Raw genomic sequence first — 247546 nt, forward strand, 5'->3', positions numbered from 1 at the left:
GAACAACAGACTGGTTCCAAATAGGAAAAGGAGTATGTCAAGGCTGTAAATTGTCACCCTGCTTATTTAACTTATATGCAGAGTACATCATGAGAAACCTGGGCTGGAAGAAGCACAGGCTGGAATCAAGATTGCTGGGAGAAATATCAATAACCTCAGATATAAAGATGACACCACCCTTATGGCAGAGAGTGAAGAGGAACTAAAAAGCCTCTTGATGAAAGTGAAAGAGGAGAGTGAAAAAGTTGGCTTAAAGCTCAACATTCAGAAAACAAAGATCATGGCATCTGGTCCCATCACTTCATGGCAAATAGATGGGGAAACAGTGGAAACAGTGTCGGACTTTATTTTTTGGGGCTCCAGAATCACTGCAGATGATGATTGCAGCCATGAAATTAAAAGATGCTTACTCCTTGGAAGGAAAGTTATGACCAACCTAGATAGCATATTAAAAAGCAGAGACATTACTTTGCCAACAAATGTCTGTCTAGTCAAGGTTATGGTTTTTCCATTGGTCATGTATGGATGTGAGAGTTGGACTATGAAGAAAGCTGAGCGCCGAAGAATCGATGGTTTTGAACTATGGTGTTGAAGAAGACTCTTGAGAGTCCCTTGGACTGCAAGGAGATCCAACCAGTCCATCCTAAAGGAGATCAGTCCTGGGTGTTCATTGGAAGGACTGATGCTGAAGCTGAAGCTCCAATACTTTGGCCACCTCATGCGAAGAGTTGACTCATTGGAAAAGACCCTGATGCTGGGAGGGATTGGGGGCAGGAGGAGAAGGGGACAACAGAGGATGAGATGGTTGGATGGAATCACCGACTCTATGGACATGAATTTGAGTAAACTCTGGGAGTTGGTGACGGACAGGGAGGCGTGATGAGCTGCGATTCATGGAGTTGCAAAGAGTTGGACACGACTGAGCAACTAAACTGATTGTTACTTCTCTTGCCTGATAACATTTGATCTTTCCCCCCCTTAAGATCACTATTACTGAGGAATGTTCAAGGGCAAGCACTGTGGCCAAGCTTATGTCACAAAATGGCTTCTCTTAGGGATTTCTCTGGTGGTCCAGAGGCAAACATTCTGCTCTCCCAATACAAGGGACCTGGATTCGATCCCTGGTCAGGGAACTAGATCCCACATGCTGGAACTAAGAATTAGCATGCTGTGACTAAAAGATCTGTGTGCTGATACTAAGACCTGGTGCAGCCAAAGAAAATGGCTTCAAAAAATGGCTTCTCTTATGCCAAGAAACCCATGCCCGGTTCATTTTTTCTGGGGCCCCCCATCTTATCTGCTGACCGTAGTACCCACTTCTTGTCCTCGGATGTAGCTCCATACAGTAGGCAAAATGGAAGCCCCCCCCCCCCCCAAAACATGTCCACATCCTAGTCGCTTGAATATCTGTCACCTCATATGGCAAAGGGTGTAAGTTATGAGAGGAGGAGTTTATCCTGCATTCTTCAGGTGGGCCCTGAAAACACCAGAGAGAGGCTGGGGGAGCTTAGAGACAGAGACACAGGCAGCTATGTGACCACAGAGCTGAGACAGCAGTTATGAGGCCACCAGCCTGGGAAGCTGGAAAAGCACGAGAAGATCCTGCCTTGGAGCCTGCAGAGGGAGCACGGCCCTGCCAACACCTCGCTTTCAGATGCTGGCCTCCAGACTGACAGTGTGAGTTCCTGTGGTCTCCCACCCCCACCTCCGGCTTGTGGCATTGTGATTTGTCGTTATGACAGTCACTGGAAACTCGGGTGCTCCTGCACTGCGTTGCTGGTTCTCGAAAGGTCCATCAGCACCTCCCACTGAAACCGTTCTCCTCACCTTGGGACTCTAACCCACATGGCTGGGACTTGAACCCCTTGGCTCCTTGGCTCAGGCCCACCTGTCCTGGGCGCCCCTCCCAGTGACAGCCCCTTCTGCCAGGCATGCTGACCCTCTTCCAATCCTTTCACAGGTGCAGGTGGGAGATGGACCTTTATATCCAGAAAGGCCAGGAATCTGCATCGTGGCCCAGGCACACACATGCTTATGCATACTCACACACACAGAGGCATGTCAGACACAAACACATGTGTTCACACCAACACGCACACTTGCACTTTCTCCCGCACACGGGTCCAGGGATTTCCCCTGGAAATCCCGTCTAAGGTCACAGGCTGCTCTCCGAGACAGTGAGGTTCCTTCCTTCCCACCATTGCTCTGATTTTAGGAAAGAGGCAACTGATGACTGAAGCAGAACAGAGCTGACCAGAGAAGTCTCTGCCCGGCGTGCGGCCCAGCGTGGTCTGATTATGCCTCATCTTTCCAAAGCCTCAGGTCTGCTCTCCCTGGATGTGGGCAGGGTTGCAGACCCCACGGAGCCATGGGAGTGGGAGAGATCTGCTGAGTCCCTTGCCCCATTCCTGTGGCCCCAGCCCCCAAAAAGGGTCCATGATGGTGGCTCCCTCAGATGCCCCATCGGAAGTAACCAGACTCCCTTGGGCTCTTGGCTCCCCTGCACCCCCCGACCAGACTGGAAGCAGCAAGACATGAGGGCCCAGCTTCCATCTTGTGTCTTAGCTCTATGTGCTCTGGACTGGACTCTAACTCCCCAGAGTACAGGACAGCTGCCCCCTCAGAGCACTGGGGGTCTCTCCAGGAAAGGAAAGGGGCTCCTGAGCCATTTGTCTCTTTTAGCTCTAACCTGCCTGGCTGACCACATCGGATGGATGGGGTGCTGGTTTCGAAGCCCACAGGGACAGCTGTCCCATCTCCCATTCCCTCCCCGCCACCTGCTTGAGACAAAGGCAGGTCAGGAGGACCCTTGGGCAACCTCTGGACAAAATGAAGACACTCTGAAAAGGCTTCAAGGACAAGGGACCCTGGTGTGGCCCAGAAGATGGGGTGAACACCAGGGGGCCCCACGCTGGAAGTTATCCCCTGTCCACAACCAGGCCTTTCCCCGAGCCCTCCGTCAGTGCTGGGACCTGTCCACCCTCCAGGGAACCAAGGCCGGCGTGGTGTGGGTTCAAGGCAGTGGGGCTCTTGTCAAAAGGGAACAGGGCCTGGTGAAGGCTCGGCTGGTATGATGGCTTCCCTCCCGAGGTCCGATGAGTGGCTTGGGCTCCTGGAGGCTGCTAAAAGTGTCCTAGGGTGAGCCCACCATGTATGCTGGCTCAGATGGCTGAGTACTTTTTTAGGTGGAGTGTGCTGGGGGACGGGGAGCAGGGCATACTCAGAAATAAGGGTGCATCAGACACAATCTGCAATGATAAGGATGGAGAGGCCAGGTGAGGAGGACGACAGTGGCCAATCACCTGGTGCTGCTGGCAACCACAGGGAGGTGGTCGGGAGGGAGGAGGTCCACCCAAGCGCAGCAGGGAGGACAGCCGCTTCCCAGGCAGGCAGAGATGCTGGGGTAGCCTTTTCCTTGGAGGAGACGGCGAAGCAGAAAGAACGACACCATACACAGGCTCAAGGAGAACTCAGTTTTTATGGGTCAAGCCAAATGCAATGCAAAGTTGTTCTTGTTACTTTTTTTTAACCAAAATAAATAAATCAGATTTGTCCCTGTGACGGGTCAGAGGAGCTGGCCCCTTGGCCGTGTGCTGCCCCTCACTCCTGACCCTCCTCTCCCCCTCTGACCAGCTTTGGCACAGCAGAGAGAAGAATGCTTCGGAGTCTCCATCGCGTTGAAGGGAAGAGGAAAGGAGGTGGTTTGGAGGTGAAGGGAGAGCAGGACCAGAGGAGCAGCCGGCACCCCGGATCTGAGCGGCACTTACTGGCCACACCCAGCCCCAGGTGGTGGAGTGTGCATGGCCCTGCACACGGCCGGGACCCTCGGGAGCGGTTGAAGTGGTCACTGCAGAGTGGACCCTCCCGCTCTGTGCCAGGTCAGTCTTGGGCCATCTCCCAGCAGCCGTCCCGCAGCAGTGCCCTTGGTCCACCGCATGGTGAGGGTCCTGCCAGAGCCCACCCACCCCACAAACCCTCAGACAGTGATGGCTCCTGTGAGGGGGTGGGGGGCTCAGCTTGGGGAGAGGAGGCCACCCTTGTCCAGGTGTGGGAACCCCTTGCTGGGTGACCAGGACTGCTGGCATAGGGGGATGCCACATGAGGCCGGTCCTGTAGGGGTGAGCTGGGGGGATGGGGTGGGGGCAGACCTGTCCCTCCCAGGACACCTGCAGGGGCTTCCCTCTCCTCCTCCCGCTCCCCACTGTCTCCATGAAGGCTGCTCAGCTGGACAGAAGTTGTAGAGCCCGGCGGGTATCTGGCTTGGGGGGGCAGCCAAGCACAGGAGGGGGCAACAGCCTAGTTCCTAAGTGAGCACAGGGCGTGTGCGGGAAGGATGGGCACAGGTGCGGGCAGTGCGGAGGCACGATGCTTTAGTTGGAAGCAAGGGGCAGTCGTGAGGTGCAGGGCGGCCCAAGCAGCCCAGGCAGCATCTACGAGAAGTTCTTGAAGGCGTCCAGGTCGAAGGCTGTGTCCAGGAGGCGCTGCAGCTCCGTGAGGTGGGTCTTCTTGTTGCCGGTGGCTGGAGCTGCTGCTGGGTCCCGGCCAGCGTACCTGAGGGCGGCGACAGTGAGGGTGAGGGCCACTGAGGGGGCCGGGGCTCATCACCAGCTAACTCGCGGCCCCAGCTAACTGCCCGCGTCCCTACCACACAGGCTTGGCGCGGCTGATGGTGGTTCGCAGCCTGGGCTTCACGTAGTCGTAGTAGCCTTGGTTCTTGTGCTCCTCCTGGCACCAGGCCAGCTCAGCGTTGGGGTACTTCTGGACCTCCTGCAGCAGGAGGTCGAAGGGGAAAGGCGACAGCTGGGGGGAGAGAGAGAAGCTCCTGTCAGGAGGCGATGCTCAGAGTGACGGGCAAGGCTGGTGGCCCCAGCGGGGAGCGCAGTGACCCCTAAAAGATGCCTATACCAGAACCTCTGGGAGAGCTTGAGGGCCCAGACGCCTGGAGGAGGGCCGCCAGCAGGTCCGAGAACCACGCGCCCTCACCTGCTCGATCCTGGTGATGGCCACCTGCTCCACCATGTCCCGCGCTTTGCGCTCTCGGGTGAGGTCATAGTACACTTTGCCGGTACAGAAGAGAAGTCTCTTGACGTTTCCTGGGTTCTGTGCTGCAGGGCCATCTTCTGGGATCACCCGCTGGAAGTGGGTTCCTACGAGAGAATCCCCATGGCCAGGGGATTTGCTCAGGACTTGGCTGAGGGTGTCTAGGGCCTTCCCTCCGTGAGGTGGGGCTGTACCATGACTGACACCAGAACACAGGGTTTCTGAGGGTTAGGACGCTGCCCGTCCCACCAGCCTGTGATGTCCTTGTATTAATCCACACTGAGAGAGCCTAACAGGCACGGTAGCCTAACAGCCTTGGAAAACAAGTGACATCAGTTCATTCTTCAGAATGGTCTGCCTCAGACTTGGGGGACAGCTAGGACTAGTAGAGCACCCCATGACCGCTCTGCTCAGACTCCTCCTGAGTTTACAAACACCAAAACTTTCCACATTGGAAACTGGAGCAAATATTCAGATGCTCATGGCCTGAACCATCCCTCTGGGAACAAGGCTGACTTCAGAAAGCTGCATTCAAAATGAGGGGTTCACTTAGCGACACATATGCAGCACAGGACATGCTCACATTCATGCTACACATGCAAATGCTAGGATTAGAAGGAAACTACCTTCACACACAAAAAAAGGCCAGATATGAGACACCCACTGTGAACATCATACTCATTGGTGAAAGACTGAAAGCATTGTCTTTAAGATCACAAACAAGGCAAGAATGTCCGTTCTCACCACTTCTATTCAACATAACACTGGAATTCTAGCCAGGGCAATTAGGCAAGAAAAAGAAATAAAAGATATCTAAATTGGAAAGGAATAAGTAAAATCATCTGTTTTATATGTAGAAACCCCTAAAGATTACACACACACACACACACACTTGTTAAAACTAATAGATGAATTCAGCAGAATTACAGGATAGGAAATTAACACTCAGAATTTAGTTGTATTTATATGAACAATCCGAAAGTTAAAAAAAGAAAAAAATCCTATTTGAAATAGCATTAAATAAATAAAATCACTTAGGAATAAACTTAACCAAGAAAATGAAAAACTTGTACACTGAAAACTACAGAACATTACTGAAAGAAGTTAAAGATACCAATAAATGGAAAGTCATTTGTGTTCATGGACTGGAAGACTTAACACTGTCACGATGTTAATACGACCAAAGCAATCTATAGATTCAATGCAATCCTTATCAAAATCCCAAGGACATGGACTTTTTTTGCAGAAATAAAATCCATCCTAAGATTCATGGTATCCCAAAGGATCCTAAATAGTCAAAACTATCTTGAAAAAGAAAAACAAAGTTGGAGGACTCATGTTTCCTGATTTCAAAACTTATTACAAAGCTACAATATCAGAGCGTGGTATTGGCACAAAGACAGATATACAGACCAATGGAGGAAAAGAGAGTTCAGAAATAAAACTTTACGTATATGGTCAGATGATTTTGACAAGAGAACCAATAACATCCAATGGGGAAAGGACAGTCTCTTCAACAAATGGTGCTGGGAAAACTGGATACCCATATGCAAATGAAGCTAGGTCCTTATACCACACAGAAACATTGACTCAAAATGGATTAAAGGCAGACCAAGAGCTGAAACTATAAAACTTAAACACTGAATTTGACAAGGATTTCTTAAGAAAAAAATAGAAAAAGTGGACTTTATAAAAATTAAAGTTTGTACATCAGAAGACAACACAGTTGGGAGAAAATAGTTGCAAGTCATATATCTGATAAGGCATCTATATCCAGTAAATGGAGAGAAATCTCACAACTCAACAACAAAATAAGCAAACTAATTAAAAAATGGGCAAGGATGTACGACATTTCTCTAAAGACAACATACAGATGGCCAGTATGCACATGAAAAGACGCTCAACATCACTAATCATTAGGGAAATGAAAATCAAAATTGCAATGAGATACTACTTCATGGTCACAAGGATGGCTATTGCAAAATAAAGACAGAAACAAAACAGTACTAGTGTTGGCAAGCCATGCAGAGAAACTAGAACCTTGTGCACTCTTGGGAACCACTATGGAAAACGGTATGTTACACTACAAGAGTTACCATATGACCCAGCAATTCTGCTTCTTGGTATATATCCAAAGGAATCAAAAGCAAGGTCTTGAAGAAAGATTGGTACACCCATGTTCATTGTAGCATTATTCCCAATGGCTAAAATGTGGAGGCCACCCAAGTGTCCACTGACAGATGAACAAACAAAAAGTGTATATACCATATACATACAATAGAATACTATTCAGCTTTAAAAAAGAAGGAAATTCTGACACATGCTACAACATGGATGAACCCTGAGGATATCATAAGCTAGTCACATAAAGACAAATATTATACAATTCCACTTATATGCAGTTCCTAGAGGAGTCAAACCTATAGAGACAGAAGGCAGAATGGTGGGTGCCAGAGGCTGGGGAGAAGGGGTGATGGGGAAGTTGCTTTTCTTCAACCAGGGATCAAACCCGTGCCTCGTGCAGTGGAAGTGCTGCATCTTAACCACTGGACTACCAAGGAAGTCCGGTGAATGTGTTTATTAATGCCACTGAACTGTACACTTACAAGTGGCTAAGATGGTAAATTTTATATAATGCATATTTCACCATAATAATAATAAAAATAAAAGGGAAAAAACCAAAGACAGGATTTACCATGATAGAAAACTAAAGGGGGCTCCATGGCTGGCAGCAAGTGGGGATGTGCAGGGCTGCTGCGTGCTGCCAGCGCCTGTCTGCTGTCCGGGTGACACTGCAATGCTGTGGGCCTCACCTCACCCCACTGAGCTGGGTGTTATGTGGCAGGCCCTACCCACCCAGTGCCTCTCCTCTGTCCCTGGCTGCTGTCAGCCCCCGGGAGCAGTGGTCAGGCAGCAGGGTGTACTCTAACCTCGGACTCATTTCACTGCCTCTAAAAGAGTCCTAGGGATGCACCCAGCAAAGGCTGTGGATCCTGGTGGGACAAGAGAAGACATGCTGTTGGACCAATCTGCACACAAGCTCTGACACCCTGGCTGTCGTGTTCAGTGGTCTTTACCCAAGAACCAAAAATGTGGCAAGGACCACAGTGAGACTGACAAGCCCCCTAACACAGCAGCAGTTAAGACCCCCTCCAAATGCCCAGCCCCCTCACGCCTACCTGGAAGCATCTCGTCAAAGTTGGACCTGGCCTCGGGGTGCCGCAGCAGGGACTTCGGGGTGAAGATGATGAGCTGAAACACAGAAGCACAGGCTCATGACAGACCAGGTTCTAAGTATTCCAGAAGGAGGGCAGCAAGGGGCTGCCCAGGCCCATCTCCAGAGCAGGCCCTCCTGCTGCCCTCCTGGCTCTATAGTCAGGAGGAGCGCAGGTCTGAGGCGAAAAGAGGAAACAGGATGATGCTGTTTGCCCCTGGGCTCTCCTCCTGTGCCCTGAGATGTTGGGCTCTGCTCAGCTAGGCACCCTCTCCTCCAGGGCCCGCCCCAGTCTGCTCAGAAGCCTTGGCACCGCTACCCTATACCTGGGAAAGACACCCGAGCCTTTCCTGGGTGTCCCTGCCTGTGGCCAGGGCTGCCCTGCTCCATGGGCCTGACCGGCCCTGCACGGTTACCGGCAGCAGCAGGAAGCATTCTCCCCTTGGACCCTTCACACACACGCCCACTCACCCTTCAACACCCTGCCCAGGAGCCTGCTTCCTGAGGACCCTCTGTTCCTTGGCCCCCGAGGTGGGGCTCACCTCTCCTCCAAGCTCAACACACTACCTACAACCACCCGCTCACATGTTCATCCTCCCATTGGGCTGGGGCCCTGGAGTCCTCAGGCCAGGCCTCTCTGAGCAGGGACACCCCCAACTGACCGGCTTCCGGAAGGGCAGGAGAATCTGGCGACGTAGCACGTGGAAGAAGTTGCCAGGGGTAGAGCAGTTGACAACAACCCAGTTGCAATCATACAGCTGATTTATGTCAAAGTTGGCTTCCTTAAGGTCCTATAGCAAAGAGGTAGAAGGCCAGAGGCCCAATGGCTCTAAGCACCCTGCTGTGGGAGGCACTGAGGCAGACAGCTTCAGAAGGCCCCGGGTCCCAGCCTTAGGCACCTCAGCTCCCTCTGAGATGCATGCAAAGGGGACACAGACAGAGCTCAGCCAGCCAGCTCTAAGCTCTGAATGGAATTCTCAGTCCCACATTTATCCCTATGTCTCTGAAAACTACTGCCTGGCCTAGGACAGACACAGGGTCTAGCTAAAACCAATTCAGATTTTCCTTAGAAACTGACTCCCAGTAATTTCCTCTCAGCTCTTGAAGTTTCACTAAAATCACCCCAGAGTTCTTTCCTCTAAAATGTCTCCTTGGGGAACTCCCTGGCGGTCCAGTGGTTAGGACTCTGAGCTGTCACTCCCGAGCGCGCAGGTTCAATCCCTGGCCAGGGAACTAAGATCATGAAAGCTGCAATAAATAACTTGCCTGAATCAAAACACAGACAGTATTACTCCTAAAAGCTTCTGCTGCAGGAAGCAGCCTGGTACTGTCTTCTATGCTCTGAAGAGGCCTCTCATTTCCAGGACACAAGCAGGCTTGGGCCCACCTATGACTCCTGAGAGGGACAGATCAGTGGTACCTTCAGAGGTGCCCACAGATGCCCAGGTGGTGGCTACTTACCGGCAGGACGTCTGGATCATCATTGCACATCTGCAGGAACCTCTCTGGCCTGGCGGAGGAATGTTCCGGGCCCTGGAACCAGACACACAAGTTACAAATCAGGAGCTTCCTCCATTCTGACAGCTGCATTCAGTACTTCTCTTCCTTAACCAACTTGCTCATTTCTGGTCTGAAAAACACCAAGTTATCTCTTTCCTGCCAACAGTTTAATTCCTTCTCCTCCTGCCTATGGAGTGGAGGAGGAGTTTCCACATCAGGACAGGGCCGAGTACTCCTGGCTCCTCATGACTTCCAAACTGGAGTGTTAAGAAAACCCCTCACAGGGCCTGGGGGAGGAGAGAGGGAGAGCACGGGGACTGCCTGAAGCTGAGCGGGCCCCAGCCACACCCCCACTTCTTATCCAGAACTGAGCAGAACCTGCCTCTTGCCTCCAAGGAGGTGGGGAACACCAGCAGAGCCTGCACCGTGCCAGTCTCGGGACCAGGGTCCCAGGCAGGCCCTTCCTAGGTCTGCCAGGGAAGGGGTGGGGGGCTCACCATGCCCTCCATGCCGTGGGGCAGCAGCAGCACGATGCCGTTCTGCCGCACCCACTTGGCTTGTCCCGGGCAGATGAACTGGTCGATGATGCACTGGGCCGTGTTATGGAAGTCACCAAACTGGGCCTCCCAGAGGACCAGGGCGTTAGGACTGGCCATGGCAAAACCCAGCTCAAAGCCTGCAGAGCAGGAGGAAGGGAGGAGACCGGACAGCAGTCAGCTGGTGGGTGGGAAGGGGAGGTGGGGAGGAGGGGGTGGTTGGGGAAGCAGTGGGGAGAGGGTGGCTGGGGAGGACAGGGAGGAGGGCCTCGCGGGCCCTAGTGCTCACCCAGGACCCCGTACTCGGACAGTGAGCTGTTGCACACGGTGTAGGGGGCCTGGTTGGGCCAGAGGTGGTTCATGGGGATGCAGGTTCTCTTGTCCACGTTCTGGTCGTGCAGGACATGGTGGCGATGGCTGCGGCAGAACAGCACAGATTAGCAGGCAGGAGCTGGCCCTGCACGCGGCTCAGACTAGACCCCACGCACAGCCGCTGCTGGGGGCACAAAGCCTCATTCTTAACAAAAGCATCTAATCAGAGCAGGAATAGGGTGCTTCTGGGCCTGAGACAATGGGATCTAATGACTGCTTCCTGGCAGTGATTTTCATCTGGAAGACAAACACCACAGCCCTTCTTTTGCATCTCCTCCGCTCTGAAGGGCCCACAAGAACACCAAGGCCATTACCTAAAAGTGCCCCGCTCCACATCCTGGCCGCTCAGCCGGATATGGATGCCCTCCTTCAGTAGGGAGCCAAAAGCCATGTACTCCGCCAGAGCCCAGTCCACAGTCCTGTTCTTCACCAGCTCCCCACGGGTCTTCAGGATCCGGCTCAGCCCTGCAGAGACAGACGGTGTTCACCAGCTGCCCCGAACACCCTCTTAGGACAAGAGCTCCCTGCGGGCCCAGCTTCTGGGATCCAGAGTTGCCAGAAGAGTGGCAGACCAGGGAGGCTGTGACATCCCATGCCTTCATCCACTGCTCTGCTGGCTGAGGACCATGCCGGGGCAGGGGTGAGGAGACAGGCTACCCTCATCCAACCACCCTTGCACGGCCTTGAACGAGGCAGGAACCTGAGCCAGACGGGGACCAGTCTCAGGCCAGAAGGGAGTCAGCACTACTTCTGAAGGCCTGAGTGCTGGCCGAGGCGGGGCGGGGCAGGGCACCCTCACCTCCGTGAATGGTGAAATCCTCCACAGGCACGGAGCTGGCCACGTTCCCAATGTGTGTGAGAATGTCCTCCGTCAGGCCCGTGGAGGGGCAGGTCATGCTCCTCGGCTGCCCGTCCAGGGTGAAGAAGCCTGGGGCAGAAAGGGCAGGCTGACATAAGGAACCTTGGATGTGTGAAATGCTGCTGAGAGGTGGCCGAGATCTTCTTCCCTTGAGAGCGGCAGTCGGGGGTCCGATTCTGGGACCCATGGGGTGTGGGCGGAAGGGGTTCACCGGTGGCGTGCCTCACTCACCAGGCCAGGGGGAGTCCAGCCAGTGCTTGATGTGCAAGATCTTTTCGTCCTTGGACCTGGTGAAGGCCTCCTCACAGATCTTGTCATACTTGGAGATCTCCTCCTAGAGGATCGGGCACAATGCAGCCGTCAGCACTGCCCTGCACAGGGCATGCCGGGCACCCAGCCAGCACACACCGAGCCAGGGCACACCAGCACCTTCCCGGTGCAGAGTCCCTCAGACCCCACGGACCCCTGGCTTCTCCTCCCAACACGCATCACCTCTGGGAGATCTGTGGGAAGCCTGGTAGTGTTTCCGTCCCAGCGGCTCCTTGTCCACTGCGGGCTGTGGGTCCTGCTCACCCTCCCTCCAGTCTTCCTGATGAACTGGTCCAGTTCTCGGGCTCTGAGCACAGCCCCAGGAGGACTGAGCCTGAGTGCCATCTTGGCACCTGCCCTGATCCCAGCACCAGCCTCACTCACAGGCCCCTGACTCTGCGTGCTCAGGACCTGCACTGCTCATCTTTCTCCATCACTCTGCATGGGCCTTTCCTCTCATGACCAGCCAGAGAGATCAGCTCGCAGAAGGCCTTTTACTGAGCTGGGTCCCTCACCACCCTCTCACCCCCTCACCCCTCTGCACTGGGCTCCGTGAGCCTCAGAGGCCAAGGTGAAGTCCTCTCAGGTCCCACCTCCCTCATGGAACTAACTCCTCAGTAGCCTGGACCTTCCAGGTTATGTGCTAAAATGCTGTAGTTGTAAATATTTCACACGTTCTCAATTGGATCCTAAGTGCTCTGCAGAAGTGAGCACTGGCCCTGTGGTGGGTCTTCTGTATCCCCCCTTGGCTCCGGAAAGACCCACGAGGACAGAGCCAGGTACGCACCTCGTACTCAGGCTGATTGACCACACCCTGCGACACCAGCAACTCTGCATACTTCTGTAGCACGGGCTTCTGTTTGCGGATCTGCTTGTACATCAGCGGCTGGGTGAACATGGGCTCATCCATCTCGTTGTGGCCGTTGCGCCGGTAACACACCTGGGCACACCGGGAGACCCCAGCATCAGGGACCATGTCGGTCAGGACCCAGGACCTATGAGGACCTGTCCCATTTCTCCTAGTTGACACCTCAGTTGACCTCCTCTAGAATTAGGGTCCTATCTCCCTCTCCTTCACACACTAGAGTTGCTTTGACTGTCCCCCGATGAAACAAGAATGACCTGGGACTATCTTGGGACAGGACCCCAATTACCTTCTTGCCCAGATTGGGGCAACCAAGCCAAAGACACAGGAGCTCTCGGGAGGGGAAGGGAGGTGTCCCCTGGCCCTAGGGAGCCCTAACCCCTCTCTCCAGGACACAGGCTAAGGTCACTCACCAGGTCCACCACCACATCCTTGTGGAAGGTGCTCCTCCACTCGGCTGCAACTTTGCACACATACATGACTGCCTCTGGGTCATCCGAGTTCACGTGGAAGATAGGGGCATTCACCACTCGGGCCACATCAGTGGGGTAGGGTGAGGAGCGCGCCATGCGCGGGTCTGTGGTGAAGCCGATCTGCAAGGGATAGGCAGCTTGGCCAGGGGGCTTGGCACACTGCTAAGCATTATCGGGACAGAAGTAGGGTGGGCCAGGGCAAGTCTACCCCCAGGTCAATGGCAGGGTGGGGACAGGGCTGGGGCGAGAGTGGATATGTCTGAGGGTGAGGGTGGGGCTAATGGCAGACAGGGCAGAGCCGAAGGCCACCTGCTGGAGGTCACTTGACTGCATGTGGCCTACTCTTGAGACAGTCCCTAAAGGGCTATTTAAAAAAATTTTTTTCTTTTTTCCTATTCTGGTAACAAAATTCATACCTGTTGAATAGAGTTTGGAAGAGAGTATGAAAAATTAAAATCATCTATATTCTACCAGTTTCAGTGTAAATATCTTGATGCCTTCCTTTCTAGATGTTTTCTTTGCATGCATACACATATCAATATAAATATAAAATTTCAGATCCTACTATTGCTGTAATTTTGTACTCTGTTCATTAACATGAGTATTTTTTCTTTGAAAAGAAAATTTAAAGGTCTCATCACTTAGATACATTAAAACTTAATCATATATTTGTAATTTTATAATCTGCATTTAAAACTTGTTTTTATGAACTAATTCAAACATCCAAAAAGTATGATACTACATGGCCCTGAAAGTAGAGGACATAGTTTCCACATGTTGCTATATGTATTCCATATGTCGGTAAACAATATATAGATATCTTAGGTTTGTTGTTGATGTTTAGTTGCTAAGTCGCATCCAACTCTTTGCAACCCCACGGACAGTAGCCCGCTAGGCTCCTCTGACCATGGAATTCTCCAGGCAAGAGTAACAGGAGTGGATTGCCATTTCCTTCTCCAGGGGATCTTCCCAACCCAGGACTGTAACTCGAGTCTCCTGCATTGCAGGTGGATTCTTTACCACTGAGTCACCAGGGAAGCCCCTTCTTAGGCTTACTGATTATTAAAATTAAAAAGGCTTACTGATATCATTTCCAGTTCATGAAAAAGTTGGAAGCTACAGAGAACTCCCAGATTCTTTATTCAGATTCAACAATGATTCCCATTTTGCCCCTTTTATTATATACACTCTTTCCGTTACACACACGCACTCACACACACACACATTTTTTCTGAACCATTTTCAGGTAAGTTGTAGACCAAACGACTGTCCCTAGTCCTTAAAACATGGACACAGCCTTATCAGCCGTGGTACAGTTCTCAGTTCACGCAGTTTAATATTATAGAATATTGTTATAAGACCCCTCAGTATACACATTTCATCAATAGTCCTAATGATATACAGTCTTTCCTGCCTCAGCCTAGTACTCAATCCAACACTTCATTGTGCATTAGTTACCACCTCTCTGTGGTCTCCCTTAATTTGGAAGGCTCCTTACTTTTTTTGGTTTTCATAACAAACATTTTGGAAGAGTATCTCCATGTCTTTTAAACTATAGAGGTATACATTCTCTGTACCTTACATATGGTAGCATATTCTTTATGTGGTACAGATTCTTTGCAACTTGCTTTCTGTTCAAATTTATATTCATGGTTCATCCAGGTTGAAACATGGACCTCTCCTTTCCTAGCAGAGCTTGGTGAAATCTAAGTACTAAATGGTACCACAGTTCATTTATCCATTCTCCTGTCGGTGGATGTTGTTTCCAACTTATGATTAATACACTGTTACTGTACACATTTCTACACCGGTTTTCTCCAGCAAACACTTGAGTTATCTGCAGTCCTCCTAGGAAGGGAAAACTAAGCCACAGGGTCTGAGCTCTACACCCAAATACCCTCAAGCACTCTCCTACGTGGCTGGGCCATGCAGCCTTCCCCAGCAGCAAGGGTGCCCTGCATTTTCACTCACCATACTGCGAATGTTTCACCAGGATATTAAATATTTTAATGATTATGTAATACTGTTTCCTACAGTTTTGCCAAAATTTATACAAAGACTCGTTGGTTTTGATAAACATTCTTATACAAAAATAGTTTGTATCTGATGGCTTCCTTAGGAGAAAAATGTAGAAGGGGAAATCCTAGGTGTGTTCTTAGAGAAATGAGAGCCTCAGCCAAGCAGGCCTCTCTTTTCCTGCTACAGATCTTCTTAACTGACCCCACATCATGACAGATGGTACCAAAACCAGCAGAAAGACTAAAAAAAAATTAGTAAAACTGTAGGTTTTTACAGAAGTTTGAGAGTTCTTTATTTATGATGAATTGCTTTTACATAAACTCCTTTATCACACTGACTAAAGAAAAGATTAGAACTAGCCAGACACCGATGAGAACATTAAAAAATGATGTACCAGCGAGAATTCTGAAAAACACTTACAGAGACCATGCACAATCCCATGGTCTATCTGGGACTCCCCACAGGGAGATGTGGGTAGGCACCAGGTAAGATAGGAATCATAGCATGCACGTTATAGCTAGAACCTCACAGAAAGTGAACTGCTTCAAAGTTTTGAGGTCTCAGTCCCCCAGAGGCCCTCCTCAATATCTGCCACTGTTACTGACTTCTGTATCTTTAAGCACACACAGATAGAGCTGTACTCCACATTCTGCTCTACTTCGCCCCCCCCCCCATTTAATATATCTTACAGATGATTTCAACAGTATAAACAGATCCATTCTTTCACATGGCTTTTATTACACTGTGGTTGCTGTTAACTTACATTAGTGCTTATTTATGCGTGTGTGCTAAGTCAATTCAGTCATGTCTGACTCTTTGCGACCCCACGGACTGTGGCCCACCTAGCTCCTCTATCTATGGGATTCTCCAGGCAAGAATACTGAAGTGGGTTGCCATGCCCTCCTCCAGGGGATCTTCCCAACCCAAGGATGGAACCTGTGTCTATTATGTCTCCTGCAATGGCAGGTGGGTTCATTACCACTAGCACCACCAGTCTCTATTCTAAACACTCTATGTATATGTATACTGATTTATATGTATTAATTCATTAAAGCTTTGTGACACATGTATAGATCTATCATAAATTACTTACCAGCTCCCTACTGATGAAGTGGTACAAGTTTTGGTTTCCAGTCTTGCTGCAGCATTGTGGGGGCATCCCCACAATGCCCCTCCATATGATTATTTATTTCAGCTTTACATATTTACATCTTTCTTCCAGTTTCATTGAGATATTAATTGTGCAGCATGATACACACACACACACACACATATTGTGACTGAACTGTACGGCTTACAGGATCTTAGTTCCCCGACCAGGGACTGAACTTGTGCCCCCTGGAGTGGAAGCGTGGGGTCTCAACCACTGGACTGCCAGGGAAATCCCCTAGACAAAATTTTAAAAGTATTTGGCACCTCTCCTGCTTGCCAGGATCCATAAGAGATTACCAAATAGATTCTGCCATCAGAATATATAATCCAAAAAAAAAAAAATCTCCTGAGATGAAATTCATCTGACTCTGGAGACTACATATAGAAAAACTTTTCTCTTAAAAACAAACAAACAAAGAAAAAAAACCCTCCCTGTGTCTTGGGGCTTCCAATCCCTTTGAATAATCTTTGCTCTACTGTTTCCAGACTGAAGACCATGCTGCTGGCAACTCAGTTCCTACCCAACAAGGACTAAAGACTATCTGTCGGTGGTCATCTGAACAAAACACAGTGCAGCGATGCATTGTTTTTTAGACCTTTCTCTTTCTTTGGCGTTTTTCTAATACTGTTTTTTAAAAGAAGCAATTCAAGTATCAACTCTCAAGCAAGCTATTCAACTCTCTGCTCAATTTTCTCCTGTGTAAAATGGGAATGATAGCACCTACCACATGGGTAAGACAGGGATCATGCTTTAAGTTAGAGGATATGAAGTCACTAATTTAGTCTGGCACATGGTAGGCACTCAACAAGCAGTAGCTGTTATATTGTGTGTTACATTCATCCTTAATGCTCCTTGTCTTGTTTGTATTTGACATTGTACACTTTAAGTTCTTGGGCATTCACTATGTACTGATTACCACATTTACTTTCATGTTTAAATTTTCCCTTCTTCCTGTCTATTTCTTGCTGGGACAGTTGCAACTATTTGTCTTCCTCTAACTCATTCCACATATATCAACAAACCATCTTCATAAATCAAACTGTCTCGTCACTTCCTGGCTTTGGTCCTCCGAGGGCCTCTCAACACATCTGGAGTTAGACCCTCTTTCTTGGGGGCCATGCAGAAGCAGCTGGTGGCTGCTTTCTCTCAAAAAAACCCCTGAAGCCTTAGATGTGACAGCCTCATCACCTCCCTTGGACAGAGGGGACCCTTCCCTGACTTGCTCCTGCCCCCTAACATTTGCCTACTTGACCTTGCATTTCCACCTAAAGGTCAAATCCTCTGAGAAACATCTGCAGGCTAACCCAGTAGCTGGTAGGCCCCCTGCCCCCTCACCCAGAACGATAAGCTCTATAATGACAGGGAACGCGCCCTTTCTCTGCCTGTTACCTGACACAGTGCCAGGACTTAAAGGAACTCAAGTATCTGTTATATCAAAGTTCACACAAGTTGGTGAGATGAACTCTTGGATGCATGGCACAGGAAATAACAGATATAAACTATGTTATATGTTTTAGAGTTGGACAGAGATATTTACTTATAAGAATGTTCAACAAGCATTATTTAAAACTGTGAAAAGTGAGAATCTTAATTAAAAGTCTAACAACACAGCAATATGTTTTATGAAACAACCTATAATGTATATTGTCATCAAAATTAATATTTTAAAAGTATGTAATGACATGAGAAAACACTGTAGTAAATAAGAAGTGGATGTAAAACTGTGCATATAGAACCCCAGTTTCTTAAGAAAGAAAAGCCATCCAAATGCTTGTGGGTCTAGTAGAAAATATTCTAAAATAATATCATGCTCTTAAAACAGCATAATTAACATCTCTCTACTTTAAAGAAAGTATCCTGTTTGTCCAAGTTTATTAATCAGAAAACAAAAAATGTACTAAATGATAAGAAGATGTCCCTCTAAGTAAGACTGACGTGAGCACAGAAGCCTCAGGACAAAGTCTAACTGCTGATGTGGCCTCCTTAGCCTTCTCTGCTGCAAAGATCCCAGGGCCACCCAGGTTACCTGGTTGTTGACGACCACGTGGACAGTGCCATGAGTCGTGTAAGACGGCAGGTCACTCAGGTGGAAGGTCTCATAAACGATGCCCTGGCCAGCAAATGCGGCGTCCCCATGCAGAAGGATGGACATGACCTACAGACAGGCAAAGGAGAACCCAAATCTGACGTGGTCCTGACCACCGTGTCCACAAGGCACGTGGAGAGTACGTCATAATCCACTTTTCAAAAAATGATGTAGTATTTGTTTTTGGCTGTGCTGGGTCATTGCTGCTGTGTGGGAGTGACTTTCTAGTTGTGGTGCACGGGCTTTTCACTGCGGTGGCTTCTCTTGTTGCAAAACACGGACTCTATGGCACAAGGGCTCAGCAGTCATGGCTCCTGGGCTCTAGAGCATAGGCTCAGTAGTTGGCACACAGGCTTAAATGCTCTGCGGCATGTGGGATATTCCCGGCCCAGGGACCGAACCCATGTCTCCTGCACTGCAAGTGGATTCTTTACCACTGAGCCACCAGAGAAGCCCCAAAATGATGTATTTTGAGATCATTTAAAACTTAGAAAGAAAAGGGCAGGAAAGCACAAAGACCCCCAGGCCCCTCCCAGCCCCTCTCCCCTGTGATGTGTTCCAGGTGGTGCGCGCCATGTCTGCACACCCACCACCCTACCACCATCTGCAAAGCCAATGCCCACTGCCCCTGAACCCACCACGCAGGGCCCTTTCATAAGGAAAGCAATGCTGGCCCAGAGCCCATCCTCCCCAGGTCCCATGCAGACGTGCTCTCAGGACCACGCCTCTTCAGCTTCTCGGATCTGGAGCAGCCCCTTATCTCTCCCATCTCCACATTCTGGACAGGCCTTGGGCTCCAACGGTCCTTCGTGAACAGACTCAGGAATGGCACATGCCACACCTGGGACACCCGAGGTGGCCTGCCCCTTTTGAATGCAGACAGGTAGTTGTCCAGGTTTCTCCCTTTAAACTCACCATTTCTCCTCAGTAAGCAGCACAGTGAGGAGAACCTTTACATCCTGCTCCTCACCACACCCCCACCCACCCAGCAGCCTCTGTGGCACCTCCTAGATGCTGCCAGGTGTCACCCCTACCTTTATGCACTCGTGTTACGTAATAGCGTTCTCTGCTCAACCTTTATTTGTATTAATATGTGCTCACGGATTCCTGTTGTATTCAATGGGCTGTAACTGACTAGTTTCAGTAGTTACTTTGACACTCACATCGTCCTGGACTTGGTGTGGGAGCCCCATGCCGTCTAAACAGGCTCCAGGGTTCATGGTGGGGGTGGCTCCCCGCTTTCTGGCACAAGAGCTTCTCAGACTCCTGCCCAGCCCTGGAATCGGACATTTCTCTAAGGAGCCTGGTTCCTTCAGTGGAGGATCACATTTAAGACTATTTGTGTGCTCATCACTACTAGAACACCATCACTTCTAGGCTCTTTCAGCCCAGAGCCAAAAAATGGATACTCAGTTCACATACAGAGATTTCTAAATTTATACACTGTATAACTACAACACCTCCAATTCCAATCCTTTTTCTGTGCCTTCCTCCTTCCACATCTATAAACACCTCCTGCACCGTGAGACTCACTCGCACTGTCCTCTACATTACCTGCTGGCTTGGTGCCCCCGTGACCCCACCACCCCTACTCGTTGATGCCCTCTTGCTGGGTGTCCTCAGCTCCTGTCACTTCCCTGGTTCTCACGCCAGGAAGGGAAGGTCCATGTGCTCTTCAGAGACAAAATCTAGATTCTTTTTGTAGCAGACCCCATGTGTCCTGCCATGGTGGCTGCAGGAGCGCTCTCTAGGACAGGCAGAAATAGACACAAGTGCTGGGTTTGACAGGGACCACCTCAGAGGACGGAAGCTTTGCCAGGTCCCAAACAGCCGGGGGACACAGCGCCTCTCCTGATCACCAGGGTGCAGGCTGCTTCTCTGCAGAGCCTTCTCTATACAACCCTGGCCCCCTGCCTTTGGGCACTTCAGGCTAGCCTCCCCATCCTCTCGCCATTTCTCTTGATCTTCTGGTGAAGCTGTACTGGGCCACTCGCCAGGCTACCTGTCGTCCCTGTAGTCTCCAGCGTGCTACCGGCTGCTGAAATCATACTCCTACCTACTCCTTTCTGCCTGCAGCACTGGGGAGCTGTTTTCCCACATGAACGTCCCAAGGGCCAACCCTGAGCCAAGCTGGGTCAAGCTCAATCTTGCACCAGCTTACAGAACAACCTTGGCCACATTTATAGAAATTACATATTTTTTTTCTGAAACACTCAAGGTTATGTAACAAATACTCCAGCTTCCTGGATTCTGGGTTTAACAGAAATCAGGTAATTGCCTAGAGGTTTGTGATGAGTAGCAAGGACGGCAAGTGTGGAGGACTGGTGGGGTCTGACCCATCCACTGAGCAGGGCAAGGGTGGGTTCAGAGAGAAGGGTAAGGCTGGGGGCCTCTGGGCATGGGCCATTCACACTGGGCAGGGCACACCTGTAGACCGGGCACTCCCTCAGACAAGCACCTGGCGACCACATGGGGCTAACCAGCCTCTCCTGGCCTCACAGCATTGATTGCTGTGATCATCTGAAGCATGTTAGATATCCTCCATCGCTTTTGTCTAGTTATTTCATTACTTTTCAGGGTGTTTCCAGCATTCTGATCAAGCGATGCCTGAATGGCTGTGTGTCTATAATTTATGAATGTGAATATCATGTAATGTTTTCTGCCATCTTGTTCCCCTCCCCGGCCACAAAAGCCTTGGCAAGTGTCCCAGCCATGGACAGCAGAAATGCTGGAGGTACCAGTCACTGATGTTGCTCTCCTCCCCATCCTTCCCCCACCACAGTGTCACTGGTGGCCTCGGGGGCTGCACAGGAAGCCACTTCCTGCCTGTTTGGAGCTTCTGTGGCACCGTCCAGGCTCCCAAGCCCAGGGAAGTAACTCTCATGTCCCAACTTCCTCCCCACGGGCTATAAGCTTTCTCTGTGGTGCAGGAACCACTTCCTATTCCCAATGCCACCTCCGGCTGGGACCCCATTACCCTCAAACCATCCAAACACAGTATGAATAGAGTTACAGTGTCTTGAATTAAAGAACCTAGTAAACTAATAATTGGCTCCACCTCTAAAAAGTCTGAGGCTCACCAGGGCATCCTTCGGCCAGGCTGCCTCCCACCCACTTCCTCCCTGTTCTGCCCATAGCACCTCCCCCACCTGCCGCCATCTTTGTCCATCTTTCATCTCTGGGGAACATTCTTTTCTTCCCATCTACCTAAGTCCTGCTGTTTCTTTAATTAAATATGACAATTATCTGCTCTATCAATGAGAAGATTCGACTGCTTTTCATTCCACTTCCTTCCATACCCATGTATTCCTCTTCTGAAGTTCCTTACCAGTTAACCTGCAGTTTTACATCACAATGTGTATGTTCTATTAGCTTTCTCACATGTGACCCTGTTTCTAGGAAGAATAGATGCTTGAGAGCACGGTGGTGATGCTGACTTCAAACACGCCCCAGGATGCTCACACAGACACTACAGAAAGTTGATTTTCCTGATTGCTTGGCTTTGAGGTTGTCAATAGTAAGAACTATATAATTTGTAAAAGACAGACTTATACTTAGAGATCAAACAAGGACAGTTACAATCCATTGAGGATTTCTGTATACCAGCAGGCTGGCTAATCAATATTAAGCACTCACCATCACATATCTGGAAAATGCTGGTACTAGGGCCATCCAAACCTAGAGCTATTCTCCACCTCTGTACTAGGACAATCCAGACCTCGAGCTGTTCTCCATCTCTAAACAGTGCCACCCTAATACTGACTGGGCCATCTCTCCTCCTATCTGTCAGCTTCACAATTCTTCCTTTAGGCTCACCCACACCTCTTCCTTAAGACCCTCTCCTCTTGTTCAATGACAAAACCTCTTTGATCATCATGATTATTTTGCAAGATTAGCTTCTCCACAGGTGTGATGACAACAAAAGCAAACTACTCCCCACCTAGCCCTGGTGGTCACAACTTGGGAGGAAGTGTATCTGTAACTGGGACTGGTTTACTATTGCTACTCTTTGGAAGTTCACTCAGAACATTTTGTTCAATTTCGGAAATGTGAGGTCTGAGGCATGCCTGTGGCTGTGAGCCTGTCCTGGACTGTCTGGCCTCAGGACTGCCCCTGGCCAGCTCAATTGTCTCACCTTCTTCCCCTCAGTGTCCCCGCAGTAAAACTGCTCAGCTTTGGTCTTGCCCATCACCACAGGATCGGCAGCCTCCAGGTGGGAAGGGTTTGCCACCAGCGACAGGGTGATGTTCCTGTCGGTCACACGGTTGATCCGCCGGTGATACATGCCCAGGTGGTACTTCACATCTCCAGAGCCCTGCCGGCACAAACGGTGAGGCTTTTACCGAGGCAGGGAGACGCTTACCCTCTGTGACAGCCCTGTCCTGTGTTACTTCTACACCCAGAACTCTCATTCCTAGAAGGATGGGAAGGCTTTTTCAAGAATGGCTCCACCCAGGGTACAAGCAGGAGGTCCCTCAACTAGAGGGCCACATCCCCACCCCCGGCAGGGAGAACTGTGGGGGCTGCCAGGCCTCTCATCTCTCTTTTCTGTGGGAGGTCAGCCACTGGCCACTTCCTTTTTTTGTGAGTGGTATAGAGGATCCTAGATCCCATAAGTCCTTCTGGAGAAATAAATGAAGTCAGGGTCTCGTGTGGGTTGGAGCTACACTAGTTTCTAAAAGAAATCAGGTATCTCACCTCATCAGCTGCCTCCAGCTTTGAGTCGAACTGACAGAAAATCTGCTCCAGCTCCTTCCTGATGACGTTCGCAAGCACATTCAGTCTCCCCCTGGACACATAGGAGTGAGCAGGGTCTGAGCTGGGCCCTGGGCAGCAGGCAATGCTGTTTTATCCCCTTTCTTGAGGTACAGGCAGTGCCTCAGTCTGCAGCCCAAGAGGAGCTGAGACGATAGCTGAGGGGGGACACTTGGCCTCTGCTTGCCTGGCATTCAAGGCCATGACGAGGTAGGAGGAAGAAAAGGAGAAAACAGAGAATGCTGCCAGCCTGCAGTGAATGCGCCATCCTCGGCCTCCTCAAGCTGAGGTCTCTGCTTTGTGTCACCAAGCCACCTTCCCTCTAGGTTAACCTCCCTCACCTGTGATCCCAACACGGTCATGAGGCCAAGATGTCTGTCTACAACCACCTATGGCCTCAAGTGTGACTGTGACTGCCCAATGAGGGGTTGCTGTGACGATGGTCGTCTGGGGGCAGGGATTAGGGTTACTGTATACCAGGCTTGCCCAGTGCCCCGCTTCTGTGCTCCAGATGCTCACAGGGTGGTCAGGTACCTGTGTGGCATCCCCATGATCACGTAGTCCACTCCGTTCTCACTGGACTTGTCAATGATGGTCTTGAGGGCAGGAATCAGTACCTCGCAGCCTTCCAGACCAAAGCGCTTCTCAGATGACCACTTCCGCTGCAGGAACTCCTCAAACCTGGACAGAAACTAAGCCACCCTGAAGAGGCATGTCAGCAGGGACAACCTTGCTCTCACAGAGCTGTGGCCATGCCCCAAACCCACCCAACCCCATCAACAGAGTGTACCACACAGACGGGACCAGTGCAGCCCTGTACCTGGTGGAGCGCACGAGCCGGGCCAGCAGGGTCCGCTTCTCCTCATTGGTGAACTGCATGACCCCAGGTGTCTCGAATTTCTGCCGGATCCACTGGCACTGCTCCAGGTCATTGATGAACATGAATTCTACCCCAATGTGCTGGCAGTAGGCCATCTATATTTAATGCACACACACAAACACACAATCAAGGGGATGGTCACCCAGGTATGTTGACTGTCCACTTAGCCAGAAGGCTGGGAGGAACAGGTGGCCTCCACTTCAGATGCAGCAGAGCTAGCATCCGTGACCTGGGGCACCAGGCCTGGGCCCGCGACCTCCTCTCACTCTGAACTTGGCCATGAAATGCTTCCTCCACGTAGCATGGAGCCTAGTGGGCAGGGAGGGGAGAGTGAGAACCCCCGCGTCAAGGTATGCTCCTTTCATGGTGGGAGGACAGAATCACCATCCCGGGGACAAGGAAGCTGCTGGGCAAGGCAGCTTCTCTGACCTCAAGGTCAGACTGTGCCCAGCACTGTGAGAAAAAAAGGCCCTGTGGCGCTGGTGGATATCACAGCTCAAAGGCCACTTAACTGTAGCGGGCTTTCAAATTCTACATTCTTCTTTTAACAATTGACTCCTCTTGGGGATATCAGGTTCTACAGAAGCATGACTGCACATATACAAAAGAAAGGGTCCTGAACAGAGCAGGCACTTCGTGACACCACTCACATGTCACAGCTGGGAAGGAGGCCGTGCGTCCTGTTGAAAGCCTAGGGTGACCTGGGCAGTATGCATGCCAGGAAATCAGAGTGAGAGAAAATAGGAAAGGCACGGGAGAGTCGAGTGTCAGAGAGGCAGCCCTCTGGGAACCCCTCATGGGGACTGTGCTGAGCAGTCTCTGGCAGGGTACTGGGCTGAACTGAGGGCCCTCTCTCGTCTCTTCTGACACTGACCAGACAGAGGCACCTGCTGGGGAGCCATCTGGAGGGGCCCACACAGCCTTCCTGAGCCAAGTAATCAGCACTTCTCTCCCCTCATCACCTGCTGGCTGTCCTGGGTTCAGAATGAGGGGCCAAGAGCAAACCCCAATCAGTGTTGGAATTAAAGAAGATATGCCCTGATGTGCCACTAAATCTTAATTAATATTTTGGCCATGCCACACAGCTTGCGGTATCTCAGTTCTCCAACCAGGGATCAAACCGTGGCCACGGTAGTGACAGTGCTGAAGGCTAACCACTAAGCCACCAGGAAACACCCAACAGTAAGTTTTAGGGCCCACAAATGCCCTTGCGTGCCTTTGCAGCAGCCATGCTGACTGAGCATGCTGGGTTCTGCTTGGTGGTTCTGTTTGTGACCCTCTTTGGTTTTCACAACTAACATGGAAACTGGCCGGCACGGTGTAGGGTAAAGATGCGCCTGGGATCCCAGTGGTGGGCCCAGACCTGACACCAGGTCCCTGCTCTCTTACTCCCGCCTTCTAGAGCAGGGGTGAGCACCTCTGCACCTTAGCTCTGTGATAATGAAACAAAGGGACATTTGCCTGAACTCAAATAAAGGCCAACCACAACACTCTCGCTATCACCCTAGCCAAGAGATGAAAAGAGGAAATGGAGCTGGGAAAGACCTTAATGTTTAAGGTATTTTCACTAACCCCAAACCCTATTTCCCTGATGATACTTCACATGATAAACTGGGAACTTCTAAACTGGATATACAAGAAGCCCAGGGATGGGGTGTGAGGGCCTGCCTACCCTGACTTCAGAGCCAGGGGGGATCACCACTTCCACCTGAGCTGTATAGCTCCCTGATCTACTGAGCTGCAGAAGATGGCATATTTCTGCACAAACACACTTGAGAAAACACAGCCCAGACACAAAGTTTGTAAACATGAACCTGGAACCTTCTTCCATGAGCTTAAAATGGATGAGTCTTCCTTGGGACCCAAGTTTGAGTTGCAAGCCTAGAAGACAGGAAAGGAAGGGGTGGAAGGAGACAGGAGGGGTGAGGAAGAGGGAGAAGGAAGGGAAAGGCAGAGGGAAGGGAGGGGGGAGGGGGGCTCCCTCCTCATCTTTACACACTGAGGCAGGAGAACCCCGCCCATGCTCCTTACACCTGACTTATGTCTGATGGGGCAATATTTCCACTACTGAACAATTGAAAGCTCAAAGGAAACTATTAGGTCAAAAACAGTATGCTTCCATCATTACCAACATGAATTCAGCTATTAACTTGGAACACACAGTTACTGGGCTCCTGGATCATGTTTTGTCTTTCTTGTCTTGGCTCAGTCCCCAGAAGGGAAGGGCAGGGAGTTTTAGGTGCTGACTCTTAACTTCTCTACCTTAAGAAGACAAGAAATTGCACTTGTTCTAAATTTTCAAAGAGCTACAAGTTGACTATTATGTCACGGGACCAAGACCACACTGAGTTCTGTCAGGTCACATGGCAGCCTAGTATATGCACATATCACGTGTAAACATACCTAACACACCATCGTCGGGTAACTTTACACAATATCTGTAAACCATGAGAATGAGGTATTCCATGCTAGCACAAGTTGGAATGGGAGGCTTTCTTGGAAGAGCCCTGGACGTGGGGCCCTCTGGGGACAGGGGTGCTATGGCTGGGACCCCTAGAGTACAGGCCCAACTGTCCCACAAGAGCCCAACTCCTGGGCTCTGGCACTGACTGAAATGAGAGCTGAGCAGGGCTCTCTGCCCCTTTCAAATGCTCGGATCAGGACAAAGGGAGACTCAAGCAGTCGCCTGCAAACACAGCTATGTGTCCCAATCTCTAGGAGATTTGTAAAAATGCATATTTCCAGGCTCCAAAACCAGAACTGACTCAATTGGTTGTGGGTGGGCCAGGGCTTTCCCTAGGTGTTTCTATTCAAGCAGGCTTGCAAATAGCAGTCTTTGTTTACCTAATGCTTTAGGACACATTTTTTTTAAGTCTTAGAAGCAAATTCTGCCTTTTGTTTTTATGGTTGATTGTAAAAATACAAAAACATGGATTTTCATCAATAAAATGGCAAAAAAAAAAAGTTTCCTCCCTTACATTAAAAAAAATATATAGGATCAAGGGAAAGAAAACCACTTAGTTCGGAGGCTTCCACAAGTTTTCACAAGTTCCCTGGAGCTTTCGGGAAACAGCCCAGCTTTCTCACCTCCAGGCGTCGGATGATCTCTCGCAGAGGAAGAGCGGACTCCTGCCCTCCAATGAACGTGGTGGTGGGCAGGTGGAAGACCTTGTCCAGGTCAGACTCATCCAGACCGTAGAATCCTGCGTGGGGGAGGAGAGAGGGGCACAGCCACACGGGGGCCACAGTTTAGGAAAAGGGGAAGGGACTCCCCAGAGGAGAGAAAAGAGAACAGAAAAATCATAAAACCTCTGTTATATGTGAAAATAAATACTATCTTATAGCCAGAGACACAAACTTAAGCAACAAACCAAGCTGAGTATATTACTGGCATCATAGGAAAATGAGAATAAAGTTCATATTACACATATATTAGTCCAGTGCACCAATTATTCATAATTTAGAAACAAGTGTATTTCAAGGTCCCAAAGACACAAAGCAGTTTAGGTTTGAAAAGGCATTAGGTAAGTCAATCAGAAAGCAAATGAAAAATAGTTAAGGAGAAAATTCAAGTAGAAAATGAGGAACTGGATTAGAACTAGGTCACCTATGTCTTAATGGCAAGAACATTTGTTGGTGGTGAGTGACAGGAAGCTAGGAGACTGAGAAGTGAGGGACAGTCACCAAGAAGCCAAGGGGCCTGCAGGGAGAGCTGCCGGGCAGCAGGGCAGAGGCTCCCACAGCCATCTGATGAAGGATGGCGCCTTCTCCTGGAAGAACTCCCAACTGCACATAAAGAACCATTCTCCAAACAGCACTTGGCATTCACAGATCTGATGCTCGTTCTCCCCAGTCCAATACTGACACATATGTACTGACTAATCGCTAAAGAATTTACTGTATCACTGACTATCACCGAATCATCATTGCTATCTGCTGAGCACCACGAGCATGGTGCCTCTCCATCTGAAAGCATATTTCAAGCTGATAAACACATGGTTCAGGGGCTTTTTCCCAGGCATCACACGCTTGTTTCATGTTGCAGTAATTATCAAAGGGGAAGAGACCTGGAGGAAAACTGTCAGGGGACACTACCTTAGGCACCCTACCCCTAGAACACTGGCTGGAGTGAGGAAAGCTGCAGTTCACAATCCCAGACTTCATGAAACATGAAGCTCTAACCGAGCACCCACAGTCTCCAACACCTCACTGCAAGGTAAGACATTCTCCCATTTCTTGACCTAATTAAGTGTAAATAAGAAACACGGCCCAGTAAGGGACTCAAGCAGGTGCCTGCAAACACAGCTGTGTATCCAAATCTCTGGAGAATCTGGGAGAGTTGTAAAAATGCATATTTCCATGTTCTAATGCCAGACCTTGACTCAACTGGTCATGGGTGGGCCATGAAGCTCCCTTTCCTAAGCTGGGTTGGGAATGACAACCTTTGTTCATCTAATGCTCTTGGGAATGACTACCTTGATTCAGCTAACGCCCTAGGATCCTTTTTTATTTTCTTAATTTTAAAAGCAAAAGCAAATTCTGTTTTTCAACTGCTCCTCCCCCCTTTTAAAATTAAAACAAAAACAACCTAGTCTTTTCACCTTGGGGTGGTGGTAGTGATGGTTGAGTGGCTTGGTTACGCTATGCACCTGTTTCCTGCTGTTATTCTATCAAGAATGAGGATGGGCCATCACATGGGTCTGATAAAGCGTGGCCCTGGCCATTCATAGCCCAGCTCTCAGCGTTTAGGAGGAAAACCAGAGTTACTTGGCGGGGGGGGCACTTTTCCTAGCTGGTGGAAACATTCAGCAGTGGGGGCTCAGGGAACCAGAGTATCCAAAGAGAGCATACTCTGTCGGGAACACTTTGATTGTGGAGTTAACCAGGTGACCTGTGTGTCCCAGAGAAGAACGTGGGCTTGTTGTGGAGCCCTCAGCCTCACTGTATGTGTGATGCTTCACTTCCCCAACCCTGAACTGATCATTCTTGGGCTCAGTTACTTGGATCATTACTGAACTTCAAAGTTGCTAGCCCTGCTTCTGAGTTCCTCAGTCATTTGATAACTTAAATCTACAGATGTCGGCTTCTGGGAAGGTAGCACAGACATATTCCTACCTATTCTCCCACTAAGTGCAACTAAAAACCGCAGATATCGCATACAAAACAAACCTAAGACGATGCCAAAGGGTGGAGTAAAAGGCTGACCATCCAAGGAGGTCCCTTGGGTTTCCTTTTGGGCTCCCATATCCCAGACCTGGAGCGAAGAACATGGAAACTTCTACCGGTGTAGATTTTAAAAAAGCCCCAATAAAAGCTGCTCTCTTTAAAGAACCAGGAGAAGGGCATCCTAGCAGAGCAGAAAACTTCTAGACCATGACTGCTCTATTCCACCCAAACGTACATAACACACTGCAGCGCCATCGACACCCATGCCAGGCTACAATGCACTCTGACCTCTGACCCTACTTAAAGCTTTCAAAGAAGGTCCAAGAGGAAGCCCAAATTTTCATTCTCTCTGGGAGGGAATGCACTAGTCCATTCTCCTACCCCAAAGTCAACAGAGACTTTGGGGCCCAAAACATCCATTCCCATGGGGGAGTAACTAGGGGGGCCCCTCCCTACCACAGCAGTATTCGGAGGAGCCCTGCTATAACAAACATTTAAACAAGATCCCAAGTCTCGTAATACCCAAAATGTCCTGGTTTCAATATTAAAAAAAATCACTTATAACAAGGACCAGGAATATATCAGATTGAACGAGAGAAAATAATTGACAGGCACTAACACCAAAATGACACAGATGTTAGAATTATCTAATTAGAATTATCTCCTTCTCAAGGAGTCATTATCAAATGATTTCAGTGAGCAATTAAAACATGACAGAGACATGAAAAAAATTAAGTCTCAGTGAAGAAAGTCTCTTCAAAAATTGAAGATACAAAGAAGAACCAAATGAGAAATTCTGAAATTGCAAAATATAATAAACCAAATGAAAACTCAGTATGGCATTAGCAGGGAACAGAGGGTCAGTGAACTTAAAGGCAGAACAATAGAAATGAACCAATCTGAAGAATACAGAGAAAACAGACCAGAAAGAAAAAAGGGAACAAAGTGCTGGGGACATGTGATGCTGTGACAAAAGATTTCAAAGTTGTGTTGATGAATCCCAGAAGAAGAAATAGAGGGAGGCTGAAAACGTTTCAAATATGACAAAAGACTTAATCCACAGACTCAAGCTCAGTGAACTCACAGAATAAAGCCAACGAAATCCATGTTGAAATATGTTACAATTAAACCTCTGAATTTAAAGATAGAAAAAATCTTGAAAGCAGCCAGAATATAGTGACACTTTGCCTAGAGGGCAAAACAACTTAAATAACACTGGATTTCTCTACAGAAGTCATGGAAGCCAGAATTAAGTGGCACCACATATGCCAAGAGCTGAAAAAAAGAACTGGTTCCCCAGAATCCTATATATAGTGATAATATCCTATAGAAATGCAGGAGATATCAAAACATTTTCAAATGAAAAAAAAAACTAAGAGAATCTGTCATCCTAAATGAATGGCTAAAAGAAGTTGTAAGCAGAAAGGAAATGATTATCAGAAGGAATGAGACAGGGGACTTCCCTGGTGGTCCAGTGGCTAAGACTCTGTGCTCCTGATGCAGGGGGCTTGGGTTCCACCCCTAGTTGGGGAACTAGATCCCATGTGTTGCAACTAAAGATTCCAAGTGTCACAACTAAGACACAGCCAAATAAACAAATTTTAAAAAATGAAGGAATGAGACAGGAGGAAGGAAGAAAGAATGTGGAACTAAAAAATACAGGTAAGATGAATGGATAAGGAAGCTGTGGTACATATACACCATGGAATATTACTCAGCCGTTAAAAAGAATTCATTTGAATCAGTCCTAATGAGATGGATGAAACTGGAGCCCATTATACAGAGTGAAGTAAGCCAGAAAGATAAAGAACATTACAGCATACTAACACATATATATGGAATTTAGAAAGATGGTAACGATAACCCTATATGCAAAACAGAAAAAGAGACACAGAAATACAGAACAGACTTTTGAACTCTGTGGGAGAAGGTGAGGGTGGGATGTTTCAAAAGAACAGCATGTATACTATCTATGGTGAAACAGATCACCAGCCCAGGTGGGATGCATGAGACAAGTGCTTGGGCCTGGTGCACTGGGAAGACCCAGAGGAATCGGGTGGAGAGGGAGGTGGGAGGGGGGATCGGGATGGGGAATATGTGTAAATCTATGGCTGATTCATATCAATGTATGACAAAACCCACTGAAATGTTGTGAAGTAATTAGCCTCCAACTAATAAAAAAAAAAAAAAAATACAGGTAAACAAAACAGACTCCTTCTCCTCCTGGGTCTTCTTAAGTATGTTTGACAATTGAAGCAAAATTTGTAATACTATCTGATGCTGTTCTGAACACATGTAGAGGAAATATTTAATATTTATATGTAAATAATATAATTTACATATTATATGTGGAGAGAATGAAGGGATATAAAGGGAGACAAGTACACTTACATGAACTGGTAAAATGATGACATTATTAAATTGTGACACGTTATGTATATGAAATATCATAGACCTACACAACCACTAAAAAGGCTAAAAGACACTAAAAACACAAAGAGATATGACTGAAAGGATTTTATACAAATAAAAATGGAATTTTAAAGTATAGGTTTAAAAACCCAGAGGAAGTCAGGAAAAAGAAAACAAAGAAACAGAAAGGGACAAACAAAATGAAGGATAAAATGGTAGACTTAAGTCATAACATATCAATAGTTAAATATAAATGATCTAAATATATTACTCAGATGACAAAGATTGACAGTGAATTAAAAAAACAGGACCCAACTATATGCTTGTCTACAAGAAACTGACTTCCCTTTAATCAGTAGTCTATAAGGTCTTACCATAAGGACTCAGAGAAAGAAGGAAAAAAAGAAAGAAAACCAACACAAAGAAAGCAGAAGTAAAGAAATAATAATAAAAAAATAGAAATAATCAAGATAAGAGCAGAAATCAATGAAATTGAAAATAGCAAAACAGAAAAATCAATGAAAGAGGTGATTGGTTCTTTGGAAAGATCAGTAATACTGACAAACCTGTAGCAGGAGAAACAAAGAAAGAAGACAAATTACCAATATCAGAAATAAAACAGGGTATCACTATAGACCCTCCAGATACAAAAAAAGATACTAAGGGAATACTATGAACAACAGACACATTTGACAACTCAGATATAAACAAATCATTCTTAGAACAGCACAAACTGCTGTTATCTACCCAGTAAGAAACAGACACTTTGAATGGCTCTGTAATTATTAAAGAAATTGAATTCATAAATATAAAAAGCTTCTGAAAAAGAAAACTCTAAACCCAGATGGTTTTGCTGGGGAATTCTACTGAATGTTTAAAGAAGAATTAATACCAATTCTACACAATTTCTTCAGAAAAGAGTGTAGGAAGAAAACTTCTCAACTTACTTTATGAAGTTAGAATTACCCTGATACTAAGAACAAAGACAGTCAGAAAAAAAAAATTATAGAACAATATCCCTTATGAATATAGATGCAGATATATATATATCTTTGTGTATATGTCTACATACACATACAGCAATATGTAAAAAGAATTATATACTATGACCAATTGAGGTTTATTCCAGCAGAGTTTGGTTTAACATTTGAAAAAACAATCAATATAATCTACCATTGATCAGGAATAAAGCAAGGATATTCATTCCCATGACTCTTGTTCAACATAGTACTGGAAGATCCAACCAGGGCATTAGGCAAGAAAAGGAAATAAAAATGAGATGATTGTCTATCCAGAAAATCCTAAAGAATCTACCAAAAAAATAGAAGTCCTAGAATAAGTGAGCTTAGCAAGGTCATAGGGTGCTACATAAACACAATCAATAGCATTTCAAGATATTAGTAACAAACAGGTGGACATTAAAATTTTCTTTTAAAAGGGAAATACTGACAGGTAAATCTAATAAAACATGTACAGAACCTGTATGCTGAAAACTACAAAAAGTTGATGAAAGAAATCAAAGATGATCTAAATAAATAAGATATACTATGTTCATGGATTGGAACACAACATAGTAAAGATGTTAATTCTCTCTAAAATTGATCTATAGGTTTAACACAATTCTTATCAAAATGTAAGAGTTTTCATAAACATAGACAAGCTTATTCTAAAATTTACAAGGAAAGAGATAGGCCTTCAGAACAGCCAAGGCAATTCTGAAAAAAGGAAAAGAAAGTTCAGCAGCTATAGTAATTAAGATGATGTGGCACTTGTGGGGAAAGACACTTATTAAGGGAAAGAATAGAGAACCCAGAAACAGACTTACCAAATAAGTCCAACTGATTTTTGACAAAAGTGTGAAAGTAATTCAAAGATAAGAAAGACAAACTTTTCAGTTAATGGTGCTGGAGCAGTTGACATTCACAGGCCAAAAACAAACCAACCTTGATCTAAACTTATCTCATCGAAGAAATGAACTCAAAATGGATCACAGACTTAAATGCTAAATGCAAAACTATAAAACCTTTAGAAAAATACAAAGGAGAACATCTTCAGGATCTAGAACTAAGAAAAGAGTTCTTAAACTTGATATGAAAAGCACGATCCATAAAAGGGAACATTGATACACTGGACTTCAGAGTTTAAAACTTTTGCTCTGTAAAGGACCCTATTAGCCAACGAACAGAAACTACACAAACGTCCTTCAATGAGAAATTGGTTAAAACAACTGTGGGACATCTATGGCAGGGAATGTTACTTAGCAAATAAGAAAAAACTGGTGTTAGAAAATCATGCTGATTGAAAAATACGAATTCCAAAATGTTACATATTGTGATTCGTAAAACATTCTTGAAATGACAAAACTATAGCAATGGAAAACAGAACAGTGGTTGCCAGGGGTCAAACGTGGGGGGAGGGGATGGAAGGAGAGTGAGTGTGGCTACAAAGGGGCAGCTGAGGTGATGCAGACACTTGTGGCTTGACTGCTGTCAGTGTCAGCATCCTGGCATGAGGTACAAGATGGTACCATTGGGGGAACTGGTTGAAAGGCACGTGAGAATGTCTCTCTTATTTTTCATATCTGTGTTTGAATCTACGATTATCTCAAAACAAAAAGTTTAATTAAAACTGGAGTCTCACAAATATTATCAGTAAGATGGAACAAAACAAGAACTTCTGAGTGACGCCTGGCATGGAAGGAAGACTGGCCACTGGGGTGAGCCACAGCAGGCAGAGGACCCCTGGGCACCCCACTCTGGATTCTTCAAAGGGGCTCTGCTCAGAACCAAGGGTCACTAAGAATTCCTTACTTCACTAAGTAACTTTTTATTAGCTCTTTAAACATGGGAAGATCAAAAGAGAAACGGTGTCAAAAATGCCCAGGAAGCAGAATCTGAAAGAATCCAGAGTCCAGTCAAAGGCACAGTGCAGGACGTGGAGGAAAGGATGTGCCAACATGCAGAACGTAGTGTGGCCTCAGGTCCCCGCTGGCTACAGCAGGAGCTAGAGACAGCCTACGCTAAAGATGGAAGCTCAGTGATGGTGACACATGTGAAGGTGAAAATGCTCTTCAGAACACAAATGGACAGAAGCAAAAATGACACGGTAAGTAGCTCTACCTGCTGGGTAACAGCTAAGTGATAGGAAAAACATATCTCAAAATAATGAACAAACTTCAAAACACTCGACAGAGTTGTGTCAACTTTCCCCAAATTGCATGCTGGGGAAAGTTGCATGTCCTGTTCAAATGAAGTCCTCAGCTCCAGAAAAGTGAAAGGCTCATTATTTTCATACCTCCTACTGTTAGCATTCGAAGTCGTTCCTTGAAAACTGCAAGATCTGAGAGGCAGAGTGGGATAGCATGGGTGAGCGCAGAGGGAAAAAGACAGGTGAGAGTTAGTTTTGGAAAAAAAAAAAAAAAAAACAACCCAAACACCCAAACCCTACACCACTGCAGTAACGGGGGGCACAAACACTGTCACAGACACAGACACTGAAGGAGAACAGGGGGATGGGTGGGTATGGTCTGAGAGTGACTTTGGTAAACATGGAAATGGTTCACAAACAGCTGGAATAAGGTGAATCTGAAGGAGGGAGAGGCTGTTTCCTGAAACTGAGAAGCCACTGCGTGGTGGTGGCCGAGACCTCCTCACGTCCCCATCCTGAACGAGTGGCTGACACAGAGCTCTCCTGGGAAGCTGAATCCACCCAGTCTAGACTGATTCGAGATGAAAAAACTGGGGAAAAGAAAATGGAGAAGCCTAGTTTTTAAGGCTCATTCCTCAGAACTGGAGCATCACGTGGCAGACTAGACCCTAAAGCTCAAGCTCCTTCTGGATTCTAAAGAGTGGAAGATGGGTCCCTGGACTCCCCTCTCGAAAAGGCAGAACCAGGATGGAGGAACTCGGCTGCTGAGAATGCAGGCCAAGAGCCACAGCTGCACACACTCCTGCCCACACCTGGAAGCTTGCCTGCACTGGTTAAACTCAAGATGTTGATCTGGACACACAAAACACCTGCTGACCCTGCTTTCCTGGGTATGTGGGCCTGATGACCAAGGGGTGAGAGCATGGTCACCAGCACTGTGGCTGCTCCCGCCTTGGCAGTGCAGCAGAAGGCCAGCCAATGCATCCTTGGATGCTGATGGCAAGAACTCTGACTCAGAGAGGACGCAGGGGCACCAGCTCTGAGTGGGTAAAGCCCTCCTCGCCCTTGAGGACAGTGAAAGACCACCAAAGACCTCGGAGCCAATGGCTCTTAAGACAATGGAACACCTGGGTTCTGCACAAAAGCAAGGATGCACTGCTTAAGGCAAGGATGAAGACTCTTCATTTATTCCTTTTAATCCTCAGAATCAAGACATAGGACCATCCCAAGCAGCCATCAGTGCTGCCTATAGGACTCCCCCCAGCCTCAAAATGAACTGTGAGTGCATATCTGTCAAAGAAACCTAAAGGCAATATGATCGAAAGCTTATAACAGTTCACTCTGGGTACTGGGCATATAGTTTTATCTGCACTTCTTGAGTATTTTAAAAATAAAATGTGAACAACAGACACAAACCAAAGGAAAGTGTTAACAGTAGATATTCTGGTTGTCACTTACAGACAGCACATGGGATTCCCTGCACCTGAGCACTTTAAAATATTTTTAAAATTTACTTCTTGATGAGCACAAGACACTCTGCTAGAGAGACAGAGCGGCTGGGATTTGGCCAAGGTGTTTCCAAGGGAAACACAGTTGGCAAGAAGCATGGATATGATGCTAGGCCTGGGTATGTCTTGGTCTGCCAGCTCCTGGGCATACAGGAAGGAGGCCACCCCTGCAGGCGACATGCACGTGCCCATCATGACCTTAGCCTGGCCTGCCCACCTGAGTCACTTGGACGATCTCATCCCAACTCTTCACTCACAGGTCTGGTGGCACCACAGGCTGCACACAGCAACCAATAAATGCTATGTAAATTGTTCTCCACTGCTCTAAAATTACTAAAGTAGATTAAAATTCAACACTATTTTTAGCTCATTCTTCCCAACCATCAAGGGGACAAAATTCAACCAGAAAGAGCACTGTGGAAGGTCAGAAGGGTAGGGAGACTTCATGTCCTGCTGTGCTGGGGATGAACTAATCCACTTAAAGTAGCAAAAACGTTGCCATAACTTGGACTTCTGAATTGTCCTTTAAACTATGTAACTCAAGTTCATTTCCTAAGATTGACAATTTGCAAACACTAATCGTAAACAGAAGTTTCATGCCTTCTTTAGTTTTATTTACAGAATTTGTTTTGAGTTCTCCTTTAATTATGTTTCAATTTGATATTTAAGTACATTTCAATCTTTTTTTTTTTGTCACCGTGAATAGTTATACTACAGAATCCATACAGAAACCACTTGATGGCATTTTAAAGCTGGAATCTAACTCAAATGCTGCACTTGGAAGAGGACAGCAAATTGAGGGTGAGAATTAACAAGAACTTTCTCCACATCCTCACCCTGCCCAGGGCAGTCCCGCTTGGCCCAGAGACAAGACTTCCTGATGCCCCTCCCCACCCCAGCGAAGCAAGGACTGGAGCCAGAGAAGGACTGGAGGCCCAGAGGTGAGAGTGCGCAGGCTGCCTGCAATTGATTGGTTTCTACTTAAGGTGGCAACAACTCTGACCCCTGTCAAAAGCCACACTCTTGGTCCTTCCTTAGGGTCAACCAGGAGAGGCCTTGCTAGGAAACCTGATCTGGCTTGGAGACTTCCAGCACCGCCCCTAGGGAGGAATGTGGATCATGTGACCAGGCATCTCAGGTTGGAGCTCCCAACCCTCCTCGACTGTATGGGTGGTTGACTCAGCCTGGTTTAAGTTAAGATGCACTTCTGGGGACCTGGAACCCAGCCCCTAACATAACACATCCTGGCAAAAGGTCTCCTGCTCCTAGCAGTCACTGCACAATTCTAGAGTATAACCCACACCTAAAAAAAATCCAAACTGTTCTAACGTTAATTTTTAAATTTTCATAATAAATAATAAATCACTAACCCCACCATCTCAACTATATCTGTGCTGCATTCACAGTACAGTCTGTGTGCACACGTCTGCTGGGATCACCTTGGAGCTCTGCCTGGCAGCCGAGTCTGCGGTCTACCTGCTACCTGATAATTCTCTCTTCTCTCCACATGTCACTGCAAGGGTTGTGAGTATTTGGGCAAGAACTCAGTAGAAACTTTTCACATTTTCCACTTTATTTAAAAAACTCTGAGGGGGACATCAGCCCTGCTCGCCCTGCATATCTGTGCTGGCCAGCACTGCCCTTGGGAACGGCTTTCTGCCTTCAACCAGGGCCGGAAGCTGCTCCTCTACCCCTGTGCTGCCTCAGTCACACTACCAAGTGCCCTCAAATGGATGGGGAGTAGTCACCGCCTGGGCCGTGGCTTCCCCACAAGGGAATGGAGGAATTCCGCAGAGAGAGGAAAGACAGCTGGCAGTGCCGTGAGAGGGATGCAAGCCTGAGGACAGCGCTGTGTGACACGGCACACCCCTGCCGTCACTCACCCACCAGACCACCACGCGGGCCACACTCACCGTGCCGCGTGAGCTAGCCTGCTTTCTTGTCACTCAGGCTTCACCCCAGTCCTTTCTACTGACTGCGGCACCAACTCTGGGTTATTTGTTCCATTGCTCTATTTCTAAATATCCATTTTTTTCTAGAGACATCAGCAGCTATTTATCTCAAAAGACTGTTAATAATCACTGTAGCTCACACCTTCAGGGAACTTAGTAAGCTCCAGGCACTATTTTAAGGAGTTTATTTAATACTGCAACAACTTTACTGGTGAGAAGACAGAGCTAGTCCTGGCAGAGACCGGCTTTCCACATAGGAAGCTGGCTTGAGCTCAGGCCTGAGGGTTGGATGAGACGATGGGCAGGAGAGCACTCCAGGGACTGTCCAGTGTCCCCGAACAGAGTGATCCTGTTGATCCAGATGTTTTTGTAAAGACCTACATACATCAAGGGTGAGATAATTCAAGACTAATTTTCCTACAGATTCAAATATCAAAACATACTGGGTTTACACTATTTCCATGACTTTTCTATCACACTATTTTGAATTCTCAGGATGAGAGGCACTTTTCTTCTGCAAAGGAGGGGCTGCTCCTCAACTTTCTCCTGATGTTTCTGACGGACTCCCAGCCAGAGGATGAGCTCAGGAAGCTCTGGGGCCACCTCTGTGTGTCTCTGGTTTATAACACCCTCCTGCTGCTTCACCCTCACTGTGTTGATGCTGAACCTTAATGGAAGCACAGATACTTGGGGCACTGTTTCAGAGATGACTGTAAGGGGAGATCAAGACGGCCTAGAAAGGACCCGAAAGAACGACAGAGGCCCTACCTCTGCGCCTGCCCCCCGAGAGCTATGAACTGAGGAGGTGGGCAGCATCAACAGGGCTGGGGGCTCTCAGGCTTCACAGACTCCTGGGCTGGGACAGCCTGGGGGCTTCCAAGAAACCCTTGCGGGAGCCTGTCGGCCACGGTACATCCCACCCTGACTGGCCTCAGGCAGGACAGACAGGAGCTCTAGGCTCCCCAGGCAGTTCCAGTGAGTTGGGAACCACTAGGAAAGGTCTGAGCAGATATCAAGAACCTGGCAATCAGGGATGGCACAAGAACAGGGAAGATGCAGTATCAGACACCCCCCACCCCCGCCCCATGCCTTTCTCGTTTAAATGCTTGACTGTGCACAGGAACACCAGCCTCTGTGGCCCATGCCCTGCCAGGCCCCACAGTCAGGGTCCTTCTCCAGGGCACAGGATCTTGAGCTATTCCTCAGGCAGCCAGTGCTTGTGGGCTTGCAGGCCTCCCAGGTGGGGTGGGGGCGGGAGGTCTGCCCTGCCCCGAGCACCTGGCGGTGGTGCCGATGGGCTTCAGCACAGATGAGTCCCGGCTGGGTGGGGTCTGGGTGCTCTGGGGGCTATGTGGTAAGGAGGAGGAGAGAGACTCCAGGTGTCATGGGGGACAGTGGAGAGAAAAGCCCACCTCTGGGGTGCACAAAGCTGTCATCACTCAATAAAGCAGCAGGATTCAACTCACATCCGGTCAACAATCTGGACTGGCCCTATTTTATATTCAGAAGAGTTGATCTAATCTTTCTTCCAAAACCTTTGTGCAGTTACAAAGTAGAAGAAACCCTGTATCCCCTAGGAGTGTTTCCAAAATGAAGACAGAGCAGAGACAAACCTCTAACAGCCATCCTGGGGCCAATGCTATTTGAACTCCAGTATTACCTGACTAAGGGCTTCCCTGGTGGCTCAGACGGTAAAGCATCTGTCTGCAATGCAGGAGACCCAGATTCAATCCCTGGGTTGGGAAGATCCCCTGGAGAAGGAAATGGCAGCCCACTCTAGTATTCTTGCTTGGAAAAATCCCATGGACGGTGGAGCCTGGTAGGCTACCTTCTACAGGGTCGCAGAGTTGGACACGACTAAGTGAGACCTCCAGTATTACCTGACTAGCTTTTCTCAACTCACAACCCAGACCCGCCTCTGGGGGGCGTTACGGAATGTTATTCAGGGGAGGCAAATTCTGTCCCCTCCCAGAGCAGCGTCAGGCAGGTAGGTAATCATCAGTTTTATTAGCATGCACAGTGTTCCTCGTAAACAACCTGGCCATTTAAAAATTAGTCACGTCATCATTTCTGTAGCACAGGTTAGCAGCACGGTGACTTAGAGCAGGTTAACTTCTGAAAGCGACCACAGGTGTGAGCCCCACCCGGCCCCTGTGCTCACGACAGAGGGGGTGCGGGGGTCATGGCTACAACCGCCTGTGTGCCACATGCGCCTCCCTGCACGCGGGATGCCTTCCAAAGTTTCCTCAGTGTGATCACCGGCATTTGAGAATCGAGACACCCCAACTGCACCCCTTGCTCTGGAATTCGCCCCATCAAAGGCAGGCTGCACTGTGCTTCAGGGCATGTGACGATTCTGAGCAAGGTCCCATCTGGGCACAGGCTGCACTGCCCCGAGATTTGGAAACCGAAGCCAGATGTGCTAGTCCCTGGAATATCCTGGGGACCCGCCTGCCTGGGTAGGTCATGTCTTCTCTGTGCCACTAACCTTTTCTGCCCCCAAATTTCACTTTCCAATTTTCAGGCTTAGACAATTGAGTTCATATGATCTGGCTGAAAAGCTGAGATTAAAAATAACTTGCCCAAAACTCACTAAGGCTGCATAACTTATAAATGTCAAGTGATCAGAACGAAGGAAACTTAAGAGTCTTTCCCTTTCGCCTGTGGACGTCCTGGCTGCCACGAGCTGGGACACACAGAGAGGCGCCAAGCAGCGCAGCGCCGGCCGCCCTCAGACCCTCACCAAGTTTGTCTGTGGATGAGATAATATCAGCGGGCACGGAGGAGTCCAGATCAGCATCCAAAATTCCCAGGGGGTCCAGCTGTGCTACATGGTGCCCTCGTATCTACGAATGGGCCAGCGATGGAGAGGGAAGGACACACACAAAAGGACAGGAGAAAAAAAAGAGGGAAGGGGTAAAAAAAAAGTAAAATTACATTAAAATTAGTGTTTACAGATTCATTCTCACCCACGTTTGAAGAAACAGTTACTGGAGCATCATCAAAATTTACACAACTAATTCCGAGAGGATCAAGTTTTGCAATGTGGTGACCCCTGACCTGGAAGCAATAATACAAGCAGTCATTAAGCAGGTCCTGTGGGCTGTGAGGGGGGTAAAAGTTACAATTGATCAAACCTTTCCTTGAGAGCACCAATTAACCCAAAAATAAGCCTTAGAATAGTTTGTTTTAAAGCACTATTGGGCACAAAAGGCTTCACAGGTGGCTCTAGTGGCAAACAACCCGCCTGCCAGTGCAGGAGACATAAGAGATGCAGGTTCAATTCCTGGGTTGGGAAGATCTCCTGGAGAAGGGCCCGCAACCCACTCCAGTATCCTTGCCTGGAGAATCCCATGGACAGAGGAGCCTGGGGGGTTACAGTCCATGGGGTCACAAAGAGTCAGACGTGACTTAGCATGCAGGCATTGAGCATAAAAGCACTTCTATAAAAAAAGGGATAAACTTCTCAGGTTATGATAAACCTGGAAGTCTAAAAGGACCCATTTCCTGGGATCCTGACACAGCCTTCCTGGATAAACAGAAATGGGAAATGCTTGGGACTTTAACTCGAGTGTGAAAGCCACTCAGCTGAGAACAGCCTGAAGTCCCTCAGGAAGGTGCAGGTGGCGCTGCTGTAGGGCCAGGGCAGCAAGCACAAGAGTAGGCAGCGGCACCAGGACCACAGCGTCTGATCAGAACCCTTTACAAACAAAAGACAGGGAAAATCCCTCCCAACTTCCAAATGGGTGTCTTTAAGTCTTGGACATTTTATCCACAGTTTCCTGCTAGCAATTTGGGAAGAGGAACAGTTCTTATGAAGTCACTGAAAGACTGCAGAAATGACTGAGGCTGAATGAGTCAGGCAGTGGTCAGCACACACCAGCTGTGCCTCTCTTCTGTAGAAACGCCTGCTGTGAACAGCACCTCAGAGCACACGGCTATCTGTTCTCACTTGCCCTGGGGAGAAAGCCTGACTTGCCAGGCTCCCCCAGCAGGACAGATCCACTCTGTGCTGCCTGTCCTGACACTTGTGGCAACTGACCAGGTAGGCAGAGGAGAACAGTCCATATGGCTGTTTCCAAGAAAGAGAACAGTGGAGGGATGAGGACTCCACAGTGGGACTCCCCTGCCAGGTTGCAGCGATGCCAGGAGAGGCAGCAGGGGAGCCTAGATTCTGGGGGCCCCCAAAAGGGCTGCTCCGGGCCCAACTGTTCCTCTTCTCCTCCTGAGAACTACTCACAGAGCAGATGGTAAGATCTGAATCCCAGGCTCTTCTCCATGCCAGGTAGATATCCTGGAAGGGGCTTCTGGGCTCTGAGCAAGGCCATGGAATCCACTGGTTCTGCCTGACCCTCCTCCAATGGGAATGCTCGTGGAGAGATGGCCCCTCTGGAGGCTCAGCTGCCCCTTCCTGCTTTTCCCTGCTTCCATGGGCTCTGCTTCTGTCCCCAAACCCTACAGGTTTACCTTCTCTTTTTGTATTTGGGCATTAGCAACTGAGAAGGGGCAGTGCCTGAGGGAGCAGCATACCCTCGGGGTCACCGCTCCCTCCTGGGGATCAGCAGTTCCCTGGCCACGTGGGCATGGAGTGAGCTTCCCTGCCCACAAATCATTCCTGCCAACCCATGGAAAGAAACACAGACAGGCGCCATGGGTGGCAGAGGATCTGCTCAAATGGCAAGAGGATGTCTGGGCTCCTTTTCTCTTTGTCATATTTCATTTTTGCCTCCCTCCATCCCCAGAGCAGGGAGAGAGTACCTAGCGTTTGGTGGGGGGTGAAAGTTAAATGACCACCTTCACTGGGTTGGCGAGGTGCTGTCACGGATGGCCGCCCACCGCCACCTTACCTGGTAAGCCCTGATGAGCGACTGCACTGCCAGGTGATCCTCCACCAGCTTGTCCACGTTGGGCTGGGCCTCCACCAGGGGCTGCGCTCTGGCCACAGCTGACAGGGAGCCCGGGCTCAGGGGGAGTGGGCTCTGGTAGGCGGTGCCTGGGGGCGCTCCGGCATTGGTGTTTCGGAAAAAAATGTCCCACGACTGAAGACAAAGAGGGAATACACGTGTCACTCCACTGCTCCCTTAAGGCCTAGGATGCATTTTTAGCCAAAAAGAGAACCTCTCTTGGCAGGTAAGTCTTGATTATGTCCAGCTACCAGTAGGCTGGTTGGGTCAACGTCTTCATACTCTGGACAGCCTGCTTCTACACTCCAAGGGTGGGTCTTTCAGAGGCTGGGTCCCTGCTTTCATCATTTCTTCGTGATGGGCCTCCTCACCCAACCCCATGACGCACATACCCTCCCATCAAAACCCTCAAGGCCCAAGGCCAGGCACCTCTGCCCCACTTGCGTGTGCCAACTGCTTCCACACGGGCAGCCCAGGAGTGGGTGACTGGAGGCCTTCCTGCCCCATCTGTCCCCTCCTGGTTATCTAGCAGACCAATGCTCTTGGCATTCCTGCCTGAAGGGCTACAACTGCTCCAGATCCTCAAACCCCCATTGAACCTCCTGAGGGGGACAGAAGGTATTTAGGGCTGCTTTCTGGACTCCAGGGGCTTGGCACAGCCTTTAGGGCCCAGGCCTAACTGCTCATGCTCACTCCCTGAACACAGAACAGAATCGGGGCCTGTATGTGAGAGGCAGTCCAGGGCTCAGATGTGTGAAGCCTCAAGGGTCCCCTCACTGACCCCTAGAGAAATAGCCATGTCTGTGCTTTAGGAGGCTGCTCAGGAGTTAAGAGCTCAGGTTGTGTTGTCAGGAGCAGAACCTTAATTCTGAGCTTTGAGATCTTGGTAAATAACCTAAATTTATGTGCTCAGTTTTTTTCATTTGTAAGATGAGGACAAAAAGAAAAAAATCTATATTCTTTACAGTTTTTTTTTTTTTTTTAAATAAAGACTAAAGGCATTCAGCACACAATCTGGTAGGCAGTTCATATTACTGGTAATAACTGATAATACTACTGGCTTCAATTTCCTATGTGCTAATGTGAACTAACTCCTCTTCCTATTATTTTTGACTATTTTGTGTAGGATTCTTTTTTTTTTTTTTTTGGTCAATGCTGTGTGGCTTGTGGGATCTTAGTTCCTGACCAGGGATTGAAATTGTGCCCCTTGCAGTGGAAGTTCGGGGTCCTAACTACTGGAATGCCAGGTAACTCCCTGATTCAATTTATAATTTGCACAGATACTGTGAACTATAATAGTTTATCTTAGATGAAGATGTGAGGTTTTAAAAAAATGTAGAGGTCAGAAAAACTAAGATTTAATAAACCTTCATTGCAAAAAAATATATATAGTAAAACTCAAGCAGTTTAGACCCTGGAGAAGGAAATGGCAACCCACTCCAATATTCCTGCCTGGAAGATCACATGGACAGAGAAGCCAGGTGGGCTGCAGTCCATGGGGTCACAAAGAGTCGGACACGATTTAGCAACTAAATGACAAGAAGCAGTTTAGAAACGTGAAAACACTGTCTTTCTTCTCTGCCATGCGTTCTTCCAGTTTCTAAGATTCTTCTGTCAATGAACTCTGGTGAGACTCCTTGAAAAATCTGGAGAGGAGAAACGACTAGATTTGTGTGCACCTTCCTAGTAAATGCGGCCAAGATGTTGTTCAGATGGGTTTGTCTGGGAGCTTGCACAGGTACCAAATGGGTCTGTGTCTGGGCAGAAACCTGGAGATTGGTCCTGAAGATCTTCTGGCTTTTTCAGGCAGGTTCTTTACGACGCGTAGACAGATGACTTGGACAGTCCAAGAGACGGCTGCGTGCTACTGCCAGTCACAACCCTCTTGGGATGGGCATCGGCCTGGAACATCAGCAGCCCAGCCTCTCACTAAAAGTGTTTCTGAGGGGAGTGCTCCAGAACATTTATATCATTCTACAATAAGAACATATTCCTTTTGTACTCAGAAAAATTAATTAAAAAAAAATCCAACTATTAGGGAGATGATTATACAACATGGTAAATACATGAAAAAACAGAACTGTATACTTTTTATGTGAATTCTATCTCAGTAACAATTTTAAAATGCTTTAACAAATCTCACTATTCAAAGTTTTATTGTTTTTACCGTTCTAGTTACTTTTTAGTTTGTCAGTTGATGGTAGAAGGGAGATCTGGGGTTCTCTTGTGGCGCCAGCCATAACACTGACCGTAGAGAACATCACATCATGCAACCTGACAACCAAGGGCATTCTTCATCTAGGGCATGGAATCCCAAGACCAATCTCTCCCTCTGAGTTCTCTAACAGGAGTAAAAGCAGTATGTCACCAGAGAAAGCAACTGACTTACTCCTGTGAGAGAAAAAGAGAGGATGTCTCAGGATCAGCAGCCTAGGGCAAGGTAAGGCTGCCCCGAGCTCGGCATCCACCTAGTTCCTTATGAGAGCCTAAGGAGCAGACATGCTGAACACCCCCCCAAACATTTCCAACTTTGTGGAGCTTGAACAGCAGGCCATGCAAGCTCCACGCATTCTGGGAGCAGCTCTGGCCCAGGGCTCTCTGTGGCTCCCACCCATGCCTCCAGTAACCGAGGGCCTGGACTACAAGGAGCCCTGCTGACATAGCAGGCAATAGGGCAAGAGTCAGCCCAGCCTTGCACGCCAAGAACTAACAGCCTTGTAAAACCCGATCTAGTTTCTACTTTGCCCCCAGCTGGTTCTGGCACTGGAGTCCCCACCCTTACCTGTGTCTACACTAAGTCCTGTTATGGACACACACCCTGGGGCTGTAAGGGGGGGTGGGGCCAAGCCTCTGAGCAGCACACTTCCTTCAAGCCTTAAACACCTTCTTCTGCCTCACAGAATACATGAAGATGTGTCTGAAATGCAGTGGCAATTGCCCAACAAGACCTTGGATAGAGAGGGTCCCCTTGCTGCACGCCGCCCCCTCATCCTGAGGGGCACCAGCTGCTAAAAGATCCAGAGCCAAAAGGCACAGCAAAAACCACAAGTTCATCTCTCTTCAGAAAAATCAGCTTTGACTAACAAGAACATTGGTGGCAGCTGCAGAGGTGGGGTGGGGGTGGGGGGCAAGTTATCACACCGATGCTCTGAGCACCTGGCATGCCAACCACACGTTCCTGGGGAAGGTGCAGGTAGGCAAGACTGACACAGAGCGGCCACCAGGCAGAGATGTTGATCAGGTTAAGTGAGTCAGAGCAGGGCAACCCAAGGATATACAGCATCTCTCAGGCTGGCTTACCCTTGCCAAAGCCAGCAGACAAAGAAATCAAAGAATTTCCAGGGCTGACACCCAGAGGGCACAGGCCAGGCAGACAAAGGCTATAGGACCTTCCAGTCCAGGACCAGGGAGGCGGGGGGGAAATCGCAGTTATCGGGCCTCCTCTCTCTGACCTTCTTTTGTGCTTGGGATAAAACTCCAGGTGATTTTCAATTGGCTGAGGACAACAACGACGGAAATTCTGCTCAAGCTGGAGGCAGTCAGAAAAAACTGGTTCATACCGGTATTGCAGAGAGCTGGGAACCATTGGGAAAGAATATGCCAGGAATGCAGCGTCCTCCTTTCCTGTAATTCACCCCCACCGCCTGCACCACCAGCACACAGCAGCTGGTGTGCAGTTCTGCTCCCCTGCAGCTTGGCCAGGCCCTCCCCCACAAGTTCCAGGCAGGAGGGGCGGGCACCTGCACTCAGGTGACTGCCAGGCCAAGGAGCCCACCCCAACAACCAGCAAGCCCCCCTTCACCAGATCTGATCACTTGGTGACAGAAAATTGTTCGTTGCACACAGTTTGCAAAACCTTTGCACTGCAACTTAAAGCAGGTAAAGTTTAATGAGGTCAGACCTCCAAAAAAGCTGATTTTAAAAAGGCTGTGAAACATTATAAAGCAATTATACTCCAATTTAAAAAAAAAAAAAAAAAAGGCTGTGACAGTGAAGGTCATTTTTTGGCTTGCAGGTTCCACCAGCCCTGGGACTCTGAGCCACACTTCCCCTCCCTGCTGCACTGTTCCCCAGGGTGCCCCTTCTACCCCACCGCCCCTACACCTGTCCTAGCTTCTGCATTCATTCAGCCGTCTGCACACCCCACCCTACCCCCACCCCTGCTGCCCAGGACACTTATCTCCGAGATGTGATGCCCGAGATGTGATGCATGGCTTTGTCACTATCTGGAGAGGATTTCTCTTTGGATAATCGCAGTCCTCATGTGCACACATCTCAGCTTGACACTTTATTTACCTGTGTGCGTACCTGCTGCCAGTTCTGACTCTCTCCCTGGCAGCAGCTTCCCCGCTGCCAGAACCAAGTGTCTGCAGACCTGCTGCAGGGACAGGTGACCATGAGGCTGAAGTGACGGGTCAGTGGGGTGCCCTTCTCAAATGAAGAGAAAGCTTCAAGAAGAGGATGCCTGTGTGGTCCCACGTGCTCCCTGCACCTAGAGCTTCACAGCCTTGATACCGTGGAGGTGAGCAGTCCTGGCCCTCAGAGGAGCTGTGGGGCCGGCCACCCACCTCCCGTGAGTGGGTTTAAAGCCACCAACTTGTTGCTGAAACAACTTAAACCAAAATATGATAGATTTCAAGTACAAATAAGGATAATATTCTGGTTGAAATGAAACCAGAGTTCTTATGTTTACTTTTAGATAACTAAAGGCATGTAGGAGAAGGCAATGGCACCCCACTCCAGTACTCTTGCCTGGAAAATCCCATGGACGGAGGAGCCTGGTAGGCTGCAGTCCATGGGGTAGCTAGGAGTCAGACACGACTGAGCAGCTTCACTTTCACTTTTCACTTTCATGCATTGGAGAAGGAAATGGCAACCCACTCCAGTGTTCTTGGCTGGAGAATCCCAGGGACGGGGGAGCCTGGTGGGCTGCCGTCTATGGGGTCACACAGGGTTGGACACGACTGAAGTGATTTAGCTTAGCAAAGGCATTTAACTGTAGTACATGAAGCTTTGTTTTCAAAAGCCCTCACTCCTATACTGCTCCATAAAACCTCCAAGACTTCTTACACAGGCCTGATGGGTTTCCCCTGAAGTCACCAGTTCTCTTCTCCCCTATTAGGGGGAGCTCTTCAAAGCTCCAAACACTTCTCTAATGTCTAAGGAAGTTGGTCCGGTGCCTGGCATGTAGGAGGTGCTCAACATACCTGCTGACTTAAGGTCAGACAGGACCAGGCTCCTTCACATCCTGACAGGTGTGGTGTCAGATGCAATGTCAGGTACACTGGTAGGGCTGGTGTGATGCGAGGTGCTATGCTCAGCGGGGTATCAAAAATGGTGCCGGGGGTGTCAGCTGTGGTGCTGGGGGCGGTTTCAGATGCAGTGTTATGTGGGCTGCCCAGTACACTGTCTGGAGAGGTACCAGACATGGTATCAGGTATAATGCTAAGTGCTGTGCTTGGCGGGGTATCAGGTGCGGTGGTGGATGTGGTGTCAGCTCTAAGAACGCAGAGCATCCAGAGTCCTCATCTCAGACGAGGTGCTGACCTCAGGGAGGGTGGCAGTGCTCACCAGGGGACACGGGTGTCAGCGGCTCAGTGAGGCAAGCAGACTTTACCCTGTTGATTGTCAGCAGGTTGCAAGAGCCTCAGGGCCAAGTTCCTGACTGTGAAGGTCACAATAGAGACTTGTTCACGAAGGGTTTGGTTTTGGAGGGGTCACAAACACACTACCACAGGCCCTCTCCCCTGCTTCAAAGGCCTCCAATGTGTGTCAGATACGCGGCCCAATGCAAGTGTGTGACCTCACAGGGCCACGCACACGTTGAGCCCACAAGAGGGGGCCTGCCTGCTGCCTGCCCACTCAAGTGGGTTGGGAGCCCCAGTCCTGCCCCCTGCAGGCTGGGTAAGTGCAAGTCACTTCAGCTGTCTGTGCCTGATTCCTTGCCTATAAAAGTACAGAGCACAGACTACTTAGGAGGACAGCCCTGTTATTTGTGTAGCGTTTTACACCCTTAAAAAAAGCACCTGCAGGTATACTCATATTTGTTCAAGAAACTGACGATCAAAGCTTAACCCCAGTATTGCTAATGCTTCTTCTAGCTGCTCAATTCTGTGACTCTGGGTTCTGGACCGACCAGACTGTTTTCTCTTGTCCAAAGTCCCCTTCTGATGCCACTCCTGCTGCCACCCTGCCGTCTCCACCCTCCCTATGGAACAATCCTCACCCATCTGCATTAGGCACCCTGGTACAGAACATGATGTCACCTAATAGCCACCACCACCCTGTGCTGGGCTCTCTGCCAAGGACCCTGACGTAGAACCAGCCCGGGCAGTGGGTGCGGGAGCCTCTGGCCACTTCTTGGATGGACCAAACCCCAGGCTCAAAGGCCATCACAACTGATAAACGAATGACTGCCAGGTCTGGACGTCAGACCCCAGCACTGTCACAAACAACTGTTTCACTGTGTTCTGATGCTGACAATGCTTTTCAACTGCCACAAACATGAGATTCAGGGGAAGAAGTGACCAAGGAAAACTTACGTGTGGCCAAATAAGGGTTTGGCGGGTTCAGGCTAATTCAGTCAAATAAATGGACAGGCAGTGGCTCCAATACTTTGGCCACCTGTTGTGAAGAGCTGACTCAGTGGAAAAGACCCCGAAGCTGGGAAAGATTGAAGGCCGAAAGAGAAGGGAACGACAGAGGAGGAGATGGTTGGATGGTTGAAAGACATGAGTTTGAGTAAGCTCTGGGAGTTGGTGATGGACAGGGAAGCCTGGCGTGCTGCAGTCCATGGGGTCGCAGAGTTGGGACACACATGAGCGAATGAACTGAACTGAGTGGCTCCTGGAGCCACAGACAGTCACCTATGACTTGCTGGCTGGCCAAAAGGTGTGGCTCCTCAAGGACCCCAGTGCCCTGGAGAGAGTGGGCACCTCTCTGAGGCTGTCTGTCTCCTGAGTCATCCCACACAGGGCTCCTCCAGCTTAGAAAGTGTACATTACTTCCTAAGCACCCAGCTTTCTGTGCACACCAGCCCAGCTACCATATGGAGCCGAATAATTCATGTCTCTGCACTGGGCAGTGTCTACCACCCTCCTGGTGTGCGCCATCTGTGCTAACTGCTGGGCTCCATGCCTTTTCTGAAAACACCACGTGTGACTGTCCTAACGTCCCGACAACACGATGCCCAGGGTGAGGGGAAGAGGAGGCCCTTGGTGGACTGCCACAGAACCTTCACCAAAGGTTCGTGCTTCAGAGCTAAGCAGTCTTGAAAGACATGCACAATGCTGGGCTTCAGACCCCTCCAACCAAGGCAGGGCCTTGTTTAAACCATCCCCAGCTGAGGAAGGGCAGGGCCATGCCTCGACCCAACTCATTACCCACCACCACGTCTAGAAGGAACCAGGATCTGGGCCTGCCAGACCTGTCACCACAGAACTATTTCTATAGCTAAAACCAGGGGCTCTGCTTGGGGATTCCTCAACCACAGAAGCCAAGTGAATTGTGCTTCACTAGAGCAATGCCGTGTTTTTTTTTTTAAACCACAGTGTTGTACAGGCAAGAGAACATCTCCAGACAAGTTCTACTATCTTCTCTCTCTGTGTGCAGGTAAAATGTCAATAAACACACAGGATTAGCAAAGAAAAGCCGTCCTGACTTAGCCCTAACTGCTGATTGGGGAATGATGCATCCTGAATTCCCGCTCCAGACTAAGGGTGGGGGCCCCATCATATCATTATGGAAAGCACTGTGGTAAGCTGCCCAGTGGCCATGCGTCCTCCCAGGTCCACACAAAGGCCCCCTGCAGGGGTTGGGAGGCTCCTCCACTGGAGGTGTGTCCCCGGGGACGACCTGAGATTTGTTTGGACCACAGCCGTGGGTGCCAGTGGCAGTGTGTAAGTTCTGGGTGGGGCATTCCAAGGCCAGCAGGCTCTCCTCCCCTCCCCTCTCCTCTCAGAGATACGCTGGGGCCTTGTGAGGGGGTCGCTCTGGTCCCTGGATGATGGCAGGGCCCAGCGAATAGCTAGCACCAAACGCCAGATGTGAGGGGGTCCTTTGTGGGGCTGCAGCCTGGCTGAACCACAGCTGCACAGGAGAAAGACTTTGCTGGTGGTGTTTTGAGTTGCTAGGTTTTAGGGTTATTTATTTTATGTACACTCACAGGAACCAGATTTTTATTGCAGGAAAATATTATATGCAGGACATCTGTGACCTCTCATGAGCAGTCTTCCTGGGATTCCTCAGCAAGTGAGAGCCCATGCCCTCTGCCTGGCTGTCTGCAGCCAACAATGCGTTCTGTCAACTCAGGGTTACAACTTCTGAGGGCAGCCATGCGGGACCACAGAGGGCATCTGATCCCCCACATGCCTAGTGGGCACCGAACCTGGAGGACGCAGCCCAGCCAAGCCAAGCCTCAGCCCAGAGAGAATTGTGTGTCTGCAAGTCATAACCACTTAGAAAGAAGGCCCTAAACTTACAACCTGCTTGCGGACAGCAGAGCCCAGAGCCTGGCAGACCATCAGTGGGGCCTGACACAGATGGAACAAGAAGAGCCAGTGGCCCAGAGGCTCTGAGCTGATGCTGATCACCAACCACAGCAGCTCCTTTCTGGGAAAAGCCCCAAAGGACCCCTCCCTCTGACAATGTTTCCTTCCTTCCTTCCTCAGAAAGGAGGCGCCGGGAGAGTGGCCGGGGTGGAGCTCGCTGCTCCCTTCTCAGCAGCTGACCCAGCCCCAAAGATGATGCTCCTTTCTTGCTCCTGGTATCCTCCTTCCCCTTGTGGTCACTCTGGATCCCTCTCTGCAGTTATTACTGACATTTAAAAACCCACTATTTTTGCTTAACATACAGTACGAAAGGGTAATCATTAAAAAGTCACGCTCCCAGAGATGCAGCATGCTTTTATTCCAAGCCCGCCTTCCTCTCGCCACAGGTTCAGCTCTGTCAGCGCCCGACGCCCTCACCCTCTTCCAACCGCGGAGGGGTCCACGCCCCCACAGCGCTTCACAAAATAAGCAAACACTCCTCTCCTTGACCCCTGGGGCCTCTCAACGCATGTCGTAGCTCAAACTTTTGGTTTTCACGTGCCTTTGGCTCCTGGCACCGAGCCTCGCAGGACCCTCTCGAGTGTTGCTGAGTGCCCCCTGAGTGTCCCTCTGCAGTGCCTTTCCTGGGCACAGGCACACTGTCCCTGGTCAGGCCCCTTCCTTACCCTTCAAAGTTCAGTATGACTGTCGCTTCCCTTCAGAAGCCGGTGGGGTTTACCCTGTGTTCTAACTGTGCTGTGCTTATAGAATTTTCACAGGCCTGAGAGCTAGAGGGCCCTGAACGCTCACACCTCCTGACAGCAAACTCAGTCCTCCAAAAAAAACTATCATGAGCTGCAAACTGCCACGCATGTAAAGTGAAGGTGCTGCTTCATGACCCCTACACTTTTCAAAGGTGCAAATTTTATTTCCCTGATTGCATAAACATAAATCTTTTAAGAGTAAAACACCATACTGAAGTTAGGGAGGATATTCTTCGCAGTTTAGTCGATTTAACACAGAAAGTCACCAGGGTTGAGATTCTTCCTGATGTAGGAAGCTCAGTATGGAGGAACTTCAAAATGCAATTGAACAGCCTTGTTCACTGAAAGCCTATTAAGCATACCATGTGTATGTTTTTCTTCAAGGCCAGCAGAGAACTAGAGCGCACCACGGTTGTTTTTAAAGTGCAGCCAAGACAGTTTCAAGTGGCAGGATGAAAAGGAATGGTGTCACTGCATACTGGGGACAACGCATTTCTGTTTCTGCTTAGCTTGTCTAGTTCAATTACAGAAAATTACAGGATTGTGTTTTATGAGCAGGGAAGAAAAAAGGAGAACAGCATGGGCCTGAAAGGCGGCGTAGCCAAGCTCAATGAGGTGGGACCGAATCTGGAATTCGCACCTCGATCCCTACAGAGGTCCTGTCATGACCATGCTAGACAAGAGAGCTGTTATTACACTTGGCAGCAGGCTGGCAAAAGGCAGGAGAGGAAATGGACTCAGCAGAGGAGCAAGACAGGCTTTCAGGAAGTGGGCAGAGGTCACTCTGAAGGCCAGGGAGGCGAAGCAAGCTCTAATGGACAAAGGACAGTGTGCAGGCCCAATCAGAAGGGGCAGGGAGGGCACCACGGGGAGGAGAAGGCACAGGGCCTGAGCCTGGGTCTTCCCAGGCAGGGTTGACACCACATGATGCCTGTGGGTGGGGTCCTCTGAGGGTTCAGCAGCTCTCAATTACCTGTTTGTCTAAAACACTAACAAAGACAATGTGGCTTTGACTCTGTATTTTAGATGTAATTAAAAATAAGACGTCACAATCTGACTTATCCCCAACATGGCCAAGACCTTAATGAGGGGGGGCTTTGCATGCTGACAGAACAAGCCCGGCTGAAGGTTCCTAAAAGGGTCATGTAGTGAGCTGCACTTGACAAGGTGTTCAAGACTGAAGTGCAGAGGCTGGACTGGAGAAAACAATGGGGAAGAGACGGCTGTCCAGGAAAGGACCACACCAAAGGATAGGAAGACAAGAGTACAAAGGCAGATCCAGGGCTGATCAGGTAACTGGGCATAGAGGCGCAGGGAGTGTCCAGGGGCTTTGCACCCCTGAACTGCTTGATTACTACAAACATAACTTTCATAATTAGACACCTAGAAATAAAAGTCTTCTTTAAAAATAGAGATACGACAAAACTAAAAAGTAAATTATAAACTCAAAAATGAAATACAGACTGAGAATTAGACTAGAGTATTAGAGAATTGCCTTGCTAATTTTGTTAAGTATGGTTAAGAAACCATTCCCTTGTTAGAGTCACTCAGGTACATTTATGACAGAAATAATAATGGTTTGAGATTTGCCTTGATAAACACAAGTGGGGAGTATTTTACAAAACAAACCAACAAACAGAAAAGTAAGTAGGGAAGAAATAGATTTTTAAGAACTGGCAAGTGTAGAGAGCTACTGAAGTTGGGCACTGGGTCTCCTCGTGGAGGTTCATTTTACATTCCTGTCAACTGGGGGGCGGGGAGAAGCACAATGTTAAGAGTTGTGAGTTACATTTTATTTGGAGCAAAATGAGGACTATAGCCAGGGAGTCAGCATTTCATATAGCTCTGAGAAACTGCTCCAAGGAGGTTGAGAGGTGGTCAGTATATTTGTAATTTTGGTGAAGGGAGAGTATATGCAACCAAGCACTTATTTTTTGCAGAGGGCTGATGCTAATCTTGTGAAGGTTACTGCTAGTCATGAGGAACAGACGTCACTATGAAGGAATTTAGTGCTTTTCTAGATATGAGGAGATGAAAGAACTGGGTTCATAAAATCTTCCCTGGAAAATAATCTAACTATCTAAAGACCTGTCCTGCCAGTTTTTTCCAGAGCCCAGAGCGCCTGCTTTCTGACCTCCTCCTTGAACTCCTTTCAAGCGGTGTTGAAGGTTAGCGGCTGCAGAGGCTCATAATTTGATCTTTGGAGAGGCAGACAGCAAGTGCGAATTTGCAGTTGACACTCCTACTACATGTTTGAAAAGGTCATAAAAAGTTTAAGAAATAACAGGATAGCAGAGAGGCAGAGATGCTAAATGTGTTCTGTTTCTGCTGAAAAAAGTCCAGTCCTAGCAGTTCCCTGTGAGCCCTCTGCAAATGGAGGGAAGAGCACAGCAACTGAACCAGCTCTCGGGCAGGGAGTCTGATATCCCCTATCTGATGCAGAAATGAGAGATCAGAAATTTGATCAATCCAAATCTTAAAAGCTAATTTTCTTTATATCTCCCTAAACTATGTTTTCTAACACAAACCAAAATAAAGCATTTTTAAACAAAGTCAACAATTTCCAAGATCTTTTGAGTGTCATAGATGCCTCTGAAAATCTGAGCAAAGCTCTGGAATGTCTCCGTCAAAAAATAAGCACACATCAGTTATTGGGCCTAATTCAATGTAGAGAGGTGATCAAGTCCACTTTGCTGGGAAATCCGAGAAGGGGCACTGCCACTCTAAACATCCACTGATTTACAACATCCTGTCCCTCTCCCTCTAGGATACGCTGAGTCCCCTGGAGAACCTGACAACAGAAATCAGCAGATAAAATCTGACCCAAAGATGCCAACCTGCATGTATTCTCTTATTAAACTACAGTTCTTTTTGGAGATCCTTTACCCACACCCCTGCAGAGTCTCAAAGAGGTGCTTGCTCTGACCTGTGGAGCCCAAGGAACCAGCCCTCACTCTAGAGTCTTCCTCAGAAGGCTGCATCAGTTTTGTTAGTAGTCCTCTCACTGCGCTATCCTCACTCTCAGGACAGATGGACTCTGTGACCATTCCACCCAGCCTGAGAGCCCCCAAGTGCTTCCCAGTCATCACATGCTACCTTTCTTGATGCTATGTGATAAAAATACTTTTCAAGAATTGGTAGGGGAAAAAAAAAGAATTAGTGGAGCAAAGAGCATTTTTAGGGTGGTGAAAATACTCTGTATGATGTACTGTAATGGTGAGACATGTCATTATGTATTTGTCCAAAACCACAAATGCATACCACCAAGAGTGAACCCTAATGTAGACTATGGGCTTTGGGTGATGATGACATGTCAGCGCAGGTTCATCAATTATAACAAACGTTGTAAGTTTGGTGGGGAATATTGATGGTGTGGGAGGCTGCATGTATAGAGGCAAGGAGTATACGGCAAATCTCTGTACCTACCCCTCAATTTTGCTGTAAACCTAAAACTCCTCTAAAGAGTAAATCTTAAAAAAAATTTTTAAGCAATAATAATGATAATGATATTAACACAAATACTAATAATGGTGACAGTCCCTGTGATGGTTTCAGCTCCACTTTTCAGAGCTCTGCACCAGACAGTGGTGTGCTTCTTCACTGCAACCCATTCCCATGACGCATCCACACACAGACACCCCCAAGCCTAGATCCATATTACCTTGTAAGAGCTCATTCTGGTGCTATTCCCCCCTAAACCAAATAGAACTTAAGAAAACTTGTTTGGTTCTACAAAGAGGTTATATCTGAGAAAAGGAAGGTGAGGAACAGCCTGGACACGAGACGGAGTCTGATTCCAAAACCTCTGGGCTAAGTTTATTTGAAAGAGAACCTTGTAGCAACTGTCCTCAGAAACTGCTAATATCTGACATTACTGGCAGGGCCAGTTTTATACAGAACGTCTTTCTGGGTGGTCCATTTGTCTACCGTCTTGGGAGACACACCCCAGATCTCCTCCCATAGAAAACCAGATCTCACGTTGCTCAAGGAGCAATGCAGCTTCCAGGTTGCCAAGAAAACAGGGAAGAGAAAGACCTGGCTAGGTGTCCTCCTTTGCTGGGCAAGGAGGTTCAGACCAAGAGGTGGCATTCCTGATAAAACAGGGCTAGGGGTTCCCACAGTCACACAGACATATCCAATCCTAAATGTCACTAACACTTCAGGGTAAAGGGTAAAGATTATACAAAGGCCTTACAGAAGCAGGCTGCTTTTTGAAGACAAATCCCTAAAATTCACAAGGAAGGAAGAGGCCAGATCAACAGAGATGGCAGCCAGCCTCTGATGGGCACTTCCTCTATGTAGACCCTGAGCACCTCGCATATACTGTCTCCTCAGATCTTCCCACACCCTGCAAATGGGCCACAAGGAGCTGAGCAGCTTGGGGACCCATCCTCCAGCGCCTGCACTGGGCCAGCTGCATGACCTGAAAGCCAAGAAACAGTTATCAAAACTCATAAATATCACTGGGCAAAATGCTCTGAAGAAGTTCTGCCACGAGGCATGCTCTGCATCAAGTAAACACGTGAAGGGAGAGGTTCTAAAGAATAGCCTCATATGTCAACACGGAGAAATTAGAAGGAAGCCTTCACAGAATTTACTTTCAAATACAGGAGAGGGACATGAACGTGCTGATCTAAAATGTCATTTGTAGAGAAATCACATGAGATGGTTTTCAGGTGATCCGAGGACAGTGGGATGGAGGAGCTTCCTGAAGGTCCTTTCTTCCGTGTGCTTCCGCTGTCCTGCAGCAGCATTGGTGACGTCCTGGGAGCGGAGCAAGTGCTTCGTCACCTCCGTGGGGGTTTAACATGTTGGCTGTCCCAGGAAGCAAGGCCTTGAGCACGCCGCACATGGAGAGAGGGAAATGCCCCTCCAGAGAAGGTGGTTCCTGTTGGGCCTGGGCTGACGGTCGAGTTGGGCTGATGCAAAGAACTCGAGCTGGTGGGGCTTCTAGCCGCCTGCCTAACTTCCTTCTTGAGGGTCCTCAGAACACATGCACTTACCTGGACGGCCAGCCACCACCGGCCAAGACTCCAAACACGGACACCTGCTCCTTTGAGCCTTACCTTATGTACACTTTTGGGGTTTTCCAACCAAGCATAGTACATTTCCTCCACATAGTTCGAACTAGTCCCGCTGAGGAAAGGCTCCGCAGCAACGGGGGCAGTATAGCACCGTATCTGCCCAAACGTCCTAGCTGCTGCTGGTCTGTTTTGTGAAAATGTCTTCACAGTCTGGGAAGCCGTTAACGGCCTCAACTTAGCAGCACAAGTCCTTAAGTGAAACATTCTTGTCCTGAAGTCTCTCACGACTGTCTGCACCAAAGAAAAGAAAGAGAAGTTAGAAAGCGCATTTTAGCAGACAAGGCTACTAGGGGGAAACCCTCTCAGACTTTGGCTGGAGGAGAAAGAGTCTGTAAATGCATGTGTGGCTACGTGTTCTGCTTCAGAGAGCATGGCAGAGCATGAGGTAGTCAAGCGGACCAACCTTCTACATGCAGGGCCTGCACTCAACATGGGGAGCTAAGAGCACAGCTGCAGAGGTCATGGTCTGCACTTGCAAGTTTTGATCCAGTTTGAGGGCTATGAGATATCATGACAGGGGTGCTTCCCTGATGGCTCGGCAGTAAAGAACCTGCCTGCAATGTAGGAGATGCACGTTCAGAAGTCAGGGAGATCTCCTGGAGTAGGAAATGGCATCCCACTCTAGTATTTTTGCCTGGGAAATCCCATGGACAGAGGAGACTGGTAGATCCCTACAGTCCCTGGGGGTCGCAAAGAATTAAGACACAACTAAGCACATGTAAGTTTATACGTTGTGTAAAACAACTATAGGAAAAGGCAACAAGGGTGAATTAAGGATTAGGTTAGTATTAACTGCAAAAGGAGAAATACTTTCTAATCTATCCAGAGATTACCGAGCCCTGCTGGACTTTTGGTATTCTAGAGAACACAGAGACACTGGGAAAATATTTTGCTCACCCTCAAATAAATTATCTTTGAGCAGAAGAAAAAAATATACTAAAAATAATTACAGCAAAAGCACTGAGCACCTGAGAGGCACAGAAAATACCAACAAAACTCCCTGGGAGAACCCACTTCTCCTAAGTGCTTCTTTCCAGCAGGCAGGAAAGTTTGGGGAAGGGCACAGACAATAGGGACGACTTCGCTCTGAAGAGGAGGGGAAGGCAGGGATTCTACATATAAGAATCAGTAGGAAGAAAAATCAGAGAGATGGAAAAGTTTGAAGAACACAGGGGAGGAGCAAGAACTGTCTTGGCCAGCAGGAGGAATGGATTAGCTGGACGGCCAAGGGCCTGGATGCCACGTTTCCAAAAACTGGAGCCAGGAGAGGGCCAACAAGGGAGGCAGGGGGCTCTGCAAGACAAAGGCATGGACAGCAATGACCACAGAAGAGTCTGCCTACCTTGCTCCACTCTACAGTCAGTAGCTTGACCTGTTAGGTCTCTTCCAAATCCACCAACTCCTTCAAGGCACGTGTTAGCTCTTCTGCTTTATAGGTCACCTTTCTGAGTTTGTTTACATTTTCCCCAAGGTTGAATGGACCTTGAGTTTGATGGCTGTAATTTTACTAATCTAATATATAACTCTAACTACACTATCCACTTTACAAAAGCAGCTGATGCACCCACTAGACTATGAAAGAGTTTAGACTGTCTGGGTTGGGAAGGTCCCCTGGAGGAGGGCACGGAACCCACTCCAGTATTCTTCCTGGAGAATCCCCATGGGCAGAGGAGCCTGGCGAGGCTACAGTCCATAGGGTCGCACAGAGTTGGACATGAATGAAGTGACTAAGCAGCTGCAGTGGAGGGTCTTGAACCACTTCCAATCATGGGTAAGCAGTCAGATGCCTCTGGAAGGGGACAAGGATACTGTGCTGCTTCTCTTTCCATAAAAATCCCAGCTGCCCAGTGGTCTCTTCCAATCATAGCAAAAGAGGCTGGGGAAGGGGAGGGGAGCCACTGGGCAGAAGTGAGGCTCACCACAGCCCTCTGCCCTGGGAAGTGGTGACTGATAGTCTAACAAATGGTTGGCCTTAAAGCAAGTGCCCTGGCTGTAAAGTGGGAATTACACCCCACCTTCATTCCTGCCTGAAGGAAATCCAAGCTCTGAGACAGGCTGAGAATTACCCAGAAATAAATGTTACATAAACTATCCTCTACACCGTTTGTAAGAACCCCTTCTCTTGACCCAAATATGATCAGGATATGCATAAAGGACTCTGGCCTGTTTGGCTGCTTGGAAAAGACAGGTCAGCAAGAGCAGAATTTAAAAGCTAAACAACAAACAACAACTTGCCACTTAAAAAATGCTATCTTTAGGATGCTATCTTAACTCCTTTTTTAAAAAAACCCTTAAGTAACTTCAGTAGTTCTTTCTACTGCCAACTCTGTTCCAATTTTCTCAGCTATTAAGTTGAAGGCAGACAAAAAGCTATCAAAGACACTGATGGCAAAAATACTATTACTGTTGCTTTCCACGTTAATTTTTAAAAAACTCAGGCCGACACTCATCTCTTTCCTCCAATGTCATTATTATCCAGGCAGCTTGAAACACTCTGAGTTGGGAGTTTTCTCCTAGAACACAGCAGTATCATCACCTCCATTAACAGTCATTATTCAGTTGCTGTAATACCCAATTAACAGGCACCACACCGACAAGTACAAAACTGTTCACTTCATCTCTTCTTCCTAAAGCAGTCCTTCCAATATGATACAGTAAACAAACCACATTACCAAGTTCTACAGTCATAAAATCTGACAAACAGCTCAGTGCTGCCCAGCACAATTACTAACTAACAATCTTCAAACTTCCCTTAAGATGACTCATAGGAAAACTTTGCCTTCAGCAGACAGCTCAACATCTCCCTGCCTCCACCCCAGGATGACCAGGAACAGCTGTTCCCTATCTGCAATCTGAGAGACCCACAGAGCAGACACCAGGTATACATTTCAGATTCTGGAAGGTTCAGATTCCATCCTTCCAATTCCAGAGTCAACATTAAGAATAGTGCATTTCTGGTAGGAATGCTGAACCGTTCAAACCCTTTCATGAAAGCTTTGGGTTGTCAAAAAAGTCCAAGTGTTCTGACTTGTGGTTGAGAACAATATTTCTACTTGATAGGGGTGCCAAATATTCTTAGTGGGGAAAGAACAGTCTTTTCAACAGATGGTGCCAGGGCAACTAGAGATCCACATGTGAAAAATGATTTTGGACCCCTGTCTTACACCATACACAAAATTAACTCAAAATGGATCAAAGACCTAAATCCAAGAGCTGGCACTGTAAGACTCTTATAAGGTTTCTAACTTCCAAAATAGAGTAAATCTTCAGAACCTTGAGTCAAACAATGTGTCTTAGGACACCAAAAGTACAAACAACAACAAACTGGACTTCATCAAAATAAAAACTTCAGTGCTTCAAAGTGAAAGTCACTCAGTAGTGTACAACTCTTTGTGACCCCATGGACTATACAGTCCATGGAATTCTCCAGGCCAAAATAGTGGAGTGGGTAGCCTTTTCTTTCTCCAGGGGATATTCCCAACCCAGGAATCAAACACAGGTCTCCTGCATTGCAGGCAGATTCTCTACCAGCTGAGCCAGAAGGGAAGCGCTCAGTGTTTCAAAAGACACCATCAAAAAAGGCAGTCTAAAAAGGAATATATGCAAATTATATAGCTAGTAAGGTACATGCATGCAGAATATAAAGAACTCATGACTCAAAAATGTAAATATAAATCTATAGTGAAAAGTAACCCAATCAAAAAAACTACCAAAGGAAACAAATAGACATTTTTCCAAAGAAGACACACAAACGACCAGTAAAAATGTTAAAACATACCCAAAATCATTAGTCATAAGGCAAAAAAATTTGCAAATCAAAATCACAACAAGATAGGACTTCAGACCCACTAGACTGGATTATAATCAATACAAGCAAGTGTTGGAGAGAACAGGAAGAATTAGAACCCTCATACAGTCCGGGTAGGAGTGTAAACTGGAAAAAAGTGCAGCCACTTTGGAAAACAGTTTCTCAAAAAGTTAAACACAGAATTACTATGTGGCTCAGCAACTCCACTCCTAGGTACACAACCAAGAAAAACAAAAACATATGTCCACACAAGCCCTTGTACACAGATGTTCACTGCAGCATTATTCATACTAGCCAAAAAGTGGAAAAACTCAGAATGTGATAGAGCCATACTATAGAACTAAGCCATAATAGAACTAATAAAAAGGAATGAAATACCAATACATCCTGCAACACAAATGACCTTTGAATATATTAAGTGAAAACAGTCATTCACACAAAAAAACCACAATATTACACGACTTCATGTATATGAAATGTTCAGAACAAGCAAATCGATACAGACATAAAGCCCAGGGTTGGGGGCAGTAAGTATCTGATAGGACGACTAGTGGGTATGGGCTTTTTGCATTGACAGGTGGATTTTTTACCACTGAGCCACCAGGGAAGCCCAGGTATGGGTTTTTTGGGGGCAGGGGGAGATGAAAATATTCTAAAACTAGATTATGCTGATGGCTTCACGACCTTCTGGTATACTGTAAGACATTAAACTGTACAGTTTAAATGGGTGAATTATATGGTATATGAATTATACCTCTATAAAGTTTTTTTCTTTTAATCTTTGTCAACAAATATGCCCAACCCTAAACTTCATTGATTTTTTTTTTGCTACACAGAATGGCATGCGAGATCCTAGTTCCCCGACCAGGGATTGAACCTGTGTCCCTCTCCACCTCCATGCAATAGAAGTGTGAAGCCCCAACTGCTGGACCACCAGGGAAACCCCTCAATAAAGCTGTTTTTTAAAAAGTCTAAGAAGAAACACGAATCTATCAATATCAATAAAGTACCCAAAGTGACACTCTGTAACCATTAATTTCAAGACACAAGTATATAAATCTATACATTTGAGGAAAATAACATTTAAAAAAAAAAGCAAAAACTAAAGCAAAACTTGTTTTTAAGGGTTAAGTGCTCTGCTTTTAGGAAAATAAAACAGAATTTTATCTGTGCCTAAACATTCCCCAGTCAGGCAGCACACACTTTACCCAAGGTCACCTCCCCATTCACAGGATGGGGAGATAAACTGACTCCTGACGTCTATGACCATCATGCTGGCTAGGCAGGGGAGTAATTAGAGGTAAAAACAGCTTGGACAGTTTCTCAGGACATGAATCTTTGAGGGAAAAGCACATGCATAGTTAAATGGTTGTTACCATTGTGTGTTGCCTGTGAACCATTTAAAAAGAACAACTTACCTTGAAAGGTGGTTATTTTGGGGGGGTGTTTCAGACTCAAGATTCTCATGACAAGTCAAGAAAACAATGCTTGCTACATACCCACAGCTGTTACTCCATTATTCTAGCTTTAGCAGTGATACAAAGACATTAGGTACAGAGAGCACAAATACCAATTCTCTCTTACTGGCTGAGAATCTAAGGAGAACTCAACATCTTTCACTTGTGATGCCTCATCAAACATAAACTGAGAGAGGGAAGAAGTGCAGGTTACTCTTAAAGTGCAAAGGTATTCTGCCATCATTAGATGAAAGTGGTGGCTGAGCCTGCAGGGCAAACAAGCAGAATGACCCTTACTGTGTGAGCCTTAAATGTGTCACCTGATCTATGGTTAGTTTCCTCTGCCATAAGGTGCAGGGAACAATCACTCCTGCTTTCTCAATGTCTTTTGTAACTATGATACAAAAATGAAAGAATTTTACACACTTAAATACTTTTATGACTAAAGGACAATTTACCAGAAAAACAAAAAACCAACCAACCAGCCAAATAAACAAACAAAAAACAAGAAAAGCAACCCCACAGCTAATGCTATCTCTTAAAAAAGCTGAAGTTTCCAAGGCAAACCAAAACAGAAATAAATTTGGAGTGGGTAACTGACCAGACTGTTAGGAAGCACTTCCACCTCTGAACCAGGAACCCTAAACAAGCTTCAGTGCACAGGTATGAAGACTGATCTGTCCTTCCCCAGACTGACACTCTTACCAGAGGTGCCCTGACTGTGGTGGTGCATGGTATAGGTAAGCTAGCATTTTTTAAAGGTGTTGGTTAAAGTGTAAATTATTAAAAATTTTATGAAAAGCAAGGGCAGTTGTCAATATTTATTAAAAACTTAAAAAGCATACACAGAACTTCTGTTTCCCACCACATGCAGCTAAAAATAAGAGATGTTTCATTTAAAAAAAAATAAACAAACACGATTCTGAAATGTGGAGAGGAGACAGACTGGGAAGGGACCTTGGGGCCCAGAAGACTCAGAATTGAGTTCTCCTTTTCTTTTTCCCTCATATATTCCAGGCTAGGTGCTGAAGAAGTTGGCAACCCAGAAACACCAACTACTGTAGACTCAAAAAAAGCTGCAACATAAGTCTGCCCTCTCAGGCCAGAGGACTGAGAATGGGGCAGTCTAGCAGGACAGAATATTTTTGTGCAACCAACCCCACAGAAAACATGGTGGCCCGCTCCCACTCCATCTGGTAGTATCAGAGGAGATCAGCGACTTTCATCCCCACCAGTGATAATGACCCCCTCCCCTCAACAACATTAGTAGAGGCCAGAAGGGAGCATGGATTTTACTGCCCAGCAGCACAAGGCAGGGTGGAATCTCCCTTCCCAGGCAGGGTGGAATCACAAAGGTCTAACTAAGAAATTACACCCACACAGCAGTGACAAGGAATCCCTACCCACAGATACCAAGGAGGCCAGGTGAGGAGCCTCCACCTCCACCCAGTGATAACCAGGCAGCACCTCCTATCCCCCCCCAGCAGTGTCAGAAGCCTGTTCTGTTGTGCTCACCAACATTAAGATGACACACATTAGAATTATGTGGTAAAGTTTTAAAAGAGCCAGCATCAATATGCTTCCATAAGCAACTATCAACATGCTTGAAACAAATGTAAATAGCCTCAGTAAAGAAAGAGAAGAACCAAATGGAAACTTCAGAACTGAAAATTACAATAACTAGCATAAAAAACTTGATAAATAAGTTAAACTAAAGAAAGAAGAAACAATGAACATGAACAAACATGAACAAAAGGAATTTCCCATCCTGAACAAGAGGAAATAGACTGGGGGGAAAAAACCAGGGCCTCAGGGACATGTGGGACTATAACAAAAGACCTAATGCTGCATATAAATGTCATCAGAATCTTAGGAGGAGCAGAAAGGGGAAGGGGCTGAAAATGTATTCAAAAAAATAATGGCTGAAAACTTTCCAAATTTAGCAGAAGACATAAACTTACAGATTCAAGAAGCTGAGAGAACCCCAAACAAAATAAACCCAAAGAAATATATTCCACGATACATCATAAGCTTTTGAAAACTACAAACAACTGAAATAGTATATTTCTCACCAGAAACTACGGAGGCCAAGAGAAAGTGGCCCACTTTTCAAGTGCTGAAAGAAAATAACTGTCAATCCAGAGTCCTATATCCAGCAAAAACATCCTTCAGGAAAAAGGGGGGAAATAAAGATCTTAGATGAAGAAAAACTTTGCTGGCAGAAGATTTATCTTAAATGAATGGCTAAATGAAATCCTGTAAACAGAAAGTAAATGATAAAAGGGAAACTTGTAATATCATGAAGAAAGAACAAGAACACAATATAGGTAAATATAATTTATTTTCCTCTAGAATCTTGTAAATGATGTGTGATGGATGAAGCAAAAATTACTACACATCTAATGTGGTTCTAACGTTGTGTCTGTAGAAGAATTATTTAAGACAATTTTAAGTGGAGTAGGATAAAATGATGTAAAGAGAGATATGGTTTTTATATTTCACTTAAAATGATAAAATGACACTAGTAGACTGTGATAAATTATGTACATACAATGCACTACCTAAAAATCCACTAAAAAAAGCTACACAGATACACTAAAACACACTACATGTAATTAAAAGTGGAATTTTTAAAAATGTGTTCAAGTTAAAAAAAAAAAGAAAAATGTGTTCAAGTAACCCACAAAGGGGCAAGAAAAAGAAAGCAGAGGAACAAAAGAAAATAAAGAATAAAATAGCATACATAACTCCTAACATATCAATTATTACACTAAATGTAAATGATCTAAATACACCAGTTAGAGATAGGCAGAATGGATAAAACAATAGGATCCAATAACATAAGAAATTTCAAATGTAACAATACAGGAAGGTTGGAAGTGAAAGGACGAAAAATTATGTATCATACAAACATTAAGCAAATGAAAGCAGGAGTTTATTTTGTCATCTAATAATAATCTATTATCAGACAAAATAGATATCAAAGAAAATTACCAGAGACACTAATGACAAAAGATTAATCTACCAAGAAAATATAGCAATCTAAATATGTATGTACCAAACAACATAACTGCAAAATATGTGAATCAAACTAATAAAAGTGAGTGGAGGAAAAAAACAAATTTAAATTATAGTTGGAAACTCCTTTTTTTTTTTTCAACCCCTCTTTCAACAAGAGACAGAAAAGCTACATATGAGGTCAGCAAAGAAACCAAGAATCTCAAAAGTACAAACTACTACAACTTATCCAGTTTGAAATAGCTATTCAAGAAATTTCATGTGTAATTTAAAAGCTCCTGAGAAAGCAGACTCTGGGAAATTTCCTGGCATTCCAGGACTGGTTAGGACTTTTTACTTCCACTGCTGGGGGCATGGGTTCAACCCCTGGTTGGAAACTTAGATCCACATGTGGCAATGCCAAAAACAAAACAAAACAAAAAACAATGCAATCTACTATACTGACAGGCTCGAAAAGAAAAACTACATGCTCATATCAATAGATGCAGATAAGGGACTTGACAAAATTCAACCACCATGATAAAAACTCTCAGAAAACTAGGAATAAAAGGGAACTTTAACTTGATAGTAAGCCTCCACAAAAGCCTACAGCTAATACACCCTACTTAATGGTGAAAGAGTGACTGCATCTTTTTAAAACTGGGAGCAATGTAAGGATGTCTACTTTCATCTCTACTATTCAACATAGTACTGAGAGCTGTAGCCAGTGCAATAAGCCAAAAAAAAAAAGGAACTAAAAGGCATACAGATCAGACAGCAAGAAATAAAACTACTACTACTTGCAGATCACATAATCGATTATCTATGTACAAAACATTAAGGAACCTACAAAAACATTTATAGAATAAGTGTATTTGCAGGGTCACAGGATACAAGATCAATATATAAAAACCAACTGTATCTCTACAAACTATCAATGGACACATGAAAAAGAATTTTTAAAAAGGAAACAGTATAAGTCTAACAAAACATGTACAAGGCTTGTATGCTAAAAACTACAAAATACCAATGAACAAAATAAAAAAACCTAAATAAATGAGAAACATACCTTGTTCATGGACTGGAAGATTATCTCTAAATTGTTACACAACTTTAGCACAATTCCTATCAAAATCTCAGTAAGAATTTCTGTAGACAGACGTAAGATTATTCTAAAATTTATAGGCGAAGGCAAAGAAATTAGATTAGCTGAAACAATAGTAGTGGAAAGAACCAATTTACTTAATTCCAAAATTTATTATGTAGCTTCAATAATCATATTGTATAGTACTGATGGTGAGACAGACAAAAAGACTGATGAAACACAACAGAGAACTCTAAAACAGACCTGTACAAGCACAACCAACTGATATTTGGCAAAAATGTAAAAGCAATTCAATGGAGGAAGAACAGTCTTCTCAACAAATGCTGCTAGTTGGATATCTATAGTGGAAGGAAAAAGAAAAAAAAAAGAATAAAAGGAAAAGAAAGAAATCACTCAAGCCATAATTCATACCTTATATAGAAATTAACTTGAAGTGGATTATAATTTACATGTACAACACAAAACTATAAAACTTATAGAGAAATATGTAATAGAAAGAGAGCTAGGTGGAATCTTTAACTTGCTACTAAAAGCACAACCCAGAAAAGACAAAGTTCATAAACAGGACTTGACCAAAATTAGAAGTTTTTGCTCTCCAAAAGAGCCCATTAAGAAGATGAAAAGACAAGCTACAGACAGGAGAAGATATCTGTAAACCACATATCCAACAAAGGACTAGAATGCTTAAGAAATTCTCAAAATGAAACATTAAAAACTGCAAATGATCCAATTACAAAATGGGCAAAAGATATGAATAGGTATTTCACTGAAGAGGCAAATAAACACATAAAAAGACATTCAGTATCACTAGCCATCAAGGAAATGCAAATTAAAACCACAATCACTATGCATCTATTAGAATGGCTAAAAATTTTTAAATGGTATTAAATGCTACCAAGAATATGGAGTAAGTGGGTCACAAATACATTATTGGTGGGAATGTAAAAGAAAAGTCTGAAATAGAATGTAATAGAAAAGTCTGTCTACTTTAGAAAAAACTAAACATGAAACCACCCTATGACCTAGTGATTACACTCCTGGGAATTTTTCCTCAGAGAAATGAAAACTTCTGTTCACAAAACAACCTGTATACATACCCCATATAAAAGTGCTATGTGGGGCTGTTCAACACAAGCTTAATTATGTACTTTTGTGAATGAGAGTTGGCATGTCAAATGCATCCTCTAGAAAAATAACCGGTGTAATATTAAGACCTGTTTTCTAAAGTTGATACCGTGGGTTATTTTTGTGAACAGTCTGATGTTTGGGGCCTTTTTTTTTTTTTCTCAAAATAAAGTCCTTATTAAACCAGGAATTAAAAAAATAAAAATAAAAAAACAGGAATTTGAAGGAAGAAGAAACCCTAAAAACCTGTATATAAATGTTTATAACAGCTTAACAGTCAAAGAATGGAAACCACCGAGATGTCCTTTAATGACTGGAGACTTAAATCAACTGTGGTACACCAATAGCCTGGTACATCAACAGCATCAAAAGCATAAAAATGAACAAAACTACTGATATAGGCAACAACCTGCATGCATTTTCAGAGAATTATGCTTAGTGAAAAAAGCCAACCCTAAAAGGTTACATACTGTACGATTCTCCTTATGTAACATTCCTGACATGTCAAAATTATAGAAATGGAAAACAGATTAGTGGTTGCCAGGAGCTGAGGAATTGCAAGCAGGATGGAAGTGGGTACAGCCATAACAAGATAACAGGAGGGACCCTTGGCATAATGGAAAGGTTCTCTATCTTGACTGTTAATCAATGTCAATACCTGGTTGTGTACTGTAGTTTTTGTAAAAATGTTATTTGAGAAAATGGGTAAAGGGTCATTGAGATCTCTCTGTAGTATTTGTTATAATTGCATATAATAGATTTGCATGTACAATTTCTCAAAATTACAGAATTCTAGAATTTCTCAATAATTGTACAATTATTCCAAAATAAAACTATCTAAAAATTTTAAAGATGGTACAGTACTTTTCTCAAATGGGGCAGTGAGGAGTAAGACTAATTAAAAGCAGATCTGATATACATAGATATATATGCAAGATACACATATAGCATGGTAAATATTTCACATTTAATAAGCTGTATGTTCAAATTTAACTGAAATCAACAGAAATTAATGCATTTCTGAAATCAGTCTTTAAAAGTAACTAAATTTCGGTGATGGCTGCATACTATGAATACACTACAAACTAGTGAATTGTATACTTGAAAGAGTGAACAGTATGGTACAAGAATTATATCTCAATAAAGCTGTTAAAGAAAAAAAAAAGGTACTTCAAATGTGGAAAATGCTCTTCAAAATTTTATCAGGATACTCTAATCTTTCTTCAACTTTCTAAGATCAGCTAATTTGCAAAGCTAGAATAGTATTATACATTTTCAGACAGTGAGGGTCTTGCACAAAAAACTGCAGTTTGACTCTTGCACCTCTTGTCACAGTGCAAACAAGACTTCATCCAGGCCATTTATCCTAAAGCTGCTCAGAGCAGTAAACCTGGGAGTCAGCCTCTAGTCCCTGCTTCAAAGTACAGGTAAAACCAAGCGGAGAAACCCCAGGACAAAACAAGAGTTCACACCTCAGGTCTGAGTCATCTCTCCTCCGTTATGGGTGAAGGGCAGAGAGAGCAAGTTCTTGTCTGGACTCATGTCTCGCCACCAGTTTTCTACTAAGCTTTGGGACACAACTTACACTGACATCAGGTAGCTTTGCGAAAGGGAAAAGGTACACTAGTGTGTTCCTCAAGGAAACGCGCTTCATCTCAACATGAGCTACCATATCCCTGCAAGAAAGAAGCGTACTGAATACAGTAGGGTACTGCAAGCTAGTCTACCCATTAAGGGTGTTGCCCCCCAAGAGTTCACAGGGAGGATGGGTGCTGTGGGTACTAAGCATGGAGGGCTCCTGAGTATATGGGCACTGAGCACGCGTGCAGCAGAGTAACCCATCCATTAGGGGTGTCACCCTTTAGAGCACAGAGAATGGAAACGATGAGTGCCGAGTACAGTCAAGGTACTGAAGAGAGTGGAGGTACCAAGTGCTGGAGGGTAATTCACTCAAGGGTTCACCCCAGAAGAGCGCAGGGAGGATGGGTATGGGGGTACTGAATACACAGGATAGATACTGTGGGGTAATCCGCTCCTCAAGGGCGTCACCTCAAGGAACACAGGAAGGATTAGTACTACGGGCACTGAAGACAGAGGGGTACTGCAGAGTAATCTGTTTCTCAAGGGGTCGTCCCAGGGGCGAAGGGTCAGTGCGGACAGAAGCCGACCAGCGGCTTCGCGCTCTGGGAAAAACGAATGCCCACAATTCACAGCCGGTTCGTCAAGGGCGCGCCACCCTTCCAGCCGTCCAGGCGGGGAGAGGACACAGCCTGATGACTCCCACGTGACGCCTCCTCGACCTTGGGGGTCACCCTGGCCGCTGCGCCCGTTCCCTCACATCCGCCGCGCAGCCCACCCCCCTGCCCATTACAGCCAATGGCTTGCCGCTCCGCGCCCCGCGCGACCTCTGCGCACGCCCGCACCCGCCAATCTCCGCCCGCCAGGAGGCGCCCCCCGCACCATTGGCTGCCACGTCCGTCTGTCAGGCTCCGTCCCACCCACCTCCCCCCGTCAGCCCCGCTCCAGCCAGCTCCACTCCCTGTCACCGGGGCGGCGGCGCTAACGAGGGCGCGGTGGCCCTGCCCCATGCCAAGACCCTCGCCGCCTGCCTGACCGGAGCGGAGCCTCCCAAATCCTGCTGGACCCGCCGGCTGCGCAAGCCTACCTGTCTCCGGCTCAGCTCCACCCGAATGAGGCGCCGACACCCCACTCCGGGGCACCAAACTCTCGGCCCCGCCTCAGCGTGTGGCGTCAGCACGCCGCCCCTCCCTGAGACGAGTGGGGCCGCCCCTACCTCGTGAGCGGGGCCTTGACGTCACAGAGTCGCGCCCACATCTCCTGTGGCGCCGTCTTGGGGTGATAGTGTTAGCTTAGAGGTTGTGGCTTGCTTTTGGCATGTCCGGTCCTGACCGGCTTGCGTGACAGTTCTGAAAGGGGGTGTGCGTGTTGCTAAGTACTGTCTCCTGCAGTAGGCTGTCAGGAGTCCTTTGATGGAGAACTGACCTGGTGTGTGCTGTCAGAAGCAAACCTTGGTCGGCAGTGCGCGCTCGAGGCGCCGCAGGCAGTGACCGTGGAGTGAGAACCAGGAAGTCCTAACCCTGACACTAGGTTTTCCCAAAGTAGGCAACGGGCCTGCGGGAGCCTTCACTTGGTGCATGGATGGTTTATTATGCTGTTTCATCGAATACCAAGTGGCCATCCGCTTTTAGAGGTTATTTTACTTACTGCTGAGAAAGGGGGAAAAAAAAACCACTTTTACTAGGACACCTCAATCGTAGATACAGCACTGTTTTCAAAATGTGGAGGACAAAAATCTTAATTTTGTTGAAATATGGTAAGTTGTAAGCAATCACATACTGAGAAAGTCCTTTCAGTTCTTCAGTCTTTATTAGCAAGGGAAAAGCATCATTTAATGCTAAAGTGTCTTTAATTCCACTTTTTCTTCTTTCCCTTTTCTGACCAAGATAAGACTTAGGCTTAGGTGGACAATAATAAAGGTAGAAGTTACTTGGTCTTCCTGACTTGTGACAGGTTATCTTTGAGATATATGGCAAGTAATAGGTTTTCTGATTTACTGTAATGCTAAAATGTTTTATTTTGTAATAAAAATTTCCATTTTAAGACTATGTTCAGTTCAGTCGCTCAGTCATGTCCGACTCTTTGCAGCCCCATGAGTCGCAGCACGCCAGGCCTCCCTGTCCATCACCAACTCCCCGAGTCTACCCAAACCCATGCCCATCGAGTCGGTGATGCCATCCAGCCATCTCATCCTCTGTCGTCCCCTTCTCCTCCTGCCCCCAGTGCCTCCCAGCATCAGGGTCTTTTCCAATGAGTCAACTCTTCACATGAGGTGGCCAAAGTATTGGAGTTTCAGCTTCAGCATCAGTCCTTCCAATGAACACCCAGGACTGATCTCCTTTAGGATGGACTGGTTGGATCTCCTTGCAGCCCAAGGGACTCTCAAGAGTCCTCTCCAACACCATAGTTCAAAAGCATCACTTTTTCGGCTCTCAGCTTTCTTCACAGTCCAACTCTCACATCCATGACCACTGGAAAAACCATAGCCTTGACCAGACGGACCTTTGTTGGCAAAGTAATGTCTGCTTTTTAATATGCTATCTATATTAACTAGATACTAGTATGGGAAAGTGGCATCCAAATGACTGACAGTAGGGAAAGGCTGTTCCACACTGTCTTGAATTGTTCCTCCGTGTTTATTCCCCACAACTTAAAGGCAAGGACTGTGTCATGTGGCATAGCCGGGGATAGTGAGGTGACAAAGGGCAGTCATCTGGTCATAGGGATCTCACCTTGAAAGCTCCATAGAGGACACAAGTGTATGAATCTGGGCCGAAATTCTGACAGAATTTGCCACCTGCTGGCAAGTGTGATACAGACTTGTAGCAATTTCTAAATTTCTCAAGTGAAGTGAGTGAAAGTCGCTCAGTCCTGCCTGACTCTTTGGGACCCCATGGACTATACAATCCATGGAATTCTCCAGGCCAGAATACTGGAGTAGGTAGCCTTTCCCTTCTCCAGGGGATCTTCCCAACCCAGGAATCTAACCCAGGTCTCCCGCATTACAGGCCAATTCTTTACCAGCTGAGTCACCAGGGAAGCCCACATTTCTAAAATGGAAAGGCAAAGTAGAGGTGGGGTTTTTTTTTTTTTTTCTTTTGTTTTTTAAGTAGGAAGTAAAGGACTGAACTGAATTGAACTGAAAGGGGCTTCCCTGCAGCTCATTAGTAAAGAATGAGCTTATTGCTCCTGCAATGCAGGAGCCTCCGGTTCTATCCCTGGGTCAGGAAGATCTGCTGGAGGAGGAAATGGTAGGAGGAAATGGTAACCCACTCCGGTATTCTTGCCTGAAAAATCCCATAAACTAGAGAAGCCTGGTGGGCTGCATTTCAAAGGGTTGCAAAGAGATGGATACAACTGAGTGACTGAACACACACATACATAAATGCTTGTGAGAACAAAGTTAGGCTGATATGTGTTCTGTGGATTTAAAGACTAGCAGAAAGCGAAGGAACCAAGGAACAAACCAATATTTTTTTTCTTTCTCCTTTTATTGTGGTAGAATATAAGAAAAAATTTGTCCTTTTAAAGAACAATTCAGTGGCATTAATCACTTTACAATGTTGTACAACCATAACCACTATCTATTTTACCATTCCAAAGAGAAATTCACAGGAAGCTCAGCTTGGTGCTCTGTGATGGCCTAGATGGGTGGGATGTGGGTGGGGAGTGGGGGGAAGTCCAAGAGGGAGAGGATATACATATGCATACAGCTGATTCATGTCATTGTATGGCAGAAACTAACACAACATTGTAAAGCAATTATGCTCCAATTAAAAATAATAATAAAAGAGAGAAATACTGTAACCATTTAGCAATAACTTCCCACCCCCCTCCCTTCTTCCTTCTCACTAAGTAACCTCTATTATACTTTGTCTCTATAAACTTGATGAGTCCATCTACCTCATATACAGTATCATATGAGGTACTGTATATATCTCATAGATAGTATTTGTCCTTTTATGTCTTGCTTATTTCACTTAGCATGTTTTCAATGTTCATCCATACTATAGCATGGATCAAAATTTCTTTCCTTTTCATGGCTGAGTAATATTCTGTTTTATGGATATACTGCGCCTTGTCTATCCGTTCATCGGTTGATGGACATTTGGTTTGTTTCTACCTTTTTGCTTTTGTGAATAGTGCTACTGTTACTGAACTAAACTTGGGTCTACTTGCCTGACTGGCAGCAAGACCAATCTACTGACACCAGGTTGTGGTGAAAGGAAATACAGTGTTTATTGCAAGGCCAAGCAAGGAAAAAAGGCAGCTTGTGCTCAAAAGATCAGAACTCCTCAATGGCTTTCAGGAAAGGTTTCGTTTGTTTTTTAAATTTTTATTCTTTATTTTTGACTGTATCACGTGGCTTGCAGGATCCTAGTTCCCTGGCTAGGGATTGAACCCATGACCCTGGTAGTGAAAGTACAGAGTCCTAATCACTGGACTGCCAGAGAATTCCCAGGGAAGTGTTTTGAAAGGCAACATTAGGGGAGAGGGTCACAGGGTGCCTGGAGGACATTGTAATGATTGGTTGGTGGTGAAGTAACTAGGTGCTATTTCAGGAGTCAACATCAGCCTTCTGGTTCCAGCTGGCCTGGGCTCTATGTGCTTGTGTTCAGCATGCAGTTAACGTCCTCCACCTAGTGGGGGTTTTTGTATCTGCAAAACAACTCAAGGATACGGTTCAGAATACTATCTACAACTCTTGAGGAGGAACTATAAAGGTCCTTGACTTTGTTTTATGGCTAAATTATTATTAACTTGTCTGGACTGTTTTCCTTTGTTTTTGCCTTTTCTCACTTCTCTGATTAAATTTGCTTTTTGGAACTTAGGGTAAGCCTAGGGGCTTAAGCTTTTCTACAAACAAGAGACAGGGGAGGGCTTCCCTGGTGGCTCAGTGGTAAAGAATCCACCTGCCAATGCAGAAGACATGGATTAGATTCCTGGTCCAGGAAGATCCCACATGCCTATGTGCAACTAATATCCCACATGCCTGTGGGCATATGGGAGCAACTAAACCCATGTGCCACAACTACTGAACACATGCTCTAGAGCTCTAGAGCCTGTGAGCCACAACTACTGAGCCCGCATGCTACAACTACTGAAGCCTGCACACCCTAGAGCCCATGCTCCTACCAAAAGAAGCCACTGCCATGATAAGTCCATGTACCAAAACTATAGAAAAGCCTGAACAGCAATGAAGACCCAGCACAGCCAAAATTAAATAAATAAAATTAAAATCGTAAGAAAAAAGAGAGACAGAGATACTTGAGTCTGTCCCTGGAAAGTCCCACAGGGTCCTGCTTGGTTTCATGACAATGACCATTGGCTTACAAGTGTCTGTCAAGTACTTGTTTACAATTTTATTGGGTATTTCCTAGGAGCGTAAGTGGTTGGTCATATGGTAATTCTATCTCCAGCTTTCTGAGCAAGTGCTAAACTGTTTCCCACAGGAGCCATACCATTTTACATTCCCACTAGCAGTGCATGATGGTTTCAGTTCTTCTGCATATGCTTCAGTACTTAATTTCTTAAAAAAAATTTTTTATTATAGCCATATTAGTATGTGTGAGGCGATATCATTGTTGTCTTGTTTTGCATTTCCCTAATGACCAATTATGTCAAATTTTTATGTGCTTATTAGCCATTTGTGTATCTTCTTTGGAGAAAAGTTTAAGTTGTTTGCCCTTTTTTGAATTGGGGTTTTTGTCTCATTGTTGAGTTGGAAGAGTTCTTCATATATTAACCCCTTATCAGGTATATGAGTTGCAAATATTTTCTCCCATTCTGTATGTTGTTTTTTTACTTTATAACGTTCTTTAATGAACAACAGTTTTAAACTTTGAAGTCCATTTTATCCATGTTTGTTGTTATTTTTGCAATGTTCATTATCTGTCACAGCCAAGAATCCATTGCTAAATCTGAGATCATGAAGATTTATCCTTCTTCTAAGAATTTTATGGTTTTAGCTTTTATATTTAGGTTGTCTATGCGTTTTGAGTTAATTTTTGTATATGATGTGCAGTAGGAATCCAACATCATCTTTTTGCACATGGCTTAAAGCTCAACATTCATAAAACTAAGATCATGGCATCTGGTCCCATCACTTCATGGAAAATAGATGGGGAAATGGTAGAAACAGTGGCAGACTTTATTTTTCTGGGCTCCAAAGTCACTGCAGCCATGAAATTAAAAGATGCTTACTCCTTGGAGAAAAGTTTTGACCAACCTAGGCAGCATATTAAAAAGCAGAGACATTACTTTGCCAACAAAGGTCTGTCTATTCAAGGCTATGGTGTTTCCAGTAGTCATGTATGGATGTGAGAGTTGGACCATAAAGAAAGAAAGCTGAGTGCCGAAGAATTGATGCTTTTGAACTGTGGTATTGGAGAAGACTCTTGAGAGTCCCTTGGACTGCAAGGGAATCCAACCAGTCCATCCTAAAGGAAATCAGTCCTGAATATTCATTGGAAGGACTGATGTTGATGAACTGTATATGATGTGCAGTAGGAATCCAACATCATCTTTTTGCACATGACTTAAAGCTCAACATTCGTAAAACTAAGATCCAATACATTGGCCACCTGATGTGAAGAGCAGACTCATTTGATGCTGGGAAAGATTGAGGGCAGGAGGAGAAGGGGACGACAGAGGATGAGAATGTTGGATGGCATCACCGACTCAATGGACATGGGTTTGGGTAGACTCCAGCAGTTGGTGATGGATAGGGAGGCCTGGTGTGCTGCAGTTCATGGGGTTGCAAAGAGTTGGACACAACTGAGCGACTGAACTGAACTACCCAATAGGCAACTCCCCATTCTCCCCCTCCCCATTTGTAACCACCATTCTGTGTCTCTGAATTTACTACTCTAGATACCTCATATAAATGGAGTCATATATATTTGTCCTTTCTGACTGGCTTATTTCACTTAGCATAATATTCTCAAGGTTCATCCATGGTGTATCATATTGCAGAATTTCCTTTCTAAGGCTGAATACTACTCCATAGTTTGTATATATCACATTTTGTTTATCCTTTATCCACCCACTGATGAACAGTTGAGTTGCTTCTACTTCTTGGGTATTGTGAATAGTGCTATGAATATGGATGTGCAAATATCTTTCTAAAATCCTGCTTTCTTTTACAGATCTATCCAGAAGTGGGATTGCTGGGATATATGGTAATTTGGGTCTTCCTTAGTGGCTCAGCGGTGAAGAATCTGCCTGCAATGTGGGAGGCTTGGGTTTGATCCCTGGGTTGGGAAGATCTCCTGAAGGAGGGAATGGTAATCCACTCCAGTATGCTTGCCTGTAGAATCCCATAGACAGAGGAGCCTGACGGGCTACAGTCCAGAGGGTTGCAAACAGTTGGACATGACTGAAGTGACTGAGCATGCATGCATGTAATTTAATTTTTTTGAGGAACCTCAATACAACTTTCCATAGTGGTTGAGCCATTTTATGTTTCCACCAATAGTTCACAAAGGTTCGTTCCTCCACATTATCAACACTTGTTATTTTCTGTTATTATAATAGTGAACATTTTAAAAACTGTTTTTGGCTGTGCTGCGTCTTTGTTGCTGCATGGGCTTTTCTCTAGTTGTGGCCAGCAGGGGCTCCTCTTCATTGCAGTGTGCAGGCTTCTCATTTTGGTGGCTTCTCTTGTTGCAGAATGCAGGCTCAGTGGTTGTGGCACACAGGCTTAGTTGCTCTGTGCCATGTGGGATCTTCCCAGACTAGAGATCAAACCTGTATTTCCTGCACTGGCAGGCAGATTCTTTACCACTGAACCACCTGGGAAGCCTTGTTATTATTTGTTAATAGTAGTCATCCTAATCTGTGTCGCTCATAAAGACACTTGTCATTGGACTTAGGGCCCACATAGATAATCTAGGATTATCTCATCAAGATCCTTAATTACATTTGCAATATCCTTTCTCCAAGTAAGGTGACATTCACAGGTTCTGGGGACTCAAACACTGACATGTCTTTGGGGGACCACCATTCAACTCATTATACTCCCTTTATTTTCCTCCCTGATACTTTCCTCCATCTGACATGCTATGTATTTACTCATTTATCTTGTTTATTGATAGACAATAATAAAAATAAATCTGCAAGGACAAGGATTTCTGTTTTGCTCACCAGTGTGTTCCCAGGGTTTAAAAGTGTCTGGTACAAATGGCTATTCAGCAGATACTGGTTGAATGAATGGCTAGCTAGCCTAGGTCAAGGCTTGCAGGAATTTCTTCCTCCCACCTTTGCAGGGTAAAGGTCTGGGACCAGGGGAATTAGATTACCTAAAACAGGTTTCTTCCTGTGGGGAATGCAATCTTTTTTTTGGCTGTGCCATGCAGGATTTTAGTTCCCTGATTAGGATTGATCTCTAATCCTCCTACAGCAGAAGCATGGAGTCTTAACCACTGGACCGCTGGGAAAGTCCCAATAATATCAAGATTATCCATCAATTAGGACAAATTACAGGGTTCTTTTTAAGAAAAAAAGAAATACAGATACCATTTTTTGCTAAAGGGATTTAGAATTCCTTGGATAAATGGCTGATTTTACGCCTACAACGGGAAATGTGCAAAATGGAAAACAAGGAAGACCCTAAAGACTACTAGAATTGTGTCAAAAGGGTATAGCAAAACAATGTTTTATTGGAGAATTTGAGCATTAAAAAGGGTAATGGGTTTAATGCACTGAAACACACTGTCTTACTGTAAATCCTCACTGGCTCTAGATTTGTTTGAAGGATATACCAAGGGCAGAGAAACATGTTAAATGTCACATTAAGAAACAATCAACCAAATTCAGAATGTGGAAAATTCTACAGGTCAAATGATCAAATTGCTTCAATAAGTAGATGGCATCACCATCATCAACAATAGAAAGGGAAGGGGAATTGCTTATCCACAGATTTGGCTTCCTGTGGTCCACAGCAGTCCGAAAATATTAAATAGAAAATTCCAGAAATAAACAACTCATCAATTTTAAATTGCTCACTGTTCTGAGTAGTATGGTGAAATCTTGCTCTGTCCTGCCTGGGACAAGAATCATCTCTTTGTCCAGGCGTATCCTGCCTGTTTATAGCGGCCCTCTTTAGTTATCAGACTGGCTGCACCACTATCACAGTGCTTCGGTTTAATTAACAATGACCCCAAAGTGCAAGAGTAGTGATGTTGGCAATTCAGGTAAGTCAAAGAGAAGCTGCAAAGTGCTTCCTTTAAGTGAAAAGGTGAAAGTTCTCAGCTTACTAAGAAAAAGAAATCTTATGCTGAAGTTGTTAAGATCTATGTTAAAGGGTGAAACTTCTGTGAAATTGTAAAGAAAGAAAAATTCTTGCTGGTTTTGCTGTTGAACTTCAAACTGCAAAAGTTACAACCACAACATGATTCCTCCTTAGTTAAGATGGAAAAGGCATTAAATTTGTACAACAAAACTTTCTGATACCATATTCATATAACTCTTATTACAGTATAATGTTCTATTTTGCTATTAGTTATTGTTAATTTCTCACTGTGCCTAACATAAACATTATCATGGGTATGTATAGAATAAAACACATGAGAGAGAGATTTTGGGCACAATCTGTGGTTTCAGGCATTCACTGGGAGTCCTGGACCATATCCCCCTTAGACAAGGTGTGACTACTATGTATCAGAAGAGGTTTAAAAGATGTATAAATGAATGTAGTAAATAGACCTTTTTAACAATCCAAAGTTTATTGAGATGGGGTGGGGGGCACTGAAAATATACTAAGTACTAGAATTATTTATTTTTTTTTAGTACTAGAATTATTAAAGAGTTATTTTTGTTTTGGGTGTGATAATGTTATTTTTAACAGTCCTTATTGGCTAGAAATACACTGGAATATTTATAGGTAAAATTATATGATGTCCAGGGAATCTTTAACACACTTCAGGAAAAAAAATGCAGAAATGGATAAATAAAATAAGACAAAATTTTGATTGCTGCTGAAACGGGTTGCTAGTATTTGAAAGCTCATTGTTAACTATTCTATGTGTTTGGAAATTCTCTTAATAAAAATTTTAAGACAAATTTTCAACCTTCCTTTGCTCTAATTCCACACCCAGTAAGGACCTTTCTGGCTTCTTTTTTGCCTTCCTCTGTCCCACAAGAGGAATGCTCTCATTAGGAGATGTAAACATGCCTCATAGATCTCCTCGTTCTAAGTTTTCCTCAAGACTTTTCCTCAATTTTCTTAGCCCAGATATTCATTCTCAAGTTGCACCAGTTTGCTCAAAAGAAGGTGAAGGACACAGAACCTTGGAAAAGGGAGGAACCTGCACAGAGGTCATCACTTAAACAAGACTATCCCCTACTGAATTTGGATGAGATCACAAGTTGTTCGCACGACTGACTGCTGAGTGTGGCCAGACTGTGACTTCTTGTCCATTTCATTAAAGCTGAGCCATATGCTAATATTTAAAAATCAGATTTCATACTTAAACTCAAATTTCCAGCTTCTGACAAAAGAGATCTTATTTTCCGTCCTCACTGCACAACTGCTGCTGCTCAGGAAGGGTTTCCTTGTAAAACTTCTTTAATGCCACTAGGATATTTGCCTTGGTTCAATCCCACTTTTTAAGAGATAAATAGGAACATATCCAACACTACGCAGATTCCTGGGTGGGGAAGACCCCTGGAGAGGGAAATGGCAACCCACTCCAGTATTCTTGCCTGGAGAATCCCATGGACAGAGCCTGGCAGGATACAGTCCATGAGGTCGCAAGAGCCGGACACGACTTAGTGACTAAACCACCACAACACTAAGCACGATAAGAATGATTTTTACAGGGTTTATGTTTAGGAAGGATGGGAAGCAGCAGAACAAGCTCTGGGCCCCCACTTGCACTTGTCATGGGCCCATCAGACCAAAGAGGCTGGATTTTGTTCTGTTTCACATCTCTCTCCACTCTGAGCCCTAAACCACCGTGAGACAGTGGAGCAGACCCACAGCCCGAGGGACTGCATGTTCCACATCTTCACCTAGAGACAATGAGCAGCTGGACAAGTTGAGAGAGAACAATAAGGGCTGGAAACAGAGGCGGAGACGCCGCCGAGCCTCGCCCTTTTGGTGCAGTTCTAGTGACCACTGGACCGTCTCTATTTGTCCCTCTTCCCACACATCTCTCCCCTTTAGCCCAATCTCCACTTTCTCTTCCTGGTAAGCACCCCCGGGTGACTATCTGTGTATACCCCTAGCAGAGGAGTGTCAGAAAATAATCATTCCAACACTGTCATCTCAAGCAACAAAACCGATAAACTCCTAAAATCTGGAACACCTAAACCTGTTGGCGCCTCACGGCTTAGAATACCGTTTCCTGTAGGTCTGTCTGGAGCCCCACCCAGGTGAGGCCTCCACCCCGAGGTCATGGCTTCCAAAGGCTCGGTGAGCCCCTATTCCAGGCGGCACCGAATGTGCCTGAGGCTCCTACACGATTTCTCACACCGGTATCCGCCTACTCGGAGTCTCGTGAACGGTCTGTCGGTCCGGGAACTCCGGCTTTCCTTTCCACGGTGGACCCCGAGTTCGGAAGCCTACATCGACCCAATCTTCCGGATACGGGACTCAAGCCCCGGCGCAGGCTGACGGGTAAGCAGCAGGGGCGAAGGAGTTGTCAACATTTCCGTACTCTGGCTCTGCCACGCCACGTTTGCTGGGAGTAGGGCGCAGGCGCGCCCATGCGCACTGAGGAGAAGCCGCTTTTTGGTTGTTGACGGAACCCACTACGCCTCCAGAGAGAGGAAGGGACCAGCCAGTCTCCGGGCGTCCTGCGTTTGCGCACTCTCCCCTCGGCCCTGTAACTTGGCTTAAAGGACGCGAGCGGGGCTGGGGCGGGGCGGGGCGGGGCGGAGCGGACGCAGAGCGGGAGTCACCGCGCAAGCGCATCCTGCGCCTGGTCTTTCTGCGTCGTCAAGGAGTGGGGCGCAGGTGCGCGCATGCGCACTGGGCAGAGGGCGCGCGTTGGCAGGTGTCTCGGCTGGGCGTCGGCGGGCAATGGGGTTGCCGGCGTTGCTGCTCCTTGCTCTGTGCGCGGCAAGCGCCCGGGGGCTTTATTTCCACATCGGCGAGACCGAAAAGCGCTGCTTCATCGAGGAAATCCCCGACGAGACCATGGTCATCGGTCAGGCGGGGCGAGGGTGGATCGGGCCCTGAGTTGTCCCCAAGACGCCGTCGGGCTCTCCGCTCGCAGCGGCACTCTGAGGACGCGCGGGACGGTGACCGGGCGAGCAGTGCCCCCTGCCTGGCGTCCCGGGAGCCGCGGAGTGTGGGAGCCGGACGGACTAGGCGGGTTGTGACAGCTCTGTCTGTTCCGCAGGGAACTACCGCACCCAAATGTGGGATAAACAGAAGGAGGTCTTCCTGCCCTCGACCCCCGGCCTGGGCATGCATGTGGAGGTGAAGGATCCTGAAGGCAAGGTAGGGCCACCTTCACTAGAGCTCTTGGGGTGGACAGAGCTCATAAGACACGAGCTTGCACTTGGCGAGGTTAGAGTAAAGGTGTGGGCTTTCACTGACTGCTCTGTTGCAGGTGGTGCTCTCCCGGCAGTACGGCTCAGAGGGCCGCTTCACCTTCACTTCCCACACTCCCGGTGACCATCAGATCTGCCTGCACTCCAACTCTACCAGGATGGCTCTCTTTGCTGGAGGCAGATTGGTAACAGTTTTCTCTTGGCCATAGCTCAGAATCTGTCACTTGGTTCCAAAGTTTTGATTTATTAAAGAACCCGCCTGCCAACGCAGGAGACCGAGAGATGCAGGTTCCATCCCTGGGTCGGGCGTATCCTCTGGAGAAGCGCATGGCAACCCACTCCAGTATTCTTGCCTGGAGGACCCATGGACAGAGGAGCCTAGAGGGCTATGGTCCACAAGGTCACAAAGAGTGGGACATAACTGAAGCGACTTAGCAAGCAGGCACATCATTTGTAACTCTTTGTGGCACAGTTACAAATAAGAAATAGACGTTGCCTGCCTGTCCCACAGGGACAAGAGTATGTTCCATAGCCTGGAACAGACCATCAGAGGTTGCATCACTTAGACATCATAACCTCACAATGGCTCTGACTTTGGGGTCCAACCTTGTTTCCTCCTAGCGTGTGCACCTAGACATCCAGGTTGGGGAGCATGCCAACAACTACCCTGAGATTGCTGCCAAGGATAAGCTGACGGAGTTGCAGCTCCGAGCCCGCCAGCTGCTTGATCAGGTGGAGCAGATCCAGAAGGAGCAGGATTACCAAAGGGTAAGGGCATGTCACTGTACTTGGCCATGGCAGTTGACCTTTATACCCATTACACCTGGAAGTTTCTTCTTGGGGCTTTCCCTACTTGGGAAGCAGGCTGTTCAAAGACTGGAACGGAGGGTATCAATGCAGATAGCCATTTTTCAGCTCTGTAGAATGAAGTGTAGAGAGGACAGTTCACCCTCTAGCAAAATCCATTGCCTGCCTCCTTATTTTGGGATCTTGCTTTAAATGGTTTAAGAATGTGATTTCTGTTCTAGCAGAGAAGCTCATGGAGGGGCAGCATGTTACTTCCTTGGGGCACTCCCAGGGGAATCAGAGGCAGTATTTCAAAAGGTGTTTGGTCCCATAGTTGAGTAGTGGCATGGGAGGGAAGGACCTTGCAACAGCTGAGACTGTCTCTCCTGCACATTTAACCCTGGGTCCATTGTCCTACGCAGTATCGTGAAGAGCGCTTCCGTCTGATCAGTGAGAGCACCAACCAGCGGGTCCTGTGGTGGTCCATCGCTCAGACTGTCATCCTCATCCTCACTGGCATCTGGCAGATGCGTCACCTCAAGAGCTTCTTTGAGGCCAAGAAGCTGGTGTAGTGTCCTCACCACGTGACCCTTTCCTGTCACCTCAATTATTTGGTACTTTCCCCACCCAATATCTTATCCACCTGGATTCTGAGGGAAAAAAAAAGTGAAAAAAGAATATAAGCCACATTGGTTCCATGGCAACAAAGCATTCAGATCAGCCACTTGTTAACACTGGTTTTCAAGGACACAGGACACTGGTCCAGGCTTTCAAAGATCTGTCTTGGGGTTTGTGCAGAGCTGGAACTGACCCAGGACTAAGTCTTCTTTTGCATCCAGTGATTTCCCCTCTTTCTCATAAAATAAGCAAATGAAAAACCCTCCTACGCCTTTAACCTTTCCCTTCATCTACTTACGAAGTAGGCAACCAAAATGCTCCACCAAGGCCTGCCTCACTGCTCTGCTGTCAGTCCTGGGTTCACTCAGCAGCTCTGTGAATGTAAATAGGGCCAAAGGCCCCAGAGAATTGAAAAGTTTTTCTATATATTAGAACTATTTTTTGATAAAATTATATATTTTCCTTCCTAGTTGAAGTGTTACTGCCTTTGTGTGACTAGCTGAAAACACCGGTGCAGTCCCTTCTGCATTGTTTATGCACACATCCTTGATAACTAACGACCATGGCAGCTCCCAGGACTTCAGCTCTCAGGGCCAGAGAGCAGCTGCTCTCAAGGCCTGATCAGAGGGCCAGGCAGAGAATTCTCCAGGACACCTGTGGTTTCCATCACACAGGGCCTGAATTCAAGAGTGAGGCAGTGACAGAGCTCACACAAGGCAGGACACTGTTACCCTCCCGTTTCCCTTAACTTTTATTTAAGCTGTGGTAAATGTTTTCCTCGCAGGAACCAGATTTGGTTCTTTATACAGATTTTTCCAGTGAAATAAAACGTGTTGTAGTAGCTGTGTTTGAAATGAAATAAAGAGGCCGTGGGCAGAGGGGAGGCACAAAAGGAGATGGAAGAAAAGCTCTTGGTCTGGGTGCTTCTGCAGCTGACTGGGAGCGGACTTGGGCATGTGGGCTTGTGAGGCTAGGGTGCGGGAACAGACAGGGTGGTGGCTCAGCCATGCACAGAGGGCAGCCACGTAGGCTTGACAACAAGGAATCCTGTGAAGAGATTAAGTATCTGTTTCTTAGCTCCCTGGAATCATAAGTGTAAACACATCTTAGCATACTTCCCTCATGCCTTTCTGCCATATAAAACTTAATACCATTAGTTGCCCATTCTTGACATTTTATTTCATGGTTTTATTTATTTAAAATACATTATTTATCTGACATACAAAACTAAATTCTTCCCTTCTTGTTTTTATCTTCCATATTATTCTACATGTGTATCTATTTTTACTTATAGAAGTATAAGCAATTTAGTTTTCTAGACCTTTTCACTTAATATTTTTGTAAATATTTAAGAAATTCCAGTTTGGGGTGACCATGTTAACGGTCCAGTGTGGTGAAACACCATAAATGACTCATCCAAAATTATTTGGATATTTACCATAATACTCTTAATATTAGAATTAACACGGAAAATGAGGTGGCCTTGAAACTAGTTGGTGTGTAGACCTCTGGCCTGGGGCTCTTTAGGAGCATGGGATGTGTCAGAAAGGGAACACACGTCTGTTGTGTGGCTGTTATTAGGAATCTACCCAGCAAAGCACACTAGTGTCTAGGCTGTAGGAATAGAGGAAGTAGCCTGTCCATCTGTGCATCTCAATTATGCTGATGGGTCAGTAGGTACTCGGTTTCTCCTCTTGTGAATTTTTGATAGGGGAATGGAGTGAAGACAGAGGTGGGAGTATATCACACCTTTATACTGATGGGACAGTTGGAATCTTGATTGCCAGAGGATAGGCTAATCGGTGGTAGATGTGAGGAAAAGAGTTTCCACATTGGTGTGTGGTATTCACAGACACCATAGAGCCTGGGAAAAATTTTAGAAAATAGTTTGGCTACATCCAAGGAATTCTGGGGACCTTTTCCCCCAATACTACCCTGATTCCATTCTGAAGTTCTTGCTTTCTTAGGTTATAAAACATCCTTACCAAATAGTCTATACTTATACAAAAAGGCTGTGGGGGCACAGGAGTCTTTCTACTCATCCCATTATCCCTGGCCCAGTCCCCATCTCCATGTTTTGGTTCCAGCCTCACTTTACCTGTGGTGCTCTCAGTTCTCACCCTCTAACACCCAGAGCCTGACTTCTGGATCTCATGCTGGGCCCATGTCAGAATAGATGCATAGGGTCACCTGAGAAACTCATCCATATAGATTCCTGAGCAACATTTACGTCCAGTCTGACTATGTTTGGTGTGGTGTGGTAGGCAGAATGGGCATCCCTGGTGGCTCAGACGGTAAAGAATCTGCCAGCAATGCAGGAGACCCAGGTTCAATCCCTGGGTCGGGAAGATCTCCTGGAGAGGGGAATGGCAACCCACGCCAGTATTCTTGCCTAGAGAATTCCATGGACAGAGGAGCCTGGAAGGCTACAGTCTATGCGGTCACAAAGAGATGGACATCCTGCATCCCTGTTAACACACATAGTAGGCAGACTAATAACTTCCCAATAATGTCCAACTAGATGTACTAATTCCTGAAACCTGTGAATATGTTACCAAACATGGCAAAGAGAAATTAAGGTTGCTACCATCTGCCTTTAAAATAGGGAGATTGTCCTGGATTATCTGGGAGGGCCCAATGTCATAACAAAGGTTCTTGAAAAATGCAAGAGGGAGGCAAAAGAAGGTTGTAATGATGTGACACAAGGACTCAAACCTCCATTAATAGCTTTGAAGATAGACCAAGGGGGCCACAAGTGAAGCTGCGAAAGGCAAAAAAAAAAAAAAAAGACTCCTTTAGAACCTCGAGAAGGGAATACAGCCCCACCAACCTGATTTAAGCTTAGAGAGGCCTTGTCACACTTATGACCTACAGAACTGTAAGACAGTAAGTGTGTTAAGCCACCAAATTTATGAAGATTTCTTACAGGAGCAATAGCAAACTGATATAAGTTGGGACCAAAAATCCGCCCCCCGCCCTTTTTTTTGGCTGAGTCTTACTGCTTGGGGAATCTCAGTCACCAAAAAGGAAATGAATCCAGGCCACAGCAGTGAAAGCCTGGAATCCTAACCACCAGACCTGCAGGGAACGCCTAAGAATTATTATTTTTAACCAAGCTGTGCAGGCAACACAGGTTGCTACCTTTGGGAACCCCAGAGCAACCTACCTTCCTTTTTTCTTATGCTACTCATTCTTCCAAACTTCATTCTTGGACAGTTCAATTGTTATAGCCTGTCCTTGTTCTGCCTGTGACCCTAAACCTTAACCCAGCCCTGGTGGCCTCTATTATATGCTGGTACACCCAGTGTCACTTGCTTTTTACTCTGAAAGTCATTGCCGCATTTCAGATTCCCACGTTCCCACCACGGCTACAGGCAAACAACACTGTAACACATATGCTGGTGCACTTTTCCTAAGCATAGTCGGCGGCAGAGCAATTAATGCTTGCACATAAACCTGAAAGATTCCCCCAGATGCATAATGGCAGGAAAGGGCGCAGGACTCACCAGTTTTTTTCCCAAACGTGGTAAGGTACCACCCGCGGCATCCCTTTTCTTAGGTAGTACACAGACGAGCATTCTAAACATTTATGTATTTATCAATATAACTACAACTAATACTGGCATAATTGCTAGGGCGAGGCTGTTAAAAACCAAGTGCTAGATGATGGTAAAGCCATAAACATGCAACCTGGTGGAGAAACTTGAGGATTGTGTGGCCGGTGTCGGTGGGCGGAGGCGGGCACGGAGGGGACCTCATCCACCTCCACGGAGCCCCACCTCTGCCGCAGGTAACCCTAACCCAGAACGCCATTTAGAGGTAGTGTCAGGGGACCGGCAAGGACCCGTGGGCTCTCCGCCGCCCGCCGCCTTTCCCCCGAGACCCCACAGCTAGAGCGCAGCAGCAGCCGCAGACCCCAGCCGGAACACCGGAAGCCATGGCCAACTCCTTTGAAACTGATTGGCTGCTGCTTTGACCGGCTCACGCGCGTTCTCGTGCTCTTCCTGTCGCGCCTGCGCACTGTCACTACAGAGCAGCAGCATGGAGGATCAAGAATCGTTGGGCTTCGAACACATGGGCCTGGACCACCGGCTCCTACAGGTACCGGGGAGGGCTGAGGAGCCCAACCGACGGTGGATGGGAGCGGTGACAGGGCAGCACGCCGCCTGAGCCGTCCCTTGTCTCTCCTAGGCCGTCACCGATCTGGGCTGGTCGCGACCCACGTTGATCCAGGAAAAGGCCATCCCGCTGGCGCTGGAAGGGAAGGACCTCCTGGCTCGCGCCCGCACTGGTTCCGGGAAGACCGCCGCTTATGCCATTCCGATGCTACAGCTGTTGCTCCACAGGAAGGCGGTGAGTCGGGGGAGGGGCCCCAGAGGCCGAGAAAGGGAGATGCAGGCGTTTGAGTTCCGTTGTGCCCTCTTGGAAAGCTGTGCCGGCCACACTCACGCACCCAAGTCTTCCCCAAGAACCGGGCTTTTTTGGATCTCTTACACATGAAGGCTGATCTAAGAGAACCTGATGATTTTCTGGTAAACGCTCTGAGCTGGGATTCAGGTTACTTGGGTTCTAGTCCAGGCCTTGCGACCATTATTCTTTGTACTCAGTTCAGTTCAGTTGCTCAGTCGTGTCTGACTCTTTGCGACCCCATGGACTGCAGCAAGCCAGGCTTCCCTGTCCATCACCAACTCCAGGAGCTTACTCAAACACATGTCCATGGAGTCGGTGATGCCATTCAACCATCTCATCTTCTGTCATCACCTTCTCCTGCCTTCAGTTTTTCCTGGCATCAGGGTCTTTTCCAATGAGTCAGTTCTTCACATCAGGTGGCCGAAGTATTGGAGTTTCAGCTGCAGCATCAGTCCTTCCAATGAACATTCAGGATAGGTTTCCTTTAGGGTTGACTAGTTTGATCTTCTGTCTGGCTGCTCCAGATCCTAGTTGAGGCATCTTCCTTCTTCCTCATGGCATGTGGGAATCCTTAGTAGTTTTATGTGAACTCTTAGTTGTGGCAGGAAGGATCTAGTTCCCTGACCAGGGATTGAACCTGAGCCTATTGGGAGCACAGAGTCTTAGCTACTGGACCACCAGAGAAGTAACTGGTGGTTGTCCAGTAACTGACACATTTTAAGTAACTTTGTAATGATAAAGTAAGTTATCCTTGTTGAGTTCAGTGCCTTGGGAAAGGGCCTTCTGATCTACATTCAGAGGTGGGTAAAGTAAGTGAAGGGGTGATCAAAACACAACAATATTGTTGTGTTGAAGTCATAGTACATGATCAGATTGCCTGGAAGAGGTAGAGAAAAGCATCCAATGGCCATGATGATAACTGACTGGCTGAAGTCTTTGTCTTGCAGACAGGGCCTGCAGTAGAGCAGGCTGTGAGAGCCCTTGTCCTTGTGCCGACTAAGGAATTGGCAAGGCAGGCCCAATCCATGATTCAGCAGCTGGCTGCCTACTGTGCTCGAGACATCCGGGTGGCCAACGTGTCAGCCGCTGAAGACTCAGCCTCTCAGAGGTGGGTTAGAACAGCAGGGCTGTGAGGGAATGAATCCGTGCTGGGATGTGGGATGGGGTTTGTGTGCAGCAAAAACAAGGGCTGATTGGGGTGAGGTCCCAGCTGCTACTTTCTACTTAATACTGAGGTGTCGCCTGTCTACAGAGCTGTACTGATGGAGAAGCCCGATGTGGTGGTGGGGACCCCATCCCGCATATTAAACCACTTGCAGCAAGACAACTTGAAGCTTCGAGACTCCATGGAGCTGCTGGTGGTCGATGAGGCTGATCTTCTTTTTTCCTTTGGCTTTGAGGAGGAACTTAAGAGTCTTCTCTGGTAAGGAGAAAGGATGGTGAATACACAGTAGGGCCTGGAGCGAGGGGGCCAGTTAATCTGCCCCTGTTAGAGGCCTTAGAATTGGAGTCTGATGGGGCTCTGTTTCATTTTAGTCACTTGCCCCGGATTTACCAGGCTTTTCTGATGTCAGCTACTTTTAATGAGGATGTGCACGCCCTCAAGGAGCTGGTACTACATAACCCGGTAAGGGCCCCGTGGGACCGTCAGGAGACTCAGAGGACTCGCTCCTGCCTTCTCAAAGGAACCCTTTGTTATTTGGGGTTGGAAATTCCTCGTTTAGTATTCCTGGTTCTGAGGCATTAGAAGTCCCATGTTGTTAGGCACTCCTGTGTCCTCCAACCTAAAATCACTGTGTAGTCCCAGGTATCCGCTGGGTTCAAACCATGCTTTGCCTAAAGGCCTTGAGATCAGGGACCCCCAAAGGGCAGAAAGGCTGCTCTGAGCAGCAGGACCAAAATTCTCCCCATATGTGAACTTTACTCTTCAGAAAGGTTGCTACTGTAGGGGTTTTCTTTTCACTATAGTCATTTATAGTGTGTTTCTCTTTGATTTGTGCCCCAAATTGTGTGTAGTTTTATGTCCTTTGTAAATTGCAGTAGTTAGTATACTTTGAATTCTGACATTACACAGTTGGAAGGGACCCAGGGCGCCCTCCACTAACATGTTAGTTCTGTGGTTGGTGAGCCAGCGGCTTGCAGTAGCATTTCTGTCTTCTTTTCTTTCCTGACCACAGGCCTGTCCTCCCCTAGGTTACCCTCAAGTTACAGGAGTCCCAGCTACCAGGGCCAGACCAGTTGCAGCAGTTTCAGGTGGTCTGTGAGACTGAGGAAGACAAATTTCTGTTGCTATATGCCCTGCTCAAGCTGTCGTTGATTCGGGGAAAGTCTCTGCTCTTTGTCAACACTCTGGAGCGGAGTTACCGGCTGCGCCTATTCCTGGAGCAATTCAGCATCCCCGCCTGTGTGCTCAATGGAGAGCTTCCACTACGCTCCAGGTGTGCCGACTCCCATGTCTTGGTTGAAGATGGGGATGGAAAAGGGGAGACATGGTTGCTCTTCTTGTTTCTTAAGTGCTTAGTGGATTGAGGGCTCCAGGCTTGAATGATCTTCAATGACTTTATCTCTCACAACTCTGCAATACCAACTATAATTCCATCTTCAGTTGAGGAGGTTGAAGCACAAAGATTAAGTTGGGGAAGAATTGAAGAGGAGGGAAGAGTCAGAAAGGATGACCGTTATGACCAGGTGGAGGGTGGGGGAGAGGCCTCCAGTGCTCTTGGGTCTGACTTTTGTCTGCTCTTGGGCCACAGGTGCCACATCATCTCGCAGTTCAACCAGGGCTTCTACGACTGCGTCATAGCAACAGATGCTGAAGTCCTGGGGCCTCCAGTCAAGGGCAAGCATCGGGGCAAAGGACCCAAGCGGGACAAGTGAGTCCACTTTTATTTCCTCTCATTCCTTGCCAGGGAGACCCACCTTTCAGAAGACTGGGAAACTAGCGTGTGGGGGCAGGGAGTGAAGGGCACACAGGCCTGTGCTTCATGGGCAGCACAAACGGCCGTACTGCCTGACTTGTTGGCATGCTGTTATCCTGTGAGGAAGGTGGCCCAGCCTCCACTGGCTGTGACTTGGACGAAGGATCTTTCTTCGGGGGAGGGGGAGCCCCCAGTCCCTGCCTGCCTCTCGGGTGGGCTGGCTCAGAGTGGTTCTCGGGTTGCCCTGTGGGCAGTGAGTTCCAGGGTTTGGCTGCCCCCACTACTCTAGCTCCTGGCACAGTTATGATGTTTAAGAATCTTACTCATGACAGTGTCTTGTAATTCCATACCAGCCTTTGTTTAGTCGTCATGCTGATTAAATAAGTCTGAGAACATGGCCTCTGAGGAGAGGAGGGCTCGGTCTGAGGTTGGCATGTTTTCTTACAGGGCTTCTGATCCAGAGGCAGGCGTGGCCAGGGGCATAGACTTCCACCACGTATGTGCCGTGCTCAACTTTGATCTCCCCCCTACCCCCGAGGCCTACATACATAGGGCCGGCAGGTAGGAGGACTGAGGTGTGGCGGGCTGGGCACCTGGACTGTGGGCACACGGTGGGACACACAGCCAGAGACACGGGCTGGGTTGTCTCTCCTTGCAGGACGGCACGTGCCAACAACCCCGGCATAGTTTTGACCTTCGTGCTGCCCACAGAGCAGTCTCAGCTGGGCAAGATCGAGGAGCTTCTCAGTGGAGGTAAGAGCCCCGCCCTCACTGACCCGAGAAAGGGCCAGGCTTCTGTCGTGACACTTTAAACTTCAGGGTCTGGTGCTCCTTAGTGCTCTGTGGCTGTTATCGCACGTACTTTGTGGCTAGAGTGGCCTCAGAGTAGGAGGGTGGGCGAGTGGGCAGGTCCTAAGGCTGAGAGATGTGACAGGGCCCAGGACGGGGGGACAGGAAACTGCCCTGGCTGCAGCAGGGTGCATCCCCTGTCATGAACTGTCCATGAGACCCAGGTTTTTTGCTGCACGTCTGCAATGTGAGGAAAGAGTGGGCTGGATCCCCGGCTGCCTCACCCCAGGGAGTGGACATGGGAGGTTCTGAGCAGAAGGCCTCCATAGACCCTGCCCAAGTCTGCAGGACCCTCACTGCTGTCTTCTCTGCAGACAGTGGGGCCCCTGTCCTGTTTCCTTACCAGTTCCACATGGAGGAGATCGAGGGCTTCCGCTACCGCTGCAGGGTGAGTGGGGCCCTGTGGGGATGTGGGTACTTGGGGCTCCTCCAGGACCCAGAGTCAGGCCCTTGTTGCTCAGCACCCTGGCAGGAGGGCGGGCTTAGCCAGCCCTGCCATGTTGACCTTTGATGTCTGCCCCCAGGATGCCATGCGCTCAGTGACTAAACAAGCCATCCGCGAGGCAAGGCTGAAGGAAATCAAAGAGGAGCTCCTGCACTCAGAGAAGCTCAAGGTAAGGGGCTGTGGTGGGGGGACGGAAAGGGGAGGCTCCAGGGCATCGCCCTTCCTGGAGGCCGGCGGCAAAGCTGTGGGTGTGAGAGGAGGTGAACTGGGCGGCAGACCATGCCTTAGCAGGTCATGGGGAGGAAGCAGGCCACGAGTGAGCAAGGATGCCAGCTGTCCTGCTGGGAGGTGAATCGGCCCAGTCTCTGAGGTGGACAGTGGCTGTGTCCATCAGAAGCACAGCTTCTGGGGTTTATTCTCTTGACACAGTTGTAAGAGTTGTGTGAGCTCACAACTGTATGGGTGCCTGAGTTCCGTTATGATTCCCAAGGTGGAAACACCAGGGGGTCCACCTTGGGGACGCAGTAAACCAAGTCAGGTGCATTCACGCGGTGTGCATTACACAAAAGGAGGAGGCAGCTGTTTGTGTGTCAGTTGGAAGGTGCACGGCCATGGAGTGATTCCCGGTGAGGAGGGTGTGGCGTGCTCCTAACTGCCCCCACTGAATAGGGAGTGGGAGCAGGGACACGTCTTCCTGCATGTGCAGAGCACTTGAGGGGATATGAGCAACCAGAAACGGAGCTGCCTCTGGGAGGGGGTCCCATTGACAAGGCAGTGGGAAATCTCAGCCTTAACAATTGGAACACAGGCTACCTGTTCAAAAACTCCCCTGTAAAAAAAAAAAAAAAAAAAAAAAACCTGCAAAATTACAAAAGGAGGACCAACCATGCAGTGCCTGCTTCTCTCCCCTGCCAGACATACTTTGAAGACAACCCCAGGGACCTCCAGTTGCTGCGGCACGACCTGCCCTTACACCCCGCCGTGGTGAAGCCTCACCTGGGCAACGTCCCTGACTACCTGGGTGAGCAGGGCTGGGGGCGGGCTGCGCATTCATCCCTGGGCTGCCGTGCACTGGGGTGACAGAACCCTGGGAACTGGGCAGCGAGCATGTACACAGATATAACTCTGCACAGTGCCCCTGGGTAGGCATTGCTCTCTGTTGGGGAGACAGGAAACCAGGGCAGCACTCTGCTTTCAAGGCCAGGGGTCTCACATCTAGAGACTGGTCCTATGAACGAGCGAGCTAATACCTGGCCAAGCAGCCTCCTGTGTGTAGAAGGGAGTGACTGGGTGTGATGTGGGAGTCGCAGGTAGGAGGCAGTGCTACTCGTGCTGGAGGAGACTTGGGGTTAGTGACCAGGCCAAGCTGCCCTTGGGTGTCTGAGTCCAGAACATTTGACCGGGGAAGTGAGGGGTGAGAAATAGAGAATAGACCTGCTTGAGCCTTGTGGGGATGAGGGATATCAGGATCACAGTTATGAGGTCAAGGATGGATCCCAAGAGGGACTTCCTTGGTGGTCCAGTGGTTAAGACTCTGCACAGGGAGCATGGGTTTGATGTTCAGTCCCTGGCCAGGGAACTAAGATCCCACATCCCGCATGCTGCATGGCACAGCCAAGAAAAGAATGGATCCCGAGAGTGGTTTCTATGGTGTAGATGAGGCCAAAGCCCAGCTGATGTGTTTAGGAGCCTTGCTCCCTTTGCACCTGGTAATGATACTCCTTGTGTCTTTGGTAATGGGTGTGTGTGACTTCTATGCTGAAAATGCTTAAAGTGCATTAAGGAAGCAGAGTGGTGAGTGCAGACCCCTTTCCCTGGTACCCCTGTGGATTAGCGTAAGCTGGTGGATATGGCAAGGAGAACACCAAGCAAGTGGATGGGAAAGATCCAGGAGAGATGGGAAAATGCCAGAGAGATAGGGCCAGGCTCCCCAGGAAGTGAGCTGTAAGGGATACTAACCAAGGTTCTGGTCTGAGGAGTGAGGAGGGGGAGAAGGGGAGGAGTGGGTGTGATCTTGGGTGGCTTTTGGGTGGTCTGTGTGGCAGTTTGAAGTGGATCCCAGTTCCCTGAGTGGGGATTGAACTTAGACCACAGCGGTGAGGGCGCTGTATCCTAACCTTATTAGACCACCCAGAGACTTGTGGCTGGGAGCAGGGCCCTGACTCTTGCCTGGTTTGAAGAAAGAATTAGGGAAAAAGTTAAAAAAAAAAAAAAAAAGGTAAGTGAAGTGTTTATTAGGAGAGAAGAGGGATGTGGAGAAAAGATGGGTGAACTGAGAGAGAAGTAGCTATGAGCTTTTTCTTTTTTAAATTAATTTATTCTTGGTTGCTCTGAGTCTTCATTGCGTTTTCTCAGGCTTCCTCTAGTTGGGGCGAGTGGGGGCTATTCTTCGTTTCAGTGTATGGACTTCTCGTTGTCATGGCTTCTCTTGTTGTGGAGTACCATGGACTTAGCTGTGGCACATGGACTTAGTTGCCTCGCAGTCCATGGGATCTTTCAGAACCAGGGATCGAACCTGTGTCCCCTGTATTGGCAGGTGGATTCTTAACCACTGGACCCCCAGGGAAGTCCCTTTTGGGATGGTTTAGACCACTTATGTGGAGGCAGTTTTCTGATTTTCATCTGGCCAGTCATGTTGCATTATGTGGCCCCAAGTCCATATCAGGTCTGACGCAGGGCCCTCCTGGATGTGCAAGCGCATCTTTTAGACAAGGTGAATTCCAGTGCAAGGCTTTTCGGGAGGTTGGCAGACCTTATGGTCTAGTGTCCCCTCCCCTGAGGAACCTTTTTGTGCTTGCGTAGTCTGGGAGGTCTCCTTGACCCCATGAATGAAGAATACGTGGTCTCCTTAATTTTTTACCTAAGCAGGGCTTACTTAGCTCCTTTCTGTTACTCCTTTTCCCATTATCTTGAAGTTCTGCAGGAGACAAAGTCCAGCTACTTATACTGTTCTGTTGTTATTTTTATTTTCAAAGTGTAAACAGGAAGCTAGTTGTAAATGTTTAACCTGGGGCCCATCTGTCTCCTGCCTCAGAAGTGAATCCCATCCTCTCTGTCACACAGGAGCAGAGTGGTTGCCCAAAACCTTTGGCCTTTAGGGGTCGGGGTGACATGGGAGGGTGTGGCAGTGTGGTGCTCAGAGGCCTGTCAGGACCTGTGACCTGGCTGGATGGGACCCTGAGCTATGCCCTGGGTGGTGGGTGAGAGGGCAGAGGCCAGGGGTCATGTAGCAGGTCCCGAGCAGTGATGGTGGCACCTGACAGGTGAGGAAGGGCCACATAGGAAGGAATTATGTGGAGGCTGCTTTTCTATTTTAGCAGCGTTTTCTTTCTTAATTTTCCTTCTTCTGTTTCACCCTTACTGTGACACGTACTGTAGAGATGTGTTTTAGTGGGCATCCCTGGGGACAGCGCTGTGACACTAGATAGTCGTGTGTTCTTATGATCGCAGTGAGGATCGGAGTGCCAGGCCCTGGGTCAGGAGGGGAGAGCGGGCTGGGAGCCACTGGAGATGGAGCCGGCGGGAGAGGGGGTGGGAGCAGGCCCACGGGGCGGTGGGGGCAGCCGCTGAGCCAGCCATCTCTTCCAGTTCCTCCTGCTCTGCGCGGCCTGGTCCACCCACACAAGAAGCGGAAGAAGCCCCCTGCCTCTAAGAAGGCCAAGGTATGTCCCCTGGGGCCTTGGTGATGGCTGCAGGGCTCCCCGCCCCACCCCACCCCCAGTCTGGTTCCCTTGGCACAGGGGTGTGCTCGCCCCTCGTCCTCAGGAGGAAGGAACGAGGTCCTGAGAACCGGCCCCAGACCCCCGGCCGCTGGCCAGACTTGTGGCGGCCGGGGCTTTCCCTTGGCCACCATGAGCAGCCTCCAGAGCAGAGGAGGACCTGCCCCCCTGTCCCCACCGCCCTCCTCGTCCTCCACGCCGCAGGAGGAGGAAGGTGGGCACCTGCGGTGCCGGAAGCAGCACCTGTCCTTGGCTCGCGGCCTGCAGGGCCTGCCGAGTAGCAGTACCAGCCACTTCTCTGAGTCTGTCGTTATGTGCAGACAGACGTCTGCTCCCCACAGTTAATCGGTAACTTTGCCCCCACAGAAGGCAAAGACACAGAACCCACTGCGAAGCTTCAAGCACAGAGGAGAGAAACGCAGACCCACAGCAGCACCCTCCTGAGGTGGTTCAGGCAGCCTTGGCTGCCTTCCCAGCCTCTCCCTGGACTGGAGTGTGGAGCAGGCCTCCCTGCTGGAGGGAGCTTGATTCTCAGACTGGGTGGACTGGATTCGGGGCAGGCAGAACTGTGGCCCTCCAGATGGATGGCCAGGATGGTGCTTTGCCTATAACAACAGAATAAAGATTCTAGCTGCCCTAGTTTGTACCTCCTGCCTGTAGGAAGGGGCCATCGAAACCTTGGGAATCAGAAACCACTTGCAGGAAGCAGCACCTGGCTCTTTGCCTGCTGTGTGCAGTGCCTCCTTGGCCAGAAGAGGTCAGCCTTGCAGCGCTGCAACCCAGCAGCCCTCAGGCCGGGAGACACCCGCCGGCATCTGGCTCTCTGGCCTTACCGCCATCTGCTCCTGTGGCCTTCCCCTCTGGGATCAGGCTGACACCTCCTCTGAAGCTTGGGAACGACTTTTCGCCTCCTGGAAAGATGAGCCTGCCTGATGACATCTCTTTCTCCGTGACCCGTTGTAAATTCAGCCTTCTGCTCCCTCAGGCAGCCAGGGCCAGCTGTCTCTGCTCCCGAACTGCTCTGCTCTGTTTGGCACACTTGTGTGTGTGTGTGTTTAATTAATTAATTAATTTGGCTGCAACAAGTCTTAGTTGCGGCATGTGTGGTCTTTTTTAATTGTGGCACATGGGACCTAGTTCTTCCTGACCAGGCCTCAAACCTGGACCCCCTGCATTGGGAATGTGGAGTCTTAGCCACTGGACCACCAGGAAAGTCCTACCTGGGTGTTTCAAGTGCATGAGTGACAGTGTGACACACACATGCCCTGTCTGTTTGCTCTCAGCCCACCTGCAAGGTTCTGACAGGGGAGGGTCCCACCTCATATTTGGGCCTCCCACCTGCTGTCTGGAGGAGGGGGATGCTGCTGATAACTGTGCCCTTTATTGTGCCCGCTTATCACGGTGTCATTGTCACCCACTTATCAGGCCTCACAAGGCCCAGCTGATGAGAATACTTAGTGGAAGAGGGTCAGCAGGGTTGGCAGGGGAGTTAGGAGAAAATTGGGAAGAAAGTTGAAAGTGCTCGAGTATTTCATTCCGACAGAAAACCAGGTAGTGGTTCCAGCACAAGCTGGTCTACACGGTGAGGAAAGCCTGGGTCTCTGACTGCTATTAGGGGGTGGTGGGCCCTCAGGTTTAGGGTCTCCACGTTTCTGCCATTCTGAGGATTTCTAGGGAATCAAAGTGTATATGGTGGGGATTGCCGCTCAGGTGGGATTATCAGTGCGTGAAACAGCAACCAGTAAATTGCCACCAGGTTCCTGAGGCCGCCATGGCTCGGGCACCTTAAGGAGATGAGCTAATGGAGCTGAACAAAGATGGCAACCTGGCATTTGTGGGGTCCCAGAACTGCAGCAACAGCCTCATGGGCGTCACTGCCTTGTTGAAGGGGCCGAGCTTGGAGAGCTTCCTGTATCCCTGCCTGGCTGCTGGCTGTAGACCTCCCCACCTGCTGTGTGAGGCAGGCCTGGCCCTGGGCACCCAAGAGCCTGGGACATTGAGGCGGCGGTCTGCTCAAAACGTGTGCCAGCCTTGTTCCTCTGAGCCTGCCACCTCCAGGCGTCCCAGCCAGTGAACTTAACGTTGAGTCTGCGCAGACGCAGGAGAGTGGGCACCTTGGGTTTCTCCAGTGATATTTCTTTTCAGAGGGGCCTCTGCTGGTGGGGTGTGCTCCTGTCTGGGAACAGAGCTGGGGCCTGTTGGCCACATGCTAGATGCAAGCTGTGTGCTGAGACCTACGCTGAGTGTTCTACCAACACAGGGGCTACTCCCAAGTTCTGGGTGGGGGTGCTGAGGCTCAGAACTCACCTGGCAACAAGTCACAGGTGGATGAAGAGGACAGGATTTGGACATCAGCACAGGCCTGCTCTGGTGTCCCAGGCTGGCCCACTGTCCACCCCTGTGAAGGAGTAGCTTGCTCTCACCAGCTTGGGAGCAGGTGCCATCCTAGGCACTTTACATAACCCTGGGCTGTGCTTATATAACCCACGCTTGGCTGGAACAGGCCCTGGCACTTGGTGGAATCTGTGAATTGGGCGGGATCAAGAGAGTGGTGTGTTCCTGTGGCCTGGACCTGCAGAAGGAAGGTGTGCAGACGTCTCATACAATCACACAGCCCTGGGTGGAGGCTCTGCTATCCACTTACACACAGGGAAACAGGCTGTCAGGGGTTGAACTTGTCTATCTGATATCAAAACCTCTGCCCTTGATAAGTGTGTCCAAAATAGAACGGAACAGGCCCTGGGACACGGGCATGCACGCGATAAGTGAGCTGGGTTTGGAAGGAAAGAGGTCACTGAACAATAGATAAGCTCGGCAGGTTTCCAGCAGGTTCCAGGCTGGCTGACGTACAGGGCTCATGGCAAAGGGGTCAGCAGAGTGCAGGGAAATTCCACACCTCTGACTGGCACAATCCCACCCACGCATAGGCTTGAATGGGTGCCCTTGTGTTCCTGGCTCTGTGCTTGGACCTAGGGGAGATGGATAGAGCTCAGTCCCTGCATGCTAGGAGCTTTAGAGGGGTTGAGAACCAAACTTTCAGTGCATCCCAACTTCCCCAAGCTGCAGACTCCACGAAGCATCTGTCTGCTCCGCCATCACTTGTTGGGGCTGCCAGTTGTAGGCACTGGGCTGGAGGCGGGAGGGAGTGGGTAGTGCCCTCCGGCCAGGTGCACTTGTGGCTAGATCATCTCCCTTCTGGGATGCCCAGGTGCCAGCAGGGTTACCTAGGGCCTCACTCTATTGTAGGAGTTAGGTGAGACTGGAAAGGGTGTTGGAAGCAGAGTGAAAGTGCTCCAGCGGGGGAGGGTGCCTGGCACATTTGAGGATAAAAAGAAAACCAAAGAGATCATCACTGAAACAGGCAAAAACTGAAAAACTAAACTGATGTCTTTTATTTAAAATTTTTTTATGTTGTGGCTGTGCCACGCAGCACATGGGATCTTAGTTTCCCAGCCAGGAATCGAACCCACATCGCTTGCATTGAAAGTGTGGAGTCTTAACCACTAGACCACTAGGAAAGTCCCTGAATTATTTTTAAAGGGCAATACAGCTACATATTAAGCATTCAAAAGGTGCTGGTGGATTTGAAGCAGGGGAGCACCCTGATCAGATAGCTGAGTAGCCATGGTGATAACACACGGGCAACAGAGTGTCCCTAGAAACCTCTGGACCCAGAGCACAAACCAATTCAATGCATTTCCTGTTTCAGCTAATTCTCTCCCCCATCTGTTGAGGATCAGTGACTCAGCATTTGGGGAATTAGATGGTCTCGGGACTTTGGTCTGTAGGGGCAGTTTCTCCTGGAGGCAATGCCAATTAAGTTGAGTTTGTGCCAGGAGGTGCCCCTGCCAGATGTCATCCTCTTTCCCCCAGAAAAAAGCCTTGGGGTGTCCTGGCTGTCAGTGGGGCTGGGGGCTGCTTCTCATTGGTTTGCCACAGGTGGAAAAGGAAATGATCCTTCTGGGCAGGAAAAGGTGCCTCTGCCCAGCCTCCCATGGTGTGCCAGGCACCTCGCTGGGCAGACTCAACCTCACTGAACCTCAGAACCTCTTCAGAGCTTGAGCAACTGTCCATGAGTCCATCCACAAGGTCACTGAGAAGCAGCGAGATTAACATGGCATGGCTGAGCTGGAGAGCGTGGGCACATCGAAGGTCTTCAACCCTAAGGCACCTGAGCTGGGCCAGCCTGACCTCCAGGGAAGGAGCTCGCTTTTCTTGGCCTCTTCTGGGGTCTCAGCTGTAAGTGCAGGTAAAAAGTACCCCCTCTGAGCGTCTGTGTGTGTGGGATGTGCCAAGGAGGCCAGGCAGCCTGGGAGGCCTCCCCGCACCACTGTGCCTGGCTCTGTGTTGGCCCCTGGGTCCCATGGGGTGGCTCTGCCCACAGCACTCTGAAATGTAAATGAACACCTGGATCAAAGGCTTCTTGGAAGGCAGGTTTTATCCAACAGGCTTGGGGCAGGGCCAGAGATTCTGTATTTCTAACAACCTCCCTCCTGAGGGAGCCTGATGCTGTGGGATCCCAGACCAGCCCTTAAGAGGCAAGCTTTAATGTCCACACACCCATCCCATTTTACAGATTGGAAAACTGAGGTTCAGAGAGAATAAGTAGGCAGCCTAGGGCTGCCCAGTTAAGTGGCAGAGTAGGAGGGTGCTCAGATCGGTGGGCTCTACTCTGGAACCCAAGGCTCAGCCCTGCCCTGTCCCTTCTGAGTCTGACCTTGATCTGTGAGGTGCAGTGATGAAGTCTGTAACTTTCCAACCTAAGTATATTCCATGGAATGTTTATGACATACTAAAAAATTATTAGCTGCTTCTTTTTTTTTTTTTCTTTTGGTGCACCGTTCCTGGAAGTACTGCAATACCAGGTCGATGCGTGGAGTGGACGGAGCAAGCTCCTATTCCAACTCCCAGCTCCAAAAATCCATTTAATATATTGTCCTCGGATAGAGGACGTATCAGATATTAAACTGATAAGAACAGATACTACACTTGATCTTAGCCAAAAGGCCGAGAAGCGATTTTTAGCTGCTTCTTTTAAATTTAAATCTCACTGGTCAGGACTTTCCTGGGGGTCCAACCATTAAGACTCCGTGCTTCCAATGCAGGGATGCAGGGGGCTTGTGTTCTATCCCTGGTCGGGGAACTAAGATCCCACATGCTATGTAGCTTGGTCAAAGGAAAAAAAAAATCTCCCTGGGTGTCTTCCTCCATATTTACTAAATTTGACAGCCCTGGAATGTGAAACCTTTCTGGCCTGGACGTGGCCTCCTCCAGGAAGACTGTCTGATTTCTGGCCTGGGCTGGGCATTTTTTTTCTCAGTATGTCTCTAATACTACCCTTGACCTCATTAGGCTTGTCTCTGGCCCCTTGTCTCCACCCTGGCCTGGGAGCTCTTGGAGGTAGGCACCATGCTGAGTTGTCAGTGGGTTTCTGGGCTCAGGAACTGGGACTCACAGGTGTTGATAAAAACCTTTCCCCTGAGAGTGTCCCTGGTCCCTTGGGGGTCATTCATTTTCATAACCCTCTCTCCTCTCCAACTGAGGCTCTTGAGCACTATTTCCCTTTAAAAGTGAAAGGAAGGATGTGCCAAGCAGGCTGGATTCTGCTCCCTGACCCAAAGGGCTGGACACGCCCTTCGAGTCACCTCTGTGACTCAAGGTGGAGACTGGACTGTGGGCCTGGGCCATCCTTTGTGTGGACCTGCAGGCCTTCCCTGCCTCAGCAGTGGGCTGGGGGAGCAGGCTCCCAAGATGCTGGTGGCTTCCCCGCAGGGGATGGGGACCAAGGACCAGACAGCCTTGAGTTTTCTGGCTTCCACACCAGTGCATCCAGACCGCTACTGAGTTCCAGGGAAAGACAATCTCATACGTTCACTGAAATGCATAGATTGGACCCTTATATGTGCAATATCTTCCAGGAACCGGGAACTCAGCTTCCAAGAGCAAAACACACACATATGGCAACAGAGAAGCCAAATGGTGTGATGTCTGGAGCATGGCAAGCCTGCATGGGCCGGGGACTGTGGGCAAAGTCTCCACCACGATGGAGAATTCCACATGAGCTGTGAAGGACAGGCAGGTTTGGGGAGGACTTGGAGGGGGTTTTGCGGATCACAGCTGAGCTGGGGGAAAGGGACCCACAGCACATTTGCAGAGCAGCGAGCAGGTTAGCTGGCTTAGCAAAGGCTGCAAAGGGCCGTGGTTCTCAACTGGGGTGATTTGCCCCAGCGGGGCCTCTGGCAAGGAGTGGAGACCCTTTAAATCATCACATGTGGGAGTGGTGGATGCTCCTGGCATCTAGGGGGTTGAAGCTAGGGATGCTGCTAAATCCTACAGTGCCCAGGGCAGCTCCCACATTGAAGAGTTATCAGGGTGGAAACGTCAATGGAATCCTGCAAGCAACAATAGGGGAGGGCATGCTGAGAACCAGGTGGGAGAGAGCGGGGGCTTCCAGGCATGTTATTCAGGAGTGCATATAGCTGCAGTAAGAGAAACTCCACGATAGGGATGTGAATGAACAGGGGTCCGAATAACTGGATGACTGCGGACTTGGAGCAACGTCACTGCAATATCATTAGGGATCCAGATTCTTCCATCTTCCTGCCCTGCCATCTTTTTTTTGTAAGTTGTGGTAAAGGATACATAACATAAACTTGATCATCTTAATCATTTTAAGTGTATGATCCACATTGCTGAAAGGTGAAGTATATGAAGTAAATTCACATTGTTGTTGATTCACTACTATCCATCTCCAGAACTTTTTCACCCCCCAAACTGAAACTCAAGAGGCAGGTCAGGTGGTCTGGTATTCCCATCTCTTTCAGAATTTTCCACAGTTTATTGTGATCCACACAGTCAAAGGCTTTGGCATAGTCAATAAAGCAGCAATAGATGTTTTTCTGGAACTCACCCTGCTTATTTAACTTATATGCAGAGTACATCATGAGGAACGCTGGGCTGGATGAAGCACAAGCTGGAATCAAGATTGCCGGGAGAAATATCAATTACCTCAGATATGCAGATGACACCACCCTTATGGCAGAAAGTGAAGAAGAACTAAAGAGCCTCTTGATGAAAGTGAAAGAGGAGAGTGAAAAAGTTGGCTTAAAGCTCAACATCCAGAAAACTTAAATCATGGCATCCGGTCCCATCACTTCATGGCAAATAGATGTGGAAACAGTGGCTGACTTTATTTTGGGGGGCTCTAAAATTACTGCAGATGGTGATTGCAGCCATGAAATTAAAAGACGCTTACTCCTTGGAAGGAAAGTTATGACCAACCTAGACAGCATATTAAAAAGCAGAGACATTACTTTGCCAACAAAGGTCCGTCTAGTCAAGGCTATAGTTTTCCCAGCAGTCATGTATGGATGTGAGAGTTGGACTATAAAGAAAGCTGAACACCGAAGAATTGATGCTTTTGAACTGTGGTGTTGGAGAAGACTCTTGAGAGTCCCTTGGACTGCAAGGAGATCCAACCAGTCCATCCTAAATGAGATCAGTCCTGGGTGTTCACTGGAAGGACTGATGTTGAAGCTGAAACTCCAATACTTTGGCTACCTGATGTGAAGAGCTGACTCATTTGAGAAGACCCTGATGCTGGGAAAGATTGAGGGCAGGAGGAGAAGGGGACGACAGAGAATGAGATGGTTGGATGGCATCACCGAAACAATGGACATGGGTTTGGGTGGACTCCGGGAGTTGGTGATGGACAGGGAGGCTTGGCATGCTGCGATTCATGGGGTTGCAAGGAGTCGGACACGACTGAGCAACTGAACTGAACTGAACTGAAACTGAAACTCTATACCCATTAAATGATATATTCCAACCTACTCTAGGAGCCCCTGGCAACCACCATTCTATTTTTTGTCTCTAGGAGTTTGACCACTCTAGGGTCCTCATATATTTGGAATCATACAGTACTCGTCCTTTTGTGTCTGGCTTATTTTATTTAGCTTAATATCTTTGAGTTTCACCCATGTAGTAGCATGTATCAGAATTTCATTCCTTTTTTGTGGCTGAATAACATTCCAAGCCTGTATATGCCACACTTTATCCATTCATCTGTTGATGGACGCTTGGGTTGTTTCCACCTTTGGGCTGTTGTGAACAGTGCAGCAATGAACATTGGTGTACAACTACTCCTGCTTTTCTTTCTGAGTTGATTTTTTTGTAATGACACATTTTGCTTCTGTTCTTGTTTTCTCTTGTTTATAGTGTATAGCTGTGTTTTTTGGTAGATACCATGGACATTACATATAAATCCTAAAATACAACTATCTAATGTGAATTGATGATAACAATGTCAAAGAATACAAAACTCTATTCCTATACAACTTCATCTTCACTTTATATTACTGATGTCACAAATAGCATCTTCTTACAGTGTTTGACCAATAAAATCAAATTATAATTTTCATGAATTTGTCTTTCAAATCATGTAGCAAATTAAAAAGTATAGTTACAAACCAAAGTTGCAATAATACTGGCATTTATATTTGCACATATATATATCACTTTACCAGAGACCTATATTTCTTTAAGTATCTTTGAGTTCTGTCCTGTGTCCTTTCATTTCAACCTGAAGAACTCCCTTTAGTATTTCACGTAGGGCAGATCTAGTGGTAATGAACTCTCTCAGCTTTTGTTTATTTAAGAATTTCTTAATTTTTTCCTTATTATTGAAGGATAATTATGATACATATAGTATTATTAATGTTACTTTCTTTCAGGACTTTAAACAAGTAATAAAATAAATAAATAAACAAGTAACAGTTATTGCCTCTGGCTTCCAAAGTTTCTGATGAGAAATCACTTTATAATCTTATTGAAGCAAATTTATACATGATGCGTCACTTCTCTCTTGCTGCTTTTAAGGTTATCTCTTTGTCTTTGTCCTTTGACAGTTGATTATAATGTGACCTGGTGTGGGTCTCTTTGTGTTTATTCTACTTGAAGTAATGATTTATATCTTTCAGAAAATCTGGGAAGTTTTTGGCCATTATTTCTTCAAATAATCTTTCTTCCCTTTTCTGTCTCTACTCTCTTTCTTGGACTCCCATAATGTATGTGTTGCTTTGCTTGATAGTGTCCTAAAGTTCATAGTCTCTTCATTTTTGTTTCATGCTTCTTTATTTCTGCTCTATATTCAAGTTCACTGATTATTTCTTCTGCTTACTCACATCTGCTGTTGAACCCTTCTAATGGATTTTTCATTTCAGTTATTATACTTTGAGCTCCAGAATTTCCTTTTGGTTTCTTTTAAGATTTTCTCTTTGTTGATACTCTAATTTTGTTAATACATTTTTCCCTAATTTCCTTTAGTTCTTTGTACCTTCACCTGCCCCGCCCCAACCATTGCCTTCTTGAGTATATTTTTTTAAGAAATGAAATATTTAAAAATATTTAATTATTTGGCTGCACTGGATCTGAGTTGCAGGATGCAGGATCTTTGATCTTTGTTGCAGCATGAAAAATGTTTAGTTGCACCATTTGAACTCTTAGTTATGTGAGACCTAGTTTCTTGACCAGAGATCGAACCCAGCCTCCCTGCCTTGGGAGCACAGAATTTTAACTACAGGTTCACCAGGGAATTCCCCAAAATAGACTTTAAATAAAAAGGTTTACAAAAGACAAGGAAGAACCTTGTATATTAATAAAAGATTGAATACAAGAAAAATAATTGTATATAAACATTTATGCACCTGATGGCAGGCCATCAAAATCTATGAAGCAAAACTTGACAGAATTGCAGTGAGAAACAGAAAGTTCTACAATAATAGCAGGAGAGTTCAATATCTCACTCTCAATAGTAAGGAAACAGAGGACTTGAACAACACATGAAACCAACCAGATCTAACAGACAAATACAGCACACTCTGCCCAACAATAACGAAATACACGTTCTTTAAAATACACAGTCTTTTCAAATAGAATGGAATTAGGTCACAAAGTCTCAACATTTGAAAACATAGATATGATGTGATGTATATCCTCTGATCAAAACTGGATGAATTAGAAATAAATAATAGAAGGAAAACTGGAAAATTTGTAAACTTGTAGAAACTATACATTAATTTCTAAACTCTTAAACAATCAATCATCCAAAAAACAAATCACAAGAGAAATTAGAAAATAATTAGAGATGAATGAAATGAAAACACAATATACTAAAACCCATGTGATGCAGCGAAAGTGGTGTTAAGAAGGTATTTACAGTTGTAAACACTAACATTAAAAAACAAGAAAGAGTGTAAATTGATAGTCTAACTTTACAACATAAAGAATTAAAGAACGAGGAACAAACTAAACCCAAAGCTAGCTGGAGGGAGGAAATAATGAGGATTAGAGCAGAGATAAATGAAATGAAGAAAAGAAAAACTGTATAGAAAATGAATGAAATCGGAAATTGGTTCTTTAAAAACATCAACAAAATTGACAAACCTTAGTTAGAATCAAGAAAAGGAAGAGAGAAGACTCCAAATATAAAACTTAAAAAATGGAAGTGGGGACATTACTACAAATTCTATAGAAATAAAGTGTTATATGAGAGTACAGTGAACAATTGCATGCCAACAAATTAGATAAATATAAAATGAACAAATTCCTAGAAACACAAAATTTACCAAGAATAAATTATAAAGAAACAGATAATCTGAATAGACCTAAAACTAGTAAGCAGATTGAAGCAGAAAAAAATATCTCCCAACAAAGAAAAGTTCTGGACCTGACAGCTTCACTGGTGAATTCTACCAGACATTTTAAGAATGAACACTAATAATCCTCAAATTCTTCCAAAAAATCAAAGAGGAAGGAACATTTTCTAACTCATTCTATGAGAACAGCATTGCCCTGACACCAAAGCCAGACAAAGGTACAAGATAAAACTATAGAACAATATCCCTCATGAAAACTGATGCAAAAATCATCAACAAAATATGAGCAAACAGAATTCAGCAGCATGTCAAAAAAAACTATACAGCATGACCAAGTGAGAGTTATTTGCTAGATGAAAGAATGTTTCAACATAGTAAAATCAATCAACTTAATATCCCACATCAACAAAATAAAGGGAAATAAACCCACTGTATCATCTCAATTGATGCAGAAAAGAATTTCACAAAATCCAATATGTTTTCATGATTTAAAAAGAAAACACTTAGTAAATGAGGACTAGAGGAATACTTCATCACAATAAAGGTCATATATGGAAAAACCCACAGCCAACAATGTACTCAGTGATGAAAGACTGAAAGGTTTTTCTCTAAGATCAGAAACATGGCAAGGATACTCACTGTAACTACTCCTTTTCAACTTAGTTCTGGCAGTTCTAGTCAAAGTAACTAGCCAAGAAAAAGAAAGAAAAGGCATCCAAATTGGAAAGGAAGAAGTAAAATGATCACTGTTTGCAGATAATATGATCTTATATGTAGAAAACCCTAAAGATTCCACAAAAATACTTGTTAGAACTTAATAATGAATTCAGTAAAGTTGCAGTATACAAAGTCACCCCATAACCTCCACACATGACACAATTCTATACACACAATTCAGAAAACAATCCCATCTACAACGGCATCAAAAAGAATGCAATACCAAGGAATTACCTTCCTTAGTAAAAACGAGGTGAAAGACTCATACCCTGAAAACAACCAAACGTCGCTGAAAGAAATTGAAGATGATGTAAATAAATTGAAAAACTTCCAGTGTTCATGGATTGGAAGACAATATTGTTAAGATGTTGATACTACCCAGAGCAATGTACAGATCCAGTGCAATTTGTATCAAAAGCCCAATGATAGCTTTCACAGAAAGAGAGAAATACACCCTAAAATTTATATGGGATCCTCAGTAGCTAAAACAATTTTGACAAAGAACAAAAAGCACTCTCACTTCCTGATTTGAAGAATTATCACAAAACTATGTAAGCAAAACAGCATAATACTGGCATAAAGCCAGAGAAGAGAAGAGAATAGAAAGCTCAGAAATAAACACCTGCATGTATGGTCAAATGATTTTTTGATAAGAATACCAAGACCAGTCAATGGGGGAATGGACAGTCTTTTCAACACATGCTGGGAAAATTAGATATCCTCTTACAAAAGAAAGATGTCAGATTGATACTAATACCATATACGCAAGAGACCAAAGACCTAAACTTAAGAGCTGAAATGACAAAACTCTTAGAATAAAATATAGGACAAAGTTTTTTATAACATTGGATTTGGCAATGATTCCTTGGGTGTGACACCAGCAGCACACTTAGCAAAAGGAAAAGTAAACAAATTTGACTTCCTGACAATTAACTTTTTGCATCAAAAGTCACTGTCAACATAGTAAAAATACAACCCACAGAATGGGAGAAAACATTTGCAAATGATATATCTGACAAAAGATTAATATGCAGAATATAGAAAGAACTCTTTTTTTTTTTTTTTTTTAGAAAGAACTCTTAAAACAACATCAAAAAGCAAAACTCTGTTGGTGGGAATGCAAGCTAGTACAGCCACTATGGAGAACAGTGTGGAGAGTCCTTAAAAAACTGGAAATAGAAAAAACAAAACAAAACAAAACTGGAAATAGAACTGCCATATGACCCAGCAATCCCACTCCGGGGCATACACACTGAGGAAACTAGATTTGAAAGAGACACGTGCACCCCAATGTTCATCGCAGCACTGTTTATAATAGCCAGGACACGGAAGCAACCTAGATGCCCATCAACAGATGAATGGATAAGGAAGCTATGGTACATATACACAATGTAATATTACTCAGCCATTAAAAAGAATTCATTTGAATCAGTTCTAATGAGATGGATGAAACTGGAGCCCATTATACAGAGTGAAGTAAGCCAGAAAGATAAAGACCAATACAGTATACTAACGCATATAAACGGAATTTAAAAAGATGGTAACGATAACCCAATATGCAAAACAGAAAAAGAGACACAGATGTACAGAAGAGACTTTTGGACTCTGTGGGAGAAGGTGAGGGTGGGGTGTTCTGAGAGAACAGCACTGAAACAAGTATATTATCAAGGGTGAAACAGATCACCAGCCCAGGCTGGATGCATGAGACAAGTGCTCAGGGCTGGTGCACTGGGAAGACCCAGAGGGATGAGATGGGGAGGGAGGCAGGAGGGACAATCAGGATGGGGAACACAAGTAAATCCATGGCTGATTCATGTCAATGTATGGCAAAAACCACTACAATATTGTAAAGTAATTAGCCTCCAACTAATAAAAATAAATGAAAAAAAAAAGCAAAACAAAAAAACAACCTATTTAAAAAATTGGTGAAGGACTTGAATAGACATTTCTCCCAAGAAAATATATGAATGGCTAATTAGCATATGAAAAGATGCTCATTAGGGAATTGAAAATCAAAACTACAATGGGATACTACTTCACACCCATTAGGATGGGTACTATCAAAAAACCAGAAAATCACAGGTGTTGGTAAAGAAATGGAGAAATTAGAACACTTGTACACTGCTGGTAGTAACATAAAATGGTATAGCTGCTGTGGAAAAAGCTATGGTGGTTCCTCAAAAAATTAAAAATAGAACTGCCATATGGTCCCATAATTCCATGCCTAGGTATCTTCTCCAAAGAACTGAAGCAGAGTCTGGAAGAGATATTGTACATCTGTGTTCATAGTAGCATTATTCACAATAGTCCAAAAGTGGAAGCAAGTGTCCTTTTGATGGATGGATGGATAAGCTAAATATGGGTGTATATATACAATGACTGTTATTTAGTCTTAAGAAAGAAGGAAATTTTGCAATATGTTATAAGATGGATGGGGAGAAGGCAATGGCAACCCATTCCATTACTCCTGCCTGGAAAATCCCATGGACGGAGGAGCCTGGTAGGCTGTAGTTCACGGGGTCGCGAAGAGTCGAACACGACTGAGCGACTTCACTTTCACTTTTCACTTTCATGAATTGGAGAAGGAAATGGCAACCCACTCCAGTGTTCTTGCCTGGAGAATCCCAGGGACGGGGGAGCCTGGTGGGCTGCCGTCTATGGGGTCGCACAGAGTTGGACACGACTGCAGCTACTTAGCAGCAGCAGCAGCACAAGATGGACAAATCTTGAGGACATTATGTTAAGTAAAATAGACCAGTAACAAAAAGACAAATACTGTATTCTACTTATATAAGGTAATTAGAGTAGTCAAATTTATAAAGACAGAAAGAATGGTGGTTGCCAGAGGCTGGGAAGAGGGGAAGATTGGGTGCCAATGTTTCATGATATCAAAGTTCAGTTTTACAGGGTGAAATGAGTCAAGAGAATAAATGATGTTGATGGTAGCACTTATTTATATTTAATGTATTTAATACCTCTGAACTGTACACTTAAAAATGGTTAGATGGTAAATTTTGTTATGTGTATTTTATGAACATAAAAAAAGTATACACACTACTTGGCCATGAAAAAGAAGGAAATCATGCCATTTGCAGCAACATGGATGCAACTAGGGATTATCATACTAAGTGAAGTCAGAAAGACAAATGTCATATGATATCACTTAAATGTGGACTCTAAAATAATGGCCACAAATGAACCTATGTACAAAATAGAAATAGATTCACAGACATAGAGAACAGACTTGTGGTTGCCAAGGGGGAGAGGGAGAGGGATGGACTGGAAGTTTGGGGTTAATAGATGCAAACTATGACATTTAGAATGGATAAACAACAAGGTTCTAATGTATAGCACAGGGAACTATATCTAATCTTCTGTGATAAGCCATAATGGAAAAGGATATATATACATGTGTATAACTGAGTCACTTTGCTATACAGCAGAGATTGTCACAACATTGCAAATCAACTATACTTCAGTAAGAAAAATGTATGCACAAAGAGCTGCAGTTTTCAGCAATTTGGATTTGGGGAGAGGGAAGGATGAATCGGTGGAGCACACCAAGGGGATTTTTAGGCCAAGACACTATTCTGTATAATATTATGATGGTGGATACATGTCATTATACATTTGTCAAATTCCATAGAAGGTGCAACACCAAAAGGGAACTTGAATGTGAACTATGGACTTCAGTGAATAATAATATGTCAATATTAGCTCATTGATCGCAACAAATGTGCCATACATTAATGCTGGATGTTGATAATAGATGAAACTTTTGAAGGGATAAAGGGGCATCTGGGAAGTGTATACCTTCTGCTCAGTTAAAAACATTTTTTTTTAAATTAAAAGATTTACAAGGCTGTGTTTGCTCGGTTTTTCTGTAAACATAAGACTGCTCAAAAATTAATTTTTTTTAAAGAAGTCTTCACATTGGGCAGAAGAGGATCATGGGACCACTGCTGGTTGCAAAGGAGGCTGGGAGAGCAGGAAAGAACATCTTTCACCTGGACTGTAAACACAGTCCTTCACCAAATTGAATCAGGAGCTGATGGCAAAGGTGAAAGCTCCACCGGGTGACCAGGCTTGAAATATTAACCTGCAGGCTAGTTACCCCACAGGAGCCAGAAATTACGAGAGGCTGTTCACATCCCTGCTGGTCAGAGCATAGCACACGTACCTAACCAGGTTCCACGGCCTGGACCAGTGACCAGCAGAACATCACGGTCATACCCTGACCTCTCAACCCAGACTGCAGGCTCTCTGCAGGCTCCTGGGGTGCACAGCGGCCAGTCAGGGAGGGGAGCTGAGTCTGCCGGGCATCCCTGACCACAGGAGGGCCCTCCTCGCCACCTCCTGAGCTTAGGGATGGTGTTCAGTTCCAGTTCTCTCTCTGCTACTGCTCGGACATATTCAATCCCGTTAGTAATAAAGGAAGATTGAAAATGAGGCATCTTTTTACAGTTATTAAATTTGTAAATCTTGATAACAGATCGAATACACCGTGAAGATAAGGCTAGTGATTTGGCATTTTTTATTTTTGCTGATGTCAGTGAGAAGAGTCACAGCCCTTGGAAAATTCATGGGTGTCTACCATCACCAGACACCAACCAGAACCAATCAGTACCTATCAGTAATTATCAAGATTATTATTCAATATATCCTAGATTAGATTAGCCCAAGGAGAGAGCTGATAAACTGTGTGCACTTAGGGTTGTAAACCTGGTACTCTTTAACACTCTAATTTCATCTCTAGAATCCTGGATTAAGGAAGGTAAACATGAAATAGAGGAAACAGGGTTAGGTAAGAAGATAGTAACCAAAAACTTGTTTATGGGAAGCAGCCTGACCTCTGGCACCAGGAAAGCAGACGATCCATCACTTTGTGGGGCACAACCCAGTGACACATGTGCTAGTCAGAGAGTAAAGGAAGCGCTGAGTCTGTGTTAAAAGTCAGGAGATAAAGTGGGATTCAGGAGTGCACAGAACCTGTGATCACAACAGAAGTCTGTGCCCCAGGGCGTGACCTCAGAGACCCCACATGCACAGGGAGCCAGGTGGTGAGTCTGTGGCTGAGCGTTTGCCTCTGTAACTCAGAATTGGGTGGTACTGCTCCCATCCTGTGTGTGTCTCAGAGAAGGCCGCAGACACCATACATCTGGGCTCCGTCTCTATGGGCCTCCCCTGGGAACAAACTAGATTAAGGGGGTGTGCCTGGGGGCTCCACACACGGCAGGGGGTGCCTGAGACTGAATCTGCAGGGAGCGTCCTCAACCAGCAACCAAAGAAAATGATGGACCAGCCCACACCCTCTGGGGCAGGCTCCCCACCATTTCCTGGCGGATCTCTGTGGGCATACAGATGCCCACATGGGAGCCTACTCTTTTTTTTTTTTTGACTGTAAAGCACAGCATGTGGGATCTTAGTTCCCTGACGAGGGATTAAACCTATGGCCCTGCAATGGACGTGCAGAGTCTTAACCACTGGACCACCAGGGAAGTCTCAAGAGCCCACTCTTCAGTGCACCCTGGTCGATTCTTTCCATGTCCTGGCTCATCCCTGTTACCGGGTACTGCCCTCTGGGATCACCTTCCAAATCAACTATTCACACTGGAATCCCTGTCTCAGCATCTGCTTCTCGGGGAAGACATCTAGGAAAGAGAACAGAGCCCATAACTGTGGGCTGGAATGCTCAGCATCTGCCTGTCAGGGTGTGTGGGGGCAGGGCTAGGGAGATGCAGGAGGGAGGTCACTGCATACAGGCAGGCCCTGGGCCACTGACTCTCCTCCCCACTGTGGCTGATTCCAGGTTTAGGGATCTGTCTGCTCCTGCCCCGGCATCCCCCCTTGGCATCTGGTTCCCTTCCTCTTGGCTTCTGTCTTCCCCTGTATGTGTTGGGTAGCTCCCTCTGAGTCAGGCCAGGGTCCATGAAACAAACACAAGACCAGGGAGATAGCAGGTTCCTTCCTGCAACTGCCTCTGGCAGGTGGCCACAGGGGAGATAGTCTCCATAGGCTGCCCTTATCAGCTCAGCCTTGGCATGGGGGCCAAGGTCTGGCCCATTCTGGTGATAGGGAGCCCAAGGAAGGCTTCAGAGATCCCTATCTAGAGGGAGCAGGGGTGAGTGCAGAGTACCTGGCCCCATGGGGGGCGGGGCTGCTCGCCTGGGTTTCCCAGCAACGCTCAGCCCCCTCCACGGTAGGTGGGGACAGACCCAGGCAACGGACATAAGGGAGGGGGCCAGGGCTGAAGAGCGAGGCTGTGGCTCTCAGCCCTGGGTCTCTGTGCACTGTCAGATGCCAGCGAACTGGGCCGTCCCCTCTACCCGGAGGAGGAAACTATTGTCCCTGCGTCACTCCACCCCTCACTGCCCCCTCTGTTATTGGATTGTTAATATTAATTAACAACAGTTGCTACGGATGACAGTGCAAGGGTGTGCCCCAGCCAGAGCTGGCCTGGACCCAAGAGGGCACTGTGGGGAGGAGGGGTCTAAGGCTTGGGATCTGGGGGCGGGAGGTAGGGGTGGTAGAGTTTCGGAGGGCCGGTGTCCAGACCCACCTGAGTCTGCCTCTTCTCCTGGGCCTGGTAGCTCCTGCAGCCGAGGCTGTGTGGGAAACTCTCGGCAGGTCGCTGGCTGGCCCAGCCCTCTGGCCTTGGTCACTTTGGGAAGTAGGCAAAGGGGAGACCCTGAGAGGCTCATCCGAGAGGGTGGGACCAAAGGTGGGAGGGACAAGTGATCCATCGATCATTAACTAGCTGAGAGCCCTGGGAGGCACAGGGCTCAGCCCCATTGGTCCCCAACCCAGTCAGGTGATGCTGTCCTTGATAGGGAAGCTGCCCTGTAGACCGTCCCCAGTTTCAGTATATGTACGGCTGAAGTGGGCTCTGGCATTGTCAGGAGCTGGCCCTTGGCTGTCCCCAAGGCCTGGCCTCACTTACCCTCTGACCCCTGCCCAGTGCCAGGATGGTGGAGACTGGCCTGAAGGGCTGGTTGCTCTGGGCCCTGCTCCTACACTCGGTGAGTCTCAGTCCCTGTGTCCACCCCAGGCAAGGGCTGCTTGGCAACTGTGAGAGAGGGCCAGGGGTCTGCAGATGGGGGCAATTTCTACATAGATGAGGGATTCCAGGCTCCCCAGAGAAGGTGTGCAGTTCGGGGGTCCTGGGCTGCTCAAGTCTCCAGATCATGGGGTCATATGGATACAAGCATGGGGGATTGGGCAGCTGGTTTGGATGTGACCAAGTTCTTCCCATCCCTGGTCCACTGTGGGTGTCCTGACCTAAGGTGGCTGGTGGGAGGTTAAAGGAAGTCCAGTCCCGGGGTGCTGATGAGGTGGATTCAAGGGGAGAATCACCCACAGAGGATTTGGCATCCAGGGAAGATGTCCGAGGTTCTTGCCTCTCAAGTTTCCTGCTCATTTCCACATCTGAGGAAGTGGGTGAAGGTTTTCAGCCCCCGGCAGATGAAGGCAGGGGAAGCTCTGCTCAGAATCTCCAAGAGGGGCCCAGGCCTCTGGGTGTGGCCCGCAGTTTGGGCATGGTGGTGGCTGACTGCTATGGCAATGATGCCCGAGGCACACAGGGCCTGCATCCACATGGTCCCTGGGAGTCAGCCCCTCGACTGGTCCAGGGGCCACTGTTTCTCAGGAGGACCACACAGGGGTCCAGTGGTCTCCTGGGTGACCCTGTTCTCTCCCAGCTATGTCAGGTCACCTCTTTCTTCAGTGACCCTGTCACTCAGGGTCAACCAGGCCTTCACCCATCCGCTCAGCATCCTTAGACACCACCGAGAGCCCCATGTGCTGCTTGGGCACCCCATCTCCCCCAGTGCTCCCCCAGATCCCCTGACATCCTGGAGCTGCCCAACGTCCACCTCACCCGCCCTGTTTGGCATCATTCCCCATGCCCTCCCTGGCCGCCCACTGCCCCATCAGCTACCCAGAGGTGCTGGCCAGCACTGGGGCCCCTGGTGACACTGCCCTGTTCCACAGGCCCAGAGTGAGGTGTACACACCCATACACCAGCCTGGCTACTGCGCCTTCTACGACGAGTGCGGGAAGAACCCGGAGCTGTCTGGAAGCCTGGCTTCACTGTCCAATGTGTCCTGCCTGGACAACTCGCCTGCTCGCCACATCACAGGTGACCACCTGGCCCTCCTACAAAGCATCTGTCCCCGTCTCTACACCGGCCCCGACACCACCTACGCCTGCTGCTCCTCCAAGCAGCTGGTGGCCCTGGACATGAGCCTGCGGGTCACCAAGGCCCTCCTCACCCGCTGTCCCGCCTGCTCTGACAACTTCGTGAGCCTGCATTGCCACAACACCTGCAGCCCCAACCAGAGCCTCTTCATCAACGTGACCCGAGTGGTCACGCAGGCGGACAACCAGTCCCAGGCCGTGGTGGCCTACGAGGCCTTCTACCAGCGCAGCTTCGCCGAGCAGACCTACAACTCCTGCAGCCGTGTACGCATCCCCGCGGCTGCCGCACTGGCCGTGGGCTCCATGTGTGGTGTCTATGGCTCTGCCCTCTGCAACGCCCAGCGCTGGCTCAATTTCCAGGGGGACACGAGCAATGGCCTGGCACCCCTGGACATCACCTTCCACCTGTGGGAGCCTAGCCAGGCAGAGGGGAGCGTGATACAGCCTCTAAATGATGAGGTCGTGCCCTGCAACCAGTCCCAGGGGGATGGTGCAGCGGCCTGTTCCTGCCAGGACTGTGCCGCCTCCTGCCCTGTGATTGCCCAGCCCCAGGCCCTGGACCCCACCTTCCGCCTGGGCCGGATGGAAGGGAGCCTGGCCCTCATTATCATCCTCTGCTGTCTCTTTGTCTTGCTCACGGCCTTCCTCATGCGGCCCCGCCTGGCCGAGTGGTGCAGGGGCAAGCGCAAGACGCCCAAAGCCAAGGCAAGCATCAGCCTGGCCCACAGGCTCAGCCTCTCCACCCACACCCTCCTCAGCCGCTGGTTCCAGTGCTGGGGCACATGGGTGGCCTCGTGGCCACTGACCATCCTGGCGGTGTCTGTGGTCCTGGTGGGGGTCCTGGCAGGGGGCCTGGCTTTTATAGAACTGACTACGGACCCTGTGGAGCTGTGGTCGGCCCCCAACAGCCTCGCCCGACGTGAGAAGGCATTCCACGACAAGTATTTCGGCCCCTTCTTCCGAACTAGCCAGGTATTCATGACGGCACCTCACCGGCCCAGCTATAGGTATGACTCCCTGCTGCTGGGGCCCAAGAACTTCAGCGGGATCCTGTCCTCGGATCTGCTGCTGGAGGTGCTGGAATTGCAGGAGAGGCTGCGGCATCTGCAGGTGTGGTCGCCAGACGAGCAGCGGAACGTCTCCCTGCGGGACACCTGCTACGCCCCCCTTAACCCACATAACGCCAGTCTGTCCGACTGCTGTGTCAACAGCCTCCTGCAGTACTTCCAGAACAACCGCACTCAGCTGCTGCTCAAAGCCAACCAGACACTGTCAGGGCAGACCGCCCAGGTGGACTGGAGGGACCACTTCCTCTACTGCGCCAAGTGAGTCCTCGTGGTACCAGGTCCTGGGGTCAGCGTGGGCCTCCTGGGGCCCAGGCCGGGTACACATCTTGTACCTGGTCGAGGTGCTCTGCATCTCGGTCACACGGACTGTGCTGTGCCGTGTCTCTCCAAGTTCCTTCTTGGGTGCCCCATCCTCAGTGGGGTGCACGCTTGCCGTAGCTGATTCATACTTGACCATCCTGGCCTCCACGTGGTCTTTCTGTAGTGCTCCTGATGTAGCTGGACCCATCCTTGTATGTTCTTGGTTTAAGGGTCACAGAGCAATCCGAAGGCCCTGCTCACTGGTGTGCTTTTAGTTTCCCTTTTTTGCTTCTGTGCTCGGCCTGGGTGCAAGCCAGCAGGGCCATGGGCAGCCCAGAGGTGCGCCAGCCCTGGGCAGGGGCCTGGGCCTGGGCCAGGTGTCCTGCGCAGGCTGCAGCCACACCCCTTCAAGCTGTGTGGGGCTTGGTCCCCGGCTGCGTCCGCTTGGCTGTGGAGCAAACAGGAAGCCAGTGAAGCTTATGGGTCTTGGGACCAAGAGTGGAGGTTTGAGAGCTACCAAACCTGGAGGGGAGCAGGCTGGCCAGCAGCACTGAGTCCCCTGGGGTTGGAGTGGGCAGAGGTCTTCAAATGCTTGGTCTCAGGGTCCCTTCACACTTGACAAAAGACCGAGCACCCCAGAGAGCTGGGGTGTGGGTAGACGTTATATTCACTGACATTTACCACATGAGAAAGTAAAACTGAGAAATGACAAAATATTTAATTAATTCTGCCACAATAACAATAATAGGCCCATTATATGCTGACACAAATAACATTTTTTATTTATTTATATTTTTAAAGGAAATTATTAATTTTTTTTTTTTTTTTTTTTGCTGTGCTGGGTCCTTGTTGCAGCACACAGGCTCTTTGTTGTGGTGCTCAAGCTTCTCATTGTGGTGGTTTGTCTTGTGGAGCACAGGCTCAAAGGCACACCGACTTCAGTAGTTGAGGTTCATGGGCTCATTAGTTGTGGTGCATGCATGGGCCCAGCCCTTCTACAGCATGTTGGATCCTCCTGACCCAGGGATCGAACCCATGTCCCTCACACCAGTAGGCAGACTCTTAACCACTGGATCACCAGGGAAGTCCCATAACATATTTTTATGAAAATAATTGTATTTTCTGTACTGAAAATATCAGGAGTGATCACAGTAACATTGTTTTGAGTGAGTGAAGTCGCTCAGTCGTGTCCGACTATTTGTGACCCCATGGACTGAGAGGCTCCTCAGTCCATGGGATTTTCCAGGCAAGAACACTGGAGTGGGTTGCCATTTCCTTCTCCAGGGGGTCTTCCTGACCCAGGGATCGAACCCGGGTCTCCCACATTGTAGGCAGACGCTTTACCGTCTGAGCTACCAGGGAAGCTTTGCATCTTTGCAAATCTCTTTGGGGTCTAGCTTAGCAGAAGATGCTGGATTTTGGCAACTGGTTCTGCATTTGGCCTGTTGGTTGAAGCGCAGCGAGAATGCTTGGCTGCACACCCCCAGAGGAGGGAAATGTGTTGTCAAAGCCTTTCCAGAGAATTGTGGATTTTCTTTACTACTTCATCAAAACTCAGCGAGTGATGTTTTCTTAAGTGTTAGCTGCAATATGAAACTAAAGCCATGTCAGTGAACTGTCTGTATACCACAGACTTGAGATCAAAGAAGGGTGGAAACAGAATGGCATCTTAGTGTTATTATGGAAGTAGTTTTGACTTTGTAGACCTTGAAAGGGTCTCTAGGGCTCTTGAGACCCTGGGTCACCCTGAATACCTCTGGACTAGAGAGTCAGGACTCCCACCCCTCAGGCGAGCCAAGTGTGGGCTGCATCCCAGAGTCTGTGCCTCAGCGCGAGGGCTGGCCCTTGGAACTGGCAGGTCAGGGGAGAAAGCTCTGACTCCGGGTTTCCAGTCCTTTGTTGTTGTTCAATTGCTCAGTCGTGCCTGACTCTTTGAGGTCGGATGGACTGCAGTACGCCAGGCTTCCCTGTCCTTCACTATCTCCCGGAGTTGCTCAGACTCATATCCATTGAGTTGATGATGCTGTCTAACCATCTCATCCATTCCAGTCCTTGAGTTGCCTTTATTTTGATTTTGGATGCTCACAATAACTCTTGGGTGGCCTGATTATCCCCATTTCAGAGACAGGGAAACTGAGGCTCAGAGGGTCAGCTTCTCAAGGTCAGACAGCAACCGGCACTCCCAGCCAGCTGGTGACTCACAGATGCACTCAAAGTGAGTGCTCCTTCCAGGCACCTGTGACCCGTTTACAGAAAGGCCTCAGTGGAGGACATGGAGACCTGCCCACAGTTACAGGGCTGGGACACTGAATGAGGAAAGAAGGAGTTCCCACCTCAGGGCCTGGAGGGTTCTGGGCTGGTGGGAGCAGAACGCTGAGGGCAGTGTGAAGCCTGCATGTCTCTGTTGGTGGTTAGGACTCAGGGAGGGGCTTGTACCAGAATCCAGCCGCCACTCCAGGGGAGTGTGTGTGATGCTCACCCCCCTGCCAATCTGGAAGGAGATGATGGTGGAGCCAGGAGCATGAGGCCGGCATGAGGGGAGAGAGAACTCGAGGTCCTGCTCAGGGAGCTCCAGTTGACTCTGGATAGGATCAAGAAATATTCTGATCGAGGGTCAGGTGATGACGCTGGGGGTCTGGGGCGAGGCACAGGGGCCATAGTGGTCGGAGTGGAATCAGGAAAAGTCCTTTCCTCTCCCACCAGTGCCCCCCTCACCTACAAAGATGGCACGGCCCTGGCCCTGAGCTGCATGGCTGACTATGGGGCGCCCATCTTCCCCTTCCTCGCCGTGGGGGGCTACAAAGGTAAGCTCTGACCTCCCCAGGAGGCCAGTGAGTGGACATATGGGTCAGGAGTCATGAACAGAAGGGTGGGAGTGGCCATGGGGGCTTCCCGCTGTCTGGGAGTAGCTGGGCCGGTGGGGGGCTCATGGGGACGGCAGGCCTGCCCATCCTGCATCCTTTCTCTGTCACTTACTGCATCTTCCACCAACCCTGCTCAGGTTCTCTGGTTCTGTGCCTGGAACCCCAGGTTTTGCCTTTGACTGAGAGAGGGAAGTGGGATGTATAATTACACAATGACTTGGATGACGAGGGTGGGGGAGGAGAGGCAGGGGTGTGGCTGCAGTTGGGGGAGGGGAAGCAGGGGTGAGGCTGGAGTAGGGGGAGGAAAGCAGAGATGTGGTTGGAGGTAGCCGAGCATTTCTCCTTCCAGGAAAGGACTATTCTGAGGCAGAGGCCCTGATCATGACCTTCTCCCTCAACAATTACGCTCCTGGGGACCCCAAGCTGGCCCAGGCTAAGCTCTGGGAGGGAGCCTTCTTGGAGGAGATGCGAGCCTTTCAGCGTCGGACAGCTGGTGTGTTCCAGGTCACATTCATGGCGGAGGTAGGGGATGCAGGGTCCCTGGCTCTGGGGCAGACAGCTCAGGTGGTTTTGGTGGGGTCCTGCATCCCCATCCTGCCGTCACCCCTCCTGAGTGACCCTGAGCTAACGGGTGCCTGCCCAGGAGGATGGATGATGCCATAGCTATTCTTGCAGCCATGTCAGAGCTCACAAACACGGTGCCCTCTGGCAGAGCTCTTGCGTCAGTGGGTCTGGTCGGGTCTGTGTCCACAGCGTTCCCTGGAGGATGAGATCAACAGCACCACGGCCGAAGACCTGCCCATCTTTGCTGTTAGCTACCTTGTCATCTTCCTGTATATCTCCCTGGCCCTGGGCAGCTACTCCAGCTGGCGTCGGGTACCGGTGAGAAGTGAGAGGGGAGCTGTGAGGGTGAGCTGGCCCACCATCAGGGTGCCTAGAACCTTCCCAACCTACTTTCTGCTGCTGCTGCTAAGTCACTTCACTCGTGTCCGACTCTGTGCGACCCCACAGACGGTAGCCTACCAGGCTCCTCTGTCCCCGGGATTCTCCAGGCAAGAGTACTTTCTAAAGCACTTCAAAACAGCCAAGTGGACATACCCAGGGTGGCTCCTCCAAGGGGTGATGCTTCTTGAAGTGTTCTGTTTTGAAAGGCCATGTGAGTTTTCACTCTGCTCATGACAACCCTCCCTCGACTTGTGCAAATGCAAAGTTGGTATTTACATTGTGTCATAATGCACGCTCGAGGAAGAAGTGGTCAGGCTCACAGGGCCTGCTCTTGGGAGGACGGCACTGCAGAGTGGCCAAAGTGCAGAAGCTCAGAGCATGCAGCTCTCCTCTAACTGGGGTCGGCGGGGGGGCAGCCCTGCAGCCAGGAGGCTGAGCCTGGTCCCATTGCAGGTGGACTCCAAGGCCACGCTGGGCCTGGGCGGGGTGGCCGTGGTGCTGGGAGCAGTCGTGGCCTCTATGGGCTTCTTCTCCTACCTGGGTGTCCCTTCCTCACTGGTGATCCTTCAAGTGGTGCCCTTCCTGGTGCTTGCCGTGGGGGCCGACAACATCTTCATCTTCGTTCTTGAGTACCAGGTAAGACAGCAGGAGTTCTGCACACCCCCAGCTGCCCCTACATGCCCAGGCATGATCCCGTGGGTTGGCTGGGTTTATTTCAGCCTCTTCCTAAGCACTGATGTGCATGTGTACAATTCCTGTGGAAAACAGTGCTCTGTGTTTATCTTTCACATAAATGCATTCATACCTCACATGTCTCCTGAACTTGCTCTCAGTTAGCCCCACATTGTGTCTGGCAAGAGTGTCACACAGTACATATGTTACTGAGCCCAAGCTCATACTGCTCACTGCATGACAGGCCAATAAATCGAGAGATGAGGTGCTGGGGAAAGGAACAGTGACTTTAACTGAAAAGTCAGCAGGCTGAGAAGATGGTGGACTAGTGTCCCAAAGAACCACCTTACCTGAGTTAGAATTTAGACTTCTTTTATAGTAAAAGGCGAAGTGGTGTGGCTGGTTGTTGCAAACCTTTTGGTGCCAGAATCTTTTGTTCTTGTAGCTGTCAAAGTAGGTCCTAAACCCCTCCAACAAGGCAAATGTTAGATTCTCTTCTGCAACCTTTTAATCTCCATATGAATGGAAAAGTGTTATACCTTTAAAGGTCAGAGCCTTAGCAATGGGCTATCATGTATATTCCAGGCTCTGGGCAACATCCTTTTACAAAAGACCCAGAGACAACAAGATTAAACACAGGCAACAGAGCACAAAGGTTAGAGGTCCAATATGGAGTCATGTTTGTTCTTCTCTGTTCTACCTGGAGCCACATTTGTATTGTAGTGCTAGGTAGCATTCCATAAAAAGACAAGTAGAGTCTTTAGCCTCTCTTGTTAGTGAACATTTAGGGTTCCAGTGATGAGTCAGAGGAAGGATGCTATGGACATCCCAAAATATAGCATGCGTTTCTCTGGGCCAGAATCTGAGAAGTGGAAGATATGGCAGGGCAGAGTGTCAGCAGGGTCTGCTCCCACTGGGCAAGGTGTGGGCAGTTTCTCGGTCCTGGCTGCATCTCCAGGCAATGCCCATGCCTTGGGGAGTGAGGGCATGTGGTTGCTCCCTGCTGGCCTGTGAGGGACAGAGCCCTTGGTCAGATCTTGACCCTGTCCCTGCTGTCCCCACACAGAGGCTGCCTCGGAGGCCTGGGGAAGAACGGGAGGCCCACATCGGCCGAGCCCTGGGCAGAGTGGCCCCCAGCATGCTTCTCTGCAGCCTCTCTGAGGCCATCTGCTTCTTCTTAGGTGAGCCTGAGCAACCCCTCCCCACCAGGCACTGGGAGTTCTTGGAGGCTGGCAGACTCCTTTCCCTCTCTTCCCATCTGAGCAGGTGCCAGGCCCTGAGATTCACCCTTGGCCCCCCTTCCCATCCCTCAGGAGCCCTGACCCCCATGCCAGCTGTACGGACCTTTGCCCTGACCTCCGGCTTTGCAGTGCTTCTTGACTTCCTGCTACAGATGTCAGCCTTCGTCGCCCTGCTCTCCCTCGACAGCAGGAGGCAAGAGGTAGGGGTGGAGACAAGGCCCAGGGACTCACCCTTGGTTCCCATCTTGGCCGGGGATGGAGTGGCGTCACTTTGCACAGAAGGCTCAGAGCATGCGGACGGAGTGTGGGAACAGCGTGCTGGAATGTTTAGGCCACGAAGTCCCTGATGTCCCATGGAAAATTAACTTTGTTTTGGTCATTTGGGGGAATATGATCAACCCTGCTAAAAGTACTTGAGGTCATGAAATAAAACATAAACGAGAGACTGACAGGGAGGGAGCTATTGTTTCAGTGATGGTGCAAAGTTCAAAGGTATTTTATCAAGGCAGAAAATGAAGATAAAGAAAAGAGCACACTGGCATGTCCCCACCATGCGGTGCTGGCACAGTCCACCCGTGGAAGGTGACTCTCCCACTCCATGGGAGGGAGGTGGTCCCCAGGGTCTGTTTTGGTGCCATCTTGAGTGCCCTCCTCTTTCTAGGCCTCCCGGATGGACATCTGCTGTTGCAAGACAGCCCGGAAGCTGCCCCCACCGAGCCAGGATGAGGGGCTCCTGCTCGGATTCTTCCGCAAGTTCTATGTCCCATTCCTGTTCCACTGGCTCACCCGCGTGGTCGTGGTGAGTGGGCGGGAGGGACAGCAGGGGGACCTCATGCCACCCAGGGTTGGGGGGCCTGGCAGTGCCTGGGGTGGGAGGGTCTGCTTAGCCTTGACCCTTGCCCGTGGTCATCGGAGGGGTCTGGAGCTCGCCCAGGTCCAGGGGTTAAAGCTGGGGCGGGGAGGGGGATTGCTGAGATTCAAGTTGGCCCAACTCTAGAATGTTTCCTTCAAGACCCCGTCCAGACCCAGACTGGGGAGATGCTAGGCGGGAGGCTTTCACTTGACGCTTCCCTTCCCAGGTGCTGGTCTTCCTGGCTCTGTTCGGAGCGAGTCTCTATTTCATGTGCTACATCAATGTGGGCCTGGACCAGCAGCTGGCTCTGCCCAAGGTGGGTGCCCTCTCTCCCCTCTCCTCGGTCCCCAAGGCTGTGAGGAAAATCAGCAGCACAGAGCGGATGGGTTGGCCTGAACCAGGGGTGTGGTAGGGGTGGGGGACCATCCATCATGCGGAGTTGGGCAGAGAAGCCACATTCTGCATGGAAACTGCTGGAGTTCGGCTCCAGCCCCAGGCCACCAGAGGGAGATGACCAGGCATCTGAGGGACTGGCCATGGGAGCCGATCGCCTGGGCAGAATGACCAACACCTCAGTGAGTGCCTGCGTAGTGCCAGGCACTCTGTGTTCTCAGGCCTGGGCTCTGCAGCAGCAAATGTCCCTGGACTGTCCTTGGAAAGACAGGGAGGGTTGGGGGGCCTGGGGATGAAAAGGCCTCGATGAGCTTGAGGGTTCTAGATGGAGGAGAGGCATGAGGGGTGTCTGAGCATGAGTGGGATTTGCAGAGGAAGGAGGCAAGGGTCACAGCACTGACCAGGGCAGGTTGGGGCACACCAAGGCTCATTCCCTGTGTGCAGGGGTGACTGCAGGTGTGGGGAGGAGAGGCGGTAAGCCCGAGAGCTGGAGGCGCTGCAGGTGAGGGGTGGGGAAAGGTGCTGACCAGGACCAGCAAGCATATGAGGTTGACAGGAATTGTACATCGGAGAGGCCAGGGACCTGAGGTGTGTCTGGACATGCAACCAGAGGTGGGTTGGTGGCTGGGGAAAGCAAGTCTGCATACTTGGGCTCTAGGGGAGAGAGAACATCATGAGGTCTTGGACATCCAGGGCCACTGTAGGGGTGGAGATGGGGGGTCTGGGCATGGGCAGGAATCTTGGATCCAGTGGTCTGGTAGCCATCTGCTGGTGGTACTGGTCTTGGAAGCAAGATGAGGTAGGAGGAGAGCAAACAGGCAGGATGGCACCTTCAAACCAGCATAGGCAGCAAGAAAGAAAAGTGAAGTGAAGTCACTCAGTTGTGTCTGACTCTTTGTGACCCCATGGACTGTAGCCTACCAGGCTCCTCCATCTGTGGGATTCTCCAGGCAAGAATACTGGAGTGGGTTGCCATTTCCTTCTCCAGGAGATCTTCCCAACCCAGGGATCAAACCCGGGTCTCCTGTATTGCAGGCAGACGCTTTACCATCTGAGCCACCAGGGAAGCTCATAGGGAGCGAGAAGAGGCTGCAAAGCCAGCAAGGGTCCAGAATGACTCTGCCACTCATGGTGGCCCTGGGGACTGCTCAAACGGCTGAAGAGAAGAGGGTCCCCAGTGACCCCAGAATGGGTATCAATGGCCTGGTAGGCCAAACCAGTGAGAAGGAAGGTGGTACTGGTCTGTAAGACCAGCTGAGGGTTTTTTCGTGGCTGCATTGGCTCTTAGTTGGGGCGTTCGGAACCTTTTAGTCATGGCATGTGAAATCTTTAGTTGTGGTGTGTGGGATCTAGTTCCCTGACCAGAGATCAAACCCAGGCCTAGTGCACTGGGAGCGGGGAGTCTTAGCCACTGGACCACCAGGGAAGTCCCCCAGCTGAGGTTTTGTTAATGCTGTTTGTTTATTTTTCTTTGGGGGAGATTTGTTTCTTATGACTATATAAAGTGTATTTCTTTCAATGTTTTTCTGGTAAAATGTAACATAAAATTTGCCACTTTAACCATTTTTTAAAGTGGCATTAAGGATGTTGTACAACCCTCACCATCATCCATCTCCATAGCTCTTTCATCCTGCAAAGCTGAGGCTCTCTCCCTATTAAATGGTAACTCCTCATTCCTCCTCCCCCAGTCCCTGGCACCTCCCCCCTCCATCCTCCTTTGTGTCTCTGCATTTGTCTATTCCAGGTCCCTTACATATGTGGAATCATACATTTGTCCTTTTGTGATGGGCTTATTTCATTTAGCATGATGTCCTCATGTTGGTCATGTTGTAACATGTATCAGAACTTCCTTCCTTTTTAAGGCTGAATGATACTCCTGTATATATGGATGCATATATATCACATTTTGCTTAACCATTTTTCTGTTGATGGATATGGGTTGTTTCCATGTTTTGGCTATTGTGAAATAATGCTGCTATGCACATGGGTTTGCAAATATCTCTTTGAAACCCTGCTTTCAATTATTTTGGCTATATACCCAGAAGTGGAATTGTTAAATCATATGGCAATTCTATTTTTAATTTTTTGAGGAACCTTCATACTGATTTCTATATAGCTGTACCATTTTACATTCCTACCAACAGTGCACAGGGTTCCAATTTCTCCATGTCCTCACCAACACTTGTTTTCTGGGTTTTGTTTTTTGACAACAGCCATCATAATAGATATGCAGTGGTATCTCATTGTGGTTCATTTGTGTTTCCCTAATGATTAGTGATGTTAAGCATTTACTTATTGGCCATTTGTATATTTCCTTTGGAGAAAAGTCTATTTTTGAATTGGGCTGGATTTTGTTGTTGTTACGTTTAAAGAGTTCTTTAAATATCTTAGATAACTATCCCTTATCAGATATGGGGGATTAATATCTGATTAATTAATATCAGATATCAGATACGTGGTTTGTGAATATTGTCATTTCTGTTGGTTGCTTTTTTACTCTATTGGTAGTATCTTTTGATGCACTTAAGTTTTTAATCTTCATGAAGTCTAATTTGTCTATTTTTTTCTTGTTAACTTGTGCCTTTGGTGTTATACTCAAGATAAATCATTGCTGGGATGTATAATTTTTACGGCTTTGTGAATTTTTCAATTTTCCTTCTGTTAATGATTTCTAACCATGCAGTCATGGTCAGGGAATATACATAATATGACATCTATCTTTTTAAATGCTGAGATTTAATATGTGGCCAAATACCTAGTTTGTCTTGCAGAATGTTCCATGTGTATTTGAGAGGAATATGTACCTTGTTGTTGTTGGGCAGAGTTGCTGTGTAAGCTTGCTGGATTTAGTTGGTTTCCTGTTGTTCAAGTCCTCCATTTCCTTACTTATCTTCTGTCTGGGTGTCCTGCCCACTACTGATAGTGGAGTATTGAACTCATTGTAGAACTTCCTATTTCTCCCTTCAGCTCTGTCAAGTTTCGCTTCATAGATTTGGATGGTCATTCATTAGGTGTGGAACTCTTTATACACACTTACCCTTGCTGTACTGAATCTTTTAATAATATATAATGTTCTTGTTTATCTTTTGTAAACTTTTTTGATTTAAAGCCTACTTTACCTGGTAGTAGGATAGCCTACTATTGCATGGAATATCTTTGCAATCTTTGCAAACTGTCTACTATTTGCATCGAATATCTTTTTCTATACTTTCACTTTCAACCTGTGGGTGTTTCTGGATCTCAACTGACTCTTTTTTTTTTTTTTAAATTTTATTTATTTATTTATTTATTTTTTGGTCATACATTGATATGAATCAGCCATAGATTTACATGTATTCCCCATCCCGATCCCCCCTCCCGCCTCCCTCTCCACCCAATTCCTCTGGGTCTTCCCAGTGCACCAGGCCCGAGCACTTGTCTCATGCATCCCACCTGGGCTGGCTGGGGATCTGTTTCACCATAGATAGTATACATGCTGTTCTTTTGAAATATCCCACCCTCACTTCTCCCACAGAGTTCAAAAGTCTGTTCTGTATTCTGTGTCTCTTTTTCTGTTTTGCATATAGGGTTATCATTACCATCTTTCTAAATTCCATATATATGTGTTAGTATGCTGTAATGTTCTTTATCTTTCTGGCTTACTTCACTCTGTATAATGGGCTCCAGTTTCATCCATCTCATTAGGACTGGTTCAAATGAATTCTTTTTAACGGCTGAGTAATATTCCATGGTGTATATGTACCACAGCTTCCTTATCCATTCATCTGCTGATGGGCATCTAGGTTGCTTCCATGTCCTGGCTATTATAAACAGTGCTGCGATGAACATTGGGGTGCACGTGTCTCTTTCAGATCTGGTTTCCTCAGTGTGTATGCCCAGAAGTGGGATTGCTGGGTCATATGGCAGTTCTATTTCCAGTTTTTTAAGAAATCTCCACACTGTTCTCCATAGTGGCTGTACTAGTTTGCATTCCCACCAACAGTGTAAGAGGGTTCCCTTTTCTCCACACCCTCTCCAGCATTTATTGCTTGTAGACTTTTGGATAGCAGCCATCCTGACTGGCGTGTAATGGTACCTCATTGTGGTTTTGATTTGCATTTCTCTAATAATGAGTGATGTTGAGCATCTTTTCATGTGTTTGTTAGCCATCTGTATGTCTTCTTTGGAGAAATGTCTGTTTAGTTCTTTGGCCCATTTTTTGATTGGGTCATTTATTTTTCTGGAATTGAGCTGCAGGAGTTGCTTGTATATTTTTGAGATTAATCCTTTGTCTGTTTCTTCATTTGCTATTATTTTCTCCCAATCTGAGGGCTGTCTTTTCACCTTACTTATAGTTTCCTTTGTAGTGCAAAAGCTTTTAAGTTTCATTAGGTCCCATTTGTTTAGTTTTGCTTTTATTTCCAATATTCTGGGAGGTGGGTCATAGAGGATCTTGCTGTGATTTATGTCGGAGAGTGTTTTGCCTATGTTCTCCTCTAGGAGTTTTATAGTTTCTGGTCTTACATTTAGATCTTTAATCCATTTTGAGTTTATTTTTGTGTATGGTGTTAGAAAGTGTTCTAGTTTCATTCTTTTACAAGTGGTTGACCAGTTTTCCCAGCACCACTTGTTAAAGAGGTTGTCTTTTTTCCATTGTATATCCTTGCCTCCTTTGTCAAAGATAAGGTGTCCATAGGTTCGTGGATTTATCTCTGGGCTTTCTATTCTGTTCCATTGATCTATATTTCTGTCTTTGTGCCAGTACCATACTGTCTTGATGACTGTGGCTTTGTAGTAGAGTCTGAAGTCAGGCAGGTTGATTCCTCCAGTTCCATTCTTCTTTCTCAAGATTTACTTTGGCTATTCGAGGTTTTTTGTATTTCCATACAAATTGTGAAATTATTTGTTCTAGTTCTGTGAAAAATACCGTTGGTAGCTTGATAGGGATTGCATTGAATCTATAGATTGCTTTGGGTAGAATAGCCATTTTGACAATATTGATTCTTCCAATCCATGAACACGGTATGTTTCTCCATCTGTTTGTGTCCTCTTTGATTTCTTTCATCAGTGTTTTATAGTTTTCTATGTATAGGTCTTTTGTTTCTTTAGGTAGATATACTCCTAAGTATTTTATTCTTTTTGTTGCAATGGTGAATGGTATTGTTTCCTTAATTTCTCTTTCTGTTTTTTTCATTGTTAGTATATAGGAATGCAAGGGATTTCTGTGTGTTAATTTTATATCCTGCAACTTTACTATATTCATTGATTAGCTCTAGTAATTTTCTGGTAGAGTCTTTAGGGTTTTCTATGTAGAGGATCACGTCATCTGCAAACAGTGAGAGTTTCACTTCTTCTTTTCCTATCTGGATTCCTTTTACTTCTTTTTCTGCTCTGATTGCTGTGGCCAAAACTTCCAACACTATGTTGAATAGTAGTGGTGAGAGTGGGCACCCTTGTCTTGTTCCTGATTTCAGGGGAAATGCTTTCAATTTTTCACCATTGAAGGTGATGCTTGCTGTGGGTTTGTCATATATAGCTTTTATTATGTTCTCAACTGACTCTTATAGACCTTTTGTTGGATCCTATTTCTCTAACCCATTCTGTCAACTTCTGACTTCTTATTGGACAGAGTAGTCTTTTTACGTGTAAAGTAATTACTGATGAGGAGAGACTTGTTACTGTGCTATTTGTTTTCTATGTACTTTATAGCTTTTTTGTTTCTCATTTCCTGCATTGCCACCTTCTTTTGTGTTTAGTTGATAGTGAAATGTTTAAATTCTTTTTTCATTTCCTTTTGCGTATGTTATATGACTATTTCCTTTGTGGTTACCAGGGAAATTACATTAAATATTCTACAATGTTTTGAATTTATCCTAGGTTAACATGGATTGCATACAAAAAATATGTTCCTATACTGCTCCTTTCCATTTCCTTTCAGTTATTACTATCATAAACTTACCTCTTTATACACTGTGTATTCAAAAACATAGAATAATACTTTTTTATGTATTAATCTCTTAAGATATGTAGAAATTTAAAAATGGAATTATAAACCAAAGTTATAATAAAACTAGCTTTTATAATTTCCCATGTATTTACTTTTACCAGTGATCTTTATTTAATTACATGGCTTTGAGTTATACTTTCACTTAATTTCACTTCAACTTGAAGGACTCACTTTATAGCTTCTTGCAGGACAGGTCTTGTGGCAACAGACTTCTTCTGTAGTTATTCATATGGGAATGCTTTAATTTTTTTCCCTCATTTTTTTCCCCCTCATTTTTGAAGGACAGTTTTGTCAAAAATAGGACTCCTGGTTGAGAGTTTTTTTCCACTTAAGTACTTTAAATATACAAATCTACTGCCTTCTGGCCTCCAAGTTTTCTGATAGGAACTATGCTTATAATCTTTATATATAATAAGCCTCTTCTTTCTTGTTGCTGGGTCTTCATTGTGGTGCACAGGCTTATTTGCCCCAAGGCATGTGGAATCTTAGTTCCCTGACCAGGGGCTGAGCCTGTGTCCCCTGCATTGGAAGGCAGATTCTTAACCATTGGATCACCAGGGAAGTCCCTCCGTTCTTTTCGTACACTGTTTTCTTGACTGTGTCCAGAAAACAATATTATTTTGGCTCTTTGAACATCTCTAAGATAGTCATTTTAAAGTCTCTATCTAATATATCCATTATCTGGTCTTTCTCAAGGATAGTGTTGATTAATTTTTGTCCCCAGGTATAGGCCATCTCTTTCTGAGTCATTGCATGCTTTATGATTTTGTTGTTGTTTTTGAAAAATGGACATTTGAGTCTGCAATAACTCCAGAAATCAGATTCTCTCCCTTCCCCAGAATTTTCTAATTTATTCATTTATTTAAAAAATTTAATTGTTGTGGATGTCTCTGTCCTCAAGATCAGCTTGAGATGTAAAGTCTTTATAGATCTTTTCCAAGTCTCTGCTTTTCCTTGAGCATGTGCAGTGAATACTTTCCCCTGTATTTGTGGTTGCTTTTGAGTGTCATGTTTCTTAAATGTCTGGCTCTCAAAAGGAGAAAAAGGTAAATATGAAGAGGGAAGACAAATTTAGCATTTGCCCTTTAAATATCTTGGCAGCCACTTCAGTTTGAGGTGAAGGTTCTAATGGGACCTGACTTTGTGTCTGCTCTACTGAGATTAGAAGCAGCGATGAGTAATGAGAACACAGATCCTTGATACTTAAGAGGTGGGCCTGCAAGCTGTGTGCAGACTGTTCCTGGAATGCATTCATGGCTGCCTGCCGCAGGTCAGGGAGGATAAACGATGACTAGCTTGTACCGTGCTAAGAGCTGAAGTAGATCAAATTAACCACAATCTACCATCCAGGCCTTTCTCTGAAAGTTTGAAGCCCTCAATAGACCCCAGAGTACCAAAATAGTTACATCAGGCAGATTCTGCCAGTGCAGTTATTGTCTAGATGGGGAGGTGGAATCCTGGAACTTCCTACTCCACCATCATTCCTGATGTCACTTTGAAGTTTATGCTGCAGGAGAAGGGAATGAGCCATGAAGATGCTTGGCATACAGCCTTGAGGGTGTGCACGAGGGTGTATATATGTGTGTCTCCATGTGGGCTGTGGTCACAGGCTAACTTGCTAGACTGCGGCTGTGCCAAAAGGGGATGATAGGAAGGGGTAAAATTATGTGTATGTGTTTGTATGTGTGTGTCAGACAGCGTGTTCATGCAGGGGGATGATGCCCTGTGCTTATACCTCTGTGAGTGTGTTCTGTGTAGGTACCTGTGATCATACCTAGACAGGTGTACCTTGGAGTGTGTGTGTGCCTCTGTGGGCATACTTTGACCATGTACCTCTGTAGTGGAACTGTACATGTGAGTCTGTGAGCCTGTACCTCTGCGTGTATCGCTGTGTGTGTATCTGTTGAGCTGGAGGTGCTGGAGCTTCTGGAGGTGCGTCTGGCCATGGCCTCACTGACTGTCTTCCATTGCAGGACTCATACCTGATCGACTATTTCCTCTTTATGAACCGCTACTTTGAGGTGGGGGCCCCGGTCTATTTTGTCACCACTGGGGGCTACAACTTCTCCACTGAGGAAGGAATGAATGCTATCTGTTCCAGTGCAGGCTGCAACAACTTCTCCTTAACCCAGAAGATCCAGTACGCCACCGACTTCCCTGATGTGTGAGTGTCCCAGCCCACCTCTGTATGTTTCTCTCCCTCCTGCCCTGCTGCCCACCTGCTGCCAGGCACCTGAGGGGAGCCGGCGTGGAGGCTGGACTGTAGGAAGGACCCACCACAGCCTGCCTATCCGGTCCTGTCCCCTGACTTCCTCTCCCTTGGCATTCAGGTCTTACCTGGCCATCCCCGCCTCCTCCTGGGTGGACGACTTCATTGACTGGCTGACTTCATCTTCCTGCTGCCGCCTTTATATCTCTGGTCCCAATAAAGATGAGTTCTGCCCCTCGACTGTCAGTGAGTATGGGGCCTCTGGGAGTTCAGGGCCCATCATAGCTTGGGGAAATTGAGACTAGAGAAAGGACAGGACCAGTGGAGGATGTCTTAACCCTTCCTGCCCTCCTACAGGGTCAGTTTGGGGCAGGGGGCCCTGTCTAGGTGTGCAGGTGGGGGTCCTACACCTAGATAGGTAGAAGTCCAGCTGGCTTGCCGGGCAGTTGCACCCTCCTGGTCCTGCTGAGTTGTACCCATGCCCCCTGAGCAGGCTGACGCTCAAGTGCCATGGGAGTGGAGTGAGAGTTGAGGTTGGTGCAGGATCCTGCCTCAGCAGCTGCGCTTGGAGGTGGAATGGGGAGGCCCCGTGGAGGCTGTTTCTCTGCCCTGAACTTTGCTTCCCCCCTGCTTGAAGGTACCAGCAGTTTGCATATATGAGAGGAGCACTCCTCCCATCTGTAGAGGCATCACATATCCCCCCAGAGTAACCAGGCTTGTTACAGCAGTGGGAGTGTGTGGGGATCCTGATGGCAAACGAGCACAAGGCAGGGCAGGGCAGGCTCTGCCTGGCCTTGGGGGGTGCTGCTGCCTAGAGCCCCCCACTCTCTTTGTAGACTCCCTGGCCTGCTTGAAGACCTGTGTGAGCCCCACAGCGGGCTCTGCTCGGCCATCAGTGGAGCAGTTCCACAAATATCTTCCCTGGTTTCTGAGTGACGAGCCCAACATCAAATGTCCCAAAGGGTAGGCGGTGGGCGGTGGTGGGGGGGGCACGAGGAGGACAGCTGTGTGGGCGCCCAGGGTGCGGTCACAGCGGGCAGGGGGCAGTGCGGGGTCTCTGGGGGTAGCCATAGGCCAAGCTCACGGAGGGGACAGGTCCTTGGCTAACCTGTTCTGGTCCTCCTCCTGCAGGGGCCTGGCAGCATACAGCACCTCAGTGAATGTGAGCTCAGATGGCCAGATTTTAGGTAAGCCTGGCCTCGACTGGAGGGGAAGACCAGAGTCAGCTGCGCCGGGGGCGCCATGAGTCCCAGGAGACAGATTCTCCATCTTGAACCTTCCCTCCTTCTTCCTTCCTGGGGGATTTCTCACTGCCCTGGTCCTGTCCTCAAAAGTCATGTCACCCAGTTCCACGTCCTCGGACTCCACCCCATGTCTGCCTACTTCCTTCTCCCCATCCCCTAAATTCATAGTCAGTGTGACATTCATGGAATTCTCAGGGGCTGATGCTGCACTTGGGAGCCACCTATTTCCTCTTCTCTCAGGCACAAGTCACCCTCAGATGTGGGCAGTGGGCAGCTGGTTCAATGAATGACTATTCTACTTACCCAGGGGGTCCCCCAACCCACAGCTCTGTTAAGTCAACTGTTGCATTTTTTTGGTCTCCCTTTCTGGCCCTTTCTTCTAGGAAAATGTGCATTAGAAAAATAATGAAATTAATGTTAAGAATCCAATGCATGTTTTGAAACCGTACAGAGCAGTGTTTGGATTCATCCAGGAGATCTCTCTTTTTTTAAAAAAAAAAAAAAACTATTTATTTATTTGGCTGCATTGAGTCTTGGTTATGACATGCAGCCTGTCATAACTAATTTCCCAATCTAGTTCCCCAGTTAGGAATCGAACCCAGGCCCCCTGCATTGGGAGCTTGGAGTCTTAGCCACTGGACCACCAGTGAAGTCCCTCAGGACATCTCTTTAAGTTCCATCCATCAGAGGCAGGGCCAGGACTTGAGTCTGGCACAGCAGTAGGACCAGCTACAGAGCTTGCAGAGCTGGGGGAAAACCAAAAATGCAGGGCCCTTTGCTCAACATGTATTAAGAGTTCCCAAATGGTGGCAGCAGAGCCCTGAACTCACCTGGGCACTGCCTCCTGGGGGTTCTGAGGGCATCTGACACAGGCTCTGGCTTTCACAGCCTCTCGGTTCATGGCCTACAACAAGCCGCTGAAGAACTCACAGGATTTCACGGAGGCTCTGCGGGCAACTCGGGCGCTGGCAGCCAACATCACCGCCGACCTGCGGAAGGTGCCAGGCACCGGCCCAGATTTCGAGGTCTTCCCTTACTCGTGAGTGCATGTGCTCCAGAGGGGGGTGTGGGTGAGGGTGCTGGGTTGGCGAGAGTGGCCGCAAGGTGGGGCTGGGCTCCAGCAGGAAGGCTTCAGCTGCACTGGGCCCAGAGTTCATCCCGAAGTGGGCATGGGAGGCCGCAGAGTGGTGAGTGTGCTCTGTGCCCCACAGGGTCACCAACGTGTTCTATGAGCAGTACCTGACCATAGTCCCCGAGGGGCTCTTTATGCTCACCATCTGCCTGGTGCCCACCTTTGTCGTCTGCTGCTTCTTGCTGGGCATGGACGTCCGCTCTGGTCTCCTCAACCTCTTCTCCATCATCATGATCCTGGTGGACACTGTGGGCTTCATGACGCTCTGGGACATCAGCTACAACGCTGTGTCCCTCATCAACCTGGTCACGGTAACCCGCCAGAGGGAGTGTCGGGGCTCTAGTGCAGGGTATGAGGCTCCCAGTTCTTTCTAGAGTCTAGGTGCTGCCTGCTGGCCTGGGTGGAGACCCCTGCCCCTGCCCTTGGGTGGCTGAAGCCCCCTTTATTCCCTCAGGCGGTGGGCATCTCTGTGGAGTTCGTGTCCCACATCACCCGCTCCTTTGCCATCAGTACCAAGCCCACACGGCTGGAGAGGGCTAAGGAGGCCACCGTCTCCATGGGAAGTGCGGTGAGTGGATGGGCTGCCTTGCATGGTCCTTGGTCAGCCACCCCCTGCCCAGTCTGACGCCTGCTTGTGACCCCCAGGTGTTTGCAGGAGTGGCCATGACCAACCTGCCTGGCATCCTCGTCCTGGGCCTGGCCAAGGCGCAGCTCATCCAGATCTTCTTCTTCCGTCTCAACCTCCTCATCACCGTGCTGGGCCTGCTGCATGGCCTGGTCTTCCTGCCTGTCATCCTCAGCTACCTGGGTGAGTGCCAGGCCCCTCCTGCAAGACTCCAAGCCACAGGCAAAATGCCAGGAACACTCACAGCTCCCCCTCACCTGGGACAGGCACTGACCCAAATTGTGGGCACACAGTTCCTCCTGGTTTGGAAGCTACAGTTTTTCACTTAGCATGTGAAAACATCTTTTTTGGGTCAGATGTGTGTTTCAAACATGTTCAGTGGCCATTTGAACTTTTGATCATGACTTTGAGCAAAAAATATATTTTCACATTGAGAGGTGGTGTGTACAGGTATGGACATGGACATGCAGAGTAGAACAGGCCTTTCACAAAATAACACTGCCTAAGAAGCCTCAGGTATTTTCTGTTCTATTCTATCATTGATTTTTAAAAAAATTCTGGTGTTATCTGAGAAATTGATTTCATGACTCATTCATGGGTGACAACTTGCAGTTGAAAAACATTTCCTTTTGTATGGATCGGCCACAGTCCATTTAGCCAGCTTCCAGTTGCTGGACATTAGACTGTTTCTGGCATCACCGACTTGATGGACAGGACTTTGAACAAGCTCCGGGAGTTGGTGACAGACAGGGAAGCCTGGTGTGCTGCAGTCCATGGGGTTGCAAAGAGTTGGACACGACTGAGCGACTGAACTAGAACTAGAACTGGACTATCTCTGACTTTGCATGTTATTGCCAGTGCTGCGATGACTATCCTTACGGCTGAATCTTTGACCTCACTCTCCAATATATGCTAGAGAAAGTTCAGTCCATGAATACTGATTGTTCATTCCAACTGTTAACACCCTCCAAGAAGTTTTACCATTTAAACTCCTACTAGCAACATGTACATTTCTGTTTCCTCACTGTAGAGCATTCAGTTCAGTTTAGTTGCTCAGTCGTGTCTGATTCTTTGCGACCCCATGGACTGCAGCATGCCAGGCTTCCTGTCCATCACCAACTCTCGGAGCTTACTGTAGGGCATAGTTATTCTTTTTTAAAGAATTATTTATTTATTGTCTGCTCTGGGTCTTTGTTGCTGTGGGCTTTCTCTAGTTGCAGCGAGCAGGGTTACTCTCTAGTTGTGGTGTGTAGGCTTCTCTTTGTGGTGGCTTCTCTTGTTGCGGAGCACATGGGCTTCAGCGGTTGTGGTGCATGAGCTTAGTTACCCCAAGACATGTGGGATCTTAGTTCCTGGACCAGGGGTCAAACCTGTGTCCCCAGCATTAGCAGGCTGACTCCCAACCAGTGGACCACTAGAAAAATCCCTATTGAGCCCAGTTATTTTACACACCCCATCGCTCCACAGAGATTTAAACGGGGCCCCTGGATGAAGCGTTCCCCCATGGGGTGGGCAAGCTGAGAGCAGTTTTATTTTGCACTGTTCCCTGACACCAGGAATAATAATAATGGTAATTTTAGATGGAACATTTATATTAATAGAAGGATGTGTTTGTGTGCTAATAAATATATATTAATCCTCTTATAATCCCTGGAGGTAGGTGATGTTTTCATCCCCATTTCACAGATGAGGAACCTGAGACCCCTCCACCCCAGTAATAGAGCTGGTCACATGCAGTGTATTTGGAGGCCACACAGCACCAGAGCCCCTATGCAAGGCATCCCAGTCTTGTAGAAACTTCCCGACCCCCTTTGGAAGAGGAGAGTGTAGTTGTTGGGGACCTCCCCAGAGGCTGCTTGGCTGGGGAGCCACAGGTCCCACAGGTCATGGCCACCCCTTGGAGATTCTGAGTGGCCCGCCCCCTGCAGAGTGGCTGGGATCCTGACAGAGAGGCGAGTGGGAGGCGCAGAGTTCACGGGTTCCCTCTCTGACCTGAGTCTGATGACAGTGAGGAATGGCTTCTCTCAGCAAGGAATGTTTGCATAGCGTGTCCAAGGAAGAGAGGAGGGGGAGGAGTCACTGGCTATGGGCAGCCTGGGGCTTCCCCTGCTAGACTCCTGGATGGCAGGGGCCTGTACTGGGAGACAGGGGGCACCAGGGGCTGGGCGCGGGTGGCAACTGATGGTTACCAGCTTTTGGGGGGTATGGCCAAGTGAGGACTGGGGTGAAGGGCAGTGATGGAGGTGGGGGGCTTAGGATTTAGCTCTCCCCCTCTGGAACTTTCATTTGAGGCTCCAACACATGCCTGCATCCTGCACCTAGCACGCCGCCTCCCTGACCGTGTTGCTCTGGGTCTGTCCCTCTGCAGGGCCCGATGTCAACCCAGCTCTGGTGCAGCAGCAGAAGCAGGAGGAGGAGGCAGCTGCAGCCAAGGAGACCTCTTGCTCAAAACACTCCGCCCCGATGAGCACTGATGACGGTGTCTACGTCAACTACAGCTTTGAACATCCTGCCAAGAGTGCAGGAGGCCTCTCGAGCTCTCCATCAGAGAACAGGCAGAAGTTCTGATGGGGCCAGAGCACCTGTCCAAGCTCAATCGGCCATGACCTGAGAGGCCATGAAAGCTCCTCCTGAGGGTCCTTTGACCTATCCTTCCCCCAGGCCCTCAGAGAGGATGTCTCCACAGGACCGCCCACCATTGGTCACCCTCTGGCCACCAGATCTCACCCATAAAGACACCAATTGTGATGGAGGTGGCACATGATGGCTTGGGTGTGACCTGGTCCAAATCCATCTCTTAAATTTGACGTGTCCTCCTCATGCAAGTTTTAAAACTTTAGTTCCATATATGTGAACAACATATACGTTCACATTTAAAATTTTCCTTAATCGATGCCATACATGACCTAACCTTTTGCAATGAGGTTTTTTTTTTTTTTTATGCAGCATGCATTTTTTTGATTTATTCATGTCGATACATGGAGATCTAGTCCAATCATTTTAACTGCGATGCAGCTTTCCATTGTGTGAATGAACAGATGTTTTTTTATCCATTCCCCTGCTAGTGGGCAATCACATTGTCCTGAATTATTTTTCTGCTATAAGTCCACAGTCACTTATGTGTAATGTTAGAACCCCCAGAACTCTGAAAACCTAGTGCATTTGTCTTTTCCTTTTGTAAGTTTGGGACAAACTCATTTCCTAGCAAAGACTGATCAGACACGATGTATCTATTTATACTCTTTATAAATAGGCTTCCCTGGTGGCTCAGACGGTAAAGAATTTGCCTGCAATGCAGGAGATTCAGGTTCTATCCTTGGGATGGGAAGATTCCCTGGAGAAGGAAATGGCAACCTACTCCAGTATTCCTGCCTGGAGAATTCCATGGACAGAGGAGCCTGGTGGGCTATAGTCCATGGGGTTGCAAAGAGTCAGACACAACTGAGCGACTAACACTTCTTTTTCTTTTTTTAAATAGGATACTTACACTCTTCAACCAACTTGATGTGAATAGTCATATATTTCAGCACATTAACAAGTTTGATTTCATGTTGCTACCCCAGATACTGATGAGGTCTAATATCTAATGTACTGTAAGCATCAAATTACGTTTCTGAAAAAATGTTCTAAATTCTGAAATTCAGCTCACATATGGGACTTCAGGTATGGAACCATGGACCTGTGTGATGAGCAGGTGTTTACACGTCTCCTGTCTGTGTGTGGGGAGCTACCATCGCTGTAGCACTGAAGGGATACAGACTAGTGCCTTCCAGGGCGTCTGCCCTATGCACACCTCCACCCCATAAGGGTGCCTCTTTCCCGGCACCAATGCCAACACAACACTCCACTTGTTTCTGGGAGGGAGGGGAGTGGGGTTATAGATTGTTATCCCTTTTTAAAAAATACTTTTTTTTAAAATAAAACTTTTTTATGTTAGAATAGTTTTACAGGAAAATTACAAAGATAATACAGAGAGTTCCTGTATGCCCCCCGCCCGCCCCCAAAAATTTACCCGAGTAACACATTAGTGTGATACACTTGTCAGTGTACCATGAATGAACCAGTACTGACAATTACTACTAACCAAAATCCATATTTTGCTTAGATTTCCGTAATTTTACCCAGGCTCCTTTTTCTGAGCCAGGATCCTGTCCAGGACACTTCACAACACTCGGTTGTTATGTTTCCTTAGGTTCCTTTCGTTTCTGACAGTATGTCAGGCTCTCCTTTTCTTTGTTTTGGTGACCTGGACAGTTGAAGACTGGTCAGCTTTTTTAAAGAATGTCCTTCAAATGGGGTTTGTCTAGTATTTCTCCCGATTAGACAAAAGTGATGGGTTTTTCGGAGGGAGACCACGAGGCAGAGAGCCGGTCTCAGCCCATAGTGTCAAGGGTGCCTGCAGTCACCATAGCTGGTCGCTGTCACGCTGACTGTGACCGCCTGGCTGAGGTTGTGTCGGCCAGGCGTCTCCTCTGTACACTTGCACCTGTCTGCACGCTGCACTCTTTGGAGGGAAGTTGCTATGCACAGCCCACACTTAAGGGTGAGTGGTTATGCTCTACTTCCCGGAGGGTGGAGTGTTTGCGTAAATTATTTGGAACTCTTCTGAACAGGAAAATTGTTCTCCTCCATTTATTATTTATTCAGTATGCTATCTTTATCAGTATGGAACCAAGGATGCTCAGTTTTTACTTTGGGTTTTGATATAGTGACTATTTGCTCCACATTTGGCCATTGGGAAGTCTTCCAGTTGGCTCCTAGGTCCCTTTGACATATTCCCTTCACTGTGGGTTTTTTCCCCTCTTTGTGAGCACTTCCGTACTTCCTGACATTATAAGATGGTACAGGCTCAACTTGTATATTTCTGTCTTAGTCCTAGAGTGAGCCATTTCTCTCAGGAGTTCCAGCCCTTCATCTGGAGATAAGTTTAGAAATCAGGATCTGGGTGTTCAGTGTGTGTTGCTGCTGGGGCTTTGTTGCTTCTGATCCTCTCAGCTGAGAGAGCAAGGGCATACATATGTTAATACTGACCTGTGTATGTACACATTTCTAGAAATATTTCTATGAAAAGCCATCTGTATCTACACTAAAAAGGAGTTTATGCTGATGCCTCCAGTTCTAACCCATAACCACATGAATCATTCCAGACTCCTTTCTTGCTTCTCTGGAGCCTCTCATGCCACTAAAGAGAAGCCGGGCTCCACCACCCTCACCATTTACTTAGTTGTTGATTACCTTTACGCGTATGGAGGAGTCTCAGAAATGATAACCTACACTCCTGTGGAAAACAACTTTAGAATTTAGTGTTTACGTGCAATTCCTTTTGCCTTTAGTCTTACAGACACCATTCCTTTCCAGAGTTACGTGGGTTAGCATCTTTCAGATGGGGTCAGTATCCCTTTCAGAGAAGCTGCTTTATACATTTAAAAAATATTTATTTATTTATTTTTGGCTGAGCTAGGTTTTTGTTTCCGCCTTCGGGCTTTCTCTAGTTGCAGAGATCGGGGGCTACTCTTTAGTTGTGATGCATGGGCTTCTCATTGCAGTGGCTTCTGTTGTTGTAGAGCACAGACTCTAAGTGCATGGGTTCAGTAGTTGTGGGGCACAGGTTTATTTGTTCTGCAGCATGTGCAATATTCCCAGACCAGGCATTGAACTCGTTTCTCCTGCATTGGCAGGATTCTTGACCCCTGGACCACCAGGGAAGCCCTTATACATTTTTAATATAGTTAGATTCTTGCATCACATTCTTTATTCCATTCTGATTTTACAAAATCACATGTGTAAAAGTTTGTTGGGGGTATTCAGGAGAACATGATCCCTGGTTGACCCTCTAGCTAGACCCAGGCAATGGAAGACTCCTCACCCTTTCCTCTGTCCTTGTAATGTATGCTCTGCCTACCATTCCCTCAGCAACAGTTGTTTTCAACAACATCTTCCTCTCTCAATACCTTGAGAGAGGAAGATGTTTTTGAGCCCGTCTGGACAGTGTATGTGATTGAACCCAGTTAAGGTGTCTGTATAAACATTTACGATTCTGGCAAAGTGGACGTGAAAATATACTGGTCTTGGGGCTGCCCAGGACAAGTCTTGTAACTTTCCTTGCTTATTAAACCTCCTACCTACCAGTCTGAAGTGGTCTGCCTCTTTCTTCCATCTCTCCTTGCTCTGTGTATACAGAGACTAGATAGTGAACAAAGATCCACTCAAAGTATTAGGACAGACCAACAGATATTAATGTGACAAAGTAGGAGACATTTATTGATACAATTTCAGATTTCACAGTGCAACTAATCTTTAAGAAACTACAATTTGTTGAATGTTGGTGTAGTTTCCAAGAATAATACTCACATTTATTTAAAAAGGCAATTAAACTGCTATTTGTATAAGACTGGGTTTCTCATACTTCAATCAAAACACCATACTGCAATGCAGTGAACACAGCAGATGTGAGACTCTGGCTGTCTTCAATTCAATTAAGCTAGATAGTAAAGAGATTTGCAAAAGTTTAAAAGGCTGCTTTATTTCTCATAAACTTTTTTTTTCTCATAAACTTTTACTGCTCTGAAGAACATTATTCCTTTACAAAAATATGTTAACATGTTTTTATGGTTACTAAAATGCATAAATAAATATTTAAACATTTTCTGTTTTTATGTCCAATATGGTAACTATCAATAAACATAATACACATAAAATTTATGGAAGACTCCAAAGAGTCTTTGATATATTTTTAAGAATGAAAATGGGTCTTTTTTTTTTTTTTCTCCTTTTGGCCATGGCCACACTTGTGGGATCTTAGTTTCTGGACCAGGGATTGAACTTGGGCACTCTGATGTGAGAGTGCAGAGTCCTAACCACTGGACCCTCAGGGAATCCCCTGTAAATAAGTCCTAAGTCCAAAAAGTTTCAGAACGCTGCTCTACAGCAGTTTATCTGAGTTTGACTTTGTTTACAATCCATTAGAGTCCATACACTATTAAGATACATGTTAACTTTTAGATTTCAGGCCAGTAGCGATGCAAATCATTTCTATCCACTGGGAAAGATAATCTACATCATTTTATAGGACACCAGCCAGCTTTGTATCCAATCTAGCCATCTTACTCTGTTTTCTGAAAGAGTTATAAATACCCAGTTTCTCGAAAAGCTTCTCCAAACTAGCTTTATCATATCATTGGTTACTGTTAATTAAAATGGATAAATCTCTGACGTGTTCATTATATATTTGAGTGTTATGTTTTGAGTTTCAGATTATGCATTGACAGACCCTTAGAACACGTACACATGCTGTCTGTGTATATATATACTATGCGTACACATGTATATACTATACACACATATATATACGTATATGTATATTTTACAGCACGGCAGACCAGATTCTCTATTCTGCATCTAGCTCTTGCCATTTAATACTGGTACATGCACTCACTTGACAATCTTGTCTTCTTTTATTTATGCATATCACCTTGCATTTCACCCACGACTACGTTAGTAACGGTAAACACACCAACAGAAAGGTCGCATTTTCCTCTTTGGACTCGCAAGCAAGAGGTTCTCGCTGTCCCGCCTTGCTTCTGGACGTCCAGTCTGGAACACAGCCCACAAACCACGTGACAACAGCATGGCTCACGTAACAGTTGTTGCCGGCGCTACAACTCTTCCGCCAGTTTCCAACATGGCCACTAAGCGCCCTCAATGCCGCAGCCCCGGGCCCTCTTGCTCTTCGGGGCCCACTTCTGCTCCTCAGCGAGACCGCCCCAGAAGCCCGGGGGCAGTAGGGGCGGTGCCCGGGTCCAGTCGGCTCCAGCGCAGTCCAGCCCAGCTCCGCCGCGGGGGCGAACAAGCGCGGGCCGGAAGTTTCCCGGGCGCACTAGCGGCCGGGGCCGTTACTGCAGAGCACCGGAAGTGGCCATAGGCCGGCGTCCGGGCCGCGCCCGCAGTGAGTGAGCTTTCCTCCGGCCGGCGACGCCATGGAGCCTGGGGCGGCCGAGCTGTACGATCAGGCCCTGCTGGGCATCTTGCAGCACGTGGGCAACGTTCAGGACTTTCTGCGTGTGCTCTTCGGCTTCCTCTACCGCAAAACGGACTTCTACCGCCTGCTGCGCCACCCGTCGGACCGCATGGGCTTTCCCCCGGGGGCCGCGCAGGCGCTGGTGCTACAGGTAACGCGCGGCGGGCGGGAAGCTCGGGGTGAGGTGGGGGAAGATCGTGGGAGCCCCGACCCCCGCAAGCCCGCTCCCGTAGTCCTCGACCCTCTGTGAGCTCAGGCTGCTGCGAGCCCACCGCTTCTTTCGCTGCCGACCTCAGTTTATGCTCTGGCGCTTCCCCCGACCCGCCTCCTGCGGCCGCGGCTTCTGCGGAGATGCTGATCTGGTATCAGTTTACTCCTGTGAGAGGTGCCGGCTCTAGAACAGCCCGGTCCGATAGGGTGCATTTGGATATCAGAAGCTCAGGGCCCCGGTCACCTCCAGCAGCGCGTAACCCTTCGAGTGACAAGGCCGGCCAGTCAGAGAATGAAAACAATGCAGGCTAGACTGGGGAATGGGCGGCGGCAGCACGGACACCTGCACACCCCAGAACTACGACTGCTGGACGAGGGGGAGGCTGTGTGATGGGTGTGGTTCTTTTATTTGAAATGTGACTTTTCACGTCAAAGACAGTCATAGTATAATAGTACTTAATAAGTTTACATATGAGCGTATATCTGTGCATCCCAGGTTAAGTTTACGTTGGAGGCTATCATTCACTGAAGTTGACGGGGTATTTGAAATGTAATAAGCAAGAGTTCACACACTCAGCCACCGCAGGCACTGGAGATACACTGGTTATGCGGATGGTTAAATAATGGTTTCTCTGCTTGGGACACTTACGCTATACTTAAAGAGACGAAATACAGTAACAGGGACCTTTGCCTGTTACCTGACAGAGCCATTGGAAGGAAATGAATAGAAATGATCTTTTGGAAATGAAGACAAGTTTTGTAGAGGAGGTGGAATTTTGATGGGATCGAAAGAGCATACTCAGTCAAGCATTGAGCCAGGAACCTGAGAAAGTAGAAATTCTGGTGATACCTCTCACTGTCGTCTAGCACTTTACAGTTTATGAAGTGATTTCAAAGGTTTATCTCGTGAAGTCTTGCTGCTCGCTTCAGGTTGGTCCGATATTACTTTCCTAAGTGCCTGCATGAAGAAACAAACGCTTAAAATGTTTGAATAACTACCAGAGATACTATGGTCAAATGAGGAGTGAGGTTGGTATTCAGTTTGAAAACTTAAGGCTGTTGCTCATCCTTGTAGTGGTTAAGTACCATCCAAGTGATCAGAGAGCTGTGTGTCAGAGATGGTTTTTAGCAAATCCTTTGGCAAATTAATAATTTCACAGAAGCTTGTGAAATAGATAAGGTTGAATTTTATGTGGCAGATGAGGGTGCCAGTTCAGCAGATCAGGTGGTTTGATTTGACCAAACTCATCATAGAGCTATAGCTCAAAACTTCATTTTTCCGATTCCATATTTTTCTGTTCTATTATTTAACCAGTCCATTGTAGAGTGGCAACACTTTCATCTAGGGTGATCTTTTGCAGAAAAAAGAAAGGAACATTTACCGAGCACCTAGTATGTACTAATTGTTATGTAATTTTTTATCGAGGTTGTCATTTGTTCTTAACAACCTGAAAAGGTTGATCTTTCTCCTTGTTTTACAGGTGAACTGACAGAGGTAATTCATGAATCTGGTAACAGTATGTAAGACACCTACTATGTTTTAGACACTCTCAAAGGTTAAGACTTGGTGAACAGTTTAGTAAAGTGGAGGTGGGGAACAAGGCAGAGAGAGGGGTGGGATGGGCCAGAGGTGACCCAAGGTTTCAGACCAGGGCACAGTAATAATGGTAATGCAGTCACTGAACTGTGACCTGAATTTAGGGGAAGAAGCTTAGTTTTAGACAAGTTGAATTGGAGATTGCAGACAGAAGTCTCTGTCCATAGGCTGTTGAATTGTGGCACTGAAGCTCATGGGAGGTAGAAGAATCTGAGTGGTTTAAAGGAGAGGAGCTGAAGGTGGAGGAGCAGGGCAGAGAGAAGGTGCCTTTGGAGGGAAGGACCCCAGAGAAGGAACTGGAGAAGCAAGAGGCTGTGGGAGGGGGAGGGGGATGGAGGGAAATGGGCAGGGCAGTAAATTCCATGGAAACCAAGAGGGACAATTTCTGGCAGGTAGTTAAGAGGAGTGTAGTGTTTTCTGAAAGTGGTTCTCAGTCATCAGCATTGCTCAAGGAACTTTAAAAGAGCAGATATCCCCTGGTTATTTTGGTTGAGTTCAGTTCAGTTCAGTTACTCAGTCGTGTCTGAGTCTTTGTGACCCCATGAACTGCAGCATGCCAGGCCTCCCTGTCCATCACCAACTCCTGGAGTCCACCCAAAACCATGTCCATTAAGTTGGTGATGCCACAACCATCTCATCCTCTGTCATCCCCTTCTCCTCCTACCCTCAATCTTTCCCAGCATCAGGGTCTTCTCAAATGAGTCAGCTCTTCGCATCAGGTGGCCAAAGTATTGGAGTTTCAGCTTCAACATCAGTCCTTCCAGTGAACACCCAGGACTGATCTCCTTTAGGATGGACTGGTTGGATCTCCTTGCAGTCCAAGGGACTCTCAAGAGTCTTCTCCAACACCATAGTTCAAAAGCATCAATTCTTCGGTGCTCAGCTTTCTTTATAGTCCAACTCTCACATCCTTACATGACCACTGGAAAAACCATAGCCTTGACTAGACGGTTGAGTAGATCAGGGTAAATCCTGGGGAGCTGTTCTTTTATTCACAGAGGCATTGGGCAGTGGGGTGCTTGGGGGGTCTCTTCAGAACTCAGGCAAAGAGAGTTTGGATGGGAGAATTGTAATGCTTCATTCTGGAACTCCTGTTTTTCCCTGATATTTTGGGGTATGGGATGTTTGTGTGGTTTAAACCTTCTTCAGCTTTTCCTCCCAGTTCTAAGGGCTTGCACAGCCTGGCTGTACAGTTTGAAGGACCTTCAGCAGGAAAGATGCATGTGGAAATTGTATTCCACTCCCTTATTTATTAGTATATTTTAAGCAAACAGTAATTTAGACTGACATTTTGTTCATTTCAGTTGAACCTGTGTTTATTCTGGCGTTCAGTTTGGGAACCCTGCTTAAAAGGTTACCCCCCCACCCCACCTCCCCATGAGAGTCAGGAAAGCTAGCTCTTTTTGCTCCTCCCTGAGCTTCTTGGGAAGTCTTGGGAGAATCACTGTCCTCTGTCAGTTGAGAAGGTTGACTGGAGGTCAGGGACATGTCTTCCAGCTCCGCAATCCAGGATTCTGAAATGAGTGCTGAGGTCAGCGGTGATGTGAGAGGAGAAGCAGGTGTCATCTTAGAGGAGGCGGGGGTGCTGAGTAAGCAAGGGCAGTGGGGGCCACAGTGTCATCAGGAGTATGATTCTGGGGTCCAAGGGAGGTCCCCAGTGTTAGGAGAGAGCCCTTGCTGTTACTTCTTTTCTGGAGTTAATATGAAGATGTGGTGTGTCAGGAAGATGAATGGCTCTGAGGGCAGTGGGTCTGGTGTCTGGTGTCAGTGACATGGGTGTGAGAGGAGTGAGTCAGGGCCTCAGGTTCTCTGGAGAAGCAGAGATAGGTACTGTTTCTAGTTTTTAACCTTAGGATTTCCCTTGCCTTCCTCTGCCTACATTTCCTTTCAATGTTTAGTGTGCTTCCTGTATAATTTTTTACTTTCTTCTTTCATTGGCAGGATCTTGGGCAAGTTACCCTCTGAGCTTAGTTTTCCCTCATCTTTGAAATATCAGTGCTATCTTCCTAACAGCGTTTTCCTGAGCATTGTGAGAGAATGTTTATAAAAACACTGACATTGTAATTTCTCTTGTTCTGTCTTCTTGCCCAGTGCACACAGCAGTTATTTAGCCCCTGTCTGCATTCTAACCCTTTGGAAACTGACTCCTACACACTTTAAAACACTTTTATTTTGTTAAGACTACTTTTTAGAGTAGTTTCAGGCTCAGAACAAAACTGAGGGGAAAGGACAGAGATTTCCCATTTACTCCCTGCCGCCCCCACCCCCATAGCTTCCCCTGGTGTCAGTGTCCCCCACCAGAGTGGTGCGTTTCTTACAATGGATGGACCTGCATTGACCTATCATAGTCACCCAAACCCAGACTTGACTTTGGAGGTCATTCTTAGTGTTGTTCACTTTATGGGGTTTGGACAAATGTATCATGACATGTATCCCTCATTATGACATCACACAGTATTTTCACTGCCCTAAAAAATCCTGTGTAGTCTTACCTGTTCATTCCTTTCTCCCCTCAACCTCTGGCAACCACTGGTCTTTTTATTGCCTCTAAACTTTTACCTTTTCCACAGTATCATATAGTTGGAATCATACATTGTGTAGCATTTTCAGATTGGCTTCTTTTACTAATATGCATTTAAATAACCTCCATGTCTCTTCATGGCTGATAGCTCATTTCTTTTTATGGCAGAATAATATTCCATTGTCTGGATGTACCAGTTTGTTTATCCCATCATTTATTGAAGGATATCTTGGTTGCTTCCAGGTTTTGGCTGTTATGAATAAAGTTGCTATATACATCCGTGTACAGGTTTTTGTTGGTACATGTTTTCAAGTTCTTTGGGTAAATACCAAGGAGCACGGTTGCTGGATTGAATGTTAGGGTCTCCTCTCACCTACTTTTCAAGGTGGATCTTCTGGCTTTTCTGCCTCCAGCTGCCGAAAGAGATATTTCTTGATGAGCCCACCTCTTGGCGCTGTGACATTTCCTCCTGTCGTTCCTCTGGAAGAGGTACCTTTCATTCAAGGTCTGATTCAGACCCCCTTCTTCTAAGAGATGTCCTTAGCGCTCTCTTGCCAGAATGCTCATTTGCACCCACATTCCGATGGCATCACATGTATTTATCACAGCCTTTCCTGTCAGACTTGTCATTTCTGGGTCTGTCCTGGCTATACTTGAGGGTTATGTGCTCCCTTGAATAGTGCATGCAAAATGTCATTTTCCCGTGCACTTGTTGGATGGAGAGTTGCAGCACTTTTTTGGGTGTGACTGGGTCCCAGGGAAGATTAATGACTGATCCACATGCCAGAAAGTTGAGTTCTTCAAGGGTGGGAGCTGTCGTTGGAATTTGGTGCTCCTGGCAGGTTGTAGGCACGTTGCGAACGTCTTTTGAATTCCCAGGGCAAGACCTGCACTGCCCCTCCTCCCATGCAGTGTAGGAAGATAGCAGCAGTCCAGCGAGCCGGCCTGTATTGTGGATTGAAATTCAGCTCATTCTCCATCTTCCCTTTTTGCATCTGAGTTGTTGGTGCCTTTATAGCTCTCAGCACCAGGACAGTGGGTTCTTTGCATTTGGAACAAGACTCTCTGGGGCTGTAGAAGTAATGACAGATGAGACCATTTAGTTACGCATCCTTTTGACGTAAATGTTGGGCTCATAGGTGTATAAATATTGTGAGCCTTGGCTTGTAAAAGTTTCACTTTTTCGTTGATGTTGGAATTCCCCTGTTAAAGATTGTCTTCATAGTGGCTTTTGGTGAAGCTGAAGTGCATTTCCATTTTGCCAGTGGGAACATTTTCTTATCTATTGCTTTTTCATTCTTTTTTTTTTTTTACCAGATTTTGCTGTATTTCTGCAGAATGTGTGATACAGTACTGGCAGATGAACTCAACACTGAATTGCTGTTTGATTTTAGGTATTCAAAAGTTTTGACCACATGGCCCGTCAGGATGACGAAAAGAGGAGAAAAGACCTAGAGGAGGAAATCAGGAGGAAGGAAGAAGAGGAGGCCACGGCGGCGGCAGCTGCCACAGCGGAGCAGGGGCCAGTTCCGGCCCCGGTTCAGGAGGTGGAGGTAGACTCCACCGCAGACTCAGGTGGGCCTCAGGAGCCCCCAGGCCCACAGGGCGCCGTGCAGGAAGTGGCTGTCGGCTCTGGGGAGGCAGAGCCGCCGGGAGCAGATGCTGGTGCTGCTGAAGTCCCCAGGGAACCACCATCTCTTCCCAAGTAAGGATTTCTACTTGCTGCTTCTTTCTTTTCTTTTTCTCTCCCCTCATCATGGTTTATTATGAGACACTGAATATAGTTCCTTGTGCCATACAGTAGGATCTTGTTGCTTATCTGGTTTATACATAGTAGTATGTGTCTGGTAATTTAACCTTATAACTTATCTTCCCTTCTCTTTGTTAACTGTAAGTTTGTTTTCTGTGTCTGTGGGTCTGCGCCTGCTCTGTGTATAAGTTCATTTGTATCTCTTTTAGATTTCACGTATAAGTGATATCATATGATATTTGTTTTTTTTTCTGTCTGGCTTACTTCACTTGGTATGATAATCCCTGGGTCTGTCCATGTTGCTGCAGATGGCATTATTTCCTTCTTTTTTTTTCTTAATAGCCCAGTAGCATTCCATTTTGTGTGTGTGTGTGTGTGTGTGTGTGTGTGCATCACATCTTCTTTATCCACTCGTCTGTTGATGGACATTTGCATTGCTATCATGTATTGGCTGTTGTAAACTGGGGTGCATATGTCTTTTCTGATTAGAATATTCTCTGGATATAGGAGTGGTATTGCTGGATTTTGTGGTAACTCTATTTTTACTTTTTTAGGGAACCTCCATAGTGGCTGTACCAATTAACATTTTCACCAACAGTGTAGGAGGCTGACCTTTTCTCTACATCCTCTCCAGCGTTTATTATTTGTAGGTTTTTTAGTGATGGCCATTCTGACCAGTGTGAGGTGAATACCTCATTGTAGTTTTGATTTGCATTTGTCTAATAGTGATTTGATCATCTTTTCATGTGCCTATTGGCCATCTGTATGTCTTTGGAGAAATGTCTGTTTAGGTCTCCTGCCCATTTTTCCTTTGGGTTGTTTGGTTTTTTTTGTTATTGAGTTGTATATTATTTGCCTATTTTGAAAGCTATAGGTCAACTAGTTCAGTCTTCTTCCTTTTTTTCCTCTGTAAGGTAAGGTAATAATCTGCCCACAGTCATATAGCCAGCTAAGAGCTTGAGCCAGAGTTAGAGCATTGGGCTCATAGAGTTTGCTTTCCCATGAGACCTGCTTATCCGTGTGGAAGTTTCTCCTCAGAGTCTTGATTCTGTTCTTCCCCTGCAGAAGTAACTGCTGAGACGCAGGCCTACTATCCTCTTGGTCTAAGGGATGCGTGAAGAAGTTGTCTGATACGGGGGACTGTGGACCCAGAGCTCCCCCCAGAGTCTGCCATTTAGTAAATGCATTACCTTGGGCAAGCAGGGTCACTTTTCTGTGTCTCAGTTTTCACCTTTGTAACGCAAAGGTGGTAATTACAGCACCTGCCTCACTGGCTGTCGTGACTATTGAACGAACCAAGGATCATACAGCTACTGAGTGGTAGGGCTTCAGTCAGGCCCTGTGTTGGTACTTGTCTTCACTTTTCAGAGATTGTGCTTCCTGGTGCTTCTCTGCCCCTTTTTGGGTGAGAAGAGCTGATACCTCCTAGTGTGTGAGCTGAGGCAGTGTCTGAAAGAGCACACTGCTCCTGGCCAGTTTCTGTTTTTAGGCAAATCTGCTTTCTTTCCTCTTTAATAGGACTGCTCCCTGCCCTTTCCTGCCTCATCCCTTCTAATTTAACTTCCCTTCTGTTCTTCCCTCTCCTCGCACTCTGCCTCTGATCTCTTCTGGGGAAAATGAATTTTGTGGAGACAGATTGGGGCAAGACAGCAGAGTCTGAAAGTCTGAGGTCGATTGCATGGAGGATCAGTGCCCATAACCACCATGTGTTCAAGGGGCGTTAACTGTTTGTGTGAGAAACGCCTGGAAGGAAATACATTATGAGTGGACTTGTGAGTGGTTTTCATTACCTTTGTTCTTCCTTACTATATTTTCTAATTTTTCTACAATGAGTTGTATACTGTGTTTTACTCATTTTTTTGCATTCTTTTTATAATGTCTAAAAACTCTGTTAAAAGAGGGGCTTGTTTTTGACTCATGAATAATAGATTAGAATAGCTGCCTTGTTGTTTTGCAGAGACCCTATTCTTAGACCAATGAGTTGTGTTCTGGGTTAGTATCAGCGTTGGTTTTGTGAATTCTACCCTGGTGTAAGTATAGACTGAAGACTTGGGTGTGTTCCAGAAAACCTTAGACTGGTGCTACAGGCTTAGTGGTTCCAGGGACTGAACCTTCTTGGCCTTCAGGTAATTGCTGATTTTCTATGAACGAAATAAGAAATTGTGGTCCAGATCTCTAACTCGATCTGAAAGGCAGTGCTGGGGCAGATCTGAAATGGAACATGAAAGCCATCCTTGTCCCCCAAGTCCTTACAGTCAGTGCCCGAATAACTTATCCTGTGAACTGTAGATCTGGAAAGTGAAAGAAAGAAAGTGAAAGTCTCTCAGTGGTGTCCGACTCTTTGTGACCCCATGAACCTGCCAGGCTCCTCTGTCCATGGAATTCTCCAGGCCAGAATACTGAGTGGGTAGCCGTTCCCTTCTCCAGGGGATCTTCTCAACCCAGGGATCAGACCCAGGTCTCCTGCTTTGCGGGTAGATTCTTTACCATCTGAGCCATCAAGGAAGCCCTGTAGATCTGGGGATTCTTGTAATTAAATAACCTAGGACAGTTACTCTTTAGGTAGCCACACAGAGGCACTGCCTTTCCTGGGCACCCTGTCCAAAAACCAGTCACCTGGAGTCTGATTTCCAGTTTGAGATGATTGATTTCTGATTCCTCCTTCTTGCTACCCATTTGCTAGTGGTTCTGGCCAATATTGGGTAGTAGTGATGGCAACTTCTCAGTCTACAGGCAAATCATTCTTTGGAGTCAACTTGTCCCCAACCTAGGCCCTGCCAACCATGGGTTAAAGTTTGCATATACATAAAATAAGGTACAGATTTTAACACGTAAATCCACATGCCACCTCAGTGCTTAAGGTGCCCAGTTTTATCCCTTAGAGAAGAGAGCATTTGGGCACATAGATTTCCTTGTCCATACAAGATAGCTTTGAGAACATGCTTACTTTCTGCAGAGGAGCTTCCCAGTATGAGTTGTCTGAAGTGAAGATACTGTAAAAAGTTCTGCTTAGAGTCCCAGTGTTTCTATTGTACTTGACCCAGCGAACTGTGCTCAAAGGACTTTCCTGCTGGGAGACTTTCAGAAATGCTGATGACATTACTGTTGCTGTGGGAGGAGAGAGGGATGCAAGACCAGTAGCATCAACATCCTAATCGCTACATCAGACACCTCTCAGAGCGCCTGGTGGGCTTTGCCTCTTTGATCCCATCTCTGTGTCTGGTCCCACTTCGGTGGCTATAGGTCCTGCAGTTTCGCTCTGGATCTGCAGGTGTCGCTGTAGGCAAAACAGTGATAACTGCACTTGCTGGTGCTGGAGTGCTGACAAAGATGTCTGAAAGGCTGTGCTACCTCTGGCTTTTGTCTTTATAAAATCACGAACAGAATTTTTTAAAAAGGAGAAAAAGGAAAGAAAGCATTATTGGCCCTTCCACAATACAATCTTGAACTGCGCAGGTTCACCTATACATGGATTTTTTTCAGTAGCAAATACAGAATTCCTGAGTCCCTCCTGAGCTACCCATCTTCCTGCACAGGGAAGCAGACAGAAGAGAAGGGGGTGTCATGGAACTACTTGATGCGTTGACCTGTCTGGTAAAGTCCTGGTAGAAAAAGGGTGTGTTAGAATGCTGCTCAGTGCTTCTCTTATTTTGGGTGGCATGGCCTTTGTGTTCAGTTATTCCAGGGACCTAGATGCTTCTTGGGAAGGGGATGGTGTAATTTGGAAGAGAAGTTTCAGATTTCCAATAGTATTCTCAGCAGATGTTTCATCTTCATCACGCCTGGTGCATTTGCCCCAAGCAGAGCACATTCTTCAGTGCTTTTGTCCACTCAGCAAGGTCTTCCAGCACTTCTCTTCTGCTGCCTGCCACAGGTAACCGCATCTCCTTTGAGTGTGTGTTTCATCTTACCATTTGTTTATGACTAGTTCTCACATCTTTCAGCGTTGGGCAGAGACTTATTCAGCTTGTCTCAGGTCCTAGCTCCATGTTAGGTGAGTGTCTGTTGCATGCTGAGTTCATTCCTTAGTGCCTCTCCTTTGGTTCTGCTCACCCATATCCTGTGACATCTCTGCCTTAGAGATGCAGAGGGCATCTCTGCATGGGCTGTCACAAGAGCAGAAAGGTGAAGTTTTCTGCCGGGGCATCCTGTCTGCGTGCAGTCACGCTTCCTGAGAGCTGGCTTCCTGGGTTTGTCTCTAAACAGGGTCCTTCCTTTGTTGGCCCCTGCTTTTTCAGGTGCCCATTGCAGGAGGCACTTTGATAGAGTCGCGTGGACATACCGGAATGCCACCCCAAGTACCCACCCTGTCGGCTTATGGTGAAGATTGACTGAGGTCAGTGTGTAAGACCTGATGAGCAGGAGTCCTGCACATAGTGAGCCCTCAAGTAGGTACTGTTCTTGGTATTGCTTTTCTTTACTTAAACAAGCACAGACTGTTTTTTTCTTCATTATAATCAGTGTAGGCTATTTGGATAACAAAGATAAGGGTATAAAGACAAGAAAAGAAAACATCCTACCATTTTCCCTTAATTTTATGGGATATTCCTATAATTTTTTTCTATGCATATAAACATGTGCATGCATGTGTTTGAACACACACACACAGAGTGCTTATAATATAGTTGTCTTACACTTGGCTTCTGTTTTGCTAAACATTGTATGCTAAGCATTTCCTGCATCCCTTTTGCTGATTTTGATTTCATGTTGTGTGTGCTGTTGAGTGTCGTGTGTCCAAGAGGTTCTTTTGCTCGGATGAGGGTGTTGGCTGTAAACATGCATTTTGAGAATAGTAGGTGGAAAGCCAGAGGTCCAGGGATGTCTGCCTACTTTCCCCGTAGATGCAGCTCTCTGACCTCACTGGGGCTGTGCTGGGCCCGCCTGCCTCAGGGTCTGTTTTCAGTCTCTCCCACCCGGCGATTCACCCTGAAACTGCCCCTTCTCTAAGGAACCTCAGGTGTAAGAGGCCTCAAGGATTTGATTTAAATTGCAAGTCAAGAAAATATGATATAGGTTGTTTGCTAGAAGTATTTTTTTTCCTCTAGAAACATTATATTCCTGTTTTCATTTTGAGATTCATTTCTAGCTTCTAGGCTTCATTTAGAAGAGGTTAGCCTGTATATCTTAGAGCAGTGACTTAAGTTTAGTGGATACTGAAGCCATATCATAAAAATGACTTGGTGTCCTAGCCTGTGAGAGTGAACATGAGTGTGTGGGGAAGGAGGGGGCCGGTGAGACTCCCCCAGGGAGCTTCCCCCACCCCCTGGAATGTGTACTTCAAGATGCCAGGGTCTGACGTTCTTCCTTTCTACCGACGGGGAATGGAGAGAGCAGTGTGAAGTGCTTTGCTTGAAACCATAGTTAGCAGGGAAGGCCAGAGTAAGGGGAATTGAAGCAGTACCCAGTGTGCTTTGGGGCCCAGATGTTCTCTTTGTTGTGTTAAGAAAAAAAAGAAAACAGCTATTATCAGAACTGTCTTGAGAGATACTTTTCAAAAGTAACACAGTTGGTTTCTATTTGAGTATTTTTTGGTAGCACTAAAGAAGTATAACTTTTTATGCTTGCTTTTTTTTTTCCTGTTGAAAAAAAAGTATATGCACCTTGTGAAAAATGTATTAAGTTGAATTAAGTACAAAGGGGAGAAGACGGAAGAATGTCACGGATCTGCATGCATTCACTGCCAACCCTGGCCCCCGGCCATTTCTCCCCCTCCTGTGTTATTTAGAAGTAAGTTTTACCTCATCATTTCATCTGTAAATGTTTTCAACCAGTGTTTAAACTTCCAGTTTTTCATAGTGTCATAATTTTTAAAAAAGTTTAAATCTGTAAATTAAAGGCTCCAACCACATATTGCTTATAGTTGACCCTCTGCTTTTTTTTTTTTTTTGACCCTCTGCTTTTATATTCTCAAAAATTGTTTAAAAAATCAGGTTGTTGGTATGCTGAGTTTCCCACTCACTGATTATTATGTAGTAGAGTAAATTAGCAGTTAGATTTAGGGTAAACACTTTTGAAAGTTATGTGTGTACTGAAAATGAGTTCTCCCTAAAGGCAGCCATTGTCCATACTTTTGTAAAAACCTTTTGACTTTTATTTATTTTTAATTGGAGGATAATTAAATAATTAGATAACCAATGTTGTTGGTTTCTGCCGTACATCAACATGAATCAGCCATAGGTGTACCCCTCCCTCCTAACCTCCCACCCCATCCCACCCGTCTAGGTTGTCACAGAGCATCGGGGTGGGATCCCTGCATCATACAGCAAATTCCCAGTGGCTATCTACTTTATATGTGGAAATCTTTATGTTTCAGCTACTGTCTCAATTTGTCCAGTCCTCTCCTTCCGCTGCTGTGTCCACAAGTCTCTTCTCTATGTCTGTGTCTCTCTTGCTGTACAATATAGGTTCATCAGTACCATCTTTCTAGGTTCCATATATATGCATTTATATATAATATTTGTTTTTCTCTTTCTGACTTACTTCATTTTGTATTACAGACTCTAGGTTCATCCATCTCACTAGATGTAAAATTTTTCTGTCTTGTAAGCTTTTTATTTTTCATATTGATTTATATTTTCCCTGTTATTTATGATATGCTGTGTGGACTTTTAATTACATCCCTGAGCAGCTGACAAGGACTGAGTCTTCCTGTTGCCAGGTGCCCTTTTCCTGATATGCATTGTCACTGTCTTCCCAACTATGGGACTTTTAAGATGCTGATTCTTGGACCCACCCCTTGAGATCGAATTTAACCAGCCTGGGTGCCACCATGTGTCAGAATTTTCAGAAGCATTCTGGGTGAGTCTGCCTGTAGCTAAGGGTCAGACTTGACTACAGCCTTTCAGCTGTCTACCCTGTGGCTAGTGTCATTATTTAGTGAGTCTCCACAGGGAGTGTAGTTACGTTATTTCCAGTCTACCACCGTCACAAATGATGCTGCAGTAAATGTGCTGTGCCTGTACATGTTTCTTGGAACATGTGTATGAAAATCTGTTAGAGGAATTCCCAGAACAGGAATTACTGGGTCAGAGGGTATGAAGTGTATAATTTTGATGGATATTGCTAGAGTGGTCTCAGAGATGTAACAGTTTGTTCTGTCTCTGCCAGAATGTCTGATTGTGTGTACCTGACCCAACCTCAGACACCAGCCAGCAGCCCTAACACATTTCTTAACTGCTCTTACCTTTGCTCTGTCGGTTTTATTTAAAATGTGTTTTTTCCTCTTCTGTTCCATTTATTCATAAACACTAAACCATTTGTTCTATTTGTTTTTAGTATCGAGCTGTTTTATTTACCATGGCTTTATTGTGACACATTTTAATACTTGGTTTAATCCCTTGCCCACAGACTTTTCTGGTAAATTTTTCCATGTGAAAAATTCTGTTGAAATTTTCATTGGTAATACATTAAATATGTGTTTGGAATTAGACAGAAATGATGGCTTTACCTTATTGAGTCTTTCTGTCTAAGAACTGGGTATATTTTGTTTATTCACGTCTTGTTTTATGTTCTTCTGTAGAATTTTAATGTTTTTATTCAGCAAGTCCTGTGCACCGATACTGAATTCTCTCACTGTTTTGTAATGGTGTCTCAGTTGATTTTCTAGAAATATAAACTCTTTAGTTTTATTATAGTGTTTTAGTGACAACTGTGTTTAGTAATACATTATATACATTTTAAATGTTTTTGTAAATTCATTTTTTTCTCTCCCTTAAAATTTGTTGCTCTGAGCACCTAGAAGAGTGGAGCTGACATTTGCTCGAGGGGACGGGGTAGGGGATGGCTAGTGCTGAGGGTGACAGGTTAGGCTGTGGCTGCAGTCCTGTGCATGATGTCCGTGAGTGATGCAGGTGAAGTCTGAGGACGCTGGTGATCTTGGGTCTGGAACTCAGAGGGTGGGACGTAGGCGGGATTGGAGTTGGGAGTTTGAGAAGCATCAGTATATGAATAGGTCTGAAGCCACTGACTGGATGGGATCACAGACTGGATGAGGCAGTGAGTGTAGATGGAGAAGACATCCAAGGAGGGAGAGCTGGGACACTGTACATGAGGTGAGCGGGCGTCTGCCTTGGGGTCAGGAGAGTGGGGTGTGTGGTCAGGGGGTGCAGGCCAGGGCAGGGCAACCACGAGTGCCCTGTCACGAGGGCGTCACGTGCCGCACCCTCACATGGTGCATTCGCTGCTGCTGCACCGTTTGCGCGCTCTCTGCTCCATCCTGCGCATCCTTGGCCGCTCTCGTCGGTCGTCCCTCCTTTCCTTCGGGATGCACTCCTGACCTCTCCCCTGGTCTGTTTCTGTGGTTGGCTCTCCTTGGGCAAGCGCTTCTCTGGCTTCTGGCTCAGACCCTTGTCTCTGGCCCCTGGTGGCGGCTCCCATGCGTGTCCCCATGTAAACTGCCTTTTTTATGTCTTTAGCCCCCTATGTTAGTTTTCTCACCAGGGAAACCAGGAGAAGGGCAGTTGGCAGAAAGTGATGGAGGGACGGAGCCCAGCTTTCTGTTACTGTGTGCCCCTTGGCTCTATTTATCCTGTCCACCATGTGTCCAGTGCCTGCGACGTCCCTGGCACATAGCTGGTGCTTAGTAACCAGCCTAGTGAATGAGTGATTCATATTAAAAGTCATATTCAAAAGTGATAAACTTCTGAATTTTAACATATATAAATAAATTCCATTATCGAGTAACATTCAGGTTTTCTTGAATTTTCATAGAATTATGAAAATTTTCATAGAGCTTTCACATCTGTCTATGTTCTGTTCATCCCTGTCTTCTTTTATGGCAACTCAGCGTTCTGTAAACTCCCTGGTTGAGTCCTGTGTGACCATGGAGCCCTGAGTCCCTGTCTCTGTACGGAGAGGCCAGGCACTTAGCTTTCCTGCTGCTGAAGAACGCTTGAGGGACAGGCCCTGGGACTGGGCATGCAGAGCCCTGGTCTGAGCGGGCCTTGGGCTCTGTAGGCTGTACTGCAAGGAGGCTGAAGCAGGCCCCAGTTTTTAGTCTCTTTCTCTTAAGCCAGGGAATCTGTCCTCCTGTGGGTAAGAGAAATCCTTCTGGGAAGGCCACCATGTACGACAGGTGGGGGCTCAGCAGTTGGCTGACATAGGGCTCCACCTCCAAGTTCGCTTGGAGAAGCCCTGGAATAGGCCATCTCGGATGACTCAGCTTTGAATCCTTTGTGTCTGGTTGGTTGTGAGCTTGGATTCTGAGTTTCTCTTGAGGGTCAAGTCCCCGTCCCGGTCTTGATGATGTGGTGGAATGGGGTCAGTTGTTTCTTAGCTAAACAAGGGCCAGCGTGTGCTTTTGCATATAACTCTCAAGGTCTATTTATTTTGTGGTCTTTAAAAAAAACTTTCTATTTTAGATGATTAAGACCTGCCAAAAAAAGAAAAGTTGAAAAAACCACGCAAAGAATCCCATAGATCCTTCTGTCAGCATGCCAGATGTTTGTACCTCCTGTAACCAGGGGCTGCTGTGAGCACATCTGAAGACCTTGTTCCAGTTTCACCCATTGTTCCACTAGGGTCCTTTCTCCCTGGCCAGCATTGCATTTGTTGTCGTCACTGCATTAGGGGCACGTCTCCTCAGTCTCCGCTCTCTGGCACAGTTTCTTAGTCTTGTCTTTTGTGACCTTGACACTGTTAAAGAGTACTGACTTCTTTTTTTTTTTGCTTGGTAGACTGTCTCTCAGTGTGGTTTTTGTCTAATGTTTCATTTTGACCAGCTAAGGGGTGTCAGTGACTCCTTTTTTTCCTGCTGCTAAAGAGTTACTATTTTCCTCTTTGTAATTAATAAGCGTCTTGTGCAAGAGATACTTTGAAACTCTGTAAATATCTTTGTTTCTTCTCATACATTGCCCACTAATCTTAGCAACCATTGATTATTCTCTCCTGAAAGGTTACTGCTGTGGTGTCTGCCAAGTTGCGATTTCCCATTTGTATCCTTCTTTCCACATTTATTAGTTGGGATTTTATTGCTAGGAATGGCTTTTCTTCCTCCTTCACTCACTCATTCATTCATGCATTTGTTCCTGTGTGTTGGAGTGCCTTCCGGATGTTGACTCTGTAGTTATGACCCCCACGTCTTGTGTTGTTGCTCAGGAAGCCCGTCAGATGGACTTACCCTTTTGACACCTTCAGGTCATTTTCTGAGCACTTCTCTTCATGCCTGCGCCACCGGATGTTCCATGCCATCCTTTTGTGAGGTTGGCTTTTTCTCCGAGAGGCCTCGGGGTTTGTTTTTTGCATTTGTTTTTTTTTTTTGCCTTGCCACATGTGGGAACTTAGTTCCCCAACCAGGAATTGAACCCGCTCACCCTAAATTAGAACGTGAAGTCTTAACCACTGGACCACCAGGGAAGTCCTGGGCCTTGGGTTTTGATTGGAGAATGGTCTGAAATTGAGCATCTGGGCACCAGGTGTATTGTCACTGCTGGTGTCCTGGCTACCAGGCCTGGTTTATGCCCGTTTCCCGGTTTCTTTACCTCTGAAACTATCCTGCCCAACTTTTCACTTCCAGTGTTCTTCTCCGCACCGCCCCCCCCGCCCCTTTATAAAAAACTCATGGTATGGATTAAGAGTGTGCATCTTGGGAGTCAGAAACCCTGCATTCAGATGCCAGCTCAGACCTTGTTAAGCTCTCTGGCCTTCGGGCCTCAGTTTTCCCATATGTCAGATGGGGTGATGATTCTCAGCTTGAAGGGTTGTTGTGAGGATGAAGAGAGACAGTAAAATGAGAATGTTAGTTCAAGCGGAGGGCTCAGTTGGATTCTTTCACCCAGCAAGTGTTTATGGAGAGAATACATGTGTAGGTTTGTTTCAGGATCTGGGGCACGTGGGGTTCAGCAGCGCCAGGCCCGGTGGAGCCTCTGCCCGGCTGGTGCAGGGGCAGCGCCTTCGACGCCTCCTCCTTCCCGAGCTGCTTGGCGTTGGAGGGAGGCAGGGAGGGAGGAGTGGGCGCTTTACTGTCCCCAGCTAAATGAGCAGTCCCTGTTCTGTAAGTACGTTCTGCTTCCGACAGCAAACCCCACGCTGGGCTGTGGGTGACACTTTCATGTGTGGAGTTGGAAGGAACTACTGCCCTCCTCCGGCATAACCTTTCTGCCTTCCTTGGCCGGTTCTTCTGTGGGGTGGGGTGTAGTGGGGTCGAGTGTGACTCGCACTAAGAGCAGCGTGGGGGCTGGTGAGGGGGATGGAGTCAGTGCCCCTCAGTTTTCCATGAGCCCCCAGGTGCTTAGACAGAATCTTTTCTGTGGGGCAAGTCAGCAGGAAGTGCTGGTCCCCTAGCCCCTGCAAAGCCCTGTGCCTCGGGCAGCCACTCCACCCCCGCTAGCATCCCGGGGCAGGCAGGCTCGCTCCCTGGGAGCTTTCTGTTCTGCTGTTGCCAGAGTGTTACAGTAAGTGGGTAGGTAGGACTAGCTGTGACCTAAAAACACTTGAGCATTTTTCTGGGCGTCCCTGGGGAAAGCTGAATAAAGTAGGAGAAATGTCATTTCAAATGCTCATGTTCTCCCAGGAGAACAAACTTCCAGGTCTTTTCTGGCTTCTTGTTTCTGAAGGCAGTGCTGCTGACTCTGCGACCCTGGTGCCCACAGGCTGGCCCTGTGACCTTGGTACCTACTGCGTGACCCCATGACCCCAGTACCTGCATGTGGACTGCATGACACTTGTGCCCACGTGCTTGGCAGAATGGGTGCTGCACAAAGCGATGTCATGACAACTGGTTTCTTAACTTGCTTTGTGGGACCGCCCACCCCAGCCCACTCTGTTGGGTCCTGAATAAGAAAACAGAAAGAAGTCTGTTCTCCATCCCAAGAAAAACAAGTCCCCAACTCTCTGAAGAGCAAAAGCAGCAAGACACTTGGGAGTACCTCCCAGAGCCCAGGGTCGTGAAGGAGAGGGATGGCTGCCACACAGCACGGGTCTGTGGACGTGGGTGTGGCCCCTGTCCTCCGGCAGGTTGGCAGTGCCCTCTTCACGACCAGAGCAGGTCTCACTTGAACAGAAGTGTTCAGGTTTCTGCCACGGATGCTGAGGAGAGCCCTGCCGAGCGTGGCCCAGGGCTGGAGTCTCACTTGACCTGGCTGGCGGCTTCAGTTGGCTGCAGGGTCGAGGCTGTGCCCCTGGGTCCAGCGGTCGTTTCTTTACAGACTGCCTGCTTGTGCTGATCCCTTTCCCACTCTGTGGTCTTGAGGCCGTGGACCTTTGATTTTGCTGCTGCGGTATTTACTTAGATCTGCCTCCCTTTCTCTCTCCGGCCCTGATGCTCATGCTTAGTTGCTCAGTCATGTCTGACTCTGTGATCCCGTGGACTGTAGCCCACCAGGCTCCTCTGTCCATGGGATTGTCCAGGCAAGAATACTCCTCCAGGGGATCTTCCCAATTCAGGGATTGAACCCTGGTCTCCAGTGTTATAGGCAGATATTTTACTGTCTGAGCCACCAGGGAAGCCCCCCTCTAGCACTAGAACTTCCTTTTTCCTTAAAACTATTTTTTTTACTGATGTTTTGAAAAATGCTATATGCAGATATTTAAAGAGATTTGAGCAGCAGAAAGGGGAGCCTTGGAACATCAGTCCTCTTCTCATCATGACCCTGCCTCCTGTTCTTTCCGCAGAGAGGTGTCTTCCCCCCAAGCATGAGCCAGTCACCACGGAGGAAGTCTGTGAGGATCCGTAATGTTTATTTATGCCTCTCCCCTACTTTTTAGAAAACAGATTATTTTTTTAGAGGAGTTTTAGGTTCACAGCAAAGTGAGCAGAGTACAGAGTTCCCACGCACCCCTGCTCCCACAGGCACAGCCTCCCCCACGTCGCCATCCTGCCTTTCAGATTGAATTTTTGCAGGGATGATAGCATGCTGTGTACACTGCTCTTCCCTTGCTTTTTCACACAGTGGCTCTTACAAATGTGTCCTCACCGGCCTCATCAGTGCTGCGTGTTCTTTGGCGCGGCCGCCTGGCGTGTTCCACTGTGTGAGTGGTTCTCAGTCACTCTGTTCTGTCGGCCTTGTTTCTCATGGAGTCAGAGAACAGTGGCCAAACAGACTGTGAGATTCTGAAAGTCCTCAGAGTGTCTTCAGAAGTAATACATATTCATTGAGGAAAATGAGACAGCTCAAAAGCCTAGGAGTAGGGGTTGTCTGTTTTCATGAGGTTTTTGGTCCGCAGGATAAAGAAGGACAGATTTGGGTCTCAGCAGGTACATGTTTCCGTGACTGGTGTGTCCTCGGGGCGTCCGTGTATCGTTGCTCTGTGCCACGTCACTGTCACCGGAGGTCGGTCTGAAATAGAGAAACATGGGATTTAACCCAGCTTCTAGTCCATGGGGCCTTTTCCTTTCTAGATGCTCTGCCCCTTGAGGGACTGTTACAGAAGCACTGAGTTCTCATATATTTCATCCAGAAAATATGTTCCTTTGAAAATTTGCATTAATTTTTATTTACACAGATAACTGAAGAGTATACTCAGAAACATAGATAAATCTTAGGCCCCATTTGACCACCCCGATTGCAGTGTGTTCCCAGAGACAACTACTTTCCTGGAGTTCACCCTTTGTGTTTCCTTTTTTTTAAATTTCAGTGATCACCAGTTTTAGTTTCTCAGCTGGCTGATGGATTTTCTAGAGTGCAGTATCCCTCCTGTCGCGGAAGGGTGATCGTGTCTGTTGTGGGGTCCTGGTGCCCTGTTCCCTCTGGGGCACACAGCAACGCTTCTTTCCCTGTAGAATTTGGTGGCCCCCATCCTGGGAAGCTGGCTTGTCTCAGGGCTTGGTGGTTCCTGATTTTGTGTTCCTTTTTGTGCTCCAGACTCCAGTTATCCTGTCTGTGAAGTCTGTCATTGATTCACAGCTGGTCTCAACAGTGTTTAGCAGGGCATGGGTGGCCTCGGCTGTACTGTGCCAGTCGCTGTTCTGCAGGAATGGCACACCACTTCCTACGTGTCCCCAGATGTGTCCCCACACTCTCTGGGTTTGGTGCCACTTGGTTCATACTTTGTATGTGCTGGGAAGAGGGCAGGAGGTGAACTTGTAGTCTTTCTGTTGTCCTGCCCTCAGCACACTGGCCCTTCTTATTTAGGCAAGACCAGAGCTGGGTCTATCTCAGCATCTCTGACCCCTCCAAGCAGACTGGGGCTTGAAGCCTCCTACTCGGTTTGTTGCCTTTCTCCAATCCCTTTAGTCTCATGCACACTCAGGCAGGTGTGTAAGATACTTCCCCGAAACTGGTGGCCTCCTCTCTCTCTCCCCACCTGAGGCTTCTGTCACTCAGCCCAGCTCGTCGACAGTCACTGTGCTTTCTCTCCATTCCTTCTGTCCTGCAAACCTCACTCTGCACCGTTTTACTTCAGACTTCTCCCCAGGGAGCCGTCTCCCGCTCTCCCCGCCTGCCTCCATCCCCGGCTCACTCCCAGCTCATCCCCTGATCCTACCAGAACGTTCCCTCTCTCCGGAGGACACTCCCCTCTATGCCCTGGCTCCTTTTCTGTCCTGCTCCCTCTCTGACCATGCCACTGGTTCTGGGTTCAGCCTGCCTGAGGTCAGTCACGTATCCTTTTCTGCATCTCAGACTTGGTCTGTGTGCCTAAGTACAACTTCGGCTTGAGGGGTACACCCCATAACTAATTATCCGAAGCAGGTTGTAAGTGAGAAACTGGAAAGCTTATCTGCCTGAACTGCCCCCTCCACATGCCCAGGATGCCCTCCTGGGTTCCGGGGAGACACGTACTCTTGGGCATCAGCACCAGCTGGCTCAGCAAGGTGCCCTGTCAGTTCAGGGCTTGCCCCTGGCTCTGCTGAGGGGACAAGGCCACCCCTGCTGAGGGCCCCCTGGCCCCATCATCTTTCCACTGTCCCTGGTCACTGGATCACCTGGCTCCAGACTTGGAAGGCCCCTGGAATACTTGGTAAATTTGGCCACATCCTGCTTAGTCATGGTTCTTGCAGGTCTGATGGTGGTCTGTTCAGCCACCAGGTGGAAACCTGGTTAGCTGTAAGTGATGAGGTTGAGCTGGAGCCCGCCAGACAGCCCAGGCCTGTGTCTTGTGCGTCTCACAGTTGAGGCTGCTGCCCCCGTGAAACTTTCACTTCGATCCACAGGCAACTTCTGGCCGACTTGAATTCAGAACCTCCTAGGGAAGGGAGTTTGCGAAGATGGGCGCCCTTAGGCAGAGTGACACGCCACACACATCTGTTACGGGTGCAGTTTTCAAGTATAGTCTGATGTATTTTTACAAGCGAGCATTGCCATGAATCACCACCCAGAACAAGATATTCCCAAGTGAGAAATAACCGGAAACTTGCCCACGTGCTCCCTCTACCCCCTCCCTTACAGTTGCTAGTGTGTCCATGGTTTTGTTAGATCAGCCATGGACATTCCCCTGTGGAAGGCTGAGCTGTCTGCATTCCTACCGCTGTCTACGAGCCTGTCCCCACAGCTCGGCCAGAGGAGGGTGTGCTGAGCTTTTGAATTTTTACTCTTTGAAAGATGAGATACATTCATATTTTTAATGTTTATTCTTTTATCATGTGTGAAGTTGTGCATAGTGTCATGCAGCTAAGGCTAATTGTATATCTTTTTTCTGAGAATACTCTGTCTTTTGCTCATTTTTATCTTAGGGTTTGTTATTTTTTTACTTTGACTTTTAAGAGCTTGCTCTCTATTTTGGAGAAATTAGGCTTTTATCTGTAATATATTATAAATATTTTCCTCCAGTTTGTCTCTTGACTTTGTTTATGTTAGGTTTTGCTCCAAGCAAAAGCATTTTTTAATATTCATAATGTTTGTGTTATAAAATTTATCAATTTTGGGGGGAGAGTTCTGGCTTTTGAATTAGCTTTTCCTGTGCTCAGTTTGGGAAGGATTTCAGCCATTTTCCTCAAGTACAAGTAAGTGTTTTTTCTATAGTTCTGTGAAAATAACCCTTGTGAGGTCTCATTTTTTTTTATTTATAAAAGATCCATTTGCTCTCTCTGTATGTGTGAGATGTGGATTCAGTGTTACCACTTCCGAAATGTCTCTTCAGGTGTCCTTATGACATCTGTGATGCCCTGCGGGGACTGTGTTTTCCAAGAGGACTCGTGACAGGTCTGGGCCCCTGGGTGGGAGCCTTTGGCTCCTCCTTGGCCCTCCCTGAGGCAGTGGTGACAGAGGGGCCACACATCGTCCAGGAGTGTCCTATGGTCTAAAAGACACCTGTCGAGCAGCGCTCCTGCTGGGGAAAAGCTCCCTCACCTCCCTGTTCTAGAGAGTCTGAGTCACTGTTTAGCGCTTACTCCCCGGAAGTACCTGAGTGGCCTCGGCCTCTGAGCCTGGGTCAGCACGAGGTGGCAGCAGAGCCGTGGACAGCGCCTGTGGGCAAGTCACAGTTCTGTCCTGGGTAAGTGAGGGGATTGTGGGCAAGTCACAGTTCTGTCCTGGGTAAGTGAGGGGATTGTGGGCAAGTCACAGTTCTGTCCTGGGTAAGTGAGGGGATTGTGGGCAAGTCACAGTTCTGTCCTGGGTAAGTGAGGGGATTGTGGGCAAGCCACAGTTCTGTCCTGGGTAAGTGAGGGGATTGTGGGCAAGCCACAGTTCTGTCCTGGGTAAGTGAGGGGATTGTGCTGGGTCATCGCTGAGATCTCTTCGGCCCTCCGTCCTGCACGTGCACGGAGCAGTTGTCTCGCATGGAGCCGCAGCGTCCCCTGAGTGTGGCCTGAGCCCTGTGCCCACTGTTCTTCGTGGGCACAGAGGCTGGCAGGTGGCTTTGTCTGTGGGGATGAGCTATGTGGCTTGGTGAGGATGGTTTTTGGGATGATTTAAGCACATTACATTTATTACGTACTTTGTTTCTAATCTAATGCCGATGCTGATCTGATTGGAGGTACTGGTCCATGGCCTGGAGGTTGGGGATCCCTACTTTAGATCCTGTTTTGCTTTTCTGTAAGTTTATATCAAGAAGTGATTCTCCAAAGAGTTGCTAAGCATTCATTTATTTAAAAAGTGAAAACTCGGTTTCGTCCTAAACTTCTTAACCTTGCCAGACCATGCTCCCTTTTTATAAGAAATATTTTGTGTCACTGCACTTTACCATCCTAGGTGAAGTTTACCAGTGCAGGTACTTAAGTCTACCAGTGCAAGTCACTTAAGTGTTGTGCTAGTCAAGCGTTTTCAGAGGTGACTGACTTTCAGTAGGACCCAGAATCAAGCAGATTCATACATGGTTGTACATCCTGGAAAATTCACAGTGTGATGAGACAGGCAAAAGATTGTTAGGGTTTTTTTCCTAAAATTAAGCTCTATTTCAGGCTCAGATTAGTTGTAATCTGACTTCAGGCTGCCTGAAGTCTAGAGGGAAGTGTGGGGACTTGGGGGACAGGGGACAGTGTGTAGGCCCAGAGTCTCCTGCTTCCTCCAGGCCCCCAGCACTTCATGGCATCTTTCCCTTTGGTAGCTATCAGCCAGGTAGGACTTTGCTGTTTTCATGCACATTTGAACAGGTGGAATGAGCTGCTTTCAGGTTTCTTTATTCCACGAGAAGTTAAGCTTACACACACACACTCTTACATGTTTTAAAATATTTATTGGTGGCTTTGGGTCTTAGTTGCAGCACTCAGTATCTTCGTGGTGTCGTGCGGGAGTCTCTTGTTGTGGCACATGGGCTGCAAAGCTCAGAGTAGTTGCAGTGTGAGCTTAGCTGCTCTGCAGCATGTGGGATGTTAATTCCCCAGTTCAGTTCAATTCAGTTGCTCAGTCGTGTCCGACTGCTTGCAGTCCCATGGACTGCAGCACGCCTGGCCTCCCTGTCCATCACCAACTCCCGTAGCCTACTCAAACAAGTGTCCATTGAGTTGGTGATACCATCCAGCCATCTCATCCTCTGTTATCCCCTTCTCTCGCCTTCAATCTTTCCCAGCATCAGGGTCTTTTCCAATGAGTCAGTTCTTTGCATTAGGTGGCTAAAGTATTGTAGTTTCAGATTCAGCATCAGTTCTTCCAATGAATATTCAGGACTGATTTCCTTTAAGATGGAGTGGTTTGATCTCCTTTCAGTCCAAGGGACTCTCGAGTCTTCTCCAACACCACAGTTCAAAAGCATCAATTCTTGGGCTTTGAATTTTGTTTGTAGTCCAACTCTCACATCCATACATGACTATTGGAAAAACCATCACTTTGACTAGACGGACCCAACCTGTGATCAAACCTGAGTTCTCTGCATTGCAAGGTGGATTCTTAGCCACTGGACCACCAAGGAAGTCCCAGATTTATATATTGATCAATTTTTTATACTTATTCTCATCCTGGAGACATGATTGTTAGAGGATTTTGGCATATGAATTGCATGTGTGTTGATTTATTTATAGGTTATTATATAATGGACATGTTAACAACACACTGAAGGGTTGCATTTTTCAGTAGCTGTGACTAAAACCCTGGAAATTAGTTTCTGTTGAAGTTTTAGGGCAATTTGTGACATGTTATTTGTAAGCAAAATGTATCCAGTTCTTTTACTGTTACTTGAAATATTCTCAAGGATCTCAAGGATCTAGAGGTAACACACATTTCTCTTTGTCTTTCTCTCCCAGGGAGTGTGTGTCTGGCTTTATTTTTACAGTGCTACAGATAGTCTCCTAGGGAGGCCACCTGTTCTTGGACATCTGCCTGCACAGCTGACTGGTCTGAGCACTGATGTTGTTTGCTGTAGAAGTTGTCCTGTCATCACCTGTTCATTGCAAGTGTGGACAGCTTCCATGTGGTCACGAGTTTGGGCCAGCTGCTGAGGAGGGTGGCAGTGTCCCCAGGGACTGCCATGTCACACCTGTCTGGGCGTGGCTCCCAGGCTCCCTTTTCCTCATTTTCCTCAGTTTTGGCCCCTGGGGCTGAAGGCATGGCAGCACTCCATTCATAGCATGGCCCAGCCTGCACTCAACAGCCGTGGGTGTGGGGTCCTGACCCTCAGCAATGGGGGTGGGTTGTCCTCTGCCCTTCCACTCTCTCAAATGTGGGAATCCCTCAGTCCAGTGGTAGGAAACTCTGACTATTTGAAGCTTCTTCTTTTCACAGGCCACCCTGATGTTAGAGGAAGTGTCTCTTTATGGCCCTGCACTTCTGCCCTCTCATCCCATGTGTGTGTAGTGTCTCCTGGGTCCCGTGCCAGGCCCTGCCGTTGGAGCTGGAGGGACAGGCGGTGCTTGCAGGCTCATGGTGTGGGGATGGCAACAGACAGCTGTAGTCCAGTGTGATGAGTGTCAGGAAGAGGTCAGACAACCTACTTAGACATCTGAAATGCTTCCTGGAGAAGGTGTGCTGGACAGGGCCCCAGAAGCTAGGAGTGGGGGCTTCCTGGTATTCCAGCCCATGTCTTGGCAGGAGGCAGGCAGGTGAAGGCCCTGCGTGTGCTCAGGAACTTGTAAGATGGGCAGGGTTGTGGCCAGGCTAGTCTTTGGGTCTGCTGTCTAGGGCCACCTTGAATCGGTGGGTGTGGAAATGAATCATCATGCAGTTCAGATAGGCTTTAACAGAGACTTCAGATTTTTTCAAGAAAGCCAAAATCTCTTACTGCAAATTTTGTGAAAAGCATAACAGTCAGTTCTTCATGTGGAGTGTCTTGTGGTATTTGTGGTGGAAAAACGCAAACAAACATTTTGGGCAACTCAGTATGTTATCAGGTAAACTCCCATTAAATTAAAAAAAAAAAATCTTGTTAAAAACAGATATATCATTGCATTGTTCATGGCTTCCTTTCCTTCTCTCATTAAATTCAGTTACAGAAAGTTGTCCTGGAGAATTATATACAGGTTTCATGTATTCTGAGTGCAATTAATATCCAGATATTTAATGTTTGTATTGCATTTAGGAATGGCATTTTCTTTGCCACTCTGTGTTACAGCTTGTGGCAGTTAGGAAAGCAGTTCCTCTGCAATGGAAGTAGAGTCTTAACTGCTGGACTGCCAGGAAAGTCCCTGGAGTGTAAGTTTTATCATTTTTTGGTTAAATTTATTCCTAAACATTTTATTCTTTTTGGTGCTGTCATGAGTGGAATTATCTTAATTTCTTTTTCATATTGTTCACTGCTACTGTTATGAAATGCAGTTGATTTTTTCATATTGATTTTGTATCCCACAGCTTTGCTTAACTCATAATTTTTAGTGAATTCTTAAGGATCTATCTATATTCTGTCTGTCTACAAGATCATGTCCTCAGCAAACAGAGATATTTTCACTTCTTCCTTCCATTCTGGGTGCATTTTATTTATTTTCTTGCCCTGGATAGCACCTTCAGTATTAGATTGACAAATGTGGTAAGAGTGGACATCCTTGTTCCTAGACGTGGGGAAAGGCATTCAGACTTCTACCATTAAATGTGATGTGAACTGTGGACCTTAGTCTTCCTTTACTCTTACGTTTTGGTTGAGAACACCTGCTGCTAACTTCCTGAGAAAGTGTCCATGAGAGAATGTTTTTGAGATGTCACCAGCCTTCCTAATTTTCCTGGGGTTAAGGGGTTCTTGGGATAAGGGGCTTTTGTTTTGTGGGCAGACGATTGCCCATGACTGAGTGGGTTCCCAGGATGTGAGAATCCAGTGCTGAGGCCAAAAAAGTCCTGGGCAAACTGGGGCAAGCCAGTCACTCCCCCAAATGCCTGCACACGTCTGTGTTGCCTTTATACTGGATTGGTGGTTCGGCTCTATGCTGAGTGTTAGGCTGGCAGTGTGCCCTGCGTTCCCTTGCTTTCTTCTGGCTCACTGTGCACTCCTGAGAGTCAGAGGGCATTCTGATTCTTGCTCTTACTGAGCTTACTCTTCCCTGGGTTCCTGCTGTTCCAAAGTGTGTTCTGCTTCTCTGGGTTTGGCTCTAGTTCAGTGTGTTTTCTGCCTGGTGGGCCTGTCAGACTGTAGATTGATATTCTTCATCTCTACAAAATGTCTTTAAATTCTTTCTGGTTATCTTCTCCCCTTTATTTTCTTTATTCTTCATATAATTTTCCTGTTAGTAGGAAATTGGATCTCTTGTTCCAATACTCTTTTTTTTTTGGCTACAGGCACACCCTGCAGATATTGCAGGTTTGGTTTCAAACCACTGCACTGATGCAAATGTCAAAGTGATATGAATATTTTTTGTTTCCTAGTGCATATAAAAGTTGTTTACACTATAAGCCTATTAGGTGTGCAATAGCATTATATATCAAAAACTAATATATACACCTTAATTAAGTAATTTTTTTTTTGGCTAAAAAATGCTAACCCTTACCAGGTAGTGAATGCAAGGTTGTTATAAAGCTTCAGTTTGTTTTTTTAAAAAAGAAAGCAGTATCTGCAAAACGCAGTAAAAATGTGATAATGCCTGTGTATGCTGTCTCTGACTTTTTTTCTGGGAAACTCATGCACAATATCCTCATCTGCATCGTCCAGTCCTTTTGTGTTGAATTAGTTTTTACTTTGCTATCATTATTCATTTCCACAAGCTCTTTCTTTGTTTTCTGAAAGAGGTGTTGCTATCCTTTTAACATAATATTCTGTTCTTCGCAGCTGCAGTATCATCTCACTCTTGTGAGAGGATGGACACATATATGAAGATGGGTGTGTGTGTGTGTGTGTGTGTGTGTGTGTGTGTGTGTGTGTGTCGCTATCTTCAGCTCCTTGAGTAAACCTTGAGGTTTTAGAGAGTAGGTAGGGGTGGTTGCTTGCTTCGTGGAATAGGGGAGGGGGCTAATTTTTCCTAGACAGATTCATTATCCTGTCCTTAGTAATTAGCCCCACTTCTCTACTTGCTAAAGGAACTGTGTCCCCACCTCAAGAGCCTTTGGGGGTTCTGTGGTTACAAGGAGGCTATGTTTGGTTTCAGGTATGAGGTGACTGTGGGGACCTGTGAGTGGAAGTGGTTAGCTGACAGGAGCATGTCAGTCTGAAGTTTAGGGAGGGGAGCAAAAGTTGGAGCCACTCATGATCTTAGAAGTGGTGGTTGTAATCGTGGAAAAGAAGTTTTGTCTCTGAAAGGAGTGAGAAGGGCTGTGGCCAGTGAGAGATTGGGGAAAGCATTCTGAAGCTCTGGGGATGGTTGAAGAAGAAGAATCAGTGAAGAGGGATAGGATGGATAGAGGGGGATCTGAAAGCAAGAGGGTTTAGGAAGGACTAGTTGACCTGAGCTGGGACAGTGGGCAGAGCTGTCGGGGGAGGGGTGAGGTGGATCTCAGTGGACTGAAAGTGAGTTCAGGGAGTTGAACTCACCCACTGAACCATGTGGCCACATTTGGGATGGCAGAACTTGGTAGATCAGCAGATCCTTTGTTCATGTGCTCCTTGCTTACTATTTTGACATGGAAGATGCTTGGTTTATCTTACAGTGTGTTTCACTTACAATATTATATTAGTTGCCAATGCACAACATACTGATTCAGTATTTTTATAGATTATAGCCTGCCAGGCTTCTCTGTCCATGGGGATTCTCCAGACAAGAATACTGGAGTGGGTTGCCATGCCCTCCTCCAGGGGATCTTCCCAACCCAGGGATTGAACCCAGGTCTCCCACATTGCAGGCAGATTCTTTACCATCTGAGCCACCAGGAACCCAAGAATACTGGCATGGGTAGCCTGTCTCTTCTCTAGGGGAACTTTCTTACACAGGAATCAAACCCAGGTCTCCTGTGTTGCAGGTGGATTCTTTACAGCTGAGCTACAAAGGAAGCCCCTGACAGGTGGGAGGTGGTATCGTTGGTTTTTATTTGCATTTCTTGACTCAAAACAACCTTACTCTTTACATTTAAAGACAGATTTTGAAGCCCAGCATCTTGATGTGGAACATTAACCTAACATCCCAGTATTAACTCTAGGCATGACTGAGATGTGATGGGGCCTGTGTGTGAGGGTGGCTCGTGATACCAGACATGTGGTGAAACTGAGTCCCAGCCCCTTCTTTCTTGGGCCCGACCATGGACAGTGATGGCCTATGTTGGTGGGCTGTGTGTGAGTCTGGTCGTGAAGATGGCAGGATGCCTGTTGGGAACCAAGTTCTGGTGTCAGAGGACAGGTTCTCCGGCTTCTCCATCGCTTGGGAGGTGAGGGTGTGACTGCAGAGTCAGTGTCGGCTCCCTTTTCAGGGCCTTGACCTGTGTACCCCTCAGGTGCCCTGCCAGGCCCTGTCCCCGAGGAAGGCAGAGGGTGTCCTCCGTGAAAGGAGGAGTGGTTTTCCATCAGTAGCCTGAGTAGACATGTCATATTTGAAAGACTGCCTGTCAGAGGTGCCTTTCTGATGCTGATTTTGTTTGTGACTCTTCCAGTAGTAAAGAAAGATCTTTCTCTGTAAACCTCTACATAGAATTCTCCAGTCTGCATTGCCAGAAACCAGGGTGTGTTCCTCAGGCACTGTTAGTCCAATGAGGTAATTACATTCGATAGAGTATCTAGTTCCGCTACTTTAAAGGGTAAAAGTATGGGAGTTGCAAATATATACAGTAGTCTAAGAGGCTCCTCCAAAGCACTTTTTTCTGGAGGTAATAAAATTAACAGTGCTGTGTGGGGACAGACAGCAGGAGCCAAACAGCAAAATAGCTCGGCAAGACTGAGTGGCATCGTGCTACTGCTCATGACCCCGGGGCTAACAGAGCATCTGGCCAGCCCGTGGCCTGGGTCTTGTCCAGCCATCCATTCAGCACCCCTCAAAGCAGCACTGGCTGGAGGGTCTCAGCTTGTATATATGCAAGAGGAGGGGGCTGTTAGGGAGGATTGAGTCTCTGACACAGAACTTTATAAATAGTAGGAGTGTTTCTCCAGCCTGTCTTCATTCTGTTCGCAGCTAAAATTCCCTGGCAGCCTGTAACTAATGAGAACGGAAAGTACTATTTGCAGAGACTGAAATCCAGCAGGCGCTAGTGTTCCCATGGCACATTGTTGCTTTGGCTGAACTCTTGGGCCGCCATCTCTTCCATGTTGAGCTGTTGTCAGGCTGTGAAAACAGCTACACTCTGACCAAGACCCTGGATGTGTGTGGAGAAGTGTGTTTTGTCAGTGTGAAGCCTGACCACACACTCTCAGAGCTTAGGGTCATGTGGGTGGCAGGTGGAGGGCACCCAGGGGTCACAGTGTGTATTTGGACCTGAATTGTGCAGTCTCGTGTGTAAGTCAGGGATAAGGACCAACGCAACTTGTGGGTGGATTCTGGAGGTCAGCTACTGCTAGTCTATTCACTCACAAGTCCGTGCTGTTTCCTCAGTGAGGGGTTACACTTCCCATTGCACCAGTGAGCTCACCGAGACTTGGAGAACTGAGCCAGCTTGTCCATGGTTCCATCGCTGGTCGGTGGCCCACAGGGACCTTGATTCCAGGGTCTGTGTCCTTGAGCACTATATTATTTTGCTTTTTAAAAAAAATCTGAATTCCTTCGAAGATGTTCCTTGCTCTGACTGAATCAGACACATGAACCCCTTTGCCTCGCCTTCCACTTTCTCTCTAGGGTCAGGTGCTCATTGCTTCTCAATGTTACATAAGCTCAGAGCCACCGATTCTGGTCTTCACACTGTGAGTACCATCTATGCTGTGTCAGAGTCTGGAATGCACCTTCTACTGTGCACGTGTGTGTACACACACATACACCAACAACCCTCCTTCCTTCCAAAAACCAGACAGACAGAAACACCAGGCACAGTTAGTAGGGAGACTCTGCCAGACTCCCAGGGAGATGGCGTGGAAGGTCAGCAGGTTGCAAAGGGTAGGCAGCCCTGTCGGGGGAACTCCTATACTGGTGTGCTGGTGTTCTTGTCCTGTGGGAGGTCAGAGGAGAGAGGGCTTATCTGTACCTGGGGCTGGGATGACCTGGTGAAGGACCCTGACTGTCATGCTGAAGAAGTGGGCCTATCTTGTGGGAAATTGCCAGTGGTTTCTAACTCAAGGGTTTGGTACCGTGGCTTGTTTGCAAGTTAACAGGGAGCAGACGCAGCTGGGGGTGCAAACAGGATACCTCACTGGCAGTGTTTCCAGAGGTGTGTGTGGAAGTTGCAGGGTTAGTGCTGTGACTCTTGGAGCTTATGGGGAGGATGGGGCAGAGGAAAGGTTGGCCATTGGAGACCAGGTGGTGATGGGTATGATGGTGGAGGAGAGAGTTGGGGACTGGGTGGTCATGAGTGTGATGATGGAGGAGAGAGAAGGGGGGCCCAGGTCTCGGGCAGAAAGTTGGTGTCAGATACTGTAGGGGGAATGCAGGCTCTGAAACTACAAAAGCCTTGCTTGGCTATGACACTTGGAGGTTGCTGGGCTTGCCAGAGCGTTTCACAGTGGGGTGCTCTGGAGGGTTAGGTGGAGAGGAAGTGACTTCCTGAAGGGAATGCTGGTTGGGAACGGGTTTTTTTTTAAGTCCTTGTTTGTTTTTAAGGTCTGCTGAGGGGTGAGGTGGGTAGCAGTAGATGAGAAGAGCTGGAGGCTGTGAGAGACAGTCTATCCGTGGGAAGGGTCAAGCAGGAGGCAGCCAGGGGGCTGGCAACGTTGGCCTTGGCAGTAGGAAGCAAGAGCAACATCCCAAGTCCCTAGGGCTCAGCATTTCTAGTTAACATCGAAATTTTGTGTTCCATAGCATTCAGTTAGGAGTGGAACTTTGCTATATCAAAAGAATGCTTCACTTTGTGTGTGTGTGAGTCACTCAGTCATGTCCAACTCTTTGTGACCCCATGGACTGTAGCCCACAAGGCTCCTCTATCCATGGGGATTCTCCAGACAAGAATACTGAAATGGTTTCTATTCCCTTCTCCAGGAAGTCTTCCCGACCTGGGGGTCGAACCTAGGTCTTCCACACTGTGGGCAGATTCTTTACCATCTGAGACACCAGGGAAGCCCATTAACTAGCACCTTAGTTTGTTGGGGTTGTTCTTTTTGCAGTATATATTTGTGCCACACCAGCGTGAAGGTCTTCGGGGTTGGTGCACCTCTTCCTGGCCTGGCAGAGGGTGAAGAGGGTGTGGAGGGAGTCAAGATGGTGATTGGGCGAGAAAAGGGCGAATTCCCCTGCCTTGACTTTCTCTGTTTGGATTTACAGTCGAAGCGGGGGATGAGAGCCAGGCAGTAGGAGCCTGAGGTGAGAATGGAGGAGACAGGCCGGTTCCGTCTCAGAAGCTTGGGAAGCGGAGAGGATAGAAGTGGCTGGATGGGGCCTGTGCCTGTGGCTGCCCCCATGCTGCTCAGCCAGCCTTATGCCAGGCCCTGTCTCAGGTCATCAGCCTGCAGTTTGGGATCGATTTTCACTTACTAGAATTTAGTGGATTCAGTTCAGTTCAGTCACTCAGTCGTGTCTGACTCTTTGTGACCCATGGACTGCAGCACACCAGGCTTCACTGTCCCTCACCAACTCTCGGAGCTTGCTCAAACTCATGTCCATTGAGTCAGTGATGCCATCCAACCATCTCATCCTCTGTCGTCCCCTTCTCATCCTGCCTTCAGTCTTTACCAGCATCAGGGTCTTTTCCAGTGCGTCAGTTCTTTGCATCAGGTGGCCAAAGTATTGGCGTTTCAGCTTCAGCATCAGTCCTTCCAATGAATATTCAGGACTGATTTCCTTTAGGATTGACTGGTTTGATCTCCTTGCAGTCCAAGGGATTTTTGAATTCCAGGTGCAAGTTTTTGCCTGCTGAAAAGGCATTTTAGAGTTTACTGAGAGGAAGCTAGCGCACATGCAGAAGGCTGACATGAGGCTGACCTGAAACAGGACAACTTCAGGTCAGGCCTGAGGCTGCTTCAGTGGACAACCGTCCGCACCCCTGATGGCTCCGGGCCTTCACAGCTGAGGAGATGGACTCCCTCTCTGCTTAGAGTTCCTGGGCATTCTTCTCAGATGGAAAATGAAGCTCAGACATTGGTAACTTGAAGCTTTTTGGATGGATTTAAAAGAAACAGGGTGAGAATGTCTTCTTTAAGATTATGCTGAATGTATTTTTTAAGTTCTGTGGTTTACATTTAACGTGTTCAAAGCTTGTCCTGCTGTATAGCAGACCCCGTGTCAGGTGTGGTTTTTCCTCTGGAAGATTGTGACTTCATGTGGGACCGCATGACAGCTGTGCATTTTGCTGCCCAAGTGTTTAAGTGTGAGATGAGCAGATGACACCACGCCTGCTCTGTGTGTGTCTGCAGTGTCGTCTGTGTCCTGGTGTTGAGTGTGAAGGGGGGATTCATCCCTCTTACCATCAGGGATGAAGCTTGGTCCTGGTAAGGGCTTCGTGGGGAAAGGAACGGATGGATGAGCAGGCTGAGGAAAACGGATGGGTGAGGTGAGGCGTGCCTCCAGTGTGGTTGGGTCACCCAGTCCCCGACTCTCAGCCCCCAGGTTCTGCGTATCTGGATTCTGCCAGCCCTCCAGGTGCTCGCCCTCCTGCTACTCCCACCGCCCTTTCAGGCTCCCATGCCACCTGCTGGCTGGTGCCCCCAGCACCCTCTCCTCCAGCCTCTTCTTGTCCCTGCTGATCCCCCACCAGCTTCCTTTCCCATACTGGGAGCATCCTGCCATCTGATCACCTCCACATGGCAGCCTTGCAGGGACCTTTTAAAGCAATCACATGATATCACTCCTGGTTCCACCCCTGTGGTGACTACCCGTCACTTTTTGATTAAATTCCATACCCTGGTTTTAAAAGCCCAGGTCTTACCTGGCACAACTGCTTCTTGTCTTTGACAAAACAGTGACAGTGTTTATAGAATTGATGATCCAGGTGAGTAATGATGTTGATGATGGTGACACTTACTCTGGGCCAGGCTCTGCTCTCAGTGGTTTGTATGTCTTGACTCATTTAATCCTCACATCTCTGAGATTGGTACTGATAGGTCCCCATTTTACCAGTGAGAAGCTTGAGGCATCAGCCCCGGGTCACATGGCAAGTCTCTGGCAGAGCTGGCTTGAGGCTGGGTGCCTGCCTCCCCCGCTTGCCAGGGTCATAGGCACCGTTCTGCCTGCCAAGCCTCTGAGTGACTCCCTTGACTAGAGATGTGGCTCTGTGACCCTTCTGAGTAGCCTGTCCTGTCGTTTAGCAGATCTCAGTGGGAGGCCCTGGAGGCTCTGCAGGGGCCACCCAGTCATGTTTGTTACCTTGGTGCACCACTGGCCCTTGAGGTCTGAGCCCCACTCAAGTGGGCCTGGCCCTTGATGCCCCCTCTCAGGCCCCGGCGCCCAGAATGGTGTAGGCATAGTGGGGCTCAGCTGGTACTTCCTGAGCAGCAAGTATGTGGATGCCGCAATCACAGGGGTGTGGCTTTGGCACTGCTGGTGGCCAGGCCTGGACGGAGCTGAATGTGGGGGCCTGAGGAGAGGGTGGCACAGGGAGGCCAGTGCTGGGCAGATACCAGGCAGCGGGGCTGGGGGTCAGGCGGGGTGTGCTGAGAACTTGGGCTATTTGATGTGGGTGACCCTTTTACTCAGGATGGGGCAGGTTGATGCTGATGCTGTAGGGCCCAGCAGATTGCATAGCTCTTCTGCTGGAATTCCTCCCAGGAGTTGGTGCATGCAGGAAAACAAAGGACCATCTTTCTGAGTCTAGATTGGAGTAATTCAGGCTAAAATCCCTTAGGTCCATTGTCGCCAAGCTGCGGTTCAAGTTAGGAAGCCAGCTCAATGGTTCCCTCCACGGACTAACTGTTATGCAGACATACCTCGCTATTTGTGGATCCCTGGCATTGTCGCCCCCCAGAACAGCAGGAGCAGTAAATAACCACTCTCCAGATAAAGCAAATGGGAAAACATTGCCAGAATTTGCTATATCAAGTGCTATGAACAATGGCAGTCGGCAGGGAAATTATGCAAAGGGTAAAAGCCCTTTTATTTCCTTTTCAAAATCAGTGGGACTGGAGAAGTTCGGGAGATAGGGAGGAAAAAGAGGGGGGGGGAAAGAGTAAATACAGTAATCTTGAATTGGAGATGATGCCAAGCCTCATTGCCTGGGCTTTGGTTCAGCATCACGGGCAGGAAATGTTAGCGAATGTCTATTATTAACAACCCTGCATCGTAGAGAGCTGCTGCACATGGAGTACTGGGTGGGGTCTTGTGAATATTGTTTGATGTAAGTCTTTCAGCAGCTCTGTGAGTAAGCAGGTGAGGAAATCCAGGCTTTAAAGGGGTTGAGACATGTGATCAGATAACACCCTTGCCCCAGTGAAAGTCAGGGTTCAAACTTTGGGGTGGCTTGAATCTCGGGGCCTGAGTTCGTGGCTGTAGAGTGAGCCTGAGAGTGGAGTCGCCCTTCTGCCCCTAAAGTGAGCTGGTGCTCTTGTCTTCTGGGGGGGTTTCTGTTTTTGGTCCCACCACCACCACCCCTTCACTAGCTAGTGTTCCCTTTCTGTTCCCTTTGGAACAGAATGCCACCTTGCGTGTTGTTGTCATGTTTCTTTAGTCACTTTCAGCCTGGGACAGTTTCGCCGTCCTTTTGGTTTTTGTGACTGTCAAACTTTTGAAGACATCAGGTGTGTGGTAGACACTCAGTTTGAGTTGGTTTGGTCTTTTCTCATGATCCAATTGGGATATGGATTTTGGGATGAAGACCGCGGAGGTGATGTGTCCCTCCCCTCACATCCTATGAGTGTCCGTGATACGAACATGACTTGAGACTGTGATGTTAGCTTGGCCCCCTGGTTAAGGATAAGTCTGCAGGTGTCCTCACCTAATGTCACTGCTGTTCCCTTTCTGTTCCACCTCCTAGGAGGGTAGAGGAGTTGCTGAGAATTTGTTAAATTCTCAACATAGATTAAAACCACATTATTAATTGATGAATGTTTGGGGGGAGATACTGTGAGGTTTTGCAAATATCCCATTTCCCCTTAAAAGTCTCACCCACTATTTTTAACATCATCAGTGAATCTTGCTTATAGCAATTATCACTGTGGTATTAACACTGATTTTATATTTCCCTCATTCCTTCTGTTTATTAATTAGTTGTTTGTTTATTCAGTCATTCATTTGTATCAGAGAGACTCATGGGTATCACTTTATTCTCTGCCTTATAGTCCAACACTGGGTTATATGTTTACTCAATATATGTTACACTCACATCAGTTCCAGCTCTGCCCCATTGGGAGCTCTCTGGTTGGCTTCTGTGTCCTCTTGACGTTCTGCATCCTGTGGTTTTTTGAGCACTTCCTTACTTTCTGGTATTGCCTGGTTCCAGGCTCATCTCATCATATTTTCTCTTCCCCCCGTTCTCCACGGAGCCTGATGGCTTTCTTTACAGGCAACACTTAGAAACCGTACATGGCAGTGAATGAGCTCACTGATTCTGGGAGCCCCTGCCGCTGGGCCCCCCACCACTGCCCTGTCAGTGTATGTGCTTATTATCTTTTTTTCTGGAAATACATTGAAATCTTTGTACCTTTCTCTGAGAGTGAGAACAGGGTTCCTATCACTTATAACCTGTAATGGAATAAGCCAATCCTTCTAGTAGGTGAATTCTGTGTCCTAGCTTGGATGTGTTCTGGAGGAGGTGTTCCTGCTTTTGTGATTGACTGGTTGACTGTGAGCCCCCAGGTGCTTCTCTCTCTGTCTTATGTTGCTGGATATATCCATCCCTCAACACAAGCACCACTCAGTCATCATCCTTTGTCTTTAAACTGTGTTTGCAGTTGTTCAGCCTCATACACTGGACCACTGATTGAACCTGCTGTCATGTTTACCCCCACTGGATATTAGATAAATCTCTGATATGATGTCCTGCCTACTCTGTGGCCCTCTTTCTACCCCAGGGCCCTCCTTCTGGCCCCATGACCCTCTTTGACTTCATGACCTCTCTTGGCCATGGTGCAGCTCCTTTCCTGCATGTGTGATGGGTTCTCTTGGGCAACAAATGCAGACTCTCTCGGCTGCGCCCTCAGCTGCCCAGTGCAAATGTAGGGGCGGCTCCACGAAGCTGTGCTGGCTTTTTCTCTGCAGTACAGCTTCCCATTTTCTGTTCCCTGTCGTGTTCTGTTCCACACGTAGATTTTATGACCCACGCTCTGAGAAGTGCCTTTGTAGGGTGTGCACTTTCCAGGGCTGCATGGAAGGTTATACTCCTCTCACCCTGCTCTCATCATCTCAGTGGTTTACTTTTTTTTTTTTGTCAGTCGACGGATGAGCCCATCATTTTGCTCACGATTGCGGTTACTCGCAGGCCATGTCATCTGGCGTTCAGTGGCAGTTCGGGTTCCTTCTCTCTGAATGTCTTCTTGATAGCCCCTGCCAACTTTCCTATTTTTGTTACTGATTTGTAGAAATCCTTTATATATTTCAGTTCTTTGTTGGTTATGTGTCATAGATTTTCCTCCTCACTCTGGCCTACCATCTAATTGTTTGCATTTTGAAAGTTTTTTATTATTTATTTTTGGTTGCTGCAAGAAGACTTTCTCTAGTTGTGGCAACTGGGGGCTACTCTTCGTGGCGGTGCTCGGGCTTCTCATTGTGGCGGCTTCTCTTGTTGCAGAGCACAGGCTCTATCTAGAGTGTGGCTCAGTAGTCGTGGTGTAGTAGTGGGTGTAGTGTGGGCTTAGTTACCCCAAGGCATGTGGAATCTTTCTGGACCAGGGCTTGAACCTGTGTTTCCTGCATTGGCCAGTGGATTCCTAACTGCTGGACCACCAGGGAAGTCCTTAACTTTGTGTATTTTGGGGGCCTTCTCATCCAGAAGTATTACATTTAATTTAGATGTAAATTTTCTTTACATCTAATGTATTTTCTTGTTAGTACTTTTCTACTTGGATGTGGTACAAATATTTCCTACAAAATGTTTAAAGTGTAAGTGTGCTTTTCACTTCTAGGTTTAGTTTTGTGCATTGGCGCCCTTTGTCAGACAGCCGTTCTTTCTCACCCACATGCCACCCAAGTCCACGAGGGCGGCCCTGGTTCAGGGCGGGGTGGTCTCCCTGCTCACCATTTGCTCCCTGAGTGCAAGGGCCACAGTTGACATCTGCAGGGACTGTGTCCATCGCCTGCTCCCCACCCCTGCCCCGGTTTGTCCTCTTCAGAATCGTCTTGGTGATTCTTGATATCCCTTTTGGTCTCTATTTTAATTCCCCTACCTCTGTTTTTTCTGAGCCTCATCCTCATCCCTCTAAGGTCTGGACTAGAGAGGTGGAGGAGTGTGTCCACCTCACTTGGTGTGTGAGATTGTCTAGTCAGGGGGACAGTCAGGAAGGTGTTGAGAGAAGAGGACAGCAGACGACTTCCAGAATGAAAGACTATTTGCTCTCTTCCCCGGGACAGCGGTAGGGATGGGGTGTTGGGAGGGTTTATGGGAGGGAAGCACTACAAAATCCTACAAAATGTGTGTTGCCAGGCGCACTGTGTGCATGCACTTCCACATGATTGTCACCTGAGAATCCTGGGAGGTGACAGGATGAAGAACCTGCAGCCCGGAGTGGGTATGAGTAGTCTAGCTCATCATCCTGAACCCCTGGCCCGTCTGCTGTTCATGCTGACCCTTCCTAGATTGGAGCCACTGGGAGTGGGGGAAACGCTATCTGGCCACGTGTTGCAGTGATTGGAGTCCTTTCATTTCAGATGCTTTCTTATTGATTAAAATTGTTGCCTTTTAAAAGTTTTCTTGAAACATGGCTTTTCAAAAATAACAAAAACAAAAAGCCCAAATGAACCAAAGCTCATTAAAAACTAACCCCCAAATCCCAAAATTGCATAAACTAAAGGGCCAGCGGGTAAATATTTCAGGCTTTGCAGGTCACGCATTCTGGAGCCCAAAGCAGCCAAAGATGCTTTGTAAATGGATTACTGTAGCTCGTTCCAATAGAACTTTATTTATCAAACACGTGCTGGGCTGTCATTTACCAACCCCTGACCTGTCATATCTCAGGCAGTGTCTTAGTAAAACATTTTGAGAATAGAACAAAATAAAATTTCCTTTGGCCTTCTCAGTACTAACGATGGGACGTTTCTGACACGTGGCTCTGCTGCTGGTTGCATCCCTGACGACATGCAGCTCCTGAAAGTTTGGGTGTTGTTTTCCTCTGGTCCCATTACACGCATGCCTCGTTTTATCTCACTTTGCTTTATTGTGCTTCACAGATACTGTGTTGAGTACCAGTTGAAGGTCTGTGGCAGTCCTGTGTCAAGCAGGTCTCACAGCCCCATTTTCCCAGCAGCATTTGCTCACTTCTTGTCTCTGTGTCACGATTTGGTAATTCTAATATTTCATAGCTTTTCATTATTATTATGTATGTTATAAATATAAATCTTTAATGGATGAAGAGTTGCTTCTTATGGATGTGCAAAGAAAGTGATTTCTTGAAATGGAATCTACTGGTGATGGTGCTGTGAAGATTGTTCGTGAAATGACAGCAGAGTGTTGAATTATTACATAAAATTAGCAGTAGGATTTGAGAGGATTGACTCCAGTTTTGAAAGAAGATCTCCTGTGGGTAAAATGCTGTTGAACAGCATTCTCTGCTCAAGAAATCCTTCATGAAAGGAGGAGTCAACCCGTGTGGCATGTACTTCATTGTTGCCTCCTTTCAGGAAATTGCCACAGCCACCCCATCCTTCAGCAGCTATCACCCTGATCAGTCCATAGCCACCACATCAAGGCAAAACCCTCCACCAGCAGAAAGATTGACTCACTAAAAGCTCAGATGATGGTCAGCATTATTTAGCAATAAAGTAATTTTAATTAAAGTATGTACATTGTCTTTTAGACACAGTGCTGTTGCACACTTAACACAGAATAGTTGTATGGTAGAGTGTAGACTACACATAACTTCTGCATGCACTAGGAAACCAGAAAATTCTTGTGACTCACTTTATTGGGGTGTGTGGTAGTCTGGGACAGAACCTACCATGTCTCTGAGATACACTTGTATCCCTTAGTTGGGAAGTCTGTTGGGACTTGAAATGGTAAAGCTGGTCATAAGTGTCCTGATTTTGGATGACTAGGAATAGAAAATTGATTTAAAAGACTAAGAATTCAGGATATTTATGCAGTAAATTATCTTTTTGTTTTAAAATGTATATTTCACATTTATACACTTGTAAAAAAAATTGGGATGTCTCTTTCCCTTGTTAAAGTAATTAACATGATTTAAGAAAATGGCTCACTATAACCACCTTATATCTTTTGTTAATTAGAAGAGTTTGTAGTAAATATTGATTATGTTTTTGTTGGCTGACCATCTGATACAGATTGTCAAAGACGTTCCCTAAATTTGCATTAACACCTGTCAAGTGATTCATGGGCATATCATGAGACTCCAAGCACCTTGCCTCATTTATTTTAGGTAAATATAGAATCAACTCGTATTTTTAACCGTACTGCAAAATTAATTTTAAAATGTTAAAAGCACACTTTCAAAATATACTTGTTGTAAGAATTTTTTTATTAAACTGAGCCTTCCTTAAGGTGGTGAGTGGGCGCTAAGGACCAGAAGGTATCCCAGAGGAGCTGGGCTGCTGCACGCAGTGACTGCCCGCGAGTCCTGTGCCCGGCTGGCCCCTGTGTTCCTCAGCTGGATTTTCCGTTTAGACAAACTCCTGGTCCAAGTGGTCAAGAGAAGAAAAGACTACACAAGGAAGCCAGGTTGAATGCAAAGGGCATGATAACTCCAAAAATTAGAGATTAAAATATTAGAGTATTCCTGTTAGAAAATAGATGTGATGCCCTTTAGACTTCACGGAGGGAAGAAGTTATGAGATTGTTTGATGATAGTGATGGTGCTTGAGTTAATCAAACATCTGGAAGGAAGTTGGAAGACAACTTAACAGCCAGGAGAAGGTGTTTGTATACTCGGAAACCAACAAAGAATTTTATCAAAAATTTATGGAGAACTTCAAACCAGGGAAAGCACAAACAAAAGCCATGGCAGGAATTTTGCAGAAATGAGTCGCATATGGCCAGTTAACATTATATGAAGGGAAATGTGAATCAAGACCGATCAGAAACACTATTTTTTGTATATATTTACTTGATAAAACTTGTTCCAGTGTTGAGCAGGGCCCCTGTGCATACCTCTGTTGAGTGAAAATTGGGGCAGCCCTTGGAAATGAGTTTCTCACTATCTCTTTAAGGGTGAGATGCTTTCTTTTATACCCTTGACCCAGCAGATCCACTCCTGGGTGAATAGCCAAGACAGATCCTTCAGGTTTGGTGACACAAAATGGAGAGGATAGCATACTGAATGTCCATGAGGTTCCCCCACTTTCTTATTAACAATATGTCGGAATTCATGTTTCCTTTCTGTTCCTAATCCCCTTTTTTTTGATGTGACAGAGCCCAGAAATCACAAACTTTCTTTCACCCATGCATACTTCAGTAAAAAAGAAAAATGGACTAAATGTATATCACAATTTACAAATTTATGATTCCCTTTAATCATCTAATGTCCAGACCACGTTCACTTTCCCCTCATTGTCTCAAAATGTCTTTTTTACAGTTGGTTTTTTCAAATGAGCAGTCCAGCAGGTCCCAACATTACATTTGGTTGCTCTATCTTCTAAGTCTCTTAATTTAGAATAATTCCTCTTCTGTTTTTTCATTTTATGATGCCCTTTGTAACCATTTGTTTGTAAAGAAACTTAGGATTTTGTCTATTGTCATCTCCCAGATGCTGGACTTGGTTGGTTTTATGTTGGTGGTTTTGATGGATGTGTTCTCTGCTGCCGCCTGTGCTCCCTGTAGTCTGGTGACTAGACCTGCGGTGTGGAGCGGATTTAAGGCTCAGCGTTAGGGCAGGGCTACCACAGAGGTGAGGCTCTATCAGGAGTGCCTGGTGTCTGGCTATTGTGGACACAGGTGATTTTTTCCACTCCTTCTGTGAGCAGACTCCCATCCACCTCTCACCTAGCGCTCCGCATCCATCAAGGAATGCTGCCCAGACTCAGCGTTTCCATTGTAGGTTACACAGTGGTGATTATCTCATTCTGTTATACCTTTGTTGTTATTGGCTGCATGGACTTTTCTCTAGTGGAAGTGAGTGGAGGCTGCTCTCTAGTTATGGTGCGCAGGCTTCTCCTTGTGCTGGCTTCTCTCATTGCAGAGCACGAGCTCCAGGTGTGGGATATGGTAGGATCAGTGAGAAGAGCAGGAAATCGATGAGAGATGGAGCTGCTCTGTGAAGGGAGAGGATGAACTACCGGCTACTAACCACCGTGCACACTGCCCCCCCCAGGCCTCCACGCACACACAGCGTGAACATGCTCACACCACACGTTCACATCACACACACACACAAGGGAAAACGTGCACATGGAAGTGCTCACACACTGTGTACTCCACACACACAAACACACCACACACATGCTCACAGGACGTACTCATTCACATGTACACGCGCACACCACATGCCTCACACACAAGCCTGGGCCCCTCCCCTGGGTACACGGACAGTGGCATCTACAGGTGGGTGGGGAGCTGTCACACCTGTGTCCCACTGAACACCCAGGAGAGGTGGCCTTTGCCTTAGAGCATGAGAGGCAGGTGTGAATGAGTGGAGGCTGAATGTTCCAGGGTGGAAGCAGCTCTTTTCTGGCTCCGGGAACCTGGTGAGTGCTGGCCAGCACCTGCCTCCACACAGTGGGGAATCCAGGAATCCACCCCCTCCCCAAACCCTGGGAACCTGTAAAGGGGCTTGAGAGTGCCCCCTGCTGAATTATAACCTGTTTCCTATATGGGCTCCAGTCTCTTGCACAAGAGCCTTTATTTGGGGTCTGTGACCCCTTTTACCCTCTGCTTCTCCCACTCGCCACTGGCTGTTCTAATTCCCACAGTGCAGGGGCTTGGGGGGGGGGTGGGAGGCGGGTCTGAGTTCCTTTCCCACCTGTGCAGGTGACACTGGCTGTGGGTGCCTGCCGAGCAGAGCCTCTCCCTTGGAGAGGGCTTTTTTTGAACACAGTCACAACCCTGTTATCTGGGCTGATCCGGCTCATCAGGCGTGGGTGCTGCAGTGAGGCCTGCTCCCCGTCTGCACCCTGGCTGCTGACTCATGCTCCTCCTCCCACCCTTCCCACTCCGCCCGCCCCCTTCCCCCTCCCACCCCGGTGCTGGCCAACAGCTGCAGGGGTGTGGCTGTAGGCTGGTCTGGGAGGGCAGGGTGAGGGGGGGCCCAGAGCACCTGCATATGACAGGAGACTTATTTTTTGCACACTGTCGGCTGGAAATAATCAACTTTATTTAAAGAGAATGTGGATTTAGAGTGTTAAAAACACCCAACAGCTTGCTAGTCTGTGCTGGGGAGAAGCTGCAGGTCCATACGGGGTTGCGGGGGGGTGGGGAGGGGCACGTGCCTGCTGAGCTGCCCACCCTGTGATGCTGCCTGGCCAGCGCCCTCCGCAGACACCAGCTCCACATCGCTCGCCTCTGCCACATGGCTGTCTTCTCCCCAAGGTTCTTCACGTTGTTCCTTTGTGCATGTCTTTGTGTCCAGAGCCCCCTCCCTTTAAGGACACAGTCGCATTGGGTCAGGGCCTACCCTAATGACCTCATTCTAACTGGATTACATCCGTTTAGACCGTGTTTCCGCATGAGGTGCCGAGGGTTAGGACTTTAACACATTCATTTTGGGGGACATAGCCCGTAGCAGCCACCAGTTTACCGGCCCAGAGAACCTGGGCTGTGATAGAGGCCCAGCCTCAGATTTAAGGTGTGGAAGGCATACCCACAGGAGGTAAACATGTTCTTGGCTTACAATGTTCACCTGAAAAGTGCGTCCTCATTAACCACCACTTGCAGCGCCTCCTAACCAGAGGTGAGGGGCTGATGGGGTACAGCTCTTGACCCTCTTGTATGTTTTCCTCTGCAGACATGTAGGCATGCACGGTGAGTGTGGCAGCCCACCCATCAGCTGCTCCCTCCAGGCGCATCAGCTGGGCGCCGCACGCGCAGAAGGGGGCTGCATGCACCTGTTGTTGGGATGGGCATGCTCATAGGTGTTGTCTCTTCCTTGACTAGGTTTCTGTCTTTTAATTTAGATCAAAAACTTACTATGATGGACTGTCAACTTATTTTTATGTGGTGTTTTTACTATTATTAACACTTAAATTTTGTGACAAGTGTTTTATTGTGTTTTAATTTTGACATGAGCTTCTTAGCCATGCCTGTTTGCATCTGTGCTGGGTTGGTAATGCACGTACAAGAAGATTCAGCTGATGGGGTTTCTTTCCTAGGCTGTCTCATAAGCACACTGCTCACATCTGAAGACAGCCTGCAGTTCAGTGCAGTGCCTTGGCTTTGATTTATTTACCAGGGGAAGATAGAGGCCGGGGTTGGATTAGAACTGAAGTTGAGTAGCTATAGACTGAAGTTGTTTTTTGACCCCCCCCCCCTTTTTTTTAAAGATATGCCCTGCCAAGCAGTTTATGGGAAACCAGGCACCCACAAGCCCCAGGATGTTATTAATGAGGCTCTTTGGCTTGTGGACTGGTCTGGATTCTAAGCTCTGTGAAGACCAGGAGGGCCAGGCTATGCCATGGACTGCAGTGACGGATATTTTTCCTAACCTTGAGGGTGCTACACGGGGCTTCTCCTTGGCTTTTCCCTTTGTTCCTGTGACTTCCCAGGAGGCCCGAGCTGGGTGGTCAGAAAGGAAATTAGCCAGAGGGAAGGGGAGTTTTAGGTGCAGAACCAAAGCAAGGTTAGGTGAACGTTCTCAGGACCTGGAGACAGTATGTTCCTGGGTACCCTGTGGGCTTCCTGCCCTGCTTGTGGGCCTGGGCTGTCGTCTTACTTCTTGTTCTTTCTCAGGAGACAGGAGCAGTTCCAGAGAAACCCCGACAGCTACAACGGTGCTGTGCGTGAGAACTACACCTGGTCCCAGGACTACACCGACCTAGAGCTCAAGGTGCCGGTGCCCAAGCACGTGGTGAAGGGCAAGCAGGTAACCGCCAGGTCCTTCCAGCCTCATCTGCTCAGCTTCTTTCCTGAAGCAAAGGCTTCAGGCTGTGGGCTGCGCTGGAGCTGCTTAGCCACCAGCACAAGACTGCTTCTTGTCTTCAGTCACAAGCATGCCAATCTCCGCCCTCTTTAACCACGTTAAGTATGAGACCCAACTTAGCCTTCTATGTGAATAGCACCTGAGCTTTTTTTTTTTTCTTTTTACTTATAGTATTTTCATATCATTTATTGTCTTTAGTCTCTGCAGAAGCACTACAGTGCTTTTGCCAGTGCCTACAGAGTAGGCAAGGCAGTTGTTGTTACACCTGTTTCACACTGGGGAAGATGGAATCCTGAAAGGCAAAGGAGAGCACCACAGGTTCTGTCGTGATGAGTGGACTTCCGGTCCTGTGCTCTGTGGAGCTGTAACGTCTATAGCTTGAGTGGATTTCTCCATCTTGGTGAGCTTGAGTGAGTGGAAATTTAATCTTTTAGCGAGAGAGAGAGGTTTACTTGGGGACCTTGCTGAGAATAGCATTATTATAGCTCGTTGTAAGTAGGCAGGCTTCACACTAAAGAAGAAAACTCATGTGAAATGGGACACTGTTACTATAATCCACAATGTAAAAAATTCTTATATATGCTAGAAACTGTTTTCTTATTTCATTTGTCATGAGAAACTACAACCTGCAAAGTAAGTGGTATCTTTCATGTTTTATAGATGAGAAATTGAGGCCGAGAGAAGTTCCTCAGTTATCCAAGTTGACATGGAAAAGTCACCATGTGTCTCCCTCACTCTTGCTATGCCAGGCGCAGGGAGCACTGTCTGAATGTTTTAGGAGGAGTGAGTGACTGAATGGGTGCCCTGGTACAGCCATGGTTTGATCCAGGTGTGTCTGCTTCTAAAGCTCATACTGTTTTCCCCGTGTCCCACTCCTCTCTTTATAAACAGAAATAACTGCAGCCTTCTTTAAAAGGGATGGTCCCAGAGCATGTGAAACAAAAGTTGAGTTTCCTGTACGTTTCTGAGAAACGACCACTGTGTGAAGTGGCTCCTGCTGGTCTGGATACACGTCAGATCCAGGCTCTGGGCAGTGAGCAAGCCCTTCCAGACCTTCCCCTTAGCCCACTTCTATCCTGAGGTCCCTCCTGGTCCCTTTGTGGTTACCCAGGTCTCTACCTAAAATAGGCCTGCCCTCTGCAGCAGTCTGGGTAAGGCTGGGGAAGCCTCTAGAAGACTGCAACTTCCTACCAGTGTCAGATGAATGCAGTTCATCCTGCAGCATGGAACACAGGAGCAGGACCGGAGCCCCTGGGTCTTCACAGCTCCTTGTGGGTGCGTGTCAGGGCGCGTGGGGATGGTGTCAGCTGCAGCGGCACTGTCTACACGTCTCTCCCTTTCTCTCCTTCCCACTCCAGCCCAGGAGATCCCACTAGGGCTCAGCGACCTCCTGACCTGATGGACTTTAGGATCCAGGTCATACTGGGTAACTAGGAGTCATTCCCACAGAATCCGACTTTTGATGACTGTGTCCCCCCTGACACAGTAGGTCAGAGCTGGTACAGGCTGACCTTCCTGTCAGGGTGAGTTGCCCAGCATGCTTTAGAGTTTTAGTGGGTCAGGTATTGATTTTCATTTTGGTTTTTTTTTTGGTAGGATTACCTTGTATGTAGGCAAATAAATTATGAAAAGTGTTGGTTATACACTTAATTACTTGGCTAAAAATGTTAGAGCTTCCTGGTCTAGCCTGTCTTCTAGCTTCTCCATGAACTTTGGGAACTTTCTCTGGAAGGACTTTTGTTAGGCCCAACCTAAAACTAGTTATTTTTGGGAATTCTCTGGCAATCCAGTGATTAGGACTCCATTGTTTTTTAGTGCTGATGACGCAGGTTTGATCCCTGATCGGGGAACTGAGATGCCACAAGCTGCACAGCGTGGCCTCCCCACAAAAGGCAACCCCCCTGCCAAAACCCCAAACTAGTTATTTTCCCTTTCTTTGACTTAGGAGACCTAGGTCACTTGACAGCTCTTGCTGAGCTTCCCACGGCTACCTGGGAAGCCTGCTCATTGAAAACAGCATCTCAGATGTGCCCACTAGTCACTGGGGTGTCAGTCTCATGATTCCAAGCTCTGCCGTCAGCAGTGTGTTGTGAGGGGCCTGCCCTTCGTCGCATTGTGCTAAGTGACGGGTCGTCATGCCCCCGTCACATCCTTGCCTCTCGGATCCACTTGTCTTGACCTCTGGGGTGAGATGGCCTCTCTTTCACCGAGGGTGGCCCTGGGTTTTGCTCATTTCTGCGTTAGACATTTACTGAGCACGTGATGGTCCCCGAGACTGGTATGAGATGACTGCACTGGAGCTGACATGTGGGGCTCAGGTAACGACGGCAGGTGCACCAGCACAGTTCCCGGCTGAGTGGAGTGTAAACTGTTTGTTTAACCTGCGCTGTGCAGCCAGACACCCCTCGGGCCCTTCCCCCAGCAGCGCTTTGAGGCTTTGCGGTTCACAGGAGGAAACACAGAGAGGGTCAGGGTTTTCAGGCTGGCTTTCTCTGGAGCTAGTGCTCCCCGCATTCGGGGGTGTGTGGATGAACCTGAGTGTTTGCGATGCTGGGACTAGAAGAGGCACATTCTTTGTAAGACATTTATTTATCTAGTGTTGGCACGTTATGATACCTGCTGATTTAATTTGCACTAATCTCCTGTGTGGTTGGATTGTTTTTTCTCTTTCGGTAGTATTTTTTCCCCATGACATTAAAAAAAGAAAAGTATGATTGATACACAGTGTTAGTTTAAGGTGTACAGTATAATGGTTTGATACCTATGTGTTTTATGGAATAATCACCACAATATCTGGTTAACATCCTCACCATATTACAGAACTTTGTGTGTGTGTGCTGAGAACTTTTAAGATACTCTTCTCAGCAACTTTCAAATTGTGTTTTTCTTTAAAAAATTCGTGATCTCTCTAGTTTTTAATAATCGGAGAGATTTAGTCATGCCTCACTTAAAATTTGGGAGTAAGTTTATTTTGTATCTCTTGGCTTTTGCTGGCCTAAGGGTTTTTTTCTGAGTTGCCACTTTCTTTCTGGACTGGCTCCTTTTCCAGCTGTTCCTGTGGTACCTGTCACAGCTACCTGTTAGCAGTGTTTATTTTTGATTTTTGTCTGTGGAACCTTTCAGATACCATCCTGATGATAGCTGTGATGGTAGCAGCTCAGCTGATGAAGTCGCAGTTGTTCTGGGTTTGTAAGTAGCTCTGTGTGAGGGGAGCAGGCATGTTGGGCGTAACGGGTAGACGTGGGAGGCACCGAGTGTTAACGGAGGGTGGTCCTGGGCCCTCTCTTCTTCAACTATGGCTTGGTGCTTGAGGCCTCAGAAGATTGCCTCTCCTTTACTCCTTGTTGATTATTTTTTTAAGTGGAAATGGGTTTGCCTCTCAGGTGTAGTGGGGGACAGCTGAATGCCTGTAGGTTATGCTTTATGTTCAAGCGTTGTTATTTTACATGCAACCATTTAAAAATTTTTGTTATTTCTGTTGTTTTGCTGGAGAATCTAAAGGAAAATTTCTCAAAATGAAGCTTTGGTCTCATTCATTTGTGAGATATAGTTAAGTCTTTGCACAGGAAAAGCAGCCAAGTTCCCCATTCTTTGCTCAGCGTAGCCATGGAGTCGGGAGAGGGAAGTTTGCAGTTAGGAAGGAGATCTTTGTGTGATTGCAAAAGTCAGCTGGGGCTGGTTATAAACATGGCCTTTCACTGAATCATAGGATTTTAATGTTGGAAAATTGGACTACAGAGATTTTTAGTCTAACCTCTCACTTGGCACATGAGAAAACTCTCCTGGAGATGTGAACTGCTAAGGCCCCACACTGTCTGGTGAGATGGTGGTGGAGCAGAGAGCAGGACCCAGCTCCCACCCGCTTCTCTGTTTGATCAGTCATCTTCTGAGTGGAAAATATCATGATATTGTTGTGCACAGTCCTGACTAGATGACAGTGAGTGACAAGTGAATTAATTTCCTTTGCAATATTCTCTTTCCTCTCGGAGATGGTGCGTGGTCTTTACTGACTAATGAGGTCCTGCAGGCTGGTGGGCTCATGGCCATGCTGCATGCCATCTCTAGCCTCACCATGGGAACCTCCCGGAAGAGCACCAAGACCCCTGGGCATGTCTTGTACAGTGATGCTGTGCCCCCAGAGTTCGATGCAGCTGTTGGAATTTGTGCTAAAAAGCTCTGCAACACAATGTTCCCTTCTTAGAAGGCGTTTAGAAAAAAATGTAGGAAGACTTTTATTATGGGAAACTTCCATAGCAAAAAAGGCTAATAGGTTGCATTTATCTATTAAAAAAAAATTTTTTTTGCTTGAATGCATAGGATATTTACCTGTTCAAAACAATAAAAATGTACAATGAAAAGCTTCTCTCCTGCCTCTGTCTTTTTATCCTATTCAAGCCCCCACCCCAACCTCAGAAGTCACATTACTAGTTTCTGGGATCTTTTGGCAGGTGTTTTCTTTCTTTCTTTCCTTTTTCTTTTTTTAAAAAGATTTTTGATGGGGACCATTTTAAAATTTTTTATTGTATCTGTTAGTGTTGCTTCTGTAACAGAAGCATGTGGGATCTTGGCTCCTTGACCAGGAATTGAACCTGCACCCCCTGCATTGGAAGGGGAAACTTTAACCACTGAACCACCAGGGAAGTCCTACCAGATGTTTTCTATGTATATCTTGTCAAACATGACTTGTGACTGGACTGAACTGAACTGAATTGACAGCATTCAGGAGCACTGTATTTATTACCACACCATCATTTTGAGAAAGTTACTTGAGGCTACAGATGGTACACTCATGGCCCTACAGATGGTACACTCCCATTCCCCACATTGGCCCTACCAGGGCAGCTCTGGTCTCATACGCTTGCTGCCCTGCTCCCTGCACCTCAGCTCTTCCTGCCAGCCAGCAGGTGGCTGCCCAGGAAAGTCTCAGGGGACGCAGAATTTCCCCTGACGTCCAGCTTCATCTGTCAGGACCCTGAAGGTGTATGTGCCTGAGCCCACTGCCCCTTCCACTCAGGGCTCGGGTCTCTGGTTTTACTTCACTTTCACTGCATCCCTTTGGATCAGGAGTTTCTTGTATAGTTTTTTGTTTTTCTGGAGTTTCTTGCTGTCTTGCTTTTTTTTCTTGTCAAAAATAGTACACTATCATCATGAACTCAGAATTACCTGGATTCTTACTGGTACTCTGTATTGTCTAGAAATCACTCTCTGCAGACCGTTTCACCCATGACTCCCATTTGGACTGATTATTTTCTAGTTCAATATTATATAGCTTGCATTCTAAAACTTCTTTTTACCTCACTTCTAGATTAAATTCACTGTGTTTTAGATCCTTTCTGGGATCTTACCCCCCCCCTTTATTTTTATTGAGATATAATTGGCATATATAATTGTAGTAGGTTCAGATGTGCAGCATAATTATTTGAAATGTGTGTGTGTGTGTGTGTGTGTAGCAAAATAATTCCACCATAAGTTTAGTTAACATTCACCACCTCACAGAGTCACAGTTTTTTTCTTGTGATGAGAACTTTTAGTTCTCCTCTCTTAGCAACTTTTAAATATACAGGTATTGTGAATTGTAGTCATCATGCTGTACTTTAGATTCCCAGAACTTACTCATTTTATAAGTAGAAGTTTGTACTGTTTGACCCTCCCTCACCCAGGGTCTTCCTCTGTTTTAGTTTCATCCTCATTTTGTTATGTTATAGCCTCAAGTAACTTTCTTAAAATGATGGTGTGGTAATAAATACAGTGCTCCTGAATGTTGTCAGTTCAGTTCAGTTCAGTCACTCAGTCGTGTCTGACTCTTTGCGACCCCATGGACTGCAGCATGCCGGGCTTCCCTGTCCATCACCAGCTCCCGGAGCTTACTCAAACTCATGTCCATCGAGTTGGTGATGCCATCCAACCATCTCATCCTCTGTCATCCCCTTCTCCTCCCGCCTTCAATCTTTCCCAGCATCTGGATCTTTTCCAATGAGTCAGTTCTTCATATCAGGTGGCCAGAGTATTGGAGTTCCAGCTGCAGCCTCTGTCCTTCCAATGAATATTCAGGACTGATTTCCTTTAGGATTGACTGGTTGGATCTTGCAGTCCAAGGGCCTCTCAAGAGTCTCGTCCAGCACCACAGTTCAAAAGCATCAGTTCTTTGGTGCTCAGCTTTCTTTATGGTCCAACTCTCACATCCATACAGACTACTGGAAAAACCATAGCCTTGACTAGACAGACCTTTGTTGGCAAAGTAATGTCTCTGCTTTTTAATATGCTGTCTAGGTTGGTCATAGCTTTTCTTCCAAGGAGCAAACGTCTTTTAACTTCATGCTGCAGTCCCCATCTGCAGTGATTTTGGAGCCCAAAAAATAGTCTCTCACTGTATGCTTTGTTTCCCCATCTATTTGCCATGAAGTGATGGGACCGGATGCCATGATCTTAGTTTTCTGAATGTAGAAACATTTCTGAATGTTTTAAGCCAACTTTTTCACTCTCCTCTTTCACTTTAAGAGGCTCTTTAGTTCTTCACTTTCTGCTGTAAGTGTGGTGTCATCTGCATATCTGAGGTTATTGATATTTCTCCTGGCAATCTTGATTCCAGTTTGTGCTTCATCCAGCCGGGCATTTTGCATGATGTACTCTGCATATAAGTTAAATAAGCAGGGTGACAATATACAGCTTTGACATATTCCTTTTCCTATTTGGAACCAGTCTGTGTTCCATGTCCAGTTCTAACTGTTGGTTCTTGACCTGCATACAGAGTTCTCAAGAGGCAGGTCACATGGTCTGGTATTTCCATCTCTTGAAGAATTTTCCACAGTCAAAGGCTTTGGTGTAGTCAATAAAGAAGAAATGCAGTTATTTTAACCTTTTACTTATTTTGTGATTTGAGTGTATGGAATTCTAACTTTGAAAAATACTTTCTTGGGAATTCCCTGGTCACCTAGGATTCTGGGCTTTTGCTGCTGTGGCCCGGGTTCAGTCCGTGGTAGGGGAACTGAGATCTGGCACAAACAAACAAGCAGACTCCCCCAGTGTGATTGTGGGTGTCATTCTCTTGTTTGCTTACATCCAACTGTTACTGATTCTAGTAATCTCTTCCATTCCGGTTCTTTGTGCGTAAACTTTTACCCTGTTATTTAGAATTTTTTGGAACTTATTCTAAATACTCAGTGATATGAATTGTCGTCTCTCATTCCTTCTGTTCAGCCCTCAGTGGTTTCTTTCAAACTGAAGGCATGTTTTTCTTAAGCACTGGAAAGTAGTCGTCGTCTTGTCATAGTTTCTGGGATGCCAAACTGATTGCCTGGATTGGTTTCTTATTCTACCTTGATTTTTTTGATATTATCTTCCAGCCTTTCTATTGAAAATTTTATTTTCACTCTATTTTTTTCTAAGTGTCTTTTGTTTGTTTTGTCTAGTTCTGTTTTCATGTTTTATTCTGGTTCTGCAGATGCAGTGTCTTCTCAGGTCTCTCAGAATATAAATTGGACATATTTTAAAATTGCCTTTTTTCTTAGGTAGCTCTGTAATCTTTACCTTTTTTTTCTGTTGTTAACCTAAGTCTGTCTTTTGGGGCTGCTGCTTTTTCTCATAGGATACAGTCCTTAGTTCCCTATTAGTTTTTTTATTTAAAAAATATATCTTCCTCATTCTTTTGAGTGTGGAATGATGTTGATGGTTTTCTTCTTTACATGTCTGTGGTCTGCTCCTCCCATCGCTGCTCACAGCTGAGGGGTTGACTGGTGGTTGGGGTTGACTGGTGGTTGGCTTTGCCTTATGGTATGCTGGACCAGTGTCCACCCAGTCCCTTCAGCTGCTGGCCAGGTTTTCTGGAGCAGGGCTGCCTGTTGCTCGGTGGCACACGGCGGGTTCCAGCCTCTCCTGCTGGGGCTTCGCTGGCCCAGCTGCCCTGTGGCCTGACTCAGCTGCTCTGCCTCCACGCTCCGTTCTTGTCAGCTGCCAGCCAGAGGCCCCACGCAGCTGTGCTTGCCCCTGTTCTGTGGAGTCTGTCCCCACACACTTTTCCTTTCTCTCCACAGGGCTGTCAAAAGCTTGTCTGTCCTGGCCTCTCCCTTCTTCCCTTGTGTTGTCTGGGGTTTTTCTGTTTGTGTTTTGTTCCTGTCATCTCTGTGGGTCAGAAGATGACCGCCTGTTCTCAGAGTGACACCTTGGACTGGAGCTCTTGGAAGCATCTCCTGCCTAGTTTCCCCTTGCTGCCTGGGTGCATCCCCTTTGTACAAGAGACAGGTGTTGTGGAAGCGCACCCAGATTTAGAAATTATCCTGTTAGGTACAGCTGGCTGGAGAATTTTATTTGTTAAAGTGAGCTTGTTCGTGGGAGGCCAACTGATGGAGCCTTGCACTTCTGAGTTCATGGTCAGGGACATGATTTGGCCAGCGATTGTCTGGATCCATCTAGGAGTGAGCTGGTCTACTGTTGGGCAGCTGGGAGTGAAGTGAGTTGTGCCTGTGCCTTAGCAGAATCAGTCGAGAAAGTGGTAATTCTCCCAAAGTTGAGTGTAAGGGGAGCTGGGGCTCACAGGACCCCACTGGGGCCATGCCTGTGGGCAGACATCGTTTTCCTTTCCATCACTCATTTATGGTTATTTAAAATTCAGGTAGGTTATAGTATCAGAGTCCATCAACGTGTGTGTAAACTCCAGTTCGAAAATTCTATGACACTGAGGGAATCTTTTCAAGTGCTTTATAAGCATTTAATAAGAACTTACCAAGTGACCTGGGAAGGCCACCTCCAAACTGTTTTGACACCTTGACTGACCCCACACTCCGGTGAGAAAGGTCTAAGTTAGCCAGTCTCTGTCATGTAATGAATACATTGTGTAAATACTATTATAAAAAGATTTTTGTGTTGTAAAACACAGAATTTAGAATTTTAAAGAGAAGGTGGTGGTGATTGGGGGTGGGGGGAGATCCCTGTAGTTCTGTTTTCTTTCCTGGACTGTTCACTGATCTGAATGTACTTGGGATGCTGCTCGTTGGGATCCACGCATGAAGCAAAGCCCCTAGTCCAGCAGCTCCAGCGCAGGTGTGAAGACAGACATGTGAGAGCAGAGATCCAGCAAATGAGGATATGGGAGAACAGACACAAAATGTAAAACCAGAGGACCTGGCCTCACCCTCCTCGGTGAGAGCCAAGCTGTGGCCACAGCCGGCATAGCAGCTCCTGGAGGGAAGAGGAGCTGGCTGCTCTGGCCCCCGGGCATGTTCTCTGGGGCGGGACTGCTGCGAACTCCAGACAGCAAGGTGGGCGTGGGGAGAGTAGCCCCCTGCTACACTGGCCCTGCTTGCCTTCCGTCCAGGGAGTTGGTCTCCCCTTCTAACTGGAGAAGAGATTCTGCTCCCACAAAGCACCCTCTGTTACTGTTAGGCATATCAAAACTGTAAGTGCATTCTCTTGAAGGAGATGACGACACAGTCTCCTTCATGTGTGAGTTGGTTGGTATTATTTTCTTGGTTCAGTGGACCTGGTGACGCTTGGCATGGTCTTGCCTCCCGTTCTTTTGCTGTGTGCAGCCAGGCGCCTTGTCAACCACTGTCCCCTCCTGTCTTGGAACACAGGGTGATTCTCTTTTGCTCTGTTCCAGGTCTCGGTGACCCTCAGCAGCACCTCCATCCGGGTGGCTGTGCTGGAGGAAAATGGGGAGCGTGTCCTCATGGAAGGGAAGTTCACCCACAAGATCAACACCGAGAGCTCCCTCTGGAGCCTCGAACCCGGGAAGTGTGTCTTGGTGAGTGTGGGCTGTTGAGGCAGTGGGCGTGTTGATTCCTGCCAGTGGGGGCGTTGCCTCATGGTTTGCCACATAGCTCAGAAGGCACCTTTGTGGGCCTCTGCTGACTCACTGCCGCATCTGCAGCCTTGGCCCCTGGGGGTCCCAGTGCTTGGTTCCTTGAGGTGGAGCCCCTGTCAGTGAGAAACTCAGGGGCCCTTGAGTGCAGTCTGTCCTCCTGCCCACTCACAGACCACACACAGTGACCACAGAGGAGGTCCTGGCGGGGCACCATCCCCAGAGTGTGGCTGTGCTCACACTGGTTGTGTCTCTTTAGTCCTCTCTCCAGGGGTTCAGTTATATCTAAAAGACAAAACCAAATAAATTAAAAACTAAAAGGCAGATCATTTTCATGAATGCCAGTCTAGAGGATGCAGAGTTAATAAACTCAGACAGCCTTATTTGATAAAGGGGGTCTCAATTGGCTAAGCTAACCGAGGGTGTGTGATCCAAACTAAGGGGAATGTGTGTTCCAGTTACTACATTCTGCCTTCGTAAGAGCCTTGCACCTGTTCAGTGGGCAGCATGCAGGGAAGCTTCCTGCAGCAAAGGGAGACTGTATATTTGGGTTCATTCTTTTCCCTCCTCCTGGGGTGCTTAACCTGGGGCGTGGTGAAAGGGGTAAAGATGAAAAGAAAAATATTAAGTCTTTGGACAAAGAAAAGCTTCAGAATTTTATATAGAAATGTTCTTTAGGTACAGTTTCATCAAGATCTACTTGTCTCTGGAAAATAGATGCCCATGGGCCTGCCTGTTTGGTCCTAACCAGCAAGGCCCCTGGGGTTCTGTTTGGCTTCTCTAGCTCGCAGACACCCGTGACAGATGGAACAGAGAGGATTCCACCAGTGCTGGGTTGGCTGGAGGTCTCAGCGTGCTCAGGACCCATGAGCACACAGCGGCCCCTCTGTGTGACACGGGCACTGGTGGCAAGTGCTGGCCAGGTCTGCCAGAGTCTTGTTTAGACCTTGCTCTGTTGCACATCCCCTGTCCTCCCGAGGTTTCTCCTGCTCACCATGAGCGTGTGACAGTTGTGATGATTTCCCCCCTCATTGCCCTGGGGTTCAGTCCCTCATCCCTTCACCCCTGTGCCTCCCCACTTGCAGTGCCGTTCCCCAAACTATGGCCCATGTTCTTATCACCAGTTCCTCCATTTGCAGAATGCCTTCGTGGTCATGGTCTCATTTGGACTTCGCCTGGTTGCAGGAGATAGAAAGCCAGGGTTTCATTATCCCCCTGCCTACCGAGGTCGTGCCAGTGGCCAGTGGGAGCCAGCGGCTGGCAGGCTACCCTCTGCAGGTACTGCTGTGATGGCTCAAGTGGTCCCAGCAATGTGGACTCGTGATCTTGGGTGCCCTGTTGTCCACGGGCACCAGGCCTCACATCAGCTATGTGGGGTTGATGGGCTGTCCAGAGCAGTCCCAGCAGGCAGCTGCTGTGCTGGTCTCCCTCTGAGGGGCACTTCTGCTATCTTCAGCCCTGTAAACCTGAGTCCGTGCCTGGGACGGAAAGACTGACCTCGTTGCTAGACCCTGAAGGTTCACAGCCTCTGTTCACAGCCCACTTCGTCTGTCAGGGTTGTAATCAGGATACCGAGGATTCCCTTTACTTGACATTACTTCTGTGAAAATGAGGTTGTTACCAGGTAGCTCACTCTTTAGGGTGTTTGTCACAAGAGGTGACACTGACTTCTTCACACCTGTTCCAGAGCCATGTCATCTTGTGTGTTTTGTCCAACTTACATCTGAACATAGATGTGGCTTGCGGCCAGGGCATTAACTCCTTGTAATTCAGGCCTCCATCTGTTGCATACAGGCACTCTGGCCTGGCTCTCTGAGGTGCCTGGCAGTGCTGTTTCATCTCTGCAAGCCTGTTTTACAAACCAGGATGCTGACACTCAGCGTGAAGGGCTTGCTCAGGGTGGAGCCAGACTCCAGACCCGGAGGCCTCCTGTTCCCTCCTTCTCTGACTTTCAACCGAAAGGTGCCCTGGAGGGAGCAGGCAGGGGAGGAGAGCTGGTAGCAGTGTGGTGGTGTTTGTGAGAGGCTGCACTGGGCCAGCAGGGAGGCCGGGGTGTCGCCGCCTCTGCCAACCTTGCTGAGGTGGCCTGGGTGGCCGGTCATGTGCACAGGCCCCGTGGTCATCCCAGGTCCTCCACTGGTCCAGGAGGAAGCTTGTGCCCTGGCCACCTTTGAGTTTTCCAATTTGCTTTGCCAAGCACCTGCTGCTGAAGGAGTTATAAAGGAGCAGCGCTGGCTGTGGACCGAGGGACGCCTGTCCCTGCCGTGCGCGTGGCTCAGCTCTGCTCTGCTCCTGCTCACCACACGGGGTCCGTGTGGAAACCTCCAGGGATTGCAGGTGCTGCGCTGGTTCTTTCCCTGGGCTCCTTTGAGTGGCTTTTGTCATCTGTGGATGGTGTCACATTTCTAATGCTGCTTCACCACTTGTAGAAAGGAAAGGGGACTTGTTTAGAGCATCATATCCTCCTCTGGAGCTTTCTCGACAACACAGGCCCCTGTTCACCTGGCGTGCACTTTCTCCTGAGATGTGGGGCTCTGCCTATCTCTGCCTTCCTCCTGACTGTTGGTAAAGCCAACGCCTGTGTGTTGTGGAGACGCTGTAGCTCGTGGAGCTGGAGGTTTGCTGTGTTTTCAGTGTAGTTAGTTATTTTATTGATGACACTGAGCGCCATGTGTCTGAGATGATACTGTAGTGCAGTGAGCACGCTTCTTGGATGTGTGAAGATCGTAGTGCATCTGCTGCGAAGAACCAGTGCCACTCCCTCAAGCCTCTGGAGGAAGCAGCGCGGCTGCCGCGGTCACCAGGCCTGCTCTCTGCCTCAGTCCCACCAGCCACCTGAGCCCCATGGTACCTCTGTTCCTTGGTCTTAGAGTGAGGCTCAGAGCCTTGTGTGCTTATCGCTAAGTGCCAGACCCTGTGCTAGGCACTGGAGCGATTGAGGAAAATCATCAAGGGCCCACCTCCTCAAGTCTGAGTGGACTGGAAAGGGCCCCCAGATGTCCTCACCAAACCCCAGAACCTGCAGATAGGGCCTATTTGGAGGAATGGTCTTTGCAGATGACGAGATGATCCTGAATTATCCAGGTGGGTCCTAAATCCAGTGACAAGTGTCCTTAGAAGAAGAAAAGACACAGACACACAGTGCCTTGACAGCCAGGCAAGGTCCCCCAGAAGCTCCAGAGGGCGTGCAGGCCTGCAGTGCCTCGACGTAGGCCTTCCAGCCTCCAGACAGAGAGGATGGATGTCTTTTTGCAAGCCCACCATTTGTGGGCTTTGTTATGGCTGCCCTGGGACACTCGCATAGGCTGTGTCACAAGGCACGGTTTCTGTGGGTGCCACTTGGGACAAGGGGGGTCCGCCCAGGGATGCCTATCACCTCGCCAGAGCCCATGGCCTGAGTCCTCACCTCCCAGGCAGGCTGATGCAGACATGCCCCTTGATTCCCAGCCACTGCTCCCTCCTCGCCTGAGCCGGGATCCGCATCAGACACGCCCGAGCAGCCTTTCAGAGCAGGCAGGGGTGGCAGCTAAAACCGGATGACAGTTCTTGCCTCCCTCCCTCCCACACTTGAGAATGTTAAACGAGGCTGCTTGATTCTCAAGCAAGCTCCTTTCTTGGTTACGGAGACGTGAAACCAGGGCCTCCCCCTGTGCCTCGTTCTGTCCCAGAACCCGCGTCGGCTCACTGCCCTGGTTTCTCCCCGCAGGTGGGGCTAATGGCTGGGCTCTGGGCACCTGCAGGCCATGGCCTCGTGCCTGTGATGCTCCATGTCTCTTGATTCGTAGCCATTTGTGAGGCGAAGCCCGTTAACATGCTGACACGACCCACACTCGAGTCATTTAAAGTCAGTTCAGGAGCTGCAGTGTTTGCAGACCTTTGTCCACTTGTCTTAAAGCTCACACTGCTGTGTGTGTGGTGCCTGAGCCTGGGAGTGTTTTAATGCATGCTGCACCCCCATATTTAGATGATTTCTTTAAATTACAGTTCTCAGAAGTGGAGTTACAGGCTGACTGTTGTCCTTGGCCATTGCCATGGCTCTCCCCGGAAGGATGTCAGATTTCTGTGACATCACCAGGCCCCTTTGCGCCCTAGCGCTGGGCTTGTTAATTTTAACTTGTCTTTGTTGACTTATCTGCATTTCTCCCATTTGTTCCTTTCCCTTTTTCTAGGGAGGATATGTGTTTCTCTGTGAAGTGGTTCACCATCTTTGTTTTGTCGTGGGTGGCCACCTGCCCCTTTCCTGGCCCTGAGGGACCATTGTTCAGCTTAAAACACAGGTTAAGTTATGTTAGTATTTTGGCAAAAGCCCAAGCCTGGAAATTAGTCCAGGGAGTGAAGTGCAAGTTCTTGGCTTTCAGTACCCATGTCTCCCGGGACCCGTCATGTTTCTCAGGCTGGTCACATTTTTGGCATCATTGCCAATCCCCAGGTCCCAGCCAGGAAGAGCTGAGGCCTGGTATTGAGAAGTAGGTGGCCTAAGGCATCATGTTCCGGCAGCATTCTGGAGAAGTTGCCCAGTGAACAGGAGGGATGTGCCAAGCCTAACCAGAGGACCACACTCCCGGTGGACAGAGCAGGCACCCCCTCCATCCCATGTAGGAGGAGAGAGTGGAGGAAGCTCGGCAGCCTGTGGTCACTGCCTCCCAGCCACGCCCCCATCACAGCCAGCTTCGTCGGGCCCTCAGCGCTTTAATGGTAAAGTTTAAAAAGTTTGTTAACATCAAAGACTGGGAGATTCCCCACAATGGTACTGCCTCTGGCAAAGTCCTGAGAGGTCAGTGGTCTGGCTGGGGATCACGTCCTTGCCGCAGAAGTGCCTGGAGCTGAGCAGGCCCCCTGCTGTCTTTGCCTGTCCTCTGTCCTGGTTTCAAGGCAGCCCCCTGAAACATCACCCACAACTTTCACGCACATCTCCTTGGCCCAAACTTGATCCCACGTACAGGCAGCTGCGAGGAGCCGTCTTCCTTGCTGGGCACACTGCCTCCCTGAATAGAAACAGGGTTCTGTGAGGGAGGGGAGGGGAGGGAGATGAGTGTCGGTGAGTCATCAGCACAGATTGGGGTGCTGAGGTAAGCTGATCCGCGTGGAGTTGGAAGTTTCTGCGAGGCCATTTTGGGAAAACTGTTCAGCCAGCACTCTGGGGGTTCCCCTGAGAAACTGATTCTAGATCCGGGACGGGTTGCTACAAGGAACCTGGAGGAAGGCCGAGGGATGAGGGTGAGTTATCAGGTCACAGCAGCCACCCCTGACCAGCTGGGCTGGGGCGCTCCGAGTGCTGCATGGTCAGGGGCTGGAGCGAGTGAGAGCTGTTGAGATGCTGGACATCCAGGAGCTGGTGCTGAGAGAAAGCCCCTGCTGGCCTCCCACAGCTTCTGTTGGGGCTGGAAGCGTTGTCTCCCCGCCACTGCGGGGGAGAGGGGGTGGGGGAGGAACACCCAGGCGCTGCAGCCACGTGATGTCTGTGCCTGCAGGTGGGACATCGCAGGAGGGGCACAGCATCGCCTGTGCAGGGTTCTGCTGGGGGCGTGTCCCTGAGTTTAATCAGGAGGAAGCACCAGACAGACCCCAGATGAAGAATGGGTTTTAACAACAAAAGACAGCAGCGGCGGAATGTTCTAGGTTAAAGGGGACAGGCCCACTAAGATGTAGTCGGGACCCTGGACTGGATCCTCTGATGGAGGGAAGGGGAGCTGAACTCTACTGGGTTGTCCAAAAGCTTCAGGTTTTTCCTTAAGATGTTACAGAAAAATCCAAATGAACTTTTTGGCCAACCCAATAGTGAAGAACTTTCATATCTTAAGGAAGAGGCACTCATTGAAGTATTAGGGTTAAAGGGCCAAGATTCTGAAACAAATGTCTTGTAATTTACCACATATTATATATAAACTTACAGAGTGAGAGTGCAGACACACGCATGTGATAAAAGGGGTAGTGTGTTAACAGTGGGTGAATCTAGGAAAAGGGTGTGTGGCTATTCTTTGTACTTGAATAATTCCAGTAACTCTTGAGATTGAAATTATTCCAGATAAAATGTTTTAAGAAATGAGATGGCACATAAGTCCATGAAAGATGCTCAGCATTGTTAGTTGTTAAGGAAATGCCTATTAAAACCACGGTGACATGTCACTACATATATATTTGACTGGGTCCTGAAAAGAATCGATAGTAGCTGGTGCTGGCAAGAGTGTGGAGCCCCTGGAGCTCCCCTGCGGAGAGGAGCGCCGTAAAGTTACACATACACTTCCACTGCAGATGGCAAGGCCATAAAGTTACACATACACTTACCGTAGGACCCTGCAGCCCCACTGCTGGGCGTCTGTGAAGGGAAAGTGAGACGCACGTTCACACACAGCCCTGCAGGCAGCCTGGTAGGTGACTGCCGAACCCTGGAAATGCCCACCTGGCCACCCACAAGTGTGTCAGCCCACCGTGTCAAGGGGTTACCCCTCCATGCGTGCATAGCGTGGCTGAATGCCAGGTCACTATGCTAAGAGAACAGCAGCCCAAGACACAGACCAACAAGACTGCAAAGCAAGTGTCGGGCTGAGGGGATCACCGACCAAGGGGACCAGGAACTTTAGGGTGTGGCTTGATAGTGGTGGCTACGTGGCTGCATTTGTCAAAACTCCTAGGACGGACGTACTCTCACAAGTGAGTTTTACTATGTGCCAGCTTACACCTCCACAAACCCAATTAAAAAAATATAACAGTGTTAAAAAATCAAAACAAATGTTAAACCATCAGACTACTTTATCAAAGATATTATTTTTAGACCTGAATCCTTGAGCCCCGTTCCAAGAACATTTTCCCTGAGTCCTCTGGATGTTACATTTCGTATTGCTCAACCTGGAAAAAGAATAAAGTTCTGACCCACTAGCACAGGAATGTGATGACATCGCATTGAGTGAAAGAAGCCAGGCATGGAACACATAGCCTTTGGGTCCGTTTCTGGGAAGTGTCCAGAAAAGGCAAATAAATGATTTGTTGCCAGGGCTGGGGGAGGGCAAGCCTTTGGGCAGAGTGGGGAGTGACTGCTCATGGGTACGGGTTCTCTTTTTGTGATGACGAGAATGTTCTGGAGCTAGGCAGCCTCTTTGAATGTGTTGAGTGCATTGAATTGCTCACCTGAAAATGGCTAATTCTACGTTGATGTGACTTTCACCTTAAAGGTGGTGCTAGGCTCATCTTAATGCCTGTTGGGTGTGCAGAGTGCCCGTGTAGACGTGTTCTGTGGAGGCAGGAGGCACAGGTAGTGAGGCCCCCCAAGCTCCCTGTCAGGATCAGTCCCGTGGTGCCCCCGAGCCGTGTTAGGCCCGGGTGTGCGTGGACCTGACTGAGACACCCCACCTGTGGTTTGTGTAAGAAGGACCAGCAGCAGAGCACCAGGGTGGGGTGCAGGCTGCCCCCCACACAGTGCCGTCGAGGGCTGTTGGCCTGAGCATGGCTCTGCTCTGCCTGTGGCATTGGGCGATCCAGGTGAGGTGCTGACTTCCAGGTAGAGGTAACAGTATGTAGGGCTTGCATTAATACTAATGATGCACGTTAAGAAAGATCTCAGCAGTGATAATGAGATCACTGCTGAGATCAGTGATCACTAACAAAGACATGAATAAAATAAATCCGAAGGGTTTGTTCTCTTTGGAGATTTATATTCTATAAGTGGAGTTGTCTCTCAGTATCCTCAGGGGGTTGATTGCAGGACCCCCTGAGGATACCCACATCCAAGGATGCTCTCGTCTCTTATATAGATGGTGTGTCTGCACATAACCTACACACATCCTCTCTTATACTTCATGGCATGTACCTAATACAATGCAAATGCTGTGTAAACAGTTGTTGCTGAAGGAGACAAGTTCAAATCTTGCTTTTGGGAACTTTCTGAAAATTTCTTTCCCAAGTATTTGTGATCTGAAGTTGGTTGAGTCAGTGGATAGAGGGCTGATTGTTCCTCAGAAGATCTCCTGGAATAGTATGGAGAGGGTGGGTTTCCCCTTCAGAAGCCTTTCACTGCACTGGCCCAGAGATCTGCAGTCCCATGAAGATGGGGCTCAGAGCTTGGCACTGGGGTCTTAGAGGGCCAGGTTAGGTCCATGCATGCAAGCAGGAGAGTAAGTCAGCAAAAAGCTGCCTGAGCAGCTGGGCAGAGCATCTGGACACAGAGAGTCTCTGACTGGAAACCGTGGTGTTGGCAGGGTAGAGGTCATTCATCTGATCAGGAGGGCAGGACCCCTGCCACCTCACCCCTGCCATCTGCACGGCCATGTCCACCCATGATGGTCAGAAGTGGGGCAGCCTTGTGTACTGGCTGTGCTCGCAGTTTTCTGGAGCTGTCTCCACTGTGTGACCTGCCCTGTCAGCGCCCACACCTCAGCCGCTCTCAGCGCCTGGGGCTGAGCTCTGCTGGACCTGGGCTCCGTAGGGGCTCTTGGTGCACCGGTGCAGAGGGCTGGAGCTGGCAGCACTGCCCCCCGCAGCCCATGTGCCTTGGGGCACGCTGACTTACGACCTGTGAGCACGCAGTATCTTCACAGATGTCACTTGTCAGGATTGCCCACTAGCCAGTCACATGTCCTCATGGTGCTCCTCTGAGTAAGAGCTGCTCTTGCTGTGGGCTCGTCATCTCTATCACCCCTGTACCCCTTTGGGCGTGACTGGGGGTTCCATCCTGTCTGAGAGTGGACAGTGTGAGGTAGGGTCGCAGCTCAGTCAATTCTTGGTCAGCTGGTAGAGAGTTTCCCTAAGAACCCAGCCGCTGGGTGTAGGAAGGGGTGTGGCCTGGGCCCTCCCTGTGTGGTCCCTGGGATGAGTGTACTTGGTTTCACCTTCAGGCCAACTCCTGCTATTCCGCATCTTGTCTCAGTTCTCATGCCCCGCCGACTCTTCTGTCGCCTCTCTGGGCTACACCATGAGGCTGGGCAGGAAGTGAGTCACGCAGTGGTCGCCCTGGCCAGGCCAGGGAGGACAGTGGGACAAAGAAGCCTGGGCGTCTGGTTGTGGGGGAGTCAGTCAGGCTGAATGCTTGGTCCCTTGTGTTCCAAGTACCCCCAGCAGGCAGGAGGCTGGCTGCTTTACTTGGAAGCAGGAAAGGTCATTGGCGGGTGGTGAGCTGATGGGGGCTCAACAGGTGGATGTTGAAAGAAGCTCCTGTTTGGGCCCAAGCTTCCCTTGGCAGCTCGGGAGGCTGTGACGGGGCCAGTTACCATGGGTGGTGCAGCTCAGAGCAGCTGGAAACGTCCCCTCTGATGAGCAGGCTGGGCTTCTGGTGACTGAGCAGGTGGGGTTGCTGATGCCTCTGGGGGGTCACTTTTTCTGGAGGACTGGGGACAAGGACCATAGGCACCGCTCAGTCCTAGTTCTGGAGAGTGGAATCCCCAGTGTCCCCACATTCCCCGGGTCCCCAGTGCCGCCTCCCCAGCCCTGACCCTGTCTCTGCCCTCGTGTGCCAGGTGAGCCTGAACAAGGTGGGCGAGTATTGGTGGAGCGCCATCCTGGAGGGCGAGGAGCAGATCGACATCGACAAGATCAACAAGGAGCGCTCCATGGCCACGGTGGACGAGGAGGAGCACGCCGTCCTCGACAGGCTCACCTTCGACTACCACCAGAAGCTGCAGGGCAAGCCGCAGAGCCATGAGCTGGTACGGGCACGCACCCTTCCTGGGGCTTGAGCTGGGGTGGATGGGGCATGCTGCTGTCTGTGCAGCTGCCTCCTGGGTCCCGACACGGCAGCCCGGGCCTGGTCACCCCCTGGGATGGGGCTCTGGTTCCGTGCCTGGACCAAGAGCCCAGGTGGCAGGGCTGAGAGGTGCCTGTCCAGAGGGTCCTGGTAACGCCAGCTCACACCTAGGGCTGTCCATCCCCTCAGCCCCTCCAAGACCCTCTATACAGGAGGAACAGCCTGGCACCACCCTGCCTCAGGTCCAGTGCAGGTTTGATCACAAAGGACCAGTGGGAAGAAAATTCTTCCAAATCACTTTCGAAGTCAGAGACCTGAGAAGTGTGGCTGGCCAGCAGCCACAGAAGCCTGGAGGACATCAGTGACTGGAGAGGAGACTCATCTGGAGCCTGTGGTGGCAGAGATGAGGATTAGACATGTGCTGTCTTTCTCCTGTTTGATACTCCCAAGAGTGGCTGTTTAGAGAAGAGAGTTCCAGTCTCAGTGTCCCAAGTAAACCGCATGGGGACTTGAGAGGGGGGTTGAGGTGTAGAGGTCACAGCACATGTTCAAGGTCCTGTAGCTGGTCTGGCAGCAGGGTGGGGTTTGAACCCGGAGCTGGTGTCAGGCTTGTCTGTCGTCCCTCCCTGAGTCTCTGAATTGTCTCTTGATCTGGTTTGCCAACCTTCCCTGGGCTTATGCAGCTGGAGGCCAGGACTGTGGTTGACCATTGGCTCCCAGGCACCTGGTGGTCTCATCTGTGGAAAGTGGTCTCAGGCTGTAATCCCCGAGCTGGCCTAACACAGGACATGGAGTGCAACCACCTCTGTGCACGTTTAGATGGCGGTTTTATCCAGTTAATGCTGCATTTGCCTGCAGCCACCAGATGAAAGAGCAGTCTGAACACCAGCCTGATTGGAGAGGGCCCTGGGCAACTGTTTAAAGTTTGGGTGTCTGGCCCCAGAGTTGGCAGGCATTTAGCCATGAGGTCTAAATAAGAAGCAAGAGGTCCCTGCTGATGAGCTCAGGGCTGGGATCCACCGATCCAAGAAGCATCTGAAGAAGAAACCAGAAGACACTGGTCTGATGGAAAGACTTCCGTGGTCGGAAGTGGTTCTGGCGGGACTTGCCATGGGCCCGGCAGTGCTGACCGTGATGGCACGAGTGCCTGGCTGAGTGCAGTGCCCTGTGGAGACCTTCAGTGGACACGTGGGAGCCCTTGGATGGTGGGGCAGGTGGTGGGACTCAGTGGTGACCCCTTGTCCAGCTGACCTGCTCCTGGACGGCCCGGCGCCTCAGGGCCGTGTTAGGAGAGGCAGGGGCACCAGCACTGCTGTCTGGGACTCCTCTGGGCTCAGCAGGGATTGGGAACGAATGTCTGCATATGGGGCCTGGCCTCCCAGGCTTCCCCCTGGACTGTCTTTGGCACACGGGGCCTTGAGGGACACGCAGTGTGGGGAGCCGGTTCGGAACTGAGAGAAGAGCGTGGAGGCATGAGGAGCCGGCAAAGCTCGCGTGGCCTAGTGGTGAGGCAGCTGGTCTCTGTGGTGTTGAAGCCCTGCACAGTCACCGTGGTCCCCGGAGGAAAGCGTCCCAAGGAGAAGAGAGTCAGCACGGCTGCAGGTGGCTGGATGAGGGTGGTGGGAGGAGAGGTGGCTTAAGAAAGTAGGAGGTGAGGGGCCTGGGGCAGCACCAGCGTGGGGAGCGGGCTGAGGACCCTGTGGGGCTGGAGCAAGAGGGCCCGTCAGACTGCCCATGACGAGGCTGGGGCACAGGGCATCGCCGTGGGTCGAACTCAGAGGGTGTGTCTCAAGTCGGAGCTCACTGGAGAGGGTTTGTCTCAGGATGCTCAGAAGAGGGGCGTGGAGTGAGACTGAGAAAGAGGAGGCTCAGAGTGGGCGGTGGGCACGCGCTGGAGGAGGTGGGATGGGCTGCAGGTCACCCTGTGACTGCTGGCACCCGGAGTCACCCGGTGGCCAGGGCCTGGGCCTCTTTGGTCCCTTCTCGGGGTGGCCTGCGGGCAGCAGCGCTGGCGGTGCCAGGTGCTCTTTCTAAGGTCCTTGGTGTGTGTCAGGTGGACCAAGTCGAGAGTGTTACATACTGCTTGTCTTTGACATGTTCGCTGCTGCACCACTTAGGTGTAATAACAGGGCAGAGAAGGCCACGTCAGGAGCCCTGCAGTCTTGTCGGACACCAGGAGTTTTCCCCTCAGCTCAGTCTGTCGGCCTAGAGGTTAAGAGGTGGGTAGGGCTTTCTGGCCCTGTGGCCGTGAGTCTCTTCATTGCTGCTCGTCAGAAGGAAGGGGAGAGGGTTTCCAGCCCAGTGTGTTTGCAGGGAGGACATGGAGGGCAGATGTGGGGACCTGGGGGGACAGGGGGCCTCCCTCACTTCGCAGCCTCCTGCTGCCGCCCCCGAAGCCTGGTGGTCCAGACTGGGATGATTGAGCCCACCTTTGATAACAGCTTTGGCCCCTGCCCCCAGTGGCTATGGGATCGGTGATTGGTGCGTGCAGAGTCAGACATCCTGAGGTCTCTCCCTTTGAGTCACAACCTAGGTCATTCCCAGACTATCTGAGAGCACAGGCCTGGAGACCACCACCCTTGCGCCTTGTCTCTTGAAAGGAGAGTAGAGACCCTTTCTTTACAGCTCAGTCAGCTTTGTGGGCTGTGGCCCTCAGGTCATTTGGAGGCTGGACAGATACTCCTGGTGAGCAGCGACAGCATCCAAACCAGGAAGATGGCCGGTGTTGCTCTGGGGACAGGATGGGGGGCAACCCGAATGTGGGGAGCACAGGCTTGCGGAGGGTCTGCTGTCACCCCAGGCAGGTCCTCTTCCGGAGGAAGTAGAGCAGAGTTCTGCTCTGGGATGTGCAGGCCTGGTGACTACAGTTAACCTCTCTATTTTCTGTTTGTAGAAAGTCCATGAGATGCTGAAGAAGGGGTGGGATGCTGAAGGCTCTCCCTTCCGAGGCCAGCGATTCGACCCGGCCATGTTCAACATCTCCCCGGGGGCTGTGCAGTTTTAATGACCGGAGGAGAGGACACCCTCGCCGGCAGGGAAGCGGGGCCTCAGCCATGCCCCTCAGCTCCCTCCTGCCGGGGACTCACTGTCTAGTTCACCTTTGCCATCCTTTCTTTCAAGGGTGAACCCGGCCTCCACCCTGGCCCTGTGTCTCCAGACTGTTTCAGAGCAGGGCGGGGCTGTGCGTCCTGTGCCGAGGGGGTGTGGGGGAGCAGGGGCTGTCTCAGCGGGCGCCGCTCTGGGCCCTGCCGGCGCCGCTCGCCGCTCCCTCCCTCCCTGCCTCCACTCGCTGCTCTGCTCGTCTGCTCTCTGCTTGCCGTTCTCGCGTGGGGCAGGCGTGGGTGCCCCTCGGCTGTGGAAGCGCAGGCAGGGATGTGCAGACTGAGGGCCGGGCTCGGGGCCAGTTTGGGGAAACTGCCGCCTTGCCCTCTTGCTGGGTGTGTTCTTGTGTAGTCTTGCCCGTCTGCTTGTACGTGTCCACTGCCTTCCTCAGCCTTGTCAAGGAGCCACGGAAACCAGGGTGCTGGTCTCTGGTTCTGGATGCTGGAAGAGTCTCTGGTGGCCTCAGGCACGGCACTGCAGGATCTCTGTCCTCTGAGTGGCCTGTCCTGCTGCCACCCGGCCTAGCACTTTCCCCTTGGGGAACTGGTTTTTGTCAGAGCGAGCTGGGCCAGGCCCCCGCAGGAGGCCCCATGTGTGTCCCTGCTTGCTGCAGCCCCCGGTCCTTTCTTGGCTGAAGCCCGGCTGTGCCTCCCAGAGCTTGGGGCCCTGCTCCCGCGGCTCTCCCAGAATTGCACGGCTGCACCCTGGAACCTGCCCTTGAGCTCTGTGTGCTGGACTAGGGGAGGAAGAGCCCTGGGGGTGGGGGCGTTCCTTCTAGAAACTTCCCCCTTCAGCTGCGTGGGTGGGAGCTGGTGCATTGCCATGTGTGGGGGCAGGTTTCTGGCTCACAGGGCCCTGTAGACACATCCCTGGGAAGCAGTTGCTTGCTCTGATGCCGTCATGGGAGCTGTGTTCACCTGGTGACTGGTAGGAGCACCACCAAGGGGGCACGGAGCCCTGTTGTTGGCTGTCGTCACTGAGGCTGGTCATGGAGCTGCTGAGGCCCCCCTTCAGCATCCTCTGGATCTCACTTGCCCCACGTAGTGAGAGGTCTCACCGGTCTGTGTGAGAACCGTTCTGGCACCGTTGCTTGGCACCATGCCTCTGTCTCCTCCCCGCCGCCACCCCCAGGGTGTCCTCTCCCGTCCCCAGGTGGGGTCTGAGGCCTGCACCTTGGCTGTTTGGGAGCTGTGGACTCCACGGTCAGTTGTCTTCCTTTTGCCTGATTTTATTTTCAAGTGTTTGCGTTTCTCCCCACCCCCCTGGGGGTCACAGCAGCTTGCTGGCATCTGGGAGTGGCGGACTAGGGGGCTTTCCATCCTGTGAGCAGCCTGTGCCCCTCGCTGCTGGCTTGGGCCCTGGAGTCTGTGCACTCTGCCTGTTTTCTCTCTTCAGACACGGCAGGAGCAGTTTGGCCACTGAGCTCCATCAGCTGAGGTCCAAGGAAAATGGGGTGCCTGCCTGCGAAATCACCCTGTCTCCGGTGTTGGTTTGCAATAAATCTGTATTTAAGCATTTCTGGGTCTGTGTGTGATATTTTCTGCCAAGACGATTTTCACTATGTGGTCATTACCCGAATTCTAGCCATCAGGCCCATGTATACAGCAAACACCAAAATGGGAATTCCTAAATAGCTCCCAAAGCTGTTTCTTATCCAGCCTGCATCCTGGCAAGACTTCACACAGCTTTCAGAAACATAATAAGCTTTCGATCAGGAAAAAAGATTGTAGCTCTAGAGCTGACATCCATTTCCAAGCAGGATTCAAAAGGCTTCGGCCAGAGGGTCCTCAGTGCCCCGTTTAGCTGCAGTGGCCCCAGAATGCTGGGCTCATGCTGTGCCTGCACCCCTCCAGGCACGCCATGCCTGTGGCACGTCCTGTGTGGCCTCCCTCCCCCACCCCCATTCCAGAACCTGGTGGGTATTTCTTGAATGAAGGAAGTATATAGACAGTCCAACAGTGAAATTACCAAGCAAACTCCCAGGGCAGAAATAATCTGCCAGGAAGGACAGCGCCATCTTCAACAGTTTGCCTCCAAAGTGTGCAGGAGGGAGAAGTCAGGAGCATTTTGTGTGCAAATGTGTCCAGGAGGTGGCAGCTGCCTTGCAGAGACCTGACCACTCCGAGTACAGTCTGAGGAACAGACCCAAACCCACCTCCAATCTGCTCCCCAGGCGGCCAGCTGGCAGCAGTCTCAACCCAGGGCGGACAAGTTGTTTCCGTGAATAGAGTGGAGTGTGGGCGTGGAAGCAGTCCTCGGTAAGCACTCTCTGCCTCTTGGACAGAGGGCAGGCTCCGGAGCAGAGCTGCCCCGGACAGTGGCGCACGCATGGGACTGGTCCCCCGTGGCCTGGGAATCAGGTTGTCCAAGCCTGGCTGCTCCCAGGCACACCTCTCCTGGACACAAGGTTGGTGCGCTGTCGCTTAGCTCGCTGATGCCCCCTGGAAATGGTTAGGGATCCCAAGGCCTCTCCTTCAGGTCACAACTTCAGGGGTGAGGACAAGAATAATCTGTGATTTCAGGCTCAGCTCACCCCTCGGCTTGTCCACAGGAGCTTGGTTTTATCTGCTCTATCTACATCCTTAGTTTTATTCTTCATAACTCAAGGTTGGGTCACCAGCCTGCTTTCAAAGGGAAGAAAGCTTCAGATGCTAGGTGGGGCCTTAGATCTCCCTGCCCCTGGAGCCTTAGGCTGGACGCCACTCCCTGCCCTGTTCTGCAGAATCTGGCATCTGCTGCCATTGGCGTGGGGAGGGGAGGGCTGGAATCACACCCTCCAGCCCCTGCTGGGAGAGTCTGGCTATTATGACTCAGACTTGGTGGTGCTGAGAGGGGTCAACCTGGTGAAGCAGGGTGACACCACTTGTTCACAGGGCACCCGTGGGCCTGAGGTGGCCATCCTCCCGCAGAGCAGGCCCAGGCCTGTCGTTTCTGGAGGAGGCCTTTGCAAGAGAGGTGTCTGGACCTGAGGGTGAGTCAGGGCTTCTCCAGGGAGTTCAGGCCAAACGTTCAATCACCTCTGTCCTGGTTCCTCTTGGGAGGGATCCTAGGCTTTTGGCCAGCGCTGGCTGGGGCATTGGAGACATTTTGGCTCAAACTCCCCGTGTACAATGGCCACAGGGAAAGCGTCACCACTGAGGCATGAGCTTGGCCCCACTCGTGCCCCCATTCCCAGTGGAACCCCCTCCCTCTGGACTTTTGCATCGCCCCAGAGATGGTCTGGCTCTGCATATAGATGCTGAAGGGGGGCAAAGCACCGCCCAGCACCATTCACCCACTGAAACCCTGACAGCCCAGACACTCCGAGAGAGGCCCCAGAGGGCACTTCAGAGGCCGCAGCGGAGTAATGGTGGGGGGTGGGCAGTTGGCAGAGGTCCCTCCTGCAGGGATGGCCAGCCTGCTGCCTGAGGGACAGGGTCATTGGGAAGCTGCTCAGGTTATGACCTTGCAGGGACCAGGGTCAGGAACATCGTGTTAGGGTTAGAGTGTCCCCTGGGGGGCCCGGACTGCAGAGGTGTGGCATGGGGAGTCAGCAGCCCCCAAAGAGGGTGTGTCTGGCCTAGAGTGCCCACAGAGGGTTTGGGGTTAACAGGCCAGGGAGGGGCTGCAGAGCGGGCCCTCAGGTGGGGCAGGTGCCAGCATTCTCAATGACCGCCCATCAGGGCCAGGCTGGTGCAGAGGACCCAGGGTGGGAGACCACAGTCCAAGGTGCGAGGTGCCAGCAGAGGGCAGAGGACAGCAAAGGGAAACAGAGGCAGGGGCAGGAAGGAGGGGAGAGGAGGGCACTGCTGAGCCCCACACAAGCTGTGTTCGTAAACAGCCCCATCCGTTGAGCACAAAGCATCCACAGGAGCCACCCTGAGTGTGGGATTTGCGCCAGCTCCTTCCGGGGGTGTCAGCACACACATCAGTGGTTCATTCCAGCATCAGTACCAGCAGCTGGGAGGACTTAAGATGTGACCTACAGGGCCAGAAACTAGGTGGGAATCCAGATGCTTCCCAGAGTCTGAGCAGTGCTGTCCACCCACCCTGGCGGAGCACCCTGGATCCAACCATTGGGTTAGCAGTGTGTTTGGGGCCCACTGGCAATGTGCTGGCCCTCGCCTGCCTTCATTCAGGAGAGGGCTGGTGGTGCTTGCTAGAGAGGGAGGTTGCGTTTTTGTGCTCCAGATTCCTTCTACCTCATTTCAAGACACTCAGGGTCCAAGAGGGAGGAAGGAAGGAAAAAGGGAGAGCAAGCAGCAGGCAGGTGGGGAGTTTGGGCCCCCTCCTAGCTTCTGGACCACTTTCCTATCAAGAGGTTGGATACGGGGTTCCTTGGGACACCGTCAGAGGCCTCCTCTGGTGGAGAGGGTAGCAGGGCTCACCCCTCCCCACGGGAACTCTGATCCCACTGGCCTGTTCCACCTGCTGCGACACCTCCCCTGGGGTTCCTGCCCAACCCGACTATCCCAGGGGCTACAGTGGGCCCTGCTCTGTCTGAGTGCCTCACCCCAGTGACAGGAGAGGGTTCGTGTGTTCAAGTCCTTGGTTAGGGGGATGCAGGTGGTGTTTCTGGAACATTCTATCGCGTTCCGTTGGACTGGACACCATCGGGACATCCTGGGACTCCGTAGATCAGCGTCTCCCAGTGACAGTCACAAGAGCACATCCCGTGTTTATGGTTAGTAACAAGCGACAAGGTCTCTGGGACCCCCAGCTCCCTGGGTTAGTGACTCACGTGAAGCCCAGAGATCTGGGGCAGGCCAGGGTGTGGGCAGGCACCCCACACACCCTTGGGCCTGGGGCCAGGGATGTGGCGATGAGGGCCCAACAAGGCCAGGTCTTGAAAGTCTGTGCCAGGTGACAGGTCCTGAAAAGGTACCTGTGACCCCAAAAGGTACATCGTGACCCCAAGCTTGCCCCCCGTCACCATCGCCTTCACACCTGGAGAGGTGGGTGCATCCGTGAGTCTCCCCAACTCTGCTCCTGGCCTCTGCTCCCCTCCCCGCTCCGCTCCCCTCTCCCCTCTGCTTTCATCCTTCTCTCCCTTCTGCTTCCCACTCCCCACCTCCACTTTTCTCTCCCCTCTTCTCCTCTCCCCGCTGCTTCCATCTCCCCTCTGCTCCCATCCTTTCCCTCCTCCCTCTACTCTCCTCCCCACCGCCTCAGGCCTTCGTCTCCTGACCTGAAGGCAAGAAGATGACCACACCTTTTAACATGTTTATTGTGGTACCATATGCATGATATAGCGGAGAAGGCAATGGGGCCCCAATCCATTACTCTTGCCTGGAAAATCCCATGGATGGAGGAGCCTGGTGGGCTGCAGTCCATGGGGTCGCTAAGAGTCGGACACGACTGAGTGACTTCACTTTCACTTTTCACTTTCCTGCATTGGAGAAGGAAATGGCAACCCACTCCAGTGTTCTTGCCTGGAGAGTCCCAGGGATGGGGGAGCCTGGTGGGCTGCCGTCTATGGGGTCGCACAGAGTCGGACACGACTGAAGTGACTTAGCAGCAGCAGCAGCAGCGTGCATGATGTAGAATTTAGCATCTTACCCGTGTTGAAGCGTGCAGTTCCATGGCATCAAGTGCATTCACATGGGTCTGCAGTCATCACCACTGTCCACATCCAGAATTTCTTTATCTTCCCAAAGCGAAATTCCATATCGGTTAAAAATTTTTTAAATTCATTGCAGGTATTGGAAGTGAGATTTAGCAGGTGGCATCTGGGCAGCTGTGGCCACAGCAGGTGGGTGGAGCCAGCTACTGCAAACCCCTTAGCTCCACACTGCCCACCGACACTCCCTCAGGCTTGGAAATGGGGGCAGGGGAGTTCACGTCAGAGTGCTTTAATGACGGGAAGAAATGACCAGCCATTGCTTCCTATGAGGGTGGTGGGGGCTTGTGGGCCAAAATATGCCGTCGGGCTCTCCAAGCTGGAAAAGGCCAGGAAAAGGATTCTCTCCGAGAGCCTCGAAAAGAACACAGCCCTGCCAACATTGCTTCTCGCCCCACGAGACCCATCTGGGGCTTCTGACTTCCAGTACTCTGAGAAAATAACCATGCCATTTTTTTTTTAAGTTATTTATTTATTTTTGACTGCACTGTTTTCGTTGCTGCCTGTAGGCTTTCTCTAGTTGCGACGGGCAAGGGCCTCTCTAGTTGCAGGGCGCAAGCTTCCTGTGATGGCTTCTCATTTTGGAGCACAGGATCTAGGGTGCACAGGCTTCAATTGTCATGCCTCACAGGCTCAGCTGCCCCATGACATGTGGGATCCTAGTTCCTAGACTAGGGATTGAACCCATGTACCCTGCATTGGCAACAAATTCTTAACTACTGGACCACCAGGGAAGCCCCAAATGTGTTATTTTAAGCTACTAAATTTGTGGTATTTGTTAAAAGCAGCAGTAGGAAATTAACATGCGTGAGTGCTAGGCACTGTCAATATTTTATATTTTAACTGGTCTAATAGGTGGGTGCTGGTTTCTCATTGTGATTTAATTTATATTTTTCCAATGGCTAACTGTGGTAAACATCTTTTCATGTGCCTTTTGCCATCCATATATTTTTTGGTGAAATGTCTGTCAAATATTTTGCTTATTTCCTAATTGGACTAATTGTTTTAAAAGTTTTAAATTTTTAAAATATAGTCTGGGTAAAAGTCCTTTGTCAGATATGTGATTTGCAAATATTTTCTCCCTGTCTGTGATTAAATCTTTTTAATCTTTTAGCACAGACTTTCTCCGAGCTAAAGTTTTTAATATTGGCAAGGTCCAATTTATTAAAATTTTTTTATAATTCATGCTTTCAGTATCATTCTGTTTTGAGCTAAGGTCCTTGTAGACAGTGTATAGTTGGGTCATGTTTTTTAAATCCATTCTACCAATCTCTGTCTTTTAATTGGTGTATTTAGACCAATATATTTAAAGTAATCATTGGTATATTAGGCTTTTGTTGGTCATTTTAATATTTCTTTTCTGTTTTTGTTTCTTTTTTCATTCCTCTGTTTCTTTTTCATTGGCTTTCTTTTCATTTCTTGAACCTTTTTAATAAGTCTACTCTGATTTATTTGTAACATTTTTTTATATAGTGCCTTCTATAGTTTTATTTAGTGATTGCCCTAAGTATCTCATACACATATATAACTGGTCCAGTGGTGTTGACATTTTCTCACTTTGAGTCTAGCCATTTTACTTTTGTTAATGTCTCTTTATTCTTCTAAGTTTTAAAATACATTTGTCCTCAGTATTTTCTCTACATTGAGAAACCACATCAGATGGTATTAGGATTTTTACTTTAGCCATGAAATGTTATTAAAGAAATTCATGCAGTGAAGTAGTCTATTGTGTTTATTTATTTTTTGGCCACCTCACATGGCTTGTAGGCTCTTAGTTCCCTAGCCAGGGATCAAAACCAGCCCCTGGCAGTGGAAACGCAGAGTCCTAACCACTGGGTCACCAGGGATTCCCTGTTTTCTTTATATTTGTCCTCTCCATTGTTCTTTTCTTTTTTTTTTTTTTTTCTTTATTTTTTAAATTTTAAGAAACACAGGGTTAATAATAATAGCTATCATTTATTTAGCCAACTGTTAAGTGGAGTCTCATGGAACAGTAAAAAGTTAGAAAAGTTAGCCTATTTTTCAAAGAAAAGAAACGGAAGCTCAGAGTATGTAAACAATGCACTGCTGGAGCTAGAATTAAAATCCAAGGCTAATGAAAAGATTACGCTATATTTCAAACCATCACATAATCCTTTCGAATCCTAGTTCCATAAAAACAAACCAAAAAATCCCTAAATGGTCACATATTTGTAGACAGAGACCTGCTACTTACCTAATTCATCTGAACATTTAATAAAACTGTTTGTCTGAAGGAGACTGGCAGTATTACTATTTAGTTATACTGCTAATTAACCTTCAATTATTTGTATAGCACAGAAGAAATAACACTGCTCACACACAGGAGAGAAAGCAGGTCAATGACATGTGCACTCCATTGTTCTTTTCTTGAAAAAGGTCCTTGCCTTCTACTGTCATTATATCTGGAGAGCTTCCTTTAGCCATTTTTAAAGTTAGATCTGATAGCAACAAATTCTCTTAGTTTTTCTTCATCTTGGAATACTTTTATTTCCCCTGCATTCCTGAGGGGTAATTTCACTGGATTTTGCAGTTGACTATTCCCTTTTTTCCAGCACATGAAAAATAATATGATAAAACAACAACAACAAAAAAGAAAAATGATATTGTGCCACTCACTTCTGAGCCACCAGGGTTTCGGGTGAGAAATCTGCTGGCATTTGAATGATATTCCTCTATAGAAATTTATTGTTTCAGACTCTTTTGAAGATTTCTTCTTTGTTTTCAGAAGGTTAGTCATGATGTCTTGGTGTGGATCTTTTTAGGTTTTTCCTATCTGGGGTTTGCTCAGCTTCTTGAATCTGTACATTTATCTCTTTTGTAAAAATTGGGATGTTTAAAAAGACGCCATATATTAAATTACTTTTTCAGCCCCATATTCTTTCTTCCTGCCTTCTAATATAATAAGAATGATGCAATATGAATGTTGAATCTTGTGTCCTTATTCCATAGATCTGTTCATTTTATTTTTCAGTCTATTTTCTGCCTGTTGTTCAGAATGAGTAAATTCTATAGATCTTTCTTTAAGTATACTGATTCTATCCTCTGTCATCTCCAATCTACTGGAGAGTTTATTCAGGAAAGTTTTTAATTTGGTTAGTGTATTTTTCAGTTCTATAATTTATACTTTACAGAAAATATTAATTTTTTTAAATAAAAAAATTTTTTCCTACCCCTAACCCCACCTCTGTCAACCACCAATCTGTTCTCTGTATCCTTGAGCTTTTTTTTTTATGTTCCACTTATAAGAGACATTATATGGTATTTGTCTTCCTGTCTCTGACTTATTTCACTTGGTGTAATGCTCTTGAGGTCCATCCATGTTGTCAACCAATGGCAGGATTTCATTCTTTTTTTATAACTGAATAATATTCCGTCAGATGTATATATCACAATTTCTTTATCCATTCATCTCAGTGGACACTTAGGTTGTTTTTTTTGTCTTGGCTACTGTAAATAATTCTACAGTGAACATGAGGGAACATATATCTTTTTGAAGATTGTAAGCAATGGAGAAAGAGTTCTTAAACAGCCACCCTCAGGCAGAGCAAAAAGTAATAGACCCAGGTGCTCTGCCTTTCTATGAAGAAAACCTGTTAGCTAATCATCATGACTGAGGCCTAAGGGGCAGGTTTCTAATTAGATATGCATTTAGGGGCTGCTGCTGCTGCTGCTAAGTCCCTTCAGTCGTGTCCGACTCTGTGCGACCCCATAGACGGCAGCCTGCCAGGCTCCCCCGTCCCTGGGATTCTTCAGGCAAGAACACTGGAGTGGGTTGCCATTTCCTTCTCCAATGCATGAAAGTGAAAAGTGAAAATGAAGTCGCTCAGTCATGTCCTACTCTTAGCAACCCCATGGGCCACAGCCTACCAGGTTCCTCCGTCCATGGGATTTTCCAGGCAAAAGTACTAGATTTAGGAGCTAATTGTAATCTTTTCCAGAGACCTCGGAGGGTGGATGTTCTATTTACCCCCTGCCATGCTACAGCAGCCATGTCTTCTGGTGGCAGGGAGTGGGGGGATCTTTACCTGCATTAGTGCCCTTGTTTTTATGTTTGGTGCCCGTTTTTCTGTGACTGACCCACCCAGGAAGCACCTCTTGATCACCCGGTTCTGATGAGCAGGAGGGCTTTTATTCCTGGGTCCCACAGGATTGTGGCAGTTGGAGAGATGGTTCTTGTGAGGCTGCTACTCCCAGGACACTGCACAGACTGAACTGAGGCGCCTCCTCCAGCCTTGCTGTGAAAAAGGCTTCTTTGCTTCTCTTAGAGCATCAGCTTGAGGGGCAAACTTCAGGTTTGGCACACATTTTGTGGCTTACAGAGCTGCTCTCAAGGAATGTAGGCTGTTGTCACCATCTTGACACTCTCCATCTGTCTTGCTTCAGCTCACTGGAGTCACCAAGAAAAGAGTTACACTCATCTGGAGCCCTGATTTTTGTGGCTGTGGCCCAGGGGATAACTCCAGATCACCTAACTCTGGTGGCCAGTGCGGCTCACTCTTGCAGTTCCACAGGACTGTGTGTACTTGTGTATTTTAAAAACTGTTACCTGAGGGTCTGGCTTCCAGCCAGCATGAACCTAGGTACAGAGATCCTCTTCTTTGGGACATTGACTTGTCTTGGCACATTCTCAACTACTGGGAGCTATTAAAAATGTAATAGGCTGTTTGGACAAGCACAAAATTTGAGAGACAACAAAAAGTTGGGTCAGGGTTGAACAAGATTTCTATACAAGGTAGCTCTTTTCAAGACTAGGAGAAGTGGTTGTTTTATTTATTGGATAGAAGCTTACACATAGAGTCAAGCAAAATGAAGCAACAGAGAAATAGTTTTCAAATGAAAGAAGAAGGCAAAACCTCAGAAAAAAGCTTTAATTAAATAATTAAATAGTATTTAATTATTTACCTGATAAAGAGTTCAAAGTAATTGTCATAAAGATGATCACTGAACTGGGGAGAAGAATGGATGGACACAGTGTTCTCACATCTTGTTGTTCAACAACAAGATGGAAAATATAAGAAAGTACCAAATAGAAATAACAGAGCTCACAACATTGAACATAAATTAATTATATTCCAATAAAAAAATTCTAAAAAAAAATAACAGAGCTGAAGCATACAATAACTGAACTGAAAAAGTACATCAGAAGTGTTCAACAGCAGACTACATGAAGCAGAGAGGAAAAAAAATCATTAGATTTTTTCAGCATATACTTTGCAGGCCAGAAGGGAGTGGCATGATATATTCAAAGTGATGAAAGGGAAAAAACCTCCAACCAGGAACACTTTACCCAGCAAGGTTATCCTTCAGAATTGAAGGAGAAATGAAGAGTTTTATGGATAAACAAAGCTAGAGGAGTTCATTACCACTAAACAAGAAATGGTAGAGGACCTTATTTAAGCTGAAAGAAAGGTTGCTAAGTAGTGAAAGGACACATATGAAAGTGTAAATCTCATTGGTAAGGGTAAATAGATAGTAGTGTTTTAATTACTTATAAAGCTAGTATGGTGATTAAAAGACAAAAGTAGTAAAAATGAGTTTAGTAATTAGCTAAGGGATACATTGAAAGTGCAAGTCGCTCAGTTGTGTCTGACTCTTTGTGACCCCATGGACTATACAGTTCATGGAATTCTCCAGGCCAGAATACTGGAGTGGGTAGCCTTTTCCTTCTCCAGGGGATATTCCCAACGCAGGGATCAAACCCAGGCCTCCCGCATTACAGGCAGATTCTTTTCCAGCTGAGCCACAAGGTAAAATGTGACATCAAAAATATTAAGCCAAGGGTGACAAAGTACAAAAATGTTGAGTTTTAGAATGGGCTCAAACATAAGTTGTTAATCCACTTGAAACAGACTGTTAAGGATATAAGTTGTTATATGTAAGCAACATGGTTACCAGAAAGCAAAAACTTACAGGAAATACACAAGATAAAGAGAAAGGAATATAAGCATACTACTTAAGAAGTAAAGTCACAAAAGAAGACTTTTTTTGAGTCCTCTCAAAGAGAAGAAAGGAACAGAGAAACTACAAAAAGAGCCAGAAAACAATTAACAAAATGACAATAAGCACATGTCTGTCAATAAAATTTATAAGTGGGCTAAATTCTCCAAAGACATAGAGTGGCTGAAAAAACAAATGAGCAACCACAACAAAAACCAGTACCCATCTCTCGGCTTCCTACCAGACTCACTTTATTTTTGTTTTTATTTTTATTTTTCAACATTAAAAAAAATGTTTTAATTGAATAATAATTGCTTTACAGAATTTTTTGGTTTTCTGTTACACATCAACAAGAATCAGCCATAGATGCACCCATGCCCCCTCTCTCCGGCACCTCCCTCCCTCCTTTCTCTCTCCCCATTCCACCCTTCAGCCTGTCACAGAGCCCCTGTTTGAGTTCCCTGAATCATACTGCAATTCCCTTTGGCTATCTATTTTACACATGGTATTATAAATTTCCATGCTACTCTCTCCATACATCTGCCCTAAAAAACAGGATGGTTTTTATTTACTTATTTTTTATTTTTTCATTTATTTTTGTTAGTTGGAGGCTAATTCCTTTACAATATTGTAGTGGTTTTTGCCATACATTGACATGAATCAGCCATGAATTTACATGTGTTCCCCATCCTGAACCCCCCTCCTACCTCCCTCCCCATCCCATCCCTCTGGGTCATACCAGTGCACCAGCCCTGAGCACTTGTCTCATGCATCCAACCTGGACTGGCGATCTGTTTCACACTTGACAATATACATGTTTCAGTGCTATTCTCTCAGAACATCCCACCCTCGCCTTCTCCCATAGAGTCCAAAGAACAGACTCACTTTAAATGTAAGGACACACAGGCTGAAAGTGAAGAGATGTGAAAAAGATATTTCCATGCAAGTGGAAACCAAAAGAAAATTGGAATAGCTAAACTTATGTCAGACAAAAGAGACATTAGAGAAAAGGCTGTAATGAGAGACAAAGGTGTTGTGTAATGATAAAGGAGTCAGTCCAACAAAAGGATATAACAATTGTATATGCACTAAACACAGGAGCACCCGAATACATAAAGTAAATATTAACAGGCCTAAGAGGAGGAATAGACAGCAGCACAATAGTACTAGGGGATTTTAATACCCCACTTACTTCCACACAGAAAATCAGTAAGGGAACATTGGTTTTAAGCAACATGTTCAGCAGATGGACTTAACAGATATTTTTAGAACAATCCATCCAAAAGCAACAGAATACACATTCTTCTTAAGTGCACATGGAACATTTTCCAAGATAGCTTGTATGTTAGACTATAAAATAAGACTTAATCAATGTAAGAGGACTGAAATTACATCAAGCACCTTTTCTAAGCACAATGGTATGAAACTAGAAATTAAGTACATGAAGAAAACTGGAAAATTCATAAATATGTGGATATTAAACAACATGCTACTGAACAACCAATGGATTGAAGAAGAAATTAAAAAAATACCTTGAGACAAACAAAAATAAAAATGTCTGAATAGCATACCAAAATTAACGGGATACAGCAAAGGCAGTTCTAAGAGGGACGTTTTCTTTTCATATGTTTAATTGAACAAACATTTACTAAGCACCTACTTTGTGCCAGGCACTGTGTTAGGCACCCTCACTGTGTAGTGTCCCCACAGCATTGTAATCTGCTCAGAAATGAAACCAAGATAAAGAAAATTGTCACAACCCTACAAACTAGGGGCGGGTGGAAGTGGGCAGAGTGAATGCAGGCAATTCCTGTGCCAAAAAACACACCCACCAGAAACTTGTTTTCTTTCTTGGGACAAATCTCTACTAAGTCGTTGTTTTGAAACATCTCCATGTGTACTGAGAGGGAAGTTGCTGTCACCACATCCCCACGCACTGGTGCCTGATGGACATTCGAATACTCTGAACACTACTCAAAAAAAGAAAGTGGCCAAGGAAGGTATTCATATTTGGATTAGAAGAGCCTTTTTTTCAGTTAATGTGGTTGCAACAACCCTTAAGAAAGATATAAACATCCCTGCCTTGACAGCATAAATGTTTAAGGTAGACCTAGTTTTGGATTCCTGAGTCAGAATCATTCAGTTATCTACAACCTCATAAGGCCAGAGAAGCGAAGAGAGATTTCACTTCTGGGGAGGAGAGAGTGGACAGCACCTCTGGTTTGGAAGCATGACACACTGCACCTGCATTTACAGAAGCAACGCAAATAAGAGGACATCCTAGTGCTACGACTTGAGACGCCCTCTCTCTCACACACACTGGGGACTCAGGAGCAGCCCTAGTTGCTGGCCCCCAGCTTGGAGAGGCCCTGGTGGAAGCCTTGCAGGGCCTAGATCTTCCCACGCAGCGCCTCCAGGAAGCTCTTCGGCTCCACCTTCAAGAGGTGGTGTCCGTACTTGCTCTCCTCGATGTCTGTCTTCAGAGAACCCACCTCGTCTTCCAGGTTCCTGCTGTCTCTCTCTGCTGCCTGTAACTTCTCAGAGATGTGCTCACACTCTGACATGAGTGGAGGTGTGATTTCACTTTGTTTTCAGAGGTCTTTCAGCTTCATCTCTTTTTCTTGGACTCCAGATCCTCAACTCTTCTCTTCAACTGGATATTCTTCTCCTTCTCTCTTGTTTATCTCATTGTACTGCTGGTCCAGCTCATCAGATCTTGTTTGGAGCCAGTCATTCTCATTGTGGTCTCTTCTATTGCCCTGTGATGGCTGCCGACACTTGTAGTGCTGCGATCAGCTGAGCATTACCAGGAGGGAAGTTTATAGCAATAGATATCTATCTCAAGCGGAAAAAAACATCTTGAACAACCTAAATTTATACCTCAAGGAACAACAAAAAGGAGAAGAAAGCCCAAAGTTTGTAGAAGGAAGGCAATAACAAAGCTTAGAGTAGAAATAAGTGAAATAGAGGTTAAAAAGACAATAGAAAAGATCAATGAAACTAAGATTGGATTCTTTGAAAAGGTAAACAAAATTTACCAACATTTAGCTAGACTTGCCAAGAAAAACAGAGAATATATAAATAAGATCAGAATTTCATGAAAGAGGAGGTACCATAGAAGTACAAAAAACCATAACCGCTATGAACAATTATACAACAATAGAGACTGCTATGAACAAGTATACACCAACAAATTGGACAACCTCGAAAAAATTGATAAATTCCTAACAACATATGACTTGTGCTATGCTGTGCTTAGTCACTCAGTCACGTCCAACTTTTTGTGACCCCATGGACTGTAGCCCACCAGGCTCCTCTGTCCATGGGGATTCTCCAGGCAAGAATACTGGAGTGGATTGCCATGTCCTCCTCCAGGGGATTTTCCCAACCCAGGGATTGAACCCAGATCTCCCACATTGCAGGCAGATTCTTTACTGTCTGAAAGCCACCAGGGAAGCCCATACCAGGACTTAGTCATGATGAAATATTAATAGAAGATCTGAGCAGACTGATTACCAGTAAGGAGATTGAAGCCATGATAAAAATCTCCCAACAGACAGAAGTCCAGACCGGATGGCTTCACTGGTGAATTTTACCAAACATTCAAAGAAGAATTGATACCAAACCTCCTAAAACTCTTCCAAATAACAGAATAGGAGAGAACTCTCCCAAACTCATGGGATAGCAATATCCTGATACCAAAACCAGACAGGGATGCCACAAGAAAAGAAAATTACAGGCCAATATCCCTGATGAACATAGATGCAAAAATTGTTAACAAAATATGAACAAATTGAATTCAACAATTCATTAGAAGAGTCCTACACTATGGTCATGTGGGGTTTGTTCCAGGGATGCAAGGATTCAACATCTACAAATCTGTCACTGTAATACATGTGAAAGAACAAAATGAAGGGTAAAAACCATGTGATCATCTCGATAGATTCAGAAAAAAACATTTGACAAGATTCAACATCCATTTATGATTAAAAAAACTCAACAATTGTGGGTATAATTTTTACTTTGTAGAAAATATTTTTCTTTATAGAAAAATTTTTATTAAAAAAACTTACAAAACTTCTTTGAGGTTTTTCCATTTCTTGTTTCTTGGAGAAAACTTGTAATTGCTTGGCTTAGTGAAGCATTTTCATGATGGCTGCTCTAAAATTCTTGCCTGATAATTCTAACTGCCAATTTAGCTTGGCATTGGCATTAGTTGATTGTCTTTTCTCATTCAAATTGTGGTTTTCCTGGTTTTTGGTATGATGAGGGATAATTTTTTTATTATATCCTGGATATTTTGGTTATCGTGTTGAGTCTTGATCTTATTTAACTCCTCTATTTAGCAGGTAGTCACACTTCTCAGGTTTAATGTATACTTTGAGGCTTACTTTTATAGATTGTGGCAACAGTGTTTACTGCCTGTACAGATGTGAGGGTTGGACTATAAAGAAACCTGAGCACCGAAGCGCTGATGCCTTTGAACTGTGGTATTGGAGAGAGCTCTTGAGAGTCTCTTGAACTGCAAGGAGATCAAACCAGTCAATCCTAAAGGAAATCCATCCTGAATATTCATTGGAAGGACTGATGCTGAAGCTGAAACTCCCATACTTTGGCCATCTGATGCGAAGAACTGACTCATTGGAAAAGACCCTGATGCTGGGAAAGATTGAAGACAGGAGGAGAAGGGGACGACAAAGGATGAGATGGTTGGGTGGCATCACCAACTCAATGGACATGAGTTTGAGTAAACTCCGGAAGTTGATGATGGACAGGGAAGCCTGGCATGCTGCAGTCCATGGGGTCACAGAGTCGGACACGACTGAGTGACTGAACTGAATTGAACTGAATAGTGTTTAGTTTTCAGAGTTCTTGCATGGTGGCACAGCCTGTAAGGCAAGGCACATTTTTATTAGGCCTGGGGCTCTGAAAGGCACTGGATGGAGGTGGGGAGACACAGGGCTCCATGATCCTGCTTGTCTTGACATCTGATGGGAGAGCACAGAACACCAGCTCTGCTGGGCCTCCCCTCTCCCATCCTTTGGCCTGAGAATAGCTTTCCTGTTGTCTGTTTTGTTGATGTCTGGTGTCAATCCAGGTTGCAAGCCCCTGTACTCAGCCCTGGGTATGTATGAGAGATAAAAAGAAATCCAGGGACACACAGCATGTTGTTCTCAAGTCCCGTGACCCCAGGCTGCCTGCCTTCTCCTTTCCAGGTTTCAGGGTCCTTTTATGGGTGTCTGCTGGATTATGTCCAGGCAGGAGGAGCTGGAAAAAGGAGTCCACACCATCCATCCTGTTCTGGAACTGAAAGTCCAGTTCCGGGAGGTTTTACCATCACAATATTTTTTCTCTAAAACAAGGAGCCATGATGACTCCTAGATGACAGCTTGGCAGATGGCAGCCTACACAAACAGCACTAGGACTTTTAGGCTGCCGGAAGGTTCCGATCATTGTGGGGGGGCAGAGAGAAGGCAAGCAGAGAGGAGCTGGGAGCTGGAGGCAAGGAAGTGGTCCAGAGCATCCCACAGCTGCACAGCCCACTGTGACGCTGGCCCCACAGATCCCCCGGCTGATGAGGCACCCAGTGCAGCACAACATGGAAAGTATCAGTGATCTGGGATGTGGAGACAGAGGGATGAGGACAAGAAAAAGGGAGGCAGTGAGTGAGGAGGGGAGGACAGGTCACTTTGGGAGCCTCAGCATCTATCCAGCATTTCCTCACGGACCGAGGGACCGACATTCCTCTCTGGGGGCTGTCACGATCCTCCCCTGTACCTCCCAGAACTCAGGGACCCCTACAAGCGAGAAGGGAAGGCAGAGCCAGGCATGGGGCCAGGATGAGCGTCTGGGGAGGCGGGGTCCCCAGGTGGTGCAGGAGGAGGCCACTTTTCTGAGCCGTTCCAGTCCCAGGGATAAAAATACCAGTTTGCAAAATCAGCTGCTAATCTTGTTGCTAGGTAGAGTTCAACCCCAGAATTGCCATTCTGTGCTAAGTTTGGCTGAACAGCTTTTTCTGGGGAATTAAGATTCTCAGACTCAGGCCCAGGTCTTAGAGGAGGCATAGGGAGACAGGTGCTTTGCTTGTAGCCTTGTGAGGGGACAGACAGACAAACAGGGTGCTTGTCACACCCGAACTGTGGTGGCGTGGTGGCTTTGTGGAAGAGATCCCCACTCTACAGATTCTGTGAAGAGGCAGCACTTGGAGCCCAGGGGTCCCACTGGGGAGGGGCTAGGGGCTGGCTGGGTGGGCTGGGGGTAGGGGACACCACTGAACTTTGGGCAGAGCTCCCAATGCCAGAGGGACAAGGCAGACAGTGGTCTGGACACTGTTGAAGATGCTTCTGTGGGAAAGTGCTTCCACCCTCACCCAGTCACCGTGGCCTCTGCCCAGGACCTGACCTCATGGCCAGGATGAATGGGGTGGGGGTGGTGGGGGGGCCAGAGATGCTGCCTAAAACCCTGCCCGTCCAGCTGGGGAGGTGGGACCTGGGGGGCCAGAAGCCCCAGGGGACTGTGAGCCCTGGAGGGGCAGAGGAGAGCGTTAGCAGCCAGGCGGAGGGGCTGAGGCTGAGGTGCTCCACACGGAAAGGCCTGGAACAGCTTACAGGGCTGCAGTGGCAGGAGGCATCTTAATGACTGTAATTAAAATGCCAAGGCAGCTCTGTAGCGGCCAGGTGGTTCCTGAATCCTGCTGAAGAGCCGCAAGTGCCTAACACCAGGGGCAGCGGGCCAGCCAGGCCCCTTGGGCCTTCAGGCCAGGAGAGGGGAGGGCTGTGCCTTCCTGGCAGTGTATGCTCTGCTCCTTCTCCTTCCCAGCCTTGCAGACTTCACAGGGAGACTCAGAGGACCTTCTTCTCAAGTCTGTGTTTTGCACCCAGAGTCCCACACTCTGCTTCCCCTGGGCCCCGGCCCTGTTGGGAGGCAGGAAATTCAAGAGAGGGCTCAGGGCCCCCAAGGCCTGCTTGAGGGACCCCAAGCTTCCGAGGCAGAGGCCCACTGGGGGCCACACAGCAATGGCACCAACCAGACCGGTTCCAGTCCCCCTGCTCCCAACCTAGAGCCTTGGTCATACTGAGGGGGCTGGGAGTGGCTGAGGGACCCATCCACAGTCGTTCAGCCACAGTCCTCACCCCTTGCCTGCCGCCTTCTCCTTTCTAGCCCAGGTTGTCGACAGCCTTGGCTGCCAAGGCTGCATCTCCAAAGTCCCTGAGAGAATGCTGCCAGCCCTGCCCCAAGCCCCTGCCCCTCCAAGTGTAGGAAGGCAGTGGGTTTTCTGAGACCCCCATGCCCAGGAGCCATGAGAGAACTTCCTATCCCCTCAATCCACAAAAAGGCCCACAAAGCAGCCTCATGCAAAGGACCAGTGCAAATCGGGCCTCCTGAGAGGCTTTCTAAGAACTCAAGTGCTCAAGTCCCAGGTGGAACCCAGGCTGGCCCTGCAGCAGGAAGACCCCCAGACACCTTGCCAGATTCGTTCATGCCAGAGGACAGGTCGAGTCCCAGCCCCTCCCCACACAGAGGGAACTCAGGGCAGAGCTCAATCTTGGCCTCACCCACGGATCCACTGGGACCACTCATGATCCTGCCTTTCCTTCTGCGCTTCCTCCACTCCCTGGAAGAGAGAGACGGCCCAGGAGCTGCTGTGTGCTCTTTCCATCTTGTTGATTTGCCAGGATTAAAAGCCCACTGCAGTCGCATTTGGGGTTGGGACCAAAGTGGAGAAAAGTTGGTGAAAGAAGACCCCTTCCTCCTAAACTGTGATACTGCAGAGGAGAACGAACCCTGGGTCTGGGCGGCGAGTTTGATTTAGAACACAGCCCTGGCAGTCCTGGAGCCTGGCTGGCGGCCATCAGAGGCCACAGGAGGGCAGCATGCTTGCTCTCCTAGAAGCGGGAGGCGGGGCTGCCAGGCCTGTCCCCCTCCTACGGGCCACCAGCTGTTCTTTCTGTTTGTTTGTTTTAATAACAGCTTTATTGAGGTCTAATTCACATAGCATAAAATTCACCCTTTTAAAGTGTACAATTCGTGGTTGTTAATGTATTCACAGTTATGCAACCATCACCACTATCTAAATGCAGAATGTTTTAATCATCCCCAAAAGAAACCTCATACCCATTAGCAGTCACTCCTTATTCCACCCACCCACCCCCATCCCCAGGCCTCATCAACCACTAATCTATCTGTATGAACTTGCCTGTGTCATAAGATAATGTTGGACCCCTACCTCACACCATACACAAAGATTAACTTAAAATGGATAAACCACCCAAATGTAAGAGCTAAAAGCATAACACTCTTAGAAGAAAACAAATCTTTGAACTTCAGATTTTATATTGGCTTCTTAAGTATTACACCAAAAAGCAACAGCAACAACAAAAAAACTAGATAAAGTAGACCTAATTAAAATTAAAAATTTGGGAGCATCAAAAGACATTATCAAGAAAGTGAAAATACAACATACAGAGTAGAAGAGAGTAAGTGTTTAATATCCAGAATGTAGAAAGAACTACAACTCAATGAGAAAAAGACAAACCAGCTAAAATATGGGGAAAAGATCTCAATAGACATTTCTTCAAAGTGCATAGACAAATAACCAATAAGCAGATGAAAAGATCCTCCATATCATTAGTCAATAGAGAAATGCAAAAACCACAATGAGGTACATTTCACCTGTACTAGGACAGTTACAATTTTTTTAGAAAGGCAAGTAAGTGTTGGTGAAGATGTGGAGAAGTTGGAACCTTGCATATTGCTGGTGGGAATGAAAAACTATACTGTGGCTATAGCAAACAGTTTGTTGGTTCCTCAAAAAGATAAACATAGAAGTACCATATGACCTAGCAATTCCACTCCTAGATAAATGCCCAAATGAATTGAAAACAGGTTCAAACAGATACTTGTGCACCCATGTTGATTGCCTCATTATTCACAATAGCCAAAAGGTAGAAACAACTGACCACCTGCCAATGCAGGAGATGCGAGAGACTTGAGTTCAATCCCTGGGTCTTGAAGATCCCCTGGAGAAGGGCACAGCAACCCACTCCAGTATTCCTGCCTGGAGAATCCCATGGACAGAAGTGCCTGGCAGGCTGCAGCCTATAGAGGGGCAAAGAGTTGGACATGACTGAAGTGACTTAGCACACACAGAAAGAACTGAAATGTCTCTCCACTGATGAATGGATAAGTAAAATGTATCAATAGTATATCCAGATAGCAAAATATAATTCATCCATAAAAATGAATGACTTTCTGATATAGTAGTTCACCCTTATCCATAGTTTCACTTTCCAAGGTTTCAGTTACCATGGTCAACTGTAATCCAAAAATATGAAATGGGAAATTTTAGAAATAGACAATTCCTAAGTCTTAAATTTTTACCATTCTGAGTAGGTTGTTGAAATCTCACACCATTCTGTCTGAGATCTCCAGTCATCGACATTGTCAGCTCATGACATTCAGCCACTGACATCATCATGGCTCCATGTTCCACGATCACCCTAAGCAGATAATCCTCCTTCTGACACATCATCAGAAGGTCAATAATAGTTTGATGCTACATCACAATGCCTACTTCATTCACACTACTTTATCTCATCTTGTAGGCATTTTGTCATTTCACATCATCACAAGAAAGATAAATATAGTACAATAATATATTTTGAGGAAGAGATCACATTCACATAATTCTTTTATACAGTATATTGTTATAATTGGCTCCCCTGACAGCTCAGTGGTAAAGAATTCACCTGCCAACGCAGGAGACGTGGGTTTGATCCCTGGGTAGGGCAGATCCCCTGGAGGAGAAAATGGCAACCCACTCCAGTATTCTTGCCTGGAAGATCCTATGGACAGAGGAGTGTGGTGGGCTACAGTCCACAGAGTCACAAAGAGTTGGACACGACTGAGCAGATGCAGCATACATTGTTGTATTTGTTTTATTATGATAGTTAATCTCTTATTATGCCTAATTTATAAATTAAACTTGATCACAGCTATGCCTGTATAGAAAAAACACGATATACATAATGCTCAGTACTATCTGCAGTTTGAGGCATCTACTGGGGAGCTTGGAATGTTTGGATGAGGAAAGATTACCGTACAGGCTACATTGTGGACAAACGTTGCAAACATTATGCTAAGGGAAATAAGCCAGATGTAAAAAATGACAAATTGTGTATGATCCCACTTATCTGAAATATCTAGGATAGGCAAATTCATAGAAATGGAAAGTAGATTAGAGGTCACCAGTCTCTGGAGGGTGGTGGGATGGGGAGTTATTACTGAATGACCAGAGTTTCTGTTTGGAGTGATGAAAAATTTGGAAAGACACAATAGTAGTGATGATTGCACAACAATGTACTTAAATATCATTGAACTGTACACTTAAAATAGTTGAGATGGTAACTTTTATAATATACATATTTTACTATAATAAAAAACAACTTAAAATTTTTTGTGTGTATTTCAGTTCCAAGGGATAGATTGGTTGCCTGGACAAGTAGATTTACCTCCTAAGTCTCAGTTTCCACATTTGTAAAATGAAGACAGACATAGTACCTATCCTATGAGGCTGCTATAAAAATCAAATGGCATAATACATGTAAGTACTTAGCATCAAGTCTGGCACAGGATGAGGGCTCCTTGGAGGGGAGCAGTCATCATTATTTACTCTGTGTGTGTGTGTGTGTGTGTGTGAGAGAGAGAGAGAGAGAGAGAGAGAGAGAGACCTGTCCAGTTTGATGTCATCCCTTCCTCAAGTTTCTACTTCCAGCTACGGTGGAGGACTTGGCTAGACCACTGTGAACAATTAGAAAATTCAGATGAAAAAATTGGTCTGAAGGCATCTGAGAGCTGCAGACAACCATAAATTGAAGAGCCAAGTTTCCTGAGAAAAGAGAACTGGAGAGATGTGAGCTGACATTCTGCACACCACTTACATCTTCAGATGTGAGCCAATTCTTGGCTTAGAGAGGCTACGAATCTGAGCATAGGGCTACTATTGCTAAAAGGCATAGAAACCAGCATAATTTTCTACACGTACATGGAGAAGAGGAGACATTTTTAATTATAGTGCCAATAAATTAGCCAGGACTGAAGAGGCTGTAAGCTCCAAACTCAGATGTGGCCCCTAAAGCATTTGCCCATATATTAAATGCATGGTGAGAGGCTAAGAACCGAGGAGAAGAATTTTCAATAATCTCATGGTTATGAAGAGACAAAAATCGGAACTTAGGATCTGAGTTGGGGCCTGGGGAAAGCTATACCCTGGGAATGGGCATGAACCAAAACAAGAAGGAGACGAAAGGAATGAAATCCTGCCTCCCGTTACTTTGGACTAAAGTAGTCTGCCCACATGCTAGCTGCCTCCAGACGATAAGATGAACCCTCTCTGGAGAAATGTAGAAGAATCCAGAAACCTCAGTCAACTGTCATGGACAGTGTCCAACATTCAGTGATAAATTATCAACATATCAGGGAACTTTTAGATGACACAGATTTTGGAGTTATCAGACAGGCTTTAAAATAACTGTTATTGATATTTTAAAGAAAATAGATGATGAGATAAAGAATTTAATTAGAGAAACATATATATTCTAGAGCTGAAAACATAATTATTGATATTTAGAATAAGTCAGTGGGTTTATGATGGGACACAAGAGATTAAAGAACTAATGAAAGTTGATTGACAGGGTAAGTAGAAGCCAGGACAGTAGAAAATATCAAGGCTGATGCATAAAGATGGAAAAAAAGAAAATATGGAACATGTTGAAAAGTTCTAAAATGTGTACACTGGAGTCCTAGGAAGAGAAAGAAGCAAAGAAATATTAATGGACATAATGGCAGATGATTTTAAAAATAAATGAATGCTATCAGCCCACAGATTCAAGATACTCAATGAACCCACAAGCAGGATAAATACAAAGATAATCTTGAAAGGAGCCAGACTAAAAATAAGTAAATACAATGTAACTTCAAAGGAGTGACAATCAGACATAGCAGAGTTTTCAACACAAGTGAATAATCAGAAGGCAATAAAATAACATTTTTAAGTGCTGGCAAAAATAAGCACCAACCTAGAATACCATAGAATTTGGTAGCAAAAATCTTCTTCAGAAGTGAGGGTGAAATGAAGACATCTCAGGAAAAATAGAAAAAATTAAAAAATGAAAATCTTCATTGGCAGAATATGTGTGCATGCTAAGTCACTTCAGTCGTGTTCCTCTCTGTGCAACCCCGTGGACTGTAGCCCACCAGGCTCCTCTGTACATGGGATTTTCCAAGCAAGAATACTGGAGTGGGTTGCCATGCCCCTCTCCAGGGGATCTTCCCAATCCAGGGATCAAATCCAAGTCTCTTATGTCTCCTGCATTGGCAGGTGATTTCTTTACCAGTAGCGCAACCTGGGAAGCCCACATTAAATGAATTATTCCAAGATAAAGACTAAGATAGACTGGATCAAAATAAACTGTATGTTGCTACAAGAGGCATATCTTAAATATAAGGATGCAAAGAGTCTGACAATAAAGGGATGGGAAAATATACACCATGTGTGTTGCAGGTCCCTAAGACTACTCTCAGGCTTGGTGGTTCACTAGAAGGACTGACAGGGCTCAGAGGAGCTGTTATATTCACAATTACTTTTTTATTTTTTTAAAGCAGAAGGAAATAGATTACACTCAGCAAAGGGGAAAGGTGCATGAATGAAATCTAGGGGAAACCAGGCACTAGCTTCCAAGGGTATCCCTCCCAATGTGTGTGTGTGTGTGTGTGTGTGTGTGTGTGTGTGCGCACATGCGCTAAGCTGCTTCAGTTGTGTCTGACTCTTTGTAACCCTATGGACCATAGCCCTCCAGGCGCCTCTGTCCATAGGATTTTCCAGGCAAGAATACTGGAATGGGTTGCCATACCCTCCTCCAGGGACTCTTTCTGACCCATGGATTGAACCCACATCTCTTATGTCTCCTGCATTGGCAGGCAGATTCTTTACTACTGGCATAACCTGGGAAACCGCCCCCAGTGAAGCTGTTTAATTTTCCTGATAACAAAGTGTGATAATACACATGTGTGCTGTGTGTGCTTAGGTGCTCAGTCATGTCTGACTCTTCAACCCCACGGACCAGAGTCCTGCCAGGCTCCTCTGTCCATGGGGATTCTCCAGGCAACCCACTGGGGTGGGTTGCCATACCCTCTTCCAGGGGATCTTCCCAACCAAAGTATCGAATCCAGGCCTCCTGCATTACAGCAGGATTTTTTACCGTCTGAACCACCAGGGAAGCCTGATAACACACATGAAGCATTGCCAACTAAGGAGTTCACCCGAGCCTTGATGTCAAGGGTTTATATTGGGAATTGGCTGCACTATCTCATGACTAGCCTTAGTTGCTCAGTCTGCAGCCCCTGGAGATAAAGCCAATACAGGGTAGCCCAGGGCCTCAGGCTACAGAAATGGATATTCACCACAAGTCATGCTAGCTTAGCTATGTGATTGTATAGGTCAGCCAGGGTTGCCATAACAAAATTCCACAGACTGGGTAGCTTAAACAACAGAAATTTATTTTCTCACAGTTCTGGAGACTGGAACATTGAGATGTCAGTGTTGATTTCTCTGAGACCTCTCTCCATGGCTTGCAGAGGGCCACCTTCTCCCTGTGTCTGCCCACGACTTTTTCTCTGTATCCGTAGTATCTCTCTGTGTGTCCTCATCTCCTTATAATGACATTAGCAAAATTGTATTAGGGTCCACCCAAATGACCTCATTTTAGCTTATTTATCTTTAAAGACCCTCTTTCCAAATACAGTCACATTCTGAAGTACTGTGGACTAGAGTTTCAACAACTGGATTTGTAGCAGACACAGTTAAATTCATAACCCTGGTCAAACTGATAGAGCATGGCCCAAGATCTCAGGAATATCAAAACATGATTTTTAGCAAGGATATTCCAAGAGCTCAGAAGTTATTTCACAGAAGCCAGCCAAGGATCAGGCCTTTCTTGGAATGTGCAGGATTTGGGCAAACCAAGTCTGGTGTATTAACCCTTTATTCCATATCACGCAGGTACTAACCAAAAAAAAAGCTAATGCAATTATAATATCATTAGATTAAAAAAAACACTTAGAAAATAAAGGTAACTGGAGATGGACATATTAAAAAGTGTACTTGCCAGAAATACACAAAAATTAGAAATTTTGTATAAACCTGGTAAGCTCAAAACATATAAAGTAAAAATTGACAATACTAAAAGGAGAAATTTTAAAATTGGCAGAGTGAAGACTTCAACCCATCTCCCTTAATTTGTGAGAACAAGAAGACAAAAATCTCAGTAAGGATAAGATCTGAATAACACGATTAATAAACTTGATATCTTTGATATGTATGGAACATTACAAAATTGATCATATGGTTGAACTGTTAAGTTTCAACACGTATTAAGAGACTTAAGTTATTCAGATCACGTCTTAGGAGTGGTTGGTAACTTGTATTCTGTTAAAAACTATCTACAAAAGCATTCTTAGTGATGAAATATTGAAAACATTCCCCCTGAGATTGGGAATGAAACAGGATATCTATAATCACCCTACTATTCAGCATTGTATTGAAAAGACTTCAGTCAGTCAACTCAGTCGCTCAGTCGGGTCCGACTCTTTGTGACCCCATGGACTGCAGCATGCCAGGCTTCCCTGTCCATCACCAACTCCTGGAGCTTACTCAAACTCATGTCCATCGAGTCGGTGAGGCCATCGAACCATCTCATCTGTCATCCCCTTCTCCTCCTTCCTTCAATCTTTCCTAGCATCAGGGTCTTTTCCAATGAGTCAGTTCTTTGCATCAGCTGGCCAAAGTATTGAAGAGTTTATCCAGTTCTAAAGGCAAGAAGATAAAGACCCAAAGTTTGAAAATGAAGAAATAAAATGATCATTAGATGTGACATCACTTAGAGGTGACATTATTGTGTAAGTAAAATGTCCAAAAGAATTTCAGGCAACTTATTAGAATTAATATGTGAAATTAGCAAGGTTGCTGGCTATAATGTCAATATTTTAAAATTTGTATTTATATGTACCAAAAGTAATTAAAATATTTTAAGAATTATCACTTTTGATAGGATTAAAAAACATCAAATACTTAGTAACAAAACTAACAAAAGACATGCAAAACATTTACATGGGAAATTAAGAGCTTTATTAAAGTATACCTAAATAAATGGAAGGACCTATACCATATCTGTAGGTTGGAAGATAATACTGAAATAATTTCAGCTCTCTGCAATCTGAGCTATGTATTTAATGCACATTACCCGCCCCCCCCCCCCCAAATATCAGCAGTTGCGTGTTTGTGTGTGTGTGTGTGAAATTGACAAGCTGACCCTAAAATCTATCTGAAATTTCAAAGGATTAAGAAAGGTAAGGTGAACTGAAGGAGGAGGAACAGAGAAACAACAGACTCGAGCCTGTAGGACTTGTACCAGCAGCAGCATCACTGCAAAGCTTCAGTAAATATACAGGGTGGCCTTAGTCAAGGATAGACAAATAGACCAGTGGAACTGAACTGAGTCCAGAAACAGGCCCACACATGTATGACAAAATTACTGCTTGCTTATAAATTAGGCGAAGAAGAGTTTTTTCCAAAATTACTGCTGGGCGGACTGAATATACATATGGAAAAATACTTTTGATGCTTACTTTATACTACACACACACAAATACACACACGTGCACATATGCACATACCTCTAATTCACAAGGATTGCAGAACTAATCCATAGGGATAAACAATAAAGCTGTAAGGAAAAAAACATAGGAGAATATGACCTTGGGAATAGGCAATAATCTCTTAAATAGGATGTAAAAGGCACGATGCCATTGAGGAAAAAATGGATACATTTAATCACATTGAAATTAAGAACTTATACTGCTCAAAATATACTATTAATGATGTGCACAGATTTCCTTGCCTGTCCAGTGGATAAAAATCTGCCTGTCTATGCAGCAGACATGAGTTTGATCCCTCGTCTGGGAAAATTCCACTTGCCGTGGGGCAGCTAACTTGTACATCACAACTGCTGAGTCTGCGCCCAGAGCCCACAAGCTGTAACTACCGAAGCCTGTGTGTCCTGGAGCAGATGGTCCACAAGAGAAGCCACCACAGTGAGAAGCCCGTGCATGGCAACTAGAGAAAACCCGTGTGCAGCAGTGAAAACTGAACATGGCCAAAAATAAATAAATTAATTAGTTAAAAAATAATGTTCAAGAAGGTGAAAAGGCAAGCCACAGAGTGACAAAAGATACTTCCAGTGCATGGATCTAACAAAGGATCCTGATCCAGAATATACAAAGAATTTCTACAAGTCAATAAGAAAAAAACAGACAACTAATAGAAAAATGGGGGAAAATATGAACTGCACTTCACAAAAAGACATATCCAAAGGTTCCTAAAACATATGAGAAGGTTATCAGGGACATGAAAGTTAGGATCACAGTGTAATACACACCGACCTGAATGGCCCAAAGTTTTACCAGTTTATACTCCCTAGACTATGGAGCAGTCCAAATTCACAGTGTTGGTGGGAATGTAACTTGGTAAAAACCACTGTAGGGAACATTTGCAGACTGTAAGTTGTCCTCTCTGGGATTCCAGTCTGGTCTGTCACCCACAGCCTGAAAACAGTTATCTCATACATTCTGTCCAGTTTTATGGTTATTTGAGGAAAGGTTACTCTAGTTCTAGTTCGTCCATAATATTTAGACATGGAAGTCACAAGTAAGCTTCTTTTTTTTATTTATTTATTTATTTTTTAAAAAAAAAATTTTTTTATTAGTTGGAGGCTAATTACTTCACAACATTTCAGTGGGTTTTGTCATACATTGATATGAATCAGCCATAGATTTACACTTATTCCCCATCCCGATCCCCCCTCCCACCTCCCTCTCCACCCGATTCCTCTGGGTCTTCCCAGTGCACCAGGCCCGAGCACTTGTCTCATGCATCCCACCTGGGCTGGTGATCTGTTTCACCATAGATAGTATACATGCTGTTCTTTTGAAACATCCCACCCTCACCTTCTCCTTTAAAAAAAAACTTTATTTTTATTTATTTAGGCTCTGCTGGGTCTTTGTTGCAACATCCGGGCTTCTCTAAAGTTACTGCTCGTGGGCTCTAGAGCGCATGGGCTCAGTAGTTGCAGTGAGGGTGTTTAGTTGCAGTTTGTGTGGTCTTAGCTTCTTGACAAGGGATCAAATACAAGTCCCCTGCATGGAGCATAGAGTCTTAACCACTGGCCCACCAGAAAAGTCCTGAAAGCAAACTTCTTGATGGAGAAGGTGACACTTGTCTCCACCCCCTGCCCCCACCACGCTTGACACTTTTCTGCCTGGACACTTCTCAGGAATGGCTTCCAGAATATCTCCTCCCTGGTTCTCTCACCCTCAGTTTGCTCCTTATTTTTAGTTTTTTTTTTTTGGCTACGACATACGGCTTGTGGGATCTGGGATCTTAGTTTCTCGACCAGAGATCGAACCCAGGTCTCAGCATTGAACGTGCTGAGTCCTAACTACTGGACCACCAGGGAACTCCTGGTTTTCTCCCTCTGATCTCTTTCAGCATCCCTTCCTCAGACCATCCCCTTCCTGCAGGCTACCCCTGGAGACCTACAAATGCCCCTTTACTCTCTTCCAGGTGACATTCACTATGGCTCCCACCCGCCTCCTTCACATAATTCCCTGGTCTGGATCTTCAGTTCCCATCTTTGCTCTGGCCTGAGGGCCTATCACCTGACGCTGCAGGTGGTGGTGCCAGGAGGCTCTTTCTCAACACCGAGAAGTGGAACTTACTACCTATCCCTCAAACCTGTTCCTCTCTCGAGTCTTCCTCCCACCCTGCCCCCTCAGCAGGAGTGGTCATGCAGCATTTCCCCCTCCCGCAACTTCTCCACTGCAGTGGCCACCCAGTCGTAATTCCAGATGGATACCTTCCGTGCTCAGTCGCTTCACTTGTGTCCGACGCTTTGCAACCCCATGGACTGTAGCCCACCAGGCTCCTCTGTCCATGGGATTCTCCAGGCAAGAATACTAGAGTGGGTTGCTGTGCCCTCCTGCAAGGGATCTTCCTGACCCAGGGATTGAACCTGTGATTCCTGCATTGGCAGGTGGATTCTTTACCCACTGAGTCACCTGGGAACCTTCTAGCTCCCTGCCAATGACAGTAGCTATTACTAGTATTGTTAATATTAACATCATGAAGAAGGTCAGATGTGCAGTTTCCAGGGTGTGGCCTTCAACAGTTTCTCTTGGGAGGTGAGGGGAAGGTGAGGAGGTTTCAGTAGACCCTGGTTCCTAGACGAGCACGAGGATCTGCATGGCCCCGCTCAGAACCCTAGGCAGGAAGACCTGGACACCAGTCACTGTGATAGAGACCCAGTGACAAGGGAGGGAGCTGCTGAGGTGTGAAGGGAGCCTGCCTGGGGGTTGGCTGCCATTGGGTGGCTGTTTTAGGGCCTGCTCAAGCTGCTGCTCAGCAGGCCTGCCAGCCAGTCTGCTGAGACCCCAACTGTATGGCTTCTGTAGTCACCTCCCTGAAGGAGAGGGACCTCCTCCCTCTGTGACTGTCCTGTATGTGTCTGTGTTAGTTACTCAGTCATGTCCGACTCTTTGCAACCCTCTGGACTATAGCTCTCCAGGTTCCTCTGTCCATGGGATTCTCCAGGCAAGAATACTGGAGTGGGTAACCGTTCTCTTCTCCAGGGGGTCTTCCCGACTCAGGGATGGAACCCGGTCTCCCACATTGCAGGCAGATTCTTTACCATCTGAGCCACCAGGGAAGCCCATGACTGTCCTGTATGAGAGCCCCCAAACTGTTGTGGCGTGCTAGCCTAGGGGTGCAGTGCAGAGGGGTGAGAGACGGGGAGAGTGGCAGGAGGGCTGTATCCATGGTGTGAAGCTTCTCCTGACCCACTAGGAAGGCCAGATGCAGGCAGGAGCTGGCAGAGGCCAAGCACCTTGGGCTGGGGTCTGGGCAAGAGCGAGGCCACTCCACTCTGGGCCTCAGGGTCCACCCACCACTTCGCTTCCACCCACTGCCCTCAGGGCCTCTGGGTGGAGGAGAGCCCAGACACCTGGGAGACCCTCATGGGATGACTGCAAGAGGGGGAGGCCCTGCACCTGGGCACCTCAGAGCAGGGCCCAGGGGAGTCCTGGCAGGATGAGGGAATGTGGTCCGAGAGGGAGAGTTAAAAATGCTGCCTCCCCTCTGCTCCCTGAGACCCAGACCTTGTTTCCGCAGTTAGGAAGGAGGACCCGGCTAGCTCAGAGGTAGGCATTGCATCCCTGGGGCCAAGACCTCTGCTCGTACAGGTCTGTTTCCACCATTGGACTGCCTTCAGGTGGCATCGACAACCAGCTGGATCACCTGCCCCCAGGCCTGGGAGGGCTTCCCCCACCCCTCTCCTACCCCTAACCCACTGGATGCCAGCACTATCCGCCCCACTGCTCAGAACCCTGTGTCCTTGTTAGCAAAGTGGTGACCACGTGCCCACATATGGAAGGCTCCAGCTAGACTGGCACTCGAGTTACTCTGGCTGTTCGCTGCCTGGCCGTGGCCTGACACCTGTAAGGGTGCGCATGCCTGCAGTGTCCCGTAATTACGGTGGCTGTGTGCAAACTGCATTATATTTGGCTCCCCCCACGCACGAGGCTCTTGTCTCCACGGAGCTCTCCCTCCCCATGTGTCACGTGGCCCGGTATCTCCATCCCTTCCTCCGCGGATCTGCCAGGCCAGTCCCAGAGGGGGGCGATTTGGGCTGTTTCCAGTTTTCTGGTTTATAAATAACACCGCTGTGCATGTCTTTATTACAAATCCTTCTTTCCTCTGAAACCCTGAATAACTAAGCCCCACGAGGCACCGGTGCCCAGCGAGCACATCCTTCCAAACCCTGCTTGCTTCTTGGCACATCCCACCTGCGCTGCATAGACCCTTGCTATGGACGCTGGCCTGGCAAGGGCACAAAAGGGCACCAGGGACAGGAACATAGCCTCTACCAGGTTCACAGGCATAAACAAACCAAACGAAAAGTAAAGGACGAGCACCCAGTATTTCCTAATGTTTTATTCCTTTAAATTTGCAGTGAACTCTTTTGTGCAGCCGGACAGATGGAGGTCAGGTGTGATGGGCCTGGTCATTCCCCAGTCATGGCTGTTGCTTTTGTTTGCTTATCTTTTTTTTTTTTTCATATTTTCATTGGCTTTTTTGTAGTACAAATATAATATGTGAAAATATTCTTGTGCAAAGTTCACCACAGTTTTTGCATTTCTTCTATGGTGTTCTACTCTTTTTTTGAGTCTCCATGAGTCATTTATATTTTCCTAGAAAATTTTCCATTTCAACTATGCTTTTCCATTTATTGGTAAAATGCTGTGCATAGTGTTTTTTTGTGATCTGTATCTCTTTGTTTCATTTTTGTCTTCCTTTTCAACTTTTTGGGGACATATTTTTGCTATTGGCCAAACTAGTCAAAACTTTGTCTATTTTACTATGAAAAATTTTTTCAAAGTTTTGGTATTACTGGTAGGTTGAACTGAGCTTGGCTGTTTTTTATTTCACTAATTTCTCTTTGGTTTTTATCACACTCCTCCCTTTACCTTTCTCGGGGTTGTTTTTCTTTGCCAGCATCTTCAGCTGTAAATCTCAGCTTATTCTCAATCTCACTCATCTTCTAGTAAGTCAAGCTGGCTTATCTCCTAGGGACATTGCTTGGCCACACCCTACAGACTATGAGGCACGCTGGTTTCACTTGTGTCCATTCATGTTTCATTTTTGTAGTTTCTGTAGTTTATAATTTAAATTTACAGTGGAGCGGATTTATTTGGCTTCCTTTAGTTATTTATTTTTTAATATTATTGCGCTGTTGCCGCTGATGCCTGCTTTTGTCAAATTTTTTGAGACCTGCTCTGTTTTCTGATCCTCTGCCAAGCACTGAGACTGATCCATGTGACTGAGAAGAACATGTATTCTCCACAAATGATGCCAACATTTTGTGTAATTTTAAAGTTAGGGGTAATTTACATACATAATGATATGTCACTGGCATGTAAATTACATTCATATAAAAATGCACTGACTTTAAGAGTATGGTTTGTGTATAGTATATGTTTTTGACAAATGTATACCCTTGTGTTGTTGTTGTTAAGTTGCTAAGTCTTGTCCAACTCTTTTGCGACCCCATGGACTGTTACCTGCCAGGCTATTCTGTCCAGGGGATTTCCCAAGCAAGAATACTGGAGTGGGTTGCCATCTCCTTCTCCAGGAGATATTCCCGACCCAGGAATCAATGTTGTGTCTCCTGCATTGGCAGGTGGATTCTTTACCACTAGCGCCACCTGGGAGGCCTACCCTTGTGTAATCACAAAGAAATAGAGACCATTTCTACCACCTCAGAATCTTCCCTCAGGCTGCCGGGAGCTGATCTCAGCATTTCCTCAGCCTCTGCTGCGCAGCCGCTTTTATGATTTCTATAACCATGGGTTAGTTCTAGAATTTTGTAGAAATGGTATCTTGCAGCATGTGTTCTTTGCGTCTGGTGTCTGGCTTCTTTTATTCAACTTTGGTTCTGAGAGATTTGCTCATGTTGTCAAGTGTATCAGTAGTGATTCTTATTTACATACACTGATTTGTTTACCTGCTCTCCTGTGTATGGACATTTACGTTGCTTCCAGTTTCAGCTGCTATGAATAGAGTTGCTATAAATATTTCTGTACAAATGTCTTTTTTTCCTTTTGATATACATTTTTTTCTTTTGGGTAAATACCTAAGAGAGGAATTAGTGGGTCATAGGGAAGGTATTTGGTTAGCTTTATAAGAAACTGCCAAACAGCTATTGAAAGTGGCTGTCCCTAATTCTGTACATTTTCTTTTAGAGTATTTTGCATTTGTTAAAAACAGTAAATCCTAACAGCTATTAGATATTAGCTCCTGTCACAAAGCAGAGACTCTCAGTTGGGATCAGAATTAGACCTCTGAGCTGGTGTGTACTCAGGCCCCTGCTCTTTCTATAGCAGTGGGCTCTGCAGACATTGACTCTTTAGGACTGATACCCAGAGAACTGGTGGGCCATGTCACAGGCCAGGTGGCAGAGAATTCTGCTTGTCCCCAGGATGCATTCTCCCCTCTGCTTCAGTGGTGGATCTCCATATTTCAGCTGGGTCAAGACCTTTTCCCCAGGATCTTTTGCAGCTAAGTGAAGTCATGGATAGATTCTGGACAATGGGCCATTAGGGAGAGGGTCATGTGACCAAAAATTGATGAGGGCCCTCAGACTATCCTCCCTTTTGCTATCTGGCCACTAGGAACACAGATGTGATGGTAGGGTCACCATCACCACCATTATCACCACCATCATTATTGCCATTACTGCCATCATTATCACTATCTTTAAAACTTAACATTCAAAAATTAAGGTCAAGGCATCCGGTCCCATCACTTCATAACAAATAGATGGTGAAAAAGTGAAAACAGTGACAGATTTTATTTTCTTGGGCTCCAAAATCACTGCAGACAGTGACTTCAGCCACAAAATTAAAAGATGCTTGCTCCTTGGAAGAAAAGATATGACAAACCTAGACAGAATATTAAAAAGCAGAGACATCACTTTGCCAACTAAAATCTGTATGGTCAAAGCTATGATTTTTCTAGTAGTCATGTACTGATGTGAGAGCTGGACCATAAAGAAGTCTGAGGGTCGAAGAATTGATGCTTTTGAATTCTGGTGCTGAAAAAGACCCTTGAGAGTCCCTTGGACAGCAAAGAGATCAAACCAGTCAATCCTAAAGAAAATCAACTCTGAATATTCATTGGAAAGACTGATGCCAAAGTTGAAGCTCCAATACTTTGGGCACCTGATGTGCAGAGCCGACTCACTGGAAGAGACCCTGATGCTGGGAAAGATAGAGGGCAAGAGGAGAAGGGGGCAACAGAGGATGAGATGGTTGGATGGCATCACCGACTCAATGTACATGAGTCTGAGCAAACTCCAGGAAATAGTGAAGGACAGGGAAGCCTGGTGTGCTGCAGTTCATGGGATTGCGAAGAGTTGGACATGACTGAGCGATTTAACAACCACCATCATTGTCAGCATCACCAACTTCACCACTATCGTTTTCATCATCACCACTATCACCACTACCATCACCATCATTACCACTGTCTATCGTCATTATCATCACCATCACCATCCCCCACCACTACCATCCGCTCCCCACATGCCTGCCACCAAGTCCTGCACGGCCTGCCTTGTCAGGGCCAGATGACTGGAGACTGATGAACTAGGGTCTTCCTGCTCTGGGGTACTGCAACCTGCTCTTCCAGGCAGATGGCTGGGCCTGGGACAAGTGGCAGCAGTGGCATCCCTCCCATGACAGCAATCCCTTGAGGCAAGGGGGATAGGGAAGGCCGTGGCTTTCCTGGGAGAAGGAGCCCCATGTGCAGCACTTTTGGCTCTGCAGATGTGAAGCTTGTTGCCATGGTGACCGTCCTAACAATAACCTCCCAGAACCGATCTTCCCCACACCCGCCCCAGCTGCCACCTGGGAGGGAGAGCCCTCCTTACTGACGAAAGCCAGCTAGAAAGGATGAGGTGGGAGGTGGAGATGACGTGGGGGTGCGGGTGGAAGAGGGCCCTTCCTGCAGGAGGGTTGGGAGGCCGAAGCCAGATGAGAGGGCTTCTGGGGCCTGGTACTCCTGAAAGTGTCTTGGCTGGCAGCCCTTATCCCTTCCAGCTTTTCCACTCTGCTGGAGAGGAGCCTTCTGGGTCTGGAGGTGGAGAGTGGGGTTGAGGGGTGGGGCTGTATAGGCAGGGACAATCTGGGTCCCTTTGGTAGCTCACTCCTTCTCAACTGTGATGCTCTGATCACCCTGCTGTCCCTGCCCCCCTCAGGATCACTCGATGTCAGGCCTTTAATGTCCCAGCCCAGAGGAGGGGCTGCCCTGTTGACCTCCAGTGCTCACAAGAGCATCATGGAGGCCTCAAATCACACCCTTTTAGTGACTCTGACTTCTCATGTAAACTTGGTCTGGGCAGCCTCCCCACCCAGGTGAAAGGACCTCAAAACAGATACCCAGAGTGCTGTGGTGTCCTTGCCCAGTGTGGTAGGACGTTGTGCATGCGTGTGAGTGTGTGCTGGGTATGTAGTGTGTGACTGTGTGTTTGTATCTGTGTGTGTGAAAATAAAAGAGAAGCATCTTAATGGGGAAATAAGGTTTGAGCCTCAGCCACTTCTTGGCTGCGTGACATTGGACAAGTTACTTCAGCTCTCTGTCACTCTGCTGTCCCACCTAGTAGCATGGGAATCATGAGTATATGCTTCCTAGGGCTGGTTTAGAATTAGATGAGATAATATGTGTAGAATGCAAATATGTAAGTCACTGTCTGCTGTCATCATGATTTTAATGCCATTGTGTCGTGGCATGGACTCACACTGGAAGGAACGTGTGTGACCTTGGCAGCGTGCAGGGTCTGCTTGTAGCCTGGAGACAGCCTGATTTACTGAGGGGTGCAATTTTGTTTGGTTTGTTTGCTAATTGTATTCTATTGTGTGGGACTGCCTCCTTCTCCTTCCGGAGCTCAGAGTGTTGCAGATGGCCCAGCATGTGTGGGGAGAGGCCCCTGTGGGGCAGAACACAACCCCAAGAGCAAGCCTCTGTCAGTCCATGAGGGGCCTCCAGTCCTCCCCTGGCTGCCCCAGGAGAGGTGGGCAGCCGCCCATCGGAAGGCACCTGGGCACTCTGGTTCCAGCACTGAGGTCTGGAGGTGGTCTCACCTCTGCCCTGCTCTGCAGGGATCAAGGCCATGCCCACCATGGGGCCCTATCTGCCCCCAGTCCCGATCTCGCCTTGTCCCCTAAGTGTTCCTCGACCTCCAGCCCTCTCTTGGGTACAAGTCGGGACTGGTCACCACCTGGAGTACTCACCTGCCTGACAGCTGTGTGCCAAAGACATCCTGGTCAAGGAGGCCCTGGGCCCACCCCTGTCCCCTAATCCCTGCATTAGATCTTCTACCCAGGAGACATTTATTGTGGGTTCTGGAGCCAGCCCTGGATTGGCCACCAAGCTGAGAGAGATGAGCAGGACAGGCCCAGACCCTACTCCTGGGGAGCCCGCGGTGCAGTAAGTGGCTCGTAGCAGGGCAGCAGAACGACCCACATCCAGGGCTGGCAGCTGGAAGCTTCGTTTCCTCTGGGCCTGCCCAGGACTCACTCTGGCCCTCTCCTCTCTGAGGAGTGTGGGGGTGTGGAGCCCAGTAGATTGTCTTTGCTGAATTTGGAGTCCTGGTTCTAGATGGCCGCCTAGGTGTGGCCCTGGGAGAGGCTCTTCTGTGGGAAATGGGGTCAGTCCAACCTCTCCTGCCCCTCCTCCTGCTCACTTGTCCTCCTCTCCAGGGCCACTCTCAAGATGGACCATCTTCTTCCAGGCCAGAGCTGGGAGCAGGCAGGTGGACTATGCCTGGGAGAGCAAGAATGTGTACCTCTACCTGGGCAAGGGGGCTGTGAGCTCTCAGGACCCCAAGATG

General features: G+C 47.5%; 5 protein-coding genes and 2 non-coding genes across 10 annotated transcripts; 4 read left to right on the forward strand and 3 right to left on the reverse strand.

Moving 5' to 3' along the window:
• Window positions 1-3459: 3459 nt before the first annotated feature.
• OGDH (oxoglutarate dehydrogenase) lies at window positions 3460-70781 on the reverse strand. Of its 4 annotated transcripts, none has more exons than XM_043463462.1 (24): window positions 70684-70781; window positions 57509-57757; window positions 43094-43285; window positions 40990-41092; window positions 34934-34978; window positions 27149-27264; window positions 24002-24156; window positions 23716-23862; window positions 23125-23215; window positions 22562-22741; window positions 18367-18495; window positions 13109-13288; window positions 12618-12770; window positions 11753-11855; window positions 11462-11590; window positions 10977-11127; window positions 10580-10707; window positions 10252-10430; window positions 9716-9787; window positions 8917-9045; window positions 8220-8292; window positions 4984-5147; window positions 4646-4800; window positions 3460-4551 (listed from the first exon to the last, which is right to left on the reverse strand). In XM_043463462.1, the coding sequence occupies exons 2-24, from the start codon at window positions 57728-57730 to the stop codon at window positions 4431-4433; spliced, it is 3117 nt and encodes a 1038-aa protein (XP_043319397.1). In that variant the 5' UTR covers window positions 57731-57757; window positions 70684-70781; the 3' UTR covers window positions 3460-4430. The 4 variants fall into 4 exon arrangements, with proteins under 4 accessions (XP_043319397.1, XP_043319398.1, XP_043319399.1 ...); XM_043463463.1 differs by lacking the exon at window positions 40990-41092 and adding an exon at window positions 41216-41306 and having other exon boundaries at window positions 70684-70762; XM_043463464.1 differs by lacking the exon at window positions 34934-34978 and having other exon boundaries at window positions 70684-70762.
• A 10213-nt stretch (window positions 70782-80994) lies between these two features.
• On the forward strand, window positions 80995-84342 carry TMED4 (transmembrane p24 trafficking protein 4). Its single transcript, XM_043462338.1, has 7 exons — window positions 80995-81103; window positions 81153-81216; window positions 81441-81748; window positions 81944-82044; window positions 82157-82282; window positions 82719-82865; window positions 83306-84342. Exons 1-7 carry the CDS (start codon window positions 80995-80997, stop codon window positions 83453-83455), a joined length of 1005 nt encoding a protein of 334 aa, XP_043318273.1. The 3' UTR covers window positions 83456-84342.
• A 3153-nt stretch (window positions 84343-87495) lies between these two features.
• DDX56 (DEAD-box helicase 56) lies at window positions 87496-96929 on the forward strand. The gene is made up of 14 exons (XM_043463466.1): window positions 87496-87602; window positions 87693-87854; window positions 88859-89019; window positions 89164-89334; window positions 89448-89538; window positions 90105-90349; window positions 90665-90784; window positions 91277-91390; window positions 91488-91582; window positions 91993-92066; window positions 92203-92292; window positions 93039-93144; window positions 95712-95785; window positions 96209-96929. The coding sequence occupies exons 1-14, from the start codon at window positions 87543-87545 to the stop codon at window positions 96284-96286; spliced, it is 1641 nt and encodes a 546-aa protein (XP_043319401.1). The 5' UTR covers window positions 87496-87542; the 3' UTR covers window positions 96287-96929.
• A 3741-nt stretch (window positions 96930-100670) lies between these two features.
• LOC122439075 lies at window positions 100671-100861 on the reverse strand. Its single transcript, XR_006268810.1, has one exon. It is a non-coding gene; the product is annotated as a U2 spliceosomal RNA (small nuclear RNA).
• Window positions 100862-114100: 13239 nt separating this feature from the next.
• NPC1L1 (NPC1 like intracellular cholesterol transporter 1) lies at window positions 114101-137577 on the forward strand. The gene is made up of 19 exons (XM_043462323.1): window positions 114101-114233; window positions 115204-116735; window positions 119481-119581; window positions 119991-120163; window positions 120395-120523; window positions 121040-121222; window positions 122325-122439; window positions 122572-122699; window positions 123161-123298; window positions 123579-123668; window positions 131705-131895; window positions 132062-132186; window positions 132777-132903; window positions 133072-133127; window positions 134073-134223; window positions 134396-134627; window positions 134771-134884; window positions 134962-135124; window positions 137310-137577. Exons 1-19 carry the CDS (start codon window positions 114180-114182, stop codon window positions 137507-137509), a joined length of 4002 nt encoding a protein of 1333 aa, XP_043318258.1. The 5' UTR covers window positions 114101-114179; the 3' UTR covers window positions 137510-137577.
• A 5130-nt stretch (window positions 137578-142707) lies between these two features.
• On the forward strand, window positions 142708-211948 carry NUDCD3 (NudC domain containing 3). Its single transcript, XM_043463467.1, has 6 exons — window positions 142708-143109; window positions 148681-148991; window positions 187673-187805; window positions 197458-197601; window positions 207105-207293; window positions 210225-211948. Exons 1-6 carry the CDS (start codon window positions 142918-142920, stop codon window positions 210333-210335), a joined length of 1080 nt encoding a protein of 359 aa, XP_043319402.1. The 5' UTR covers window positions 142708-142917; the 3' UTR covers window positions 210336-211948.
• A 6327-nt stretch (window positions 211949-218275) lies between these two features.
• On the reverse strand, window positions 218276-218405 carry LOC122439009. Its single transcript, XR_006268750.1, has one exon. It is a non-coding gene; the product is annotated as a small nucleolar RNA SNORA19 (small nucleolar RNA).
• Window positions 218406-247546: the final 29141 nt, after the last annotated feature.

Source organism: Cervus canadensis, chromosome 3 (genome assembly GCF_019320065.1).
Source record: "Cervus canadensis isolate Bull #8, Minnesota chromosome 3, ASM1932006v1, whole genome shotgun sequence".
In the NCBI taxonomy this organism is placed as follows: Eukaryota; Metazoa; Chordata; class Mammalia; order Artiodactyla; family Cervidae; genus Cervus; species Cervus canadensis.

Bases quoted from the DNA above. Each gene is read 5' to 3' on its own strand.
- OGDH (XM_043463462.1), bottom strand. From the start codon at position 57,730: ATGTTTCACTTAAGGACTTGTGCTGCTAAGTTGAGGCCGTTAACGGCT. The intron at 41,093-43,093 runs GTAAGGTGGCGG...GCCCATTCGTAG, and splicing joins CGCTCATCAGGGCTTACCAG to ATACGAGGGCACCATGTAGC. The intron at 13,289-18,366 runs GTAACCTGGGTG...TATCCCTTGCAG, and splicing joins ACGTGGTCGTCAACAACCAG to ATCGGCTTCACCACAGACCC.
- TMED4 (XM_043462338.1), top strand. From the start codon at position 80,995: ATGGCTTCCAAAGGCTCGGTGAGCCCCTATTCCAGGCGGCACCGAATG. The intron at 81,104-81,152 runs GTCTGTCGGTCC...GTGGACCCCGAG, and splicing joins TACTCGGAGTCTCGTGAACG to TTCGGAAGCCTACATCGACC. The intron at 81,749-81,943 runs GTCAGGCGGGGC...TCTGTTCCGCAG, and splicing joins CGACGAGACCATGGTCATCG to GGAACTACCGCACCCAAATG.
- DDX56 (XM_043463466.1), top strand. From the start codon at position 87,543: ATGGAGGATCAAGAATCGTTGGGCTTCGAACACATGGGCCTGGACCAC. The intron at 89,020-89,163 runs GTGGGTTAGAAC...GCCTGTCTACAG, and splicing joins GAAGACTCAGCCTCTCAGAG to AGCTGTACTGATGGAGAAGC. The intron at 90,350-90,664 runs GTGTGCCGACTC...CTTGGGCCACAG, and splicing joins GAGCTTCCACTACGCTCCAG to GTGCCACATCATCTCGCAGT.
- NPC1L1 (XM_043462323.1), top strand. From the start codon at position 114,180: ATGGTGGAGACTGGCCTGAAGGGCTGGTTGCTCTGGGCCCTGCTCCTA. The intron at 114,234-115,203 runs GTGAGTCTCAGT...CCTGTTCCACAG, and splicing joins GGGCCCTGCTCCTACACTCG to GCCCAGAGTGAGGTGTACAC. The intron at 132,187-132,776 runs GTGAGTATGGGG...CTCTCTTTGTAG, and splicing joins GTTCTGCCCCTCGACTGTCA to ACTCCCTGGCCTGCTTGAAG.
- NUDCD3 (XM_043463467.1), top strand. From the start codon at position 142,918: ATGGAGCCTGGGGCGGCCGAGCTGTACGATCAGGCCCTGCTGGGCATC. The intron at 143,110-148,680 runs GTAACGCGCGGC...GTTTGATTTTAG, and splicing joins CGCAGGCGCTGGTGCTACAG to GTATTCAAAAGTTTTGACCA. The intron at 197,602-207,104 runs GTGAGTGTGGGC...CTCGTGTGCCAG, and splicing joins AACCCGGGAAGTGTGTCTTG to GTGAGCCTGAACAAGGTGGG.